Source organism: Balaenoptera ricei, chromosome 4 (genome assembly GCF_028023285.1).
Source record: "Balaenoptera ricei isolate mBalRic1 chromosome 4, mBalRic1.hap2, whole genome shotgun sequence".
NCBI classification, from domain to species: domain Eukaryota; kingdom Metazoa; phylum Chordata; class Mammalia; order Artiodactyla; family Balaenopteridae; genus Balaenoptera; species Balaenoptera ricei.
The window spans coordinates 95,409,599-95,697,956 of NC_082642.1; the positions used below are offsets into that span (position 1 = coordinate 95,409,599).

A 288,358-nucleotide genomic window follows, 5' to 3' on the forward strand; every position below is an offset into this window, starting at 1 on the left:
GAAAAATTCTTTATTCCATCTTTGTTTTTTGAAAGATGTTTTCCCTGATATAGAATTCTAGGTTGACAGTTATTTATTCCCTTTCAGTATCTTAAAGATATTGTTATACTGTCCTTTCACTTATATTGTTTCCAACAGAAATTTCCTGTCATTCTTATCTTTGTTTCTCTCTTTAAAACATGTCTGACTTCTTTTAAGCTTTTATCCTACCACTAGTTTTGAACAACTTATTATGTGTCTTCATGTCATTTTCTTCATGTGTCTTGTGCTTAGGGTTTGCCACACTTTTTGGAGCAGTGGTTTATGGTTTTCATCAAAATATTGGCCATAGTTTTTTCAAATACTTTTCTGTCCACCCTCCTTCTCTCCTTCAGGAAGTCCAATTACTGCTTAAGTTGTATTACAGCTCACTGATGCTCCATCATATTTATTTTTCAATTCACTTCTCGCTTTTTATTTTGGGTAGCATCAATTGCTGTCTTCAAGTTTACTTATCTTTTCTTTTGCAATGTCTAATCAGTTGTTAGTCACATCCATGGTAGTTTTCATCTCAGACATTGTACTTCTGATATTTAAAAGTTTGACTTAATCTTTTTAAAATAACTTTCATGTCTCAATTTAAGTTTTGAACCTACTGAATACCATTTTAATATCTTTATCCAATATTTCTAAAATATATGTCAATCCTGGGTTGGTTTTGATTGATTGATACATTTTTTCACAATAGGTGAAAATAGCCTGCTTTTTTTCATGCCTGGTAATTTTTATTGGATTCCAGACATTGAGAATAATAATGATGTGAAAACACACTACACACACACACACACACACACACACACACACACACACACCCCTATGTAATTTCTGCATACAATGGGAAATATTTCTTAATTATTACTGTTCATCAGCTCATTCTCTGGGATACTAGAATAGTCTGTAATTTAGGGTTCTTTTGTGGTTTACATGTTGAGTTTCTAAGTCATACATTACTATTAGCAGTTCTTTTTTCCAGTAATGCTGAAAGAACTGACTTATGGTTGATGGAATCAAGTGCCTTTTTAAAAAATCAATAAAGAGGGCTTCCCCGGTGGCGCAGTGGTTGAGAATCCGCCTGCCAATGCAGGGGACACGGGTTCGAGCCCTGGTCTGGGAAGATCCCACATGCCGAGGAGCAACTAAGCTCGTGTGCCACAACTACTGAGCCTGTGCTCTAGAGCCCGTGAGCCACAACTACTGAGCCTGCGTGCCGCAACTACTGAAGCCCACGCGCCTAGAGCCCGTGCTCCACAATGAGAGAAGCCACTGCAATGAGAAGCCCGCGCACCGCAATGAAAAGTAGCCCCCGCTCGCCGCAGCTAGAGAAAGCCCGCGCGCAGCAACGAAGACCCAACACAGCCAAAAATAAATAAATAAATAAATTAATTTAAAAAAAAAATCAATAAAGAGTAGTGGGTGGAATGAGATTCCAGATTCTCTTCTCTTTTCTGTTGATGAATGGCATCAACTGTTTATCCATTAGTGAAAACTGCCGGTTCATTTTATTGATTCTTTAAATGATTTCCTGGGATTTTCTTGAAGTATTTACTTGCTTGTAGTAGGAAGTTGACAAATTGATGACTTTTTTCATCCTTCTGTATGGTCGCCTGGAATTAGTATACTTTAAAGAACAATTTTCAATAGATTTAACCTTTCTTTTTTTTTTTTCCATTTTATATGTTTATTTATTTATTTATTTAATAGATCCGTATTGGAGTATAATTGCTTCACAATACCGTGTTAGTTTCTGTTGCACAACAAAGCAAATCAGCCATATGCATACACGTGTCCCCATATTCCCTCCCTCTTGAGCCTCCCTCCCCTCCTCCCTATCCCACCCCTCTAGGTATCACAAAGCACCGAGCCAATCTCCCTGTGCTATGCTGCTGCTTCCCACCAGCCAACTATTTTACATTCGGTAGTGTATGTATGTCGATGCTACTCTCACTTTGCCCCAGCTTCGCCCTCCCACCCCAGTCCTCAAGTCCATTTTCTATGTCTATCTCTTTATTCCTGCCCTGCAACTAGGTTCATCAGTACCAGTTTTTTGTTTTTTTTTTTTACATTCCATATATATGTGTTAGCATACGGTATTTGTTTTTCTCTTTCTGATTTACTTCACTCTGTATGACAGACTCTAGGTCCATCCACCTCACTATAAATAACTCAATTTCTTTTCTTTTTGTGGCTGAGTAATATTCCATTGTACATATGTGCCACATCTTTATCCATTCATCTGTTGTTGGACATTTAGGTTGGTTCCATGTCCTGGCTATTGTAAATAGTGCTGCAATGAACATTGTCGTACATCTCTCTCTTTTTTAAAAAAAATAAATTTATTTATTTATTTTTGGCTGCATTGGGTCTTTGTTGCTATGCACCAGCTTTCTCTAGTTGCAGCAAGTGGGGGCCACTCTTCATTGTGGTGCGCAGGCTTCTCATTGCAGTGGCTTCTTTTGTTGCAAAGCACAGGCCCTAGGCACGTGGGCTTCAGTAGTTGTGGCACATGGGCTCAGTAGTAGTGGCTCGCAGGCTCTAGAGCGCAGGCTCAGTAGCTGTGGCACACGGGCTTAGTTGCTCCGCGGCATATGGGATCTTCCCGGACCAGGGCTTGAACCCGTGTCCTCTGCATTGGCAGGCAGATTCTTAACCACTGCACCACCAGGGAAGCCCCCATGTCTCTTTTTGAATTTTGGTTTTCTCAGGATATATGCCCACTAGTGAGATTGCTGGGTCACTGGGTCACATGGTAGTTCTATGTTTAGTTTTTTAAGGAACCTCCATACTGTTTTCCATAGTGGTTGTATCAGTTTACATTCCCAGTAACAGTGCAGGAGGGTTCCCTTTTCACCAAACCCTTTCCAGCATTTATTGTTTCTAGATTTTTTGATAATGGCCATTCTGACCGGCATGAGGTGCTACCTCATTGTAGTTTTGATTTGCATTTCTCTAATAATTAGTGATGTTGAGCATCTTTTCATGTGCCTCTTGACCATCTGTATGTCTTCCTTGGTGAAATGTCTGCTTAGGTCTTCTGCCCATTTTTTAACTGAATTGTTTGTTTTTTAGATATTGAGCTCCATGAGCTGTTTGTATATTTTGTAGATTAATCCTTTGTCTGTTGTTTCATTTGCAAATATTTTCTCCCATTCTGAGAGTTGTCTTTTTGTCTTGTTTATGGTTTCCTTTGATGTGCAAAAGCTTTTAAGTTTAATTAAGTCCCATTTGTTTATTTTTGTTTTAATTTCCATTACTCTAGGAGGTGGGTCAAAAAAGATCTTGCTGTGGTTTATGTCAAAGAGTGTTTTTCCTATGTTTTCCTCTAAGAGTTTTATAGTGTCTGGTCTTACATTTAAGTCTTTAATCCATTTGGAGTTTATTTTTGTGTGTGGTGTTAGGGAGTGTTCTAATTTCATTCTTTGACATGTAGCTGTCCAGTTTTCCCAACAACACTTATTAAGAGGCTGTCTTTTCTCCATTGTATGTTTTTGCCTCCCTTGTCATAAATTAGGTACCCATATGTGCGTGGGTTTATCTCTGGGCATTCTATCTTGTACCATTGATCTATATTTCTGTTTTTGTGCCAGTACCATACTCTCTTGATTACTGTAGCTGTGTGGTATAGTTTGAAGTCAGAGAGCCTGATTCCTCCAACTCCGTTTTTCTTTCTCAAGATTGTTTGACTATTTGGGATCTTTTGTGTTTCCATACGAATTGTAAAATTTTTTCTTCTAATTCTGTGAAGAATGCCATTGGTAGTTTGATAGGGATTGCACTGAATCTGTAGATTGCTTTGGGTAGTACAGTCATTTTCACAATATTGATTCTTCCAATCCAAGAACATGGTATATTTCTCCATCTGCTTATGTCATCTTTGATTTCTTTTTTTTTAATTTTTTTTTATTTTTTTATTTTTTATACATTTTAAAGTAATAACTAGGATTATTACTTATAACATTATACCAGAACATATAAGATTTTTAGAAATTTCATGTAATTTCTGAAACATTTATATTAACATATTTCCATACATATTTCCATACAAACACAAATATAAGATTTTTAGAAATTTCATGTAATGTCTGAAACATTTATATTAACATATTTCCATACAAATAACCCAATGAAAGTTTAGTATTAGTTGTTTTGTTTGTTTTTTTATACTGTAGGTTCTTATTAGGCATCAATTTTATACACATCAGTGTATACATGTCAATCCCAATCGCCCAATTCAGCACACCACCATCCCCACCCCACCGCAGTTTTCCCCCCTTGGTGTCCATATGTCCATTCTCTACATCTGTGTCTCAACTTCTGCCCTGCAAACTGGCTCATCTGTACCATTTTTCTAGGTTCCACATACATGCATTAATATACGATATTTGTTTTTCTCTTTCTGACTTACTTCACTCTGTATGACAGTCTCTAACTCCATCCACGTCTCAACAAATGACTCAATTTCGTTCCTTTTTATGGCTGAGTAATATTCCATTGTATATATGTACCACAACTTCTTTATCCATTCGTCTGTTGATGGGCATTTAGGTTGCTTCCATGACCTGGCTATTGTAAATAGTGCTGCAATGAACATTTGGGTGCATGTGTCTTTTTCAATTACGGTTTTCTCTGGGTATATGCCCAGTAGTGGGATTGCTGGGTCATATGGTAATTCTATTTTTAGTTTTTTAAGGAACCTCCATATTGTTCTCCATAGTGGCTGTATCAATTTACATTCCCACCAACAGTGCAAGAGGTTTCCCTTTTCTCCACACCCTCTCCAGCATTTGTTGTTTGTAGATTTTCTGATGATGCCCATTCTAACAGGAGTGAGGTGATACCTCATTGTAGTTTTGATTTGCATTTCTCTAATAATTAGTGATGTTGAGCATCTTTTCATGTGCTTCGTGGCCGTCTGTATGTCTTCTTTGGAGAAATGTCTATTTAGGACTTCTGCCCATTTTTGGATTGGGGTGTTTGTTTCTTTAATATTGAGCTGAATGAGCTGTTTATATATTTTGGAGATTAATCCTTTGTCCGTTAATTCATTTGCAAATATTTTCTCCCATTCTGAGGGTTGTCTTTTCGTCTTCTTTATGGTTTCCTTTGCTGTGCAAAAGCTTTGAAGTTTCATTAGGTCCCACTTGTTTATTTTTGTTTTTATTTCCATTACTCTAGGAGGTGGATCAAAAAAGATCTTGCTGTGATTTATGTCAAAGAGTGTTCTTCCTATGTTTTCCTCTAAGAGTTTTATAGTGTCCAGTCTTATATTTAGGTCTCTAATCCATTTTGAGTTTATTTTTGTGTATGGTGTTAGGGAGTATTCTAATTTCATTCTTTTACATGTAGCTGTCCAGTTTTCCCAGCACCACTTATTGAAGAGACTGTCTTTTCTCCATTGTATATCTTTGCCTCCTTTGTCATAGATTAGTTGACCATAGGTGCGTGGGTTAATCTCTGGGCTTTCTATCTTGTTCCATTGATCTATGTTTCTGTTTTTGTGCCAGTACCATATTGTCTTGATTACTGTAGCTTTGTAGTATAGTCTGAAGTCAGGGAGTCTGATTCCTCCAGCTCCATTTTTTTCCCTCAAGACTGCTTTGGCTATTCGGGGTCTTTTGTGTCTCCATACAAATTTTAAGATGATTTGTTCTAGCTCCGTAAAAAATGCCACTGGTAATTTGATAGGGATTGCATTGATTCTGTAGATTGCTTTGGGTAGTATACTCATTTTCACAATGTTGATTCTTCCAATCCAAGAACATGGTATATCTCTCCATCTGTTGGTATCATCTTTAATTTCTTTCATCAGTGTCTTATAGTTTTCTGCATACAGGTCTTTTGTCTCCCTAGGTAGGTTTATTCCTAGGTATTTTATTCTTTTTGTTGCAATGGTAAATGGGAGTGTTTCCATAATTTCTCTTTCAGATTTTTCATCATTAGTGTATAGGAATGCAAGAGATTTCTGTGCATTAATTTTGTATCCTGCAACTTTACCATATTCATTAATTAGCTCTAGCAGTTTGCTGGTGGCAGTTTTAGGATTCTCTATGTATAGTATCATGTCATCCGCAGACAGTGACAGTTTTACTTCTTCTTTTCCAATTTGTATTCCTTTTATTTCTTTTTCTTCTCTGATTGCCATGGCTAGGACTTCCAGAACTATGTTGAATAATAGTGGTGAGAGTGGGCATCCTTGTCTCGTTCCTGATCTTAGAGGAAATGCTTTCAGTTTTTCATCATTGAGAATGATGTTTGCTGTGGGTTTGTCATATATGGCCTTTATTATGTTGAGGTAGGTTCCCTCTATGCCCACTTTCTGGAGAGTTTTTATCAGAAATGGGTGTTGAATTTTGTCAAAAGCTTTTTCTGCATCTATTGAGATGATCATATGGTTTTTCTTCTTCAATTTGTTAATATGGTGTATCACATTGATTGATTTGCGTATATTGAAGAATCCTTGCATCCCTGGGATAAATCCCACTTGATCATGGTGTATGATCCTTTTAATGTGTTGTTGGATTCTGTTTGCTAGTATTTTGTTGAGGATTTTTGCATCTATATTCATCAGTGATATTGGTCTGTAATTTTCTTTTTTTGTAGTGTCTTTGTCTGGTTTTGGTATCAGGGTGATGGTGGCCTCATAGAATGAGTTTGGGAGTGTTCCTTCCTCTGCAATTTTTTGGAAGAGTTTGAGAAGGATGGGTGTTAGCTCTTCTCTAAATGTTTGATAGAATTCACCTGTGAAGCCATCTGGTCCTGGACTTTTGTTTGTTGGAAGATTTTTAATCACAGTTTCAATTTCATTACTTGTGATTGGTCTGTTCATATTTTCTGTTTCTTCCTGGTTCAGTCTTGGAAGGTTATACCTTTCTAAGAATTTGTCCATTTCTTCCAGGTTGTCCATTTTATTGGCATAAAGTTGCTTGTAGTAGTCTCTTAGGATGCTTTGTATTTCTGCGGTGTCTGTTGTAACTTCTCCTTTTTCATTTCTGATTTTATTGATTTGAGTCCTCTCCCTCTTTTTCTTGATGAGTCTGGCTAATGGTTTATCAATTTTGTTTATCTTCTCAAAGAACCAACTTTTAGTTTTATTGATCTTTGCTATTGTTTTCTTTGTTTCTATTTCATTTATTTCTGCTCTGATCTTTATGATTTCTTTCCTCTGCTAACTTTGGGTTTTGTTTGTTCTTCTTTCTCTAGTTTCTTTAGGTGTAAGGTTAGATTGTTTACTTGAGATTTTTCTTGTTTCTTTAGGTAGGCTTGTATAGCTATAAACTTCCCTCTTAGAACTGCTTTTGCTGCATCCCATAGGTTTTGGGTCGTCGTGTTTTCATTGTCATTTGTCTCTAGGTATTTTTTGATTTCCTCTTTGATTTCTTCAGTGATCTCTTGGTTATTTAGTAACGTATTGTTTAGCCTCCATGTGTTTGTCTTTTTTACGTTTTTTTCCCTGTAATTCATTTCTAATCTCATAGCATTGTGGTCAGAAAAGATGCTTGATATGATTTCAATTTTCTTAAATTTACTGAGGCTTGATTTGTGACCCAAGATGTGATCTATCCTGGAGAATGTTCCGTGCGCACTTGAGAAGAACGTGTAATCTGCTGTTTTTGGATGGAATGTCCGATATATATCAATTAAATCTATCTGGTCTATTGTGTCATTTAAAGCTTCTGTTTCCTTATTTATTTTCATTTTGGATGATCTGTCCATTGGTGTAAGTGAGGTGTTAAAGTCCCCCACTATTACTGTGTTACTGTCGATTTCCTCTTTTATAGCTGTTAGCAGTTGCCTTATGTATTGAGGTGCTCCTATGTTGGGTGCATATATATTTATAATTGTTATATCTTCTTCTTGGATTGATCCCTGGATCATTATGTAGTGTCCTTCCTTGTCTCTTGTAACATTCTTTATTTTAAAGTCTATTTTATCTGATATGAGTATAGCTACTCCAGCTTTCTTTTGATTTCCATTTGCATGGAATATCTTTTTCCATCCCCTCACTTTCAGTCTGTATGTGTCCCTAGGTCTAAAGTGGGTCTCTTGTAGACAGCATATATATGGGTCTTGTTTTTGTATCCATTCAGCCAGTCTATGTCTTTTGGTTGGGGCATTTAATCCATTCACGTTTAAGGTAATTATCGATATGTATGTTCCTATGACCATTTTCTTAATTGTTTTGGGTTTGTTTTTGTAGGTCCTTTTCTTCTCTTGTGTTTCCCACTTAGAGAAGTTCCTTTAGCATTTGTTGTAGAGCTGGTTTGGTGGTGCTGAATTCTCTTAGCTTTTGCTTGTCTGTAAAGCTTTTGATTTCTCCATCAAATCTAAATGAGATCCTTGCCGGGTAGAGTAATCTTGGTTGTAGGTTCTTCCCTTTCATCACTTTAAGTATATCATGCCACTCCCTTCTGGCTTGCAGAGTTTCTGCTGAGAAATCAGCTGTTAACCTTATGGGAGTTCCCTTGTATGTTATTTGTCGTTTTTCCCTTGCTGCTTTCAATAATTTTTCTTTGTCTTTAATTTTTGCCACTTTGATTACTATGTGTCTCGGCGTGTTTCTCCTTGGGTTTATTCTGTATGGGACTCTCTGCGCTTCCTGGACTTGGGTGGCTATTTCCTTTCCCATGTTAGGGAAGTTTTCGACTATAATCTCTTCAAATATTTTCTCTGGTCCTTTCTCTCTCTCTTCTCCTTCTGGGACCCCTATAATGCGAATGTTGTTGCGTTTAATGTTGTCCCAGAGGTCTCTTAGGCTGTCTTCATTTCTTTTCATTCTTTTTTCTTTAGTCTGTTCCGCAGCAGTGAATTCCACCATTCTGTCTTCCAGGTCACTTATCCGTTCTTCTGCCTCAGTTATTCTGCTATTGATTCCTTCTAGTGTAGTTTTCATTTCAGTTATTGTATTGGTCATCTCTGTTTGTTTGTTCTTTAATTCTTCTAGGTCTTTGTTAATCATTTCTTGCATCTTCTCAATCTTTGCCTCCATTCTTATTCCGAGGTCCTGGATCATCTTCACTATCATTATTCTGAATTCTTTTTCTGGAAGGTTGCCTATCTCCACTTCATTTAGTTGTTTTTCTGGGGTTTTTTCTTGTTCCTTCATCTGGTACATAGCCCTCTGCCTTTTCATCTTCTCTATCTTTCTGTAACTGTGGTTTTTGGTCCACAGGCTGCAGGATTGTAGTTTTTCTTGCTTCTGTTGTCTGTCCTCTCTCATTTTGATTTCTTTCATCAGTGTTTTATAGTTTTCTGAGTACAAGTCTTTCACCTCCTTAGGCAGGTTTATTCCTAGGTATTTTATCCTTTTTGTTGCAATGGTAAATGGGAGTGTATCCTTAATTTCTCTTTCTGATTTTTCGTTGTTGGTGTATAGGAATGCCAGAGATTTCTGTGCATTAATTTTGTATCCTGCAACCTAACCAAATTCACTGATTAGCTCTACTGGTTTTCTGGTGGCATCTTTAGGATTTTCTATGTATAGTATATTTCATCAGCAAAGAGTGATAGTTTTACTTCTTCTTTTCCAATTTCTATTCCTTTTATTTCTTTTTCTTCTCTGATTGCCGTGGCTAGGACTTCCAAAACTATGTTGAACAAGAGTGGAGAGAGTGGACATCCTTGTCTTGCTCCTGATCTTAGTGGAAATGCTTTCAGTTTTTCATCATTGAGTATGATGCTTGCTGTGGGTTTGTCATATATGGCCTTTATTATGTTGAGGTAGGTTCCCTCTATGCCCATTTTCTGGAGAGTTTTTATCATAACTTGGTGTTGAATTTTGTCAGAAGCTTTTTCTGCATCTATTGAGATGATCATATGGTTTTTATTCCTTAATTTGTTAATGTGGTGTATCACATTGATTGATTTGTGTATATTGAAGAATCCTTGCATCCCTGGGATAAATCCCACTTGATCATGGTGTATGATCCTTTTAATGTGCTGTTGGATTCTGTTTGCTAGTATTTTGTTCAGGATTTTTGCATCTATGTTCATCAGTGATATTGGTCTATAATTTTCTTTTTGTGTGATATATTTTTTTGGTTTTGGTATCAGGGTGATGGTGGCTTCGTAGAATGAATTTGGGAGTGTTCCTCCCTCTGCAATTTTTTGGAAGAGTTTGAGAAGGATAGGCGTTAGCTCTTCTCTAAATGTTTGATAGAATTCGCCTGTGAGGTCATCTGGTCCTGAACTTTTGTTTGTTGGAAGATTTTTAATAACAGTTTCAATTTCATTACTTGTGATAGGTCTGTTTATATTTTCTAATTCTCCCTGGTTCAGTCTTGGAAAATTGTTCCTTTCCAAGAATTCATCCATTTCTTCATGGTTGTCCATTTTATTGGCATATAGTTGTTTGTAGTAGTCTCTTATAATCCTTTATATTTCTGCAGTGTCAGTGTGATTTCTCCTTTTTCATTTCTAATTTTATTGATTTGCGTCCTTTCCCTTTTTCTCTTGATGAGTCTGGCTAAGGGTTTATCAATTTTGTTTATCTTCTCAAAGAACCAGCTTTTAGTTTTATTGATCTTTGCTATTGTTTTCTTCGTTTCTATTTCATTTATTTCTGCTCTGATCTTTATGATTTCTTTCCTTCTACTGACTTTGGGTTTTCTTTGTTCTTCTTTCTCTAGTTGTTTTAAGTGTAGGGTTAGATTGTTTATTTGAAAGTTTTCTTGTTCCTTGAGGTGAGATTGTATTGCTATAAACTTCCCTCTTAGAACTGCTTTTGCCGTGTCCTGTAGGTTTTGGGTCATCGTGTTTTCACTGTCATTTGTTTCTATGTATTTTTTTATTTCTTCTTTGACTTTGTCACTGATCTCTTGGTTATTTAGTAGTGCGCTGTTTAAGCTCCATGTATTTGTGTTTTTTACAGTTTTTTTCCTGCAGTTGATTTCCATTCTCATAGCGTTGTGGTCAGAAAAGATGCTTGATACGATTTCAATTTTCTTAAATTTTCTGAGGCTTGATTTGTGACTCAAGATGTGATCTATCCTGGAGAATGTTCCATGTGAAGTTGAGAAGAAAGTGTATTCTGCCACTTTTGGGTGGAATGTTCTATATATATCAATTAGATCTATCTGGTCTATTGTGTCATTTAAAGCTTGTGTTTCCTTATTTATTTTCTGTTTGGATGATCTGTTCATGGGTGTAAGTGGGGTATTAAAGTCCCCTACTATTATTGTGTTACTGTTGATTTCTCCTTTCATGGTTGTTAGCATTTGCCTTATGTATTGAGGTGCTCCTATGTTGGGTGCATAAACATTCATAATTGTTATATCTTCTTCTTGGCTTGATCCTTTGATCATTATGTAGTGTCCCTCCTTATCTCTTGTAACAGTCTTTATTTTAAAGTCTATTTTATCTGAAATGAGTATTGCTACTCCAGCTTTCTTTGATTTCCATTTGCATGGAATGTCTTTTTCCATCCCTTCACTTTCAGTCTGTATGTGTCCCTAGGTGTGAAGTGGGTCTCTTGTAGACAGCATATATATGGGTCTTGTTTTTGTATCCATTCAGCCAGTCTGTGTCTTTTGGTTGGGGCATTTACATTCAAGGTTATTATTGATATGTATGTTCCTACTCCCTTTTTCTTAATTGTTTTGGGTTTTCTTTTGTGAGTCTTTTTCTTCTCTTGTGTTTCCTGCTTAGAGAAGTTTCTTTAGCATTTGTTGTAGAGCTGGTTAGGTGGTGCTGAATTCTCTTAGCTTTTGCTTGTCTGAAAAGCTTTTGACTTCTCCACTGAATCTCAGTGAGATCCTTGCTGGGTAGAGTAATCTTGGTTGTAGGTTTTTCTTTTTCCTCACTTTAAATATATCCTGCCAGTCCCTTCTGGCCTGCAGAGTTTCTGCTGAAAAATCAACTGTTAACATTATGGGGATTTCTTTGTATGTTATTTTTTGTTTTTCCCTTGCTGCTTTTAATATTTTTTCTTTGAATTTAATTGTTGTTAGTTTGATTAATATGTGTCTTGGTGTGTTTTTCCTAGGGTTTATCCTGTATGGGACTCTCTGTCCTTCCTGGACTTGGGTGACTATTTCCTTTCCCATGTTAGGGGAGTGTTCAAGTATAATGTCTTCAAATATTTTCTGACGCTTTCTTTTTCTCTTCTTCTTCTGGGACCCCTATAATTTGAATGTTTGTGCATTTAGTGTTGTCCCAGAGGTCTCTGAGATTGTGTTCAATTCTTTTCATTCTTACTTCTTTATTCTGCTCCTCGGCAGCTATTTCCACCAATTTGTCTTCCAGCTCACTTATTCGTTCTTCTGCCTCAGTTATTCTGTTATTGATTCCTTCCAGTGTATTTTTCATTTCAGTTATTGTGTTGTTCAACTCTGTTTGTTTGTTCTTTAGTTCTTCTAGATCTTTGTTCAACATTTCTTGTATTTTCTCAATCTGTGCCTCCATTCTATTTCTGAGATGCTGGATCATCTTTACTATCATTACTCTGAATTCTTTTCAGGTAGATTGCCTATTTCCTCTTCATTTATTTGGTCTTGTAGGTTTTTACCTTGCTCCTTCATGTGTGATATAGATTTTTGCTGTCTCATTTTTTTTTTTTTTTTTTAAATAAGTGGGATTGTGCTCCTGTCTTACTGGTTGTTTGGCCTGAGGCTTCCAACACTGGCGTTTGTAGGCTATTGAGTAGAGCTGGGTCTTGGTGCTGAGATGAGGAACTCTGTGAGATCTCACTCTCATGAATATTCCCTGGGGTCTGAGGTTCTCTGTTAGTCCAGTGGTTCAGACTTGAAGCTCCCACCATAGGAGCTTTGGCCCGACCCCGGGCTCATGAACCAAGATCCCACAAGCTGCCTGGGGTGGCAAAAAAAATTAAAAAAATAACAAAGTAAAAGATAAAATTAGACTAGGAAACTAACAGATATATTAGGAAGAATATAAAAAGAAAAATATAGATGAATCAACAACTGGAAGGTACAACAGTACCACAATAGTAAAAAAGAGGAGGAGGGAAAAAAGGGGGGGGGGCCTTGGCTGTGGAGGGCGGGGCCTAAGGAAGGGCGAGGTTTGGGCGGTGGGCAGGGTCAATGCTCAGGACCCACAGGGCTGGAAAAGGCCCTGGGGGCTGTGGGGGGTGGGGCTTAGGCTCAAGGAACAGAAGGGGCCCAGGTGTGCCCCCCACTCCTGGTCTCAGAGGGCAGGGGACCTCACCTGGGCGCCCAGCAGGGTTCCTGGGCTCAAATGGGCGGGGGAAACACCCTCCTCTCCTCTACTGCACTTCTGGTCTGGGAGGGCCCCTCCCGTCTGCCTCTTCTGATCTCCCTGGCCTCCTTCCTATGCCCCCAAGGACCCACGAGACCTGGAGGGGGCTTTGGAGGGCAGGGGATCAACCTGGGAGCTCAGTAGCCTCCCCGGGCCTGAGTGGGCAGGGCAATCACCCTCCGCTCCCTTCCCCCTATTCCCAGAGAGGCCTTCCCGCATGCCTCTCCTGATCTCCCCCGACTCAGGGGCACCGATCCTGTCTGGCCTCCACTTCACCTCCCCCCTCAGTTCCCTTACATCCTACCAGTTCACTTTGGGGTTCCTCCTGTCTCCTTGGGCATTAGAGTCCCCCACCAGCACCCAGCAGTCACACTAGTTGTGGGGAGACACTAACTCCACGTCTTCCCACACTGCCATCTTGACTTCACCTCTGATTTAACCTTCCTTATCTTCAATTTTCTTATGGGTAAAGAGAATAAATAATAAATACACATAATATATAATAATATATTATAATTAACAAATAATAATAATAAATAATAAAACTTAGATCGTAAGAATTGTGTGATTATTAAATAAGTTGGCATGTGAGAACCTGCCTAGCAGAATACATGGCATGTAGAAAATCCACCATGAATGCGATTTCCTCTATTTTGGGGTGGGGGGAGGTGAATGCTGTGAAACTTTGCCAATATTTCCCTATTTGTGGTCCTTTTTGTCTGACTTCTGCTCTAAATCAATCTAATGCTGAATAATTTTTAGATTTTATGAGGAATCTATTTGAGAAAGTTCATATGCTTCTACCTCTTTTGATGCCACTCTTAGCTTCAGACATGATGATACCTGCATTTAGGCCACATGACTTCTGGTGAGGAGACCAGACATTAGCTTAGAGTAGTGGTTCTCGAACTGAGGTCCTCAGCCCAGCAGCATCAACAACATGTGGGAATTTATTAGAAATGCAAATTTTTAGGCCCTATTCCTGACATACTGTATAAGAAGTTCTTAAGGTGGGACCCAGTAGTCCGTGTTTTAACAAGCCCTCCAGGTAATTCTGATTCATGCTAAAGTTTGAGAATTAATGTTAGAGCAAAAGATGAAGATGTCAACTGATCCTAATGACTGGAACACTTCAGGAATATTGAAAGAAAATGAAAAGTTCAGAAGAAACTGTGTGGGGGGTGGGGACAGGGGGTTGAAAAAGGTAAAGTACAAGCTTACAGGGCTTAGAGCCAAAGATATATCCTAAAGGGCAAAGGAGAGGATGTGAGGTCAGAGGAAGAGGATCTAAAGCCCTGAGGATATGGGTGTGTGTGTGTGTGTGTGTCTACTTTTTGAAAACCAGAAAGAGAACAATCTCCCTCAGGAAGTGGTAGTGTAGGTAGTAACCTCTAAACATTTTTTGAAAAGTTATGTTCTTTCTAATATATTTTTAAGTTGACATTTAAATGTTTCATAATAAGTTGAAAGTGCTCAAAAGGATATAGTTTCCAGCATATTATAAATGTATTTCATCGCTTTTAAGTTTTACCAATGATATCTAAATGCCAGGGTATCTTGATACCCACCTCATCCATTTTGAAAGTTTATAACAAGCTCTTCTTTCACAGTTGCAAATTTTACATGGCCTCCTTGAACTTGTATTTCCATTCCATTTCCTCCACAGATTTTAACTTTGTGTAACATATTTCTGTGTTTGGAAGTCTTTTATTGATCACCCTATCATTCTTCAATAAAACTATATACATGTATAAATTGCAAGATTAAAACATGTCCTGTGATCCTAAAGCTCTAAGTTTTGAAAAGTTTCTTTTGCAATGAACACTGAAACAATTATTAGGAGTGCACAATTGAGCAGAACAGCCTATAAATTTTAATAATCTTATTAAACCTAAAAAGTAAAACTTTAATGGAAAGTAACCTTTAAAATTGTATAAAAATAAAAAAATTTTTTAAAGAAGTAGATGACGATGAAGAGAGGCACACAGAAATAGAAAGTGATAACGCAGGGACTTCCCTGCTGGCACAGTGGTTAAGAATCCGCCTGCCAATGTAGGGGACACGGGTTCAAGCCCTGGTCTGGGAAGATCCCACATGCCACGGAGCAACTAAGCCCGTGTGCCACAACTACTGAGCCTGTGCTCTAGAGCCCACGCGCCACAACTACTGAAGCCCGCGTGCCTAGAGCCCATGCTCCACAACAAGAGAAGCCACCGCAATGAGAAGCTCGCATACTGCAACTAAGAGTAGCTCCCACTCGCCGCAGCTAGAGAAAGCCCGCGCACAGCAACAAAACACAGCCTCAAAAAATAGTTAATTAATTAATAGTAAAAAAAAAAAAAGAAAGTGATAACATAAATATGGCAAAATGTTAACCACTGGTGAATCTAGGTGCTCATGTACCAGTCTTCCAATTTTTCTGAAGGCTTGGAATTTTTCAAAATAAAAAGTTAGGAGATGATGAATTGAAAAAAAAGTAAAACTTTGCTGGAAGTCCCTCTCTTAATGAGATTGATTGAGACGCAGTTTATAGTATTTTGATTAAAGAAATTGTCACAACGTACTTTTGTTTGTTGCTTTGGATGTTTAACACTTCAGGGTGATGTACAACTGTAAGATTTGAAATGTCTTTCTTTTACAAAGTAGAAAAATCTTGTGATAATGAGGAAAAGGACCTCTGAAATGCAGGTGCATACTCAGATCAATTTTAGGAAAAAGTTCACATGGAATTTGAGGATCTGGAAGTCAATTCCTTTAAAACCCCTTGGAAGGTCTCCACATACCTCCAGGGGTACCTCAGTTTGAAGACCCCTGTGTATGAAGAGGATTCTGGCCTGGAAGTCAGAAGACGGGTTTACTTTGAGTTTTGTTTCTGTCACATTACCTATGGAATCTGATGCAAAAGGGGAGGGAATCCACATTTTTTGAGTTTCTACCATGTGCCAGGCACTGACAAGATGCTTCACATGTTATTCATTCAGTACACACAGCAAATATGTGAGGTAGGTGTGATGATCATTAGCCCCATTTTTTAAAATAAATAAATTTATTTATTTACTTATGTATTTATTTATGGCTGCATTGGGTCTTCGTTGCTGTGCATGGGCTTTCTCTAGTTGCTGCGAGCGGGGGCTACTCTTTGTTGCAATGCGCAGGCTTCTCATTGTGGTGGCTTCTCTTGTTGCAGAGCACGGGCTCGAGGCACGCGGGCTTCAGTAGTTGCAGCACACGGGTTCAGTAGTTGTGGCTTGTGGGCTCTGGAGCGCAGGCTCAGTAGTTGTGGCACATGGGCTTAGTTGCTCCACAGCATATGGTATCTTCTTGGACCAGGGATCGAAACTGTGTCCCCTGCACTGGCAGGCAGATTCTTAACCACTGCACCGCTAGGGAAGCCGCAAGCCCCATTTTTAAATGGGAAAACCGAGGCTCAGGAGATTGAGACTAGTTTAATGCCATGCAATTAGGTAATAATGAATCCAGGATTCATTTCCAGTTCTAACTCTAAAGACCATGCTGCAATCACTCTGTAACAATGCTTCCTTGAACAAGTCATTTTCCCACTGTGGACCTCAGTTCATTCACCTATGAAATTGAGGGAGATGAGCTAGAAGAACCATAAAGTCACTTCCAGAGTTGACATCCTATGAGTCTTTGTGCACTGGAGGCCAGGGCTAGAGGTGAAAGGGACTTTCCGGAGACTCACACCCCAAGGGAAGACAATATAGAAGAGACCCAGAAATTCACCAGACCTAGTGGTGATTCCAACAGAATATATACTGCAGTAAAGTCTAAAGAGCTTAACCTGGCATTCCCCCCAGGCAGAATTAGGTAAGAACTGATCTCAAAGAAAATTAGTGGGCATCTAGTCATTTGATATCTAAAAGGGAACAAGGAAAAAACCAAGAAAATACACATAGCCCTATTTAGGTTCAATGAAATCTTTCCAGAAAAATTTATTTTCATTTGTCTCTTTTATATAGTGAGAACTGTTGGATACCTGGTGCAGTCATAGGCCTATGAAGTACCTAATTCTAGAATCACTTAGAAATTACAGTGAAATGGTAACTAAGCTCATATTGCATTTTAGAATATGTAGATCAGATGAATCTCATATAGATTTGTTTCTTTTTAGGTTACATGTATAACAGCTTCTCAAGATAGCAGTCTATGTTTACTGCTTTGACTTCATTGCTACAGTTTACTCCTTAACTTATTTCTTAAATGCTTGCAACCTGGGTCCAACTTCACTAGAATTATTTTCTCCAATGTTATCAAACTACCTCCTCATTGATAAACTCAGTAACATCTTAAGAATTTTTGTTCTCCAGGAGCTTTCTGCTGCATTTGATGTGCCCTATTTGTCTTCTTCCTGCAATAATGTCTGGCTTTGGCTAACCCAACATTAAACTCATCAACTTTTCCTCATACCTTCTGAGCAATCCTCTATCTCTGGGAGGGTCCTTCAAATATATGGAGAAGGCCATTGTTAAAGGTTTTGTTATATATGGCCACTGTTACATGTTTTGTTCTTAACCAAGTCTTTTTTGTTTTGTTTTGTTTTGTTCTAGATCAGCGGTCCCCAACCTTTTTGGCACCAGGGACCAGTTTCGTGGAAGACAATTTTTCCACGGATTGGGGGGGGTTCCGGCAGTAATGCGAGCAATGGGGAGCGGCAGATGAAGCTTTGCTCGCTCACCCGCCGCGCACCTCCTGCTGTGTGGCCTGGTTCCTAACAGGCCGCAGACCGATACCAGCCCCTGGTGTATGAGTCCCGGGGGTTGGGGGCCCCTGGTCTAGATGATCAACATTCTTATTCTCTGGGGAAAGCTTCTAGCATCTCTGTTGATGACTAGTAAACCTACACTTCAGCTCTGTGCTCCAAAGCCAAAGTACTAAAAAAAAAGTCTATCTGCTTCTAGATATCCATGTTCATATTCAACATGTTCCAAACCAAAAGCTTCACTATCACCTTAAAGTCTGCCCCCTGAATTTTCCTAACTCTGTTAATGGGATTATCTAGCCTTAGTCATCTAGGCTAAAAACCTTGCTGCCTTTGACTTTTTCCAACATGCTTCTATATAGTAACTAGGAAAAATTATATTAAGGCCTTATAAAGAGTAGTATGCTTGCTTCAGAGACAGTGAGGGAGGGAGAAACTGGGAATTAATTCCTAATTCATAAGTGGTCTGGAGGGAGAGGCACCCATTGCGAAAGTGTGCTAACAGTCACTAGATCGGTGGATTGCAAGTACCGTTGATAATGCCTCCAGTATGTTTCTCTTTTTGACTCTTCCTTTCTGGCCACACTGCACTGGTTCAGTGCCTTTTGTCTTTTCTCCTGGATTATTGTAATAGCCTGCTAAATGTAAGGCCTTGGGCTTGATTTTCAAAATCTACCTGTACAAGTTAAAACAGGATTGATGTGAGAAAGCAACAGAACATAGTAGGGGTAGAGGAAGTGGGAAGGAGTGTACTTAGCTGGCGGTTAGAAACATGAGACAGCAGTGTGAAGTGGACCTCAACAAAGTTAGGCCAACTTAGGTCACGCTGTAAGACCTAGAACGAGAGGTGAGCGGACCTCTTTAGTTGGAGGGTGTCACAAAGTTAGACTACTGTCTTTTGTTCTTTGAACAACACATTAAAATAAAGGGATAAAGTGGAGTTTATTTGAGAGAGTAACCAGGATAGTGAAGGGCCCTAAAGTAATAACCTCATGAAGAATTGCTGACCAACTGGAGATATTTAGCTTGGAAAATACAAGGGAGTTATTATAGTTGTTTTCATATACGTAAAAGACCGTCTTGAGGAAATCACCTAAGAACTTTATGAATGTCAGAGTTGTCCTGAAATTGAATGCATTCATTTCAACAAATATTTATTGTATGCCTACTCTGTGCTAGGCACTGATAGGCAAGACAGTCCCTACCCTGTTGCAATTTGAGTTCTGGTCTGACAGAAAATAAGCGAGTAAACAAATAACTAACTGAGAAATACAGTTTCAGATAGTGATAGAATCAGCTGCCTTAGGAGATAATAACGTATCTTTTGCTAGGATGGTATGAGCCTAGATTTTATGATCACTTGGCAGGAGGATTTTAGAAGAGATTTAGGCATTGGATGAGTTATTGGATTAGATGACCTTAGGGGACCCTTCAACTCCAAGATTTTATGGTTCTACTATCATCTACCAAATTAGGACTTCCTCATAGATACCCTAAGGCATAGAAACCCCAAACTCCTTGCTATTCCAGGAACAAGCCCTGCACTGAGGTTAGTGAGTCAACAGTGACTCCGTGTGAGTATTTGCCCATGTGGTTTCTTTGCCTGGAATGTCTTTCTCTCACTTCTCTGCCTCTCAAAATTCTCCTTGTCCATCAAGTCTCAACTCAAAGATAAACTTTGTAATCAAGCATTTTGGATACCACTGAAATATGTTGTTCTCTGCTCTGGGCCCAGTGGCTCTTGGCTTGCAGCACTATTAAAGGACTTACTGTATTTTACCTGTATTGGAGTTCACTATTTCTCGGTCTGCTTCCCTATTAGCTTTTGATTTTCTTGAGGGCAGGAACCATATATTTCTCCTTTTATAATGTTCCATAGTGCAAACCTCCTAGTCATTGCTTTGCACCCAGAAGATACTCAACAAACAAATGTGACAGTAGGCAATATATGTACTCATTATTACTTGGAGTGAATTAGATTGCTTTAAGTAGAAAATGAATAACCTATTGGTTTAACTAATAACTTTCCCTCCCAATCTCTGCTGTATCCTTCTCTACCTACTAGCTATGATGAGCATGTTGCCTAACATCTTCGTGCCTCGGTTTCTTCATCTATAAAATGGCAAGAATAATAGTACCTGCTTCTAAGATTGTGCAAGGATTAAGTACCACAGTCCATGTCAAGTGCCTAGGTCAGTACCTACCACATAATAAGCCCTCACTAAATATTAGCAATTATTATTATTAAGATTAGGCATCCTGCCTTCCAATAGTTTTATGGTTTAAAGGATTTAAATATTAATTTTATATTAGGGAAAATTTCCATCTTCCTATCAGGCAAAGATAATTTGAGATATAAAGTTAAGAAGGAAGCCTCTACTTGTATTGAATTGGTAAATAGCGTAATAGAAAAACTAAATATAGTTACCAGCAAAAGCCCCTATATGGGATGGGCATTAGAGACAACCTCCTCTTTATGGAAAAGAAGCAGACGGTTCAGAGAGGTTCAGTGACTTGTCCAAGGTCACACAGCTAAGGGTCAGAAGGGGCAGACTAACTTTAACATTCCAGGTCTGCCTGGCTCCTTAGCCACTGCTCTTTCCACTGCACCCTGCTGCCTCCCAGCTACATGAATGAGGTCAACACAGATTAGAGATGATGTTACTCTAAAGCCTCACAGGCCCCAATTCTTCACTGCTAGCACTCTGTGGGCAGCAAGCCTAATTTCAGACTGTTAGGGCAGAGGCTGCTGATATTCTTCCGGCCTTAGGGAGAACTGAGTCACGGCTCAGGCAGGCTGGGGCCTGCAGGTGAAGGTTATCTAGGGCTCCCTCTGTGAAAGGCTGTGGGCATGGCAAATAAGATCTGAGGCCTGTCTGATGTGCATTTAACCCAGGAGAAGAAAGACAGCACTACACCATTCTGCATCTGGTGTGTCAGGAAGACAAACCCTGGAATCGATCAAGATGTACCCATAATGCCAAAGCCAAGCAAAAAAGAATTTTTATGAACTTATTTACAAAACAGAAATAGACTCACAGGCATAGAAAACAAACCTACTTTTACCAAACAGGAAAGGGGAGGGAGGGATAAATTAGGAACTTGGGATTAACAGATATTATATATAAAATAGATAAACAAGGACCTACTCTATGGCACAGGGAACTACATTCAGTATCTTGTAACAAGCTATAATGAAAAGAATCTGAAAAAGAATATGTATATAAATGGAATCACTTTTCTGTACACCTGAAACTAATGCAACATTGTAAATCAACTATACTTCAATTGAAAATAAAAGGATTTTTGGACTTCCCTGTGGTCAAGTGGTTAAGACTCCACCCTTCCACTGCAGGGGGCACGGGTTCCATCCCTGGTCTGGAAATTAAGATCCCACATGCTGCCTGGCATGGCCAAAAAAATAATAATAATAAAATAAAAGAATTTTCAATCTATGCTTGGAGCAAGAAGCAAAAATCAGGAAGCATAGCCCTCACCTCCTTGCTCTTTGAGAAGTGGCGTGATGTTAAGAAAACATTGAAAAGAGGTGAAGTTACTTTGATCTCAAGCAGGGGAATGGTGTTCAACTGCAGATGTGAGAATAAACAGAGAGAAGAGACTGGAGCCCACCTGAGAGGAGAAGTGGTAAAGCACATCTTGCTGTTTTTCTTGAGTCATGAGCTTAAAAGAATTATATACCAAAAGACTGATTGGCTAATATTGATCTTTATATTATTAATACATTATATCTAAATAGAGTTTTTCAGCTACAAAAAGTTCTCAATAGTCAACAATATTCCAGTTAATAAACATTTACTGAGATTTTGCTTATGCAAAGTGTGACCACTTTTCCCCACTCAAATTAGATGACATGACTTGTCAAGTCTTCCTAAATATAGATCAATCACACCCTGCTTCTCACCCTGGGTCATGGAGGGCTCCTCTGCCACATGCCAGGATAGAGGGAAGCCATGGACGAAATGAAGCATCTTCCTGAGGAGTCAATTACTTGAGGATTTGTGTGGGTGTGTAAGCAGGGGTGAGGGGTGAATTTTTATACTAAAACAAACAACCATTTCCTATTTTGTAGAAAATAGAAAGAGAGTTGTAGAAGACAGTCTGCTTCTTTGGGCTTTGTTGTGGACAGGTCCTAGTGGAATAGAGAATTTTTTTGTTAGTGGTAAAATGTGAAAAGTACTATATCTTGACCGAGACACTCAGACTAATGCCCTTACTTGTAGGCATATTAAAACTTCCTTAATTCAGGCTCCATTTATTTGGAATTTTTAATAATCTGAATAAGTACTATAGTCTATATATATGTAAAAATGATGATGGGAAATATTTTATTTTTTTAAGTTCCATGGTGATGATTTAAGTAGTAAAGAAAACTTATAAAAAACACCCTCAAATACTTTATAAGGAGAAATTTATATTCAAATACTTAATACATGAATTGTAAGTATTCTTATCTACTCATCAAAGCAGATGTAGAAAGTTGATCAGTCTCATTTTGAACTACATTATGTATTTGAACATTTACAAAACTTCCTTTGATTTTCTTGAACAATATTTTTATAATCAAGGCTTTTCCTTCACTTTTTTCCTCTTCCTGCCATTCATGATAATCAGTAAGGTTTAAATCACTAACCACCTCCCATTTTCAACCACATAAACCTTCTAAAGAAGGTGTGGTTTCCTAGCTTCTAGCTGGGCAAGTTGTAACAGGGTGATTGTACTGAGGTTCCTCAATACAGTTACCCTTGAAATGACCTTATTAGCTTCAATTCAGAGAAAAAACTGGGCAAATAATAACTCAATGGGCCATTCCCCAGGGAAACCCTGACATACCTTTAATCATTTCTAGACCTGAACAATTCATTCTATTTAGATAGAGGACAATTGTCACAAATATTCCTTCCAAAGCCAGTAGAACAAAAGTTTTGCAGATTAATTTCCACCTTTAGTGAATTCCCTATTAAGAGGGTGGCAAATTCTACATAAAGGACATTTGCTGCAAACACAGTATGTTGAAGGCACATTGGGTTTTTAATTCTCAATACTGCTTCATGCATCAGTTATCCCATGCCACGCTGTTCTCTGGGTACGGGTTCTACCCATCCTGTCCCAGTGCTTAGGACCAGAGGAACAAGTTGTGTGGGGAATGGAAAGCATGTTGTCTTGGCCACAGTGGAAGGGTTGTGTGTGGCCTTGGGAATATCACCTCACCTCTCTGGGCTTTAGTTTCCCCAACTATAAAATATGAAGATTGGATGAGCACCATCTTTTTTTAAATTATTGAAGTATAGTTGATGTGCAATATTATATGTTACATGTACAATACAGTGATTCACAATTTTTAAAGGGTATACTCCATTTATAGTTATAAAATATTGGCTATATTCCCTGTGTTGTACAATATATCCTTGTAGCTTATTTTATACATAATAGTTTGTACTTCTTACTCCCCTACCCCTATTGCCCCTCCCCTTCCCTCTCCCCACTGGTAAGCACTAGTTTGTTCTCTATATCTGTGAATCTGCTTCTTTTTTGTTATGTTCACTAGTTTGTTATGTTTTTTCGAGTCCACATATAAGTGATATCATACAGTGTCTGTCTTTCTCTGTCTGACTTATTTCACTTAGCATAATGCCCTCTAAGTCCATCCATGTTGCTGCAAATGGAAAAATTTCATTCTTTTTTATGGCTGAATAGTATTCCATTGTATACATATACCACATTTTCTTTATCCATTCATCTGCTGATGAACACGGCTTGCTTTCATATCTTGGCACTTGTAAATAGTGCTGCTATGAACATTGGGAGCACCATCTTTTTGATGATTGCCAGTTCCAACAGTACCTGCTTCTACAATGTGAAGCAGGAAGAGGTGAGACTGGAAAGGTGGTGGAGGCTGGTGGGTGAGTGGAAGGGGTGTATAGTTGAAGGAGGACTTTGGGGTTTTTTTTTAATTTTTAAAAAAATTTTTTGGCGTATAGTTGATTTACAGTGTTGTGTTAGTTTCAGGTGTACAGCAAAGTGAATCAGTTGTACATATACATATATCCACTCTTTTTTTAGATTCTTTTCCCATATAGGCCATTACAGAGTGTTGAGTAGAGTTCCCTGTACTATACAATCGGTCCTTGTTGATTGTCTATTTTATATATAGTAGTGTGTATACGTTAATCCCAAACTCCTGATTTATCCCTTCCCCCACCTTTCCCCTTTAGTAGCCGTAAGTTTGTTTTCAAAGTCTGTGAGTCTGTTTCTGTTTTGTAAATAAGTTCATTTGTATCATATTTTTTTTAGATTCCACATATAAGTGATATCATATAATATTTGTCTTTCTGTGTCTGACTTACTTCAGTCAGTATGACAATCTCTAGGTCCAACCATGTTGCTGCAAATGGCATTATTTTGTTCTTTTTTTATGGCTGAGTAATATTCCATTGTATATATGCACCACATCTTCTTTATCCATTCCTCTGTTGATGGACATTTAGGTTGCTTCCATGTCCTGGCTACTGTAAATATTGCTGCAATGAACACTGGGGTGCATGTATCTTTTCGAATTATGGTTGTCTCCAGGTATATGCCTAGGAGTGGGATTGCTGGGTCACATGGTAGTTCTATTTTTAGTTTTTTAATCAACCTCCATACTGTTCTCCATAGTGGCTCTGCCAATTTATATTCCCACCAACATTGTAGGAGGGTTCCCTTTGCTCCACACCCTCTCCAGCATTTATTGTTTGTAGAATTTGTGTTGATGGCCATTCTGACTGGTGTGAGGTGATATCTCATTGTAGTTTTGATTTGCATTTCTCTAATAATTAGTGATGTTTGAAGGACAACTTTGAATGCAAGACAGAAGAGCTTAAATTTTCTACAACAGACAGGGTAATCAATTTAGGTTCCTGAGCAGCTGGGTGAAGTGATGACAGTGGTGTGAGAGTTAATTTGACAAGTGTGTAGGATGTGTTGGAGTGGATTTAAGGATGTTATACATACACAGTAATAACAAAGTCAAGCATTCATTTCATTATTTTGGCCTCCCAGAGGGGAAAATATTCCACTCCAGTATTATGGAAAAGAACTAATTAAATAAGAAATTGTAAGCCTAAGGAAAAATTCTGGGCTTAACTCTTTGTTGTCTCCCAATAATCATCCTCACCCATATCCCCTACATGAGTACAGGCCTTTAAAGATTTCGAACAATTTTCACAGGTGTTGTCTCATTACATCCCCTCAAAAACCAAGTGTTTTCCAACAGCAGAAACAGTCCTAAGCCAAGGCCAAGAAGCAACCAACGACAGACTCTTTTAGGCAGCCTGGCTGCATTAGCATCTCTTTATGGAAAGGTTTGCTTAGCTGATGTCTACTCAGATCAGGTACTCTTGGGCAGTGGGCCGTGAGTAATGAAGCATGGCAGTCCACCTCTGGGGGTGAGCTGAACGCAAGTGGATCCCTGAGCTCCTGGACATCCTCACGAGTGGACATTCACTTAGTTGTGTTCCCCAGCCTCTTGTGAGATGAAAGCCCCTCCCACAGCCAAGTCCTTTTCTTCAGGACCATTATCCTCTCACCTAAGGGTAGACCAGGCATCTGTCATATGGGAGCAGTTCACAGGCAAGGAAATAGGTTTTGAATGACCTGACAGATCCCACTAATAGGCAGTGCCTACTTAAAATGCTGTGTTGATTGAGAAGGACCCTGAGACTGAGAAGGACCCTGAGACTGAGTTATCTGTCATCCATGTCTCTACGTGCATAGAAATGGAATAAATGGTGCCACAGGTCCTCATTTTTGCTATGCCTGCCCTAGGCCTTAACACTTAGGGTTTAAAACCCCTACCCAGTGATTTACCTTTATCAATGTGGTTTCCGATTTGCCAGCTCATTAAGTTAGTACCATGCCCAATTATAACTATTTTGCTTTCAGCACAGACTTCAGCAGGTCCCTCATCAACTGCCTGGAAGGCCATCCCTAATACCCTCTCCCTTCTGGGTTATATGAAGCTCCTTTGCCATCCACTATGGCAGTTTGATATTTTTGGCAAATCATCATTTGGCTGTCAGCATAGTAGGCACCCGCTTCCTAAAGTAAAGTAATCCTAATTTTGGCAGGGAACAAGTTGTTTCTTAGGGAGCATGATGAGGCCTCTTTCATAAATTGTAATTTGAATGCCAATAGGTTATGGCCTCAACATTAAAGTTCAAGGAGAGGGATCAGTCTTTATTTTTTTAAATAAATAAATTAATTAATTTTTGGCTGCATTGGGTCTTCACTGCGTGCAGGCTTTCTCTAGTTGAGGTGAGCGGAGGCTACTCTTCGTTGTGGTGCGCAGGCTTCTCATTGTGGTGGCTTCTCTTGTTGCGGAGCACAGGCTCTAGATGTGCGGGCTTCAGTAGTTGTGGCGCGCAGGCTCAGTAGTTGTGGCTCGTGGGCTCTAGAGCGCAGGCTCAGTAGTTGCTCCGTGGCATGTGGGAACTTCCGGACCAGGGATCAAACATGTGTCCCCTGCATTGGCAGGCGGATTCTTAACCACTGCACCACCAGGGAAGTCCCAGGGATCAGTCTTTTAAATGGGCACCTGGCAAAAGTACTCAAGTTTGTCCCCAGATTCACTGGGTCCTGGGCCACTTTCCAAAAGAAAAAAAAAATCTATCAGATTGCTTGATGAAGCTTTAGCCAGTCTCTGAAATTTGCAACTTTGTACTCATTCACTTTGGAGATAAATTTTAGTGTGTCTTTTCCAAAATCCTATAGAGTACCAAGTTCCCTGTAAATGTATAAAACGTCAACGTGGATTATCTCAAATTGTACTTTTTCCAAGAAGGAGATTCCAAACTAAGCTCAATTTTCCATTGTATGACCAAGTAATGCAAATCTTAACTTAGAAGAATACTTGTCTCTGTGCCAACTCTTGGCTTCTAGAGTGATCATCATACTGACCTCAAGTTGCTCCTCCAAGACACTACTGGTATCGGAACAATTTCTGTTTTGCTTCCAAGATAAACATTAGTATCCACATATCTTCTTAGTATACTCTTACTTACCTGTAATCCCTGATTTCTTCAGCTGAATTATTCTTTTGGCTATTCAAAATTGATCTGCAACCTGACCTCACCTTCATAATTCTGACTCTACATAGTTATAGAGGACTCTAATGACTTCCTAATGATAAATATAATATCATTTTGCAGTCTTTTAAAAAAATTGATATAATGGTCCACTGCTTACCCTTTCGAACCATTCTTTCTACTATTTCCATACCTTTGCAATCCTTAAAAATGAGGGAGTCAACATCTCAACTCTGTTCTCTAAATTCTACTGTTTCTTAGATGCCTCATTCATCCTACAGAGTTAGTGGATAATCCCTTGTTCTCTTGATATAGCTCCAGATTTCCTTCTAGGCACTGGCCTTGCACCTCCTGCTGCTTTCTGGGTATGGCAAATACCCTATTGAAAAATTTAAACTAAATGGGCCTATAGTGGCCAAGGGTAACTGTAGTTTTGTCAGTGTGCTGTCCCAGCCTTTCACCTTAAAATTTTTTTGTAACAGAATTCCTCTTTTTCTTGTAGGGACATTACTCTATGTGCAGGAGTGAGTATGCAAGATGGGTCTGACCAGTAGAGTATTCCATTCTCTATTCCAACTATCACCTGAACTCCTATCTATATATAGACATTCCCTCATTTTCTTGGTATTTATCATATGCTACCATGGACCAATAATGAATTATTATAGTCAGCCATCTATTTATTCATTCAACAAATATTTATTGAGGCTTTTTTTGTGTGTTAGTTTCTGGTATACAGCAAAATGATTCAGTTTTTTAATATATTCTTTTTCATATTCTTTTCCATTATGGTTTTTTACAGAATATTGAATATAGTTCCCTCTGCTATACAGTAGGACTGTTGTTTGTTTATATTCAATATATGTCTTATCCCTTCCTGTACAGATTAGAAATTATTAAGGGTAGGGGCTTTTCTGGTGGCACAGTGGTTAAGAATCTGCCTGCCAATGCAGGGGACACAGGTTCAAACCCTTGTCCAGGAAGATCCCACATGCCGTGGAGCAACTAAGCCCGTGTGCCACAACTACTGAGCCTGCGCTCTAGAGCCCGCAAACCACAACTACTCAGCCCATGCACCACAACTACTGAAGCCCATGCGCCCAGAGCCCACACTCTGCAACAAGAGAAGCCACTGCAATGAGAAGCCTGCGCACTGCAACGAAGAGTAGCCCCCACTCGCTGCAACCAGAGAAAGCCCGCGCACAGCAATGAAGACCCAACACAGCCAAAAAAATAAAATAAAAATAAACAAATTTATAAAAAAATTATTAAGGGCAGTGATCATGTCTCATATTCTTTTTTGATTCACTCTCATTAAGAACACCACTTTGCACATAATAAGTATTCAGTGTGTTCACTAGTTAAACTCCAGTTACAACCGTATTTCAAATCTGGTGGGACTCTATATGTACATCTTTCTTTTAAAAAAATCTCTGATTCATATGGTAGATGCCATGAATAGTGTTCTGTACTCCAACAGTAATTGTTTTCAAGGGGTCTGTTTATTTTTATGCAGTTATTAAACACCAATTACTACACCATATAAAGGGAGTAAATAGACCAATGAGAAAAAGAAGGCCCATGAAAAAAATTTTTAAAACGATGTCACATTGTAAGGTACTTTCATTTTATGAGAGACTTCTCTTGCCTGCTCAGAGCATACCTTCATGCCTTTAAAAAAATATATTATTCCAAGAACATAGTGGAATGCCATATAACTGTGACTGCTCAGTAAATATTTACTGATCGATGTGGTAAAGTTGAGCCAGAAACCTAATTATAGTTCTCTTTGCCTCCATTTTTAATCTGTAAAATGGGAGTACTATTACCTGTTTCATCTACCTTATGGGTTTTGTCTGGTACCTGTCCAATTCTATAATGTTCATTATGAGCTTATTAAGCACTATATGAAAGGTAAACCCCTGGAGTTGCCTCTTTGGCAAGATTTAGGTTCTAAAAACAGCAGTTTTGGATGTATACATCTAAAATTACTCTTTAAAGGACCATAAATAATAAAGTCTGTCTTTTTATTTATTAGTTTTTCTCCCAATATTGGAACATATCACTGTTTCTTTCATTGAACCAGATGAAGAATTGTATTTAACTTGTATTATGGGTCATGTTGTAAGAAAAATAAGCCCTGTATTTTATTTATTTATTTTAAAAACATTTATTTATTTATTTATTTGGTTGCACGGGGTCTTTGTTGTGGCAGCTGTGCTCCTTAGTTGTGGCTTGCCAGTTCTTAGTTGTGGCACATGGGCTCCTTAGTTGTGGCATGCAAACTCTTAGTTGCAGCATGCATGTGGGATCCAGTTCCCCGACCAGGGATTGAATCTGGGCCCCCTGCATTGGGAGCATGGAGTCTTATACACTGCACCACCAGGCAAGTCCCAAGCCCTGTATTTTAAAAACTATCAGCAAGCTTAGTTCCATGAAATGCTCACACTGATAAGTAGCATGCGGGGGATGGGGAGCACTGAGGGAGATTCAGCAGATTCACTTCTCACATTTCATATTCTTTATGAACTTATTAGTAATGGTTTTATAATCCATATTTCACTGGCTCCTGGCTTCCCTGCTGTTGCAGGACCTCCAGCTCCTTGCAAAGTCCCCTGCCCATAATTTCTAAGAGCCCGTGGGGAGTGTTCTACATGGACTCAAGAATAAGTCTTGTCTGTGGCCACATGGATGCCTGCTGCTGAGATTTCTGTTGTCTTTGAACACTTCTGGCACTCATCGCTGAGTCAGTCCCATTAAGCCAGGTCACCACAACCTTCTACTGGACATTTTCATGATCTCCAGTGTGGTTCTCAAGGAATCAAAATGCTTCTGTGTTTGCTGTAGTCTCCAATACTGCAAAATTGTATCATATTTCCTCAGAAGTAGAAACAAGGCCCAATCACTCATCTTCGGATTATATTTTGTGATGTAATAAAGATTTTAGTGCACTCCTATTTCTGGTTATGGTGCTTTCCAAGAGAAGTCCATGAGACTGCATGAGAGTATGAATCTTTAAGATAGGTAAGCATTGTCCTCTCAATCCAAGAGTTAACATTCAAAATTGGTTCAGCTGGCCTGGTATGGGCACTGACCAAGTGGAATACTGACTAGTGCATTGTAGCGGTGCAAATTGATCAAAAAGTAGCCTGGCCAACACCCTCCTTGATGGCACCCACACTTCTTGGCAGTCTTTCTGCCAAAACCGTTACGTAAATCACCCTCTTGGCAGTCTAAACCCACTAATTTGCCAGCTATGCCAAGATATGTTTGAACCCCAGTGGTGGACAGAGGTTTGTCCCAAGCTGTGATTCTCTGTTAAGTATTTGAATGCACCTATTTTTTAAAATTTGATACCCAAGTTATATTGCAGCAACAATAATGGAAAAAAATTTAATGTAAGAAAAAACTTTCAGAAAACCAACAAATCAATAAAGCAAATATTTTTATTCTTAGACATTTCCTCAGAGTCCTTCTCCATATGCAAATATTTTATAAAGTTCTAATTTTAACGGTTATAATTAGGTTTCACTTTTTCAATTGTAATCATATTGCTCATTTTGCCAGCATTTACTGAGTTCCTATTATGTGCACAGCATCAACTGAGATCAAGAGAAATGCTTTACATCTCCATGTAATTCCATTTAAGCAGGAAGAAGGATAAAAGGTAAACTATGTGTGTCTTTTGGCAACTCCTGTTGATGAATTTTTCACTTGATGGTTTCTCTGGTGCTTAGAAGTACTTCATTTTAACTCCTCTCATGCTAGATTAAAAGCTTAACCTCTACGGAATAGTTTACTTACATAGCGCTACAGCTGACTTTGCTCTGTAAGAGATTTGTTTTGAATTCTGAAGGAGCCCATACCCTTTTGACCTTGAAAATATTAAAACATATATAGTTTATAGTTTAAACATGTATAGTTTTTAGTTTTCTCAATTTGCTGTGAGCAAATGTGTTTCCCACCATATCTGGCACAGTTCTGGGCATGCAGCAGACACATAATAAACACTTCCTAATGGAATCAGGATATTCAATATTGTGTTTTTCAAACACAAACCCAGCAACATTTATAAAAATTTTATAGAACCACAGCCAAAGCATTTAACGATAAAAATTGGAGGAACTGGATCACTTTTTTTTAAAAAATATTTATTTATTTATTTGGCTGCGCCAGTGTTAGTTGTGGCTTGCAGGATCTTTGTTGCTGCATGTGGGATCTTCATTGCGGCATGCAGACTTCTTAGTTCCGTTATGCAGACTTAGTTGCAGCATGCATGCAGGATCTAGTTCCCCGACCAGGGATTTAACCTGGGCCCCCCGCATTGGGAATGTGGAATCTTACCCACTGGACCACCAGGGAAGTCCCAACTGGATCACTTTTGATAGGAAGACTAAATGTAAAACTGTATTCAAATTGTAAAGAAATAATTCGAGAAAATAGAAGAGTACTGACGAGAGGACGTGCTCAGCTGTCTCAGACACGTTGATTCCGCAAAAAGGAAAAAAACATCTGTGTTAGTATTTTTCTGAGACTCTTGAATGCTCCTAAAAAGTAGTAAGATTTAGGATTCTTTTTCCTAAATTATTACTTTTATCTTCAAGTAATGGGCACTATCAATACATATACAGTATAAATTATAAAAATAATGAATAATAGACAAAGCAAAATATTAATGGGTTTACAAAACTGAGCTATAAACCCTTCCGCCAAGAATCCTTTCTGGTCTGATATATGGTACTTCCTACTACCCTCTGATCTGGATGTCATACAGGAACACACATTCCTTGGGGCTTTGTGCATTCTCTCCCATCCCCTTTCAGAATTCCATCCCACAGGGCACAGGAATGAAGTCAGAGCAATGATGCCTCTTGATGGCCACAATCCAAATGAAACTGTGGCCTGACTGAAGAAGACAGGCCCTCTCTGCATTCTGGAATTCCTTCTTGGATAATCCATGGGACTTAATTTCTCTTCAAATGTTTCCCCCAACTCCAAGTTAAGCTATTTAATAGCCAAGGAACAGAATGACAATTTTCTTGTAACTTTCACATTCAGCATCAACCAGACATAAAGACCTAAAGAGTTTTGTTGTATTCTCAGATTTGAATCCTAGTTCCATGTGAACAAGAAAATATGACCATTTCTGATTTACTGCTGGCTAATGAGTTCTTAAAGTATTTGTTCCAACTGAGAGTTTTGCAGACTTTTAATACATTTAATGCACATAAAACAAGGCTGAATCACCTAGAATGTTGTAAAGAAGTATACTTGAGTCAAAGTATTCAATCAATACGTACTTGTCGTTTTCAATTCATGTGAATTCACTTACTTAGTTCAATGTGGAAATATTAACACTCGTGTCTAAAGAAGCCCTTTCTTAAAATTGTGAATAGAAATGGAGTAAAAGAAATAAAATTGAAACAGCTCAAAATAATCTAATCAGTTCTAATGTATTAACTGCATGATTATACCCTCTTTGGAGCAAAAATATGACAAGCATAAAAAACTAAAAGGATTCACCGAGTGTTTGCTTTCTTTTTATTTTAGATAGTATACTCCTTTAGATGTTAGAGTATTTATATGATCAAAGGCTTGATATGAAACTTTTAATATAACCAGAGTCTACTTCATAGTGGCAATGTTTCAAACACTGTCCCTCTTCTTTTTGGGTAGTCATCCATTATTTTCCCATTTGGGCACACCTCATTGGTTATAAGAAGCATGATCAAATATGTTGTCTTGTTACCCTGGGCACATCTCATTGGTTATAAGAAGCATGATCAAATATGTTGTCTTGTTACCCTGGGCACATTTTCAGCAACGGGAAAAACCACACAGTGTATGTTACCTCAGAGGCTCTCCTGCAGTGACAATGTCTTACCTCTGCTACCTCCCATAATTCTCCACTGTCTACAAGACAAAGCCCAGATTTCTTGGTGTAACATTCAAAGCTTTTTCAAATCTGGCCCCAAACTACCTTTTAAGCTTTATCTTCCATTAGTCTCCTTTATCGGCTTTCTGTTCTAGCCAAACTGGCTTTCCTACAGTCAGATGAACAGACTCACACGGTCCTTAATTGCCCTGACAGCTGGATCCACCTAAGTTTACTAAGAAGGGGGTTTGTCTGATGGGTTGGAAATGAAGTGGCAGAAAATAGTTTATTTCCTCTTTCCTTTCTTCATCTCCAAATCCTACTACCTATCCTTTAAGATTCACTTTAGATTGAAGTGTCCTCCATTTACCTATTTTAAATAGGACAGCATGACCAATTCATTTGAGCATGAGTAACAACCATATTTGCAAATTATGTTCTGCCTTACAACTTGTTTATGGATTCAAATATGATCTTAAATAATTACTTATTTAGCTTTTCATGAGGTTGTTTCCCCAGAGGATAAGTTCACCGAGGGCACAGAGCCACTCAGGTGGCTCATGTACTTCTTTATATCAGGTGCCTAGCAGATGTCTTGCATGTAACAAATGTTGGCTAGTTTTATTAATACAGTATATAATTTATATTACAAAGGATTATCATCAGTAGAAATGTTGGCATTGGAAAGCTTTGCTGAGAAATTTGGAGTTTTTGTTAAGAATTCCATGTAATGAGAGCCATTCTGAGGAATATGTGAATCACAGTGAAGAAAAGAAGGGAGCCAATTTTCTTTTAAAACCCAACAAACATTAATTTATTGTAAAAGTATGACATGAAAAGTTAAAGTGAATATTTTCATCTATAATATCCCAATATATTAACAAAATTATTCTAATTTCTGTCTTCCTTTTCAAACTTGATCCAAATGTTCATATTTTGCAGAATTGGAAATATGGTAATATACAATCAAGTTCTATATTTTTAAATTAGTATTGAGTTGCTATGTCTTTGTATTTATTCTTTTTTCTGTTTACATAATATGGACTTAGTAGAACATAATTTACTTAACTACACCTTTATTATCTGAGTCTGTTTCCCTTTCTTTTCTCTAGGCCCAGATCTTACATGCTACATAATTTCAAACTACCTCTAGTTCTCTGAATACCTTGTAACATATATTTCCGCCATTGCATAACTTCTTTTTGCCCAGAATGTTCTTCTCTTCCATCATCTAAAAAATTAATCTTTGTTTAAAACAGTGGTCTACAAGATGAATGGATAAAGAAGATGTGGCACATATAAAAAATGGAATATTACTTAGCCATAAAAAGAAACAAAATTGAGTTATTTGTAGTGAGGTGGATGGACCTAGAGTCTGTCATACAGAGTGAAGTAAGTCAGAGAGAGAAAAAGAAATACCGTATGCTAATGCATATATATGCAATCTAAAAAAAAAAAAGGTACTGATGAACCTAGTTGCAGGGCAGGAATAGAGAGGTAGACATAGAGAATGGACTTGATGACATGGGGTGGGAGGGCGAAGCTGGGGCAAAGTGAGAGTAGCATCGACATACATACACTATCGAATGTAAAATAGTTGGCTGGTGGGAAGCAGCAGCATAGCACAGGGAGATCGGCTCAGTGCTTTGTGATGACCTTAGAGGGGTGGGATAGGGAGGATGGGAGGGAGGCTCAAGAGGGAGGGGACATGGGGACATGTGTATGCATATGGCTGATTCACTTTGTTGTACAACAGAAACCAACATGGTATTGTGAAGCAATTATACTCCAATAAAGATCTATTAAAAAAAAACAAAAAAAAAAACCAACAAAAAAAAAACAGTGGTCTACGAACTTTTTTGTTCTTATACTGTACTAGTAAAAAATTTTAATATCAACCTCCAAAATTTCTGCATACTTATAAAACATATATTCTTGAGCTAACCCCCAAATATTCTGCATATTTATAAAACATATACTCTTGAACTAATATGATATGTATATATAAGACATATACAGGAATAAAAAAGGATAACAGGCATAATAAGCAATATTTTAAAACAATATTATTTAAGACCCAATACTTTTTAAAAATTAATTTATTTTTGGCTGCATTGGGTCTTCGTTGCTGCACGCAGGCTTTCTCTAGTTGTGGTGAGCGGGGGCTACTCTTTGTTGCAGCGCGTGGGCTTCTCATTGCGGTGGCCTCTCGTTGCGGAGCACGGGCGCGTGGGCTTCAGTAGTTGTGGCGCATGGGCTTAGTTGCTCTGCGGCTTGTAGGAATCTTCCTGGTCCACGGTTCGAACCTGTGTCCCTTGTGTTGGCAGGCGGATTCTTAACCACTGTGCCACCAGGGAAGTCCCCCCAATACTTTTTTATTCTCACCGCTAATCCCCCACCCCCCCAAATTATTAACTGTCCCAGATGCATAGTCTTTAAATGTTTTGCTAATTGTGAAGACTTCACACTGGCATTTGCTATATCTGTCATACTTAACCTTAGGGTAAACTTTGACTAAAAAATAGTGGATGGTTCATATTTCAAAAATTCTTGAGAATTCCAAAAATTTCAGGCCTACTTCTTGTCCAATTTGATTAGCTCATTACTGTTTTTAACCTATTGATGTGACTGATGAAGAGTTCCTACTAAGAGTAGAATGTGAGCTTTGCCATTTTGTTTGTTCTTTTATCTACACTTTATTTGCAGGAATCATTTTCAATCTATGAGGGTCAAGTTAGTTAAAAATCAAATAATATGACTGCAAATCCATTAATTAAGCACAAGTAAAGTGTCATATGTTGCTGAAAATTTTAAAAAGCAGGAGGGTACCGTATATTCACAATCCCTTCTAGGCTGTGGATTCATCCCCTTCCTTTAGGAAAACTGTATGGTGGACCATGTGACCCCTTCCTTTGACATAGGGACTGAGGAGGGCACCACTGTCTACCAGTAAATTAACCATTGGAAAGGTAATTTCTTACGTTTTAAGATAAAAATAAGATTTAGTAGTTCTAGCACTCCAAAGGATCATCCTATACAACCTCTGGGTATATACACGCAACTTTGGAGACCGGTAGTTTACATACAGCTTGGAAAATGATCTCTGGGCCGCTTTTCTTCCATAGCTGCCCAGATGACATTGTGGTGTTGTCTGTTTACACGTCTCCACTCTACAAGAGCTCCCCCTAAGACTGGAGCAAGACAGTCACCTCTGAATGACTTTTATTCATCTTCACACTCCTGTATTCCTAAGACTTGGCACAGTGTCCTATAAATCAAATTGAGCAATTTCACACTGCTACTTTTTTTCTTTGGTTCTTCTGCAGTCTTACCTTTGTTTTCTCTTTTTAAGTATTTTGTTTCTTATGTAAAGGTGGAAAATGAAGACAATACTGGAAATCATGAATACAATAAGTATCATCCAAAATGCCATCAAAATGAATATTTCTAGACTCCTATGTGTGGGTGTGCAAGCACACACACATATGCAGTTTTACATAAATGGGATAAACAATGTTGTTTTTTGATGGAGAGCAGAGTAATCTAATATAAAGAAGCTGGATCAAATATACTCGGCTGTAGATTCCATTCCAGCTCTGCCATTTTCTAATTGTGTGGCCTTCATCAATGTACTTATTGCTCATCCCCCCTCCCCAATCTATTAACAAAAGAGTTAATAATGGCAATCTCTTGAGGTTTAGGGAAGGACTGAACAGGCACTCAGTAAATGCAAAATTTGTTCCTTCCTCTTCATCTTCACATTGACCTTGTTATTGGAGGGTTTTCCTAGGGTTCATTACTAAACAACTCTTTTCCATCTTATAGTATCTGACTGCAAGTATCTGGAGCAGAGACCATATCTTATTAAATTTTGAAGGCCAGCACCCAACAACATTTAGGTGTTTAATATACGTTGGCTAACTAAATGAGGTCCTAGGAAGAGTTTGCTTGTGAACTTCTGTTTGTACTGACTGACCCTGGGTTCATCTAAATAAACAGCATCTCATATTCTATCTGCTATCTTCATTATTAAACCTGAATACATGTTCTTCTAGTTTCAATTAAAAATGCAGCTAAGTGATTCTGAGCAAGTCACTTACTCTAGTGTGTAGTTTCCTCATTTGTAAAAACAATAATAGTTCCATAACAGTACTTCATAAACTTCATTAACGTAATAGTACTTCCTAAGTGCAAAGTGCTATACAAATACATGTAATTACTACAGAAGCCAGTTCATTGTGCACTTTAATTTATAACTCTTACCTTGTGGACAGGCTCACCAACCTCTTTTTTTTCCCCCCTCTACTACACTACTTACCTGTTCTGTATCATCCAGCTTTCCTATATTCATCTTTTTCTAGTCCTCTGGTTGGTTACTGTGGCTCAGAATCACTGATATTTGCAAGGCACCACCTGATGAGCCCTAAAGGAAACCAAACCATTAGAAACCAAACTAGGGGATGTATTCACAACCAGGCACACACAGTTGAAGACATAAGGCTTAGAATTTAAGATAAAGCAAGACCAGGAGAGGTGGGGACTATGTTTGAGAGAGAAGTACAAGAGATCTGAATCCTGGTTCTGCTTACTTTAGCTCTGTGGACTTTAGATAAGTCAGTACACCTTTCTGACCTTCAGTTTCCTCATCTTTTAAGTGGAGGTGATAACAGTACTTACATCATACGATTATAATTTGAGATAGCATGTGTGAAGCACTTAAGAACAGTGTCTGGCACATTATAAACACTCAGGAAGCATTAACTATTAAAATTATTAAAAACTGATAAATGGTTGACAGCAGGTGGGAAGGTAGAGGAAGAATTTGAAAGGTCAGAGAAACAATCATGGAATGTTAATTTCAGTGGTTCTATATTTTTTCCTAAACTTCTCCCTCCTTATGTCCTAATTCTAGATTGAACTACTTTTTTTTTTTCCTATAAAACTTCCCCCCTCTTGGTCAGATTTTTTTATTTTAAACAGCATCAGTTCAAAATATTTGAAGGCAGCAACAGTAAAGCTACTAATCATAACCTTACGGTAGACTATTTTTGTACTTTATTATATACAAAAGAATAGCCATGTTTCCAATTTGTATAACCTAAACATTTGTTATTCACTTTCCTGCTGGTATAACTGGGAGTAGGGATGGGGAGTAAAGAGGAAGGCAGGATTTCGAGCTTTGCCTCAGTGTTTTAGGGACTAGTGGCAAAGGTCTTTCATAATAGTTTGCAGGGAGAGGCAACAATCATTTGACAAAATTGCCATGCACTGAGTTTGCTTTTAACATTCTTTACCCTTCTCCATGACATCCAGAAGCCTCATGTTCTCTCTTCACTGCAAAGAACAAGAGCTGCTACCACTCCTGGGGTATATAAAAAACCTCTCTTCATTGCAAAGAACAAGAGCTGCTACCACTCCTGGGCTATATTAACAAACCTATGTCCAGGTTTGAGATTACAAATTGATTGCATGTTGGCCACATCTACCCCGGGATGTTTTTAATTCGGCCTGTAGGGTTTGGAAATATTGGTGTAAAAATCGAGGGGTTTCATACAAAAATCCTGCTTTACGGTTTCTCTTGGGGGAAAAAAACAGAATACCTCAGAACACTGGATCCACATTCTTCAGGGCAACAATCTGCTAGAGCCGAACAGCTGCTCCTTTCAGTTACAGCACGGACACTCCAATTTGCCACGTTGCTTATCATTCCCTATTGTTTTACACCAGGCCAGTTTCACTCATTTGCTTTGCTTTTCTGGCCCCTGTAGACATCTGAGTTTGCAAACACTATCTAGACCTTTCCGTTCTCCCATCAAAGCTTACTTTGTTCTGTCGCAACTTCCTCATCAGTTTTCCAAAGCAACAGCTAGTTAACCTGACCAAGTATGTGTATTTTTATATGTGCTCCCAGAGATAGTATCTTAACAGAAAGGGATGACTCTGCAAGTGGAAATTACAGACACCACGGGATTGATGGCAACTGTCCTTTCTACTTTTTCTGTAGCCATACCTCACTGTCCTTAGGCAAACCACGGGAATCTGACCACTGGCCTACGTGCGAAACCAACTTATATAGTACTTTTATAGATCACCCTAGTTCCAAAGAACCAAAAACTACAAAGGACTATTCTGACTCCCCGTTTCCTCAGTCTTCGGGATATCCGACCTGACGGCACTTCCCCTCACCTGCTTTTGGGGCCCGTTCTGCGCTGGGCAGTCGCGCCCGAGGAGCGCGCGCAGCCAGCATGAGCTCATTTCTCAGGGGCCTTTCTGGAAGGCCGGGCTTGGCCGGGCGCACGAGGCGCAGTCGCCCTCACTCTTATCAATGGCCTCCGCGACTGGGCGGGGCGCGGCCGCCGAGGGGCGCTGCCTCTCTGGAAGCTTTGTTCTCAGTTTAGCGCCCAAGAACTCGCACCCAGCCGGGGAGGCGCCCTGGATCCGTCTGGCCCTTCCGGGGAAGACGCCGGCGCTCAGGACGCGCTCTCCTGGGCGGAGGGGCGCCTCGGGCGCGCAGAATTAGCCCCGCCCCGCCGAGAGCCTCCAGTGGGTGGGGAGACCCCTCAACCCTCCGTTCGCTCGAGCGCTCCGAGCCCAGCGCCGCCGACCGCAGCAGTTTCACACCGGCTCGCGAAGGGCTCCCGCTCCCTATCTGCGGTTTCCACACAAGCTGCAAGTAGCCGCAGGCGAGCCCGTCTAACCATCCGCCACGACCCCAGTCGCGCTTCTCCCCGCTCCTGGGACCGCCACCGGAGGCCGAAGGCCAATCACACTGCAGCTAGGTCTTGCGATTGGACGGCAGCGAGGGCCGATTGGCTGCCGCTACCGGTTTCGACCTCCCTCCTTTTCCCTTTTGCCCCGACTCCGGCTCCAGAGCTTCAGGCCAATGAGAAGGCGCTTTATAGATGCCCTCCCTTCGCTCTCAACTTCTCCCCACCTCGTCGAGGGAGGAGACGTCCTGACTGGCCAGACTGTCCTCGGAAGCCCCATTCCTTCACCAATCACCGAGGGAGGTGCACTCCCAGCGGAGTTTCGGCCAATTACAAAGCGGCCCCGGCGCCCAGCCGTGCGGTTTCACCAGCGACTCCGGGCTTCACCGTCCTTAACTCTTCAAGCTTTTTCCTGAGGGCCGGCGACTCTGATTGGTCACTGTTGCCATTGTCGAATTTCTCCTCCAGCCAGCCACAAGACAAGGCGAACCCACCTTCTTCTCGGTCGGCTATCTTCGGCATTTTCCGTCCTTGGGCGTGAATTTCCAGCGACACTTTCTAATTGGCTCCTCAGGTCGATCGGCTTTTTCCGGGAGGATCCGCAAACAAACGACATCCGTGATTGGTTCCGCTCGGGCTTCGGCTCCCCTGCCGAAGGGGGAGGACACTCGGCTCGGCCGGCGATTCCCAGACGCCTGTTACGCGGACGCGGGGGCGCTGGGCGGTGTAAGGCTGGGTGGGGGAGGAAGGAGGCGGAGGACGAGTAGGAGGGGGGAGGGGGAGTGGGGAAAAGCTAGGCGGCTGCGCAGACGGCACTCCTCACACAGAGCTGCCCCCGACCCGGGCGAATGCAGGCTTGTGCTGCCGCTGCCGCCGCCGCCGCCCGGGCCGAGTGACAAAGGAAGGAAGGAAGCGAGGAGGAGCCGGCCCCGCAGCCACTGACAGGGCCCGGGCTGGGGGCAAAGCGCGGACACTTCCTGAGCGGGACCGTGCAGAAGCGAGGGGCGGGAGGGCGGCCGCGCTGGTGCCTTGGACGGGGGAGGGGGCCCCGAGGGACGGAAGCAGTTGCTGGGTTCCCATGTCCCCGGCGTATGGGGAGCAGTCGAGGAGCCGCTGCCTGGGGTCTGAAGGGAGCTGCCTCCGCCACCGCCGCCGCCATGGCCGCTGGATCCAGCCGCCGCCTGCAGCTGCTCCTGGCGCAATGAGGAGAGGAGTCGCCGCCACCGCCCGCCTCTGACTGACTCGCGACTCCGCCGCCTTCCAGTTCGCCGGGCCCGTGCCGTCAGGCTGCCGGATCCCGCCGCTGTCGGAGCCGCAGCGTTTCCCGACGCATCTCCGAGCCACCCCCTCCCTCTCCCTCCCTCCTTCCCATCCCCCTTTCTTTTCAAGCGTGAGACTCGTGATCCTTCCGCCGCTTCCCTTCTTCATTGACTCGGAAAAAAAATCCCCGAGGAAAATATAATATTCAGAGTACTTATTTTCAATCAAGTATCTGCCCCGTTTCACGTGATATATATTTTTTAGGACCTCCCAACCATTTCTCCCCTCCAAGGAAAGGGAGGGGAAAGAATTGTATTTTTTTCCCAGCTCCCGATCAATCTATATGTTAAATATCCGTACTGATCTGTCTTCAAGGAGAAATACATCGCTCGCTTTTTTTTATAGCTGTACAAAAGGAGTGAAAAGCCAAGAGGACGAAGTCTTTTTCTTGTGGGAGAACTTAATGCTGCATTTATCATTAACCTAACACCCCAACATAAAACAAAAGGAAGAAAAGGAGGAAGGAAGGAAAAGAAGGTGATTCGGGAAGAGAGTGATCATGTCAGGGCGGCCCAGAACCACCTCCTTTGCGGAGAGCTGCAAGCCAGTGCAGCAGCCTTCAGCGTTTGGCAGCATGAAAGTTAGCAGTGAGTATTGATTTTATTTTACACCCCTTTTCCACCTCATCCTTTAAATAAGAGACTTTAAAATATCAGGATCTTAAAATATGAGACCTTCTGATATAACAGTCGGAGGTAATGGAAAAGGGCAAAAACCTGTCTTCAGTCAAGGATGAGGCAGCTCCCTCTTTTCTCCTCCCATATCCCCTCCCCCGGTCTTATTAACCTTGAATTGAGGGAATATGATTTTTATTTGGATGATTCGATCTGAAACTTAGTTCTTTTCATATAGTTTTCTTGCAGTTGATAGCTTTATCAAGCGGTTGAGTTTTTCCATCTTAGAATAGCGATGGAAGTGTTTACTTGCTCATCCTTTTGAATAAAGCGAAGGACAAGACTCATAAACCATTATGTGCTTTTGCAGAGTGTGTCTTTTGGAATGAGGGATAGTTTAGTTAGCTCAGGTCTCAGGGGTTATCATAGTTTTGTATACTTAATAGAGGAGCTAAATGTCACTGTCTCCTAACATTTCTTTCTTGCCTATGTGACTATACAAAGTATGTGTTCATAATCCAGAGATGAACTTGCTCCGTAACCACATTCCGGTTTGGAGGCAAGCTTTGATTCTTCCCTTTAGAAGGGACCGGTGGGGCTGATTGATATGCAGTAGCAGTAGTATCTCAACATGCATTGTTCTAAATTGGATAATTGGTATAATATGTTATCTCTTAACCTTCCCATTTTGGCATTACCAATCTACCACTATAGAATTAACGTTTAATCAAAAGGTAATTTGGAAGTACATCCAAGTTTTGATTGGGGCTTGTATTGTCATGTTGCCAAATGCTAAGTTGAATGTTAATTGTCACTGACTCATCATTAAAGTTCAGTTTTAGGGTGCCATTGCACTCAGTACTTGCTAAATGATCTAGAGTTCAGGGGTTCCTTCTTAAGACTAAAATACTCTTGCATTGGTTTCCTGTTGAATTTAGATAAGACTATGGAGTTAGAAGAATATGGATTTAGACCTTTCCATCATAGGTTTTGCAGAAGGCTGTGGTCCTGCATATAATAGGGATATTTGGGCTGTGTTCAAGGTTGTTGCTAGACTGTACCGTCTTCCCTGATTTGTGCAGAAAAGTATATGTTGAGTGTCCAGGTCTATACTAAGTGTCCAGTGTTCTAATGTTCTCTATATGTGGATATGTTTATGTGGTATTTAATGACAGTTTATTTAAACATACTTAAAGAATTTGACAAAAATATCTATATTGTTTCCTTATTCCTCCAGAAAGGGGCATGATGAGGGTAAAGAAAAACTGTTTTGCTGCCTAGAAGGAGAGAATTGAACTGAGATTTTTAAAAGGTATATGCTGTTACATGAAATTGATTATGTCCTTAAGCAACATAAAATGATCACTCTTATTTGAACTCAGGATTTCAATTCATTTTGGCTTTTGGAACTTGCCTGAAACAGGGGTAGTCTAAGGTAATAACTGAATGGGAGATTATTTTTGAGAGTTAAGTTTTTTTTTTTTTTTTTGGTGACTAGCTAGTTCAGAATGCAGGGTATGTGAAGAGGGAAGCTGATGATGCATCTTTCAGGGAATGGTCAAGCTTTCTAAGCACTTTATGGGGTCATTTGAGAGGAATATTTTAAAGTTCTGGGGTAATTTTCTGCTATGATGAAGCAAATCTTATGATGGCTACTTAAGAGCCTCTTGTGGTACTGGAGTGTTAGGATGTTTTTCATCTTGGTTTAAAAACCACTCGAAATCAATTTTAGGTAATTAATATATTAGATCTATTTCAGAGAGCAAAATAGGATAGCTTATAATATTAAATTTGGGGACTTTTCATTTAGTTTCCAGGATTCTCTTTGAATCCTGTGTGGATGTTGCCTGAGGATGGAGTAACTCTTGCAAAGTGTGCAGGTTAAAATGTTGACTTTTCTGTTACCATATAGGTCAACCTAACATTTTAAAAGTTGTAGATCAGTGCTAATTATGTGTTTTTGACAACCCTGACTTTAAGGACATTTTGGAAGAAAGGGGAGTAATTAAGCGTTTGTTGGAGTGCTAGTGTTCTAAGGGACCCCTTTTCAAATGAGAGCTATGTAAGAAATTATAGTCCTTGGCCTGAAAAGCTTGTCAGTTGTTGAGACAGGTTATAGGTCAAAATGTGAAAACAATATCATGATGGCTGCAAGATTATAAATGCAAACAGAATGCTTCGTTCAGAGGGACAAGAAATGAAGGGATGAGGTAGAGGGCCGGAGAGAGAAGACTTCTGTAGAGGTGTGTTTTAAGACAGATGTTAAAGGAGGCAGTAACTTGAATTGACAGAGAAGCATAGAGGATTCTAGATGGAAGGAATGGACAGACGCACAGAGATAGTGATTTTTGTATTTTTGTATTTATAAAGCAGGTTAGTAAATCTGAATGAAAGGGGCCTAAATAGGAAAATAAGAAGAGATGGAATTTGAGAAACGTGTTAACTGATGGAGGGCAAAGGGGGCCTGTAAGTTTGGTTGAGATTCAAGAGAGATTAGTATTTAGTGTAGGTTGCTGAACGAAATATTTGAAGACAATTTGGGCAGCTGAGTTGATGGGTTAGAAACAAGACATCAGAGCCATTTTAGGAGGTAGTAGGGTATGTCATGAAGAATGAGAGAATATAAAGTGTGAAAATGAGATGAAAACACATTTGCGAGACAGCGAGAATGAAGAACTGGCAGGGCTTTGGATTGGATTGAAGGGGGATATTTGGGAAGGAGTCAGGAGTTAAAAATAAATTCTGATGTTACTGGTCTGGAAGATTTGACCACCAAGTTATATTGTTGATTGTAATGGGAAAGTTGAGAAAGTGCTGAGATGAGAGGGTAGTTGAGTTCACTTTTTAAAAATTTAATATACAGTAGGTTTTCTTGAAATTCAGAGGCAGCAGTTGGTTACTGGCAATGATATTTAACTTTACAGTCTTGAATTGTTTCTAATTTTTCTGAACCCAAAACTGTCAGATTTATTTTCAGGAGTAGTAAACTGAAGGTTTTTATTTATATGCATTCCATTTAAAGTCCTAAAAAAGAAAATAATTTTTTATGTAGATTCAAAAACCTCACACTTGAAACCTAGTTATAATAACCCGTTGGTAATTTATTTGAAAACAATGAAAATATTTTTTGGGCTAAACTGTGACATAAAAATTTTAGGTATTTTATACAGCCTTTAATTTTATCTTCGGTACATGCTTGAAACTAGTTTTTCAAAAATAATGGTTATTCTTAAGTAAACCTTGCGTTTAAAATAATGGTAATATGCAGACTCCAGCAGAAATTAAAAGTTGATTTTATGACAAGTATTTTTTGCCTTTTTTTGTTGAGCTAAGTTTAAACAGTATATTTGAATTTTCTTTTTGGCTGCATTGGGTCTTCGTTGCTGCGCGTGGGCTTTCTCTAGTTGCGGTGCACGGGCTTCTCATTGCGGAGGCTTCTCTTGTTGCAGAGTTCGGGCTCTAGGCGCTCGGGCTTCAGTAGTTCTGGTGTGTGGGCTCAATAGTTGTGGCTTGTGGGCTCTAGAGCACAGGCTCAGTAGTTGTGGCTCACGGGCTTAGTTGCTCCGCAGCATGGGGGATCTTCCCAGACCAGGGCTCGAATCCGTGTCCCCTGCATTGGCAAGCGGATTCTTAACCACTGTGCCACCAGGGAAGTCCCTGAATTTTTTTTTTTTTTACTCACTATGGTGAACCCATTTTTTTTGTCCTCATCCATATTCAAGTGTTATTAAATAAATGTAAATAGTTATGAAGTTCTTCTGTAGAATCACATGATATTTTACTCAAAATAGAGAAAGTAAGGGACTGTCTATGGTGATTTTTGGTTAAAATATTAGTAATAAATCTTTTTGATAAACTATTAGTGAAAATTTAGCTAGTTGTCTAGCTAAGTCAAGGAGAAGTTATTTCCTCATACAAAACTTTTTTAGATCAATTTTTTTTTAGTGAAGTGAATAATTAATAGTAGTTGCATATTACTGTGCAGTATTTAGTTGTATGGCAACTAAAACCAAAGAGCAGGTGGCAACTTAGAGTTTCTCCATTCCCGAGGGAATTTAATCTCTTTGTGACATATAAAAATCAGGTTATTAGAATTTAACCAATTTCTAGATTATTCATTGTGGAAGAGAGCTCATGTGTGAAACTGAAAACCAGACTTTTATTTTCATTGTTTTCATTCCTTTCCCAACCAGACCTTTCCAGAGTTGTTTAAAAAACTAGACCTTCATGTAAAAATTGCATGCTCTCTTGTTACATGCACCTCTAGAATGCTAATTGTGAAATGACTTTAAGGCACAGGTACTAAGAAAAAACTTCAAGGGAACCCAGAGGTTCACAAATCAATTTATGACTGTTTGGGAATTGCATTTAGAAAATGAGGCGACGTCTTCTCATTTCACTTGCATAGTTCAGCTGAAAATCAGTATATACTTGTACCCTGTGCTGTCTGCCCCTTGTTTTGGACTTAGGTTGCTGGTGTGAGATACTGTTTCGGAGAAACAGCAAGGCTGGGGAAGCCAGAGTTTCTTAAGTGTCAGCAGCAGATTCTGAGACTAAGGGAGCTCTGTTTTTGTGTGTGCATTATGTGTAGAGAAGGCTGTGAAACGTGCATGTGCCACAGTTCCATACATTTAATAACTCTCATGGGATTGTGGGACAGGGGTGGGATTGGGCAGGCTGTGGGATTGTGGTGTCTCTTGTGATGCTCCAGGGGTGGAGAATGGAGGGGCAGAGCACGTGGGTGTGATGGGATTATATGCTGGTACTAACAGAACCAACCTGATTTCCCAGATATTGTTCTACTAAGAACATAATCAGCATGAGTAAATGAATTTATTGGAATGTTTAGCATCATTTTCTAGCCTATTTTTTGGGGGGAGGGGTTGGAGGGGATAGTATGGAGAGGGAACCTTGCATGATTGCAAGGATAGAAGCATTTTCATGGTTCACTGGTTTTAAAGTAGAGGTTGCAATCTTTGCTTCTATCTTGGGTTGTACAAATCATCCTTGGTTATATAAATTGTCTTTGACCTTGGTTGAGTGCGATGTAGAAATGTATATTTATATGAAGACCTGTGTGAATAAAGCAGCAAGGAAAAACTGACAGAGTTAAAGGAGAACAATTTGTTTTCCCAAGTTTCCTACCATTAAATTGATAAAATAAAGGGATATTTATTCTATTCTATTTATTATTGAGTTTTTATTCTAGTTTTTTAAAATAATGAGTTAATATTCAGCATGTGATGGACATTAAGTAAATTATTTCAGTTTATGCTCATGTCTGTAATATACTTGGTCTGAAACAAGATGCAGAGACACAACTTTGTAGATTTGGATTCTTAGTTTATGATCTCCTTTCTCACTTTTGCTTATGTTTTGGGGAGAAAGGTGTACTTTCAAAGCGTGTGCAAGTTGAAATTCTGTAAATGGTTGAATCTTATATTTTTGTATTGAATAGTTTTCTTAGAAGCATTTTAGTGTGATCATATTGAGGCAGTGATGTTTTGGTTATTTCGGAACTAATTTTGCCAAACCAGGTTTTCCTTTTGTCTCCAGGATACCATGGCCAACAATGGCATGAATATGAACCTTTAACGTGTTCCTTTATTAATATAGTTTGGAGTTGTTAATTTCTTGATTGTCCTTTCAAATCAATTTAATAATGAAAAGTAAACATTCCTGACAAACGAGGCACTATTTTCCTAGAAACTTGTATTTTATTTATTTTTAAAATTTTAAACATTTTTTTGGCCACACCACGCGGCTTGTGGGATCTGAGTTCCCGGACCAGGGATTGAACCCGGGCCACGGCAGTGAAAGCCTGGAATCCTAACCACTAGGCCACTAGCAAACTCCCATAGAAACTTGTATTTTAGATGGTGGTATAATTTAAATGAACTTACAGTCCTAGGATTGAATAAGCATGCCCTAACGCCAAAGAGATGGTAGGTAGGCAGGCAAAAATATTGGTAACATTGGTGCAAAGCAGTAACATTAATACTACATTTTTTCATTACCATTAATTGTATCATGTTGAATTCCTTGGCTTAGGAAGCCAAAAATAAGTGGGTTGCTTTAATAGAAAGGGGTTGTGAATAATAACGTGATTGACTTGTGATATGTCTGTTGAATGTTTATTAAATGCTAATAAGCAATCTGCCAAATTCTTTACATGCAACAGCTCATTTTAATCATTACAACTCTACAAAGTAGCTAATACTATTATCTCCACCTTATAGATAGGTAAATGACATTTAGAGAAGGGAAGCAACTTGTCCAAGATTACCTGACTAGAAGATTGCTCTGCTAGAATTCAAATACAGGCATTCTGATTCTAGAGCTCTTGCTCTTTATTGTATATTTTATAGAGAATGGATTGCTGTTGCCTTAACACTTGGATTCCAGAGATAAGCTAAAGTGCCTTTTCTTTCAGAATAGTCTTTCATTGATAACTTAGCAGTGACTGTGTAAGACTCATGATTAGTCTGCTTTTGAAATTAGTTTCAGGCATGCCTGTTAGCAAATATAGTATTTAATTACTTATAGTTATATTGGAAAAAATTCTCAATTCTTTTAAGATTTCAGGGAAAACTTGTTAAGACAAACATTGAAAATGAAAATGTTAGGGCTTATGTCAGCACAAAAAGAAAAATAAGTAGTATATGGTATTTTTTTATTTAATGTTCAGTTGGAGCACTGGTTTTTATTGAAAAGTACTGATTGATCGTAAGTAAATCTGGTGTATTTATATTTCCAGGTAATATTAGAATGTGATTCTCCAAATTAGCCATTATTAAGGATTATTTCTCTCCATCTCTTCCTATAGGTTGTGAAGTATTTTAAGTGTTCTACTCTTTTTTTTTAATATTTGACAGCAAACTTCATGAAATTTTATTATATGTACACAACTAATTAGTCAAGTATCTATAGGACACTTGTTATGTCTGGAACTGTGAGCCTTCAGGTTGTTGTTGTACTTGTTGTTAAAGAATAACAGCTATGCATCAATGTGCAGTTGGGTTATTTGGAACATCACCTTTTTGGAATTCGTTGGTATTTGACAATCAGGAAGTGAACCAAAAAGGCTCCTGAGCAGCTAAAATCCTCACACAAATGGTGCATGCTCTTTCCTCATAGGTTATTTTTTGGCTTTTATTTAGAGTTCTTTTTTTATTCTTTAACACATAGTTTTAAGTCATTCACTTGTCTTTTTTTTTTTTAAACTGCAAATTAGAAGGGAGTGAATTACACTGATATTAAGCATTACACCTTCTAAAAAGTATAGACAGTTCAGGAAAACAAGCATATTGGGATTACTTAGTGTAGCCTCACACAACCCCAGGGGAAATCACTCTGATAATTGTTCAAAATTTTGGTCTAGAGAAGGTTAAATTATACTAACTTCACTCTCTCAAAAGGACAGGAGGCAGGAAGGTCTCTTCTGGGTAGCTGGGGTTCTCAACTTCTCACTGCATTAAACAGTCTCTAATTTCTTGGTTACCTGAAGTGATGAGGAAGAGAACCGGGTCATCTCTGTCTGGTTGACCAATTCCAGTTGGCTTTCAGTGATACGGATGAAGGTACTAAAGTCTTCAGTATGCTAGCCCAGAGTATCGTTTCCAACTCTTTCTTCCATTGCCCATCTATGTATATTACTCAGCAACAGCATTTTATCTGATTTAAGATTTGTTGTCTTATTTTTTCTTCTGTGGTATATATGGAGTTGCTGTTTGGATTTTGACATGCCCATACCTTTGTGGAATGCTTAGAAGGCACTGCATGGAATCATTTAAGCTTTCTTATGAATTATGATTAGCTGTTAGAGAGTCACTTTACCAAATACACTTACGGCCTCTATAATGAGAATCGAAAAGGTGGGTATCTTAATTGTTGACATGAAGAAAAAGGACAATCATGACAAAGTACTTTTTTTGTCTTTTGGAGGTCTAAGAAATTTTTAGGGGCTTAATTGACTAATATAAGTGAGAAGATGTTTCAGATTTCTTTCTAAGGAAGGCTAACCTATCTTTTAAAAATGTGACTCCCAGGGTTTCCCTGGTGGCGCAGTGGTTGAGAGTCTGCCTGCCAATGCAGGGGACACGGTTTGAGCCCTGGTCTGGGAAGATCCCACATGCCGCGGAGCAGCTGGGCCCGTGAGCCACAGTTACTGAGCCTGCGCGTCTGGAGCCTGTGCTCCGCAACAAGAGGCCGCGATAGTGAGAGGCCCGCGCACCGCGATGAAGAGTGGCCCCCGCTTGCCACAACTAGAGAAAGTCCTCGCACAGAAACGAAGACCCAACACAGCCACAAATAAATAAATAAATAAATAAATTTTAAAAAAAAGAAAAATTAAAAAAAATGTGACTCCCTCTACTTCCCCTTATTCCGTAAAATCAGTTAATTCTTTTAAATTGATTAACCACTTTCTTCATGATCTGTGTGGAAGTTATTGAGTTGAGTCGAGTTGCTAATCCTAGACTTTTGAATTCGTAAAGGCAGCACCTGGAGAATTGGAGTGCTGGAGTTATGCCTGGCATCAGACTGACGGTATTGTAGGTGCATTTGCTGTCTTACTGGAATTTCAGAGCTTTCGCACTTTACACGTTATTTAAACTCTGAAGGGAAGAGGGAAGCTTTGAGTTGGTAGGGTTTCAATAATAATAATAAATTATATGTATATATGTATATCATATTTATGTAATGTATAGTAACAATCACAATAATAATATAAATTGGATGCTGTATGGTAGACAATTCCATGTTTGTCTTATTTACATATTTTGCTTTTAAAAATGGAATTTATTCAGATGATTCAGAATTTAAAAGTATTCAGTGATGTCTTCCTCCTCCTCCTGCTCTGTAACTACCAGTCCTCTTTCCTGGAGACAGTCAGCATTCCAATTTCTTAAGTATCCTTCCATAGATATTCTGAATCTTTACAGGTTATTTCTGCTATGAAATTACATTTTGTGTATACAGACCTAAATTAACACAGGCTTTAGCATAAGAGTGTTAGAATTAAGACAAAATTTAAATCAGTTATTCTAGAAAATTGCTGTTGTTTTTCATCCTAGTAGATTACTAAACCCTTTTTTTTTGAATATGAGTTGGATGGGGAGTAAATACAAAGATGAGAGAGTGCTTCTCTTGGTAATAAGAGGTAAAATGATAATAGGCATAACCAATGAATGCTTAGTGGCACATTTAAAATATTTGCCACTCTTTGTGTATTTGAGAAATGATCTATAAGGTCAAGTAGATATTATGTGTGTTCTTGCTGGAAATAGCTGTTTATTTCATGGTAAAGAAAAAGATAAAAGATAATTGATATTTTCCTTTAACTTTCCATTTTTTGAACATCTTAGATGAGAAAACCTGTTCTCTTGAGAGATCAGAGGCGCAGAGTGCGTCAATGTCAATGAAGCCTGTGCCTTTTACCTCTTTAAGAGCGCATGGTTTCATTCTGCTCCTAAACCAAGCATTCCTTAGTCTTAAAAAATTAAAAAAAAAATTTTTTTTATTAAGTAATACGCTCCAACATATGATTTAAAGAAATCAAATAGTGCAGAAAGTCTCAATATAGAAGCATAACTCCTCTCCCTCATTTCTGTTTCTCAGAGGCAACCTTAACTATGACAGCTATTTCCTCTAGTAGTTTTATCATAATTTTAATTAGTGTACTATTTGTCTATGTCTTAAAATTATTTTTAGATATTATTTATTGTCATCACCATCTCCCTTTTACTATCTTACTAATGTAATTGTACCACCATTTTTAGTTAAATAATTATTTATTTAAATTATTATTCAGATCAGCACTCAGTATCTAGACATTAAGGTGAATAGTGTACAATGATTACATTTCCTTTTAAAAACTGCATTATTGAGATATAATTCACATACCATAAAATTCATTAATTTAAGGTGTACAGTTCAGTGGTATCCAGTACTCACAGAGTGATGCAACCATCACCACAATCTAATTTTAGAACATTTTTAATCACCCCAAAAAGAAACCCTGTATCCATTAGTAGTCATTCCTCATAGTTCCCTTCCTTCCAGCTCCAGGCAACCACTAATCTACTCTCTGTCTCTATGGATTTGCCTATGCTTGACATTTCATATAAATGGAATCTTAAAATATGTGGCCTTTTGTGACTGGCTTCTTTTACTTCATATAATGTCTTATAGGTTCATCCATGTTGTAGCATTTATCAGTACTTCATTACTTTTTATTGCTGAATAATATTCCATTGTATGGAAATGCCACCATTTGTTTACCCGTTCATCAGTCAGTGGACATTTGGATAGTTTCTACTTTTTTGGCTATTATGAATTATGCTGATATGAACATTTGTGAACAAGTTTTTGTGTGGACATATATTTTCAGATCTTTTGGGTGTATACTTAGGATTGGAATTGCTAGGTCATATGGTAACTGTTTAATATTTTAAAGAATTACCAAACTGTTTCAGAAGTGACAATCACATTTCCTTTGCTTTCAACTTTTTTTTACACTTTTTTGTTGCCATTTTCTTTCTCTTGCACAGCTTGCAATGATCACAGTCTTCATTTTTTTCCCCTCAAATTTTATTAAGCATTCTCTAGATTCTTCCCTACCCTCCATTCTTTTCCTGGAGTGCTGTCCTACTGGGATCTGGCCTGGTTGTTCTCCAGGCCTCTGCTGTACAGCTGTCATCCTCTAACTTCTTTCATTGCTCTTTAGGGTCCACTGTCCTATTTCCTGGATCCCATCTCTTTGCATCCCTGAGTAGTTCTTATCTAACATAGTCTCATGACATCAGCTAGCAGTGCCTGGAGTATTAACTGTTTGGTAAATGTATCTGGAAAAGTTTTTAGTTGGTTGTTTTTTCCACATTTGCTCCAAAAGGGTAGTTAAGAAGCTGACACACTTTTTTGGCAGGTGTCTCACCTTTTCAGTATCTAGACACTGAGGCAAGATGTTTGGAAGGTTACTTAGTATCATTGTGATCAAGTGATTACCGTGCCAACATGAAGCAACAACATGAAGCAAGTACAGAAATCTGAACAATATAAATGTTAAGAGGTTGTTTAAACCAGACCTGTTCAATAGAAATATAATGGAAGCCACAAATGCGAGTCACATATGTAATTTAAAATTTTCTAGGAGCCACATTAAAAAGAGTAAAAAGACAGGTGAACTTAATCTTAAGAATATATTTTATTTAAAACAGTATATCCAAAATATTATGTCAACACGTAATGAATATAAAATTTACTAATGATAAATTTTGCCACCTTTTTTGAGTACTGAATCTTCACAACCTAGTGGGTATTTTACTCTTAATAGCACATACTAATTTGTAGTAGCCACATTTTAAGCGCTTAATAGCCACATGTTGAGCAGTACAGGTTTAGAATTTTCCAGGAATTACGTTATTGTGTAATATTGTTGTCAATCTGCCTAATCATATATATATATATATATATATATATATATATATATATATATATGTATGTATGTATATATATATATATATATATTCTAAAGGAACAGATAAGGTGTATGTAGTTTAAAAACACTTCATTGATTTGTCTCATTGCTTTGTTTTGGTTTTAGTCATGTCTTCAGTTTATTTTGAAATTTACACCACATTAAAGGAGGTTGAGAGATTTATGTTCTTCAGAAACGTCCTTGGTATAGGAGGTAATGATTTTTCCCCATATTTTAGCACACTTAAAAAGTATATTAAAATTCTTATTGGTATACTTGTTAGATGTTGTTATTGCCATGATTGTCCTGGTCCCAATGAGATCTTATTAGTCTAAATATTCTGTCATAAATTCTGTCCCCTTGCTGTTTCAAAGACCCACCCAGCTTTCAGAGTCTCATACGCCACCTCAACTACTTAGTCTTCCTCGCCCTTTACTCCAAGGCATGAAATGCACTTGCATGTAACTCCTGTAGCACAATCACTCCTCTTATGTGCTGCCTTGTGTTCTAGTTAACTTGTTTTGTCTCTTTCTAGGTGATTATAAATTCGAGTATGGCAAAAACGGTATTTTACTCACCTTTGTATTTCCTGTAGTGTGGAGCACAGTGCTTTCTATAGTGGGTTACTTAATACATATTTGAATTGAAAGCAATTTATCATGGTAGTTACATGTATACTATACATGATAGTATTAGAGTTTCCAGGTCATCAAACTGTCACTGATGTTTCTAGAAACATTTAAGTTTTTGTTTTTTTTTTTTTAAATTTATTTATTTATTTATTTATTTTTGGCTGTGTTGGGTCTTTGTTTCTGTGCAAGGGCTTTCTCTAGTTGCGGCGAATGGGGGCCACTCTTCATCGCAGTGCGCGGGCCTTTCACTGTTGCCGTCTCTCTCGTTGCGGGGCACAGGCTCCAGACGCGCAGGCTCAGTAGTTGTGGCTCACGGGCCTAGTTGCTCCACGGCATGTGGGATCTTCCCAGACCAGGGCTCAAACCCGTGTCCCCTGCATTGGCAGGCAGATTCTCAACCACTGTGCCACCAGGGAAACCCAACATTTAAGTTTTGATACAAGAAATTAAGTTATAAAGTTAAACCTGGATTTTTGTTTAAACACAAAGGAACAATAGTAGGGAAAGGAAAGAGACACAGAGATTTGGACACTTGTGTTATACTGTGTGCTTAGCACAGAGTGGTGTGAACTCTGGATGGATAGCTGAATGAAAGAACTCAGATGCTAGGTTGCACTGGTTGGTAAGCACAATACCTTTGAAACATTGATCCTGTCCAGCTAGTACAATACCCCCAAGCCTTCCAGGAGTTTATTTGGAGAGGGTGAGGGTAGAAGAGAGATTTAGAATAATGAAAAGTGATAAATCAGTTTCCTTATTTTTACCAAGTAGCTTATTCTGCAAGAGACAAAGTAAACAGACTATTTAAATATGAACAGGCCCTTTCACCATGGATGTACTTAAACATATAATTGTATTGTGGGGATTTATGAAAACTTTAATTTTTACAGGGCTTCTTTTTGTGTCTCTCGGATAGTGTTTGTTTGTCTGATATACTAGTGTATATTAGTATATCAATTCAAGAGCTTTCCCAGAGAAAGTAAGAAATATTAATAAGCAATAAGGGTTCTCTTCACTAAATAATCTAACTTCTTAAATAGCTGTAAAATTTGGCTGTCTGTATTGGGTTTTGAGAAATCATGATGTCAGGATAATAATTTGGTTTTTACTGAGCAACATTGTATCTGCTTCTTTGACTAATTGTATACATTGTGAGATGTTTGGCTGACCTAGGGCATGATTCTTAGAAGAGATTTATTTTATTTTCTCTGTAAGTAGCAAATGCTTGCTGTGCCATTGAAACCTAAGAGGAGTTACTAAAGAACAAAGCATAATTCTATTTAAATTCGTTGAACATCAGGGATAACCTTTATTGAGAGAGTTTTGAGACTTTACAGTATATATTTACCTCCTGTCAATTTACAGAAAGTTAAAGAATGGCTGTGCACTTTCAAAGGATAGTGGAAATGTTCTAGTATTTTATTTCTGCTATAGTGGAGAATGAGTACTTAGTAAGAAACAGAGGAACTGTGTGTCATGACTTCTAAAGTAGGAGCAGGTGGGCCAGTTCCTGGGGTCCTTAGAAAAGAAAGATCCCCAGAGGCAGAAGATTCTCTGACTCCACTGTCTTGTATATGGCATCAATATAAATTGTACAGCTTGTCAACTATCATTATTAATTTAAGAGTAAGATATTGTTTAAAAATGTAGCTTTACTTTATGTCCCAATTAACAACAACATATTTTTTTTTCTTATATATACCTGGGAAAGCCTATGTACTTTCTAAAGTTTAGGTAAGAGGTAAGAAATGCTGCTGTTGACCAGAGGAGTGAGGGTTGGGGAAAAAGTTAATTAGAAAAAAGATTGTGGTTATGATGAGTATTGAGTTTCCCTAGATGCTATGATGGTAGCCCATATCTTAGAACTAGAATAATTCAGATGTAGCTACTGTTTTAGTATTTACTGTGTGCCAAGGACTGATATTTCATATAACTTTCATAATGCTTTGAGGCAGTATTCTCCCCATTTAAGGATAATGGAGTTAAAAATATTTTAATTGATATATTCAGGATCTCACAACTAGTAGGGAATAGGCCCAGCATGTTGAACTCAGGCCGCCAGACTTTAAATAAAAGACAAAAGGTTTTTCAGTACTTACTATGTCATTGCACTATACTAAGCAATTTATTTCTATCTTATTTAATCTTTACCACAATCTGGTAAGGCAAATACAATTTACAAATGAGGAAACTGAGGCTTAGAGGGCCTTACACAGCCAGCAAATTTTGTAGCCATACTTTGAATTTGTTCTTTTAACTGCTGCACTATGTGATCTCTATAATTTGGAAAGAAAATAGGAAGATTCTGGGAAATTGGTTGAACTAAGGTTTCTTAGGGTAGGGCTTTGGAACTTTTACTTTTTATTAATGTTGCTTACCAAGAAGAAAGTAAATTGTCAGCCATATACAAGTAAAGTTAAATTGTTTTATCCTTTTGAAGTAAAAATTTTAAGAGCAAATACCTTGCTTTAAAATTAATGCAGCCTGTCTATGAAATAGTGGCTATAAGAGATGGGTAACAAATATAGTTGAAATCCATATTGCAAAGTCAGTTATGAGCCAGATCCCATTATCATTGAGGAAATTGAGGCTTAGAGAGGTTAGGTAACTTTTGCCAAGGTTTCAGAACCAGCAGATGGCAGAGCTTGGATTCCAACCAAGGTAATTTAATCTAGAACTCTTTTCTTAACTACTTTACTGCCCTAAGAGAATGTGAATGATGTGCAAAAATGGAGCCTTGCTACCTCTGGTAACTTGAAGACACCGATTTTGAGCTTGACACATCATAGCTTGACTCAAGGCAAGCATTAGACTTCACCCACCTGCTTCCATCCTTATTGTTTCCTGAGGTCACTTGTCTCAATAATTTTTAAAAAATTAGTTAATTAACTTATTTATTTCGCTGCATCGGGTCTTAGTTGTGGCGTGTGAACTCTTAGTTGCGGCATGTGGGATCTAGTTCCCTGACCAGGGATTGAACCCAGGCCCCCCTGCATTGGGAGGGTGGAGTCTTAGCCACTGGACCACCAGGGAAGTCCCTCAATAATTTTTGTTGTTGCTTTGCATTATTGTTGCACATGAAGATCCTCTTTATCTAGTTGATGCTTAATAAATGTTGAATGTTGAAAAATAAATCAGAAATTTAAAGCAGTGAGTCTTGAGCATAGAGACCAAATTTTAATATATCAGTTCATAATCATGTTTTTCTCTCTAAGTAGTATTTTTGTAGCTTTTAGGGTAGTTAAATATTAATTTAAAAGGTTGATTTATAGTTTTCATGACTTGGAGTAAATTTTCTGTGCTTCTGAGGAACTTTTCTTAGTTGATAAGTGTTTTAAGTGTCAGATTACAATAAAATCCTGTGATGATACAAAATTCAGATGCAGTATAATTGGCTCCCATTCTCTGTACTGCCTTTTTCTCTACAGGTGAGGCCAGATACACATTATGTTTGTAGTAATTTAGTTTATGTCCTACAGTTCTGGTAAATGAAAACTGATACGTGAACTTTTTATTCCCTGTCTCCTCTACTCTCTAACTGGAAGACTAGTGGAAAAATACTGTTTTCTGTTAACAATGCAGTAGCAAGCCCTGTTAGATTTTTCAGACCACACTTATAAGAGGACATCTGGGTTTTAATGTATAATAGTTTATAAATGGAGTATTCATATATCCACAAGGCACTTACTTGCCAGCTCAGCTATCCAGAACGCAGGCAGGAACTAGATAGTGGATAAAAATGAACACTGAGAGCCGAAAGAGCTATCATCTGAAGCAAAGTTTCATTTTGTTTTTTAACCTATGTAAAATCCTTTGGTCAGCATTTCCTACACTAGTTCCTTTAAGCAATGTTATGCTGCAATAAATATTCTGTGGATAAAGAAGTTTAGGAAATACTGCTTATAGGGTCCCTCTAAGGGTTGGTGTTCGTTGGATCACACTTTGGAGTCTTTGCCTTAGGTATTTGGGTCTTGCATTTATTTTAGAAGAGAAGGGAGGGGAACCAACATTTAAAGAGCATTACTGGGCTTCTCTGGTGGCGCAGTGGTTGAGAATCTGCCTGCCAATGCAGGGGACACGGGTTCGAGCCCTGGTCTGGGCGGGTCCCACATGCCGCGGAGCAACTGGGCCCGTGAGCCACAACTACTGAGCCTGCGCGTCTGGAGCCTGTGCTACGCAACAAGAGGGGCCGCGACGGTGAGAGGCCCGCGCACCGCGATGAGGAGTGGCCCCCGCTTGCCACAGCTAGAGAGGGCCCTCGCGCAGAAACAAGGACCCAACACACCCAAAAATTAAATAAATAAATAAATAAATAAATAAATAAAAATAAGAGAATTTAAAAAAAATAAAAATAAAAATAAGAGCATTACTGTACAGGACCTAGGTGATATCTCCATTTTACAGACAAGGAACCTGAGGCCCTTTTGGAGGATAAAGAACACAAAACTAGCAACAGGGCAAAACTGGGAATGGATCCCTAATCTCTCTGATTCCTAAATCTTTGCTCTTTTGACTTTACTGTGCTATTATATAATTGTAATGAACTGCCCATTTGGGTTTTACACTTTAGAAACAGCAATTTAGCAATAATACTAAGAAAGAGACTAAGCTGCCCTACTTAGGGAAGAAGGAACGGATAAATTTACTTACCTGACACATGGCCTGTGTCCTTTGCTTTGCATGGATGAATTCCATGCTCCAGAGGGAAAGGTTTCAGAGAATACTGTGTAAATTAAAGTGCTTTTAGAGTGAGATTTGTTAGTATGTTTAGTTATGTATAGCTTTATGTCTATTTTTGACATTATAAGGCCAGAACCCCCTCTTTCATCAGGTCTATATAGTGGGCTTAGACAAGTTACAAACTTTTTATAGCTTCATTTTCCTCATCAGGATGTGGTGATAATAATACCTACTTTTCTGGGTGATTGTGATGCTTAAAGGAGGTAATGATCCATGTAAGGTGTCTGGCACAGAGTAACCTTAGCTGCCATTATTATTAGTAGTAATAAAAGTAATTAAGGCTTAGGTGTAGATTGTTACCTCTCTGTATCCTGATTTTTTGTTTTGTTTTGTTTCTTAATGGGCATGTGTAGGGTGGTCATAAGGAAAGCCTCCAAATCTTTTTTTAAACTTACTTGAGGAAAAATCATCACCATTTGCCTTATTAAATTACAGTCATACCTCGTCTTACTGTGCTTCGCTTTATTGCACTTTGCAGATACCACATTTTTTACAGACTGAAGGTTTGTGGCAACCCTGTGTTGTCAGATGATGGTTAGCATTTTTAGCAATAAAGTTTTTTTTTTTTCCTTTTTTTAATTATTATTTATTTTATTTTATTTTTTATTGGCTGTGTTGGGTCTTCGTTTCTGTGCGAGGGCTTCCTCCAGCTGCGGCAAGCGGGGGCCACTCTTCATTGCGGTGCGCAGGCCTCTCACTATCGTGGCCTCTCTTGTTGCGAAGCACAGGCTCCAGACGCGCAGGCTCAGCAGTTGTGGCTCACGGGCTCAGCTGCTCCGCGGCATGTGGGATCCTCCCAGACCAGGGCTCGAACCCGTGTCCCCTGCATTAGCAGGCAGATTCTCAACCACTGCACCACCAGGGAAGCCCCAATAAAGTATTTTTTAGTTAAGGTGTATACATTGTTTTTTTGTAGATATAATGCTATTGCATATTTAATAGACTACAGTGTAGTGTAAACATAAGTTTTATGTGTGCTGGGAAACCAAAAAACTTGTGTGGCTCACTTTATTGTGATACTCACTTTATTGCGATGGTCTGGAACCGAACCTGCAATATCTCCGAGGTATGCCTATGATGAAAGTCCTATCTTGAGTATATTTTGTAGGGCATTAAGAAAGTTACAGTTGCTGTTAGGCATCTGGCCCTTTTTCAGTGAGTACTATTTATAATCAGCAGATGTTGACCTAGTGCCCATAAAGTTTTTGTTTGTTTTTAGTGTGAGATGTGTATTTTGAGTAGATCTAATGACTGTGTAGTCAATCTTTTTTTAAAATTTTTATTTATTTTTGGCTGCATTGGGTCTTCGTTGCATGCGGGCTTTTCTCTAGTTGCGGTGAGCGGGGGCTACTCTTTGTTGTGGTGCGTGGGCTTCTCATTGTCATGGCTTCTCTTGTTGTGCAGCACAGGCTCTAGGCGCCCGGGCTTCAGTAGTTGTGGCACATGGGCTCAGTAGTTGTGGCTCTTGGGCTGTAGAGCACAGGCTCAGTAGCTGTGGCACACGGGCTTAGTTGCTCTGCGGCATGTGGGATCTTCCTGGACCAGGGCTCGAACCCGTGTCCCTTGCATTGGCAGGCAGATTCTTAACCACTGCGCCACCAGGGAAGTCCCTAGTCAGTCTTTTTATACTAAATATTTTTCTCCTGAAAACTGTTTTCAGGCTAGTCTGTATGCAGTGACAGTTTGGTTTGTATTTGACCATTAGTTATTAAATGTTTAACTATGGTGGGCAAACCAGATTACTATGGAATGTGAAGATTTTTTTCTCCCAACTTGGATGTCTATAATCTTGCTCAGTAGAGTTAAATAGTCTGAGGTGCCCTCTGAAAATTTGGAAAACTGTTTAGAGCCTTTCAAAACCACTAAGACTATTAACTGTGGATTGAGTTAAGCAGAGTATGGTATTTTTCTTCCTTCAGTTTTTATTCCTCTTCAGTTCTGAGGAAGTGGGGGAGAGAGCCTCCCCACCACCCCCCTGAAAAATTTTTTTCCTAAATTTTTATTTCCTGCTTTGAAATAGCCAAGATCTTTGGGGGCTCTAAGAACACCAGTTTTCACAGCTTGAGGCAGAGTGATTTTCATGGGAAACCTTTTCTTATAAAATAAAATACTCTTTGTCCTTGTCAGGACATTTTTAAAGGAACAGCTAGTAGCAGCACCTCACTACCTTGTCACTAACTAGGGTGAAGGAAGAGAAGAATGAGTCACAGTTTCATTCTTTTTCCTATTCTGCTTCTCTTCTCCCTTTCACTTTCCACTTAGCTCTTTATTGACACTTAAAAAGTTTGCCAACCCTGATCTAGATCACTCTGTCTGATGGTGGTGATATTTTTTTTATTCCTTCTGTTTTATTTGCTGGAGCTCTTCTATAAAAAAGAACTTCTTTACTTCAATCAATTGTATGATTATTCTGAGGAACAGTAGAATAAATGCTTGATTCTTTTCCTAGTATTTGATAGAGGTGGCCAGTGAGGATTTTGTTTGTTTGTTTGTTTTGTTTTCCTTAAGAATCAATATGAACCCCAGATTTTGGATATGTTTGTTATAATCCATTGTAGTTATTCTTTTTAATTCTCAAATTGTCTCATCTTTAGCTAGTGGGAGCCCCTTCATGTTGGCTCCTGTATTCCTCGAGAAAACCTCAATAATCTTTGGTAGCCCGGTTTTCCAGGATAAAATGATGTTCCAGGCTCATCTTGTACATCACCTGTCTCGGATCTAGAACCAGTTATTTCTCTAAGGGGTTTTGATTCCTTTTAGTGTAAGATTATATTTAAAGACCATCATCTGAGTCTTTGTTGCTATGGTTGTGTTGTTTGTAGGCCCTTTTATTGGACAGAGCTAGGGGGTGTGGTGTGTGTATGTGTGTGATTTTTTTTTTTTGTGGTAAAATAAACAATTTAAAATTGACCATTTCTATTTTAAAGTGTACAATTCAGTGACATTAAGTACATTCACAGTATTGTTTATCGATCACCACTATCTAGTTCCTGAACTTTTTCATACTCCAAAAGGAAATCCTATATTCATTAAGTGGTCACTCTGCATTCCTATCTCTCCCCAGACCCTGGCACTAATCTGCTTTCTGACTATGGATTTGCTTGTTCTGGATGGTTCATAAGTAGAATCATACAACATGTGGTCTTTGTGTCTGGCCTCTTTCACTCAGCATAGGTGTTTTCAAGGTTCATCCATGTTGTAGCATGTATCAGTACTCCATTCTTTCTTATGGCTGAATAACATTCCATTGTATGGCTATACCACATTTTGTTTATTCAGTTGATGGATGTTTGGGTTGTTTCCAGATTTTGGCTATTGTGAATAGTGTGCTGTGGTGAATGTGTATGAATTTTTTTTGAACACTTGTCAGTTTTCTTGGGTGTTTACTGAGGAACTGCCAGTTTTCCACAGTGGGTGCCTCATTTTATATTTCCACCAGCAGTGTATGAGGGTTCTAATTTTTCCACATCTTCTCCAACACTTGTTATTTTCCATGTTTTGATAATGGCCATCCTAGTTGGTGTGAAGTGGTATCTCATTGTGATTTTGATTTGCATTTCCCTAATGACTAATGATGTTGAGCATCTTTTGATGGGCTTTTTGGCCATATGTATATCTTCTTTGGAGAAATGTCGATTCAACTCCTTTTCCCATTTTTTCTTTTTGTTGTTGGGTTGTAAGTCTTCTTTATATATTCTGGATACTAGACCCTTACCAGATACATGATTTGAAAATACATTCTGCCATTGTGTGGGTAATCTTTTCACTCTCTTGACAGTGTACTTAGACGCACAGAAGTTTTAAATTTTGATGAAGTTGAATGTACCTGCTTCTTTCCCTCTCATGCTTTTGGTGTCATATCTGAAAAAGTATTCACAAATCCAAAATCATGAAGTTTTACCCATATGTTTTCTTCTAAGGATTTTATATTTTATTTCTTATATTTAGGTCTCTGAACCATTTTTGAGTTAATTTTTATATATGGTGTGAAGTAAGGGTCCAGTTGTCCAAGTTCCATGTGTTGAAGAGCCTGTTCTTTTCCCATTGAAGTGTCTTGGCACCCTTGTTGATTATCAGTTGACTATAGAGATGCATGGGTTTATTTGTGGGCTCTCAGTTCTGTTCCATTGATCTGTATTTCTGTCTTTATGTCAGTACTACACTGTCTTGATTACTCTAGCTTTGTAGTAAGTTTTGATACTGGGAAGTTTAGGTCGTCTAACTTAGTTTTTTAAAAAGATTATTTTGGCTATTCAGAATCCTTTTCAATTTCATTTGAATTTTAGAATCTTCTGTAGATTGCTTTGGGTAGTATTGACATTTTAATATTAAGTGTTCTGATCTATGAACATGGCATGTCTTTCCATTTATTTAAGTATTCTTTCATTTCTTTCAGTAACTTTTGTAGTTTTCAAGGCTTGTACCTCCTTGGTTAAATTTATTCATAAGTGGTATTTTATGCTATTAAATTGAAATTTTTAATACTATTGTAAACTGAACTGTTTCTTAATCTTTTCAGAGTGTTCATTTGCTTAGTGTATAAAAACATGAATGATTTTTGTGTTGATCTTATATTCTGCAACTTTGCTTAGTCTGTTGTATGATTATTTAAATGCGAAAATACACTAACACAACACTGTAAAGCAGCTATACTCCAATAAAAATTTAAAAAATAAATAAATAAAAATTTTAAAAAGTAAAAAAAAAGAAAAGAAAATACACCATGAGTTCATACTAATATTTCTAAGTCTGATTTTGTTTCCAGTTTAAGGGTTTAGGATTATAAGATTTTCCCTTTAACTTTTTTAAGATTTGTATTTATAGCTCTTTTCTTTTACGCTGAAAGTCTTGGAGAGTAATGAATTACTTGCCATGTTACTTATATATACATATGTGTATTAGTATTATTATTTTGAGCTTATTTTAGAAAATGGTTGCTGAAAACAATTGCCAGTTCCGCCACCGCCGGGGTGGCTTCGTTATTCTCACAGTGGCGGAGTCCTCGGCCACTTCTCTGCACCATGTCAGGTGGCTTCCTGAAGGCGCTGCGCAGCGACTCCTGCGTCAAGCTGAGCCAGTACCGGGACCAGCACTTCTGGGTCTCATTACTTTAGAAAGTTCCACATCATAACCATCATGAATTACAAGCATCCTGCAAGATTCAAACAGTGAACGGATTCAACTTTTGCTGTTGTTTATCTCTGCAGTCTAAAGCCTATAGTTTCATTTAGGTAGTAGTAAGATACTGTCTTGTAGAATTTCTACAGTGTTTCCTGAATGGGTGACAATGAAGAACAGGAAAAATTACTGAAGAAAAGCTGTACATTGTATGTTGGAAATCTTTCCTCTTATACAACTGAAGAACAAATCTATGAACTCTTAAGCAAAAGTGGTGACATAAAGAAAATCATCATGGGCCTGGATAAAAATGAAGAAAACAGGGTTCTGCTTTGTGGAATACTATTCAAGACCAGATGCAGAAAATGCCATGCGGTACATAAATGGAACTTGTCCAGATGACCGGATCATTCGCACAGACTGGGACGCAGGCTTTAAGGAGGGCAGGCATATGGCCGTGGGTGTTCTGGGGGCCAGGTATGAGATGAGTATCGTCAGGACTATGATGCTGGGAGAGGAGGCTATGGAAAACTGGCCCAAAACCAGTGAGTGGTGAGAGCCCCATCATGAAAAACTCACTCCTTTGGCCTGTTGAATTTGACTTGCGTTACCCAAGGTCTGCGAACCTGCCCATTTTTACCAAGCTTTAATCAATGTCTCTACTGAGCTGGAAGCCTCTTCATGGTTTTCCACTTAAAAATTATTAAAGGACAGAATCCAAAAGAATGCCTTTAATTCTGTAGTCTTAGCATCTTGGTCGTGTGTCAGATTACCAGAATGATTTCAGTTACCAGGTCAAAAATTGTGTTCCTTAGCAACAGACGTATAATGTTGATCTATCAGCCAAAACACACTTCTTTTAGGAAGACTGGAAAAAAAATTTTTAAGTGTTTACCATATTTGCATCTAAGTAGGTTCATGGTCTACCTTGGGGCCTGGAATTACTATTTTTAAAATTTTAAGTTTGCATGAGATAAAGTTTAATAAGTGGAGTTTTGCTATGTAATATAGCTTTACTCTAAATTAGGAATACATGTTTGATAACTGAATTTTTTTCTGTGTTGAATTTTAACCTCTAAAGGCAAATTTAAGAGTCAAGGGAACCTCCTAAATAGTTGGTAAGCCTTAGACAGTCACAGGGGACACCACCTCTTATGTGCTTTATATATCAGGAAATTAGGTCAGGACTTGAAGGGTATTTTTACTAAACACATTTTTCAAAATATGTGTTTTAGGTAAAGCTAAGAAAACCAAGGGTCTGTATTACAGGGAACCTCAACTTCTGTAAGGGCAAAGGGGGACGCTGTCAGTAGGAAATGGGGAGGAAATATCAGGAGATGTGAGTTAAACCATTGCCTTGACATGATGAAGGTTGCTGTGAGAGCCATCAGATCTATTTTTTTCATTTTCAAACTGATCTTGGGAATTGAGTGGGGTTTGTTTTTTGTTTTTTTTTTTAAATGAGCTTAAAGATCAAGAGAATGCTTAACAAAAACAAAATCAGAAATGCTTCCCTCGGGAAATGTTTTGGCTCCTTCTCATACTGAAGTCTGTCTTGTTTTTTCCCTAACTGTGCTGAGTTTCAGAGCCGGGGTAGTGAGCTGGTGGTCTCTACAGACAAGGGAGTCTGAAGGATTTATTTTGCATTTGTAAGGCAAGAGAATTTCTCTAATATAATGTGAACTATTGCTCATTTTAAACTGGTAGTCTAGTATAATTTTCCCTGACGTAAGTGATATTTTTTCATCTAGCAACAGAGTATCTCCTAATTTCCAGTAGTTTGTGAAGCTGGGGCTGAAGTATCTCAATGTGAACATCTTTCATGTTACAGTAAGTATGTTTTCTCAAATTTAAACTGGCTATTTGAACTTTAAAAGATATCTCTAAATTAGTTGTAAGTATTTAGGAAAACATTTGCAAATATCTAACTTAATGAGGACATACAATTCATTATTAAAATCTTTTGATGCTGTAGTTTGAATTAATGTATTTTATATTTTGCAGTAAAACGTAACTCAGATTTCTGTAGGCCTTAAAACCACAGACAGTGGTTCCTATTTGAATTGTCTTCTGTAACAGATTTCAATAAAATTGGACCAACTTAAAAAAAAAAAGAATTTTTACAAATTATACTAGGGATGTATAGTCAAACTACTGTTTTAAAATCATTTGATATAATTGCTCTCTAAGCCACCCATTTGATATATAGTTTGGTTTATTCATTTTGCTGTCAGTTTTTGGGAATAATCTGTTTTCATTTTGATTTACTTTTGATTACTTTTATAATTATGTAAAACATTTTCATGGTTCCAGAACCAAAACTACAATATGTAGTCAGAAAAATCTAGCCTCTATCCTCTCCTTCCCCCATAAGTGACCATTTTTATTAGTTTTTCATTGTTTACAAAAAATGTATATATACTTAGTCATATTTCTCTTTCTTTCTTAGATAAAACTTACACTTTATTTAGCACCTTGTATTTTTTTCTACTTAACAGAAATCCTGGAAATCACTCATAGTATAGGGAGCTCTTCTTTACTGCTTTTTAAACCTGCCTAACACTCTGATTTTTTAATTCAAGCAGTTCCATACTGATTACATTAATGTATTACATAGAGAAATTTTGATGGGACCAAGTTCCTGGTTCTTCTTCTAGCACTGAAACTTCAAAGTATTTTATTTTTTATTTATGGAATAAAGATATTATTTTACCACAAATACTCAAACAGTATAGAAGTGTATACAATAAAATTTGTAAAGTTGTCTCTGATTCCCATATGCTCAGTTTCCCTTTATTCCTATCTCCAGAAATTACTACTAGTAAGTTAGTTCAAGATATTTTTCTACGAGTGTATAGCATTTAATATACTACAAATAGTTTTTAAACAAAATGGGGATCATATCATGAATATTCTGTAACTTGATTTCTTCAATGTAATATTATCAATTGAGCTTTAAATTTGGATAATGAAAAAGATTCGTGAGTATAAGACTTAAAAAATGATTTTGAGACTTTTTTTCTTCTCTTTCGTTAACACTAGTCAATAATATTTTTTTTTTGTGTGTGTATATAACTTACTAAGTTTTCTGTATTGTAATTTTTGCTCTAAAATCCAGAAAGTAGTGTGTGTAGCTATATCCCTCTTTACTTTCTTCTTAGACTCAAACTTACATTTGGAAAGAAATTGAGAAAATTTTATTGTATCCTATTGTGGCTTAACACTCACTAAAAGGAAATCTAAATAAAGTCAGTATACCTGTTAACCACCAGTGAGCTCCATAAAAACAGGAAAAAACCTGCCTATCTTGTTTATCACTGGGTCCTTAGCACCTAGGACAGCGACTGGTTCCCTATTCTTCTTACTCTATTTGTTTTATTTTCACCATAAATTATAAATGGATCATGTTGTGTATCCTTTTTTCATTTGTTAATATATCATGGAAAGTTTCCTTGTCAATACTTAAGTATCTGCTTCATTCTTTTAAGTGAATGTATTAATGGAGATACTATATATTACATAATTAGGTGGTTTTAAAGACTTTAATTTGAACCCTCCTCACCCCCCCAGACTTTGGTACTAGTGTTCTGTTTTTAAAATATTAGAGGAAGATACTAAGTTGAGGATTATATTGGAACGAACTTGTATAACTCCCTTTCTTAAAGTGTATAACATAAGCAAGTGTTTATGTAGAATGGCAGTGTGCATTAACGTGCTTTAAACAAATCTAATATATGAGTATTCTGATGATGAATATTAGAGTCATTCACTTTAAAATATTTTGATAAGCAATTCACATAATGAGAAATAAAAATAGTTAACATGTAAAAAAAGTGTTCAATTTAGTATAATTGGTGAAATACAAAAATAGAATGAGGCAAAATTGTACCCCTTCCCAGTGAAATTGGCAAAGATTACAAAGATCATATTTAGTTGGTGACGAGTTTTGGGAGTTGTATTGCAGAAGGAAAGTAAATTTATGTATTCTTTTTGGAGGGCAGTTTGGAAAGTTTCAGAAGTTCTAATTCTGGGACTTTAAGGAAAAAAATTAAGGCTATGCTCATAAATTTAGTTTTACATGAATGTTTATCAAAAATTTAATCCTGGGATTAATAACAATAATACTACTTAAATAGTGCTTCATCCATGCCATACATTTATTTAATCCTTTCTACAATCCTATAGTATTTATACAGTAGGATTAAAAATGATGATGTACAAGAATATTTAACATAGAAATAAGTTCATGATAAGAATGAGTGAAAACAGCACATTGCAAAGGAGTATGTGCAGTGTGATTGCATTAACTGCAACAAAATAGAGAAAACTGAGAATATTCTCCAAATGTTTATACTTAGGCTTATAACCCTTTATTGTACAGTTATTATACAGTTATAATCCTGTTGTTCAAATATGTTACTTTTATTCTTTTTGCTATCTTAATTTTTCTAAGTTTTTCTACAGTGAACATATATTGTCTAACAAGAAACCTGTTATTTTTTAAAATGTTCTTTGATTTTGCAAAAGGGTTTGCTTCAGGATTCCTGAACAGTAAATTCTCTAAGTACCTTTAAAGTAGAAATCCATTAGTAACTAACTTTTGGTGAACACATAAAATAGGGATTAAAATGAAGTGTAGTCTTTGATTTCTGTTAATTTGATGGTGTTTTCTAGGGATTAGAAATGGAAAGAGTAGGAAGTTAAGTGAAGCATATAAAGTTTGAAGCCTGACAATGGCAAAATGACGAAGTCTTTTATATGTTAGTTTTGTGGTTGCTGGCAGTGAAGCTTTATCATAAATAAAAGAAAGAAAGAAAGAAGGAGGAAGGGGAGAAAGAAGGAAGGAAGGAAATAGAAAGGGACTTGCTATATTTTTGCTTGCTATATTTTCATGGTATTATAATCAGGTATTTTCTCTTTTCCAGTAGGAATTTAGTAATTCTTTTTTTAAAATTTTATTTCATTATATCTTTCATTTTATTATTTATTTATTTATATATTTATTTAATTTTGGCTGCGTTGGATCTTTGTTGTTCCACGCGGACTTTCTCTAGTTGCGGCGGGCGGCGAGCGGGGGCTGCTCTTCGTTGCGATGCGCAGGCTTCTTATGGCAGTGGCTTCTCTTGTTGCGGAGCACGGGCTCTAGGCACGCGGGCTTCAGTAGTTGTGGCACGTGGGCTCAGTAGTTGTGGCTCGTGGGCTCTAGAGCTCAGGCTCAGTAGTTGTGGCGCATGGGCTTAGTTGCTCCGCGGTATGTGGGATCTTCCCGGACCAGGGCTCGAACCCGTGTCCCTTGCATTGGCAGGCAGATTCTTAACCACTGCGCCACCAGGGAAGTCCAGTAATTCTTATAATTATTTTTTCTCCTCCTTAAAAATTGGTTTCTTTCAAATCTTCTGAGTCTTATAGTTTCAGTCTTGTTCCTACCCTTTTCAGGAATTAAGAAAATTAGTTCACCGGGTTGCTGCTTATGAATCCGATCTATGTAGGACTAGAACTTGTGCTAGTTTTACTTAGCTTCATCTTTAAGACCTTGTTAAAATGTTTTTCTCAGTCAGGCCTTCTTTGCCCCTTATTTTAAAAATTGTAGCTGCTCCCCAATTCTGCACTTTCCATTCCCCTCCTCTGCACTTTTTTTAAAAAAATTAATTTATTTATTTATGACTGTGTTGGGTCTTCGTTTCTGTGTGAGGGCTTTCTTCTAGTTGTGGCAAGCAGGGGCCACTCTTCATCGCGGTGTGCGGGCCTCTCACTATCGTGACCTCTCTTGTTGCGGAGCACAGGCTCCAGACGCGCAGGCTCAGTAATTGTGGCTCACGGGCCCAGTTGCTCCGTGGCGCGTGGGATCTTCCCAGACCAGGGCTCGAACCCATGTCCCCTGCATTGGCAGGCAGATTCTCAACCACTGTGCCAGTAGGGAAGCCCTGCACTTTTTTAAAAAAACATTTATCACCTTGTTATATTTAATTTATTTTGTTTGTGTCTGCTCTTCCCTCCTCCCCTGTTTAAAATGAAAGTTACAGGGAGTGGGCAGATTTTTGTTTCTTTCGTGCCTTGTGTATTTCCAGAGTGCAAAGCAATGCCTGGATAATAGGATTTCAGTAAATATTTTTTGAACAGTGAATAGAGGGTACTCAGTATTTGTGGAATGATTGGATGTTTTATTTAGTTGATGGAGGTGAAGTTCTAAGTGTTTACAGTTCAGGATTCCGTAGTTGTTTTGTATTGTGGTGTTTCATTGTCAGTCTAGTAATAGAATTAAATTTATTAACAAGTTGAAATTTCTGAATTTATTTCTAAATAATTCCAGAACAGGGATTATTCTTTATTAATTTAACTTTTATGATATTGTTTATTAACTTTTGCTAAGTGAATACCAAAAAGACTAATAAGTAGGGGAAAAACCTTTTAGCTTGCTGTGAGAGTCTGGCCTTTTTGGTCCTTGTGAGGGAGCTGGACTAAGGTTTAAGAGCTTTCTTGCTCTCTCTGACTTTGAGATTCATCCCAGGGATTTTGTGTTTTTAGTTATATTTCTTTGGAAATAACAAGTTGTGAGGAAATGAGATTGATGAAACTGCTGCATGATTGCTTTTTTGAAATCAAAACTGTTGTTGAATGTTAATTCGCACCACAGTTTTGTGTGAAGGCTTTCAGACTTGAGTGATAATGAGTCTCATTATTATAGAGTGTAAGATTTTCCAAGGTCTCCACATTTATTCATCCAGCACTTAAGGCCAACTATATGCTAGGCACTCTGTTAGACTACTGAGCATACAAAAGTCAGTGGGACAGATTCAGTAAAGAGGAGATAGTAAAAATGTTTGTTTCACAGGTGCTTCTCCTAGATGTGGAATTTCCCAAAAGCAGGAGAATTTATTTTCTTGGGTATTTTTGGTTTTGATTTCATTTAAATTGAAATAGAAAATGAGCCACTAACTAGTATTGAGATGTATGATCACAGCATAATTTTAATATCAATTTGCTATTGAGCTAGAGTTTGTATGAATGTATATGTCTTTTTGAAGGTATTAACATTTATTGTCTTATACGTTTTACCTGCTTTATTCTTTTAACATAGTCCTTATAACAACCCTGAGAGATAGGAATTATTGTCAGTATTTTACAAAGAAGAAAAGTGAGTTTCAGAGAGCTTAAGTCATTTGCATACGGTTCATAGCTTATAAGTCCTGGATTTTAAACCAGGCCTATTGATGCTGAAGTCCATAAACTTTTTATAACACTTCCCCAGAGGAATCTGGTTTTCTTTTTTTGGCGGGGTTGGGGGCACGTAGGTAATGTTAAATAACAAGATGTACTGAATTTGGAAGCTGTTCTGCAAATTTTGAGCCAGAGTATTTCAAAATAAAAATTCTCTTTTTTCCTTAATAAAAAATAAAATATATTCATTATGGCAAGAAATACAAGATTAGGGAGAAGAGAAAAGAAGAAAAGAAGAAAGGTAGCTGGGATGGGGAGAGCCATAGTCCTGTTGATCCACTGTTAACCTTTTGGTATACAGGTGATATTTAACGTAATATATTGATAGTTTGGATTCCAGAGTTTCTGAGACCTGGAGTCAAATCTGGGCTCTGCCATCTAATAGTTTTGTGATTTGAGACTTTCATGGTTTGGGGGCAAATTATTTATTTAAAATTTGCAAAGGAAAGAACTAAGGTTTGGAGAGGGCAGCCTACAATCATGAAGTTTTTTTTTTTTTTTTTTTTTTAAATAAATTTACTTATTTTTGGCTGTGTTGGGTCTTCGTTGCTGCGCACGGGCTTTCTCTAGTTGTGGCGAGCAGGGGCTACTCTTCGTTGCGATGCACGGGCTTCCCATTGCGGTGGCTTCTCTTGTTGCAGAGCACAGGCTCTAGGTGCGCGGGCTTCAGTAGTTGTGGCACATGGGCTTAGTTGCTCCGTGGCATGTGGGATCTTCCCGGACCAGGGCTCGAACCCGTGTCCCCTGCATTGGCAGGAGGATTCTTAACCACTGCACCACCAGCGAAGTCCCTAACAACATTTTTAATAAAAATAATTATATTTTCCCAAATAAAAATATTGAGAAATTTTACATTTTTTGCAAATCTCTTTGCAAAGAGAATGAGAGTGAAAAAGGCATTGTTATGTTATGTGAAATATTATTGTTATGAAAATAGTTTTGGCCTCATGGGTCTCCTGAAAGGATCCAGAGATCTAGACTACACTTTGAGAACTGCTGACATAAATATTCAATTATATTTTCTTCTTGTATTTTTATGACCGAATTTAAATCTGGAATGAATTTGATTACTACCCTCCCACCACTTATTAGCCAACATCTTTTGAAAGTCCCATTTTCTTGTAAATCATTGACTGACTGCCTAGAATGAAGCTATAAACCTTTCCACCTTGCTCAGTTGTTACTGCCTGAGCTTAACTGTTGATTGAAAGCCCTAGTCTTAGCAATCTTTGCTTAATGTTGTATCTCTATTTTGGTATATTCTCTTAAGTTCCTGATGCATTCCCTCAACCCCAACTTTCAGTTTCACATATATTGTCCTAAAACTTAAAGATTTTTTATTTCTGTTGATGATTGTGGCATACTGCTCTGAAAAATAGTTTGCTCACCAATTATGAAAGTGATGTATAATCACTGTAGGAAATCTAAAATGTGCATAGAAGCATAAATGAGAAAAGAATATTTTGTCACTATGAATATGCAGAGCGCTGCAGACATGCTACTATTGCTGTCCTGTGATGGAGGTTACTTCAGTATTGAAAAATGCTAGCAAGTTGAACTATACGTAAATTCCTGCTCCACTCTTAATAAATTGTACGTCTTTTGATGTGCTGCTTAGCTTCTTGGGATCCCTTGCTCGTCAGACTTATGTTTATTACTTTTTGTGTGTTCCTAGGTACTTTGGATAAAAAGAACAAGACTTCGTTTCCCTTGTCACTAATTTTGCAGGTTAATGAAGAAATAATAAACATGTTATGTGATAAGTATTATTATAGCTGTAAGCAATTATGAATATTATGGGAGAGCCTAAGCAAGCTATTGTTGAAAAATGATGAGGGAGTGAAGAGTAGGGAGTGGTCTTGAAAAAATTAAGGTTGTATAATCTTCCTTTAGTATTTGATGATTTGTTTGGCTGTCTGGGTTAAGAGAAGGTAGGAGTCAAGAATGACTCCTAGCTATTTGGCTTGAAAGACAGGGTGGATAATGAAGTTTACCAAAATAGGGAATATATTCTGCTCCTAACAAAATAAAACTCCTTGTACACCTACACTTTCCAAGGCTCTGTTCTTTTGCTTTCCAAGATGAGTTCAGTTGTGGCCATGTTGAGTTTGATGGGCCTGGAAATATTCAGGTGGAGATGTGTAGGAGGCATTGGAAAGCTGTTAGGAGAGAGTGTGGGCTAGAGAGTTAGCAGTGTAGCATAAGTGGTTGAATGAACATTAAGATCATCCTTTGAGAATTCTTAGCAGGAGAAGAGAAGAAGGATAGGGACCCTTCAACATTTGAGAGACAGGCAGAGGAACATAAATCCAGCAAACAGTAGTCAGAAGAGGGGAAAATGGAAGAGTGGTGGTGTAGAATGCAACTGACCAGAATTTAAAGAAGGATGAGGGTAGCGGAGAAAGGGATTTGAAATGTTAAATCCAGCTTAAAAAGACAAATAAGCCTGAAAATGGTTCATTAGATTTAAGAATAAGGAGGCATTGTTGACTAAAGCAAAAACAGCTTACCTGGGGGGCTGGGTATGGAAGTTATAGCAAAGAGGTTAAAGGTGAAGAAGTGGAAGATAGTATTGGCTACTCTTTGAGAAGCTTGCCTATGAAGCTAGGGGAGTGTGAATTAGAAGTGGACAAAAACATAGGGATTTGAGAGTGTTTATGTTCTAAGGAAGAGAGGGGAGAATAAGAGATTGAACTAAGAGTTGGGGAAATACAGTCATCTTGGACTTTCTAGAGAAATGATTTCAAACTTTTTGTTTGCTCTTTTCTTAAAAATTTTTCTAGAATGTATATTTTAGATAATACTGACTATGGTTTTTGATACCTTTTTATGATATTTCAGTTGTCACAAACATGAGTTACTCTACTGTTGTTCTGCTGAAGAGCCCCATTCTAAAATGGGCTATTTAATGTAATCATGTAGCTTTTTGATGGTCAGTTTCATCTTTTCCTTGCAAGTGTATGTGTCCCCACAACTCATTAATGTGGTTGATGCTAGCAGTAATACCATCTGTTCCTACAAATGTACTGCCTAAGTAACTGAACTGGGAAGTCTATTAATCAGTTGTTAGAATTGTGCTCTGAATGAGATTACTGATATTAATTAGTAAATTGTAAGGAAGATCTGGGGATGGCTGCTTCCATAAAGCTTAATCTGTGATCTATCTATCTATGTATCTATCTATGGTTTTCTACTGCTGTTTCACTTAAAGGATGTAGAGCTCATAGCTAGATTGCTTTAGAATGCCAACTCCAACACTTACTAACTCTGAACTTGGAAAATCTTTCAAAACTTGACTTTCTTTATTTTTAAAATGATGATAATAGTACTTACCTCACAGGACCATTATGGAGGATAAATGATGTAACCCATTAAAAACAGCTTGGTACAGAGCAGGTAGATTAACAGTTGTTAGCTGTTACTGTCTCCAGGGTTTTGATTTTCTAGGCTTAATGTTCCTGGATGTTTTCTTGATTAGAGAGGTGTTACTATATTTGAAAAGGGACTAGATTAAAATAGAGCATAGTGTAGGTTTTATGTGTCTGGGAGGGCAGTGAGAATTTGCAGCATATATAAAGAAGGAGATTTATTTCCTGAGATAGGTTGGTTGGTTGTTATACCTGTTGAGGGCAGGTTTTTCTTAGAGGCATTTGAAATGCTGTATATCTCTAAATTGGTTCTGTAATCCCTTTATTTTTGAATCGAATACAAAAAGTATTTTAAAATGAGAGGGGGGTAAAAATGACCTAGAATTATGTTATGGGGTATTTTAGTTGAGAGAGAGAGAGAGAGAGAGAGAGAGTGTGAGTGTGTGTGTGTGTGTGTGTGTGTGTGTGTGTGTGTGTGTGTGTGTGTAGGAGAATGGGGGTTGCTGTAGACTCCTATTTTAGGACAGGAAATTAATGTAACCTGGTGAGGCTCATTAATATTGCAGGCTTAGTATCAAAACCACTGGGTAACCTGTAATTTAACCCAGGGCAGTACTTGGAGGGCAGGAAGTTAGAGTTTGTACCTTGGTCTGAGAAAGCCTATATTCACCTTTTTTTTGAGAGACTTGAGCTCTTAAAAAAGACAGAGAATGAAATTACCTAGTATTTGATAACCGTCAATTTAGTCATTCTTTTCTTCCTTCTATCAAATAAGTTGTACTATTCTTTCAAACAATTTAGAGTTCTGTTGAGAATCTATACCTTATTTTGGTATAGTAAAACACTAACGGATGGAAAATCCTGTTTTGTAGCTTTTGTGAATGTACAAGTACATATGTAAGCCTCGCCATTGAACTTCTGTAACACCCACAGACCCTCTTTATAAAGGAGAGGAGCATTTAATATGTTTAAAAATAGTAAACTAAATTGTTTCCTTCTGAGAATGTCTCTGGATGTGTTAATGGAGTTGAAAATTTATAAAGCTGCTAAACCCACACGGGAATTTTCACTTGTGTTTTAAATGCCATAAAAACAGGTTTTACTTTTATTGATAACTGGCTTAGTAAAAAGACCATGTTAAATTCAGAATGATTTAAGAAAACATTAAAGGTTTCATTGCTTCTTTTAAAAAAAAGTACTTCCTGTATGCAAGTCTCTCCATATCTGCAATCATACCAAATGAAACACGAGTGCCTTGGTTCGTGCCTTGCTACAAAATCACCCTCTCAGCAGTAGGTAGAGCTTGTTGGCATTGGCAGTGTTAGGTCAGTGACCTGACTATTAAAGCAGTGCTAGCTTTTCATTGAAAGGGGGATGAGATCTCTGTCCTCTGTTGAAATATGTTAGGTGCTTGCCAGTTGAGAAAACTATTGTACCATTTGTGGGAGGTATTGGATTAATAAGGTTTAGTATTTTTGACTTGTCAAAGTAAGATTTAATTGTCTTGTATTAAAAAGTGGCTCTCGTGATACAGTTCTTCTGGAAAATATAGAAACTCCTGGAGAATTCCCTTACTTAAGCAAAAGGAAAAAACCCTAAAAACTCCAGTTTTAGTTAACCATATAAATACCTCCCCTCTAAGTACAGTCAGTGGCCATTATGTGATAGTTGTTTTTCCAAAGAAATGTCATGTTATCAAAAATTGCATTTGTTATTAATGGTTTTAAGTTGCTAAAATTTTGAAAAAAGGGTGGTGGTGGCTTTGGTTTTCAGATTCCTAATCACAAAGTAATTGTACAAATTTAATAGGTTTTCTTTTTCTCTTTAAGATATAGGTTGTATATCTATAGAACCTAAACCACACTGAACAAGTGAGTATTTGATGATATAAAGCTAGCTTTTGCACCAGATTAATGGCCTTTACCTGTCATCACTGGTATCATTAGTGTGTGTTAGCTATTGACATGTAACAAATCACTGAAAACATGGTTTAAAACAACCATTTGTTATTGCCCATGAGTCTTTGGATCAGCTGGGTAGTTCTGCTGATCTGGGCCAGGCTTTACGTATCTTACATGGGTTTGCTCATATTTCTCATGGATTTAGTCAATAGATTGTCTAAGACTAACTTGTCTAGCGTGGTCTCACTCATGATTTGCTGGTTGGCATGTGCATGTGCATGTCAGCTGGGGTACCAGGGTGACTGGGCCACATGTCTTTAGATATCCTGCAGGCTGACTTAGGCTTGTTCCACTGTGGCAGAACATATTTTCAAGAGAGAGATATGGAAGCATGCAGGAGTTCTTGAGGCTTAGGCTTAAAACTGGCAAACTGTCATTTTTCCTGCCTTCTATTGGCCATAGCATCATCAGTCCAATTCAAATTCAAGAGGTGGGGAAAGACTACAAAGTCACACTGTGAAGCGTGTAAATATAGGGAGACCTGAAAAATTGGGGGAACTTTTACAGTCAATCTCCCACATTTAATGGACGATACTCCAATTAAAAAAAAAAACTCCCACATTTAGTATAGTGATTTTTTCCAATTACCCAGTCATATACTTTTTTTTTTTTTTTTTTTTTTCACACACACACACACTGTATTTTATTTTTACAAGAGATAAATCGACTGACACCAAGCATTGTACATGGATGACCACAACAAAAGCAACAATGATTGCAATTACCAAACATGAAACACACTCATACTATGTCATAGTATTGACATTCAGTCCAGTAATCCTCCACTGTAACAGCTCCTTTACTTTGCAGTGAAAATTGATTTGTATATTCTTTGCCTCTGAGTCCTTGTGGAATTTTTTTTTTTTTTTTTTTTAAATTCAGACAGAAAGTCACAAAAATTATACTCATCCTCATCAGTTCACTCAGTCCCATGTAATTAATTTTTTTTTTTCATCTTGATCTTTTGTTAGCACTTTTATGAGTTCATCAGTTTTTCATTAGAGTTCTGAAAATGCTTATTCATTCAGTTCAGCAGTACAGTCCGTTACCAGAAACCTGTACTTGTCAGAGTCTTTTCCATGTATTTCTTGAAGATGAAACCCTTTTATAGGAACATATTTGCAAAATCACCAGAGTACACCCAGAACTGTCTGTAAATGACAAAAGACTTAAAAATGACCATGGTTAAAGATTTGATGACAGTTCATAATAATGCAGTTGACAAGAAAATTAGTTATTTCTGAGATATACATTTTAATGCATGTATGCGGAACCTAGAAAAATGGTACAGATGAGCCAGTTTGCAGGGCAGAAGTTGAGACACAGATGTAGAGAATGGACATATGGACACCAAGGGGGGAAAACTGCGGTGAGGTGGGGATGGTGGTGTGCTGAATTGGGCGATTGGGATTGACATGTATACACTGATGTGTATAAAACTGATGCCTAATAAGAACCTGCAGTATAAAAAAACAAACAACTAATACTAAACTTTCATTGGGTTATTTGTATGGAAACATGTTAATATAAATGTTTCAGACATTACATGAAATTTCTAAAAATCTTATATTTGTATTTGTATGGAAATACGTATGGAAATATGTTAATATAAATGTTTCAGACATTACATGAAATTTCTAAAAATCATATTTGTATTTGTATGGAAATATGTATGGAAATATGTTAATATAAATGTTTCAGACATTACATGAAATTTCTAAAAATCTTATATTTGTACTTGTATGGAAATATGTATGGAAATATGTTAATATAAATGTTTCAGACATTACATGAAATTTCTAAAAATCTTAGATGTTCTGGTATAATGTTATAAGTAATAATCCCAGTCATATACTTTTAAACCTTTATTAGTGATAAAGCACGTACCTACTCCACTGAGTAGCTGTGCTATACCCACAAACAGCTTTTATCTTATTTCCTTCACAGTTACAGCTTTCCTACATAATGCAAATTGGGTTCCCTAACTAAACAGTTGAGTTATGGCCTATTTAGTTAAGAAAACTGGAAGAGATGTTTAAAATTGTCCTCTGTTGCCTATTTTAATCTGATTAATTTTCCTGCCTTTCTTTGAAGGCTTTTTTAATAATCTGCTTTCTCATAGTCTATTCAGTTTTATTTCCCAGAGTTCTGTTCTCTGGCTTGCCCAGTGACTTTCTCCCTGTCATTTTTTTTTTTAATTGAGATAAAATTGACACAACAAAAAAATCAAACACTTTAAAGTATACATGCGTTTACATTCACAGTATGTGGCCACCACCTTTATCAAGTTCCAAAACATTTTTATCACCTTGAAAGAAAAATCTGTGTCCATTAGCAATCACCTACTCAAGTCTTCCTATAAACCCCTGGCAACCACCAATATGCTTTCTGTCCCTATGGATTTACTTATTCTGGGCTGTCATTTGTTTTTATCCTCTATGCATCCGGTTTTGCTCTTTCTGCCCAGAGTATCCAGAATCCTATTAGACCTCTTCAGTATTTGGCCCACTTATTTCTTCCTCCTCACAGAGATTGTATCCTGTAGTTTAATTTAGCTGCAGTGAACATTAGCACTGCACTCCACTGGAACTGCTTTTCCTTTTCTCAGGTTGTTTCCTCTGAGTCTTTCCTGCAGGGTGCTTCCTTTGCAGGAAGGGAGGGAGAGGGCCCTCCCCCTAATGTTTGTATATTGACTTCAGCCCTTTGTTCTTACTCTTTCCACCTTCCTTCTCCCTGGGTGATCTTAACTACTTCTGTGGCCAAATTGAGATCTCTAACCCAGATATCATCAGAATTCCAGACCTGCTGGAATTACCACCTGGATGTTTCACAACTACTTTAAACTGAACATATTAAAATTGAAATCCTTTTCTCTCCTTACCCTCTCTCCTTCCTTAAATGAAATGAAACCTTAATATTACTCTTCCTTCTATTCTCTCTCTTGGTAAATGGCACCATTATCCATGGAGATCCCTGGGTTTGTTCCCGGGAGTCAGAGTTGTTTCCTCTTTATATGAGTACCTAATTCTCTACCTCTAGTCATTCTTCAAGTCCACTCCACCCCTTAAATATCTCTGGAATCTCTTCCTTTTCATTTCTATAGACCTCACTTTAGTTTAGGACCTTATCACTTTTTGCCTAGAAAGGGGTTCACAAACTGTAGCCCAAAGACCAGTTATGGCCAGCCGTCAGCAGTTTTTGTAGATCAAGTTTTATGGGAATACAGCTTTGCTCATTAGTTTTAGGTGTTCATCGTGTATGGCTGGTTTTATGCTACAGCGGCAGAGTTGTTTAGTTGTAACAGAGACCACATGGCCTGCAAAGCCTAAAATATTTACTGTCAGACTCTTTACAGAAAAGATTTGCCTTCCCTTGGATTTTCTGTCTTTACCGGGTCTGCCACTCCAGGTGAATATTCAGAAGTCTGACCATATATCCCATTGCATGAATCTTTTATTTACTATTCATTGCCTATTGAATAAAGTTTAAGACTCTTATCATGCATAAAGCCCTTGCTTACCTCTCTTGGCTTATTTTCTCATTCAGAAGGCATCTTAGTCTCTCTGGTATGTGCCTGAAATGTTCTCTTTTCTCTTTCTGGTAAATTTATATGTCTCTCAAAATCTAGCACAGATGTTATTTTCCTAAGAAATCTTCTGATATTCTAGATTATTCCCTCTTCCTTGCTTCCTTCATACCTTCTACAACTTTTGTTTTACTTAACATACCCATCATGCAATCTTATCCATTTAATGGTATTCCCCTAGTAGACTTTAAAACCAACCCTGGGCCAGGCCTGGAGCCAGGTATTGAATTACTCCTTCAAGAAGTGTTTGTTGACTGAGTGAATTGATTGCTTTTGTGTTAAACTTTTCCTAACTAGTCTGTCATGGCAGGAATTATGTCTTAAACAACTTTTACTTCCTCTGATTGTATCTAGGGAAATGCAATATCCATAGTAGGTACAGTTATTGGTTAAATTCTTGGTTTGAATTGTCATCTAGATAAAGGAAGCAAAAGATTCCTTTTGGGGAGAATGAACATTTATCAAAGAGAGGCTATCTGGCTAAGCCCATTAAAAGGGGACTTGATTTGTTTTAATTACTAACTTTCCCCCCTTGTCATATATAGGCACTTTTTTATTTATTTATTTATTTATGGCTGTGTTGGGTCTTCGTTTCTGTGTGAGGGCTTTCTCTAGTTGTGGCAAGTGGGGGCCAGTCTTCATCGCGGTGCGCGGGCCTTTCACTATTGGCCTCTCCTGTTGCGGAGCACAGGCTCCAGACGCGCAGGCTCAGCAATTGTGGCTCACGGGCCTAGTCGCTCCGCGGCATGTGGGATCTTCCCAGACCAGGGCTCGAACCCGTGTCCCCTGCATTGGCAGGCAGACTCTCAACCACTGCGCCACCAGGGAAGCCCTATAGGCACTTTTTATTCTCTTCTGTACTGGGCAATTTAATTGATTTTAATTTAATATTTTGTGCCATTAATTAGGCATCATATGACCTGCATAGTGCAGATATAAGGAACAAGATAGATGGAATGTGCTAAGTTGATGCATTAATACAGGACAAAGTCATTCTAAAAGTACTGAGTTAGTCTGGGTGTAAATGGGAACAGAAATGGAATATGTTACTATTGCCATTAGCTGTTAGCTATCTATACTTTTTCTTTATAGATTAATATACCTGTTTGTGGGACCTAGGTGCTGGTCCTCATAAGATTTCCTACCAGTAGAAGTAGAAGGAGGAGGAGGAGGAGTCATCATCATTGTCATTGTCATTGTCGACACCTGTCTAGTGCTTTTTATGTGCCAGCGACTGTTCTAAGCACAGTAGTACATAAATTAACTCATTAATAACCTATGAGGTAGATTCTGTTATCCTTATTTTACAGATGAGGGGCCTGAGGCACAGGGAAGTGACATAAATAAACTTGGCTAAGGTAATACAGCTAATAAATGGTGGAGCCAGAATTTAACCCAGCTGTCTGGCCCCAGACTAGGTGCTCTTGGTCAGTACGATGGACTTTTCCTTCATGGATCATGGAATGATCTGAGTGCACAGTTCTTGTGTTCATTGCCTTCCTCTTTAAAACAAAACTCTGGAATTTGGGGCCAGTGGGGAAAGGAGGAAGTACTAAATGGATAAAGATAGTTTTCTTAAAAAAGACATGTATATCTCATTTTATATTTTTCGTGATTAGTGATAGAATTCCTTTTATCTTTTACTGCAAGTTGAGGCAAGAGTTTGCTTTTCTTTTGGCTTAACTTGTATGTATACAGTAAGTGCTTACTAAATGGTTGGCTTTAAGCAAAGAACTGTGGGGCAATAGAGGCAAGTGTATTACAGCTGAAAGTTAAATATATATATAATGAAACAAATTCATGTATGTAGCTGTAGAAGGTATAATTTTATTTAGCTGTGAGTATATATAGTCCCTAAACCTGGAAATATATTAATAACTGTGGTAATCAAGAGGAAATCATCATTGGAGCTTCTAGGTGTTGCTTTTAGCCAGCTTAAAAAAACACCTGGATATACAACTTATATATCGCAGATTACTCAAAGCCTAAGTGTACAACTCAGTGAATACACTACCACAGAGATCAAGCAAAGTGTTCAACATTTTCATCATCATTCCAGAAGGCTCTCTTGTGGCCCCTCCCAGTCAGTAAATGCCCCATCCCTTATCTTGCTTTATTTTCAAAAATTGCAATTATTACAGCTTGGCATATATTAGTTTGTCTTTTCTACTTAAAGTGTAAACTTCATGAGGACAGAGACTTGGTTTTGCTCACTGTTCTTTTCCATTGCTCAGCATAGTGTCTGGTATATAGTAAATGGTTAACAATTATTTGCTAACTAAAATTACTTAATTGTTCCCTATATACATATTATATGGTACACAGGTGCTGCTTAATGTATTAGGTGCTGAGGTAGATGGTAAATTTTAGTTTTCTAGGGTGAGACTTTTGACATTCAGCATGATACTTAGACCAATTTTTAAACAAGGAAATTGAACCGTACTGGCATTGAGTTTAGTGTGTGCTGGTCTTTGCTCTTGTGAATGTTAGGAAATATGGGAAATTTGCTACCAGTGAGAGATAATAGCAGTCTATCTATTAGATTGTTTTCTTGAGAGTATCTGATTTCTTAGTTATCTCAAATTATTAACATACACCCTAAATGATCTTTTTGAATACCCCAAACAGTTGCAAAAGGCTAAATGCTCTTGTTCTTGTGGGAAGAGAACTGTGATAGAAAAAGCATTGGTTTATTTGATCAGGTAAGACAGTTTAGGTGTAGTTTATAGGTCTTTTGTATCACTTAAGTTAAAACAATAAAAATTGTCTCTCTTGATTAAAATAAGTAAAGGAGTATGTGGTTTAGAAATCATTCTAGTTCAAACTTATATTCATGTAGAGGAGAAGGAAATTTTGAGCCAGAAGTGACCCTAGTATTCTGGTTCATGTTCTTGTTTGTCAAGTTTAATCCTCTCATTTTACATTTGAGGAAATTGGGGTGCAAAGAAGTTATGTTACGTGCTAGTTCAGTACAAATCAGCAGTCAACCAGTCTGTTTAACTCAAAAGTTCCTGGCTCTTTTGCATCATATTGACAGTAGAATCACTTGGGGAATTTTATAAACTTAAACATGTTAGGGTCCTACTCCCAAAGGCTTTTATTTTTTTATTAGATTTGGGATGGGAACCAGGCATGTGTAATAAGGTAACAAAGCAATATAAAAACTCAAACCACTCTGTCCCCTCAAATTTTTGGTAATGAGTAAATTTTCCAAGCAGTACACACTCTAGTGGCTTAGAACCATTGTGGTGTAATGCCTTTTTTTTTTTTTTTTTTTTTAATTAATAGATTTTATTTCTTAGAGCAGTTTCTGGTTTACAGAAAAACTGAACAGGAAGTACAGAGAATTGTCATATACTCCCTCTCCACACACTCAACAGCTTCCCCTGTTATTAACATCTTGCATTGTTAAAATTGATGAACCAATATTGATACATTATTATTGACTAAAGTCTGTAGTTTATTATTCATAGTTGCCATTAGAGCCCACTCTTTTTGTTGGATAGTTTTATGGTTTTTGACAAATGCATATTCTGACAAATACAGAATAGTTTTGCTGCCTTAGTTTGAGCTCCTCCTGTTAAGACCTACTCCCTTCCTATTTCTGGCAACCAGGAATCTTTTTACTATAGTTTTGTCTTTTCCAGAATGTCATGTAGTTGGAATCATATAGTACTGTAGTCTTTGTAGACTTCCTTCTGTGACTTAGCAATATGCATTTAAGGTTCCTCCATGTCTTTTTGTGGCATTCATTGTTCATTTCTCTTTATTGCTGAATACTGTTCCATTGTGTGAATATACCAAGGTTTGTTTATCCGTTCACCTATTGAAGGACATCTTGGTAGCTTCCACATTTTGGCAAATATGAATAAAGCTGCTATAAACGTTTGTGTGCAGGTTTTTGAGCGGACGTGTTTTCAGCTCATTTGGGTAAATATCCTTGAGTGCAGTTGCTGGATTGTATGATACAAATATGTTCTGTAGGAAACTGCCGAATTATCTTTCAAAATAGCTGTACTCTTTGGCATTCCCAATTAGTTATTGCAGTTAGCATGGCAATTAGTGGAAGTTCCTGTTGCTCTACATCCTCCCCAGCCTTTGGTGTTGTCAGTGTTTTGGATTTTAGCCTTCCTAATAGGTTTGCAGTAGTATCTTATTTTAATCTTGCAATTCCCTAATGACATACAGTGTTGAGCATCTTTTCATACTTTATTTGCCATCTGTATATCTTCTTTGGTGAGACGTCTGTTCAAGTCTTTTGCCTGTTTTTAATTGGGTTGTTTGTTTTCTTATTGTTGAGTTTTAAGAACTCTTCATATATTTTGGATACAAGTCCTTTATTAGATATGTGTTTTACAAATATTTTCTCCCAGTTTGTGGCTTTTCTTTCTCTTAATAGTGTCTTTTGCTAAGCAGAAGTCCAACTAATCAATTTTTCTTTCATGGAATTTGATTTTGGTGTTGTATCTAAAAAGTCATCACCAAACCCCTGGCCAGCTAGATTTTCTCCTGTGTTATCTTTTAGAAGTTTTATAGTTTTGCATTTGACTTTAGATCTGTGATCCATTTTAAGTTAATATTTGTAAAAGGTGTAAGCTCAGTTTATATTTAAATTTTTTCTTTTTTACAAGTAGTTGTCTAGTTGATCTACCACAATTTTTTTGAAAACCTGTCATGCTTTTTTGATGTCCTCTTTCAGTGGAGGTGTGCTCAAGTGTTAATTATGATTATTAAAATAAAATAAGGAACTTGAGATTATCATCATTTTGATTTATAGAGTTTAAATTTTTTTTTTTGGGGGGGCTGTGTTGGGTCTTCATTGCTGTGCACGGGCTTCCTCTAGTTGTGGCGAGTGGGGGCTACTGTTCGTTGCGGTACGCAGGCTTCTCATTGCGGTGGCTTCTCTTGTTGCAGAGCACAGGCTCTAGGTGCATGGGCTTCAGTAGTTGGGGCACGCGGGCTCAGTAGTTGTGGCTCACAGGCTCTAGAGCGCAGGCTCTGTAGTTGTGGCACTCGGGCTTAGTTGCTCCATGGCATGTGGGATCTTCCCGGACCAGGGCTCGAACCAGTGTCCCCTGCATTGGCAGGCGGATTCTTAACCACTGCGCCACCAGGGGAGCCCTGATCTATAGAGTTTAAGAGTAGTTTAGGAGGTAGTAGCATATTGAGTAAGAGCTTGGGCTCTAGGACAAGTCAGTTCTTTTATTCAGATTCTGAATTTGCCATTTACTAGCTGTAACCTTGGACAAGTTACCTAACTGTGCCTCAGTCTCCTCGTGTGTAAAAACTATTCTTATGCTAAGTGAAAAATATGTAATATAAAGTGGTACAGTATGTTGCCTATCATATGGCTGATTCTCTTTGTTGTGCAACAGAAACTAACACAGTATTATGAAGCAATTATACTCCAATAAAGATTTGTTTAAAAAAAAAAAAAAGGAACCCCCAAATGCTTTATATACTTTTAATTTTCTAATCTCTGTTACTTTATTCCCTACAGCGTGTTCTAGAGAAATAATAATGGTGTTAATCTAAACAAGAATAAACATTATACTTGGACTGTTTCTGTTGTTATTGATGACTTCCTGGCAGAAGCAGATTTACATAAGGGAGTTTAATGACTGACCTAGTATAATCATCATTTAAAGTGTGTAAAGTATAAAAAACTGAGTGCTTACTTCATTCTGCAAGCTCATTGTTTTCTAAACTCAATAAATATCGAATAGCTCAAGACTAACAGTTATATGTAAAAGGTGATGGTGAAAGAAGAGCTATAGTGTCTATGAAAACATATTTCACTTCTTTGTATGTGATGAATTACACGCTATCTGCTTGCTTATGTATTTAGAATAATTTGTTTTAGATTTTGAGTTAATCTTTCCAAAAAGAGTATGAGTTTTTTAAGGTAATGTGTCTTCAGTTCTTCAATGTTACAGAACTTCTGGGTAGAGAAGTATGTGTTTCTTAATTGCTATGGATAAGCTAAGATCAGGAGCAAGATAAGAATGTCCACTCCTGCCACTTCTATTCAACATTGTATTGGAAGTCCTAGCTAGGGCAGTTTGGCAAGAAAAAGAAATCAAAGGCATCCAAGTTGGTGAGGAGGAAGTAAAACTGTCTCTGTTTGTGTATAGATCAGATGTGTATAGAAAGTCCAAGGGGCTTCCCTCGTGGCGCAGTGGTTGAGAATCTGCCTGCCAATGCAGGGGACGCGGGTTCGAGCCCTGGTCTGGGAAGATCCCACATGCCGCGGAGCAACTAAGCCCGTGAGCTGCAACTACTGAGCCTGCGCGTCTGGAGCCTGTGCTCTGCAACAAGAGAGGCCGCGATAGTGAGAGGCCCGCGCACTGCGATGAAGAATGGCCCCCACTTGCCGCAACTGGAGAAAGCCCTCACACAGTAATGAAGACCCAACACAGCCATAAATAAATAAATAAGTAAATAAAATATTAAAAAAAATACTTTAAAAAAAAATTATCATTATTAAAAAAAAAAAAGAAAGTCCAAGAAATCCACTATTAATCTGCTATTACAGCGAATCAGTGGGTTTATTAGCATGACAGAATCACTGTATAAAAGTCAGTTGTATTTCAGGAGACTGGGATTGACATATATACACTAATATGTATAAAATGGATAACTAATAAGAACCTGCTATATAAAAAATAAATAAATTTTTTAAAAAAAGTTTTATTTCTATGCAGTAGAAATGAGCAAACTGAAAATGAAATTAAGAAAACAATTCCATTTACAATAACATCAAAAGAAATAGAATACTTATAAATTTAACAAATCTAATAAATTATTTAATAAATATAACAAAGGAAATACAAAACTTACACTGGAAATTACAAAACATTGTTGAAAGAAATTAAAGAAGACCTAAATAAATGGAAAGACATTCCAGGTTCATGGATTGGAAGACTTAATATTGTTTAGATAGCAGTACTCCTCATTGATTTACAGATTCAATGCAATCTCTATCAAAACTGCTTTTTTGCAGAAATTGATGAGCTGGTCCTGAAATTCATGCGGAAATACAAGGGATCTTGTATTAGTTTTCTAGGGCTTCCATAACAAAGTACCAAAAGCAAGGTGGCTTAAAACAACAGAAATTTATTGTCTCACCATTCCAGAAGCTAGAAGTCCAAAATCAAGATGATGTTGGCTGGGCCATGCTCTCTCATAGCTCTGAGGAAGAATCCTCCCTTGCCTCTTCATGTTTCTGGTGTTTGCTGACAGTCCTCTGCATTCCTTGGCTTGTAGATGCATCACTCCATTCACCTGGATGTCTTCTCCATGTGTGTCTTCACATTGTCTGCCCTTTATGTGTTTGTCTGTGTTTCCAGAATACCCTTTTTTATAAGGACACCAGTCATTGGATTAGGGGCCACCAGAATAACCTCATTTTAATGTGATTACTTCTGTAAAAACCCTATTTCTAAATAAGGTCACATTCTGAGGTACTGAGGGTTAGAACTTGCATATGTCTTTTGCGGGAGGACTCAATTCAATCCATAGCAGCCTCTGAATAGCCAAAAATATCTTGAAAAGAAAAAGAACAAAGTTGGAGGACTTACACTTACCAATTTCAAAACTTACTACATTTTAACATGTAATACATACAAAAGTTATTGAGATATTTTACATTCTGTTTTTTATACTGAGTCTTCAAAATGTGTTATGTAATAACAGCACGTCTCAATTCAGACTAACCACTTTCAAGTGTTCGATAGCCTCATGTAGTTGGTGACTGTTGTGTTAGACAGCACAGATAGAGACAGTCAGTGTGACTCCAGAGGAGGAATAATCATTGTTTACAATGGTTAGGACAGGTCACAGAGGAGATGGAGCTTCAGTTTATTTTGCTCACTCATTCATTTATTGATTCAGTCATTTATTCATCCAAGAGATTTTGAGCTCTTTTATGAAAACTGGTGTAAAATGCAGACCTGTCTTATCTCCTTGTGGACAGTACATTAAACAGTTAATTATACAATTATTTAATTAGAATTGGTTAAGAAGTAGTGGAAAGAGCATAGGCTTAAAGTTAATTATTCCCTGTGAAACAATGGATGATGATAACTGCCTTGTGGGGTTGGTGGGAGTAAGTGAAATAGGATATGCCCAACACTGTACTTGTTGCCAAGTATTTAATAAATACTGCTCTTCTCTTTCTTTCTTCCCACTTCCTCCTCTGTCCCTTGTTGAATGCATGCATCAGGGCATGGGAAAAAGAAGCTTAGGACATGGCAGAGTCAAAAAACAAGCAGGCTACCCAGGGACTCAAATGAACTCTTACCTTCTTCTTTTACCCTCAGCCTTCTTTCACTACACGGTCCTGCTTCCTGGACCCAGAACTCAGGTTTGTACTATTAGTACTAAGGCCTATTTAACCAGTGTTAAATAGGTTTTTATGGACTGGATTAAGAACATAAATTATTGCTTTTTCTGTAAATTTTAATGTTTCATTCCAAACAATTGTTCTATGAGTGAAAATTTGGAGCTCTGCCTGCTAAATTTATTGTCTTTTGCTTATTCAGATAAGAAAGTGTTTCAGAAATATTTTGAGAAGTGTTTAAGTAAAATTATTTTATTACTTTTTCAATAATTCAGACTTCCCATTACATTTCTGAGCACTCTGATCCTTGTAATTTTTACATTCTAAGATCTCAAAACTTTACCATACTTTTTTACAGTAAGTATTATTAAATCTAGTTAAATATTAAAGTTAGTTACGTTAAGTTTGAGATGAGGAGTTGTAGTGACATTATTGTTGTATGTTGAACACTGGATTTAGGTTGGGCAGATCTTGCTTTCTTGTGTGTTAGCTATATGGTTGTGGTAAGTCCATTCATTCACTGATTTTCGATTCATTCGAAAGATATAGTTTGAATATTTAATGTGGTCAGGACATTATTTGTGTATTTACTTATATTTACAGATTGTGATAAATACTTTGAAGGAAAAGAGCTGGTTACAGTGAGAGGATAATAACAGAGGAAAATTACTTTGTTAGGATGGTCATAGAGTAGGCTTCTCTGAGAAAGTGATATTTAAGCTGAGACCTAAAAGATAAAAGGAGTCTGCTAGTGGCCTAGAAAAATACCATTCCAGGCACAGGGAAATATGTAAAAGAGTCCTGTGGAGGCAAAGAGCGTTTGTGTATCTAATAAGTTGAAAGAAGCCTAGTGTGACCTGAGGATGGTGAGCAAGGGGAAGAATGGCATGAGGTGAGAATCCAACCAGATTTTGTAGAGTCTTGTATAACATGTTGAACCCTTTCAAGTATTTTAATCAGGGACATGATTTAGACAAGTGTAACACTGAAATGGGAGGTTGAATATAAGGGTCTCTAAAGGTTGAAAGAAAGGTCTGGGCTACAGAAATAAATTTGAGAACCAACAGCTCTCAAATGTTAATAATTTGAATACCATGTAATTAAAGTTCTGGGAATGTGTAAGATAAATTTGGGGAAAGTATAGTGGCAGAAGAGAAAGGAGGTCTAGGACCCAGACCAGAAGACCTCCAGCATTTAGAGGTTTGTAGAGGAGGAAACAGAATAGACAGGAGTCCCTCAATTATAAGCAAGGTTTTTTTCTTTTTGCGGGGTGGTGGGGGTTGTTTTGGATGACCAGAGGTTCTGAAATGAAAATAAGGAGCAGGAAGGACATTATTTGAGATGTGTCGAGGAATTGAATCAGCCTCTGTGGGATTTCTGAAAGTAGTATCCTTGGGGGAAATTATGTTTTCCTTAAGGCCAGCAGATGGGAGTTTGCTGATCAGAGTAAGAATTCAGAGGACATTGTAGAAGGGGAAGTCGAGGAGTTGACTCAGATGAGAAGGATATATAGAGTAGATGGGGGATGAGAGTTAATAGCAAATAAGAGGGGCTTATATTTCTGGTGAAGACTTAGGTAAACAAGGATATGCGGTGTGATAGATTTAGTCCTTAAAGTTTCTTGTAGGCTGGAGGGATCTATGACCTTAGTGGTATAATTTGGACAATTTCAAATAGTTTGTTGGGGGAGGAACAGGTTTTTGGTGATGTAAATTGGCTTTAGTAGGTTCTAGTTGTGGTATGGTGAGGCTCTGGGCTGGCCTGTTCAATTCTTTTATTTATTAAATAGTAATAATACCTCATTGATTGTTTTATGATTTAAATGAACAGTCACAGAGTGGTTCATAAAAGTTGAATCTGAATACGGATAGCCTTTTAGGATATCTTTTAAATGTACATCATAATGAGTCATGATTTATCCAGCTTATTTTCTTGTCACTCTTTTCTGTATTGAATATAAGAATCAATGCTTAACTGAAAAATAAACATTGGCTATGAGGCACTCAATCCATCTCTTCATAATACTGATTATACTCTATTTTAAAACTAAGGATGAGACATTCAGAAAGTAGGCATTTGCTCTTTTTTTAGTTTAGACAGTTCCTTAAGCTTACTTGGATATTTTAGAACCCAGTGATGAAACGTTAGATTATAACAGTAATACTTCTGTGAAAAGATTATCTTTTTAGAACTTTAAGCAAATTCATCTTTAAAAAATTTACATGCTCAATTATATAGAATTTGGAAATTACAAAGAGGTACAAAAGAGAAAATTTGTCTGTATTCTCACTATCCAGAGTAAAGCTCCTGTTTACTTTTTGATGTGTTTGTAATATTTTTTTCAACATTGGGATCACACAGTATATAGCAGTTTGTAACCTGCTTTTTCATGTAATCATGAATATTTCCTTGTAAACTTAAATATTCTTTGAAAGTTATTTTTAATGGTTGTTTAATATTCTGTTCACTGGAGCATTATCATATTTACCTAGTTATTCTCTTATTTTGGAGTATCTAGATTGGTTCCAATTTATTGATACATATATTGCTTCAATGAATATGAATGTACATAAAGCAATCATTCTCTCTCAGTTTATGATTACTTTTTTTTTAATGTTTATGTTCTTTATTTATTTATTTATTTTTGGCTGCATTGGGTTTTCGTTGCTGTGCACAGGCTTTCTCTAGTTGCGGCGAGCTGGGGCTACACTTCCATGTGGTACACGGGCTTCTCACTGCAGTGGCTTCTCATTGCGGAGCACGGGCTCTAGGTGTGCGGGCTCAGTAGTTGTGGCGCACAGGCGTAGTTGCACGGCATGTGGGATCTTCCCGGATCAGGGATTGAACCCGTGTCCCCTGCATTGGCAGGTGGATTTTTAACCACTGCGCCACCAGGGAAGTCCTTCTGATTACTTTTTTCCCCACCATATTCCTAGAAAGGGAAATACTGAGGCAAAGGGTAGGGTTTTGTTGTTGTTTGTCATTGTTGATGCTTTTAAGGAAAAATATACTTAATACAGGATTTCATGTTTAATAATCTATATACATATGTGTATATATTTGTGGGTATGACATTATTTATTGTGCAATTCCAACAATGGTTGGTTTGTTTATGGATTTGGAGACCCCCTTGCAATAACAAATTCTACAGGGTCTCTTTGGCTCAAATGTTGAGACTACTACTGGAGATTATATTATATATAAACCTTCAGTTCTCTCTCACACCTTATCTTTCACTGCCCTTACTCCAGCAGATACCTTCTCATTGCCCCTAATGAATACTCCTTCTTCATTAAGTGAACTTTTTTTCTAACATTCTTGCTTGATATTTGGGAACAATTTTAAGACTTTTTAATAGTTTTAAGATACTAATTCTCCAACACTGGGAGTGAAAGTGTAAATTGATAAAACCTCTAGAACTCAGTAAGAGCTAATTGTGTTTGAAGATGCCTAGTTTTATTGTCTCCTTGTTAAACCTCAAGTGTTTACTTTTTATTTTTTAATATTTGCTAATTTACTGGGTATAAATGATAGCTATATTTGGGGGTAGGAGGAGTGACTGAAATAGTAACTTCTTTATTTCCCAGCCTGTAACTGAATAAAAATTGGAAGGTGAGAATTAGGTTCTAAAACCTAGTGTTTGAAATTTATCCTCTTCATCTGGCTGCCATGAAATCATATACTTTAAGACCTGAAAAGGATCTAAAAGGTCATATTTATTCACTCCTTTCAGTTTACAGATAGGGAAAGTGAGGTTTAGAAAGGAGCTTCCTTGACTTTGCCAAAGTCATAAACCAAGCAGTGGTACAAAAAAGCTGGCTTGTTTTTTCATAGCTAGTCTGTTGGCTTTTCCTCAAACATCCCCTGCCCCCCTCCTCTTGTAGGTGACTAATTTTTTTTCTGTTTGGATGCCTGATAGAATCTTTTTTTATCCTTTAGTTTAACCAGGATACTTCAACCATTCTGAGTCAGTTCTTTCTGGTATACACCATAACTTTTTGTCCTGCAGATGTAGTTTGCTCAATTTCAAGGAAATTTGTATCTGTGAATACTTTTTCTACTCATGTGTTGGAATCCATTCTTGGAGCAATAATTATCATTTTTTTTTTTAAATTTATTTATTTTTATTTTTGTCTGTGTTGGGTCTTCGTTTCTGTGCGAGGGCTTTCTCTAGTTGCGGCAAGCGGGGGCCACTCTTCATCGCGGTGCGCGGGCCTCTCACTATCGCGGCCTCTCTCGTTGCAGAGCACAGGCTCCAGACGCGCAGGCTCAGTAATTGTGGCTCACGGGCCCAGTTGCTCTGCGGCATGTGGGATCTTCCCAGACCAGGGCTCGAAGCCGTGTCCCCTGCATTAGCAGGCAGATTCTCAACCACTGCGCCACCAGGGAAGCCCAATAATTATCATTTTTGTTCTCCACATTTTTTATCTTCTCAAGAATTACTTTAATCTCTTCATTGATTCCCTCTGCATTACTATGATTTCCTTTCCCCCTTGCATTAATTTTTCACCAAGTCTCTTCTGTTCTTTGCTGTTTCTAGTTTTTAGATCTATGGTTGTTTTGCTAAGCTAAGGAACAAATTGAGAACTGTGGTAGGCTGAAAAATGAGTCCCTAAGAGATATCCATCTCAAACTTTAGCAACCTGTGAATGTTACCTTTTTTGGAAAAAGGGTTTTTGCAGATTGCAGGTTAAATTAAGGATCTTGAAATGAGATCATCCTAGATTATCCTGGTAGGATCTAAGTCCAACTGACAGATGTCCTTATGAGATACACAGAAGAGAGCAGACACACAGAGGAGGAGGCTATGTGACCATGGAGGCAGAGATTTGGAATCATGTGTCCACAAGGCTACAATGCAAGTAACGTGGACAGCTACCAGAAGCTGGAAGATGCAAGGAATGGGTTCTCTCCTACAGCCTACGGACGGAGCGCAGCCATGCTGACAGCTTGATTTCAGACTTCTGGTCTCCAGGACTGTGAGAGAATAATTTCTGTTCTCTTAAGCAACCCAGTTTTTGGTAATTTGTTACTGCAGCCACAGGAAACTAATACAAGGACCAAAATAATTTTTCTTTTTAATCTTTCTGTTGTTTTATGACCTTATCTTTGGACTCTTGTTTTAATTACGTTCTTTTTAAGTTCTCACTATTGGAAGGAATTTTTTTCCTGTTCTTTCAGATAAGTGTTTGATTTGGCTTTTGCATGTTTTTCCTGTAGTGTGTTTGTGTCAGTTTTTTACAACTTTCTTATGGTTAAATTGGGCAGCTCTTTCCAGATCTTTTATTTTGATACCATGTCTATCAGTGAATTCTTTCTTTTTCACCTTAGTTTGGGTATCTTTGTCTTCTACTAGTGTGGCCATTGTTTTTCAACCACTCTTCTGTAGCCTGAGGGGTATATTAGGTAAAGAAGTCTATTAGCTAGTGTAATCCTTTCTGAGCATTTTTTCCACCACTAAGCCATGGGTACATTCCACTTTTGTGGTCTTCTGTTTTTTCCCTCAATTTAGTATAATAACCTTGAAGACATTGGCCTTTCAGCCTTTGCTGAGGTTCACAGGTGGTGTGTAAGGGGCTTTCGGGGGTAAAAAACATTAGCTGCGGACTTTTCCTGGACCCTCCCTCCGCTACCTTGCCACTCCTAACTGCCTATGGCTGCCTATGGCATTTTCATGTTCTACTTTTTACCATATTGAGGAGTATCAGAGAGAGTTCTCAGTACGTTGTCTTTTCACCATTTTCCTTCAGAATTGCTTTTAGAAGTATGAGCAGTGTTAGGAACCATGCTGTAGTGTATTATTTTCACTGATGGTCATTGTTTTTCTAGAGGTAGCCTGCCAGAATGTCTAATTTTATAAATAATCTGCTTAATTAGAAATCATTCATTTCTCAGTGACATCAGTTTCATTTAAAGTATCTGATAGCTAAAGTAGTTAAACTACCTGTTTTTGCTGTAAAGCCAAAGTTGGGGAGATAGTGGATCTATTCTTCAAATAACCATTTCTGAGTTGCGGTGAATATATACTGAGGTATCAGACAAGAAGTCATTTAATTCAATCTAGTGATACTGAAATGGTTTACAGACCTGCATAGTAATACAGCTCCTGGCCTCTTCTCCATTCCCCTGCCTCCATTCTGTTTTGCTCACTTTGCTCTAACCACGCTGCCTTGGGCTTTGAGTGCCCCCACTTTTAGAGAGTATGTATTTTCATACTGTAAAGTTCACTCATTTAAATTGTACAATTCATTTATCTTTAGTGTGTTTACAGGGTTGTGCAATCATCACCACAATCTAATATTAGAACATTTCCCTCATCTCCCAAAGAAATCTCTAACCCATTAGCAATCACTCCCTATCTTCTCCCCCACGCCCCTCCCCAACCCTAGGCAACCACTAATTTACCTTCTGTCTCTGTAGATTTGCTTTTTCTGGACATCTCATATAAACAGGATCATGCAATATATTGTCTTTGTGACTGACTACCCTTCTTTTATTCCCCTGTTTTCCTGAACTCCTTCAATGTCTTTCTTTTAACACGCCTTTATTATCTTTTCCCATCCTGTTGTCCCTCCCCCCTTCACACTTCTTCAGATTTCAACCAAAATATATCACTCTCTCTAGGTGACCCAACCCTAATTAGGTTCTAGATCCTCCATTATGGGCTTCCTTGCATCCTGTAGTTCTCTTTTACATACTCTTACCTCAGTTGTTTTATAACTGGAAAATTATTTGTATAAATAATCTTTGCTTTTCTCACTGGGCTCTAGGTCCATGAAAGCAAGCAGTTTGTTGTTTATTGTTGATTTTCCACTGTCTAGTCTAGGAAGAAATAAGTACTTGGATGAATACATTCAGGTGCTCAACCCAATGGGAGGGGGGAAGTTTTTAGAGAAGAGAGGGAGGGTATTAATTAAGTGTGTGTATTAACTCTCAATGTAACAACACTACTAATAGTTGAAAATGTAAGCTGAAAAATTAGAAAATTAGTGGTAAATTAGGCTTTATGTACATGTGTTGGACATAAGCATTGTCTATTACACTCTCCCAGAAATATGACTCGAGAAAATCTGTCACTAAAGGAAAGCTTAAGATGTCAGTGCCAGGTTAATTTCTGGAGTCCATTTATGTTGTTGACTAGATTATATGGAATATTTATCCTACCCAAGATGTGGAATAGCCCAACTAAAGTATTCTCTCTTTTTAAAATTTGGAATCAAACATTTCAGGTTTCCAAGGACATTTGTAAATTATGGGTTCTGTTGTCTACTTGGGACACAGTTTATTGCAGGAGCATGTTGCTTCACTTGCTTTGATGGATATATTAATGAATTTGTCAAGGTTCAACTGCTGTTATTGGTCTCTGAAGTCCACTATTTCTTCTCTATTTGTTATAGTACCTGGATTGTTTGGTACATTTGTTCTTTTCTCCCTTAATGTTTATTTGCTCCTTTTTGGATAATGCAGGGGCCTGGGACAAAGGTATGTGACTATGGGTTGTGTGTATGGGGGTCTCAAAAATAGGGGGAAATAGTATATTTCTCCTTGATGAGATTTAAAGTAACATTTTAAGCGTAATAGTTCACGTGGCTTTCTGTTGACCTTGTTGATCTAAAAGATCATAAGTTGCGCGAGACTGTTTACCAAATCAAATCTCTGAAGCCTTAAACTCTATCTCTACCATTAAGCTCTTCTGTGGGTTCGTAGTTTCATATTTTTATAATGGAAACTGGTGAGAAAGTATGATGGTTCTACAGATACTTACTTTATAATTAACTTTTATTACAGTGTATTTCATCTGTGAAGCATGAATGTACACAGAATGGAGGGCTGTATTGGATGGAGTCTTGGAGGGAATCAACTCAGAAATGTCTTCATTGCAGTCTTGGTCCTGTTATTTGTATATATTTGCACCAGAATGTTTTAAAAAAGATTTTTGGAACTTCGTTTCTTGTTAAAGTTAATTTCATAATCTGGGCAGCCAGCGGTACCTTTTCCTGTTTGGCCTTTTCTTAGAAGCAGATTGATATATTAGTAACAGAGTCGTCACTTGGAGTTAGAATAGCTGTTTTAATGTGGCCCCTCTTCATAGTTTGTGATTTCCAATGAGTCTCTTAACTTCCTGGAGTCTCAGTTTCCTCATCTGTGAAGTGGAAGTAATTTCATGAACTTCACAGGATTATTAAGATTAAGTAAGGTATTATGTGAAGATAATTAGTAAGGTACCTGGCTCTATTATGTTATAGGAAATACTGAACCCAGATTTTGAATAAATATTGAATCCAGATTTCATTAATAAATAAACAAATAAATTCTCTTTGAACAGAAAACTCCATGAAGGAAGGGTTCTTGTTTATCTTATTCATTTTTTGGGACCCCAGTTCTTAGCACAATACTGATTTAGTACCCAGAGAATGCTCATTTTTAAAAAAATAAATTTATTTATATTTATTTTTGGCTGCGTTGGGTCTTCGTTGCTGCACACAGGCTTCTCTCTAGTTGCGGCTAGTGGGGGCTACTCTTCGTTTTGGTGCATGGGCTTCTCATTGCGGTGGCCTCTCTTGTTGCGGAGCATGGGCTCTAGGTGTGCGGGCTTCAGTAGATGTGGCATGCGGGCTCCAGTAGATGTGGCATGCGGGCTCTAGAGTGCAGGCTCAGTAGTTGTGGCGCACGGGCTTAGTTGCTCCGTGGCATGTGGGATCTTCCTGGACCAGGGCTCAAACCCGTGTCCCCTGCATTGGCAAGCGGATTCTTAACCACTGTGCCACCAGGGAGGCCCCGATAATGCTTATTAAGCATGTGAAGAATTAATCAATAACAATGTATTTGAACCAGAAATTCAACTGCATCTTCTTTTTCTGTTCTCAAGATTTTTGAAACTTTCTACAGTTAGCCTACTGTGTGCCATTAATATGAGAGAATACTTACAAACTAGAAAGGTTGTATGTAACACAAACACATATGAGAATTAATGTTTTATAAAGCCACACACAGATGACTTATTAAAATACAAGTACTTGAAGTATAGGATTGCATTTCTGTCTCTCTTGTTCTCATTTTAAATGGTACTCACTTTCCCACTGACTTTAGAGTATGTGTTCCAGTGCTTCTGTAGATTGTGGGGGTATGGTATAAAAAAGGAACTTAGCCAGCAGTCACTGTTATAGGCTTACGCTGGTCCTGTCCTGGTTTATCATTGGGTCACGTAGGTAACAGTAGGAGATGACAGAGACCATCTGAAAAGGCAAGGTTAGCAAGGTAGGTGTTTCCCAAGGACGAGAGTTCTTTTTCTTTAAGTCCTCTTAGGCTTCTTACATTATAAGTTATGAGTCAGCAGTGTGAGAATTACTCTACCCTGGCATGGGGGTGTCCCAGCATGCTCTTCTGTGACCCACTAGTAAGAGGATCAGCCATACTTCTTAGGCAGTGGCAATTGGAGCCAACTCTTATTATAGTCCCACTGTGAGTGTAAGACTGTGTCATTCCAATGCTCTTTATTTAACAGAGCCCAGTTAGCTTCTCTTGTAGCAGAGCTTTGTGAGGAGAAATGCAGAGTGGACTCTGCTTTGTGAATTGACCCAGTTGATCTGTCATTACTCTTCCTCCATGGAGAGATGGGCCTGGGACTTGTCCTATTTGAATGGCATTGCTCTGTTCTCTAAAGTCCATTTTTGTGGGGAGAGTACTGGGGGATGTTGTCAGCTTTTGGAGGAAGGAAGAAAGGGGTAAATATGAAAACCAATATGGATTTGATTCCAAAGGATTAGAATCAGTTGGGACAATGCTATTTAATATATTTTTCTCTTAGGCATATTTCTTATTAACTATAAACATAGTATCATTACTTATGTAGTTATAAATGTAAACTAAAAATTAATTAACCACTATTTGAAAGTGTATGGTGTTCCTTATAGAAATGGAATTGACAGAACTCTTATTACCTGGTTATTTTATTTTTCATAGTTAAAGAGATTCTTGTAAAGTTCTTAGGAGGTACCCTATCTCATTTCCACTTTAACAGTTTAACAAGTTAAACTGTAAATTTTATGTTTATTTTCCTCCCGGATTATACAGAATAGTCTTAGCCTGTAAACAGATTGTGTTTTAAAAGTTCATCAGTTGTTTTGGAACTCAGAACATAATTTTTCATTGAAAGTTTTGTAAATATGTAAAATAAAAATAATTAGGTTCCCAGGCTATCCTACAAAAGCCTAACTAAGCCATAATTAGCTCAGATATCTACATACTATAGTGAAAAATAATAGAGAATAATAATGTTCTCTATATTATTACTGATAATATAATATTATAATAATATCATATTATAATATTATTTTAGTAAAACTAAAACCCCCCTAAAAATTAGTTTGGAAAAATTCTTCCAAATGCTGGTACTACTAGATTGATGAAGGGATTTAATCTGAGGGAGATGAGGAGTAGATAGAGACTATGGGAAACTGACATCTTTCTGGGTACTTTCAGGAGCTTAATAGATTGATGGGATTGGCTTTTTAACTCACGGCTTTACTTTCTCTTGATACTGGTGTAAGAGCAGAAGTGCTATCCTTTTGCTTACCAGCTGTGGTTAAGGTTGCTTTTTTAGTTCTTGAGTGGAATGAAGTGATAGGGAAAAGAAAGGGGGAGAAAGTTTCTTTTGGTAACTACAACTTGAAAACAAACAAACAAAAAACAGAAGGTGAAGTAACCTAGGATGTCTGTTGTCTGAGGTGGATTTAATTGACATAAGAATAATGCAAGTTTAAGGGAGTGGGGGGAGAGTATAACAATGTGAATGATTCCTGTTCTGGGAGAGAGAAGGTGATAATAAGAAAGTGTGTTGAGTTAGACATCCCTGTGTTAGTCAGTAACTGGTGCTGGGTATCTTTGGAAGCTGTTTAGAACTGGGAATGAGGAACGGTGTGCTAATTTGGTATTTATATTTGCACATATTTCAGAGTTGGTTTTTCATGATGTGGGACAGCATCCACCACCCAAATATTATATAGATTTGGGGGTATTTTTAAAAATAAATTCAATTATTATCATTATTAAGCAAATATGCTGTTATCTTTACATTTATGAAAAGTGAAATATTGTATGTTAATTATGTTAACATGTAATGGGTTTATTTTTGTTATTTCTGTTATTTTTAAATGAATTAATCAATATTCTTAAAACTTAAAAAAAAAAAGGGAAATACTGTAATTCAGCCAGATCAACAGGAGATTCCTAAAACTGTGTAACGTAGAGAGATTTAGTCTTCATATTTCTTTTTTGTTTCTTGATTAGAAAAATCATGCTTCCCTGCTTTTTCTGTCCCCAGTAGGTTTCTTATTTAGAATAAACCACACAAACCCCCTGCCCCCGCAGACATGCCCCCACCAAAAAAAACGGCAGGAAATGTTCCTTCTGTTCCTGCAAAAGTAGCAGCTGTCGTTAACCAGTGGATTATTATTTTGTATTGTGATGAATCTGTTCAAGTACTTAAATGTTTGCTATCAGGTCACTGATTTGATTTTCCTCAGAGGAATTCTGACCCTCATTGTACTCATTTTAGATAGCCTTATGTATCAGGTAGCCTTATGTCTCAGGCAAAACGAAGCAATTTTTTATTAAAAGTATTTTTGCAGGACTTCCCTGGTGGCGCAGTAGTTGAGAATCTGCCTGCCGATGCAGGGGACACAGGTTCGAGCCCTGGTCTGGGAAGATCCCACATGCCGCGGAGCAACTAGGCCCGTGAGCCACAACTACTGAGCCTGCGCGTCTGGAGCCTGTGCTCCGCAACAAGAGAGGCCACGATAGTGAGAGGCCTGCGCACCGCGATGAAGAGTGGCCCCCGCTTGCCGCAACTGGAGAAAGCCCTCGCACAGAAACGAAGACCCAACACAGGCAAAAATAAATAAATAAATAATTTTTTTTAAAAAAAGTATTTTTGCAGTTTATATTAAAATATGTGAGGGGGCTTCCCTGGTGGCGCAGTGGTTAAGAATCCGCCTGCCAATGCAGGGGACACGGCTTCGAGCCCTGGTCCCGGAAGATCCCACATGTCGCGGAGCAACTAACTAAGCCTGTGTGCCACAACTACTGAGCCTGCGCTCTAGAGCGCGCATGCTGCAACTACTGAAGCCTGTGCGCCTAGAGCCCGTGCTCTGCGATAAGAGAAGCCACAATGAGAAGCCCGTGCACCACAACGAAGAGTAGCCCCCGCTTGCTGCAACTAGAGAAAGCCTGCGTGCAGCAATGAAGACCCAAACGAAGCCAGAAATAAATAACTAAATAAATAAAAATTTAAAAAATGTGTGAGGATGCTTAAAATGTGTGGTACTATTGGCTGAGTTATTTTTATGGATTTATTTTTTAATAGAAATAAATGGCTTGGTTTGCTTCCATTTTTATAGGCATTGGAAAGTGTATTAAACTTGGGAATTGGACGACCTGGGCAATTTTGCTTATCTTTTGAGCTTCAGTTCTACAGTTCATTATTGGTTCTACCTCCCTCATAGGACTGTTGCCTGGATAAAGTGAGGTTATGGGTCTAAACATGTTCATAAACTATCAAGTGCTCCACAGATATGTTATTGGTGAAGATGATGTGTGGTGATCAGGGGTGGTCCCAGGGAAAATTGTCAAACCACTGAATTTGTCTTTGCATTTTCTTCTCAGTCTACTGAGTGACCCAGTCCTTTTGAGAGATTACAGAGTCTTGTATCATTTTAGAGGAGGAATTAGAGGTACTTGTTTTAGTGACTTTAAGAATTTTAGCAGATTTCAAAGTTTAGTGGAATCCTGTAGGAAGCTGTTCACTTATAAATGAGCAAATATTTTACAGCTGGCTGCGTGCATAGGCATAAAATGGGTTACAGCAAGAAACGTGTGATAAACTTAATTGTTGCCCTCATGGATTGGATATTAGTTGTTAAATTGTAATTGATAAAGCACATGGGACCAACCTAGAGTAACCAAGTCTTCTGGGAGAAAACAGATCCTGCCCTTCCCCTCTCTCCTTTACTGCTGTTTGAAATATAGCATAAAATTTTAGGTTAATAACTTCTTTAAAATGCATATAAAAACGCTTGTAAATTTGTATGCTGTGCTATTGGAAAAGCAGTTTGGATTTAGGGGTGGAGATAACTTTGGTGCGTAGTTCAGGAGAAAGCAAGACTGAGTCAGGGTTTTGGGTTGTCAGAAGGTAATATTGAGCATCGAGGGGATGTGTGTCAGGCCAAGAACAGATGTAATCTATTAAAAAGAAATTATAGAGTGCTGATTTTAATATTACGCTCACTAAAGACTACAATAAAATATATCAGCTTTGTGAGAGCTATTTTTTGGCTTTCTTCTGGATTCACGGCTGTTCAATATTGAAGTTGCCAGAAGTGTGATCACTGATCAGTGAGTCACTGTGTTTTTTAAAGTAATTGTTTCTTTAGTCTAAGTGTTTACCATTTACTCTTCCCACCCATGTATGGTATACTGTTTCTTTGGTAATATGGTAAACTTCCTCATTAAGAAAGATTTTAATGTATTTGTCTACTTTCTCCCTGCCCCAAATTGGGCAGTTTTTGTAAATCAAGCAGATAAGCATGTTTAAGACTTAAAGATTCTAATGTTAGTTCCTAAAAGCCAAAGCTCTTTAGACACATGCTGCAAGCCTTTTAGACTTCCATGGGAAATAAACCTGTTTCTAAAATATTGATACATCTTGATATTGTTTCAAGTGAAGGCTTAAGACCAAGTAAAATATTTATTAATTTTGGGTTTGGTTTGATTTTATTCCAGTTCACTTGAGTTAGAAAAAAGGAAAAAATGTGCTTGATTCCAGTTCATGGTTCATGAGTAAAATAATATTTAAATTCAGGCTGTTGAAAATTAGCATGGTTCATTCTGATTTTGGTTTAAAGTAAAATTTGGGTTTTAAGAGAAGATTTAAAAATTGAGTAAATTAAAATTAGTTCAAAAGGAGTATAGATAACTTGAAGGAAGAGTTTTCCATCAGAATCTTCTGTAAAATATTTTAAATTTTCAGTTTTGCTGAAAATAGAAAGTTGATTTTAGGACCTTGACCCCTGTGTGTTATTTTCATGGCATAAGTCTTAAGCAAAGTAGTGTAGTAGGGTACAGGTTTTAGAGTAAATGGATAGGTCTGAATCCTGTGGGTACACTTTATTGAAGGGGTTACTTTGGGCAAATTACCAATGAACCTTTCAAACATCCTAGTTTCTCCCATTTGTTAAATGATTATCCGAGTACATCACAAAGTTGTACGAATTAAATGGTATTATGGTTCTTTCTCACAATATGGTAGCTAGGGGCTTCCCTGGTGGCGCAGTGGTTAAGAATCCGCCTGCCAATGCAGGGGACACATGTTTGAGCCCTGGTCCGGGAAGATCCCACGTGCCGCGGAGCAACTAAGCCCGTGCGCCACAACTACTGAACCTGCACTCTAGAGCCCACGAGCCACAACTACTGAAATCTGCACGCCTAGAGCCCGTGCTCTGCAACAAGAGAAGCCACCGCAATGAGAAGCCCGCGCACCATGACGAAGAGTAGCCCCCACTCGCCGCAACTAGAGAAAGCTGCGCTCAGCAACAAAGACCCAACTCAGCCAAAAAAAAAAAAAAAAAAAAGAATGGTAGCTAGAACTGCATTAAGAATCATTGGGGCGGGGGGACTTATTAAAAATTGTTTCCTGAGCCCTACTGCAGATTTACTGAGTCTTTCTAGTGGTGAAATTCTAGAATCTTCATTTTTAGTAAACTCTCCCAGGTGACTCTTAAGTCCACTGTGAGTGGTGCTTGCAAACTGTAGAATAGTGCTCAAGGAATATACTTATGTATGTACTGATGTAAATTGAGCTTCAGAGCTCAGAGATGTCCCCTGCCCAGTTCTTACCCATTGTTGCATATTGATGCTCCGAAGAAACCAAAATTATTTGGAAAAGGGTTATGAACAGAGTAATTCTACCTGTAAAATGATACACATGTGGCAAATTGTGTTATTTGTTTTGGCTGCTCTTGTTGTTGCCATGTTTTCAGTAAACCCCCCATTCTGTTTTGCTATTTGTAAGGCTTCTGATATACCTTATCCCTAGGGATTTGTATCTGATCAATGGCAAGTGTAAGAAGTAAAAACACTGCTATTTAGCAGGAAGTAGTCAGTTCCCAAATCCTAATAATTCTGCTTGAGTGATTTTTATATAAATTCAAGAGCAGACATTTGCTGAGCCACCTGCATTGTGCTGAACCCTCTGCTAATAAGTACTAGAGAAATAAATCTAAATGATTTAGGTCATGTCTGGCTTTCCTAAGAGCTCATAGTCAAGTGGGGGGCTCGGACTCTTAATAATTATAGAACATTGTGATGAGCACTGTAGTAGGGCATGTACCTGGTGGTAAAATAGCATAGCAGAAGAATTTTTTTTTCCAATTCCCACTACCAATAATTCTTCAGAGAAACTATAATTTATTGAGCACTCACTATATGGCATGTACTTAAAAAACAAAACAAAACAAAACTGCTTAACCTGTGTTATTTATTCATTACAACAACCCTATGAAGTGGCAGCTATTTACATTTTATAGATACTAAGTGGTAGAATATGTGATTCAAACCTTGGTCTGACTTCAGAGCCCATATTAACACCATTATGCCTCTCTCTAAGGACAAAAACTTGACTGATTTTTTTTTTCTTAAGATTAATTTTATGGTTCTTCAGAATTGATGCTTGTTAATCCCATTGGCATGGTATCTGCCTGTGATTGAAAATGTGGTATTATTGCGCTATCAAGGACTTGGGGGTCTTTTCTGGCTCATCTTTATCCTCTATCACCCTATGTTTTCCTTTCATTTCTAGAAGCGATATACAGGAAAACATCTCCAAAAGCCAGCTCATGTATAACATCTGTCCATTTTGTTTTCCCTGCCTCTCTTTGTTTACTCTTCCTATCCCCAAAGGAAATTTAGTAATTTTTTGTTTTTTGTTTCCAGTTCTTTAGATAGAATCATGTGGAGATGAATCATGTCTAAGGGGAAAGGCCCCGCTAGAAAGATATTTATCACAAGTTTACATAGAAATTGTCCTAAAATTTTTTATCGTGCTGTTGACATTAGGGTTGATTTGACTGATTCAGCTGCTTAGTTTGCATTCCCTTTCTTTCTTCATAGTTTTGCTCCAAGGTATGAGAGCAGTTGCACTCTCGCTAGAGCTTCCACATCATAGAGTAGAGGCCCTGTTTCTTGACAATAATAAGTTTATTTTAGAATTTGTCTAACTCTGATTTTCTGTGGACCTCAGTTCCTTGTTTCTTATTTCTTTTGCTTATTAATTTTTATGTTGTTTTCATGTTTCTAAGCTGTTGTGTTTATTTGGGGGAGGACATCTTGCTTTAATAGAGAAGTTCCTTAGCCATATACTTAGGATAAAGAGTTGTTTGAACTTTAATTTAAAAACCAGAAAATTTGACAGTGGTCAGTGTTTCCCCTTCAGACTATCTTAATCATGCCTGAAAATAAGGTTTTTTGGTTCTTTTAAGTAATTTATATAATAATATTTTTCAATAGACTTTGTTATATTGTTGTTGAACATCCATAGAAATAGGTATCTGTTATATCTCTTCATGAGAAACAGTAGTCAGAGCTAGTTTCCTTACTAATCCTATTGTTAGGTTAAAAAGCTTCATAAAAATACCTTGTATCTTCCTTGTATCATACCGCGTGTGCTGGTTTCTCTGGGCTTTGTAGACTTTTAATTTTCTGTTATTTCTACGCGGGAGACATTCTTCTGGAGGTAAAGGAAGATTTAATATAGATAGTCGTTGCTGACTTTGTTCAGTTTATTTAGTAGTATGACTTATTAACATCTCTAAAAACCTCCTAGTTAAAAAGGGTCACAGTTGCTTTTTATCAGCTCTGAATCATTAAGAAATACTAAAATTAGAATGTCAGTGTCAGATACCTCCTAAATATTTACATATGCCCGAAGTGGCCTTTTGGGTTTTGGATGGATCGATTGTTGTGAGGAGTGACTTCAGAAGACAAAAAAATGTAACCACAAGGTGTTGCTGTGTTTGAGAGACTGAGAACAAGGCTGCACGTATCATTTTGGGATACATCTAAGGGGCTTTTGTAAAATTGTATTCTATATTTAACAGCCTTCAATTGAAAGTGGTTGTTCTGTTGCATACCACCTTTCCATTGCTTTATGAGGAGGCTTTTGTGGTTTATATATTTAAGATTTATCCACTGTGCTAAAGAATAGGGGATTTAATTCTATGTTCTAATCAGAATAGGAAATTCATACCACCTGAGTGAATTTTAATTGTAATAGCAGATCCCAGGAGTTCTCTGGCCAGAAGAGAGTGCCTGAAACTGAGCTGTTCCCACTGCTTTGCTGTTGTTGCTCCTGAGAGACAGTGGCATTTTTTAGGGACCAATTTTACTGTAGTTGGTGTGAAACTCATGATACCATGCATTCTGGGAAATTCAGTATTGGGCAAAGTGGTGACTTTTTTATTTTTAATGAGGCATGTCTGTTATGAATTCTAGCATTTCATGAGGATTTTGGTTTCTTGGTAGCAGTGTTTAAAATGCTGCTTTGTTGTTAAGATCCAAAGTTACGCAGTTTCTAGTAGCAAAAGTTAAATTGTTTGAACATCACAGAATCAATTGTTTCCCATTTTTGTTTTCCATATGCTTTTGCTTTGGGATAACTTTCAAACTCTAATGTTGCCAAAGTATCTTTGGAAAAAGCTCTTTAGCTATTAATAAATGAATAATTGAGGACTGAAAACTGCAAAAGATTATTCATGTGTTCTCTTACTGTTATTCTGGAGCTGACCTTTTTTACATTATATTTTCAGAAACATCTGCTTCTTGGCGGGGGGGTGGTGTGGGTAATGGTATATGAAGTTGGTCTTTCAGCTGTAGTAGGAAGGTTGTAAAATATGGCAGAGGCAGCCTGATGTGAGCAAAGAGTTCTGTTACTTAAAGCTTTATGATATTGGACAAGTTAATCTCTCTTACTTTCCTTATTTGCATAGTAAACATGGCCCTCCATTTAAGTGTTAGAGTAGATGAAACAATCGGAAAGTTCTTTTGTACAGTGAAATTTTATACAGCTGTTATTTTATTGCTGAGTCAGCAAATTGCAGTGCCAAATGGTGACATGCTTTTCCTTGGCACACTAGCTGCTGACTGTCCCATGCATTACTAATGCTCATACCAAGTCACCCCCGGTGTTACCTTGCCATTCTTTACAGCTCTGCTATTTCAGATCTCTGATGGAGCAGTCTGAAGAGCTTGGTGATTTCTGAATAAAAATTCCAAGATGCTTAGGCAGAAAGAGCCATTGTTCCTTGTATACCCAGGATTTCCTACTAGTGGGAGAGTATAGTCTGTAAGAGTTCTCAGCAGTTTCTCTAACTGCTCGAAAGAGAACAGAGTAAACCTTTTAATTTTTACTGAGATAGCAGGAGTTTTTATTGTTGTTGTTTGGTTTGGTATCTAGGGTTAAATATTACATTATTTTTCTTCTGTGAGGTTAGTATGAATTCAGTGAGCATCTTAAAAATAAAATTGCTATAATGGAAGAGTCAGAGAGAGAAGAAAAAGAAGTGAAGTTTAGTCAGTGAGCCTAAGGACTTACATTGTACTGAGAATTGGTTTTAGATTTGTTAGGAAAGAGAGAAGAAGCACAACGTCATAATTGCTACTTCACAACGATTGTAGTCCCTAGAATCTTTGTGTATTCTGAAATCACTAAAAGAACAATTTAAAGCTTCTTAAAATTAAGTGCTAGGTAGTATAGAATGGTTTAGAATAGTTTAAGAATTCCGAGATATGAACTGTGCTTAGTCAAGAAGGAGGTGGCTCTTGAGCTTGAATTGAAGAGTCTTTGGATTGTTACTGGCGGGGAGGGAAGGCAGAAGAGGTAAGGAGACGGTCATGAGTGGGCAGAGACCCCAGAGCTGGAGAGCTAGTTATGAATGAGGCTCAGTTCAGAATGGGTTTGATTTTTCTTTTAAGTTTTGCATCTCTTACCCCCAAATTTAACATTCCCCTATGTCTTTTACCCATCAGACCTTTCTTGGAAAGGCATCATTATTTTCTTAAGAAGAAATAAGACACAGAGAAGCAAAAACTCAAAGCCTTACCTTCCTAAAGGGAGAGTGGTCTGAATAGAGTTAGCATATTTAGACTTTTTCAATTGCACTTATCTTATTTTCAAGTAAAATAAGAAAGCCCTGAGGAAAGAATTAGGGCCTTTAGAGTTGGACAGATAAGGATTCTTTGGTGGGTCCATCATTCGCCTTTTGACTGGACAAATGTAACATTCTTCTCATTATGTTTAATATAGAAACAGTTTTGTCTACTTCATGGGGTTGTTTTCATTAAATGAAGTCATATATATAAACTAAGCATGGTGTCTGGTCTATGGAATGACTGAATAAATGGTGGTTAAAATAATTACTTATAATTGAAACAAATAGTTGAAGTAATACTATGTGATAAACTAAGATGAGCATTTAAAAATAATTTGTAGTAAAGAATATAGTTTACTTGGTATACTTTGGCAATTTTCTCTGTTGAATTCTTTACAGTTCTCATTTTTCTATCCCTTATTTCTTTTAGGAGACAAGGATGGCAGCAAGGTGACCACAGTGGTGGCAACTCCTGGACAGGGTCCAGACAGGCCACAAGAAGTCAGCTATACAGACACTAAAGTGATTGGGAATGGGTCATTTGGTGTGGTATATCAAGCCAAACTTTGTGATTCAGGAGAACTGGTTGCCATCAAGAAAGTATTGCAGGACAAGAGATTTAAGGTAAGACCTTCAGTATTTCATGTATTTTGTTGCTGTCAGTGCATGTAAATATTTTTTCAATTGTTTCTCTTTGCTTTAAATTTCATTTATTGAACAAATTTTTTTTCAGCTCAACTACTGTAGTGACTTTATTTCACATTGTGTATTATGTAGAGATAAAATTTACTGAAGATTGCAATATTTTTTTTGAACTGCTGTGAGTGATATATGTATTTAAACTGCTGTGAAATGTAGATTAAAATTTCTTAATTTCTATTTTAAAATGTGACCTTTCTCTGCCTTGGTTGTCACTGGTGTAGGAGACCAGAGAAACATTACCTGTAGCATATGATCATTTGATACAGTTGACTATGCTTCCTCTCTTGAAAAATTTCCTTTGAGTCTGTGACACAACACTATCATTTTTTTCCCCCATAACTGACCTTTCTTTGCTATCTTCTTATGTCTCCCTTTCATCTGCCCCTAGAAAGCAGTACTCCCCACAGTTCAGTTTATTTTTATTTCTTACACCGTCTCTTTAGGGTGTCCTGTACATAGATGGTCAGAGTCATCTGTACGTTATGGTATAGTGGAGAACAAGTGAGACCTGTGCTCTAATCAAGGCTCTGCCATTAACAAGCCATGCAACTCTGTTCCCTTCCCTACTCTTCCCACCTCTGCAACATTTTACTGAGAGTCTCCTGTGTACTAGGAACTGTGCTAAACATTAAGGGATTAAAAAAAAAAAAAAGAGGTGATCACTGCTCTGAAATAGCACACAGCCTAGTGTCTGTATGCTCCAGAATGTCTTGAACTTTCTAAAGAGATTTTTAAAAAAAAATTCTAAAGTTTTTGTCTTCAGTTCTCTCTCTCCCAAGCACTAGTCCCATGTTGCCCAGTGCCCACTGGATCTTGATATCTGAAGGTACCGTTATTTCAAATTGGCAAGGTTTCTTATCTGACTCTGACTTAAACTTTCAATCTTAAAGGAAATACTTTCTATTGGTTCCCATTCGTTGTGGCTCTTTCCTTCTAATGGTTTTCTCATTTACCTGTCATTCAGGCTCTTTTATTCTCTCATATCTCATATCCAGTGATTACCAAATTTGGTTGATTTTTTTTTTTTTTTTTTTTTTTTTTCCCTCACTGCCTTGTTGAGCTATACCTTCTTTCCTTTTCTCATCACTGCTATTCTAGCCAGACCTTTGTCATTATTTGGCTTAACCACTAGTAAGACTCTTGCCTCTGATCTTCTCACTTCCAGTCCTTCTGCATACCAACATTAGAATAATCCCACAGTTCAGTTTGGTCATGTTGTTTCTCCTACACACAAATCTTCTTTGGGTTCCTCATAGCCTAGAAAATAAAGACTGCCCAGTTTTAATTGTACATTTGGGAGCTTCCATAGTCTTGCCTTATCTCCAGATATTCAGCTTTTACAAACCTTATGTATCACTATCTTTGAGATATATTGGTTTTTATGTCCTCTCTGCTTTTATCAGTTTCCTTTCTGTCACTCGCATTCTCCTGCTGTCTAAACCCTGTGCATATATAAAGATCCATGTCAGATTCTTCCCTTATGAAATTTCCCAGATGATTCCAGCCAGCCCTATGGATCTTGCTAGTCTAGATTCCTTGAACACTTATTGTTCATAAACTAGGATGTTCCAAATTTTTTCATGACAAGGACTCCATTTTTATTATGTGTGCCTCCAGGATATCCACGCACTTAATGTGTTTTTGAATTAATAGTTGCTGATAGCAAATACTTATCAAATCCTTAAAATATGCCAGGTGATCTAAGGCTTTTACATGAGTAGCTTTATAGGAGCTTTACCTTTAGTACTGTGGTATTGGTACTGTTATTATTCAGATAAGGAAAACTACACACAAAGAGATTATAAATTAACTTCTCCAGGGTCATACAGTTAGCAAGTGGATAGATGGGCAAGTATTTGAATCCAAGCAGTCTGACTCCAGAGTGCTTTATTACATTTTATCATTACTGTATCAAACCAGTATATTCTGTTCAGAAGATACTTCGGTTAGTTCTTCTTTTTCTTGCTTTTAAAAACAATTTAAATTTTTCCCTTTATCATAGTTAAGTTATTCAACTGAAATACAGTTTGGTTCATCTGTTTTTGTATGTATCCCTTTGTAGAACTTTATCCCCATTCTTTTTGACTTTTAAAAAAAAATTTATATTTTCAGTCTGTGAAACACTAATGTGGTTCTAAAAGTCAGAGATACACAAATGTCATTCCCTCTGTCTTGTTTCCACTCACTCCCTCTAGATAGCCAATCTCATTATGTTCTGATTTATTTTTTGGGGTTTCTTTTGCACAAATGAGCTGTAAGTGTACAATCATCCCTTGGTATCCACAGTGGACTGGTTCCAGGGCCCCCAGTGAATACCAAAATCTGCAGATGCTCTAGTCCCGTATATAAAATGGTGTGGTATTTCCATATAACCTAAGCTCATCCTCCCATATACTTTAAATCATCTCTAGATTACTTAATAATACCTTGTTGATGCTATGTGAATAGTTGTAAATACAATTTAAATACTATGTAAATAGTTGCTGATGTGGCAAATTGAAGTTTTGATTTTTGGAACTTTCCAGAGCTTTTCCCCTCTGAATATTTTTGATCCCAGCTTGGCTGAATTCCTAGTTGTGGAATCCATGAATGCAGAGGGTGACTGTAGTTCTCTTGGTTTCTTTCTTACACAAAGTGTAGTATTAGAGATACTCTTTTGTACTTTCCTTTTCTGTTAACTATAGTTCCTGAAAGTCATTGCTTATCAGTTCAGAGATTTTTCTCATCCTTTTTAGAGCTTCATAGTATTGCAGAGTTGATTCCAACCATTCTTCTATGTATGGATATTGAATTACTTTTCAATATTTTGTAATCTCCAAGGGGGCTGTTATGAAAAACTTTGTGCATAGGTATTTTTTATTAGATGTGTATCTTCACAATAAATTAAGAGAACTAGGACTGCTAAATGAAAACATAAACATATATGTAGTTTTGTATGATATTGCTAAATTCTCCTGCATAAGAGCTTGTACAGATTTGCATTCTCTCTAGTAATATATGAATGCCTATTTACCCACAAGCTTTGACAACATGCATTGATTTACTTTTTCAGTTTTTGCCAGTCTGATAGGTGAGAAATGGTATCTCATTGTAGTTTTAATTTACAGTCTTATGAATGTAGTTTAACATCTTTCCATGTGTTTAATGTCCACTTTTATCATATCTGAATTTTAGTTGTGATTAGAAAGCCTCTTCCTTACAAAGTCTTACAGAAAGCCTTTTCCTCAGGTTAAAGAGAAATTCATCCATATTTTCTAGCAGTTGTAAGTTTTCACTTTTTTTTTTTTTTTTTAATGATGGAGCTAGGTATTTTTTTTTAAATTAATTTATTTTATTTTATTTATTTTTGGCTGTGTTGGGTCTTCGTTTCTGTGCGAGGGCTTTCTCCAGTTGCGGCGAGCAGGGGCCACTCTTCATCGCGGTGCGTGGGCCTCTCACTTTCGCGGCCTCTCTAGTTGCGGAGCACAGGCTCCAGACGCGCAGGCTCAGTAGTTGTGGCTCACGGGCCTTGTTGCTCCGCGGCATGTGGGATCTTCCCAGACCAGGGCTCGAACCCGTGTCCCCTGCATTGGCAGGCAGATTCTCAACCACTGCGCCACCAGGGAAGCCCAGTTTTCACTTTTTACAGTTAGATCCCTGATCCATTTGAAGTTTGTTCCTGTGTGTGGAGTTTATTCCTATGTATGGTATGAGTTATTGATTTAATTTTATCCTTTCTAAATCATTAATCATTTGTCTCATTTATTAAAAAGTCTATGTTTGTTTCAGTGATTTGAGATGCTATTGTTATTATATGCTGAATTTCCATGCGTAATTTGGTCTATTTCTGGACTTTCCCTTCTGTTCTACTAGGTCATTTGCATATACCTAAGTCAGTACCACATTGTTTTAATTATAGACCTCTATAGTATATTTCAATGTCTGGTAGGGCTAATCTGCCCATGTAGCTTTTCTTTTTCATGTTTTCTAGCATTTTTGGATGTTTATTTTTCCCGATGAACTTTGGTAACAGTTTGACTAACTCCATGAAAAAGCTCGTTGATATTTTTAATTGGAATTTCATCAACTTTATAAACTAACGTAGGGAGTTAAATCACCTGTCCATGATGCGGAATTACCTTATCCAGGAATAAGAGATGCCTTTCCATTTGTTCAAGTTTACTTTTGTATCTTTTAGGAGTTTTACTTATATAGGCTTTGACATTTCTTATTAAGCTTATTCCTAAGTATTTTATTGCTTTTGTTGCTATTATATAATTTTGTTTTTCTTTTTATTTTTTTCTGCTAAGTGCTATAACGTGGCAGGCTGTGTGACACCAGCCTCAGTTCTTTCCAGTGTATCACCTTTTCTTTGTGAAACTTAAGTATTCTTTGTTCGCCTTGCTAATAAATGTTAACTGTTTCCAAAAGTATAAAATTTGGTGTATTGACCAATTCATTTCTCTTGATTATCATAAAATAGGCATTTTTCTGATAACTTAAAATTCTGTAGTTTCACATTTGTAATTTTTACGTAGCTGCTACCTAGGATTAAATAATCATGTATTTTGCATTAAATAATTACATATTTTCAGGAAAAGGTGGAATAGGATCTTCTTGCACAATTACATAAACCAACATGCTTAACCTGCTGGTGTCAGTGAGAGGCAGTTTGTTGTGGTGAAAAAACAAGAAGAGAAAGAATGGTCAGAGATAGAAAGAAAACAAGAGTAATTATCCCTGCACTGTAGTCATGAAAACTATATCTAAGATACTGAACCTTTTTTGTTTTAAAGAATTTCTGGTGTAACAAGTTTCATTTCAGTACTGTTTTACTTACAATTTGAATACTTTTTTCCTTCTGGACCCATCATACTGTGGCAAATAACTAAAATTAAGCTACTTCAATTGGCCATTTTGAAAGTGCTTGTGATAGAAAATGCTATTGTGGTGTTAGGGGTAGAGTCCAGCTAGGTACCTAATGTAGGAGACCTTTGATATTAGAGCAGGGAGAAGATTAATCAATCCCAAAGGCTACAGATGGTTGTTGAGGCTGGCTTTTCCAATTTGAAAATCAGTAAGCTACATTTTAATTAATTAGTAATCTTAGCTTCATTAACTATTAATTTCAGTTCTCCTTTGAACTAAGTCATAGGTTTCAGGTGTCCTGCTTAGTTTCATTTGTTCTGTAGTTAGGATGTGGGGGTGAAGTGAAGTGTCACTGTTGTTCTGTTGTGAATAGAGAGTTTGAGCCCTACTTTTAATATATACCATTTTGGAGAGTGAGGAGAGAGAATGTCTGGGCTGAGTCCTTAGGGATATGATTATTTTCTGTATTTTCTGTAGTATTTTCTGGAGACAACAAAGGAGAAATAAGACCTTGGTCCACTATTAGTTTTGTAAGCTTAAGCATATCCATTAACTTTATGAGCTTCAATTTCATCATGTGTACAATGGGAATGCTGTTACTACAGCAATGCCCCAGTCCAGTGTTTGGTGCATAAAAGAACTCAATAAGTATTGTGCTCCCTTTTTACTCCAACGTTGCGTGAATCAAATGAAACAATGTATTATGAGAACATTTACTAAATTTTAAAACTCCTTATAATTAAGTTCTATTGGTTTTAATTTTAGGCTTCTGAATTACTACAAACTGCTATTTACTTTGGATTTTTTTCAGTGCAAGGTTGAACCATCAGAGGAGTCCAGTGTCTCCTGGGAAAAGAGTTTCATTAAATATGTCTGCCATGCTGAGTCATTGGCAGGGAACAGCTCATGAGAAGCTTGGCTTGGCCCCAAACAAGAGAATAGCTTTGAGAGCTCAGCAGCTGGGACCATTGGTCAATAATGTTTCCTGCAGTGGGATATCTGAGAGGCACATTTTCATAGTTGACATACCAAACTTCCTAAAGATATAGACTATATTATGCTACTTTCCCAAGTGCCTATGTAGGATGACTGGTAAAATGTTTTTTCAAATTGATTTGAATTTTCAGAGACTGTACAAAGGTTTATTGGTAAGGATTGTATTGATTTTGCTTTAAAATTATATATAGTTTTATTGCCTCCATTATTCCAGAGAGAAAAAAATGGAGGCATGATATTGTGGTCCTGAATGTCTTCTTTCTGCCTTTCGTGGCTTGAATGGCTTGAGAGAAAGAGAAATAAAACTTAATAGAAGGCGGCCAGAGCAATTAGGCAAGAAAAAGAAGTTAAAAGGCATCCAAATTGGAAAGGAAGAAATAAAACTGTCACTGTTTGCAGATGACATAATATTATGTATGGAAAATCCTAAAGACTCCATTAAAAAAGAAAAACTGTTAGAATAAACCAATTCAGTAAAGTTGCAGGATACAGATCAGTGCACACAAATCTCTTGCATTTCTGTATACTAATAACAAGCTATCAGAAAGAGAAATAAAGAAAACAATCTCATTAACAGTTGCACTGAAAAGAATAAAATACCTAGGAATATATTTGACCAAGGAAATGAAAGACCTGTATATTGAAAACTCTAAGACATTAATGAAAGAAATTGTTGAAGACACAAATAAATGGAAAGATATTATGTGCTCATGGATTGAATCAATATTGTTAAAATGTCCATACTACCCAAAACAATCTACGGATTCACTGCAGTCCCTATCAAAATTCCAATGTCATTTTTCAAAGAAATAGAACAAATAATCCTAAAATTTGTATAGAACCACAAAAACCTCAAATAGTCAAAGCATTCTTGAGAAAGAAGAACAAAGCTGGAGATATAATGCTTCATGATTTCAAACTATATTACACAGCTACAGCAATTAAAGCAATATGGTATTAGCATAAAAACAGACACATAGATCAGTGGGACAAAATAGAGAATCCAGGAATAAACCCACACATGGTCAATTAATTTACAGTGAAGGAGACAAGAATATACAGCAGGGAAAGGACAGCCTTTTCAATAAATGGTGTTGGGAAAACTGAAGAGCCACATGCAAAAGAATGAAACTTGACAACTGTCTTATACCATACACAAAAATTAACTCAAAATGGATTAAAGACCTGAATGTAAGACCTGAAACCGTAAAACTCCTAGAAGAAAACATAAATGGTAAACTCCTTGATGTAGGTCTTGGTGATGATTTTTTGAATCTGACACTAAAACCAGAGGCAACAAAAGCAAAAATAAACAAGTGGGACTACATCAAACTAAAAAGCGTCTGCACAGCAAAGGAAACCATCAACAAAATGAAAAGGCAGCCCACTGAATGGGATAAAATATTCTCAAATCATATGTCTGATAACAGGCTAATGTAAAAAAAAAAAAAACCCAACAATCCAATTTAAAAATGGGCACAGGACCTGAATAGACATTTTTCTGAAGAAGACATACTGATGACCGACAAGTACATGAAAAGATGCTCAACGTCACTAATCATCAGGGAAAGGCAAATCAAAACCACAATGAGATATCACCTCACACCTGTTAGAATGGCTATTATGAAAAAGACAAGAAATAACAAGTGTTGGCAAGGATGCGGGGAAAGGGAACGTTTGTGTGCTGTTTGTGGGAATGTGGATTGGTACAGGCACTATGGAAAACAGTATGGAGGTTCCTCAGAATATTAAAAATAGAACTACCATAGGATCCAGCAATTCTACTTTTGGGTATTTATCTGAAGAAAATGAAAATACTAACTTGAAAAGATATATGTACCCCATGTTCATTGCAGCATTATTTACAATAGTCAGGATATGGAAACAACCTAAGTGTCCATCAGTGGATGAATGGATAAAGAAATTGTGGTGTGTGTGTGTGTGTGTGTGTGTTGGGTGGTGTGTGTATGATGGAACATTATTCAGCCATAAAGAGAAGGAAATCCTGACATTGCGACAACATGGATAGACCTTGAGGGCATTATGCTAAGTGAAATAAGTCAGACAGAAAAACACAAATGCCATATGCTCTCTCTTATGTATGAAATCTTAAAAAATGAACAGCAGCAATAACAAAAAACAAGCTTGTAGATATAGAGAACAGATTGGTGGTTGCCAGAGGCAGGAGGTGGGAGAAATAGGTGAAGGGGGTCAAAAGGTAAAAAGAAAAAAGAAAAAAAAACTTTAATATGAGGCATAGTACACTTCTGAGTTTTCTCACTTTTTTTCTTTTAATTTTATTGTTCTTTAGTGTTTATGCCTTTTCAAATTCCTATATGTCTGTGGTAAGTTCCAAAGAAGTGTTTAGCATCCGGAGTTAGATCTGCTCTTTTGACTAGTTTCATTAAAGGCTTTGCAATTTTTGTGGATGGTCAGCTGCTTGATTCTTTTTTTATTAACAGTTTTATTGAGATATAATTCCTATACCATAAATTTCACCCTTTTAAAGTAAACACTCTTTCACCCTTTTAAAGTATATACATTGGTTTCAGTATAGTCACAGAGTTGTGCAACTGTCACTACTAATTCTAGAATATTTTCATCACCTCAAAAAGGAACTCTTTTAATAGTTCCCTATTCAATTCTTATTAATAGTCCCTCCCCATCCTCCTCTTCCCCTAGGCCCTGGCAATCACTAATCTACTTTCTATCTCTATGGATTTGCCCATTCTGGACATTTCATATAAATGGAATCATAACATATGACCTTTTTGTTTCTGTCTTCTTTCACTTGGAATAATGTATTCAAGGTTCATCCACATTGTACTGTCTCAGTACTTAAAGTACTTTTTGTGGATGAATAATATTCCATTTTATGGATATGCTGCATTTTGTTTATCCATTCATCAGTTGATGAACATCTGAGTTGTCTTCAGTTTTTGGCTATAATGAATGATGCTCCTCTGAACATTTGCATACAAGTTTTTGTGGGGACTTTTTTTTTTTTAACAGTTCTCTTGGGTATATACTTGGAAGTATGGTGGGTCATATGGTGACTCTGTGCTTAACATTATGAGGAAGTGCGAACTTGTTTTCCAAAGCCACTGTACCATTCTACAATCCACAAGCACTGGATAAACATTGCAGATTGCAGTTTCTCCACATCATTGCCAATACTTATTATTATCTGGTTTTTGAGATATCTGTCTTAGAGTAAACTGATACATCTTGTCTTGTTTTGAATTTCCTGGTGGCTAATGAGGTTGGGTATCTCTTCATCTTTTCTTTTATTGGCCATTAGTATGTGTTCTTTGGAGAAATGTCTGTTGAATTTCTTTTTTTTAAATTAATTAACTAATTAATTATTATTTTCGGCTGCGTTGGGTCTTTGTTGCTGCGTGTGGGCTTTCTCTAGTTGCGGCGATCGGAGGCTACTCTTCATTGCGGTGCGCGGGCTTCTCATTGCGGTGGCTTCTCTTGTTACAGAGCACGGGCTCTAGGTGCACGGGCTTCAGTGGTTGTGGCTCTTGGGCTCTAGAGAGCAGGCTCAGTAGTTGTGGTGCACGGGCTTAGTTGCTTCCTGGCATGTGGGATCTTCCCGGACCAGGGCTCGAACCTGTGTCCCCTGCATTGGCAGGCAGATTCTTAATCACTGTGACACCAGGGAAGTCCCTGTCTGTTGAATTTCTTTACCCATTAGAATTTTTTTTTAATTTGAAATTTTCTCTTTTTAACAGATAACTATTTTTTGAGCAGTTTTAGTTTTACAGAAAAATGAATGGGAAGTACAGTGTTCCTGTATACACTCAGTTCCCCCGTTTTCAACCTTTAGCATTAATGTAGATTTGTTACAATTGTAGCAATATTGATGTATTAGTAGTAATTAAAGTCCATAGTTTGCATTATGGTTCAGTATTTGTGTTGTATAGTCTGTGGACTTTGGCAAATGTATAATGACATGTTTCCATCATTACAGTGTCATGCAGAATAGTTTCACTGCCCTAAAAATTCCCTGAGCTCCACCTATTCATCCCTCCCTTCCTCACCTCAACCCTGACAACCATTGATTTTTTTAAAAACTGTTTCTGTAGTTTTGCCTCTTCTAGAATGTCATATACTTGGAATCAAACAGTACATACATAGCCTTTTCAGATTGACTTTTTTCACTTAGCAGTATGCATTTAATGTGCCTGCAATAGCTTTTCTTGGCATGATAGCTCATTTCTTTTTCTCTCTGAAAAAATACACTTATATGCATATACTACATTTTGGTTTTTTTATTTGCTTATTGAAGGACATCTTGGTTGCTTCCAGGTTTTGGCAATTATGAATAAAGTTGCTCTAAACATTCACGTGCAGGTTTTTGTGTAGATAAAAGTTTTCAGGTCATTTGGGTAAATACCAAGTAGCACAGTTGCTAGATTGTACGGTAAGAGTATGGTTCAGTTTTTCAAGAAACTGCCCAATTATCTTCCAAAGTGACTGCGCAGAATAATTTTGTATTCCCACCAGCATTGATGAGAGTTCCTGTTGCTCTGCATCCTTACCAGCCTTTGGTGTTATCAGTGTTTTGGGTTTTAGCCATTCTAATAGGAGTGCAGTAGTATCTCACTGTTGTTTAAATTTTCAGTTCCCGATGAAATACGATGTTGAACATCTTTTCATATGCCTATATGCCATCCGTATATCTTCTTTGGTGAGGTGTCTTTTCAAGTCTTTTGCCCGTTACTAATGGTTGAGTGTTTTCTTCTATTGAGTTTTAAGGGTTCTTTGTGTATTTTAGTTAACAATTCTTTATCAGATAAGTGTTTTACAGTGCTTTTCTCCCAGTCTGTGACTTGTCTTTTCATTAGTGTCTTAGACCAGAAATTTTTAATTTTAGTGAAAAGTCCAATTTACAACTTTTTTCTTTCATGGATTGTGCTTTTGGAGTTGCATCTAAAAAGTCACTGCCAAACACAAGGACACCTAAATTGTCTCCCATATTATCTTGTAGTGTTTTATAGTTTTGCCTTTTACATTTAGGTATGTGATCCATTTTGAGTTAATTTTTGTGAAAGATGTAAGATCGGTGTCGAGATTCATTTCTTTGCTGTTCAGTTGTTACAGCACTATTTGTTGAAAAGACTATCCTTTCTCCTTTGAAATGCCTTTGTTCCTTTGTCAAAGTTCAGTTAATTATATCTGTGGCTATTTCTGCACACTCTGTTCTGTTCCAGTGGTCTATTTGTTTGTTCTTTCTCTAATATCATATCCATTTTTACTCTAGCTTTATAATAAGTCTTGAAGTCAGTTAGTGTCAATCTTTTGACTCTTCTTCAGTATTGTGTTGACTGTTCCATATCCACAAAATAATTTGCTGGGATTTTGATTGGGATTGCATTAAATCTATAGATCATGTTAGGAAGAACTGACATCTTGACTATTCAGTCCTCCTCTCCATGTACATGAAATATGTTTCCATTTATTTAGATCTTTGATTTCTTTCCTCAGAGCTTTATAGTTTTCCTCATATAAATCTTTTATCTAGTTTGTTTGCTTTGTACCTAAGTATTCCTTTTTTTTCTTTTTTTGTGTACTAATGTAAATTGTATTGTGTTTTTTAATTTCAAATGTAAATTGTTCATTGCTGGTATATAAAAAAGTGCTTGACTTTTGTACCTTAATCTTGTATCCAGCAATCTTGCTATATAGTCCCTTATTAATTCCAGGGTGTTTTTCGTTTTTGATGCCTTGGGATTTTTTACATGGACAGTCATGTCATCTGTGAACAAAGATAGTTTTACCTGTTTCCCAGTCTGTATACCCTTTATTTTCTTGGGGGGTGGGTGTCTTATTGCATATGCAGTGTTGAATAGGAGTGGTGAGAGTCTCAAGTTTTTCTTGGCTTGTTCCTGATCTTAGCAGGAAAACATAGTGTCTCCGCATTAAGTATAAAGTAAGCTGTAGAATTTTTTGTAGATTTTTTTTTTTTTAATTAATTAATTAATTTGGTTGCACCGGGTCTTAGTCGCGGCAGGCAGGCTCCTTAGTTGTGGCATGCATGTGGGATCTAGTTCCCTGACCAGGGATCGAACCCAGGCCCCCTGCATTGGGAGCACGGAGTCTTAACCACTGCACTACCAGGGAAGTCCCTGCAGATGTTCTTCATCAAGTTGAAGATGTTCCCCTCTATTCCTAGTTTGCTAAGAGTTGTTTTTTTCTTTTTTTGTTAATCATGAACGGATGTTGAATTTTGTCAAATACATTTTCTACATCTATACATATGATCAGATAATTCTTTAGCCAGTTGATGGACTGGATTATATTAATTAATTTTAAATGTTGAACCAGCTTGTCATACCTGGACTAAATCCCACTTGGTCTTGGTGTATACTTCTTTTTATACATTGTTGGAATCAGTTTGCTAATATTTTGTTGATGATTTTTGCATTTATGTTCCTGTGAGATATTGGTCTGTAGTTTTTGTTTCTTGTAATGTCTTCTGTTTTTGGTATTAGGGTAATAATACTGGTCTCAAAGAATGAGTTGGGATATATTCCCTTTGCTTTTGTCTTCTGGAAGAGACTGTAGAGAATTGATATAATTTCTTCCTTAAGCGATTGGTGGAATTCACCAGTGAACTCCTCTGGGTGTGGTGCTTTCTATTTTGGAAGGTGATTAATTGTATGTCAGATTGTTTAATAGATACAGACCTTTTCAGATTATCTAGTTGTCCTTGTGTGTGTTCTGGTAGATTGTGTTTTTCAAGAAATTGGCCCATTTTATCGAAGTTATCAAATTTGTGAGTACAGAGTTTGTTGTGATATTCCTTTAATCTGTTAATGTCCATGAGATCTGTGATGATGACATCTTTTTGCTTTTGATGTTAGTAATATATGTCTTCTCTCTTCTTAGCTAACCTGGCTAGATTTTATCAGTTTTATTGATCTTTTCAAAGAACTATCTTTTGATTTTGCTAATCTTTCTCTGTTGATTTCCTGTTTTCAGTTTCATCTTTATATTTCTTTCCTTCTGCTTACTTTGGATTTAATTTGTTCTTTTTCTACTTTTCTAAGTTGCAAGCTTAGATATTGATTTTGGATTTTCTTCTTATTTAATATATGCGATCATTGCTATAAATTTCCCTGTAAGCACTGCCTTCATTGCATCCACAAATTTTGATTTAGCTCAAAATATTTTCTATTTTCTCTTGAGACTTCTTTGACCCATATGGTACTTAGAAGTATGTTGTTTATGCTCCAAGTTTTTTTTTTTCTGACTGTTTTTCTGTTACTGATTTCTAGTTTAATTTCACTGTGGTCTGAGAGCATACCTTTTATGATGTCACTTCTTTTTAATTTGCTAAGGTATGTTTTATGGCCCAGAATTAGGTCTATCTTGACTAATGTTCTATATGAGCTTGAGAAGAATACGTATTCAACTGTTGGATAAAATTTTCTGTAAATATGTTAATTAGATCCAGTTGATTAATAGTGTCGTTCAGTTCAACTATGTCCTTCATTGATTTTCTGCTTGCTGGATCTATCAATAACTGATAACTGATGAAAAGTTGTTGAAATCTCTAAATATAATAGTGGATTTGTCTGTTCCTCCTTGTGATTCCATTAGTTTTTGCCTCAAATATTTTGACTCTGTTGTTAGGTGCATACACCTTAAGAATTAATGTCTCTTTGGAGAATTGATCCCTTTTTCATTATGTAATGTCTGTAGTGTCCCTTTTTATCCCTGATAATTATTCTTGCTGTGTAGTCCTCTTTGTCTGAAATTAATGTAACTACTTCAGCTTTCTTTTGATCAGTCTTTGTAGGGTATATTGTTCTCCATTCCTTTACTTTTCTTTATTTTATAAAAAATATGTAACATTAAACTGATTTACTTAGCTATTTTTTCTGTTTTGGGGGTTTTTTTTTTGCTGAACTCTTTTCCCCCCAGTTTTATTAAGTATAATTGACAAAATTGCATATATTTAAAGTGTTCAATGTGATAATCTGTTATATGTATAAATTGTGAAATGATTGCCCTAAGAAGTAATTAACATATTCATCACCTCACATAATTACCTTTTTTGTATGTGCATGGTGAGAACACTTGAGATCTACTCTCTTAGCAAATTTCAAGTATACAGTACAGTACTGTTAACTATAGGTACCATGTTGTACATTAGATCCCCAGAACTATGTCATCTCATGACTGAAGGCATGTACCCTTTAACCAGCATCTTTCTATTTCACCCACACCCCCAACCCATTGTAACCATAATTCTACTCTATTTTTCTGAGTTTGACCTTTTTTTTTTTTTAAAAAAAAGGATTTCACATACAAGTTAGCTTATGCTTTAATTTCCTTTAACACTCAGAAGTTTTAAAGTTTGATGTAGTCCCATTTGTCTCTTTTTGCTGTAGTCACTTGAGCTTTTTGATGTCATCAAAAGAAAGAAATTCTATCACTTGTCACACATAGATGAACCTCAAAAACATTATGCTAAGCGAAATAAACTAGTCACCAAAGGTCAAATATGTTGCCAATGCTCACGTCCTGAAGTGTTTCCCCTATATTTTCTTCTAGGATTTTTGTGGTTTTAGGTCTTCTGTTTAGGACTTTGATCCATTTTGAGTTAATTTTTGTGTATGGTGTAAGGTAAGGGTCCCTCTTCTTCTTTTTCTTTTGCCTGTGAATATCCTGTTTTCCCAGCACCATTTGCTTAAGAGATTATCCTTTCCCGATTGTGTAGTCTTGGCACCCTTGTTGAAAATACACATAAGGGTTTATTTCTAGGTTCTCTGTTTTGTTCCATTAGTCTATATATCTGTGTTTATGCTAGTTCCATACTGTCTTGATTCCTGTTGCTTTGTAGCTTGTTTTCAAATCAGGAAGTGTGAAACCTCCAACTTTGTCCTCCTTTTTTCAAGATTGTTTTGGCTCTTTGGGGTATTTGAGAGTCTGTATAGGATCTTAGGATTTTGTTTTTCTATTATTGCAAAAGATGCCATTGGGATTTTGATAGGGATTGGATTGAATCTGTAGATGACTTTTGGGTGGTACAGACATTTTAATGTTATTAAGTCTTCCAGTCCATGAGCGTGAGGTCTTTCCACTTATTTCTATCTTTGATTTCTTTTGGCAGTGTTTCATAGTTCTCAGTGTACAAGTCTTTTACCTCCTTGGTTAGGTTTTTTCCTAAGTATTTTGTCCTTTTTGGTGCTATATATAGTAAATAAGATTGCTTTCTTTTTTGATTGGTCATTGTTAGTTTATAGAAATACAATCAATTTTTGTATTCATTTTGTTTTAGTATCCTAAAACTTTGCTGAAATCGTTTCTTATTTCTAACAGGGCTTTGTGGGGTTTTCTTGTTTTTAATTCTTCAGGGTTTTCTACATGTAAGATAATCTCATCTGTAAACAGAAATAATTTTACTTTTTTTTCCAATTTGGATGTCTTTTATTATTTTTCTTTTGTAATTGTTCTGGCTAGGGTTTCAAATACTGTGTTAATAGTAGTGGCAAGAGAGGGCATCCTTTCCTTGTTCCTGATTTCAGAGGGGAATCTTTAAGTTTTTTGCCATTGAGTATGATGTTAACTGTAGGCTTTTCACATACAACTTATTATGTTGAGGCAGTTTTCTTCTATTTCTAGTTTGTTGAGCATTCTTATCATGAAAGAATGTTGAATTTTGTTAAATGCTTTTTCTGTATCAGTTGAGATGATCATTTGATTTTTGTCCTTCATGTTGCTAATGTGATGTATTACATTGATTGATTTCCATATGTAGAACCACCTTTGCATTCCAGGTATAAAACTTGGTAATGGTATTTCTCCAGAGATATACCCAGGAGTAGGATTACAGGATCATATGGTAGGTCTATTTTTAGTTTTTTAAGGAACCTCCATACTGTTCTCCATAGTGGCTGTACCAATTTACATTACACTCCTGGGCATATATCTGCAGAAAAACGTGGTCCAAAAGGATACATGCACCCCAGTGTTCATTGCAGCACTGTTTACAATAGCCAAGACATGGAAGCAACCTAAGTGTCCATCAACAGAGGAAAATGGATAAAGAAGATGTGGTGCATATATACAGCAGAATATTACTAAGCCATTAAAAAGGATGAAATAATGCCATTTGCAGCAACATGGGTGGACCTAGAGATTGTCATACTGAGTGAAGTTAAGTCAGACAGAGAAAGAGATACGTTGTATGATATCGCTTATATGTGGAATCTAAAAAGAAATGATACAAATGAACTTATCTGCAAAACAGAAACAGACTCACAGACTTAGAGCGAATTTACAGTTACCAGGGGGAAGGGTGAGGGGTAGGGATAATTAAGCAGTTTGGGATTGACATGTACACACTGCTATATTTAAAATGGAGAGGGTGTGGAGAAAGGGGAACCCTCTTGTGCTGTTGGTGGGAATGTAAATTGATAGAGCCACTATGGAGAACAGTATGGCGGTTCCTTAAAAAACTAAAAATAGAGCTACCACATGACCCAGTAATCCCACTACTGGGCATATACCCTGAGAAAACCATAATTCAGAAAGACACATGTACCCCATTGTTCATTGCAGCACTGTTTACAATAGCCAGGATATGGAAGCAACCTAAATGTCCATCGACAGATGATGGATAAAGAAGATGTGGTACATATATACAACGGAATATTACTCAGCCATAAAAAGGAACGAAATTGGGTCATTTGTAGAGATGCAGATGGACTTAGAGTCTGTCGTACAGAGTGAAGTAAGTCAGAATGAGAAAAACAAATATCGTATATTAACGCATATATGTAGAATCTAGAAAAATTGTACAGATGAACCTATTTGCAGGGCAGGAATAGAGACACAGACATAGAGAACGGACATGTGGACACAGCAGGAGAAGGGGAGGGTGGGATGAATTGGGAGATTGGGTTTGACATAAATACACTACCATGTGTAAAATAGCTAGTGGGAAGCTGTGGTATAGCACAGGGAGCTCAGCTTGTTGCTCTGTGATGACTTAGATGGGTGAGATGGGGGGTCCTGGGAGGAAGGTCCAAGAGGGAAGGGATATATATATATACATATAGCTGATTCACTTCATTGTACAACAGAAACTAACACAACATTGTAAAGCAATTATACTCCAATTTAAAAATAAATAAATAAAATGGTTAACCAACGAGGACCCACTGTATAGCACAGGGAACTCTGCTCAATATTATGTAACAACCTAAATGGGAAAAGAATAGATACATGTATATGTATAATTGAATCACTTTGCTGTACACCTAAAACTATCACAACATTGTTAATCAACTATAGTTCAATATAAAATAAAAAGTTAAAAAAAAACACTTGGTAATGTTTATAAGGTATATAATCCTTTCAATGAGCTTTTGAGTTTGGTTTGCTAGTATTTTGTTGAGGGTTTTTGCATCAGTATCTATCAGGAATATTGGTCTGTAGTTTTCCTGGTGTTTCCATCCCTACTTTTAATGTATCTGTGTCTTTGAATTTTAAATGGATTTCTTTTAGATTATATAGAGTTGGGTCTTTTTAAAACTTATTTTTAAAATTATTTTTATGTTTTTAAATTGTGATATAATTGATTTATAACATTGTGCAACTTTAATGTTTTTTCGTTTTTGTTTTTTTTTAATCCACTGATAGTCTCTGTCTTTCGTGTGGTATATTTAGGCCTTCGATGTTTAAAGAGATGAGATATAGTTGAATCATATTTTTACCATATTTGTTACTGTTTCTATTCATTGAACTTGTTCTGTGTTTATTCTTTTGTCTTGCTGTTTTTCTGCTGTCTCTGTTTTTGACTGAGCATTTTATAGGATTCTGTTTTTTCTCCTCTCTTAGCATATCTATTATACTTTTCTTTTTAACTTTTTTTAGTTGTTGTACTTGAGTCTACAGTGTACATTTTACTACTTTTTGAAGTCCATTTTCAATTAACACTATACTACTTCACTGATAGTGAAAGTACCTCAGGGCAGAGTATTCCCAGTTCCTCCTTTCCATTCCATATGACATTGCTGTCATTAATATCACTAATCTGTAAGATATCATCACTGAAGGTATTGTTGCTGTTATTATTTTGAACAAATGGTTATATGTTAGATCAATTAAGAAAAATAAAATATATTTTACTTTTATTATTCTTTTTCTAATGCTCTTTCTTTATGCAGACCTGATCTTACCTGTGTCATTTTTCTTTTTTCTGATGAATTTTATATTTTAACATTTCTTGGATAGCAGGTCTACTGTTGACAAATTCTGTCAATTTTTATTTTTCTGAGAAAAATCTTTATTTCTCCTTTACATTTGAAGAATAATTTTGCTGGATACAGAATTCTAGATTGTTGGGGTTTTTTCCTTTCAACACTTTAAATATTTTACTTTACTCTTCCCTTGCTTGCATGACTTTTGAGGAGAAGTCCGAGTAATTTTTTATCTTCGCTTGTCAATAAGTGAGTTTTTATTCTCCCCTCTTCTGGCTTCTTTCAAGATTTCCTCTTTGTCTTTGATCTTTTGCATTTTAAATGTGATATACTTAGGTGTAGATTTTTTGGTATTTGTCCTCTTCCTGTACCTGTGGTTTAGTCTATGATACTGATTTTGAGAAATTCTCAATTATTGCTTCAAATGCTTTTTCTGTTTTTTTTTTTTCTTCTTCTTTTCTCCTTGTGTTATTCCCATTATGCATGTGTTACACCTTTTGTAATTGTCCCACGTTGTTCTTGGATATTGTGTTTTGTCTCTTTCATTCTTTTTTCTCTTTGCACTTCAGTTTTGGAAGTTTCTATGGACATTTCTTCAAGCTCATTGATTCCTTCCTTGGCCATGTCCAGTGTATTGATGAACGCATCAAAGGCATTGTTAATTTCTGTTACAGTGTTTTTTATTTTTGAATCTTTCTTAGAGTTTCCATCTCTCTCTGTATACATTACCCATCTTTTCTTGTGTGTTAACCTACTTTTTTGATTAGAGTCTTTAGCATAATAATCATAGTTGTTTTAAATTCCTACTCTGATAATTCTAACATCTCTGCTATGTTCAGTTCTGATGCCTGCTCTCTGTGTATTCACACTCTGATTTTTGTCTTTTAGTATTCCTTGTGATGTTATGATGAAAACTGGACATGATATACTGAGTAAAAGTCACTTAAGAAAATATATAGGCCTTTAGTGTGAGGTTTTATGTTTATCTGGCAGGAATTAGACTGTGTTTACTGTTTACTGTAGCTGTAGGTGCCAGAAGTTAAAATTTCCCCTGGTGGCCTTTTATTTTGTCTCTCCTCTTATCTTTGGGTTTCCTGAGAAAACTCTTCTTAAATAAAGTCTGAGACATGCAGTTCTTTCCATTATATTTCTCTGCTATTATAGGGGAGCCCTATATAAGTGGTGGTAAGGTGTGGAGGGAGGGAAAGTGTTCTATATTCCTAAAATTGTCTCAGTGTCTTAATGAGCCTGTGTTCTGGGCTTGACCTTTATATATGTTTCTCAACTTTTTGTTCTTCCTACCCCCAGTAGGTGAGACAAGAAGGCTAGAGAGGGCTGGAGTTTTATATTTCCCTTCCTTCACATGGAAGGCTAGATGAGGTTAGAATTGGTTATTTCACTTCCCCCACTTGGAAGTCTACACAAGGCTAGAGTTGGGCATTTCCTTTCCCCCAGTTCAGTTAGGTCTGATAGAATAGTTTTTCTTAGGGAATAGTTTTTCTTATGGGAAGTCTTAAGAAGAAGAGAATGCTCTAGGCCCATTTTTATTATTTTTATTTATTTTTATTTTATTTTATTTTTGGCTGTGTTGGGTCTTCCTTGCTGCACGCGGGCTTTCTCTAGTTGTGGTGAGCGGGGGCTACTCTTTGTTGCGGTGCGCAGGCTTCTCATTGCGGTGGCTTCTCTTATTGTGGAGCATGGGCTCTAGGGTGCGTGGGCTTCAGTAGTTGTGGCACGCGGGCTCAGTAGTTGTGGCTCGCGGACTCTAGAGCGCAGGCTCAGTAGTTGTGGCTCACGGGCTTAGTTGCTCCGCGGCATGTGGGATCTTCCTGGACCAGGGCTCGAACCCGTGTCCCCTGCGTTGGCAGGCGGATTCGTAACCACTGCGCCACCAGGGAAGGCCTAGGCCCATTTTTAAATGGCTACTTTTTTCTTCTTCCTGCTTCCAGCAGATTTTTCTTAGATCTTCACTGTGAGAACCTGGTAAGGTTCCTGGAGGTCAAACTGAGAAAAGTACGGTCCATCCTCTGGAGTCTTTAACTCTGAGATTTGTCCACACTTGCACCTCCGTCAGTTACAGTTTAAGTTTTCCTGTACTGGTACTGGTTCTACAGGCAATTTCTGCTCCTGGGCTTCTCCTCCAGTAAGCTGTGATTCTGTGTGTCTGCCTGTTTGTCTGCAGTTTTTAGGGCAGCAGCTTGCCCTGTGACCTCAGTTCTCTGATGGACTTAAGAAGAGGGTTGGTTTTCAGTTTATTCAGCTCTTTTCTTGTGAAGATGGGAGGGATGACTTCCAAGCTCCTATGCCAGACTGGAGACCAGAAGTCCTTCCTTGCTCATTTAAAAATAGATTTTAAAGCAATTATACTCCAATAAAGATGTTTAAAAAAAAATCTCTTTATTCTTGAATAGAGTTTTTAATTCTGGATACCAACCCCTTACCAGATATATAATTTACAAATGTTTTTTCAGTCTGTAGGTTGTCTTTCCACTTTCTTGATAGTTTCCTTTGAAGTACACGTGTTTTTCATTTTGATGAAACCCAATTTATCTGTTTTTTTCTTTCTTTGTGTGTGTGTGTGTGTGTGTGTGTGTGTGTGTGTGTGCGCGCGCGCGCGCACGCGCGCTCTGGTGTTATATCTAAGAATCTTTGCCTAACCCAAGGTCACAAAGATTTACTCTTTTGATTTCTTTTAAGAGTTTTATAATTCTTCTTTGCAGGTGGATATCCAGTTGTCCGGGCTCCATTTGTTGGCAGCATTATTCTTTTCCTGTTGAATTGTCTTGGCACTCTTTATCAAATAAATGTAGGCATTTCTGGACTCTCAGTTTAATTCCATTGATCTATGTATGTGTCTGTGCCACCACCACACTGACTTGATTACTTTAGCTCTGTAGTACAATATGAAATCTGGAAGTGTGAGTCCTCCAACTTTTTTCTTCTTTAGTAAGATTATTTTGGCTCATTTGAGTCCCTTGCATTTCTATATGAATTTTATGGTCACCTTGTCATTATCTTAAAAAAAATGCAGCTGGAATTTTGATCGGATTACATTAAATTTTGGGAGCACTGCCATCTTAATGTGAAGTCTTCTAATCTATTAAGGAATAGATTAGGGAATGTCTTTCTCTTTATTTACTTCTCTTAATTTTTTTTCTAGTTTTCAGTTACAAATCTTGGTGATTATAATATCTGTACTTGTTTATGCCTCTTTGCCACCATTACTAGTTTTTCATTTTCCTAATGCTCAAAAAATATTGAATAGAGCCCTTTATTAAATAAATTGGACAAGTTATTTCACTTCTCTGGATTAGTTTTCTGTTGATAAGATATAAGCGGAAATATTTAATGCTTATAAGGGTTTTTTTTCCTCAGAATAGTATGAGAGAAGTTGTATAAAATACCTTTTTAAAGCTGTGAAGCAGTATCCAAGTATCAGGAACTTCTCTCTTCAAGTTAGATTTTACCATCTTTGGCTTGGGATAATCTAGCCGGATTTATCTGAATGAGCTCCCATACCTTACCCTTCCACTAAAAAACCTTCAGTGACTTTTTGAGTTACAGGATCAAGTGTAAACTAAGGCTAGCCAACTCAGTCTGTATATACTGTGTGCAAAGGACTAAATTAGATGTTATGTAGGTCACAAGAAGGGATACGATACAATCTGTGCATTCAAGGAGTTTACAATCAAGACAAACATTCGAAATGAGAAATATTAAGCAGATCATGTATTTCAGTATCAGATATGGGAGTTCATGATTTGTATGATAGAATATCTTGCTGTGGATTCCCCTCAAAGTTGTGGTTACATGGTTTACATTCACAGACACGGTTTGGGCTAGATAACAACTAAGCTGAAATTTAGGGTTTATTGAGGACAATTTTATCTGGTCATTGCTATGTAGTACCTGACTGTTGGTGATACTTCCATATTGAATAGAAAAACTTGGGGTTTTTTGCAGGGGAGTGGGTGAGTGAGGATAGGGAATTAGGCATGGAGACTTTTCAGTTGAATTGGTAGGTTCTTTCACATCAGTGCATCTTGCAAGGCTTTGTTAAGGTAATTGTATCTTCCTGAGTTCTTTCATTGACATATACTCTAAAAAATATTCTTTCATTGACACATAAGTATAGTGTTTCATTGACATACTTAAGAGTATATGTCAATAAAAAAATAAGTACAGGGCTCCCCTGGTGGTGCAGTGGTTGAGAATCTGCCTGCCGATGCAGGGGACACGGGTTTGAGCCCTGGTCTGGGAGGATCCCACGTGCCGCGGAGCAACTGGGCCCGTGAGCCACAATTGCTGAGCCTGCACGTCTGGAGCTTGTGCTCCGCAACAAGAGAGGCCGCGATAATGAGAGGCCCGCGCACCGCGATGAAGAGTGGCCCACACTTGCCGCAACTAGAGAAAGCCCTCGCACGGAAACGAAGACCCAACACAGCCATAATAAAAAAAAAAAAATTAATTAATTAATTTAAAACAAAAACAAAAAAACAAAAAATAAGTACATGCTTTTTCATGGGCTAGAGCCTGGCTCAAGTGGTTATTTTCAGGTCTGCATCGTTGCCCTTTGTGTATAGGGCCCTTGACTAGGTCTTAATCTTGAATGATAAGTTGGAGAGTGATTTGAGAGAAGGTAGACATCACAGCTTAATTCTTCTGAATTGGGGAGTAGTCTTTGTGTTGTGAAGGATTGAGGTTCATGATTTGGGAACTTACTTGTCTCTGTAGTTCCTCCTTCATTTTTCTGACTGGCAGTGACATTTCTTACAATGAAATGCATCATTGTGATGTATTGTTTTTGTCATCAATTTAAGTAATTCAACAGTTGATTATTGAGTACTTCCTCCGGCCTGGGTCTTGTTCTAGGTTTGGGGATAACATAACATGGACAAAACAAAAATCTATGCCATTTTAGAGCATATATTTTAATGGGGAGAGATGGACAATAATGAATAAATATCTGAAATAGATATAATGTGTTCAGTAATTTGTTGCTCTGGAGAGGAAAAAAAGCAAAGAAGAGGGAGAAGGAATGCTAGGAGTGAGTGCTAAGGTGTGACAATGTGGCATTTGAGGAAACACGCAAAGTAGGTGAAAGGGACTAAATATTCAGATATTTAGGAGAAGATGGTTCCAGATGGAGGGAATAGCAAATACAAAAACTCTGCCAGGGGTGTCTGAAGTATATGAGGAACAGCTGGATGGTTAGTATGGTAGGTGAGGAGTGAGAGAGCATCAAGTAGTGAGGTCACTGAGTAAGGACAGTGTGAGTGGTCGTGGGTGGGGTAATTGGTAGAAGCCTTGTTAGCCACAGTAAGGGTTTTTGGCTTTCGCTCTGTTCAAAGTGGGGAACCACTGGAGATTTTAAGCAGAGAAATGCCACCATCTGACTTACATTTTAAAATGTAAGATCACTCTGCCTGCTTTGTTGAGCATATTGAAGGTGAACAGGGGAAGCTGAAAGGCCATTGAGGAAGTAACTTGGTGATTTAGGCAAAAGCCTCCGAAAAGACTTGCACTAGGAAGGTGGTGAGAAATGATCCGATCCTGGAGATACACGCACACATGCATATATATATACACACAGACACACATATAAATAGTTTTTATATTGAGATAATTGTAGATAACCATGCAATTAATAGTAAGAAATAACACCGGGAGATCTCATGTACCCTTTCCCCAGTTTTCCTCAATGGTAACATCTTGCAAAACTATATAGTACAGTATCAACCAGGATATTGACCTTAGTATGATCCACCAGTCTTTTTCACATTTCTCCATATCTTCTTGTACTACTTTGTAGGTGTGTGTTTGTGTGTATTTAATTCTCCCCAATTTTATTATATGTGTAGGTTTGTGTATTTACTACTACAGTCAAGATATGGAACAGTTCCACCATCACAAGGACCCTCTTACTGCCCTTTTATAACCATACTCATTTCTCTCCCCACCATCTTTCCAATCCTAACCTCCAGTTTAACCCCTTGCAACAATCAGTAATCTGTTCCCTATTTCTGTAATATTGTTATTTGAAGAATGCTATATAAATGAAGTCATATACAGTGTGTTACCTTTTGAGATTGGCTTTATTTGCTCAGCATAATTCTCTGGAGATTCATCAAAGTTGTTGCATATATCAATAATTGGTTCTCTTTTCTTATTACTAACTAGCATTCCATAGTATGTATATACCACAATTTGTTTATCCATTCACCCATTGAAAGACATCTGGTAGCTATTCTGAATTCAGCTATGAACATTCAACTGTAGGTTTTTTGTGTAAACATAAATTTGCATTTCTATTAAATTGCTTCACAGTGCAGTTGCTGGGATCTTGGAAATATTTTGAAGGTGGAGCCAACAGTATTTCTTGACAGAATGAAGGTGAGGTCAGAGAGAAAGAGGAATCAAGATTTCAAATTTTTGGCCTGCACGGCTGGAATAGTGGAATTGTCAATAATTGAGACAGGGAGGCTATGAGTTGAACAGGTTTAAGGAAGATCAGGAATTTTACTCATGATATGTCAAGTTGAGATGTATATTAGAAGAATTGTCAAGTAGGCAGTTGGCTAGAAGATTCTGGAGTGTTACATAGGAAAGATCTGGTCTGGCAATATAAAATTGGGAGTCATCAGCCTTTAAAGCCCTGAGACTGGAAGAGATAATTGAGATAGCTGAAAAGAGGTGAGAGACCAAGCCCTGGCTACTCCATTGTCTAGAAAATAAGGAGATTAGATGAACTAGCAAATGAAACTGTTAATTTGGCTAGGCTTTGAGAGCCCTGTGGGTGATATAGAAAGAGACAAAATCCATATTTTGCTCTAAAGGCACTTATAGTAAGCTAGTTGGGCAAGGGGTGTGTGTGTGTGTGTGTGTGTGTGTGTGTGTGTGTGTATCTCCAGTGATATATCTGATTTTTATAAGCTACTTTTTGAAAAGCAGTGTTTTATATAACAGCATTGAACTATAGTTGTAAAATAAAACAAAGCCAATAGAGTATATAATAAATTCCAAAATAATTCTTAGGTGCTACAGGAATTTAGATATTGGAAAAGATTAGTGTGAGTGGGGGCAGCTGGAGATGGCCTTGAAGAGGTGGGAGTTAAATAGGAACTTAAAGGATGGGTAGAATATATGTAGGAGGGAGGGAAGGTAGAGACATTCCAGTGATGCTAAGTGTGATCAGTGGCTTAGAACTGGGAATGAAATAATATACTTAAGAAGAGTGAGAAGTGGGATCTAGTTATGATCGCATTGGCCTTGAGCGGAGGGTAAGATTGAGTTGATAAACAGGGACGAGATTATGAAGTGATTTAGACTTTATCTGGTAGGAAATGGGAATATTTCTATCTCTCTTAAAATTTACTTTGCTAATAACATTGCCACTGCAGATCTCTTTTGTTGCTGTTTTCATGGCATATCTTTTTCCATCATTTTATGCTCAAGTTATTATGTCTTTGAATCTGAATCTAAAGCGTGCCTATTGTAGAAAGAATATAGTTGGAGCTTGCTTTCTTCTTCAGTCTGACAATCTTTGCCTTTGACTGTATGCTTAATCACATTTTACATAGTTTTTCATATGGCTAGATTTACCCCTGCATGTTGCTCTTTGTTTTCTATATCTCTCGTGTTGTTTTTGTTCCTCCGTTCTCATTTATTGCCTCCGTTCTCATTTATTGCCTCCCTTTGTGTTGAACAAGTTTTTTAGTGTACCATTTTAGGTCCAGTGTTGATTTTTAATATTAAAAAAAATATTTTCTTAGTGGCTGCTTTAGGAATTATAATGTCCATTTCAGTTTATCACAGTCTGCTTCAGTTTAGTTACTGACTTAATTCCAGTAAAATATAGCACAGTTTTTCCAAAATACCTTCATTTTCTCCTCTCTCCTTCCTGCTATTATTGTCATATGTATTATATCTATTTCTGTTAATAAGCCTACTAACACTGTTATCATAATTGCTTTATACAGTTTATGTCGATGAAATTAAGAAAACGTGTAGTTTTTTCTATTTTCCCATTTATATTTACCATTTGTAGTGGTCTTATTTCTCCTTGTGTATTTGAATTACCTTCTGGTGTCATTTCCTTTCAGCCTGAGACAGTTGCTTTAGTATTTTTTAAAGACAGGCCTTCTGCCATAGAATATTCACCATTTAAAAAAAAAAAAATCTGAGGATGTTTTTATTTTTCCTTTCCTGTTTGAAGAATAATTTTTCTGTATATAGCATTCTTGGTTGACAGGGTTTATTTGTTTTTTATCTTTCAGCATTTTGAATTTTTTTTAATTGCTTTCTAGCCTCCATTAGTTTGATGATTAGTCAGCTGTTAATTATATTGTTTTCCCTGTGTATATGATGAATCATTTTTCTGTTACTGCTTTCATTATTCTTCTTTTGTGGCTTCAGCTCAAAAGTGCTGTGCCTCTGTGTGGATCTTTTTGTGTTTATCCTGTTGGGGATTCATTAAGCTTTATGGTTCAGTAGATTAGTATTTTTCATCAAATTTGGGAAGTTTTCAGCAATTACTTCTTCAAATATATTTTTTCTCCTTTTTCCTCTTTTCTGATGTTGCCTTTATCCATATTTTGGTAGGTCTTTTTTCTGATTGCCTTTATACATATTTCTAGTTGTTTGGTAGGTATGACATTATCCTACAGCAGGTCTCTGAGGCCCTGTTCATTTTTCTGCTGTCTTATTTTTTCTCTTTGGGTTTTCAATTGAATAATTTCTAATTCTCTGTTTTCAAGTTCACAGATTTTTTTTAAAATGTCACCTCAAATCTTATCTTGAACCCATAGTGAATCTTTTACTTATGTTGTTACACTTTTCATCTCTAGTATTTCCAGGTTTTAAATGTTAATATTTCTTTATTGAAGTTTTCTACTTGTGTAGTTGTCATCATATTTTTCTTTAATTTTTAAAATATAATTTCCCTTAATTCTTTGAACATGTTAATTTAGTATATATTAAAATTTTTTCAGCTTTATTGAGATACAATTGATGTATAATATTGTGTAAGTTTAAGGTGCAACATTTTGATTTCATGCAGTTATATATAGCAAAATGATTACCATCATAGCATCTGCTAACATGTCACGGCTTGTAATTACTATTTCTTTTTTGTAGTGAGAACATTTAAGGTCTACTCTCTCAGCAACTTTCAGATATACAGTACAGTGTTATTAATTATAGTCATCATACTGTATATGAAATTCTCAGAACTTGTTTATGTTATAATTTGAAGTTTATATTCTTTGACCAGCTCCCCCTTTCCCCCAACCTCCAGCCTCTGGTAGCCACCTTTCTAGTCTATTTGAATGAGTTGGGCTTTTTTAGATTCCACATGTGTTATCGTACAGTGTTTGTCTTTTCTCCATCTGACTTATTTCACTTAGCATAATGTTCTCTCTCTCTCTCTCTCACACACACACACACACACACACACACACACACACACACACACACACATTTTCTTTATCCATTCAACTGTTGATGGACACTTACTGTTTCCATGTCTTGGCTGTTGTAAATAATACTGCAGTGAACATGGCAGTACAGGTATCTCTTTGAGATAGTCATTTCATTTTCTTTGGATATATACCCAGAAGTGGAATTGCTGGATCCTTTGATAGTTCTTTTTTTTTTTTTTTTCTGCTTTTAACTCTTTATTCATTACAATGATATACTGAAATAATAGAGGTCAAAATGGTAACATTTCCAGGCTTCCCTGGTGGCGCAGTGGTTGAGAATCTGCCTGCCAGTGCAGGGGACATGGGTTCAAGCCCTGGTTTGGGAAGATCCCACATGCCGTGGAGCAACTAGGCCCGTGAGCCACAATTACTGAGCCTGCGCGTCTGGAGCCTGTGCTCCGCAACAAGAGAGGCCGCGATAGCGAGAGGCCCGCGCACCGTGATGAAGAGTGGCCCCCACTTGCTGCAACTAGAGAAAGCCCTTGCACAGAAACGAAGACTCAATGCAACCAAAAATAATTTAAAAAAAAAAAATGGTAACACTTCCATAAAAAGCTCCTCAGATAGTTCTATTTTTAATATTTTGAGGAACCTCCATACTATTTTCCATAGTGGCTGCATCAATGTACATTTCCACCAGTAGTACATCCACCAGTGTACTATTATTTTCCATAGTGGCTGCACCAGTGTACATTTCCCAGGTTCCGTTTCTCTGCATCCTCACAAACACTGGTTATTTCTTGCCTTTTTAATAATATCCATTCTAACAGGTGTGGTTTTGATTTGCATTCCCTGATGATTAGTGATCTTGAGCATCTTTTCATGTACTTGTTGGCCATCTGTATGTCTTCTTTGGAAAAATGCCTGTTCAGGTCCTTTGCCCATTTTTAAATCAGATTATTTGAGGTTTGTTTTGTTTTGTTCTTTATTTTGCTGTTGAGTTGTATGAGTTCTATATATTTTGGATATTAACCCCTTATCTAATATATGATTTGCAAATATTTTATTCCATTCCATAGGTTGTCTTTTCATTTTGTTGATAGTTTGCTGTGCGGAGGTTTTTAATTTGAGGTAGTCTCACTTGTTTATTTTTGTTTTTGTTGCTTTTGCTTTTGGTGTCAAATCTAAAAAATCATTGCCAAGGCCAGTGTTAAGAAGCTTAACATTCTTTGAACATAATAGCTGCTTTTATTCTTGTCTGCTAAATCCAACAGCTGTGTCTACCCAGAGTCAGTTTCTGCTGGCTCCTTTTCTTTTTTACCTGAGTGTAGGTCAACTTTTCCTGTTTTCAGGTCTCACAGTTTTCTTGGACAGTTGGAAATTTTGGATAATATATTGTAGCAACTCTGGATTCTGTTAATTTTTTTTTTTTATTCCCCCTGAAACTTGTTTTGGGGGTTTTCTTTCTTTTTCTTTTTTTTTGTAACTTACCTGCAACTAATCTATAGAATCTTTCTCCTCCCCAGTTTGAAGCCCCTGAATTCTGTGTTAAATTTTTATTCTAATTCTAATTTTTTCTCCTCATTTCTTAGGAGTTACTCTTTGTCTGCATGGCTTAGTGGTCAGCCAGTTATTGGTTAGAGATTATGTCGCAACATTTTGAGTTTATAAAGTTTCCATCATTTTTTGGATGCTTCTGTACACGGGTTCTGTACATTAAAAATTCAGGCAGTTTTTAAGTCAGCCTCAGCTTTTACTTTCTCCAAGGCCTTCTTGGATCTCCCATGCATATGTGCACAGCCTCTAAATCAGCCCAAGGGTATGTGCAGAACTTATTTAGCCTCTCCATTTTCAGGATCTCCCTGTTATATTTCTTAGTGTTCTGCCAGTCTGTCATTTTCCCCACCTGGTGTTGCATCCTCAGGGTAGCAGAGCTGTGGGCTGAGCTGGGAGGTGATTGTGGGGGAAGGTAGTACTCCCTAGCAAGAAGGTCACCAGCCCCCACTGTCATAACTCCAATATCTAGCAGTGTTTCTTGAATAAATGCTTTTTGATTTGTTGTTGCTTTTGGTTGATTTCCTGAGCCCTGAAATGATTGTTTTCTACAATGCAGTTCTTTTTACAGGTGTTTTGGGGGAGTGAATTTGCTGATCTCTTCATTCCGCTAGAGCTGAAAATCTCATTTCATTTTGAACTTTCTGACTTCTTAGTTCTTTCTCTTGTCTCCCAACCCCAATTTATTTCACTCTAGTCAGACTTTTGTCACCACTGAAATCACTCTTGTAAGAGTCACTAACATCCTGCATTTGCCATATCCAGTTGTCTTCTATTTTCATCTTAATCAGCCTTTCAGCAGCTTTTGATATAAATGGTCAGGGCCTTTTTCTGAAAACGTATTTTACTTGGCTTCTAAGGTAATCTCTCTTGCTTTTCATCCTACTTCACCGATTACTTCACTTGATTTACTGCTTTTTATACCTGTGGACGGACAGACAGATGGACGGATGGATGGATAGGTAGGTAGATAGGTAAATAGATAGACAGATATACAGATAGACAGATATAGATATATGAATATATATATGTATTTTTCTAAACTTCTTCCCTAGGTGATATTATTAGGTCCCCTTGCTTTGAGTCCCCTTTATGCGGATGACTCCCAGACATATATTTCCAGCCCCAACTTCTACCTTGAGCCTCAGTATTTTCACTTGGTTGTCTAATAAGGATTTCAAACAGAACTCATGATCCACTTTCTCCCCCAAATTTATTTTTAGTTTTTGGAATGATCATTTAAAAAAGTAAGTCTGATTATGTCATTTTCTTGGCCTCATTGGCTTTCCTTTACATTTAGTGTGAAATTCAGTTTCTCACCATTATTTTATTTTATTTTTTTTTTATAAATTTATTTATTCATTTCTGGCTGTGTTGGGTCTTCGTTTCTGTGCGAGGGCTTTCTCTAGTTCTGGCAAGCGGGGGCCACTCTTCATCGCGGTGCGCGGGCCTCTCACTATCGCGGCCTCTCTTGTTGCGGAGCACAGGCTCCAGACACGCAGGCTCAGTAGTTGTGGCTCACAGGCCTAGTTGCTCCGCGGCATGTGGGATCTTCCCAGACCAGGGCTCGAGCCCATCTCCCCTGCATTGGCAGGCAGATTCTCAACCACTGCGCCACCAGGGAAGCCCGCTCACCATTATTAATGAGAGTTTATATGACATACTGCCTGCCTGTCTCTGTACTTGTCTCCCGCCTCTTCCTTTACTCAACATGTTGCAATCACATTATTCTTCTAGCTATTTTTGAATATGCCAAGCCCACCTCTAGGCATTTATATTTGGAGTTCCCTGTAACTGTAGTGCTCTTCCCCCATATCCTCACATGGTTCTCATTTTTGTATCATTCAGGTTTATGTTCAGATCTTACCTTCTTTGTGAGGTCTACTCCGACTTCTGTATCTAAAATAATAGCCCTTTCTCTCTATCATGATCTGTCCTCTTACTTTACATGAAAATATATTGTTTATTCCTCCCTGTCCTCCATAGACTGAAAGTTTCGTGAGGATAAGAACTTTGTTCGTCTTGTTCATGCCATATCCTTAATACTGTAAATGATGCCTGGCACAGAACAGGCGCACTATATTTGTAGAATAACAATTTTTTTTCTGTAGAATTAGTATGTCATTAGTGTACTAATAAAGAATGACTCAATAAAAATGGTTAGGCTTGGGATAGTTGTGTATTAAATGCATCTCAGACATGAACTTTGTCTAATATTGGCTTGATTAATAATTTAAAATATTGCTCTATGAAATTTATATTCTGGATCTTTTGGGGAAATTTTTTTTTTTTTTTTGGCTGTGTTGGGTCTTTCGCTGCTGTGCACTGGCTTTCGCTAGTTGTGGCGAGTGGGGGCTACTCGTTTCATTGTGGTATGCGGGCTTCTCATTGCAGTGGCTTCTCTTGTTGCGGGGCACGGGCTCTAGACGTGCGGGCTTCCGTAGTTGCGGCACGTAGGGTTAGTAGTTGTGGCTCACGGGCTCCAGAGCGCAGGCTCAGTAGTTGTGGTGGAGGGGCTTAGTTGCTCTGCAGCATGTGGGATCTTCCTGAACCGGGGCTCAAACCCGTGTCCCCTGCATTGACAGGCGGATTCTTAACCACTGAGCCACCAGGGAAGTCCTGGGGAATTTTAAAATGAGAAAATTTAAGCCTCCTTTCAAAAATAACAGAATATGAACAGGAAGTAAGGGTAGATGAATATTTTTTTAAGTTCATTTGTATCATATTTTAAAATTTTTATTCATTTATTTATTTATACATTTATTTATTTATTTTTGGCTGCATTGGGTCTTCATTGCTGTGCACGAGCTTTCTCTAGTTGCGGTGAGCGGGGGCTACTTTTCGGCGCGGTGCGTGGGCTTCTCATTGCGGTGGCTTCTCATTGCGGAGCACGGGCTCTAGGTGCGTGGGCTTCAGTAGTTGTGGCACATGGGCTTAGTTGCTCCCTGGCATGTGGGATCTTCCCGGACCAGGGATCGAACCCGTGTCCCCTGCATTGGCAGGCGGATTCTTAATCACTGTGCCACCAGGGAAGTCCCTAGATGAATATTTCGGTCCTTGTACTTGCTTCACTTATGCATTCTTTTTGATAAAAGATCATATGCATAACCTTAACACAACTTCTGTTATCTGGGAATTTAATAGTTCTCTGTTACCTTGGTTAATGAGTCCGGAAAAATAGCTTATTTTAACATGGCTGTCTCTGTTAAAAACAATCTTAATATCTGAGAGGAGTGAGTCTTAGCTTACTAGCAGTTCTCCCACAAAACTAGCTACCTAGATGTGAATTGGCAAAGTATAGCCATACTTCAGAAATAGCTTCAATTTGGAAGAAATGGAAAGTTTTGAAATTTGTAAAATTTTCTGTGTCCTTCTCTGTAACAGTCAAAACTCAGAGTCTGATACAAGTTATTATTTTTGTTAAAGCAAGTATACTGTACTGTCTTAAGTTTCTGTTTATTGCTTCAGCTATAAACATTTTATAACAAGTAATGGAGTGAAAGATTGATATTTTATAAAAGGATTTTCAATATCGCTGTGTACATAAGCCCAGCTCTCACAGTCAGTTTACAGGGACAGAAGGAGAGTCATCTTGAGTTTCCTATTTCCTTTTAGAGGACATGCTAGAACCATCATAGAGTCTATCGGAAGTTTCTAGAGGAGGAGGAACATTTGCTTATTTCTGCTACCATCTTCCAAGAACTGGAGCCCACTCTGCTCTAGGACAGTTCTGCTTATTAGGCTCTGTGTCCGCAGTACACCCCCCACCCCTCTATATTTTGGCCTTGTTTTCTAACCATAACATCATTTACCTTCCAAATTCCCAGGTATGTACTTTATGTTTCTAGCTCTTCTAAATCACCATTGTAATTGAAATTGTATGTTTTCTGTCCGCTTAACAGACATTTTGGTATTCTTTCTCTGTGTTATATAATTTGGACTTTATTAACTGGATTTCTGACAGCTAAGTATAATGGTTGGAATTGTTGTTTATATATGTACTCTTCAAATTTATTACTGCAAAATTCATGGTGTTAGGAAGTTGTCATACTATTTAATGTTTTATTTTCTTGAAGCATAATTTTGAAACTCCCCAAAGGGAATATTATCTGTGGGATCTATAAATTTACCAGGACTGTACAATTTCCAGCATGTCATATTTTAACTCTGGCAACTGAGCCCTTCTAATGGGGCTAACTCTCAGATTTTTCATTGTATCTTGGAAAATAATAGGGTTTGTGAGAGTTTTCTTTGCACCCAAATTTATTTGTTTGGTGAGAAGTTTGATTTTTATTATAGTTGCAAAAATTATAGTAATAATAGCTTCTTTCAGATATCTCTTACATACTGTAGACCAGTGCTTCTCAAGCTATTTGTAGTGAGGTACTGGTTTTAAAAATTTCCAATTCACTGAAGACTGATTTTTTATAAAATACAATAAAAATGAATTATGAGAAAAGTGAATTTTAAGAAAATACAAAATATAGGCCCCACTTTTAATTATAAGATCCATAGATATAAAATTATTCTTTCAAGTTGCAATAAAAGAGTCTGAACACTTATTCTCAATTTCTATATTTATCTTATTGCAGAACAATAATAAATAGTTCACAGGCTGGTCTATAGATGATACTTTTTAGTAACATATCTGTAGCCTGCTCTTTGTAGTGCTTAATGTTATTTCAGAAGCATCTTAGTCAATATGAATAGCAGTTATCCTTTAAAAAATATTTTCATGTGTTTCCTTTTCAGAACCGAGAGCTCCAAATCATGAGAAAGCTAGATCACTGTAACATAGTCCGATTGCGTTATTTCTTCTACTCAAGTGGTGAAAAGGTAAGTCTTGTAGAACGTTGATACTGAATATTGTGATAGACTTGTTATTCTTCTAGAAATAGTCCATATCCCCCCCTCCCCTTGAAACAGCTTTGCTCATTGAATGGAAGTATTCCAAAACACAGGCCCTAGTGATTCTGACCTCAAGATATGATTATTGAATATCATTAGTTATATCAGGAAAATGTTAATGAAATGATAGAGGGGATTAATTTTTAAGAATTTTCTTCTTTTTAAAACACTTGTCTTCAGTTCTAAAGCAAATTTGTATACATTTTAAAACCTTTTGTGTTCCTTATGTGCTCCTGGAGCCCCATGATAGTTCACCTGTTTATTGGAGGGAGGAAAATGAAGTCATATTGTTAAGTGGAAGTGTTGGAGGGGAAGGGGAAGCAGGAGGACTTTGGTAGGACCAGAATGAGACTTAAACATTGGGAAGCAAGTTTAACCTATCCTTGGCTAGGGAAAAAGTTGGGAAAGATATAATATTACAGAACTTCTTAATAAGTGATCACTATTTATGATCACATTTAATTCTGTGAAAGCAAAGGATAATTAAAGAAGATTTCATGCTTTGAATCCCCCTTGCCCCCTACCCCGACCCCCTTGGTCTTTCTCTTTAGAAGATGCAACGGTTAATGTCATTGTACTCACTGGAGTTGGAAGCATAGAAAATCAGTTTCTTCTGTTTTACCATGGTCTTTTTCTTTCTGTCTGTTCACTGTTCCTTCTTCCCAGATTCAGTCTTCCTTCACTGGTTTGGGGTAAGGGGGAGGGCAAGTAATAAACACTTCATCTTTTTGGCTAAATAAACATTACTTTGGATAAGTTCATTTGATATTTTTGGACCTCACATACCATGCTTATACTGTCCCAAAGCCCTTAGATCCATAATACCTCTTGATTTCTAGCCCAGTTCTTTTTACTCACATATTTCCCAGTGTACCATTTAATCATTTTCGATTAAATTTTATTGAGATTATTTTCTTAGAAATTCTTTTTTCATGACAGAGCCTGTAATATGGGAAAATACCTATGTATTAAGCCAGAATTATGATATACATGCCTACAGATATATAGTTGTTGCGTGCGCGCCTGTGTGTGTGTGTGATAGCTAATGTTTTAACAACTGTAATTAGCAAATTGGCCCTTTAGTGACTCTCATTTCTTAGGTGTTTTTTAAATTTTTTTTTTTAAGTTTAAATGATGGCCTCTGCTTGTATTAAGGACCATAAACCCTCAAATATTTGAGCTCTTTTGTTCCTAAAGCCCATTATTTGGTTCATGCTCCTTTTTTTTTTTTTTTTTTTTTAACGTAGCAAACTGCCTGTTATGTCTTTGATCTTACCTGTTTTGACATGTCTTTACTTTTTCCTATCCCTTCCCAAATAAAATTATGGAGCATCTGTTGTGTTCACAGCACTCTTATCATGGAATTTCGCATCCCTATGGGTTTTGTTATTAGATGCTAGACATTATAATACCCCAGGGAGGAAAATAAAGGTCAGAACTATTTGTTCCATGAACCACTGAATTGCATGTGGATTCATTTGCAAAGGCCTCCCTACAAAGCCCCTTAAACATCTTCTCTTGATTACTTAATTTATATAGCTTTCCCTGGATAAACAACAAGGTCGTATTGTATAGCTCAGGGAACTATATCCAATATCCTGTAATAAACCATAGTGGAAAAGAAAAAAAATATATATATATATATGTGTATGTATGTATATAGCTTTTCCTGTATGCCAGGCACTGTTTTAGTGCTTTACAAATACTAACTCATTTAATTCTTACGAAGATAAAGAGCAGAAAGGGAAGCACAAACCTTTTGAACAAACCTTTTCAAGGCTACCTTTTGTGGTAGCACCTAAAGGCTTACCTGTCTGGTTTTGGTTTGGTGGAAGCCCCCATCACTATCTGCCCTTACCCTTACTTAATCCTTCGGAAGGAGTGACAATGGACTGACTGTTATCTATGTACCCCAGAGGATGATTTCCTCCCTGCTGCTATTCAGAGCTGCTTATTTATCTTAAATGGTCTTACAGATAAAGAGCAATTGAGAAGTCATTAAGGGAAGATAACCGGAAGGACAATGCACTTCTCTCTATTATAAAAAAGAAATACATATACTTTCTAATATTTCATTTATCTCAGAACTTTCTCTTGAGTGTTGTAAGTTTTCCAAAGTGAAAAAAGACCCCTTTTAATTTTGGATAGCTCCATTAAGAGAACAGAAAGAAAGGAAGAAAAGTTGTGATGTGTTGCTGAAAATAATGATCCTCCGTTGTCAAAAAAGGGAAGGCTTTCTAAAGATATGCAGAAGTATATAGGTTAAGGAACTTCCATAATCTTCCAGCCACCAAAATGATAATTTCTTCTTCCCCTACTCATGATCTTCACTTCCTTGCTTCTGAATTGTTCTGGCAGAATTGTTCTGGCAGGACTAACATCACTCAAGAGACCAGGTAGTAAACTAATATTTCTCATATGAGAAGATGGATTCTGCTCTAGGTATGAGAGCTCAGGTTTGTTAGTTCTAACTCTCCAAGAGTAGGTTACTGAGAGTGAACTCAGAGCTGCTGTTTAGAAAGGGATCTAAATGTCTTGTGAAGAGCATTATATATGCCTATGTATATATATTAGAAGAGTTTAGGGGGAGGAAATAATAAACTAGTAGTTTGAAATGCCTCTGGGATATGCAAATAGAGATACCCAGTAGACATATACATGTAAGACTTCTAGGTGGTGGTGGTGGGACTCTAAGTGGAGAGATGACATTGACAAGGTTGGGTAGATAGGGTGTGTAGTCATGTTGTAGAGCTCTTAGGAGTCAGGAAGGAGGGAGAGGTGATGTTGTTTGAGCAAAGAGCAGTTTATCAGTATTGCTCTCTTGTCCTAGAATATGTTGAGGGTTGAGAGCAGTCTTCATTTGAGAGAGGTGCAAGGAATCCAGTGCCTTTGGGTTGGATCCAGGTTTTGTCTAGGGCAAGGCAGTGAAAAGAACCCTCTTTGAAGAGACTGGGGTTTGAAACTCTGTGAAGAGTTTCTTTTGGGGTTTCAGATCGCTTAGGGGAAGCTCTGAGCAGGAGATCTCTGGTAAGAACATGAGCCTAAAGGAGGTGTGAGGAGGCAATTAGAATGAGTTGATGGCATTGTGAGGATGAGAAAGAGAAGATTTCAGTGTTTCATCATTATAGGCATGAAATTCTTGTCAGGTTCTGTGGATATGTTTAAATATAAATGGGAATATTTTGTAATCCTCTCATCATCATCATCTCTGATTCTCTTTCTTCTCTATGATTTTCAATCACTCTCTTCTTCTAAGCTTTTTATCTCCTTTTCCTTCAGTCTCTGTCCACATTCTGGGTTTCTGGCCCTTTCACTCTGGGCTCTTTGTCTCTTTCTGTCTCTGGGTTTCTGTCCCACTCTCTTGGTCTGTGGCACCCCCTCATATTTCTTTTTCCTCTTTAACTCTGGTGTCTGTCCATCTGTTTCTCTCTCTGTTGGCTACTTCTTTTCAACCTCTTCCTCTGGGTTTCTGTACCCCTCATTCGTTGGGTTTCTACCCATCCTACTCTCTTTGAATATTTGATCCTTTCTACATTTTTGTGTGGATTTCCATCTGTCCTGAGCCTTCCTCATTCTCTCTCTTGGTATGTCTTCTCTCTGAGCCTCTATTACTCCTTTTTGGGAAATTTTTAAAAAAGGAAAAATTTTCACTCACTATCCTGGCTTTTGACTTCAGTACTACATATCTTATTCTATATGTTCATGTTCTACATAGTTGTATGAATAACTATTTTTAACCTTGTTAAGTATTCAAAATCTCATAAAAGCTTTCCCTTTTTGCCTCATAATATTTTTAGTTATTGGTTCTGTAATATTCCACTGGGTTTTTGTACTACATAATACTCTTAACTGTTCCCCTATTGTTATTTTTAATTTTAGAATTGTAGCTAAGCTACCCAAAAGTCTCATCATAATTTTTGTCCATAAGCATTTTCCAGCTCTGGGTTCAAGTAGGACCGCTGTAATATTTGACAAATATTTCCACTGACCACAGTTGGACTGAATGGTTATACCTATTTGGGTGACCTTCTCTTTATTGTGCTCCACCCTGCCATTTTAAAGACGGTTTTTCTTTAGGAATTATACATAATCAGCTTTCAGCCTATAATTGTGGAAGAGAGTAGCCAGTTTAGCTAGAAGAAGGAGGAATTAGTCAGGACAGGGACTAGAAATGTGACCAAATTAGTCCTAGTCATTAGTCTTCTGGTTGGAATTATTAGTATTTGCTGTAGTAACTGGAGCATTATGCAGTCAATTAGTATACTCCAGGTTAACCAATAGATTTTATTAACTCTGATTTAGTTCAGAGTAAATAGTACTCTTTCTCCTTGATCAGAGAGAAATGGAATTTTTTAAAGGTTTTGAACAGTCTGGGCTTATAATAGTTTTGTGAATTCCAAGTATCTTAGAGAATAGTGTTTTTTAGTATTAATATTTAGCAATAAGAACCTTTTTCCCCCTAAATGAAATTTATGAAGAACCCCTGTTCTACAGGTAGAATAGATAAAAAGCAAAGTTGTTCTGGTTGAAACTGGGATGTGGGACCAGCTGACTTTACCTTCCCTTGAGTTGCGGCTCACCTTTGTAGACCCCTGGGTCTCTGTAGGAGTATGGAAATCATATTTTGTTTTTACAGGAGCTTTCAATTTTATTTAAATCAATTAATAGTTTTCTGTAAGAAATATTTCTCTAAGTAGCCTTACATGTAAAAATGTTTTACCTGTGGTTCATCATAGATTGATTACTTGAGTAATAAAGGCTATCTTCCTTAAATAAAACTCTCCCTCTATTTGTATGAGAGACAGTTTAAATAGCAAGGTTCGCAAATTGATTTTATTCCTCGTACCAACTTTTCTGTTGAGAGTAACTGTGTGGAGGGCTGTGTTCAGAAAGTGAAGATTGTACCAGTGCTTCTGGGATCAGGGAGAAGAATGCTGTGCTTGATTATGCCTGTTTGTCACTAGCCCTGGAGAGGAAAGGTTGGGGTGAATCCATTCTGAAAAGTAAAGAGCTCTGGCTTTGTGTCCAGAAATATTTGGGTTTGCATCCTATTTGTGCCACTTGATAGCAGTATGACAGGGCAAGATATTTACCTTTGTAAGCCCTTTTCAACCCTTGTCGTCTGTACAGTAGGGATTTTGTAAGGAAAAAATTTAATAATGTTTACTAAGTGCTTATCATAGCACCTGGCATATAATTAACACATTAACTTACTATTTTACAAATTATTGTTTAATAATAGCAAATATATGTTGCACTTGCTATGCGTCCAGACACTTAAACCTCACTGCAACCCAGTGAAGAAAGGGTATACGGTTATTATCCCCATTTTATAGAAGAAGAAACTGAGGCAGTCACAGTTAAGTAAGTTACCTAAGAGTCCTACAACTACAGAGTGGCAAAGTTAGGAGTCAACTCCAGAGTCTGTGTGTCCAGAGTCTGTGTAGTATTGCTATACCATTTAGCATAGAATGTAGATTTCTCTAGAAGCAGTGTGTTAGAAATGTAACACTTAAAAATGTCTTAGTAGAGCTGCAGAGGCGGCGGCGGGGAAGAGCGCTCGGGCAGACCACTCTGCTTTCCCGCGCGGCGCCGCCTCCCGCCGCGCCTCTGCCTCCTGCTCAGCCCCGCCGCCGGCTTCCTCCTCCCCAAACTGCCCTCAGCCCGCGCCCCGGCCGGCTCCGTTATGGCTACCCGGAGCCCCAGCGTCGTGATTAGTGATGATCCACCAGGTTATGACCTAGATTTATTCTGTATACCTAATCATTATGCTGAGGATTTGGGAAAGGTGTTTATTCCTCATGGACTAATTATGGACAGGACCAAATGGCTGGCTCGAGATGTGATGAAGGAGATGGGAGGCCATCACATCCTGGCCCTCTGTGTGCTCAAGGGGGGCTATAAATTCTTTGCTGACCTGCTGGATTACATCAAAGCACTGAACAGAAGTAATGATAGATCTATACCTGTGACTGTAGATTTTATCAGACTGAAGAGCTACCATAATGACCAGTCAACAGGTGACATAAAAGTAATTGGTGGAGATGATCTCTCAACTTTAACTGGAAAGAATGTCTTGATTGTTGTAGATATAATTGACACTGGCAAAACAATGTACACCTTGCTTTCCTTGGTCAAGCAGCATAATCCAAAGATGGTCAAGGTTGCAAGCTTGCTGGTGAAAAAGACTCCTCGATGTGTTGGATATAGACCAGACTTTGTTGGATTTGAAATTCCAGACAAGTTTGTTGTAGGATGTGCCCTTGACTGTAATGAATACTTCAGGGATTTGAATCATGTTTGTGTCATTAGCGAAATGGGAAAAGCAAAATACAAAGCCTAAGATGAGAGTTCAAGTTGAGTTTGGAAACATCTGGAGTCCCATTGAAATCACCAGGAAAATTATCAGATGTTCTAGTTCTATGGCCATGTGCTTAGTAGAGCTTATTGCATGTATCTTCTAAGAATTTTATTCGTTTTGTACTTTAGAAAGGTCAGTTGCTGCATTCCTGAACTCTTTATTTGCACTATGAGCCTATAGACTATCAGTTCCCTTTGGGTGGATTGTTGTTTGACTTGTGAATGAAAAGTCTCTTAAACCACACCACTATTGAATGAAAATATTGAAATTGTATCTGTAAGAAACATTGAAAGAGAAAAATATATTAGTTTTTAAATTGGTATTTTAATTTTTATATATTCAGGAAAGAACAGAAGTGATTGAATATTGTTAATTATACCACTGTGTGTTTAGAAAAGAAGCAGTCAGTTTCATATCGGTGACAGCATTTAGAGGTATCCTTATGTCGGATAAACCATATGTCCTGGAGTTATTTTGGTAGGTTTCAGTAGTATTAACTGTATTTTCCCACTTTTTCAGATTATTTCTGGTGAATCTCTGTCAACAGTTCCTTTTAAATACAGGTCAATAAGTTCTAAAAACCTACCACTTTTTGAAGTCTTCAATGTAAAAATCCTTAAAATAAAGGCGGTCTCTTTAAAAGAAAAAAAATGTCTTAGTAATGATTAACAAGGGGAGATTTTACAGTGTCTACTTTGTAGAACTTTTTTAGAAGAGAATAAATAGCCTTTTGCTGTATGATAGTAATAGTAGTAATAGTAAATAGTAATACTAATAGTAAATAGTAATAATAGCCCAAACTGATATGGTGCTTACTATATGACTATAACCTAAACACTTTACTTACTCTTTTTTTTTAGTCTTCTATTTTTTTGGAAGAGCTTTTGAGAGGATTGTTGTTAATTCTTCTTTAAATGTTTGTTAGAATTTGCCATTGAAACCAGGTGGCTTTGGACTTTTGGGGAAGTTTTTGATTACTGATTCAATCTCTACTTGTCATACAGGTTTGTTGAGATTTTTGTATTTCATCTTGAGTCATTTTAGTGATTGGTGTGTTTCTAGGAATTTATCAGTTTCATCTGCATTATCTAATTCGTTGGCACACAGTTGTTTATCGTATTCTTTTATGGTCCTTATTTCTATAAGGTCAGTAGTAATGTCCTCACTTTCATTTCTGATTTAGTTATTTGTGTCTTCTCTCTGTCAGTCTAGCTAAAGGTTTGTCAACTTTGATCTTTTCAAAGAACCAACTTTTGGTTTTCTTGAATCTTTTGTTTTTTTCTGTTCTCTTATTTTATTTCTGGTCTAATCTTTATTATTTTCTTTCTTCTAGTAGTTTAGGTTTAGTTTCCTCTTCTTTTTCTAGTTCTTCAGGGTGTAAAGTTAGGTTATTGACTTAAGATCTTCTTCTTAATGTGGGCATTTACAGCTGTAGATTTCCCTGAGTACTGCCTTCGCTGCCTCCCATAAGTCTTGGTATATTGTGTTTTTGTTTTCATTTATCTCTTAAGTATTTTCTAATTTTTCTTGTTTTGGAGTGTGTTGTTTAATTTCCTTTGACCTGTTGGTTGTTAACAATGTGTTGTTTAATTTCCACACATTTGTGAATCTTTTGGTTTCCTCTGTTATTGATTTCTAGTTTTATTTCATTGTGGTTGGAGAAGATAACTTTGTATGATTTCAGTCTTTTTAAATTTATTGAGATTTGTCTTGTGACCTAACATATGACATATTCTGGATAACATCCCATGTACACTTGAGAAGAATATGTATTCTTCTGTTTTGGGGTAGAGTATTCTATATATATCTGTTAGGTCCAGTTGGTTTACAGTGCTGTTCAAGTCCTCTATTTTTTTTATTGCTCTTCTGTCTAGATGTCCATTATTGAAAGTGGTGTATTAAAGTCTCCCAGCTATTGTTGTAGAATTGTTTATTTCTTCCTTCACTTCTATCAATATTTGCATCATGTATTTGGAACTCTGTTGTTTAGTGAATATATTATATAATAGTTATATCTTCTTGATGAATTGACCCTTTTATCAAAATATAATGTCTTGAATGCCTTTTATTTCTTTTTCTTGCAACTGCCCTGGCTAGAACCTCCAGCATGATATTGAGAAGAGATGAAAGCAGACATCCTTGTCTTGTTTCCAATTTTAGAGAGAAAAAGTATTTAGTCCTTCATTTTTAAGTGTGATTTTTAGCTGTGTTTTTTGTAGATGTCATTTATCAGGTTGAGGAGGTTCCTTGCCATTCCTAGTTTGTTGAGCATTTTTATCATGAAAGGTTGTTGGATTTCTTCAAATGGTTTTCCCCCATCTCTTGGGAGTTTTTGTCCTTTATTCTGTTAATAAAGTATTTTACATTAATTTTTTGAATGCTAAACCTACCTTGCATTTCTGGAATTAATAACATTTGGTCGTGGTGTATAATTTTTATATGTTGCTGGATAGTATTTTTTAGAGGATTTTTGCATCTATATTCATATGGAATATAAATTAGTCATCTTTCTTTCTTTCCTCTTCTTGTGATGGCTTTGTTTGGTTTTGGTATCAGGGTAATACTGGTCTCATAGAATGAGTTAGGAAGTGTTTTTGTCTTCTATTTTTTTGAAAATTTTTGTGAAGAATTGGTATTGATTCTTCTTTGAAGGTTTGGTAGGTTTCTCCAGTGAAGCCATTTACAACAGGTCACTTTTTGTGGTAAATTTTAAATTACTAATTCAGTTACTTTACTTGTAATAGGTGTACTTAGATTTTTTTATTTCTTCTTTTGTCCATTTTGGTGATTTGTTCATTTCATCTAAATTATCTTATTTATTGGTATAAAGTTTATACTTTTGTCTTAAAATTCTTTTTGTTTCTTTAAAGTCAGTTGTGATGTCTCCTCTCTCATTCCTGGTTTCAATAATTTGAGTCTTCTCTTATGTTTCTTGGTCAGTCTAGCTCAAGGCCTGTCAATTTTGTTGATTTCTTTTTTTCAGTGAACCAACTTTTGATTTCATTAAGTTTTTTAAATTGCCTTTGTATTCTCCAGTTTATTTATTTCTGTTCTAGTCTTATTATTTTCTTCCTGTGGGTTTATTTTGCCTTTTTTTTTTTTCCTAGTTTTTTAAGCTAGAAGTTAAGCTTATTGATTAGAGATCTTTCCTCTTTTAAATGTCACTTATTGTTCAGAGGCTGTGCTTAAAGTCCCATTAGCCAGTTATATTTTTATCCTTAACCATTGGATGTTTGAGTGGCTTGGGTGCTGCTATCATAGTTCATGGAGTTCATATTTTTTTGCCACATGTTGAACCAGGGACTAATAGCTTGGACTTTCCCCTCTGATTGTTCCTGAGAGGGTACAGCCTTGGGCATTCACAGTCTTTTTGACTGCCAGGATGAATGTGATTTTACTTCCTGGGAGTTGCTCTTGAGTCAGAGTAGTTTATTGTTTAGTCAAATGTTTGGTCAGAGGTTGCTTGTAAGCCCCTTGTGCCAGTGATGCTTCTGCTGTACGTTGATGTATCTGTGTGCAACTTGGGGAATGCTTCAAGTTTGTCCTGCATGCTGCTCAGCTAGCACCTGTACACATTGTTATCGACCTCCAGAGATGACTGTAATCCCAAGTAGGCTCTTCTTGGCTATCTCTGTCCTTTCTATTAAACTTCTGGTGCCTTCCCTTGCCTTGTTTGTGTTACGAACCTACCAGCCACCGCTTAATTGCTCTCCACAAAGATCTCCACTGTTTTTAGGCAACGCCTATAGGCTAGAGTTCTTCCTACTGTATTGCAAATAGTCTCTTTTAGCAGAGCACTTAGCCTGCCTTTCCCTCTGGACAGAACCCCTTTTCTACTGGCCTAGAACTGGGGTGAGAACTCACTTTTCCCAGAGTAACATCCCCACTTTATGTAGGGCACTGGAGGAGGCACAATGCAGTGGCAGCCCCTGGTCTTCACAAGTTGGCCCTCTCAGAGTAGATCTTCCCTGTGAGCAAATTGAGGATGAGGCTCTCGGGGCCCTAGCCTACTCTGCCTGGAGTAGGCCTTCTCTGACTTACTAGTGAGGACTGAGTGGGGGAAGGGAGACACAGTTCTCTTGGCTGGGATAAGTCTTTTGCAACTTGGGGTGCAGCTTTTCCCTCCTGGGGTGAAACCATAGTTCCTGATTGGTTGCTGAGCGGAGAGGGTGCTGTCTGGTTTAAGAGTGCTGGGTAGACCTTCCCAAACATGGAGGTAGGATGGCAGGGTAAAGGAGCAGGTCTGTGCTAAAATGCCATAGAGTCTTGCAGTTCTTACCAAGATTTGTTTCTTCACTTGCTGTGCACCCTTAGAACAATTTCCAGATACTTTACACGACTGTTTGCTAATCATTTTATCATTTTGCTTTGCTGAGGAGAAAATCTGAACTCCTTGCGCTGCTATTTCAGAAGTCCTGCTCTCCCTCTTACTATTTTCTACACTTTGTTTGTGGACTACTTAGTGAAATCGTTATTCTAGGTAGAAAAGATGAATAAAAAGAGGCCTCCAACTATAGTGGGTGCATACTGTAGTGTAGAGGGATAGACTAAAAAGTAATGACTGAGCATATGCTAATCGTCTATGTCTGTTTACCTCATTAGCCAAAAATATTTTAAGTAAACACAAAAAATTAGTACCTTTTACTAATACTTTATAAAACATATACCAAATAAATATAATATATCCTATATATAATTTTTATCACATTCAAATTCATAGAGATATTCTTTTGGTTAACTGTAGAATTACATAATGTCTTAAATCGTGAATAAAAATACAGATTTTTCTTTTAAAATTTTATGATTTATAAAGTGCTTTTTTTAATGCATTTTTATCATTTAAGCATCATAACAGTACTCTAGATAGATAATAGTACTATTTCGTTAGTTTTATCACTGGGAATATTGGAGTCTTGTGTGATTAAAGAATTTGTCCAGTGTTATATAGTTAGTTAGTAACCATGGGAACCATTTTCAAACATTGATTCTTCAACTATAAAGTCTGTGTTCTTTCCAACCTCCTATTCTCTTCACATTGTAAAGTTTACTTCATTTCAATTTACTGGCACTGTGTAGTGTTTTAGGTACAAAGACAAAGTATAAGATATGTCTAAATGAGTTTGAAGAAGGACAAGAAGAGAAATAATACTGCAAAATGATACATGGAAAGACAATTATTTGTACTATGAACAGAAATAGGATGGAGGAAAGTAATAAATTATCCAGAGGAGTCAGCAAAGGAATTACATAGGAGAGGTGATGCTTATTCAGGGTTTTGAAGGCCAAATAGGAGCTATTTTGATAAATAGTGCAGAATAAGTATGTGTCAAGTTAGAAGTCCAGGATGTTTGAAAAGCTTGTTGGAGTTAAACAGCATAGTCTGTGTAAGGAGATACAGGTATTTCGAAATTTCAGGTATATAAAGTTAGGGGAGTGTGGGGACAGTAGTGGGAGGTGAAGCTGAGGAAGTAAAAGTGGGTTCATAATTGTTTGGGTCAAGGTCAGCCTCCCTATATGAAAAAGATTTCTTGTTATGTTGTTGTTTTAAATTAAATGAGACCCTGTTACAGAAATGGCATACATATAGAAATGGTATACAAAGTTATAGCTAAGTGTATACGTGGCCAAGTTTACAAAATAAACCCCCGTCACTTTTTTTTCTCTCGCCTTTCTTACTGTGTGAAAATTATTGATAGCAAGAAATTTTATTCACTTAAATAAAGAGGTTGCCTAAATAAGGCCAGTTTTGTATCTTCCTTAAAATTTTATGGTGATTTCTACTAAAGTGGTACATTGATAATCTGGATGAAACTTTTACTGATGAAATGCTGACGTTTTTATTGGAGTGTGACCTAGAGAATAAATATATAGGTAATGTAAAACTCCTGCAGTGGATGAATTATCAAGACCTCCTCATAAATTATAAATGTTACTAACAGCAATAAGATGCTAACTATCATCTGCTTGAAAATGTGAATCTAAGAGTTTCTTTTTAATGTCAATTATTACCTTGTTTTTATGTTATTTTAATATTTTACTAAAACTAAAATATTATTACATTCATATTATAAAAAAATTGAGGTAACACAGAAAGGCAGTAAACAACAGTAAAATCTTCTTTACCCTAATCCCTAACTCCCCAAATCCCTTTCCACAGAGGTGAATTTCCTATGTGCATATATGAGCACATATATCATAGGTTAATATAACAGCATAATAATATGGCCTTTATGTCTGTGTGCATAGACACTGCACCCAGTTTCCTCTGTTGTTAACATCTAATGTTAGTATGGTACGTTTATTATAATTAATGAACCAGTATTGATAACATTATTATGTATCCATAGTTTATTCAGATTTCCTTAGTTTTTTTTTTTTTTTTAATATTTATATACTTATTCAGCTCTTACTTGAGGCATGTGGGATCTAGTTCCCTGACCAAACCCAGTGCCCTGCATTGGGAGCGTGGAATGTTAACCACTGGACCACCAGAGAAGTCCCAGATTTCCTTAGTTTTTACCTAATGTCTTTTTTCTCTTCCATGATCCTGTTTAAGCTACCATAGTGCATTTAGTTATTATGTCTCTTAGGCTCCTCTTGGCCCTGGCAATTTCTCAGACTTACCTTGTTTTTGATGACCTTGACAGTTTTGAGGAATACTAGGTAGAGATTTTGTGGACTGCCTCACTATTGGAATTCATCTGATGTTTATCTCATAATAAACTAGGGCTATAGGTTATTTGGAAAAAGACCACAGAGTGCTATTTTCATCACATCATATCAAGGGTATGTGCTATCAATAAGACATGCTATTAATCTTGATTACCTGGCTGACCTTGTATTTTTCAGTTTTCTCCACTGTAAAGTTGCTCTTTTTCCCCCATTTCCATGCTGTATCCTTTGGAAGGAAATCACTATCCATAGCCCACACCTAAGAAGAGGGGAGTTATTTTCCTTAAGGGCAAAGTTGCTACATAAACTATTTGGATTTCTTTTGCGTGAAAGATTGTCTCTTCTTCCCCATTTATTAATCTATTATTTACTTATATCAGTGTGGACTCATGCATATTTATTTTATACTTTGGGTTACAATCTAATACTATATTTTATTAATCAAATTGTTCCTGCTTTGGTTATTGGGAGCTCTTTGCAGTTAGCATCTGTTCTCCTTTGACATACCCCCATTAATGTGGGCCTCAGTTTTGTTTTGGTTTGTGTTTTTGAGCATGTCTACTTTCTGGCATATAGATTATTTTAAATTTCTTTTCACAAATCTTCAATCATCTGTGTGTATGTGCATGCACATATACATAAGCACACACACACGGAATTGTTTTCATAGACTTAATTCCTAGAAATGGCATTGCTGAGTTGAAATGGGTGTCTGTTCATCTTCACTTTGGGATGAATGTATTAGCCCATTGACTTCCCAAAAGATTGCAAGAGTTGGGACATTCACCAGAAGTGTATAATGGTGCATTTTGGACAGTGACACCGTTCCAATACTTAGTTTTCTCAGATTGAATTTTCTTTTCCAATTTGATATATAAGAAATGGTAGCTGATTGTTATTTTTATTGTATTTCTTTAATTATGAATGAGGTTGAGCATCTTTCTACATTTTTGTTTGCCATTTGTATGGCCATGTATTCGTGCCCCTTTCCATTTTTTTCTATTAGAATGTTAGTCTTTTGTTATTGACTTATAAGAGCCATTTGCATTTTGTAAATTTATTTATTTATTTTGGCTGTGTTGGATCTTCGTTGCCACGCACGGGCTTTCTCTAGTTGCATTGAGCAGGTGCTACTCTTCGTTGTGGTGCGCAGGCTTCTCATTGCGGTGGCTTCTCTTGTTGCAGAGCGCAGGCTCTAGGTATGTGGGCTTCAGTAGTTGTGGCTCGCGGGCTCTAGAGCGCAGGCTCAGTAGTTGCGGCTCACGGGCTTAGCTGCTCCGCGGCACATGGGATCTTCCCAGTCCAGGGGTCGAACCCATGTCCCCTGCACTAGCAGGTGGATTATTAACCACTGCGCCACCAGGGAAGTCTCATTTGCATTTTAAACAAAAACAAGTTAGTTCTTTGTCTTGTGTAAGCAAAATTTTTTTCCAAATTGTCATATATTTGGTTTGTTCTGGTTTTTTTGAAAGCAGTATAAATGTTTTACATTTTTATGTAATCAGATTGGCATTATTTTCCTTAATAGCTTATAAATATTTTGCCCTACAATATTTGCAAGCATCTTTTCTTCTGGTACATTTTTATGTAATTTTGATATTTATTTTCTTTGAAGGTGTGAGATAAGGATGAAGCTTGCCATAATCATTGTTGTATGCTAGGTTCTCATCTCTTTCCCCATTCCCTCCCTCAGTCTCCCAAGCAAAAGAATGTTTCTCTTTTTCCTAATCCACACCCACTTTACTGTTTGTATTATTTCCATCTTTAGCCAGCCTGGCACATTCATCAGAGAAAAGGCATCTACTTTGAAGGTTTTTCTGCTAGTGCAAGTTCCCTAAACCCAATTCTGAGGAGAATCCAGGGCTATCATGGTACTTTGTTGGATGTCTTTTTACTGGGTTCTCTTATATGCTGCTTTGCATCCCATCAAATTTTTAGAATGCTAGCATGGTTCTACTTAAAACTGCAGCTTCAAGCAATTTTGTTTCCCTGACTTGAAAAATTATTTGGGGGTAAGAGCATCTCATAGTAAGTAGTGTCTGTCTTCCAATGGATGAAGTTATCACAGCTTTTGCTGAGTTTTTGTTAGGTGTGATCAAAATTTTGTCATTCAAATTTCTTAACTCAGTGAACAGTTTTAGAGTGGAGTTCATAGAGGAGGGATTATCAGCAGTTAGAGAATAGTTTATTAATAAAAATGATAACTGAACCATTGAGAGAAATATTCCCGAAGTTGTACATCATGTAATTTGGAAGCCTAGTAACTGTTCTCTGAAATTAGTACTTTCTCATTATGTTAGTAGACTGTTTTCAGTATCTCCAGCTAAATGATACTCTTTATGTTGTATTTTTATACTTGGCTTTTACAATTCACTGCTAATCTGTGAATATTCAGGCATTCTGTTTGCTAACTCAAAAGAGAGAGATTACATTAAGAAAATGGCAGGCCTGAGATTTTCCAGAAAATTACAAGTGATAGAAATGCAGAAACCTGATCCTTCTTTCTTCTTGAAATATTAGTATCCTCAGTCTCATGAATTATCTTTTACGTAAACCTCCAAACAAAGCTACTTTGGAAACGTGAAAATAGTAGTTTCTCTGCTGTGATGACATTTCCTAGGAATGGGCACTTCCCCCTCAGGGATTACTCCTGAGGCTGTTTAATTTACAGCAGAACATCTGTAGGTTTAACAAGAGCACTTAAAGAATATGATGTTAAGCCCATTTATTTCAAATTGGTATTGGTGGTAGTATTACTTGTTGTTAGTTTCGGTTTTCAGTCTTAGGACTAATTGTATATATATATTTTTTTAAGTGGATTTGATTTGAATACAAGTGCAGAGCCATGAAGTGAAGGGTTGTTCAAAGTGCCTTTGAGTATAGACAACTCCAGTGTCTCAGAAAATGAAGATAGTCAAAATGACAACTTTTAAATGTCAGAGAGATAGTTATACTTACAAAATGGACAGACCCCCTCTATGGTGCTAAAGAAAATTGACAAGTTGCTGATTAGTTAATGAAGTGAATAAATAAAATTTATTTGAGCAGAAAGATAAGCTTATATTAATCTGCAAAGTACTGCTCCAAATATAATTTGAGCCTCCATATTTCTCACAGTATAATAAATGAGAACATTTGACCTATCGCAGACATGGTTTCGATAACCTTCCTTTGATGTGTTTTGTTTTGTTAATATTATGAATAAAATATACTGCCTAAAAATGGATATCATCAGTACATCAAATGAAGCCTGAATTGTACAAAGTAGAGTGGAATTATCTTTGTTGATCTGAACACAATACTTCTACTGTAACCTAATATTGCATCAAATTTTTTCATTAGCTGCATCTCAATGTTGATTCCTTTTGAGCTCTGTTCAGTTACACCTATCATTTATTTTCCAGATGAATTACTAAGTCTTAATCTGTCATTCTACATAATAAATTGATACTTTGATTTTAATCATAGGGTTTTATATTTATCTTTGTTAAGTTTTATGTTGTGGGTTTGGCTTAGCATTCTAGACTACTAGAGTCCTTTAAATTCATATTTAGTCTTCCATTTTAAGCCATTCTTCCTAGGTTTGTGGCAATATTAGGTGGTTGTGTTAAAGTCAGAAAATTGTAAATTGACTGCCAGATTTATCCTCTGATGTGTTTTATTTTGCAAGCACATTGTTAATTTTTTTTTTTTTTTTTAATTAGAATGCTTTTAGTTAAGTCTTGTACTATCTGATTTACCAACCACTGCCTCTTACTGCATTATACATTTTGGCTTCACACATTTATATTTCTTGTTTAGCCATTTGTTCTTGCATCCCCTAATAAAGGAAATCATTTACAATAATTTGATTAGGACAAGGGAAGAACAGAGTTTGTAGCCCTACAACTAGAAATCTCCCTTGAACTTAGTATTCATTTTTTAGTCTTTTTATTCTTCACTTTTGATATGATTATTTAGCAAATGAATTAAATTACCATACACATCTCCAGGTCATTTATAAATATATTGTGATTAACTTTGTCAAGTGATTTATTAAAATGAAGAAACCTTGTAATCAAATAATAGTTAAAAAAGAATAATTTTGGCATCTGTATTAATGACCCTTCCAAAACCCAAGACTTACCATTCCTCGGGTTCTACTTACACAGCAACCCCTTCAACACCAGTTCAGCATTTTCTATTTGTTTATTCTGTTTATCAGACCTCACCTTCACTTGGAACTAATTCTTACCTAAATCTTGATCTTTGAAATTTTCTTCCCTTAGCCCTCAGCATTACTTTTGCTACCCTCAGTTTTACATATAACCTATCTCTTATTTTACAAGAAATAGGGTCATCAGACATACATTCATTTTATTTATTCTTTCTAACACCTAATCACTTATTTTAGATGTACAGGGGGAAAAAATGTGGTATCGTTTCTTTTTAAAGATGATAAAAGTTAAAATTTAGTATTATGTGTCAGGTAATATGCTTCAAGAGCTGTGTATGATTATTTCTAATAATCACATGACAATCTTTTAAAGTAGGTATCATCATTAGCACTATTTTACAGGAAACTGTGGCTTCAAGAGGTTAAGTAACTTGCTGTGGTCACATAACTTGTAGTAGCAGTGTTGGGACTTCCGTGTAGTTTGTGTGACTTATGCTAACTTTGCCTCTTAATTACTACACGCTATAACTTCTCTGTGTTCTTGTTTTCCTGTTCTTGTGATGTTCTAGAACCTTGTTTCATCAGTTGTCCCTTTTCTTTTGTTTCTTAAAACTTTTCTATCTCTATCCAGTCAGCATACAAATAAATTTGGGTCTCTTAGCCACTAAAAACTACAAACAAAAAGCACATTTAAATTTTTTCTTTGACTTTTGTTTCCCCTCAAGTTACCAGCTCCCAGCTCTCTCCTTACTTTCACCACTAGAGATTTTGTAAGAACAAGCTAAATTAACTGCCTCCTATTTCTTACCTGCCATCTGCTCACTCATGAACTCAGTAGAGGTTGGTTGCTATTGGCACCATGCTCTGAAACTGCTCTTTCCAACACCGTCACTGAACCATGGTATACCAGATCCAACAGCCTTTTCAATCCCATCCTTCCTGCCATTGAAACACTTTGCTGTTCCACATCTCATCATTATTGAAACTCAACTTTGGATCTTTCGATGCTAGTCTTTCCTTGCGTTTTTATGCCTCTTAGTTCTCATTGCTGAGTTGTCCCCTAATGTCTTAAGGGAAGTTTCGTTCTTAATTTTCAAGAATCTTATACTCAATCCTTTCCTCACTCTCTTACTGTATACACTCTTCTTAGGTGAGTGATTCTTGTTCTTACAGTTTCAGCTATTGCCTAAATCTCTAGCTATGCTCTACTCTTGTTTTCTGAGTTTGACTTGACCAACCACCTGTGTATTTTCAACCACCTATGGAACAAAGCTACCTAAAATGTTCTGATATTCATTAAATAAAAGTTCAACTTTTTCCCTCACACCTTTTTGCTCTTTTTACGTTCCTTGTCTCATTACCTGCCTAGTTGCCCAGGTTTAGAGACTGTTAAATTAATCCAAACTTCTTTGTTTCTCAGGTTCTCTATTACTCTCTTGTTTAACTAGCCAATATACCTGTCTCCCACCTCCTTTTTTAAAAATCCTTATTACCTATGCCCTAGTCTAGGCCTTGGATTCTTGTAGGAGGTTTCCAGCTGCTCACACTGCTTTCATTATCATGTTCCCAACTTCCCCCTCTGCCTTTAAGTCCAGGCTAGTGGATATACTAGCCTGGACTTAAAGGCAGAGGTCCCAGGATATATATGAATTTGGGAGTCATCAGTGTATAGTAGTATTGAGCCATTAGACTGGATGAGTGGGCTTACACAAAGAACAGAGGTCTGAGGACTGAGCCTTAAGATCCTCTATTCCTTAAGAGATAAAGGAGAATAGAAGGAACCAGAAATAGAGAGCCAGAAGAGCTGTCTTTAAAGTAGGATGAAAACCAGAAGAGTATAGTGTTCTAAAACCCAAGTGAAGCAAGTGTTTCAAAGAAGGGAACGTGATCGACTTGTCAGATGGTAGTGCTAAGTCAAGTAAAAGAGAAGGAAAGATGATGCCTGAAAATTAGCATTGAATACAGCAACAAGGAGATTATTGATCTTGATGAATAATTCTTGTGGAATAGTGGTGGTGAAATTCTATTGGAGTAAGTTTTAGAGAGAATGAGAAGAGCCAGGTATTGGAGAAAGTCAGTTTAGACATCTCTTGAAGAATTTTGCTGTTAAAGGGGCCAGAAAATAGGATGGTGGTGATTAGTGCAATTAGAGATTCTTTTTAACGATGGGAGAAATAACAAGTTTATGTGCTGATTGTAATGCTCTCACAGAGAGAGAATAATCGACAGAGAAAGAAAAATTACTGAAGCAATGAGTATGAATAGGAAAAGCACAGTAGTTTGTTCACATGCAGCAGAGTTTGCCTTAGAAAGGAGCTTGGTCAGCTTATCTCTAGTTAGAGTAGTGAAGGAAAAGCATCTGGGGGTAGATGCTGGTAAATGGGTACATGTAGTGGTACAAGCAAGGTATCAGCTGAGGGTGAGGATGGGAGAAGAGTTTAAAAACAGGCCTTTGCTATTGTTTACTAAGTCCCTTGTTAGAGAGTGAGGGTAATGTTAGACCATGGAATTTAAGCTGGATATGGAGAGAAGAGAGGAGAACATGAAAGACTGAGGGAAAGTGAAAAGGTAGTAGGGTCAATGGCATGCTGCCTCACTAAACTGTTTCCTGAGATCTGCTCTGTTCTTTGACCTCACATCTTTTTTTTTTTTTTTTTTTTAATTTATTTATTTTTGGCTGTGTTGTGTCTTCGTTGCTGCGCGCGGGCTTTCTCTAGTTGCGGTGAGTGGAGGCTACTCTTTGTTGCGTTGCACAGGCTTCTCATTGTCATGGCTTCCCTTGTTGTGGAGCACGGGCTCTAGGCACGCGGGCTTCAGTAGTTGTGGCATGTGGGCTCAGTAGTCATGGCTCGCGGGCTCTAGAGCGCAGTCTCGGTAGTTGTGGCGCATGGGCTTAGTTGCTCTGCAGCATGTGGGATCTTCCTGGACCAGGGCTCGAACCCGTGTCCCCTGAATTGGCAGGCGGATTCTTAACCACTGTGCCATCAGGGAAGCCCGACCTCACATCTTGAATACAGTTTTCTCTCTGCCTGAAATGCCCCTTTCATACTCAATTTAGATGACATGTCTTTTACCTACACCCTTACTTCCTTACTTCCTCTGCAATGACTACTGACATATAGAAAACGCTCAATAAATGCTGAAAATTGAAATTCTTCACTTTAGTTTGGCAGGTAAGATGATTTCAAACTGGGAAGATTGTGAAGTTTTACCTGCAGATTTTCCTACTCAGTAGCCAGTTCTAGACTTGAACACAGTGATTCTCAACTTCGTGTTCTGCTTCAGTTTGCTTATCTGATATTATTCACATGAACAGGGTGAGGGTAGCACTCTCTTCTTCTTTCCTACTTGGTACTTAGTTGGAATTCCCTTCTTTCTTTCCACTGATCTTGGATTGGTGTCTTTATGCTGCTGTGAATGGATGTTTAAACATATGACCTGCAGTAAACTTGTGAGTATGGTAACTCGCTGCCTTATAAGTTATTCTTTTTTTTTCTTCAGTTAATTTTAGAAGACAAGTGATTATTTTACTAATTATAGACTAATTAACTAATATAACTAATCAAATAACCATAGAATCTTTTTAAGGAGAAATTTTGAAGTCCAACTTTTCATGCTATAGTTGAAGAAGCGGAAGCCTAGAGAGATTAAATGACTTGCATACATCAGTTAGCAGAGCTAGGGCTAGAAATGCACATTTCTTAGCTCCCAGTTCAATACTTATTTTACTACCATGACACCTTTCCTGATAGGATATAAGAGCAATGATTCTCAAACTAGAAAATATGAAGTTTTGTGACAGGTAATATCCTCTAAAATCATATAACCAAAATAACAGTTTAAATATGACTAGCAATCTTAACAGTCTTGAAATGGCTGTGTTTTTGCCATGAAATTGTTAGTAAAAAAAATGTGGTAGACTTGTTTTTACTATTATGGTTATATTCTGAATTAATTTTGTATAATTAAAATGGAACACATGAATCTTTTCTTTAAAAATCTGAATAAGTGAATGTATAGAGAATTTACTCTAATTTGAATATTTAAAGACTAGTTCCTAATCTTGTTTTTTTGGTTTGTTTGTTTTTAATAAACTCTTTCAGAAAGATGAGGTCTATCTTAATCTGGTGCTGGACTATGTTCCGGAAACAGTATACAGAGTTGCCAGACACTATAGTCGAGCCAAACAGACGCTCCCTGTGATCTATGTTAAGGTATGTAAAAATGGAACAATTTCCCATTTTAGTTATTATGAACAAGGGAGAGTGCTGGGTCTATTTTAACTATATTATTACATCTTGTTCTGAGGGGGGAAAGCTGCAAAGTAGGTATTGCTAGAGTTTCATTAAATTTTTGTACAGTTTTAAAGCGTGAAGTCTTCCCTTTTTAAACTTTCATGACGCGGGTATTAAAGATACTTGTCATCTTTCTGACAAATGAACTTTTTCACAGACAATTATGGGTTTTTATTTTGCTACCTATAGCACCTTTTAATTTAATTTCTTATAACCCTTATTGTGCCACAGGCTGAAATAGGAGCAAGCATATCCTATAAAATTATAAAAATATGGTTATAAATATTACCAAATGCAATGTTTTATTGCCATTTATAGATATAGTGTGTCCATAGCTGAAGTTTAAACTTTTCGTAATTTTAAATATGCACAGGCTCTATTAAGGTGTTAATTAATTTTTGGTACCTGATGTCAATGTCATCTTTTTTATTTGATACAACTCATGTTAGAGTGGCTTGCAATTTATCCAACATAATTATGACTGAAGTTGTGGTAGATTATTAGAAACAGATTATTTGTTTAACTATGACATTGTGAAAATTAACTAGGAGTTAAGTTTAAAAGTTCAGCTTTCTAAGTATAATTTTTTGCATTTTACCTTTTATACAAATAGCTCTAGAAAATAAAATGGCATTGATTCTGAATGTTTTGAGTACTGAAGTTTTTACTTAATAGTTATAGTTTTAAACTTTATAGTAATAAAATGGATTTTGCTGATGGGATTACTATAGTGGTGTTAATATGTTCCTCTGTCCTCAGTATTTCCTGTAAATTGGTGATTCAGTATATTTTTGTAGGAGTCAAGACCACTTCATATGTAGATGATACCTTATGTCAGTGCTTTATCTGACTTTTAACTCTCTTTTTGTTGTTTTTCACCAAGATACTGGTATCTCTGATTTGAATCATTTCAAAAGTTCCTTTCATGGTATATAACTTTGGGGTAGAGGTCAGAAGGTGAGGAGTCAGAAAAATTTATAAGTGAACCAGAACACTGACCTTGGAACAAATAGAAGGTTTAAGATACACTCACTTTCTTCACAAAGACTGTCTCTTCTCCAGTCAAGAGTCTAATTCTTTCTCCCACACAGACCCAGTTTCTCAGTGTATGTTGTTTTGTAATAAAATTGAAATAAATATTCTTTTAAATTGATGTCAGTAGTCATCTAGGATCTGTTTTTAAATGGCATTTTGAAGTCTACTTAATTCTGAAGGATATTAACAGGAAGAATGGTGTTGCTATTAATAGATTTACTGATGTCTTGATAGTCCATTGATAACAGATTTTCTCAGTTCACGTGTGAGTTTTCCCAGACCTCTGTATCAATAACCTCTGGCCCTGACAAAGGATGATGAACTTAAAAAACAGAAGACTTGGCTTCTGGTCTAAACATTGGTACTTGTTAGTCACATGATTTGGAATACCCCTCTGAGTTTTTAAATCTGTGTTTAGGGGAAAAAAGGTTTGTGGTGAGATGTTAGTAAAATAAAAATTATAAAAGCACATTGTAAATTTTCCTTTTTTAAGTTATTAAAAGATGGTACAAATATAACATTGGTTAACTAAACTATAATTAGCTAATGGATAGAGAAATGACATAAAACTTGTTTAAGAAAGACTGAGTGCAAACAATCCCCAGCTTTTCACTATTCTTTTCTGGAAATCTGTTACTTTGTTTCCTGCGTAAGGACTCTGAATTGTTTGGGATAGAAAGTAAGTATTCAATTAATTTTTACTCTTTATTCCAGTTGTATATGTATCAGCTGTTCCGAAGTTTAGCCTATATCCATTCCTTTGGAATCTGCCATCGGGATATTAAACCACAGAACCTCTTGTTGGATCCTGATACAGCTGTCTTAAAACTCTGTGACTTTGGAAGGTAAGCTAGCTCTCTTTTCTTCTCCCTTCCTTCCCTCCTCTCCAGCCCCACCCTCCCACCCTGTATACTCTTTTCGTTACCTTTTGTTACTCTTACTCAGGGACTATAAACTAGTGCAGTTTCTTGTGAGGGTAGTTTTGGTAACTTCTGTCAGAATTTTAGTCTTTCATCCAGCAATTTAACTCCTAGGAACTGTTCCCTTACAAATACTCACACATTTACAAAATATTGTATATACCAGGATTTTTATCATAGAATTGTATATAAATGGCTGGCAGTAGGAACATTACCAGATAAATTACGGTACATAATACATACAATGTAATACATGCAGCTGTTAAAAAGAAAGGAGTAGCTCTCTGTGAATGGAAAAGGAATGATCTCTAAGAATTATTAAATTCAAAAAAGCAAGGTCAAGACTGTATAGTATGTTCCCTTTTGTATTCTAAAAACACAGAGAGTATAGGCATATGTACACAGATGCATAGCTTATTTTTGGAATGATATAAATTCATAACATTGTTTGCTCCTAGGAGCAAGTCCCATTTGTTTATATTTGTTTTTATTTCCGTTACTCTAGGAGGTGGGTCAAAAAAGATCTTGCTGTGGTTTATGTCAAAGAGTGTTTTTCCTATGTTTTCCTCTAAGACTTTTATAGTGTCTGGTCTTACATTTAGGTCTTTAATCCATTTTGAGTTTATTTTTGTGTATGGTGTTAGGGAGTGTTCTAATTTCATTCTTTTACGTGTAGCTGTCCAGTTTTCCCATCACCACTTATTGAAGAGGCTGTCTTTTCTCCATTGTATGTTCTTGCCTTCTTTGTCATAAATTAGGTGCCCATATGTGCGTGGGTTTATCTCTGGGCATTCTATCCTGTACCACTGATCTATATTTCTGCATTTGTGCCAGTACTATACTGTCTTGATTACTATATCTTTGTGGTGTAGTTTGAAGTCGGGGAATCTGATTCCTTCAACTCCGTTTTTCTTTGTCAAGATTGCTTTGGCTGTTCGGGGTCTTTTGAGTTTCCATATGAATTGTAAAATTTTTTCTTCTAATTCTGTGAAGAATGCCATTGGTAGTTTGATAGGGATTGCATTGAATCTATAGATTGCTTTGGGTAATATAGTCATTTTCACAATATTGATTCTTCCAATCCAAGAACATGGTATATTTCTCCATCTGTTTATGTCATCTTTGATTTCTTTCATCAGTGTTTTATAGTTTTCTGAGTACAAGTCTTTCGCCTCCTTAAGCAGGTTTATTCCTAGTTGTTTTATTCTTTTTGTTGCAGTGGTAAATGGGAGTGTTTCCTTAATTTCTCTTTCTGATTTTTCGTTGTTGGTGTATAGGAATGCCAGAGATTTCTGTGCATTAATTTTGTATCCTGCTACTTTACCAAATTCACTGGTTAGTTCTACTGGTTTTCTGGTGGCATCTTTAGGATTTTCTATGTATAGTGTATGTCATCTGCAGACAGTGACAGTTTTACTTCTTCTTTTCCAATTTGTATTCCTTTTATTTCTTTTTCTTCTCTGATTGCTGTGGCTAGGACTTCCAAAACTATGTTGAATAAGAGTGGTGAGAGTGGGCATCCTTGTCTTGTTCCTGATCTTTGTGAAAATGCTTTCAGTTTTTCACCATTGAGTATGATGCTTACTGTGTATTTGTCATATATAGCCTTTATTATGTTGAGGAAGGTTCCCTCTATACCCATTTTCTGGAGAGCTTTTATCATAAATATGTGTTGAATTTTGTCAAAAGCTTTTTCTGCATCTATTGAGATGATCATATGGTTTTTATTCCTTAACTTGTTAATGTGGTGCATCACATTGATTGATTTGTGTATACTGAAGAATCCTTGCATCCCTGGGATAAATCCCACTTGATCATGGTGTATGATCCTTTTAATGTGCTGTTGGATTCTGTTTGCTAGTATTTTGTTCAGGATTTTTGCATCTGTGTTCATCAGCGATATTGGTCTATAATTTTCTTTTTTTGTGATGTCTTTTTCTGGTTTTGGTGACAGTGTGATGGTGGCTTCATAGAATTAATTTGGGAGTGTTTCTCCCTCTGCAATTTTTTGAAAGAGTTTGAGAAGGATAGGTGTTAGTTCTTCTCTAAATGTTTGATAGAATTCGCCTGTTAGAATTCGCCTGTGAAGCCATCTGGTCCTGAACTTTCGTTTGTTGGAAGATTTTTAATTACAGTTTCAATTTCATTACTTGTGATAGGTCTGTTTATATTTTCTACTTCTTCCTGGTTCAGTCTTGGAAAATTGTACCTTTCCAAGAACTTGTCAGTTTCTTCGTGGTTGTCCATTTTATTGGCATATAGTTGTTTGTAGTAGTCTCTTATAATCCTTTGTATTTCTGCAGTGTCAGTTGTGATTTCTCCTTTTTCATTTCTAATTTTATTTATTTGCATCCTCTCCCTTTTTTTCTTGATGAGTCTGGCTAAGGGTTTATCAATTTTGTTTATCTTCTCAAAGACCCAGCTTTTAGTTTTATTGATCTTTGCTATAGATTTCTTCATTTCTATTTCTATGATTTCTTTCCTTCTACTGACTTTGGGTTTTCTTTGGTCGTCTTTCTCTGGTTGTTTTAAGTGTAGGGCTAGATTGTTTATTTGAGATTATTCTTGTTTCTTGAGGTGAGGTTGAATTGCTGTAAACTTCCCTCTTAGAACTGCTTTTGCTGCGTTCCATAGGTTTTGGGTCATCATGTTTTCATTGTCATTTGTTTCTATGTATTTTTTTATTTCTTCTTTGATTTCTTCAGTGATCTCTTGGTTATTTAGTAGCACACTGTTTAGCCTCCATGTATTTGTGTTTTTTACAGTTTTTGTCCTGTAATTGATTTCCAGTCTCATAGCGTTGTGGTCAGAAAAGATGCTTGATATGATTTCAATTTTCTTAAATCTTCCGAGGCTTGATTTGTGACCCAAGATGTGATCTGTCCTGGAGAATGTTCCATGTGCAGTTGAGAAGAAAGTGTATTCTGCCACTTTTGGCTGGAATGTTCTATAAATATCAGATCTATCTGGTCTATTGTGTCATTTAAAGCTTGTGTTTCCTTATTTACTTTCTGTTTGGATGATTTGTCCATGGGTGTAAGTGGGGTGTTAAAGTCCCCTAATATTATTGTGTTACTATCAATTTCTCCTTTCATGGTTGTTAGCATTTGCCTTATGTATTGAGGTGCTCCTATGTTGGGTGCATAAACATTCATAATTGTTATATCATCTTCTTGGATTGATCCTTTGATCATTATGTAGTGTCCCTCCTTATCTCTTGTAACAGTCTTTATTTTAAAGTCTATTTTATCTGATATGAGTATTGCTACTCCAGCTTTCCTTTGATTTCCATTTGCATGGAATATCTTTTTCCATCCCTTCACTTTCAGTCTGTATGTGTCCCTAGGTGTGAAGTGGGTCTCTTGTAGACAGCATATATATGGGTCTTGTTTTTGTATCCATTCAGCCAGTCTGTGTCTTTTGGTTGGGGCCTTTAATCCATTTATAGTCAAGGTTATTATCGATATGTATGTTCCTATGACCATTTTCTTAATTGTTTTGGGTTTGTTTTTGTGGGTCTTTTTCTTCTCTTGTGTCTCTGGCTTAGAGAAGTTTCTTTAGCATTTGTTGTAAAGCTGGTTTGGTGGTGCTGAATTCTCTTAGCTTTTGCTTGTCTGAAAAGCTTTTGACTTCTCCATCGAATCTGAATGAGATCCCTGCTGGGTAGAGTACTCTTGGTTGTAGGTTCTTCTCTTTCATCACTTAAAGTATATCCTGCCACTCCCTTCTGGCCTGCAGAGTTTCTGCTGAAAAATCAGTTGATAACCTTATGGGGATTCCTTTGTATGTTATTTTTTGTTTTTCGCTTGCTGCTTTTAATATTTTTTCTTTGAATTTAATTTTTATTAGTTTGATTAATATGTGTCTTGGTGTGTTTTTCCTAGGGTTTATCCTGTATGGGACTCTCTGTGCTTCCTGAACTTGGGTGACTATTTCCTTTCCCCTGTTAGGGAAGTTTTCAACTATAATCTCTTCAAATATTTTCTCAGACCCTTTCTTTTTCTCTTCTTCTTCTGGGACCTCTATAATTCGAATGTTGGTGCATTTAGTGTTGTCCCAGAGGTCTCTGAGATTGTCTTCAATCTTTTCATTCTTTTTTCTTTATTCTGCTCCTCAGCAATTATTTCCACCATTTTGTCTTCCAGCTCACTTATTCGTCTTTCTGCCTCAGTTATTCTGTTATCGATTCCTTCTAGTGTATTTTTCATTTCAGTTATTGTGTTGTTCATCTCTGTTTGTTCTTTAGTTCTTCTAGATCTTTGTTACACATTTCTTGTATTTTCTCAATCCATGCCTCTATTCTATTTCCGAGATTCTGGATCATCTTTACTATCATTACTCTGAATTCTTTTCAGATAGATTGCCTATTTCCTCTTCATTTATTTGGTCTTGTAGGTTTTTACCTTGCTCCTTCATCTGTGACATATTTTTTAGCCATCTCTCTTTTTTTTTTTTTTCCCCTAATGGGTGGGATTGTGTTTCTGACTTACTGGTTGTTTGACCTGAGGCTTCCAACACTGGAGTTTATAGGCTATTGGGTAGAGCTGGGTCTTGGTGCTGAGATGAGGAACTCCGTGAGATCTCACTCCAATGAACATTTCCTGAGGCCTGAGGTTCTCTGTTAGTCCAGTGGTTCAGACTTGGAGCTCCCACCGCAGGAATTTCGGCCCAACCCTGGATTCGTGAACCAAGGTCCCGGAAGCTGCCTGGGGCAGCAAAAAAAAAACAATAACAAAGTAAAAAATAAACAGATATGTTAGAAAGAATATAAAAATAAAAGTATAGATGAATCAACAACCAGAAGGCACATCAGTACCATAATAGTAAAAAAGAGGAGGAGGGAAAAGAAAAAAGAAAAAAAGGGGGCGGGGGGAGGCCTTGGCTGTGTAGGGCGGGGCCTAAGCAAGGGTGAGGTTTGGGCGGTGGGCAGAGCCAATGCTCAGGACTGACAGGGCTGGAAAAGGCCCTGGGGGCTGTGGGGGGTGGGGCTTAGGCTCAAGGAACAGAAGGGACCCAGGTTTGCCCCCCCCAGCCCTGGTCTCAGAGGGTGGGGGACCTCACAGGGGAGCCCAGCAATCTTCCTGGGCTCTAGTGGGTGGGGCAGTTGCCCTCTGCTCCTTTCCCTCTCCTCCCGGAGGGCCCCTCCCACCTGCCTCTCCTGTTCTCCCCTCGGCCTCCTTCCTATGCCCCCAAGGACCCACGAGACCTGGAGGGGGCTTTGGAGGGCAGGGGATCAGTCTGGGAGCTCAGCAGGCTGCCTGGGGCCCCAGTGGGCGGGGCAGTCGCCCTCTGCTTCTCTCCTGTTCCTCCTGGATGGCTCCTCCCGCCTGCCACTCCTCATCTCCCCAGCCTCCCTCTTATGCCCCCAGGACCCACATGGCCTGGTTGGGGCTCTGGAGGCGGGGTACTGGCTTGAGAGCTCAGCAGGCTCCCCGGCCCAAGTGGGCCAGGCGGTCACCCTCTGCTCCTCTCCTTCTCTTCCCAGAGAGTCCCTCCCGCCTGCCTCTCCTGATCTCCCTGGCCTCAGGGGCGCAAATCCTGTCTGGCCTCCACTTCTCCTCCCCCCTCAGTCCCCCTACTTCCTACCGGTTCACTTTGGGGTTCCTACTATCTCCTTGGGTGTCAGCGTTCCCCACCAGCGGCTGGCAGGCACACTAGTTGTGGGGAGAAGCTAACTCTGTGTCTTCCCACACCACCATCTTGACTCCGCCTAGTTCACTTTTAATAGCTCTGATAACAAAGCTGCCTTTTTTGTTTTTAACGGCTAGTTTGAGCAAGTAGAGTTTGGGATACACTTTGAAGGTAGCTCCATCAAGTGGCATTTCTAATATTACCTTCTTTATCAGTGAATTTTCTGACTAAATAATTGGAATCCGTCTTGTTAATTTAGAAAATTCTTTATAAGGTAGAAAGGTTTTATCAGTTTTGCTGAAAAAGTGTCTTAATTTTCATGCAGCCTAAAAACAGGGATTAGTGTTTATTAGTTTATGAAATGGCTGCTGTATGTCAAACCTTGGTGAGAATGTTAAATAAACTGCCTCCCACCTTCAAAACTTGTGATGAAGGAAGACCAGGTTATGGTCAGACTTATCATCGAGCAGAAATAAATGGAAGAAAAGAAAGCTCAAACTGAAACCTTTGTGACTACTTTCATCTATCTCTACTCTGATTTTCCTGTACCTTTACCTAAAAAATTTTTTTACCTTTTCTTGTTACTTACTTTTTTACTATTTTGATTTTGTTGTTTGTATTTATTTCCTGTATTTATCTTTCCTTTTATTTTATGTCAAAATGGTTAGCTTTTATAGCAGTTTATTTATTTCAGTGTGTCTTCAAGTTTTCTTGAGAGGTACTTCGAAAGAAACTAATTTTAATGTTTAAAATACATGCCACAAAGTATTTGGGAAGGAAAGTTGGATTAAGAGAATGTGTGATTTAACTTACGACAGCAGAATTAGAATTCATGGACTGTGAATTATCTCTGCCCTACAGGAAAGGGCCTATCTTTTTTTATTGGATAACGAATGTTTAGACAGTTAATAAATTGACCAAATGGTGGAAAAAAATAAAGTAGATTGGATCTGCAAGCTTTGGGATACTCACTCTGAGTCAGAAGTCAAATTTTAAGAGAGTGGCCAATTTCTTACCTTTTTAAAAAACATATTGGGTAAGCAGTATTCATTCTTATATTATAATCTATTACTGTGCTTTTTGGTGAGGGGAAGTACCTCTCATTTTTCTGCCCTTTCTTCTTTGTATTTTAAAGGTGGAATTCAGGGAACAAGAGCAGAAGAAATTCAACATTTATCATTTTGTGATTTTTTAAAAATCTTTTTCCTCAGGTGACAGTTAACAAATGCATTCTTTAAAAGTTACTGTTCTTTTTTCAGAGTGATATGTTAAAATTATAAGTTTGTTTTGTCAGAGATAGTTATGGTTTATATTTTCTTTTTCTTATATATTGCATGATTGGAATTATGGGAATCTTACATAAGCATTGTGCTGCGAATGATAGCAGTTTACGATAGCAATGATACGGTTTAGATTTAATTTAAAGAATTTCTGCTTTTGATTTTTTTATTAGTGCAAAGCAGCTGGTCCGAGGAGAACCCAATGTTTCGTATATCTGTTCTCGGTACTATAGGGCACCAGAGTTGATCTTTGGAGCCACTGATTATACCTCTAGTATAGGTAAGTAATGGACCTGAATATAATGGCTTGTAATTATTTATTGCATCTTGTTTTTAGTAATTTAGTATTACTAATCTGTACTTAAATATAAATATGCCTTGAAATATATTTCTTCTTAAAGATTGATATGCAAAAATGTGTAGAATTTAAGATATATTTACTATTCTACTTTTACGTTTCTTGTATTATAAGCTACTCCTTTGTGATTGTGTGATTTCTTTAGGATTACAGTTATTTTTAACTTAAAATTTTAAATAAATTCTAAGTATACCTTTTCTTCACTTAAAAAAAAAATTCCCCTGAAATATTCCCTTCTGAGCTTGATCGCCAGTTGGAGAATTTGCATCCATTAAGTTTATGATTAAAGTGGTAGGATGACCATATTACTGACACTCCTGCTGTGCTGTCTCAGTTGGTTATTTAAGTCAGCTCAAAAGGAACAATCTGATTTTTCCATTAGTAGTTTGGATAAACCCACCGATTCTGTAGAATTTGTCACAAAAGACCTTTAATGATAGAAGGAATTGAATAGAGACAGTTTGCTTCATTCTTCATTGACCTCCTCGTCTACCTCATTTTAGCCCACTAGTAGTAGTGCACATACAGAGTGTGATCAGTTGGACATGAATAGGAAGCTAAGAAAGGAGCAACCTTAGGGTGGCATGCAGGTGGAGGTCAACTTTATTTTATTGTTATACATTGCTTCTGAAGAGAATTCCCTAGTCCAAAAGCATACAGATACCAAACAAACAAAAAAATAAATGCGGTTTGCCTCTTTTATTTATTTATTTTTAATTTATTTATTTTATTTTTGGCTGCATTGGGTCTTCATTGCTGCACGTGGGCTTTCTCTAGTTGCAGCGAGCGGGGGCTACTCTTCGTTGCAGTGCATGTGCTTCTCATTGCGGTGGCTTCTCTTGTGGAGCATGGGCTTGGTGCGCGGGCTTCAGCAGTTGCGGCACGTGGGCTCAGTAGTTGTGGCTCGCAGGCTCTAGGGCGCAGTCTCAGTAGTTGTGGCGCACGGGCTTAGTTGCTCCGTGGCATGTGGGATCTTCCTGGCCCAGGGATCGAACCCATGTCCCCTGCATTGACAGGCAGATTCTTAACCACTGCACCTCCAGGGAAGTCCTGGTTTGCTTCTTTTAAAAAAGTCATGACCATATTATCTGACATATTAAGGCATGTTTACATAAACCTTTAACCCTCTTAAGAGTATATAACGTCTATAAATGTCCATGTGCGTAGCAGTTCTTTGGGAATACTTCTCACAAAAAAAGGGCCAGTGTAATCTGTTTCCTCTACTAGGAATCAATTTTCTGGATATTATGAGTATCTGCTTTCCAGTAGCCTCCTTTGCATGACTAAAACCAGATTCTGCTCTTCTAGGCGTAGGACTCACCATAGGCCACTGATACAGCTGGGGCCTTTTGAACCCTAACAAGCCTAGATTTGGCTTTCCCTTTTAGATTTAGGATACTTGCTTCTTAGACTCTGGAAGACTTATAAATAAACAAAAATAAATATATTTAAAAGTGTTCTAATACAAATATATTTTGGAAATATTTTTAACAATGGTATTAAAAGTGAAAGAGTAGCTGGACAAAATCAACTTCAATTTCTTAAATGAATTTTCTGTCATTATTTTTCCAAGCCAGTAAAATGTAGTCATTGGAGCAGGGATTTCCAATTCCTCTTTTTTTTTTTTTAATTTAATTTTTATTTTATATTGGAATATAGTTGACTTACAATGTTGTGTTAGTTTCAAATTCCTCTTGTTAGTGCATCTTACATCAGACTGATAAAATTATTTGTTGTCCCCATGCCATTCACCATTCTTCTCCTTCCCTACTGGTAGATGGAAAGCCCAGCAATGATTTATGTTCATCTCCCTAAAACACTTGTTTGCTGATTCATACAAAACCCAGGAATCCAGAAACTGAAAATTAGCTTTTTCTTGCAGGAAGTCTTAGGTAATGGGCTCTAAATAGAGTGCCCATATAATTTATCTTTTCATTTGGTAATACTTTTTAAGAGAGAAAGGGGATGCTCTTCATAATTATCCCAGGACAGTCATTTAGACCAGGACTATCGTGGGTAAGCCAGGATGTACGCTTTATTTTTTTTATTTAGTAAATTTATTTATAAATTATTAAAATTTATTAATTAAATTATTTTTTTAAAGTTTTCTCTCAAGATTGAGGTTTCTGCTTTGACTTAAAAGTGAATTATATTTTGTAATTTGTAAAATAAAATGTATTCTTCTATCTTTGCATTTTAAAATATTCATATGTTTAAGCACATTTTTGTCAGTCATATTACAAGACAAAAGTTAACCATTTAAAGTATTAAAATTTTTTTCTCAGAAATTTCCATTGGCTTACAACCCTGTATATAGGAGATTAAGCCCTTGCTTTCTGCTACTCTGTATAAGTACCTGCCAATGTGAAGAGAATGTATCACTTTGACTTGTTTTTAAGTATAATAAGTAAATAATCATGTGCTATGTTTTCATTCTATAATCCCTATCTTGGTTGTTGAAGACTTGAACATCTGGTATTTGATAATTAAATAGATATTACCCTTTATTAGAATATTCTTATTGTCCTGTTTCCTGTTTAGTAAGTTTAACACAATTTTAAAATGCATTAAGGATAGTTTGATGGCTTTTTTCCCTCTGTTTTGGATTATACAGTCTTTTCCTTGTGATATTTCTCTGACCAAAGTAAAATTAGAAAATGAATACAGTTTTTAATGCAACTTAAGCTACAGAGTATTAATAAGCTTTTGTTTTCTTTTCTCTTCAGATGTATGGTCTGCAGGCTGTGTGTTGGCTGAGCTGTTGCTAGGACAACCAATATTTCCAGGGGACAGTGGTGTGGATCAATTGGTAGAAATAATCAAGGTGAGAAGATTGGATCAGAATTTTTGAACTGGAAGGAATCTTATTGCTGTTCTCTAAGAATCCATATCTGTCACACACGCATGAAAAACTGAGGAAATGGAGAACATGATCTAAGATCACATAGCAAGTTTAGCTATGGAAGAAGTTTAAGAACCCAGCTTTTACTTTCTAATTGAGTTATTCTCTTGTTATGTGACACTAGAAAAGCTATTTTGGCTATCTGATGCAAGAAAGGGATATATCTGTTATTTAAAGTACTTAAAAGCAATAGATCACTAAAATGTATATAAACTGAATAAAAACCCAAGCTATGTCTATTTTTGTTCACCATGTGCTCTCTGCTCATAATACTCCGCTGAGCACATAGGAGATGCTTGTATTTAGTCAATATTTAAATATTTATAAAATGAAAAAATGAGTATGTATGACTAGACCACTTGATAGAAGCAGAATTTTTACTTATAATTTAAGTAAATTTTTACTTATAATTTTACTTATTAGGTCTGTCAACACCTTTATTAACAACATCAGATCCAAAGTAGTATTATTTTGGAATTCATATTGTCTCTTAAGAACAGCAGCACTGACATTTTAACGTTTTTAATATTTGAGATCTTAAATAAGTTCTCAACCCCCCTTTAGTAATATCTAGTGTCTCTGTATTTAGACCACTAGATTGGTTGATTCTAAGGTTATAGTTTGTCCAAAGCAACAACACCTACTGTCTATTAGTCTTTATTCTTGATTTTCCAAATGTTTCACAGAAGTGGAAAATTGAAAATCTCCTTAGAGGTTATGTAGTCCAATTCTCCATCCAATGAAAGAACCTTCTTAGTTACATTCCTGACAGATGATTTTTCAGTGTTTTCTTGAATACTTCCAACATCAGATCGCTACTTTGGAATGCAGCCTGTTCTGTATCTGGGCAGCTTGAATTTAGTGTTTATTGTGCTGAGCCTCAGCAGCTTTTTTATTTATTTATTTATTCATTTAAAATTTTTTGTATTTTATATTGGAGTATAGTTGATTAACAATGTTGTGTTAGTTTCAAGTGTACAGCAACGTGATTCAGTTATACATATACATTATCTATTTTTCTAAATCTTTTCCCATTTAGGTTATTACAGAGTATTGAGCAGGGTTCCCTGTGCTATTCAGCAGGTCCTTGTTGGTTCTCAGTAGCTTTTTCTAGTTATACACAGGATGGTGATTAAGTTATTTTAAAATCCTTGTACTTCATTTATAAGAATATGTTACTTTTGATAAAATGATTTTGCTAGGTATCAGTGTGTGCAAGTGTGGTTGAAAACACCCATGTGTGATCAAGAATCTTCCTTACTATCTATATAATTTCTTATGATTTGCACTTGAGATCACTGATATTTTGCTGTCTTTTTTTAGTAACCATCTTTTAGTTTCAAATTGAAACTTTAAACTTAGTTCAACAGATCTACTTTCTTCCTGATTCCCACACTACACTCAGATCTAAGTTCAGATAGTTTGATTTCCTTGTTTCCTAAAAGCTTATGTATTCTTCATTATTATTCAAATTAGTATTCTAATACAGGAGTTGGCAAACTTTCTATAAAGGGCTAGATAAAACATTTTAGGCTTCGTGGGCTAAAATGAAAGTTAGGGATGTCTGAGATATATTGGATTGGGCAAAAAGTTTGTTCAGTTACTGAACACGTTGTTCAGTAAAGTTCTTCGTGAAAATGAAAAATGTGTCTTTTCTTTGTACTTAAAACCGAACGAACTTTTTGGCCAACTCAATATAACAAAAAAAACAAATTTCCACAAATTTTTCATTGATGAAATTCAAGTCTGCTAATTAGAGGAATGGATTTCTTTTGAGGGGGCTATAACATTTCTCTTAATTGGGGTTCAAAGTCAGTGTTTCGTATCATCAAATTGATTGCAAATGTTTATCTTTAAAATCAGTTCTTAGTTCCTGGGCCCTTCCTACATGAACAGAGATTGGGCCATAGTTTGCTGACCCTTAGTCAGTACAACCATTCAGCATTTCTTGTATCCCCAGGCTTTCAGTTGATGTACTTGAGTTTACCATACTACAATTCTCCTGGCGTATTGACATTCTATTTGTCAAATATGTTTAGCTTATTAGAACTGCGTCATTTCTCTACTGATTATAGTTTAGAACTGTGTGATGGTTTATTCTTTGTCATTAATTTTAATGAATTCATACATGACACAAATGAAATTGCTTAGGAAGCTGAACTGAATATCTGTGATAAATCCTATATCTCATATCTTATAAACCTTTAAGTCCAGAGCTTATTTCACCACTTTTTGTCAGTCCTTGTAATTCAGTTTTCTACTAATATTGGTCTGTGCTTATTTAATTTTAGTAGAAATTGTCAATTTGTTACTGATGGTTTAAGACTTCATTTTTATTTAGGGCTTATTTGTTGCAAGCTTGTCCATGATTAATTTGTTGTAGCAGGCCATCTCTAAAACAAAACACTCTTTTCATTTATATGTTATCTTGTCATCTTGCATTTATACATAGTCATCACCTACTGAAGTTCCAAGATCACTTTCTATAGATGTTTTGAAGATGATATAATGGAGTTAACATCCCAGGGCAGTTTGGGATATCAAGCTTCTCAGTCCCTTTTACAGTTTTAAGCAGTACTACCCAGGATAAATGATATATCAGTATTAGTTTACCACCCATTTGGTGACCTAAAGTTATACATTACATTGAGGTTAATTAATAGACATTGTATTGGGGGGTGTGTGTATGTGTGTATAGTATAGCTCTAAATCTTATTGCATGGAGGTTAATAAACTTTTTAGGGATTTTGTGTGTTTAAGTTAGCTCTAAGTCTTGTTGATCCTGTCTATCTGTACTTTACATATTGAATATCTGTGATGTTTCATTGAAATAAGAACTCTTAACTAATTCTGATATAACTGTTCCAGTTTTCCTGATCTAAGTTGTATGTCAGAAAAGAGTTGTATAGGTTAGCTTTCGAAGTTAAATGTATTAAGACATTTTATATTTTAAGCAAACATTGTCATTTCTGCTAATCGGGACTTCAAGAATAGATTTGAGTTTTCCGTGAAAAGTGGTCTCACAGTTGCCCAACTCAAGTCTCAGCTTTTTTGAGATGTTAGTCATGCACACTTAGTCCTTTCGGTAACTAGGGAATCTATGTCACTGTTCCTTTCTGCTCTTTACATTTTCTCTCTTGAAAGCCTCATGGGTATTCCTCTGGAGTATCTGGAGGTAGCTGACGCAGCCCCCCACACCCCTGCCCCCAGTACAATAGGTACTCTTCTCTCTGATTTTGAGTTTATGCAAAAAGTGACAATCGTACAGCAAACTTTATAAATTTTAAATGGTAGAATTACCTAATTATTTTATAAACTTTCTGAGCAGGGACTTTCTTTTATTGTTGTGTTTTAATATCCAAGGACACCAAAATAGTTTTCAGTAAGTATTTAAATTAATCTACTAGATCATTGTTCATTCATGAATTTGGAATTACCTGGGAATTAATAAGAAAAGTTAGTGTGATTGTATATGTTGTTTATTAAATTTTATTGGCTTGGATGTCCATGCCAATAATTTACAGAATGAGTAACACAGAGTATTATTTGAACTGAGCTAACTTAGCTTAACCTTAACCTCCCTACTTACCCTCAAATAAGGCTTTTGAAAAATATTTAGAATAAAATTAAAATACATCTTCAGAGTAAGTTAGAAGTATAAGGCAGAATGGAATTGAAAGTCATGAGAAATCATTTTTAAGCATGAAAAACACTTAGCTTTCTGAAGTTGATTTCATACATAGGATTATCAGATCAGAATCTCATTATGCCAGTTAATCTCTGAGTATCAAAAAGTGCTTGGATTTTCAAAGCATTTGTAAACAGAGAGATTCTGCTTGGGACTTCTCAGATAATAAGATTTTTTTTTCTTAAATTCTTCCTTAACGTACTAGTTAAAATACCCTTAAGAAATATTTGATGTGATTTCAGATACCTGGATAAAAATAAAACATTTCGGGAGAACATCTGTCGGGAATTTCACAAACCATAGGTTCAGTGATATAGCATTGTCCTTTGGCACCTCTGCCATAAGTCATAGCAGTGGGGTTAAAGAGTCTTCTGAAGACTTGGAAAAGGTAGTATTTTTTAATGATGATTACTTTTTTATAATTATATATGCTATAATTTTATATGCTCAAAGCAGAAAATATACCCAGACACAAATGCAAAGAAAAGAACAAAAGTAATCACTTTCTGTTCTGGTACATCATGAAAAATAACTTCTGTGAATATTTTTATATACTTTTCTATGCATATGTATGTTAAAACAAAAGTGCCATCTGTTTTGTAGACTTTTTTTTACTAAATAATTAAATGTATTTCTCATGTGAAGAAGTGTATGTTGACTAAGTGATTTTTTTAATGACTGCATAGATTCTATTGTAGATTCTATTCTGAATACATAATTGATTCTGAAAAGAATAATATAAAGATAAAGTGATAAACTATTTGTTTTGAAAAGAAATTACATATTTAGCTTCTCAAAGATTTGATCATTAACTTCCTTATATAAATGACAGAGGTCCCCAAAATTCCCCAGATGGATTGAAGTTGAAGCAGTCTAGGAAATTCTGGACCTGGGAATGCTGTAGGTTTTACTAATAGTTTCTTTCCTGCCTCCAAATTTTAAAATGTAAATTTCAAGTAAGGAAAGGCAAGCTTCAGTCCAGAGTTGAATTTTTGGATTAAAATATCACAGAACTTAATATTTGAAAGAAACCAACCATTTTGTAGAATTTCAAGTTTTAAATGTATTAATGTTCCTAGAGATATACTTTGATTTATTCCATAAACATTTACTTATGCTTTGTAATAATTTGACCATTTCTTTCTAATGGAAGAGCTTTAAAGGCAGAAGTAGTTAGAGTCCACCTCTAGATGATAGAATTTCTCTATAGCTTTCATAACTGTAGTAGCTAGCCTTTTAAATGTGGATATATCTCTTTTAGAAAAACATGACATTAAACATATAGATCTTTTTTTTTTTAATTTTTTATTTTTATAGTTGATTTACAACATTGTGTTAGTTTCTGGTGTATGGCAAAGTGATTCAGGTATACGCATATATGCATATTCTTTCATGTTCTTTTCCATTATAGTTTATTACAGGATATTGAATATAGTTCCCTGTGCTATACAGTAGGACCTTGTTTATCTATTTTATGTATAGTAGTTCGTATCTGCTAATCCCAGACTCCTATTTTATCCCTCCCTCATTGGTAACCTTACCCCTTTGGTAACCATAAGTTTGTTTTCTGTGTCTGTGAGTCTGTTTCTGTTCGTAAATAAGTTCATTTGTGTCATATTTTAGATTTCACGTATAAGTGATATCATATGGTATTTGTCTTTCTCTTTTTGACTTACTTCACTTAGTACGATAATCTATAGGTCCATCCATGTTGCTGCAAATGGCACTATTTCATTCCTTTTATGGCTGAATAGTATTCTGTTTTGTGCGTGTGTAAATACGTACACCACATCTTCCACATCTTTTTTATCCATTCATCTGCTGATGGATATTTAGGTTGCTTCCATGTCTTGGCTGTTGTAAATAGTTCTGATATGAACATTGGGGTGTAAAACATACTTAAATAATTTGTTATAAGGCAATTAAAATTACATAATTTCCCTTTTAAAATAACTTTACTAAGCTATTGTTTAATTTTCTCTTAGCAATAATTACTCAATTTAGATATTTGTGTAGATGGCTTTTACACAGGTAAGAACTAGTAAAATCTTAATCTCTAGCAGAAACTTTAGAAATTTGAAAGTAAATAACAGATCCAAATAATCTTTTGATTATGTTATTATAGCTAAGTAAGTGGACTTCATTTCTTGTGATGCCTATCAGTAGAAAAAGGTTTAGCAGTGGAGAGTGGGATTAAGGAGAGAGAGGGAAAAAAGAGGATTTTCACTTTTTACTGTTCTGTGATGTTGATTTTTTTTTTTTTAAACAATCAGCTTTTTGAAATCCCAGGAACTATGAAAAAAACAGATGTTTTCAGTTGTTTTGTGCCAGAATCTTTTGTTAGGAAACAAATAAAAACAGTTACATAGAGTTAAGAGAGCTGCATTTTATTACAAATGTCTGTCTAAATCATTGTTTTCCTGGTCTTCCAGTTTGACTGATGGCTCTTTGCAGTATAATTTATAGACAAATAGATCAGTGATTATCTCGCCCCTCAGAAGTCTACATTGTCAAATATTGGTAAAATACTGCTAATTATAAAAGCTACCACTCAGTGAGAACTTCCTCTGCACCAGGCACTGGGCTAAGCACTTTACATATATTACCACATTTAATCCTTACCTTAATCCTAGAAAGATGATAATGACAAAGATGAGTACCACCACTACTGTTATCTGGGAGGGGTTGGGTGGTAGGAAAATCCTGTCTGATTCATCTTTAGCTAAATTGGTGTCCTCTATTCACGGTATTTTGTAGCTCTGGGGAAAACAATATGATACGTAATGTCAACTTGTTGTCTAGAACCCATTAATTTAGTATTTTTAAAGTGTGACCACAAAATAAAGGAAACAGCCCCTAAATCTTATTGTAATGAGTATACGAAATCAGTTTGTGATGTCTTTGGACTAGATTTAGTTGTGCTTCATCTAAAGCAATCAAGGTTGTAATAGTGGATTCCTTGCTTTCAAGTACAGCTCAGTGTCATTTTCATCATCTTTGTTTAGCAAATAGTTTAGCTTTCAGTTATCTCCGTATTATGAGTTGTTTAGCACCTGTGTGTGCACTCTCTCCTGTCTTAACATTTTCACCATTAAACAGTCTTTCAGACAGAGGTCTCAGATATTAACTAAATCAGAATTTAATAAGTATAAAATACTTTTTTTCCTAAGTTTTTTTGACGGATCCATGACGTATCTTTGCTAACATGCATTTGGAGCTTAATCATATGTTACCTGGTGATATTTCTTGTGCTGTCGTATTATAGAGCTCTTGTGTTGTTAACAGACTGCAGGGACAGCATGTTAAACTTAGTTCTCTCTCCTTTTTCCACTCTCCAGAACAAGTAAGTACACCCCATTACACATTGTGGTACAGATTTTTACTTGTAATGTATCAATATAGTATGCAATATATAAAAAAAATTTTATTGCTTTTTTCATTCTTGTATTATTGTTTAAATTTTTCTATGTTTATTACTGACTAGAGCAAAAACTTTTAGTAGCTTTTGGATCATGGACCTCTTTGAAAATCTATTCATAGCAGTGGACTCTCCCCCAGAAAAATGCAGTCATGCCAGAGTTTTGCGTATGATATCAGATGAACTTTGGACTTTCTGAAGCTCATCCAGAATCCCTAGCTTAAATATCCCTATACTAGTGCAAGGAACTATGGTTACAATTTGTAGTAACTGCCTGCAGTATAAATATTATGTACATAATATCAACGTTTTAAAAATAAGTGAATGAGTAAATGAGTATTAGAATAATCATTTTAATGTAAAACTCCTCAACTACGTCTTTACATTAATATGTTGTACATAGACCAGAAGAAACATCAAGTTTTAAGTAACTACTATGAAATTTTACTGACTCTACAGTAATACTAATACTTGGTTAAATCTCTGTGCGCTTATATGTAAGTGTGCCCAGGCACAGAGAAGTTATTTCCTGGCAATGTGGTCTAGTTTAGCTTTTGACTTGAGAATAATGACATCCATTTGAAATCTTTACTTTCCCCAAAACAAGCAGTATAAAACGATTTACTAAGTTGCCAGGATATGTTTTATTTATGCAAAGAAACTTTTTTCACACAGACCTAAGTTTCATGACGTTGTGACCTCAAAACTGTTGTACTGATAGTTATAGTTTACAACCCGACTCAGAAGACCATCCACAGAATTACTCTTTGTGGGATATAATACACTTCACGTATCAACTGCAGATTCTTCCACATGGTTGCATTTTGAGTTTTTTGGTGTGTTTGCTTAATTTCAGGGTCCAATATAAAGAAACACTGGAATCTTGTAGAGGGGCATTTATTTTGTTAAAAGCATACTGATTGACATTTCATATTTATAAAACAAAATTTTTATTTTATTGATACATATATAATAGAAGGAAAACATGAAGAATATCTTGGCTTGTGGTGCTATGAAGAACTATAGTGTTAGTGATTCTCAAAGGAAGCAAGAGCTGGGTGACGTGTGTATAAAATGTTTACGTGTCTCAAAGCGGAGTGTGATTTTTAAAAGTTTGAGAAATACAGTGAGGTGTTTTTTTTTTTTTAACCCAAGAGATTCTAATCCCACCCCTAGCCCCTTTTCTGTTTTGTACTCCTACCTTGAGCATACCACTATGGCTGAGATTCACCTAGAAGAAAAAAGGCCTTTGACTCCTGTGAATATGTATTAACCAAGAATGACTTTTTTACTTTAGGTTGAATAATTTGCATAATCAAAACAGTAATCACCTTTTTCGGGGGGAAGGAGGGTACTTGTTGCCAAATATAAAATTTTATTCAGGAAGAAAAAATGAGAGTCAAAACAATCTTTAAAAAAAAGAGTAAAGTCATACTTCCCATTTTTGAAACTTATTGTGCATATACAATGGAATATTATTCACACAAGAAAGAAGGAAGTCCTGCCATTTGTGACAACATGGATGGACCTTAGGGCGTTGTGCTAAATGAAATAAGCCAGAGAGAGAAAGACAACTACTGCATGGTATTCCGTGTGTGTAGAATCTAAAAAGAAAAGAAAAAAGTCAAGTCATAGAAACAGAGTAGAAAAGTGGTTACCAGGGCTTAGGGAGGTGGAGGAAATGAGGAGAGGTTGGTAAAAGAGGACAGACTTTATAAGATGAATAAGATCTGAGGATCTGATGTAAAACATGGTGGCTATAGTTGATAACACTCTTAAATGTTCTCACCAAAAGAAGGAAGGAGGGAAGGAAGGGAAGAAAGTGTGAGGTGATGAATATGTTAATTAACTAGATGGTGGAAATCCTTTATATGTATATAAAATCACCACTGTGTACATTTTGTATGTCTTACAATTTTATTTGTCAGTTAAACCTCAAGAAAGGGTTGGGGGAAGTATAGTACTGACATGAGTGTAGGCATGTAGATCAATGGAGTAGAATTGAGAGTCTAGAAATAAACCTTTACATTTATGGTCCGTTGACCTTTGACAAGGGCAGTTCAACAGGGCAACAATAGTCTTTTTAACAAATGGTATTTGGGCAACTGGATATCCATATGCAAAAGAATGAAGTTGGACACCTACCTCTTACATCGTATACAAAAATTAACTCAAAATGGTTAGACCTAAACATAAGAGCCAAGACTATAAAACTCTTAGAAAGAAACATGGGTGTAAATCTTTGTGACCTTCAATTAGGCAGTGACTTTTTAGATACGGCACAAAAAGCACAAGTGACAGTAGAAAAAACAGATACACTGAACTTAATCAAAATTTAAAAATTTGTGTCTCAAAGGACACCATCCAGAAAATTAAAAGACAGCACACAGAATGGGAGAAAATTTTTGCAAATCCATATATATGATAAAGGACTTGTATCCAGAATAAGGAACTCTTACAACTCAATGATAAAAAGACAGCCCAGTAGAAAAATGGGCAAAGGATCCGAATAACATTTCTCAAAAGAAGACATACAAATGACCAGGAAGCACACATACACAAAAAAGATGCTCAACATTGTTAGTCATTAGAGAAATGCAAATCAATACCATAATGAATACTACATCACATTCATCAGGACGGCTAAAATAAAGACAGACAATAACTAGTATTGGTAAGGATGTGGAGAAATTGAAATCTTCATACATTGCTGGAGGGATTGTAAAATGGTGTAAACAAAAAATGGTTTGGAACTTCCTCAAAATATTAAACATACAGTTACCATATGACCCGGCAGTTCCATTCATAGGAATGAATTGAAAACATTTATCCACACAAAAACTTGCACATAAATGTTCATAGCAACATTATTTATAGCCAAAAAGTAGAAATGTTTCAAATGTCCATCAGTTGATGAATGGATAAAGAAAATGTCAGACACAAAAGACCACATGTTAATGTGATTCCATTTATATGAAATGTCCAGAATAAGCAGATCTGTAGAGACAGAAAGTAGATTAGTGGTTGTCAGGAATTGGGGAGTGTGGAAATGGGAGTGACTGCTCATGGGTGCAGGGCTTCATTTTGGGGTGATGAACATGTTCTAAAATTAGATAGCACTTGATGGCTGTATACCTCTGGATATACTAAAAAAAAATCAGTTCTATACTTTAAAGGGGTGAATTTCATAATATATGAAGTATATCTGAAAGATTTTTGTTTTGAAGACTAGAGTGAAGGCATCTGTCTACCTACAGAACTTTTGGTCAGGTCGTGTTGCTGTTTTCACCGTATTTTAAGAAAGGCAATAAACTCTGACCATAGTTTTGCAAAGGACTCAGATCAAGTTAAGTGACAGATGGCACAGGATTAAATGGAGTACAGCATGGACACATAAAGGGACCCTCCTGTACTAGTTTATCCCCTCTAGGCTGAGAAAATGCTTTAGCCAAATTGTTTAGTTGTGTTCAAATAACATGACAGCTTGATGCTCTTTTCTTCACTGATGTTCCTAATGGGATTTTAAGATTTGTATTGCTGCACCTTTTTGCCGGGGAAGGGGTGGGGGGGGTGGTCCCTTGCCTTTTGGAAATCAGTGGAGAACCCTGAGAAGGAAACATTGCATACACCACCAAAAAAACAAAATTCTTATACCAAAATCTCACTCATATATTGTAAGAAAGAGGTAGATAGAAACTGGATAAAATCTGTGTCTCTTGAGAGTTAAGTATTTTGGCTACCTACATCTAGTGGATTTAAAAAAGGAAAGCCTGTAAATTGTAGGAATATACCAGAGGACATAGCATTTTATATCAATCCTGTGGAAGTGAAAATGTGTAGAAATGATTCCAGTGTCAATAGAGTACTAATATTTTGAAATAGAATAGCTCAGTAACATCTTTTCTAGTTTTCTAATTAGAGAAATTTGTCACATTTATGATATAGGCAGCCAACTTGACAGTTATGCAATTTGAATAAACATTTCTTTTATGCAGAAAGGAAATAAAGATGTTTAATTATTCAGCCATGTCACATATCTCTTTTGCTTCTGTGTTACACAGTTTTTATCTGCTTATTTAAAAAGCTTTGATTGAATTTATTATGTATAGCCTTGGTCATGTATCCTTTTAGTCTTTCAGGGTACATACCACGTTAACAACATGTTGATTTAGTGAACTATCTGGGCTAGAACATAGAGGGTCTTTGCCCTCAAGGAGTTCAGAGACTCATTGAGGGGAGGAAGGGAACAAATGAGGGCAATAAAGTAAGGCAGGTATGATCCCAGAAGTCTGAGCAGAGTACAAAGGCAGGAACATCCTATTTGGAGGTAAATCCTATCTGGAAAGACTTAATAGAAGAGGTAACTCTTGAGCTGACTCTTGAAACATGGAAAGATATTCACCATTTAGTGAAAGGACGGGAATGGAGGACATACGTGCTTATTAATTTGGACAAGGATGCTTAGTGAAGTCAGGTCTGTTGTGCGTTGCTTTATGGTTTGAGCCTAAGGTTCTGAATGGTGGGGATAGGATATGAGTTTACCAGGAGAGAGAAGGCTGGAGCTGTGGGCAGTGGCCAGAACACATTAGTCTGTAAGCAGCTGGAAGCCACTGTAGGATTTTAAGCAGAGGAGTAACAGATTTCTAATAGAATTTCTTTTATTTCACGTTTGCTTTAAAGGCTGCACATACAGCTCTATTGCTAAAGTTTGGCGACCTCTGGTGTTGAGCCATTAAAACGCAAAGCTGTGAAAGAAATGTATTTCAGAGCTTTTGTCAGATGATTCTTGGCTGTGTTTTATTTCTTTGAAGACATAATTCCTGACTTGATATTTATTGGTGTTAGCTAAATTTGCAACTAAATGAATGAAAAAAATGTTAAAACAAGCATGATGGGACTGGGTACAAATGAAATGATTGATTTAATCATAAGGGATGAATAGCATCGCCAAAGGGTTGTGACAGGCTAATCTCTGGTACTTTGAGTCTTTCCACCACCTACTCCACATGATGTTCTAGGATAATGGACTTAAAAAATACTTTTTTGCAATAAATGGAAAGATCTTATTCTAATAACAGATAACTCAGAGTACACACTTCCCAATGGTGTGATAATTTTGAACGTCCGCCCCTTTTATTGTGTGAGAGATATACTTACAGAAAAGTGCATAAAACATTACGTGCGGTTTCGTTTCCTTTAAGTTGTGGGGGACTCAGTTTTTAGGAAATCCAGGAATAATAATTATTTTTTAAGTGTACCCTTAGTCTAAAAGTTTTGGAAAAAAATTACTTTTCCACCTCTTAATATTTGGCGGAATCCTAAGACTTGTCTTGTGTCTGAAGTGATAAAGTCCACGTCAAACATGCTTTTTCTTAATCTATAAAATGAAAAAGTTTTAGTATATGATTTCAGATTTTCCAAATATAAATCAGCTGAAATAAATCAGGTAGAAATACACTCTGAACCTAATAGAAACTTAACATAAAACTTAAAGATATACTCAGAAGTAGAAATGGGATAGTTGATTTATTTAAATGTTTTATGTTTGTGGTATTGATTGCAGATGGTGATGCATTCAGAATCTTGCTCTTCATAATCTGTCACTTGTTTACCTTTTAGCCTTTAATGTTGCCATCCATCCATTTTCTAATCCTTATTTTCTGTTAGCACTCAACTGTTACAGTTATCCAAATCATGCTGTTCTCCACTTCGTACCTAGAGTGCATAGAATGTGCATCTGACTCGCTTGCTTCCTAGATTCCTTAAGTAAAATTAGCTCTTGCCTCTCCTTTCAGGATCCTTTCCTGAATCTTTTCCTTACTCCAGTGCATTGTTAGCACTTTCACCTTACCCATTATCTGTGCTTATTTTGTTGTACTGATCTTGGCTATTTGAACTTGATTTATAATGTACAAGTCTCTCTGCCCTAGAGCTCCTTGAGCATAGGAACTTTGTTGAGTGAGTGACTTAAGGAGGCTGAAAAAAATTTTTAAATGCCTCTCAATTATGTCTAACCTTTGCATTCTTACATTCCTTTGCATCTTAACTCATACCTTTGCTTTCTTAAAGACTAAACATACTGTATATAAAATAATAATTCTGATTTTAGGGTTTGACAGACTCTGATAACTTTTAATGCTAACCTTAAGATAGCAACAGAAGAAGGATAAACATATGGTTGTATTTAGGGTAGTAACGTCATCACAAATTACATAATGGTCTGTTTTTTACTTTTTAAATTAATTTCATAGAGATGTTAATTTACATACAATAAAACGTAGCAACTTTAAGTGTACAGTTGAATGAGTTTTGACAAACATATAACCACTATCCTGGTCAAGGTTTAGAACATTTCCATCAATCACCCCAAAAAATGGGGTGACCAAATGTCCCAATTTGCCCAGGACTGAGGGATTTGTCAGGATAGTCCCAGGTAAACTGCAACAGTTGATCACCTTGTTTGTATACATTTGCAGTCTCCCATCTTCTGTTTCAGGTTACCATAGGTCTGCTTTCTGTCACTGATGATTAGTTTTTCCTATTCCAGAATTTCATATGAATGGAATCATACAGTATATATATATTTTTATATCTGGCTTCTTTAGCTCAACATCATGTTTTTGAGACTCATCCATCGTTTTATTTGTATTACCTATTCTGTTTTATGCTTAGTTGTATTCTATGCATATGCCACAATTTGTTTATCCATTCACTTGTGGGTGGGCATTTGACTTGTTTTTTTGTTTTGGCTATTATGAGTAAAGTTTCTGTGTTTGTTTACAAATATTTTTGCAGACATGTGTTTACATTTCTCTTCAATAAAGAACTAGGACTGAAATTGCTGGTCATATGATAAGTGTATGTAAACTTTGTAAGAAATCATCAAACTGTTTTCCAAAGCAATTTCACTGTTTCTCACTCCCACCAGCAGTGTATGAGACCTCCAGTGGTTTACATTCTTACCAACATACGGTATTCATAATAATTTTAAGTTTAGTCTTAAAATTGCTTTTATCATTAGGAAATGTCCTTCTTTGTTTTTGTTTAATTTCCTTGTCCTGAAGTCTGCAATTTTCTGGTATTAATGTAATAAGCACTCTGTCTTTCTTATGATTAGTGTTTGCATGGTATATCTTTTTGCATCCTTTTACTTTTAATCTATGTGTCTTTATATTTAAAGTTCATTTTTTACAGACAATATATACTTAGGTCTTCTTTTTTAAATTGTCTGATAATTTCTACCTTTAATTGGAATGTTTAGACTATTTACATTCAATGCAGTTATTAATATGCTTGGTTTTAAGTATTCCACCTTGATATTTGTTTTCTTTTTATTGTTCCTTTCTCTCTCTTTTTCTCTTTTACTGCTACCTTGTGGCTTATAATGAGTGTGTTTTATTTTCCCTATTGACTTTTTAAGCTATATCACCATGTTGCATTTTTTTTAAGAGTTTGTTCTAAGATTGAAAATAGGCATCCTACTCTGTCACAGACTACAAATAATAATTTACCACTTTGCATATAAAGTAAGAACCTTACAACAATGTATTTCCATTTTCCCTTCCTGTCCTTCATGCTCTTGTTGTCAGACATTTTTTACTCCTACAGTACTTTATTATTTTGCTTTAAACAGTTTTCTTCTAAAGCAATTTAAAAGCAAAGGGGAAATGTCATACATATAGCCTGTATTTACCATTTTTGGTGGTCTTTATTCCTTTGTATAGAGAGGAATGTCCGTTTGGAATCCTTTTCTTTCATCCTAAAGTATTTTCTTTTAGTGAAAATCTCCTGGTGACAAACTCTCTTAGCTTTTGTTTGCCTAATAATGTCTTTTGAAGGATATTTTCACTGGATATAGAATTTCTTGGTTTCCAGTTTCTTGTTTCTTTTTTTAGAAAGGTCTCTATTTTCTTCTGGCTTGCATTGTTTCTGCTAAGTCAGCTGTCATTCTTATTGTTGGCTGTCTAAAATGTGTCCCTTTGTTTTGGGAAAGATTTTCCCTTTATCAGTGGCTTTTATTAGTTGATTGTGACTTGTTACGTTATTTTCTGTATTTATACTGCATAGGTTTCATTGAGATTTTCATCAAATTTGGAAAAATGTTGGCCACTGTTTCTTCAAATAGTTTTTCTACATCTTTCCCCCCATTACCCTACTCAGACTCCAAACACACGTACATATGTTTTTCTAGCCATTTTACCTCCATGCTTCAGCTTTGGTAGTTTCTATTTTTTGTTTTTCTTTTTTTTTTAAAGTTCACTGATTGTCTTCTGTGATGTGTTAGACCTCCAGGGAAGTTTTCATTTCACGTGTCATACTTTTCAACTGTACAGTTACTGTGTGGTTTGTTTTTTTTTTTTTTTAATCCTCCATGTGTCTCCTCAATATAATAGCTGTCTTATAGTCCTTATTTGTCAATTCTGTCATCTCTGTCATTTTTGGATCTGTACCTGTTGACCAGTTTTTCCCCCTTCTTCTTTTTGGATCATATTTACCTTTTTCTTTAAAGAGTATTTTGTCGGTTAGTTTTCTAGTTATTTACTCTAGAGAGCAATTCTAGTATCAGTTACTGAATAATGACTAGAAGGAGAAGTCCATGATAATTTTTCTTTTTTTAAATAATGCAAGCCTTTGCATGACATTCCAAATTTATTGACCTACTGATGCCAGGTTATGCAGAATTGTACTATGTTATATAAGGCTTTTAGTTTACATTAGACCACCTTAAAGTAGTTATGGCTCCCTGCTAGATATGCACAATATTTACACCCAAAGCAATTCCATAACAATGGTTTCTGTAACTTAGGCCTTGAGATTAAAAATTCTAAGCAATAGAATGACTTACAATGTGCACATCCATGGGACTTGCCCATCATTTAACATTCCAATCTAAATTCTACATGTGTGAAACAATCACTAACATACAAGGTACTAAACTTACATGTTTGGTATTGCAGATATGCTTAAGCATGAGTAAGCATGGGATTTACAGTGAAAATCTACAGCTAAAGGAGCCTGAAAGTGATTTATCAAAATTGCTCAATTATTAAAAGCATTTTTACAAAAATTTATAAAATAAGTTTGAGATTTGTTACACTTTTTGATCTTGTTTAGACAAATAGATGCCTGTATTTCTTCATATTATTCTAATGTTGCCTAAGATCTATAATCCATAAGTTAACAGTTCAAGATACTCCTTTTATTAAATTGATATAGTTAGATTTTACCATGATATAGGTAGATTTTATTTAAATCATGTTTTTTTTTAAGTTGTCAAGAAAAGTCCAACTTTTTTGTTTAACTTTTAACTATAGCCTTGTGATCTTATAAAATCTAAATATATTCCACATGACTCCGAAGAATTCAGTTTTATTTTATGGTATAACCAATGGAGTTTAAGAAAGTGATTTTTAAAAAATTATTATTACTTTTAAAATAAATTTACTTTATTTATTTAATTTTGGCTGTGTTGGGTCTTTGTTGCTGCACGTGGGCTTTCTCTAGTTGCGGCGAGCAGGGGCTACTCTTTGTTGCGATGGCAGTGCTTTTCATCGTGGTGGCTTCTCTTGTTGCGGAGCATGGTCTCTAGGCGTGTGGACTTCAGTAGTTGTGGCTCGCAGGCTCTAGAGCGCAGGCTCAGTAGTTGTGGCGCATGGGCTTAGTTGCTCCACGGCATGTGGGATCTTCCCGGACCAGGGATCCAACCCATGTCCCCTGCATTGGCAGGCGGATTCTTAACCACTGCGCCACAGGGAAGTCCCTTTAAATTATTTTTTAGAAACCTTTTCTTGTTCCTGCCCTTAATATTAGGTAGACCATTTTAGGGAGTCAACTACACATGCATTGAATCCCTTATTTACCATTGGCAGACTGTAACTCTGAGAAGTCTGTTTACCATAGTGAACGTTAGGTTTCTCTTAAGTGTGAAATGGGGTAATAGAGTATCTGTAAAGTTTAAACGAGAAAAGAAAATTAATATACCTAGCATAGAGCTCTTAATACTGGTTACTCAGTAAACATTTCTTCTTTTTGTTCTCCCGTTTCCCTCACTGATGTACCTTTTAAAAGGAGAACTTATGTATGCTGTCTTTACTTGCTCATTTCAGATGATTATAGTCTGCTTGCTCTTCTCACGAGTGACCTCACCAAGGTCAGAAAGGAAGTTTTCATGACCAGCATCAGTGAACACCTTTTGGGCTTTGTTTTACCTGGGCTCGTTGTGTCAGATACCCACCTCTCAGTCCTTTAAGTGTTCACTTTCCTTGTCCTCCATGGTATCATCGTCTGTAGGACCTGTTCCAGTCTCTTAGGCTTCTGTCTCAACCTTCTTTTTAAATTTCCCTTTTTCCATATATTCGGGTCTTTTGAGTCCCCATCTTTAGCACTCTTCTTCTTCAACGTGCTTTGCCTCTTACTCTCACAACCACCTAGCGTCTGTGCATCAGGTACTACCAAAGCTGTTTTTCCATCCTCAAGCTCACTTCTAAATGATATACTTAATATCCACCACTTGGTGGAGAACTCCTCCAGGTTCTTCTTTTTTTTTTTTTTTTTTTAATTTTTTTTTAAACTTTGGGTTTATTTTATTTATTTATTTATTTATTTATTTATTTATTTATGGCTGTGTTGGGTCTTCGTTTCTGTGCGAGGGCTTTCTCTAGTTGTGGCAAGTGGGGGCCACTCTTCATCGCGGTGCGCGGGCCTCTCATTATCACGGCCTCTCTTGTTGCGGAGCACAGGCTCCAGATGCGCAGGCTCAGTAATTGTGGCTCACGGGCCTAGTTGCTCCGCGGCATGTGGGATCTTCCCAGACCAGGGCTCGAACCCGTGTCCCCTGCATTGGCAGGCAGACTCTCAACCACTGCGCCACCAGGGAAGCCCTCTCCAGGTTCTTCTTGAATATCTTAAATACTATTTTCTCTTCCAGCTCTGTTCCTTCATACTTAATAGCATCAAAATTTTTCACAACTACCAACATTAAAAGCTGAAATTGTCTGTCCTCCAACCAAGTCAATAAACAGATTCTTTCATACCATCTCCTAAAATTGGTTTGCCACTGATGAGATTTAAATTTTTTTTTTTTAAGATTTGTCTTTTTTTTTTTTAATTTATTTTATTTATTTATTTATTTATTTATGGCTGTGTTGGGTCTTCGTTTCTGTGCGAGGGCTTTCTCTAATTGCGGCAAGCGGGGGCCACTCTTCGTCGCGGTGCGCGGACCTCACTATCGTGGCCTCTCTTGTTGCGGAGCACAGGCTCCAGACACGCAGGCTCAGTAATTGTGGCTCACGGGCCTAGTTGCTCCGCGGCATGTGAGATCCTCCCAGACCAGGGCTCAAACCCGTGTCCCCTGCATTGGCAGGCAGACTCTTAACCACTGCGCCACCAGGGAAGCCCAGATTTGTCTTTCTTATGTTGTTTTTTTGTTTATTTGTTTGTTTTAATATTTATTTATTTATTTGGCTGCGCCAGGTCTTAGTTGTGGCACACAGAATCTTTAGTTGTGGCATGCGGGATCTAGTTCCCTGACCAAGGATTGAACCCTGCATTGGGAATGTGGAGTCTTAACCACTGGACCACCAGGGAAGTCCCGAGATTTAAATTATGTTCTAGCTCTGCTTCTGATTAGTTCTGACCTCTGAAAAGTTGTTCTTTCTGGGCCTCAGTTTTTCTCATCTCTAAAAATGTTTAGACTAGATTAGAGGTCAGCAACTGGGCCCAGGGACCAAATTAAGTCTGCTGCCTATTTATTTATGGCTGCTTTGTGCTACAGTAGTAGAGCTGACTAGTGACAGAGGCTGTATGGCCCACAAAGCCTAAGGTATTTACTCTCTGGCCCTTTAAAAAAAGTTTGCTAATCCCTTGACTAGTGGATCTCCCATCTACTTTTCATCTCTGTTAGCCAGCCTGGGGAGAATGTGCTTTCAAGATTTAAAAGTGAGAAGAAAAAGAATAGAAAAATTATTATAGTAGTTGAATATTTGGCAAGAGAAATTAAACATAGAACAGACTGTGACATTGGAATTTCGCTTTCCCCATCTAATGGCGTTAGTGATTCAAGGTCATGTGGCAGTAACAAAGGAGTAAGGAGATCTCTGTTGCCACTTTGTGGTAACATGCTAGTTTATTTGCTTAATTGCTTTTAAATAATTGATAGTGAATATATCAATGATTCCATTTACTAGTTAGTAATTTTCTTAAAAGTCACAAATATCCACATTTTGAAGGTAAAGAACACAGTTAAACTGACCACTAATAAGAAGTATAATTAAGAATCTTTTTTATATCATAACTATTCATCAAAGCAGATTATTTCCCATTGTGATAAAGGATTTTTTTCCACATCCATGCACCTGGTGTATATCGAAGGAGAATTCTAGGTATGTAAAAAATGCTTAGATGAAAATACCAGAAATATTGAACCTTAGTTAATTATATGTATGCTGACATGTACTAGTGTCTGCAACTGACTTTCAAATGCATCAAAAAATAAGGTGGATCGATATATGGATTGAGGGGTGGAAATGTGATGAAACAAATATGGTAAAATATTAATCATAGAATCGAGGTGGTATAGGCAAGGGCATTTTCACTATTTAAGAAAAGGTGCAACTTTTCTCATGTTTGAAATTTTTCATGTATAAAATTTTGGATAAATGTTTAGATCTAAGTGGTTGTGAGACAGTGAGTTTAGGGAGAATATGGGAGTGACTACACATATGCACACATACAGTATACCTTCTTGCTTTCACATAAAGTAAATTATTAAAATTTGTATTTTAAGCAAACCTTTTGTACATGTCATAAGTTTCTCAGCTGTTTTAGTGTATATTTCACAGATTTACTTCCCCTGGGAATATTCATAGTCTATAATGAAAAACATAAGAATTGAAACTTCAAGGAGCATCCTGCCTTTTAGTTATATAGTGTGTAAATATGGGACAGTCAGCCAAATGGCTGATAAGTTCATGTGATCTGTGTTCATACAGTAAAAAAATGTATTTACTAATAGATAGCATACAACGCTCATTTCTTTTGGCATTCTTACCAGCTTGTAGGGAATTAGGACCATGCCTTGTGTTAACAAGGTATTGAATAAATATAGGGAGACTGTGCAAAAAATACTCACTGATTTGAGAGTGGGCATTTCTTAAGTGTCATTTCCTTTATTGTGAAACATATCATAATGCAAAAATATATTAAAATGTATTAAGTTTAAAGCATAATAATAAAGTGGATATCCATGTAAGTACCACTCATTTTAAGAATTAGAATTAGAAGAACTACTTATGCCCATCCCACTCACAGTCCCTCCTCCTACATCCTTCCTAGTAAGCTAAATAATCTATACTTGATTTTTCTAATGAATATTCCCATGCTTTTGATTTGGTTTTACTATGTAAACTAAAATATAGTTTAGTGTTGCCTGTTTTTAAACTTTATATAAGGCAGTTATACTATATGTATTCATTATTGAGTGAAAACTCACCACTGCGTGAGATTCATCCATGAGGTATGTGTAGCTCTAGTTCATTTATTTTCATTGCTAGTTAGTATATCATTGTATGACTATACCACAATTTAGTTTATTTATTAATTCTACTTTTGGATTTTTGTTTTTGCCTGCAATATTATATTATTACAGACTACATATATATATTACAGACTATATATATATATGTATGTATCTAAAGAGATTCTCTAGGTTAGAGTCTATGCCTTAAAATGGAATTAGTGGGTTGTAGCATCATTGAAGGTATGCATTTCATTTTTTAAAAAAATACTTATTTATTTATTTGGCTGCATTGGGTCTTAGTTGTGGCACACAGGATCTTTGTTGCGGCATGTGGGATCTTTTGTTGTGGCATGTGGGGTTCTCTCTAGTTGTGGCGTGCAGCTTTTCTCTCTCTAGTTGTGGCACTCGGGCTTCGGAGCGTGTGGGCTCTGTAGTAGTTTGTGGCACGCGGGCTTAGTTGCCCCACAGCATGTGGGATCCTAGTTCCCTGACCAGGGATCGAACCTGCATCCCCTGCATTGGGAGGTGGATTCTTTACCACTGGACCACCAGGGAAGTCCCTGAAGGTATGCATTTTAAATACTCATTTTTTTTCAAGTCATTGCTGTTTTTCTTTAGCACTTAAAAAAATCTAGTGGAGTTGCATTTAGGAGGTAGAATTATCGATAAGTTCACTCTCCCTTCTTTTTCACTGTTTTCCCCATTACATGTTACACATGTACACCCTTCATCAAGGGTCTAATTTAGAACATAAGTGCTTGCTTTATTATTTAAAAATAAAAACTTTTATTTTTCATATTTTAAGTATAGATAGCTCCTGACTTTTAAATATCTGATAGTTACAGCTACAAAGATCAGAGATTTCCCTTCTCAATACACCTTGCTTCGCTCTGTAAAGCTGGAATTCTACTACAAGAATGAAATGAAGTTTATAAATATTTATCACCTCTAAAAATGTCCTAGTACCTCTTTGTAATACTTGCCTCCAGCTCCTCATAACCATGGATCTTCTTTCTGTCACTGTAGGCAGAAAATGTTCTAGAATTCCATATGAATTAAATTATACAGTAGGTACTTTTTTCGTCTGCTTTTGCTTAGTATAATTATTCATCCATGTTTTTATTATTATTATTATTATTACTGACTAGTATTGCATTGTATTAATATACCACTATTTGTTCATTCACCGTGTTGTGGACATTTGAGTTATTTCCACTTTCTGGCAGTGGCAAGAAAGATGCTATGCACATCAGTATACAAGTCTTTGTATGGACATATGCTTTTAATTCTCTTGGGTCACTACCTAGGAGAGGGAATGATGAGTATAACTTTTTTACAATTCCACCAGCACTGGATGAGAGTTTCACTTGCTCTACATTCTCAACAAGACTTTGTATACATAGTCAGTCCTTTTAATTTTAGCCACCTTAGTAGGTAGTATCTTGTAGTTTTAATTAGCATTTCCCTAATGATCAGTGACATTGAGCATCTTTTAATGTACTTATTTGCCATCTCTGTGTCTTCTGTGAAGTATCTGGTCATATCTTTTGCCCATTTTTATAGTGTTGTCTTTCTGTTTTTGAATTATAAGAGTCCTTGTATATTCGAGATAGAAGTCCTTTGAATATGTTTTGCAAATGTTTTCTCTCAGTCTAGCTTACCTTTTGTTTTCTTAAGAGTGTCTTTTGAAGAATAAAACTTTTAAAATTTTGATTAAGTTCTGCAAGTTTTAATGAAGTCTACAGAAGTAGAAACAACAACAACAAAAACCTAAAATTCTTACTTTGCCCTGATTATTCACCACAAATCAAGTACTTATCATTACATTCTACTCCTTCTGCACAACTATCCTTGAATTGTAAATGACTTAACATTTTATTTTAACAAACTTGTTTTATATCAGGCCCTAGAGTTATAAAGATGGGTAATAAATGTCATCTTTCTTCAAAGTACTCATTTTAGTATTTAGTGTTTCTTCCCATCATCTGCTTTGTGCACTCAGGTCCATATACTTTCCTTTGTCTGGTGCCTAATACAGCTCTGGAGGCAATGAAGTACTCGATATATTTTCATCTTGTATTATAGTTAGACTTTTTTCCACACACAAATAAGTAAGTTTATCATAGCAGGAAATCTCTTGTTCTTTGTATCCTTCATATACCATAGTGTAGTTCCTAGTACACAGGGACACTCACTTAATATTCAGTGATTGAATGGAATTATTGATGACCATGTTTGACTAAGATCCTCCTAAATATCAATAGTTTATTAATAATAAAACCTTTGGCTTACTTTACTAAATGAATAAAAGATGCTCTCATTTCAGATGCCATCATTGCAATAGATTGTTTTTCTAGAGAGAACGAGGATGCCTGATTTTTACTTGAATATTTTTGAGTGATCTTTCTTTTACAAGCCTGATTTAACATTACTATTATCATAAATGTCTGTATACGGTAGTATACCATGGGTTCTGTAGTCAGTTAGAAATTAAAGTCTTTTTATAAAGTCTGCTCTGTTTAATGAGCTATGTATTTTATAACTTTGGAATTCCTTTTTCCAGTAAAACCAGTACATTAAGACATAAAGACTATATTTGTAAGTATATAGAAAAATATGGCAATAACTTGCTTTCTTTATCTAGGTCCTGGGGACACCAACAAGGGAGCAAATTAGAGAAATGAACCCCAACTACACAGAATTCAAATTCCCTCAAATTAAGGCACATCCTTGGACTAAGGTGAGTCAAAAGAGTTTTTTAAAAAGCACATTAACCAGTAGTTAACTAGAAGTTGGATTTCTCTTTGTTCTTAAAGTAAACTATTTCGAGACTAGATGGCTGCCAGAGTACAAAGTACAATAGCACTTCTGCACATAAAGATAATTAGATAGCTGTACTTCAGTGTTTCATTGACCATATAGTTTCATCCCCACTGACTTCCTGTAGAAAGTTTCCAGCCTGGGTTTTTATTTGTAGGATGAGGACAGTACATATACATAGCATTCAAATAAAGAATTTCATTAGGAGCAGGATCTTATATATAAATTTTGACTACTTAAAATTCAGAAGTAATTTCTTTACATAGAAGTGTTTATTATTAGTTCAGTATCATATAGCATATGAAAATATACATTTTATATATTATTATTTTTTAAACTGTTAATATATAGACCTTATTATAGATGATATTTTGTGTTCTTTTGTTTACTTTCCTATTGGTGTTTTGGGAGCAGGAATAAAATGAAGATTTGATCATACTAGTAATATACATTGAAAGCAATTAATATGTCAACATCGTGTCACTAGCCATTGGAAAAGCCTAACCTCAACATTTAGACGGAGCCAATTCTAAGAGCCATAAGTACTAATTTACGAGAAGACTTTATTTTTTGCTTTGATACTTAATTGAAATGATTCTAGAGAGATTTTATTACAAAGTTGTTTTCATGTCAGTTTGATTTGTGAGATTGTATGCAGAGGGAAAAGAAAAAATCTCAATAGGGTTTATAGCTAGAGTGAATCTCTCATTTTATAGATTCTGAAACTCTGGCTAAACATGTCAAATGACTTATCCAAGATTCCATAGGTGGCTGTGACAAAGCCAGGATTAAGCTTCTTCTCGTGTGTGTGTGTGTGTGTGTGTTTAATGCCTGGTCTTTTAAACTTCTAGTTACGTGCCATGCATGCATCCCCCTTCCCAATTTACATATATTTCATTATATATTTTGTGGGTTGGAAGTTTTCAGCTTTTTAATATGTATTTCAAGCAGAGACTTTGTATATTTAAAAATATATATATATAACATGTTTTGATCATTGACAAGTTCATTTAATTGGTTATAGATCTTTTATAATAAGAGGTGAAGTAATTTAGGGCTAGGTGAAATAATTTACATTTTTAGATTAAAAGTAGGTGTCTTTCTCTAAGGTGTATTATGATTCAAGTTACTTTCCTTTGAGTTATCACTATCTTCACTTCTCTTCACCTCTCTTCACCTCTCTTCACTTCAGAAAATCCTCTTATTACTAATTATTTATTGTTTAGAATCAAAGGCCTCAGTAATATTTTAGTGCCAAAACTATAGGTTGTAGCTTTCACTGACTAAGATGTTGCCCTCCCCCATCCTCTTTTTAAGTTTACAATAAACACTAAATATTCTGAGGTAAATCATTCTTTGGTCTTTGTACTTCAAGTTTATTTTGAATCTGGGTCAGAAGATATTTAGGGTCTCTCATTCATTCTAAACTCAGAGAATCCTAGGTGGCCTGTTTGGATTTAGAAGCTGAGTTACAGTTTGAATCCAGCAAAGTTACTCCAAGTTAAAGTGTTTATAACAAGTGATTTCAGCCATGTTAAAGAGAAACGAAAAGCAAAGAGAATTCTGTGTATTGAATTAATACAGGGAAATATTCCAAAATGCTAACAGTAGTTAGGGTAAGAAGAGTGTAGGTGATTTTATTTTCTTTGCTCTGCATTTCTGTATTTCCATATTTTCTTTAATAAGCATGTTATTTTTATGAAGAAAGAAAAGTAAAATTCTTTTTGGTTGAATCTGACCTACGTATTCGTCACATGTATAGAGTTTCTGACCAATATAATGCTGAAATGAGGTCATGAGATCTTATTTAGTAGTCCTTGTCCTCAATTTTTTTTTTTTAAATCAAGACTGACACCGGTATTAGTGTGTGTCATATTCTGCATTTTTTTCCCCTGGATTATATCTCTTCAAGTATTAGCCGGGATGGAATGTGAGGAATGATTTATTATAATTGCCATGCAGGCAATAGAAGATTTGTGGTGAATTTGCATGCTTTACATCTTCTTTTGCCTTTGTGGATTCCTGATGTTTCTATATCTTACACTAATGCTTTTCAAACTTGAATAAACTATACAAAGCCCTTTTACTTGTTTGTTTTATTTAGGCTTCCATTCCTGTACCATGTGTAGAATAATAACTCAATTCCCCCACCTATTTTGTCTCTTCAAACTCTTGTGAACTCTTCATTCATACATGTAACATAATTGGGTTCTCACTTGGTACAAATGCATTTATTATGTAATAGTACACTTATGTTAATTTCTTAATAGAGCACACCATTAGGTTGCTGTTATTGTGGATGTAAACACAAAACCAAATTCAGACATAGAAATTCCATGGCACTACTATGTCATCCAGGTGATCCAGAATATATTGATTTTTAAAACTAGATTGTTATCAAAATAATAATACAAAATTTTAAATTTCTAGAGGGAACTCAGTCCCCTCTCCCCTGCCTTGTGATAGTGAACACCAACTTCAGAAATGCTCTCTTATGCTAGGCAGCCAATGGAGTTATTTTTTTAAAACATACAAAATGTTCTCTAAAGAGAAGAGCTTTTTGCCTTTGGAGGGCAGGTAAACGGGAGTCTGGAAACAAAACCTGCTTTGCCTTTATTGAGGTCTTCTGTTAAAACCCACTTTAGCCCCGTTTCCTGAAGCTGTGAGCATGTAAACCCTCCTTTCCTATGCGGCAGTGTAGTACAGCTATATCCCCAGATCCGGGAGCTCTTGTTCTCAAAAACTGTAGGCAGACAAAAAGATCAAGGGAGAAAATGTCTACCGTGGAAACATTGAGGTGAGGGTATTAAGATGTGTAAGAAAGATAGCAAACAGAAGAACAAAACAATGAAATAATCCTAGTGTGATATATAGCAGGAATCTTGAGAATGTAGAAATCCAATAAGATGCCCTTGACTATTACTTAATAGCCATAACAACCTAATTCATTGGATAAGCATTTGAGGCTTAAGTTGGAAAGGAAATATGTTCTAATGTTTTGAAACAGGGACCAATATTGAGAGTGACGGTGGGGAGGATAAATACCTCCCCACTGGTGTATGGTGTACACTTAAAAGAATAAAAGCCAGATGGGAAGCAAGAGGAAGTGATAATAAAAGTAAATTGAGAATTAAACAGAGATGGAGATTGGTTGGAAGAAGAGAAGAAGCTGAAATAGTCTGCATTTGGTACATGGAGATTTGGTCAAATGACAGTTCTATTAGGTATGAAGTAATGATCTAGTTTAAGCACTTCTCCCATTCTTTGTGCCTCAAATTTTTTTTTATTTTTGTCTTTTTTGTTTTGTTTTGTTTTGTTTTGGTAAGATAGCAATTAGCTGTTGTGTCTTTTCTCCAAATTCTTTTGAAAACAAAATATGCATATAAAGGATTATTTCATTTTAGTTCAGAGTAAATGTAAAGATTGTACCTCCAGTGTAGTTCTGTGATTTGTCCTCTCTATCTCCACTGCCCTGACTTTAGTTTAGCCCATCATCGTATCATAGAATTGTTAAAACAACCTCCTACATCCTGAGTTCCCTCCTTCATATCTTTCACACCCTCATTGCTGTCAAAGTCAGCTTTCTTAAAAGCACATGTGATACTGTCACTCCTATTTAAAATTTTTCTGATTCCTCATTGCCTTTAGGCAAATTTCACATACTATACACATAAAGACAAGAGTGATCATGTGTCCCAATTTATGCTTGTCCAGTGAAATTATTAATGCCACGTTCCTTCACACTCTTCAGTGTCCTAGTTTGGGTGACACATTATCCAGTCACTCTGCTCCTAATCATTTCTGCTTTTTCTTTCCAGAAAGACAAGAGATTTAGTTCTTTGTCCTGCTCTTAACCTTTCCTGAGGCATCTAGTCCGTTAAACCCAGTCTTTCCCAAGTGCTCCAGCTCCTTCACCCTTAAATGCATACAGTTAAGCAATGAATTTAAAAGCTTAGTGTTTAGTTAGGGTAGATTAAGGGTTTCTAATAAGGTTACATTGTAATAGTTATATAAATTTCTTCCCAATTTTGAGTAATGTTTTGTTTAAAGTTAAAACAAGTATTCCCCTTTATCCCAGTAATAAGTAATCCTGTGAGGTCAGTTAGATAATACAGATGTCTGTATATTCTTTCAGAGTAATGAAATTCATAAATGATATATCTGGTTAGTAGGAAGTAGATTAGAATCCCAAGGGCCTTGGTCTCTTTCAGTTGACCTAGTGCTGCTGTTTAATATGTTAGCTACATATGACAGTGTTGTCCTCACTTTGAAGGGATCACGCAGTCATGCTGAATTTTTTGGTCTAATCAAACTGTTCTCCTAATGGTTCCCCAGAGAAGCCACATTCGTTTCTACCTCTTCCTAGTGAACACTTAGAACGTTCTTTTTTTCTCTGCTTACCAAGTCTTGACCTTCTGTCAAGACCTCAAATCTCACTTCTCCCGTGAAGCATTTTCTAATTATCCAAATTCTACGTGATTATTCCCACCACATAACTCCTGTAGTACCTATCAATTCATACCATATGTATTATAGCAGTTTCTAATTTCTCTTTTGTAATGGTAGTAATAAAATGAATATCTATTACCTCAAAATGTTTGTTGCTGAGTTTTTGGCATACCATGAGTATGTATGCCAAAACTTAATATTAAGTATTAAGTTTACCTAATAGTTAATTGTCTTTAGGGTATGTGAGGACCTTGGATCATTGGTTAAATATCCCAGAAAGCCTTATCTACAAAAATCAATCCTTACATACTTGATTTCTTAGAACACAGGCCACATGCTGTGAAATGAATGAATACTAGTGTTTCCAGCTAGCTAATAGAGTAAGCAGAAAATTGAGGTTATTTCAACCATCAAGGACTCAGACCAGATGAGCTGCTTATTATATGTAGTATTCTCTATGCTTAAAGCTAAACCAAAAAGCCCCACTATAATTTTTTTTAAAAGACTTTCTTCATAATGTTGGTTTTTATTCCCTGAGCCTTTGAATACAAGATTTTTCACTTGGTAAACTTACCTGTTCTAACTACAGTTTCACACGTTACCAAAAATGTCTTCAGAGTGTCTTAGAGAGCGCAAAACAAAAATTGCTGTCAAACTTTATTTTTTTGCAAGTCCACTCTGCCTTTCTGGTCTATCTGCCTTGTTTTGCTCGCATGTATTCCAGAAAGCATAAAACTGTGTTGGGGATTTCTGTTGGTTCCTAAGTCTGCCACTTGTCTGTTTTGTTCTATTGCTTAGGTAATCAATTTCTATATTATTACTCAACCCCATCTGCATGCTGACCTCAACTAGTACATTGTCACTTGTCTCATAAATATACTACGTTCTCTACTGAATTTTCTACCTACATCATCTATTTTCCTATGTGAATAGACCTCCTCACTTTTCTGTTTATGCTGGCTTTACCCCTATTTCTTTGGAAACTATTGCACATTAAAATCCAGCTACTAGTGTGGCTAGTCCATATGTGGGAAGAATAATATAAAAAAGAAAGAATGCTAAGACATAAGTTTCAAGATCACTTGTGGGGAGCAAAAGATAGGGTTGAGGGTGGATTGAAAAAGAAGGCAAAAATCTGTTTCTGACTTAATCAATTGTTCTTTAAAACACTTATCTCCTATGTAATCAGTGCTGTGCTGGCTACCATAAAGGATGCAAAAGAACTAAAATATATAGTCCTCCTCTTTGAAAAACTTAGAGATGATATAACTGACTCAGTTGAAGCAAGTATTGAATAATATATAACCATATACTTGATTATGTGCTATTGGTATTCAAAGGTGTTTCACATACTCTAGGTATTATAGGGAAGATTTCCAGCGTGGGTGGTGGAGGGAAAAAGGAAGCCTCCTTTAACGGTGATAGAAGGGCTAGGGGGAGTGAGGGTGGGTACTGTTGAAGGAGGATTTAGATTTGCTTAGGTGTTGCTAAAGTTAGGAATTGCTGTAGTTTAGAGGACTATCCCTTAAGATAAGGAGGTGTGGATGAAAATAAAATATTATATTCTTAGGAAGGTCAACCTGACTATAGTAACCATTTTATGAACAATGAAAGATTAGATTGGATAAGTGGACATTTGGTAATTCACACTTCTATAGTATAGTACTATTTTATCAGTAACTGAGATTAGAGGGAGAAATTTCATTTCATAGTTAAATGCTGATATCAACACACGTATGATATTCCTTATGTGTATTAGAGCTCAGGAAAGCTCCATAAGCCTTTTAATTAGTGCAGCTGAAATGTATTGAATGCTGGCTCTGCTGTGGCTAAGGAAAGGATGTTTTTGTTTCTTATGAATTATGTACTGCACATGAGCACTTCAGTAGACTTAAGTTCTTTTCTTAATTAACTTGATTAATTAACTTAATTAACTAGTCAGCAAATCCATGGCATTGTCTCACTTTTAGTCCTGTATTTAGGCTTACAAATTGCAAATAATTTTATATATTAGGGTTGCTCTTCAGGAGTGTTCATGGTGTATCAGTTTTTAACATTGGATGCTTGTGTATTTTGTGTATGACCAGAGAACAGTGTCTGTATTGTACATTTATCACAATGAAAACTTGGGAGGAGTAGCTGTTCGAAACAGGCACAGTACTTGTTCTGCATTCTACTTAGATTAATTATCATTGCCCATAGGCATTCTTACATTGCTCTGGTTGGCTGTTTAATACAGTGGAATTGTTGAAAGCTGATGCTATGAGAATCAACCATAGGCCTTGATGTGGTATATATGACCATTTATAAATGGTAATTTTAAGGGGCTTATGATTCAGTCATAACAATTAGCTCCAGGTTGATATTTGATGTTTGATGGCAAAAGTCTATTCTAGGTCATGTAAAGGAGAAAATTACCTCTGTCCTTTCTGGGTTATCCAAATGCAAATTTATTTTGAATAATTCTTCTGTTAAGGACTCGTTTGCATTTGTTCAGTACCACAGAGAATTTATTTTGGAAAAAAATGAATTTTTTCTCTTAGTTTCTTCTATAGACTAGTATTTGTGATGAGAGTTTGTTTCAATTTAAGAAAATGAGTTGCTGCACAGGTGAGGTAGTATTTGAATCACTTAAAAGTTCATGTCAGTGTTTTGGTTCTTTTCAGTTTTTCCTTTCTCTTTTGTTTTCTTTCCTTCTTTTGTTTATTTATTTTTTGCTTTGTTCTGTTTTGTTTTATTTATTTATTTTTGGTTTTAGTTTTTACAGGGGGTGTTTTGGGCTCTTCATGGCCTTGCTGACATTCTTGGCTGGCCATATTTAGTCTGCGCACTAATTGTTAGTTGGCCCAGTTGAGTCTTACTTTGTGCTCTCAGTTTTTTTAGTCTGGTTTTCTATTTTTGTCCACCTGGTTGTGTTTTAAGTTCATGAGAGATTTTTATCCTGATGGGCCGGATTTTAATCCGTGTACTAAATTTTAGTCTGCAGACTAAAAATAATCCGCGGATTATTTATTTTTGCAAAATATTTAATTCCCCCACTGGAAACTATCCTAAAAGAATGTTAAATTCTCTTAGAATAGCCAAGGGAATTCACAGCTACTGGTGAGGTCTGCCATTTTTTGTTCTCAATACCTAGACATAATAGACCCTACTACCTCCCTTTTGCATAATTGGCTCCGTTGTGCCTAGGTGTTGGTGTACATTACTATGCATGTCACCTATAACTGTGACCGTCCCTTAGTTGTATTGTTCATTGTATATATTTTTGTTTAGCTTTTGGTGGGTGAATTGGGCATATTTGCAGATGGAACTGTGTTGAATTTGTAGTGCTCAAAGATATAGAATTTTTTTCAGTGAGTTTTTCCAAAAAGAAAGAATGTTCATGATTTTTCCTAAGTAATGGGTGCAAGGGTATCAGGGGGCAAAGCCCACAATAGAAAAAGTAAGTTTATACCCGCACTCCTGAGGTGATATGTCAATTTCCTGAAGAGTCCTCTAAGATAATGAGAATGTCAGTAAATATCTCTTAGCAGGGAAGTCAATCCAAAATGGAGAATAATCCGCGGTGGCCTGATCCTTCTTAGCTCACACAAATTGAAAATATCTGGCTTGAAATCTATAGTAATATAAATTAAATATATTTATTACTTTTCTCTCATCACTAATAATTTAGAAAAAAATGTTTATACTGTGTACTGAAATTCATTAATAGAGAAAATTAGCAAATTGAGAACTCGTATCTTTAAAAGCAGTCTGATATGCCCCCTCCCAAGCCATGTCAATGGACAATGAATCCAGGTCGTAGAAGACCAAACACTTTACTTTGGGAACTTTACTTCTAGATTTCATTTTGATTTTAACTTTTTTTGGTTTTGTATTTTTTTAATAAACGCACTGGCATCGGAACATAATTAACTAAAATTAAAATGTTTCTTTACTGTGCCTCACCATTGCGCAATCAAATTTTTTTGCATACACTGTGGTGAAATAATTTTTAAAACTTGGACTTGCTACTGTGGAGACTGATGTTTAAAGTTTATAACTGTATAAACATTTTCTATGTCCCCCCCCCACACCATGGATTTCTTATAACATTGGATATATTTTTCCTTGCTGGACTATTCTCTTTTGGATTGACTTCCCCTGTTTGGATTATTTCACTGCATTCTCATCTTTAGGATTCGTCAGGAACAGGACATTTCACCTCAGGAGTTCGGGTATGTACTTAATTTTTTTTTCCCAAAATTTCAGGGCAGGTCTATAAAACTAGGGGGAAAACTTTTTTTGAAAGGCTAGTTATTCATTCTTGAAATGTAATAGTAAAAACAATGTAGGTAGCTGTGATTTCTGTTTTTACTCACTGTATGGTATAGGTTTTGCTTATAGTATATTTAGATTGTCAGTTCCCTGAGTGATTTATTGACATCTAATCCGAAGTTTAGGAGTTGAGGGGTTTAAAAATTATTATTTTTACAAGAATAAATATTGACAAAGATCCACAGAACCAAAGATTCCGAGTGTTAGGCAATTTAAATGAGTAAGGAATGAAAAGCAGCAGAAACTAAAAGCCAAGGACTTCCATGGCAGTACAGTGGTTAAGACTCTGTATTTCCACTGAAGTGGGGACGGGTTCAATCCCTGGTTGGGGAAGTTCCGCATGCCGCACATTGCGGGCCAAAAAAAAAAAAAAAAAAAGCCAAATCTCAATAGTTACTGGTTTCCTTTTCTTTAGACACAAACATAATTCAGAAGAGCTATTTCTCGTTTGGCCTGTAATTTTTGAAAGTTGCATGCTATCACACCCAGTCATATGGTCAGAAATCTGGACTTTGGGTGCACTGGGTTTTGACCCCACATAATTTTCCACTTAACTTTTATCCATAGATTACTGAACCAAGACTTTTCTCATCAAGAATCTCTCAAGGGGTTTAAATTAATAATGGATACATTTTTAAAGGGCAGGTTAAGTCTTGATTTTAGGCTCTTGGAATGAATTCTTTTCTTTATTGTTTTTAACTCTTTGATACTGTGAGTTAGGATTCCCTGGCAAGAATAAGCTAATATGTGTCTTAGTACCAACATGGATGGTCACTTGTAGCCAGTAAGAAACCAGAAAGATGTGGATGACTTTTTTTTTTAATAATCAGAAATAAGCTTACAATACTGATTTATTAATAGCAATAACACAATTTTTTTTTTTCATTTAAACTACACTCACTGTCTAGCTACCCTGCATTTAAATGTTAGAAGATATTTATTTCTGCTTTTGGTGGTGGTACTTTTAATTCTACTTATGTGTTACCATATTGGTGCAGAGACATTTTTATTAGACTAGCTAGCAAAATAAATCTGTATGCTGTCAAATGCAAATTGCCCTCAGGGATAAAATATGTCAGTAGTGCTTAATATTTTTATGAAAAATTTTTCTAAATATTTCCACTGATTATTTTCTTTCACACTTTGATTATGGTTCTGGCTGGGGAGCAAGAAAGGGGAAAATGACTAAGAACAGTGTAAGATCTAAACATTTCAAATAATACAGTAACTCCTTGACTGAGGCAAGTCAGATTACTCAAAAGAATAAAGATAAAGCAGTTTTTGACCTTAGAGAGAGGGTTTTCTAACAAGCCAAATAAATTAACTAAGGCCTTTAATGTTTGGAAATAAATTTCTAATATCCTACCCAACGAATTTCTCAATTTCCATGGAAAATATCTTTATTAATAATAAACTTTGTGTAAAAACAAAAGGAATAAAAAAAGATTTTCAGAGTAGAGTACTCTTATAAATAGTCTCTTATAACCTAATGAGTTCTGTAGTAGTAACCAGTTCTCCTGCTTTCAGCCTAGGCGAATAGCCAAATGTTACATGAGCCTTTCTCTTAGGAAAACTTAAGCCTCCCACGCTCCTCTGTGCCTTGTCACAATCTACATGTCCTTTCCTTACTTTTAGGTCTATTTCCCTCCATTTTTACACATCTCTTTCTCTTTATGTGTCTGTCCACCTCCACCACTGCCACTACTACACCTTCTATTTGATTCTGTGTTCTTCCTGTCAAGGTATATATGTTTCATTTTTCTTTAGTTTCAAAGGCTTTCTGTTCGTTTATTTGTTTTTCCCCTTCTGCTGTTATTCTTTAACTGTCCATAATTTAGAACACAGTATATTTTTCATAGTTTCATGTATTTATTAGGAGTTTTAAGACATAGATGAGTAGAAAGCTTTCTATTCCTTTCAGCAAATTTATTTGCATTTTGCTTCAGTATAGCTTTCAATTTACTTTTTCTGTGAGTTAATAGCTCTTAATGAAAAATACATTTCTCTATTCCTGATTAAAACCCTAGAATATTTATTCAAATGAGGGTAAACTGGCCGTGTTCATGACAACAGCTACCTGAGAAAACAATTTTGGACATTTTACGAAGTTCTGGATATTCAAGAATTTCTTCAAATAACAATAGTCTCTGCTTATTGAAGAGTTAATACCAAATCGTTAATATTTATAGACCAAGAGTAAAACAGCTTTTCTTTTTTAAAAGCTATTAATTGCCAAAATTTGAACAGTGCTGTCCATTATCCATAATCGTTGCTAAAAAAATCACACAAAAGAGGCAACCTTTTGTCTATTGCCACAGCAGTCAAAACTTTAAAATTAATTTTGTATTCTTCTAGTTGTGCTTGCCTCCAGAACCCAGGCTTTCTTTTGTGCCTGTCACATTTTGTGTGCATGTTTGATTGTACTGCTTTATGATTAGCATATATAGATTTTTTTCCATTTCCCCTAGTTTTTTCTCTGAGCTTTTCTCATATAGTCTTTAATTAGCAGTTCACATCACTGTGGTAAATCATATGCAGTTAACTCCTTTCATTCTAGAAGGTTCCTTTCACAAATGCAACCATGTTTTTGTACATGGTGGGAATTAACTCAGTACTCAGAGGATAATTTGCTAAGATTCTTACAAAGAAACATTAATTGTACCTTCTCTTTTTTTATGCTGTAGGTCTTCCGACCTCGAACTCCACCAGAGGCGATTGCACTATGTAGCCGTCTGCTGGAGTATACCCCAACTGCCCGATTGACACCACTGGAAGCTTGTGCACATTCATTTTTTGATGAATTACGGGACCCAAATGTCAAACTACCAAATGGGCGAGACACACCTGCACTCTTCAACTTCACCACTCAAGGTAACTCCTAACACTTAATTCTTTTACCATTTCTGGGAAAATTACAGATGTGTGTGAAGTGACACTCTGTTAATTAAATCTGTGTAGGATAAAAGTAGGCATATTAAGTACTTATGCAGGTAGAAAGCATCCTATCTAACCACTTATTAGGCTACCACTTGTATGGTTTTGAACAAAATAATGGCAGGTAAAAAGTTTCAAATAGGCATAGCTTCTCTAATTTTTAGCAGATTATGATAAATCTTGGCACTTGGAGAAGTTATATAGAGATTTCACTGAGTGAGGTTTATCACTAGTAAGACTAACGTATAATTTAACCTTCAGCTTTGCATCTGAAACTTAGAATATTAAAATTTCTTGCTTCCCAAGGATTTATATCAACTTTTTTTAACCTGGGAATAAATTGGTGGCTGTATTTTTGTCATTTTAGACATTATACAGAAGGGGAAAACTAGAGTCCTATAAACCCCTTCTTGGAACTTAATATAACTTTATATATAAGGGATGTAGAAGAGAAATTCTCATCCCTTCTGGGACTTGGCATCATTGCTGCTGAGAAAACACTGATTGGAAAACTAAGTTTGTGCATTGGTGGTTTCTAAAAAGCCCAGGGATGGTCATTTCTTCACCATTTCTGTGTTCATTTTTCATTCATTCATCAACCACACTGCCTTTGATGATATGATTTTCTTCCTAAACTGAACATTAAATGTGTACAATTCCCTATAGATAAAACAAGGAATAAATAGCTTGTTTTGATTGATTAGTCAAGCTAAAAATGTAGAAGGGGGATGGAGAGCTTTCTGTGATGAGGAAATAGATATATTTCCTTTATTATAAAGCCCAATTTTTCCCCCATATTTAAACTTTTCTAAAATTGATTGTGGAAAAATGCGCTGCTTAAACTTTAGATTTGGGACATCGAAGTTGCTAGTAAAATAGACCTGGATGATTCAGTTGACTATAATCTTAAGCTGTCACTATTACATAATGCTGGCAATGCTGATGTAGTCTACATTCATCTAAGAAAAATGTTCAGGTATCCTGGGACTATTAATTTTGACTAGGGCTGATCAGAAATCATTTGGAATGTTGTTTTAAGTCCTGGCTATGCCTCTCTAAGAAGAATGTTAATGAATGCCAGGTAGGGTATACAAAGGAGCAGAATTGGATATAGAGCCTGGAAAAGTGAAGACTTAACGGACTCCTGAGAAAAATACCTCAAATAAAGACCTCAGCCCCTGGCATAAATAGAGACTAAATAATATTATTGATGAATCAATAAAGAAGTTTTCAACTGGTAATAGTGGAACAAGCTGTTTTCAGAATATTGATCTGTATATCAGGGAAAAGCTGGATGATGTCAAATATTGTAGATAAGATGATTCCGATTTGGCAGAAGGTTAGACTGGGAGACTCTTGGCCTCTTCCAGAACAGAAATTCATTGATTCCATGTCATACAAGTTTTAGACCTCTTGAGAAAATAAATTTTATTTTTAATTCTTACTGCTTTTGTTTTAATCGAGTAATACATGTAGATGGAAGAAAATGTTGAAAATGCAGAGGAAGTAGAGAAAATTAAAATCACAATCCCGAAGTAATTACTTTTAGCGTTCAAAATAATCACTTTTAGCATTTTATGGTGTAGCTCTTTTCAATCTTTTTTCTAATGCTAAAGCTGGTAATCCTTGAATATAAAGTGATCCTCTATTTTCCCATGTAGAAGATCCCAAAAGGGTTCTTTTTGTTAACTTGAATATATTTAAAATTATATATTATATAAAGTTAATATTAGGTTAGGAATTTTTTTTACATCTCAAATTTCATAAAACAATTTTTTTCAAACTCTATATGCATCTTTTACATCTGTGTCTTTGTTATCAGTAGAGCTACTTTTTGAACCATCTATATAGTTTTTTAGGTTACATCACCTGAAGTTTTTAATATGAAGCACTTTTTGAATCTGTCTGAGACCACCATTGGAAATTCTACATGTATCCATTTACATAACATGATACATTGTTTTCCTTTTTGTACTGTAGGTTTATGTTTATTGGCTGCATAATATAATTATTTAGTGGATTGCTTTTTAAAGTGGTATCTAAAAGGCTTTTGTATGCAGTGACATCCAGTGGAACTGTGGAGTCTTGACATCAGAAACTACTAAGTCAGTGCTAAATTTCATTATTTTTTAAATTAATTAATTTATTTATTTATTTATTTATTTTTGGCTGGGTTGGATCTTTGTTGCTGCCCGAGGGCCTTCTCTAGTTGTGGCGAGCGGGGGCCACTCTTCATTGCGGTGCGCGGGCTTCTCATTGCAGTGGCTTCCCTTGTTGCAGAGCACAGGCTCTAGGCGTGTGGGCTTCAGTAGTTGTGGCTCGTGGGCTCAGTAGTTGTGGCTCGCAGGCTCCAGAGCGCAGGCTCAGTAGTTGTGGCGCGCGGGCCTAGTTGCTCCGCGGCATGTGGGATCCTCCCGGACCAGGGCTTGAACCCGTGTCCCCCGCATTGGCAGGCAGATTCTTAACCACTGCGCCACCAGGGAAGCCCCAATGTGCTAAATTTCTTTACCTCTTTTTTTACCATTTTTGTCAGGTAACTTTAAAGTTTCCCAAATTTTGAAGGGAACCTTGATTGAGTTTTTTCTCATGCTAAGTATCTTCTCCAGCAAGTACTTTGTTTCTCAGAATACACAAATCAAGACAGCCCCTTGTCAAGTGAACAACTTGGTAGAAACTCAAATGCATACAAGATGATATTTATGATGGATACATTTTGGAGAATAATTCTCCTTAAATTGAGACATATTTTGATACATACTCTTCAATGTGCGTGTGCACCTGTATGTGTTGATTGAAAATGAGATGCTGCTTAAACCTTTCTTTGATCAGATTTAAAAATCCAGGATTCAGCTTCACTGTTACCATGCACCATTTTCGAAGTAATTACATTTGATTCTTTAGTCACTGGCTAATAATTTTCTATTATTACTAAAGAAAATAAAATTTAAAACAACTAAGTTTGTTATTTTATGAATTTCTAAACTTTTTTAAAAACTGAGATAAAATTCACATAGCATAAGATGAACCATTTTAAAGTAAACAATCCAGTGGTGTTTAATACATTCACAGTGTTGTGCAGCTATCACCTCTGTCAAATTCCAAAACATTTTCATTGCTCCTGAAGAAAACTCTGTACCCATTAAGCACTCAGGCTCCATTAATCCCTCCTTCAGCCCTTGGCAGCCACCAGTCTGCTTTCTGTCTCTATAGATTTACCTATTCCGGGTATTTCATATGATGGAATCACATAATGTGAGACCTTTTGTGTCTGGCTTCTTTCACTTAACATGTTTTCAGGGCTCATCCATGTTGTAGCATGTATCAGCATTTCATTCCTTTTTATGGCAGAATAATATTTCATTATATCATGTCTTAATCAGTTCAGGCAACTATTAACAAAATACCATAGACTAGGTGGATTAAGCAACAAACATTTATTTATTTTTTAAACGTCTTTATTGGAGTATAATTGCTTTACAATGGTGTGTTAGTTTCTGCTGTATAAAAAAATGAATCAGCTATACATATATCCCCATATCTCCTCCCTCTTGCATCTCCATCCCACCCCTCTAGGTGGTCACAAAGCACCGAGCTGATCTCCCTGTGCTATGCGGCTGCTTGCCACTAGCTATCTATTTTGCATTTGGTAGTATATATAAGTCCATGCCACTCTCTCACTTCGTCCCAGCTTACCCTTCCCCCTCCCCGTGTTCTCAAGTCCATTCTCTACGTCTGCATCTTTATTCCTGTCCTGCCCCTAGGTTCGTCAGAACCAATTTTTTTTTTAGATTCCATATATATGTGTTAGCATACGATGTTTGTTTTTCTTTTTCTGACTCACTTCACTCTGTATGACAGACTCTAGGTCCATCCACCTCACTACAAATAACTCAATTTTGTTTCTTTTATGGCTGAGTATATTCCATTGTATATATGTACCATATCTTCTTTATCCATTCATCTGTCGATGGACACTTAGGTTTAAGCAGCAAACATTTATCTCTCACGGTCCTGGAGGCTGGGAACATCAAGATCAAGATGCCGGCAAATTCAGTGTTCAGCAAAGGCCCACTTCCTGGTTTGCAGATGGCTACTTTCTTGCTCATATGGTGAAGAGAGATCACCTCTCTTGTGTCGCTTCTTATAAGGCCACTAATCCCATTCATGAGGGTTCTACCCTCATGACCAAATTTCCTCCCAAAGGCTCCACTTCCAGATACCATCACATTGTGGATTAGGGCTTCAGCATATGAAGTTTAAGGGGATACAAACCTTCAGTCCATAGCATAGGGATATACCACATTTTGTTTATCCATTCATGTACTGATGGACATTTGGTTTGTTTCTACCTTCTGGCTATTGTGAATAGTGCTGCTATGACCATTGTGTACAAGTATGAATTTGTTTGGATACTTGTTTTCAGTTTTTTTGAGTGATATGGTAATTCTATGTTTAATTTCTTGAGGAACCACCAAACCATTTTGCACAATGGCTTGCACATTTTACATTCCTACCAGCAATGTTACAAGGGTCCCCATTTCTTCACATCCTCACAAATACTTGTCTTCCTTTTTTTTTTTAATAGCCGTCTCAGTGGGTGTGAAGTGGTATCTCATTTGATCCTAAGGCTTACTGCAATATAATGATTTAGAACCTGGTAAATACTATTTACCTGTTCTTTAATAAATTGTGTTCATAAGACAGATTAACATGAAAGTAAATTGGCTTAGATTTTAGAATATGGTCTCTAAAATATTGGAAGGAGTTTTGTGAGTGGGCAGTTTTCATATTGTCAAATAATAGAATCAACTAAAGTAAAGAAAAGGCTCACTTTAAAGAGTAAATAATTTAATTCAGACTTTGTTCACACATATCTAATAGTTATAAGTTTTTAAAAAGGAATGAAGAATGTTTTATTTTGATATTTCAACTTTTTATATTTGCCCAGAATATCAAACATAAATATGACTCTGTGTATGTCTGAATGTGCATATGACTTTGAGGAGTTGAAGAATATGTGTATACATGGATGTGGTATATGTAGACGTGGCATGCAATCTCTGTGGCTGTCAGACTCTTTATGTGATTCTGTGGATATCAGTGAAAAGGATGTGCATGAATCTTTGTACCTCTTCGAATGGGCCCTGTGAATATATCCTTGAATTGGTTTTTCATAAAACTCAATGTATTAAGTTGAACATGACATCATTTTGTAATATGGCCCTTCTTTATTAAAGTTGTTAAATGCTGCCCTGTCTTAGCAGCCATTCTGAAACTGGGCTATGATCACTTAGTAGTACTTTCTCCCTATCCTTCTAAATCACTATTATACTTGAACAGTGTTTCCATATAAGGACACAGCTGTCCAGGAAAGAGGTGCTACTTGATGTCAACAATTTGTGTTATTTCTGTTTGATCCTCCCTATTCTGATTTTGGAGCAGTCTTTGCAAATAGTCATCTTATTTACTAAGGCAAAGATGTAACTGTTGTGCAGATGCAACTTTAAAGCACATACTAATTAATAGCAATTAATGGATGATCAGAATAAAACTGGCTAATTCAAGAGAATGAAGAAGGAGAACTGACTTTCCAGTTGGTTGTATAGCTAGAGAGAGTGCAGAGATAGGAAACGTGGGGGCAGAGGTAGGGGGGGATGAAGGGTGTCATTAGTGAGGTTCTGCTGTATGTAGGTAGAATAAAATCCTCCTCCATCCTTACAGCAAATTTTCAGTGAAGTCTATACTATTTTCCCCAGATAAACTAAAGGTAATCCCTGATCTACATATAGTAGGTGCTCAATGACTGTTTGAGTGATTGATACCTGCTACTTTAAATACACACAGTATTTATTAATTCATGCGACCTGTACTTATTGGGCATTTCTAATGTTCCCTCTAGTTGTTGGTACTGTTGTTTTAATTAGTCAAGTAAACCTACCATATGAACAGAACTATGAAGATTAAACACTTGAATAGAATATAGTAAAGCTTATAGCTAACTACAATTTGATGTTTGTTACTGTGCCATGAGTAAATAGCCATAAATGTTAATTAATATTACTTTCATATAATCAAAACAAGTGTTTCTGTGATCAGCTAGAGGGAGAAGAGAGGTGAACAGATATGGGACAGAAAACTTTGAGATCCTTCTGACCTTCTGGATCCATAACTATTACACCTCTCTTTTTTTCTGGCACTGGGGCTTCTGTGTTCTAGGATCCCCTGACTGACAGTATTACCTGCATCTAGGCATTGGAAACCAGGACAGACCTTTAGCATACCATACCCTTCTTTCCCTTTCCCTCAGTAATTGGATCTCAGAGGTTGAACATAACTTAATCAGACCTTAGGAATCAAATAGAATCAGGAAATCCCAACAGAGATCGATTTTTCTCTTTGTTTACCAATTCCTTACCTATTCCAAGGCTGGAATATACTGGAAATCAGTAGTTTTGTATGTTTAAAGATGTGTCTCCAGTTAATTCCACCACACACATCCCCAGTTCCAATTTTCTAGCCTAATTTTATGAGATTTTACCAAGTAAAATTATTTTAGTAAACATTGTCCCCCTGAGGGCATCGGATAGGATGGGGGTTGGGCAGGTGTAAGTAAAGATTATCAACTGTTTACATTAGTGTGACTTAGTTTGAAGAGTCTACTGCTCTGCCACTTAGCTGGGTTATCTGAGGGAATGATAGTTTTGTGGGGGAACAAGGAGGAAGAGTGGCTTATTGGTTAGGCCAGAAGAAGGGGGGACTGCTTAAATGAGAGTTAAAACAGAATATTTGGAGCATTCAGAAAACAGCATGCAAACTCAGGCAGACAACGGATGTCTTGGGATACAGGGACAAGAGTATCCGGACATGAGGAAAACAGTGATGAGACAGCAAAGGGGTTCCAGAAATCAAGTGGAAAAAAAAAACAGTAAAAGGAAGAGTAAGAGAAAAGCAAAGGGAATGGGGGAAGGATCAGAGAAAGAGTTTTTTTAATGAGTTTAGGACTGTGTTAAAGAAAAGGGAGTGATGAAAACAGGGGCTGAGGACAAGTTGGGGGTGGGCAGCAAAAGCAAGTGTTACAGAAGGCCAGCTTACCAAAGGGTTATACTTCTTCATCTGAAAGCAGTAGACTACTTATTTATAAAATCTGTTGTAACTCATTATTTGTGATAATTAGGAGGCTCCATATCTTTATAGCAATGATTTTTAAACCAGTTTTTTTGTTATGAAATAGTGATATGCATAAATATGGTCAGCCCACCTGCTTACCTGGCTTTTTATATCCTGGGCATTTTCTTCTAGCCTGTCTTACCCTCAGCCACATCTAAAGTGGACATAGTATATCACAACATTGTTAATGGGCTATACTCCAATATAAAATAAAAAGTTAAAAAAAAAAATAAAGTGGACATAGTGTTTCAACCACCTTGAGGTAATGAAGTATCTTCTAATATTCTAACCTTGAGTAGGGACTTTTTGGTTTTAGATTTATTATAATTTACAATAGCAAGAATAAATTTACATAAGATAGGAATTCTTGATTTATATGTAGGATATGAATCAAATCCTAAAGAGAAACTCAAACTGCTCTCACTTGCAGTGCCCCTCTTTTTTTTTTTTTTTTTAACTGAAATATAAACCTTTCATGTGGCTATCCCTGTTTTTCTATTGTGTTCTTCTGGGTGAAAAAATGGCTATAAAAGATCTTGATAAATGGACTTGAGGAAATTTGGGTATAAATAAAAGGATTATTCTAGTAAATAAATGAGAGATGGAGCTGTTTATACTTATCAAAAGAATTGGTATCAGAATTATTCTTTAATATTTTATGAATAATTTAGAAGAGGAAAATATCGAGGTAAGCTGTACTCTTCTAGGTATTGAAAGCTAAACCAAGGAAGTACACTGCAAGGGAGAGCTTAGGAAATTCATGAGTGCCAGTAAGAGGGGGCAGGTTAGTTTTAGTTCCGGCAACTAGAGTACTACTGACATACAGTGTTGACTGTATTCGAAATTTTAGGATCTAAATTATCAATTATTTATGAGGATTATTTTCCCTTTCCCTGAGATTTCAGTGTCTCTGCTGCCTCGACTGTACTACTGGAGAGAATGTGGAATGTTATAGGAACAAACAATGAAAAACTAATGTCTGGACTTAAAGTTCTGTGTGTAGTTTGGACAGATACACTTCCAGGAAGACCAGAATACTGGTGGTATGTGATTTATAACCAAGGCAATAAAGATATGCAGTATTGCATATGGAGTAAGTCAGACCTAAAGTCTCCTTCCCAGTCTCTCTCTAACTAGGTGCAGATCTTGGCCAAGACACTATCTCTGAGTTTACTGATTTAAAAAGATGAGGTAGTTGGATTAAAGGATATTCAAAGACACATACAGCTCCAAAATTCTGATTGTAAAAATGTTGACTCCAGAAAGACAAAGAAAAAATGAGAAATAAAGCTAAAAACATAGAGCATGAAAGGGTAAGATATGTAAAATCATGGTATAAATGGACACAAAAAAACCACAGACTGGTTCCTGCAGAATTCAACATAAATGCTACACTTATTACATTTCATCAAGAATGGAGTTCTAAGATTTTCAGGTTACTAAAGCTTATTCTTTTTAATCACCAGGACTTTAAAAATACTAACATTTTGCTAGATAACTTGTAAATGTATCATTACTGTAAATGTAGTACACAAAATGCATTATGTAGTACACAATGCATTACTATAAGTGTAGTACACAAATGCATTACTATAAATGTAGTACACAATGCATTACTATAAATGTAGTACACACCTTTTTGGGTGACTGGTATAAATTGTGATGCTCCCTCTTGGGCAGTTCCAAGGCAAAGTAGTCATGGGTTTCTACAGGTATCATGTAGTCCGCACATGAAACATTGCTAATATTACCAAGCAGCAGGAGCAAGCCTTGTAATTTGTTTACTATTTGTCTGATCTTCTGATTAGTTTAGTATTTGTTTACTTTTCTGAATGAGTATGGAGTATGTAGTCAACGTTAGGAACTTGGTCAGAGATTTCCTGGGCCCTTTGAAATTGTTAGGAGAGAAACAGTTGTAATGGGGTTACTTGTTCATCTAAAAAAAATATATCCAAACAAGCAACATTAGAATTCAGTGTGTAAGATCAAGGTTCACCATCCTAACATTTGAATTACTCCTCAAAAAAAAAGTACCATGCCATTGTTAAGTCATTTTCTGTGAATAGGAAAAAAAATAGCAGTTTTAACTGTATAGACAACCACTGGCAATTTTCATTTATTCTTAAGAGACCTGATACACACATGAAAACCTCAGACTACTTATAGAAGAAAAAGAAAGTTTGCCTCTTGTAGTGACTCCTTTTGGGGGTCTGTATGTTGAGCCCTTTCAAAGATAACAAAGAAAGAAGATTTCCTTCTACCTTATGACTAGTATTTTATTATCACTGTAAGAGGTCTAGTTAATAAAGGGTTGATTTCTCCCTTCTGGTTTGTACATTGATTGCTATTCTCAAATTTATCCTCAGCTTTCACACAACACAGTTTGAACAAACATATATACCTCTTCCCACCCCTACTCCTATCCCCCACCCCTGCAAATTAAAAAAAAACCAAAAACCCGCTCTTTCTTATCAATAAATTTAGAAATCTTATATTTGGAAGAAGAGAAACTTTAAGGGAAACTTCAGGTTTCTCCAAAACAACTAGATTTAGGTTCTGTTCTTGTTTTTAACATTTAAAAAGATTGCTTAACTTACAGTGGTCTTTTCATGGGAATTTTTCTTCTATAGTTTTTAGTGTCAACAGTGCAGCAAAATTTATGTAAATGAGTTTGGTTAACCTTTTGGTTGGTTGATACCTCTCTTGGTTGGCTTATTGATAGCTATTTTTAAATTCATTTTACTTTTGTTTGAATTGTGCGTTATGTTTTGATGGTGGACCACATAATGATTGATACACCATCAAAACATTCATAATGTTTCCTCATAAACTACTATGTGATTTTTTTTTTAATGAGTAGTTTTATGGCATCTTCAGTTGGTTGAAGAAATCCTTGTCATGCATGAAGTTTTCTAAAACATTCTGGAACCTGTTGCCATTTTGTTTGAACCATGTCTCTGGAGTAATGCAGTCTCTTATTCTTCCCACCTCTTTTCCATAGCTAGACCCACTTTTATATTATGGGCTTCCTTGTTTCCTTAATAATCTCCCTGCTCTCTAGCCTCACACATATATTTAGTGAATAAATATTAACTTTTCATTTTCAATCTCTTCTACACTCCATATTCTCTGCCTTTAAGAATACATATACTGGGACTTCCCTGGTGACACAGTGGTTAAGAATCCACCTGCCAATGCAGGGGACACGGGTTCGAGCCCTGGTCCAGGAAGATCCCACATGCTACGGAGCAGCCAAGCCCGTGTGCCACAACTACTGAGCCTGCGCTCTACAGCCCGTATGCAACAACTACTGAAGCCCAAGCGCCTAGAGCCCATGCTCCGCAACAAGAGAAGCCACCGCAATGAGAAGCCCATGCACCGCAACGAAGAGTTGCCCCGCTCACTGCAACTAGAGAAAGCCCGCGCACAGCAATGAAGACCCAACACGGCCAATCAATCAATCAATAAAATTTAAAGAAAAAAAGAATACATATACTTTCCCTGATTCTAAAAATGTCTATTGCTTTGCTCTTTCTGTCATCCAAAATGCCATCCTTTTTTTTTGCTTTCTTTCAGTGCATTTTGTATCCATACTCATTGCCTCCGTTTCCTTACTATTCAGTGCCATGGATAGACAGGGAGATTGGGAGTAGGTTGTAATTGTTACATGCAAAAAAAAAAAAAATTACAAGCATTTTGGACTACTTGTGACAGCCCACAGAAGTGCCCATAGTCTCTCCCCACAAAAGGGACAGACTTGCAGTGTAGAAAACAGTGCTGTAATACATGGAGGCTTCCTCATTCACACAAGCAAAAGCTGTGACAGTTAGCAAGCTCTCTGAAGTGGAGAAGAGCTAATGGATGGAAAGCAATGGACCTGAAGGAATACATATAATTAAGGAAGAGGAAAAGGACAATGGTGTATAGAAGTTGGAGAGATGTAGAGCTATATGTGGCTGTCCAGTTTAGAATTTCTTAAGTTTTTGGATGTGTGACTCAAAAATTTCACAAAAGTTCTCCCTGCCCCCAAAGGCTATCTACTGTTCACTCTAGGGTAAGAACTTAGTCTTTTAAGTTGTTTCATGAACTTTACTTACCTCTCCCCTGTGTCTTTAGATGTGGCAAAGCCTCCAGGATCCCATAGCTTCCTTTTTTTTGGTTATCGTCGTCTTTTCTTTACTGTTTCCTATCTTTCACTTTCATTAGTTACCCCTCTACCACCTAGGGAAAAAGAGGATTGTTTTTCTCAAACCCTGCAACTGTGTGTGTGTGTGTGTGTGTGTGTGTGTGTGTATGTGTGTGTATGCATACATACACCTTAACCAGAATAAGACAAAACCACCATGGCCCTCAATTGGACATGCAGATACACAAGGATAGGTGATCTGGTAAAAGAGATTGAGTGAGTGGGAGAAAATGGACATCATGTGACCACAGACCACTGATACTCAGTTTATTTTAAAGATTATCTCAATTGTAGCTCTGTCAAAATGTCTTATATTAAAATCTTTGGTCATCTTTTCCTCTTTTGGATTTTCTTTTAGATGTTGGGCGCATGGTCATAGAGATCTTTTAATTTAAAAGTGTCCCAGTCTCAAATCGATTGAATGCCTTTCTTGCCAGCTTATTTGTGTAATTGTCCTTCCATTTTCTGTTTCTGTTGAACAGACAAAGACAACTATCTTTTTATCTGTCTATCCTGGGACCTAACACAATCTTTCATGCTCAGTATTGTTAGTTGGATGAGGGTGTGGGTGGGTAGATGGATGGGTGGATTTTAAAGAAGCTTTTCTATTTTAGGAGATTTTAATCTTAATTGGGATGGTAAGTCTGACTTTCTTTTGGATTACTGAAGAGTAACTACCACATCTTACATTAATTTTTATTCTTAGAACCATAAAGTCATCAGCCATGGCAATTATCAGTGATTCTCTTGTTTTCCTAGGTATAAGATTGTGCATTAAAATTGGACTGATTTGAAGTAAAACTACATTGGCTCTTTCTGTACCTCAGTGAGAACTGAAACAGCTACTAAAGCTGATTATGAGAAAACAGCATCTCTTCAAACCTGATCATTAGGGCAGTGATTTTCCAACTCAGGGAAGGTTGTTATTTGATGAACTGACCTAATATGTCTTCTCATTTAAGGGGAAAAGATAATGAATAGTCTTCTTTCAGTTTTGAGCTTTTCCTCCCATTCATTTTTCATATATCTTGACATCAGCATGTTGCTTCTTTTTACCAGAATCTGGTTATCATTTAGTATCGGATTTAGTACAAAATTTAGCTACTAAGGCACCAAGTTGAATAAATCAGTATTGCCAGGGACTTTGTAAAGTACTGCATTAAAACGATATTTCCCTTACTAGGGGCTGGCAGGAGGGATGAATGGCGAGTAGTTGCTTAAAGGTTTCCCTTTGGGGTGATGAAAATATTTTGAAACTAGGTAGAGGTGATGGTTGTACAACATTGTGAATGTACTAAATTCCATGAATTATACACTTTAAAATGATTGATTTTATATTATGTGAATTTTACTTTAATTTAAAGAAAATACTATTTCCTAACTTTTTTTAGTCCATACCGTAACTGTGAATTGCTTGTAGCTCAGAGGATAACATCTTCCTTTAGCTAGTATGGTCGTATAATTATTCCTTCAAATTATTGGAATAAGAATTATTAATAGCGACACTTATTAGAATGGAAATAAGCACTCACTAGTTAAATGCCGGAACTACAAGAATAAACCAGGGTTATCCCAGGCAGACTAGAAGAAGTCATATTATCGGAAGTTAACACCAGATACTTTTATGTACAAGCTCACCACCATGTCTCGGTAGTTGTTTACGTTATTAAGTCCAATATCATCTTTTTCTCAAGATTCATATACAGAACTTAATTCTTTAAAGAAAGCCAGTTTGTATACAGTTGACAGAGAGAAACTTTCCACGTGCAGATAAAAGCCTATTTCAAACTTTTAAAAAGTAATAACCTTACTAAGTTAAAAAGCAAAGTAGAATTCAGTAAAGACATTTTTAATAAAAGCAGTGAGAATTTAAACAGATGTTCCTTAAATCCCGTTTCCACTACTGTTTGGATAAATCTTACCTGCCATCGAGTAACTTGGTCTGTGCATGCCGAAGTACAAACTGCAATTATATTCTCTTTTCTGTGACACTGTCACCCTCAATCCCTGCAGTCAAATACTGTCAGAGTACCAAGGGAAAACCTAGTATATTTAAGTTAATAAAAGATGGAAATATATCTTATTAATATGCTTACCCTCAAACTTTTGACCAATACCTTTCCCCGGCCTATCTTTAGTTCTCAGAGATACCCTAATTTTAGCAGATAGTGCCTTTGTTATGTATCACACCGTTTCTGTGGACTTTCTCTATATGTTAATTGCTAGCTCATGATTTAGTTTCAGATGTAGGTTTATCATGTCTTTTTTTTTCTGTTAAACCAATGTTTTAATGCTGTATCTTCTGTTAGTGTTACCAATAAAATAGTTTCACATAAAATTTAAGAGTGGATTCTAACACATGTGTCTTACCTTTTCTCTAGAACTGTCAAGTAATCCACCTCTAGCTACCATCCTTATTCCTCCTCATGCTCGGATTCAAGCAGCTGCTTCAACCCCTTCAAATACCACAGCAGCCTCAGGTGAGAACACATAAGTCTCTTCTATAAAAACGTATTTTGTTTTTGTCTTCATTTTATCTCATTTGATGAATGTGAACATTTAGTGCCTTCCAAGTATCAAAAACATAACATAGCCAAATGATTAAATGTGAATAAAATGTTGCTTTAATTTCCAAAAAGCACAAAAGGACCCCATAAATACTTTATATATGAGGTATAAATATCTTATTATAATGTTAAGTGATGTCACCATAATTGTTATTTTCAAAATCATGCTTTCTGTATAATTTCTTGATTAATATGTCAAGTGAGATGCTTATAGCAGAAAGCAGTCTGTACAAATGTAATATTATTGAAGATAATTCACTTTAATTCCATCACCCTGAATGTAAATTATATTAATATACTAGAGAGGCAAATTTTCAAGAAGTATGAATATAGATTGGTGTAATTTAATCATTTGAAAGGGCTAAAACTGCAATGCCAATACATTTAGCTAAGACTTAGATCAGAATATGACCAAATCTTGTCTATCCAAAAAGAAAAGAATGCCCACACGGTCTCCCAGCTTAGAGCTCAGGTACACTGCTGGTTCTGTAGCTAGCTAATGTTGGGACCTGATTTAGTGAGAATTACTGTCATTACAGATATTCTGAAAATACCCAACCCTTGAGCAAATTGAAGGTCCTCCGAAGGACAGCTAAAATGAAGTTAGAAATATAATAGGTAGCACAGTTGGGCTCACAAAGAATTTGGTGTTTTCCCCTCAACAGCCCACTACCACCACCAGCACCAAAAAAGCAGATGTCAGGAGCTGACTCCATTTTTATTTAATCATCTGTTTCATTGAATTGAGTTGGATCAGACCCGTTTTTGCCCAAGGGTGTTTATGCTCCAAGAGATAAAATCTTGCATTACTAGTTCTTAGCATTCAACAGTGAGGTCAAAATCTCTCTCCTGTTGTCTGACACAAGAGTTGTTTGTTCCTGTCCAATCTTACTCTTTTAGAATGTTGCTAATAAGGATTTAAAACATTTCATTCTAATCTGTGGCCTGTCTCCATTCCAGAAAAAGTTTGGAAAGAAAGGTCTCTTTTCTAGTTCTAGTTTCATCAGCACATGTTAACCTTGAGAAAGTCATATGAACTTTATTAGTTTTAGTAATGTCTTATTAGTTTTCTCAATCTATAAAATGAGTGGCAGTGCTCTCTTAGAGTAATATGGTACAAATCAATTATGTACTGAAATGTGCTTTGAATTTTTTAAATGTAAAAATATAGAGGTTGTTTTTGGTTTTGTTTTTAACTATGACCTCTATTTAGAAGGAAGACAGAATTGCTTAGATGAGCTATTAATAAACTTAATAATTCACTGGCCAAGGTTAGATTGCACAGATTGTTCAAAACATTAAATAGGCCCTAACCCCGAACTAGTACATTTACTTGTTGAGCTAGTTTCTAGGAATTGTTTTAGACTGTGAATAACAATGAGAATTATGATTGGTAAGTTTTGGGTAATTTTAAATGATTTTCTAAATGTGAAATACTAAACTAGTTAATGATTGCAACTAAGGTTTTGGGCAAATTGTCTGCCTGGTAGGATCCTAGTATATAACCTGATTTTGATGTTGCTTTGATACAGGTTACAGCAGTCATCAAAAAATATTTTATTGTAGTATATACATTTTTATAGCTGTTGAAATTGAATTTCAACATAAATATGGAAACTGACATTGGACTTTGATCCTGAGAATTTACTTTAAAGTTGAAATAGATCAGGGTATGAGGAATTTAATAGAGGAATAGTAGGCTAAGGGCAGAGCTAAAATTAAAGCAATGTATGCCTTGAGTATCTTAATAGTTACCAGAAAGGATTTCAGATATTTCTCTGAGCCTCCTAGTGGCTAAAGTAAATAAAGAAATGATATCTGTTAAAAATTTCCATTGTTCATTAGATTAAAAGCACACTGGTGGCTTAGGAGAAGCAAAGTGTTTCTGACTCTGCTGTTTGAGAAGTATTTCTCCTTTAGGGCTGCAGATTTGGTACTCTAAGAGATAAGAGTAAATGAAATTCTCAACAATAAAGTTTCAACAATAAATGTAATGGTGAGTTCCATTTGGATACTTTTTTAAGTGCCCTTCAGTGTAAGCCAAAGGCATACCACCACAGTGTAGTTAAAGGAAAACAGTTTTCTTTGGGGCCAAAGTTATGAGAGCCAAAGTAAATGTCACCAGACATACCTCAGGAAATGCTCATCTAGATGAAGGGATTGACTGTATGACCTTAACGGCCGCCTGTATTTAAGTAAATATATATGTATGTGCGTGTACACATACTTTAAATAAGAATTTGGTAGTATAAGTTATGTTCTTTAGTAAGACCTTAAAATATACATGCTCTTTGTTGTCTCTCTTAGCTTCGGTTTCTTTATCCATAAAACAGGAATAGTAAATACCCACTACATATAGTTGTGAGAAGTAAGATATAAAATGTACAAAGTGCTTAACACTTCGCCTGGCCACATGGTAGACCTTCAGTGAAAGGAAACTGCTGCACTATTTTTATTATTGTTATTGCCAAGTCAGGACAGATCCAGAAATGTTAAAAACCAGCCATGTGAAAGGCAGGTTGACATCCATCCTCTTATGAAAAAGGATTATTCTTATGAAAGAAACTGTGACTCTCCTCACCTGAATAAATAGACACCCCATCTCTCCACCCAAGCAGTGAGGGAATGAATGCCTGCTGACATGGCTGAGACTTTCCTCACAAAGCATTTCCGGGTCTGCTCCAAGGTATGAAGAAGTAAACTGTTAAGCTACAAAGCCTCAGACCTTGAAGATCTGAACCTGGAAATTTTTCTAATTTAAAATTATCAAAATTAGAATTTCTAATCACCCACCCTAGGTGCAGCACCACAATAATAGAACCCAATATGTCTTTGGGTGAATTAATTGCAGTATGTACCTCTAACTAAACAATTGGCTTACTTAGTTTAAGTCAATTTAATGGAGAATATACATGAAAATAGAGCCACTTTTAGTTAAGGACAAAACCATATCAACAAGAAGCAGAATATCTACTTTGACTAGCCTGAGAACGTGCCTCCTAGTCATCTAACATTGGATTTAGATCACTAAGATACGACTTCGGAAGAGAAGCATTGAAATTATCTTCTGATCTGTTAAAATACCATTTCTGCTGATGTTCTGCACCACTGAAGTTCAGCTTCTGTCACTCATGTTTGTATCTTGAGCAAGATCATCAGAATACAGAGGCTCCTAGATGGCTGCCTCAGAAGCTTTTATGTTGTTTAGAGCTGGCTTAAATAAGAATGGAGTTCTGTGGCATTTATGTTGATCTGGGAGCAAAGCTAAATCCTAAAGTAGGTAGGATAAAAGTAGAAGAGGAACAAAGTAGAATGATGAAGATGCCATCAACTGGGATCATACTGACTATATTATCATGAAATAAGCTTTAGATTTTAGTCAATTTCTTTTGGTAGCCAAAGTTATTAAATGGTATTCAGATGTTAGGTCTTACTAAATTTTAAATACATTGTAGGCAGAAATCTCAATGTAGTCTCTGTATTGCTACTTCTGGAAAAGCAAAGAAAGTAAACCTTTTCTTATCCAGACTGTGGCCTAAAAGTTATTATTCCATGGCCTAAAGGTGAGATTACTCTGGGAATATATAGTTGTTATTCTCTAGCCTCTCCAAAAGAACCTTGATCAGTACAATAGAATATCACAGTAATAGCTATTTTTCTCACCTTTCTTGAAAATAGTAAAGATAGCTTCTATCAGTTTAATGACATTAATACTGAGGAAACTGTTTTTGCAGATGTTTCAACTACTTTTTCCATGTGTTGTATTCAAGGTTCCGGTAGTGACTGCAGATGAATGGATAAAGACCTGTTGGAAAGCATTACTATGTACAAGAGCTATCACAGCAGAGTTCATACTTTTTTATTCACTAATCCCACTGTAGGGATCTTAACTTCAGGGTACATCTAATAGAAGAAAAAAAGCTACCATGTACAGAGATATGACTAGGAATAATTATATAATAACAAAAAAAGAGAGCCAATATGATCTGAATGGTCAACAGTAGGAAAATGTTTCGGTACATTATGAAATCTCCATTTGTATGTAACCATGAAAGACAATTATTATGAAACTTACATTTGTGGAAATATTCATCTTAATTTATGTGGAGAAAATTTAAAAGTCTTATGTACCATGTTGGTAACTGTACCAAAATGTGTATTTGCGTGTGGATAGGAACTAGATACAAATATACAGAAATTAAAACAGTTGTGTTAAATTAGTGGGTATGGATGTTGTTGGTGGTGGGGTTTTTTTCCCCTCAAAAACTTTAATTCTTTTAAATTGTTTTTAGAATACCTCAGTGCCTGGGGGCATTATATCTGACTGTGGCTCTGATTGACTTGAGAAACTCCTGAAAAGTATACATACCACTCTCAGTCCATAAAGTATAATTTCTTATTTTGATATTTATACCTGATTTTTCTCCACACCCCCAACAGATCCTCCCAATTATTCCATTTGGGAGACCATTCATCTGGATTATCTAGAGTAATAGATCTTGAGAAATTATAGTTTTGCTAATCAAATATGAACCACTTTAGAGATAATCTGATCCAGTGCCACCTGAGTTAAGTGTGAGATGTGGTTGGGAGTTTCAGCTAGAGCAGTTTTCTCTCTGCTTTGTATAGTAGTCTTCTGGGTAAGGTTTCTTCCAGTGCAATGGCTCTGCTATTAAAACAAATTTGAAAACCACTGATTTCACTTCACTTTCCTTATTATCTACTGAGAACTAGTGTCCCATGCTTGTGTATATTCAGTAACTGGAATATTCAGTAACACATTCCATCTTTGTATCACTTTGTTAGAAATTTGTTCCCCTATACCTCTTTCATTCAGTGATCCTACTCTGGGGTTATAGAAAACCAACCCAACTCTTGCATGCAGAAGTCCTTCAAATTTTAATGATGGCTAGCATCCCCTCCATACTAATGAGGATTTTTAAATCCTAATCCTGAATATGTTCTAAAAGTACCAGGATGTTAGGTTTTCTATACAATTATTTGTCATCTGCACATTTCATAAACACATCAATTTTTTGCCTCTATCCAAGCAACTAATAGAATATATATTAAACAAGACAAGGCAGAGTCTACTGGTTTTTTGTTTTGTTTTGTTTGCCTTTACCGAAGTTACTGATAAAATAAGTTAAATGGGATTATGCAACGCTTACTAGGGATTATTCTTCTGATGGTCTCTGAATAACTGGTCTCTTAACTACAGACCAACCTTACAATACTCATTTATATAATAATGTTATGAAAACTAAGTAAAATGCTTTGCTGTTGTCAAGAAAACTTTCAGATTTTTTCCATCAAAAAAGAAACTCTGTCAAAGATGGAAATGAAATCTTTTTTTTTTTTTTTTTAAGACTTAGGGAAATTTCTAGTACTTAAATATTTGTAAACTGAATTTCTGTAATCCATTTTAGAATGTGTTTGTTGCACTATAGATTCTGGGTTTAAAGACATTTAAAATGTATAGATTTCCCTCACCTTCCTTGGGCTGCATTTTGTTTATTAGGATTTTTGTTATATCCTTTCCAGGTTGAAAACCCTTCTAACAGAAAAGGGAATCATGATAAGAGTTGGACAAGGTCTGTCTTCTCTGTCTTTTTACCTGGTCAGGGGGCTTAACGTTTCTTGATCTTGCTTTGAAAACCTTTTGCTGTTACCTCATTAAAACCAAATCTGGCCTGTTCTGACAAGTGCACATTTTTATTTTCTACTCTTCCTGGGATGTGTGCCCTACTTTGAAAATTATGAGCCCATCAAAGAAAACCCTTTTAGTTGGTTTCTTTGGTTCTTCTCCTTTTACTTTGCATTGAGAGTATGTGCAATTGTTTGGTTGGTCAGAATTTTGATTTTCATAATTTTCTATTTCTTGTCAGTTATTAACCCCTTTTGAAGACTGTAACTACAAAATCATACCTATTTGTTCCCTAAACTTTTTGAAATGCGTTTTGCTAAAGTCATGTTTCAGTTTAGCCAGGGCTAGTGATGCCTTTTTCTTACTATTACAGTTATTTTTACCCCAGAATTTCTGTCACCCTGTCACCTTCTACATCACCAGACAATTTTTTCTAGCTGGGCAGAATTAAACCCAGAATAATTTCTCCCATTGTTTGTTTCCACTGATTTTGAAAAATAAAAGGTTAAATTAAGTCAGTGTATCAAATACTTACTTTCCTAAAATGATGGTTACCATCCCTTCATCCCCCCTCTCCCCCCCCCGCAAGTATGATTACCCTTTGCCTCTGTGGCACTTGTATAGTGTGCTCTGGGAAAGCTGCACCCATACCCTGTCTAGCTGCAAAACCCACAGTGTTGCCCTCAGGTGTTCATCTTCTGTACTCTTTCCTGTCTATTTTCTCTTTGTCTTAACCTAAATGTATGTGGAATTTCATAAAAATATATAACTTTTAAAAAAACCCAAGGATTTTTCTCTATTAAAAATACAATATATAATTATTTTAGAAAATAAGACTCTCCATATTCTCACTTCCAAAGAAAATCAAAGGTAACACTATTTAATCTATTTTAGTCTAGTTATCAGTGGACAGAGATAACTGTCCCATTTTTTTAATGGGCTTATGCTATTTGGGGGAAGGGGAGTACATGACTTTAGTATTCAACCAGTATTCTAAGCCTGTACCATAATTTCTTTAACTAATTCCTTATTCTTGGACATTTGGGTTGTGTCCCAGTTTTTAGAAGAATTCCTGAGTCAAAAGATATAAGGAAGTTTTAAGTTTTTAATACATATTGTCAAATTGCCTTCCAGAAAGTTTGTCGCAGTCTACATTGGTAATGCACATATTTTTTCATTTCTCTATTACTTCAACACTAGCCAGCCCAGAGTGGGGTGGGGGAGGTGCAGAGTGCATGTGCACACGTGTATTTTTATGCATTACCAACTTTGTAGACAAAAAAGGTGGGTGTAGGTACAGTGCTATACCCATTTCCTCCTGTTGGCTCTGTGTTTGAAATACAGACTTCCATCCATATGTGCCAGTTTGACAAATTCGCTGACACCAATGAGACTATATCTACCCTCTGTTAGAATTTCAAGTTCAGTTAGTGAGTTTGCATATAGGTACCTAAAGTCAAACCATCTTTGTCATTATTTTCACCAGAGCAGTGCTAAGTATCGCTTCTAGGAAATTGCTTCTTTTTATGTAAAACATGTTCTTTCCTATTAAGTCAAAAATTTTACCTGCATTCTTCCTCCTTCCTCCAAAAGTAATGTAATAAAACCTTCTTGATTAAGTTGGTGAGTGTCCTATAAGACATTCTTCCGGGTATTCTTCAAGTGTTCCTCAGTTCCTTACCTGAAGTTACCTGTTTATATTCATATGCCTTTTCTTATTCTTTATTCCTAAACTAAGTCTTTTAACTTAAAAGATGAAAATATATCCTGTGTCCCCATGGCCTTCAGTTTTTTTACCCTGAACAACCAAGCCTCCTAATTAAAATGTGCTCTGCCCCTGAGCTCACAGCAGCTAAGACCTCTACTGCTGGCAGCTCAAGTATAAACAGTGTTGTTGATAAGCCCTCCAGGTTTGCTGCTGGATTGATTGGCTCACTAGCGCCTGAATTTCAGTTCTATTTTTTAAATGACTGAAGCCACCATGGAGTCTTGTGCCACACCTTTTCCTTGGAATAATATGACACGAGAGGTGATGATGCTTTGCTGAGGAGTGTTTCCCCTCCCTCTCCCTCATTATGACACACACAGAATTGTCAAAATCATAGTAGACAGTATAAAGAGAAAGGTGAAAATTGAATCTTTTTCCTTAATACTGATACTACTTTGATTTCATTAGTGTGGATTATGATTTCGGTTTAAATATAACTTTGGGGTATACCTTTAATTCTCTGTGAGTAATGGTTCATGTGTTGTTTGTTCACGTGTCAGTTAATAACATGAATGTCTGAGACATAGTTTTATAATAGAGGCATTTCCACTTGGAACAGCTTGAATAGCAACATCTTGAGTTAGCTGCACAGTACAAACAACGTGGCCCAGGCCTCCAAAACTTTATCTTTTAGAGGAGTTGACCTGTCATGAGACATTTCTAACTTGTTATAAAAACAGGATAGCTGGCGAATAGAAATACATAATATAGGCTTGGGAGAGCATAATAAAGGAAATAAGGAAATAAAAGTATACTTAAAGTTCCCAAATATACTTGTAAAGTACATGTAAAGCACAAAAAGGATTTGATATATCTGAAATCCGCTCTTCTACTAATATGCCAATAATGATGTTATAGCTTTTGAGAATCTGAAAACGTGTTTAGGGTAAATAAGGAACTACATTTTTATTTTTATTTAATTTCAATTAAATTTAAATAACCATATGTAGCTAGCAGTCATCCTATTAGAGAGTGCAGACAAAACATTTCCATTATTGCTGTTGAGCCAGACAATGAACACTTGTATCAATTAGAAGGTTTTAACTTTTATAGACCCATAGTTCTGGAATATTGAGCAGAGCCTTAGGAACCCCAGCTCCTTTGTTTGTTCTTTGTCCTTTCCTCCTGACCTGTTCCCTTGTTTTCTGCTTTTCTATTTAAACCTTTCGGTGACAGTTTGTAAATGTGGGACCTTCCATTCACTCTCCTTCCCCTCCCCATTTACACATTGATCAGACACATTTGGAGGGAGAATGGACAGGACTTGCTGATGCATTGGCGGGGGTTGGGGAGTGAAGAATCGAGGTAAGAACTTTTGGTTTACCACCTGAGCAACTAGATGATGCAGTTTCCTCGGAATTGAGACAGCTGCCCATCAAATCCATGACTCGATTATGTAGCAACTCTTACAGATCTTTGAGAATCTGAGAATAAAACTGTGAATCCTCTCCTGAAAAATATATGTATCAGATATGGAATTTTGTACATAAAAATTTACTCTGGGACAAAAATTGCAGCCTGGTGGACTCTGTTGGGAACCTAATACCTTAGAGCTTCACCCTTAGTTTCACTATGGGATTGCCCAACTTGTCATTTTTACATCTGAAGTCACACAGAGTAAAATTGGTCTCAATACAGTACATGCACAAATTCCCTTTGCCATATCCAGTACAAAAGTCATAGAACCATAGACTCTTCTCAGCATTAGGGAAAGAACAACTGAACATCTGATGCAATCTTTCTTGCTTATACAGTTTATTAGGAGCATACCTAATTTTGTAGAGGGACTTGGTTCATGGGCTTGTGAACACAAACCCTAACTGGCGTTTAAGTTATTTGACCTATATGTATGCATTAGTTATCTATTGCTGTGTATCAAGATACCCCAAAATTTAGCAGCTTAAGAGTAAACATTTCGGGCTTCTCTGGTGGCACAGTGGTTAAGAATCCGCCTGCCAATGCAGGGGACACGGGTTCAAGCCCTGGGCCGGGAAGATCCCACATGCCACAGAGCAACTAAGCCTGTGCGCCACAACTACTGAGCCTGTGCTCTAGAGCCCGCGAGCCACAGCTACTGAAGCCCGAGCACCTAGAGCTGTGCTCCACAACAAGAGAAGCCACTGCAATGAGAAGCCTGCGCACCGCAACGAAGAGTAGCCCCCGCTCGCCACAACTAGAGAAAGCCCGCGTGCAGCTACGAAGACCCAAAGCAGCCAAAAGTAAAAAAATAAATAAATAAATTTTAAAAAAAGAATAAAAGACAAAGAAGACATTAAAAAAAAAAAAGAATAAACAATTACTATCTCACACAGTTTTCATGGGTCAGAAATTCAGAAGCAGCCTAACTGTATAATTCTGGGTCAGGATTTCTCATGAGGTTGTATCCAAAATGTCAGCCAGGGCTTCAGACATCTGAAGGCTGGTTGCCTGGGGCTGGAAGCTCTACTTCCAGGATGGCTCATTCGTGTGGTTAGTGAATCTGTGCTGGCTGTATGCAGAAGGCCCAGTCCCTCACCATGTGGACCTCTCCGTAGTGCTACTTGAGTGTCTCACATTGTGGCAGCTGGCTTCCCCTAGGCCAAGCAATCCAAGGAGGAGAAGGTGGAAGCCACAGTGTCTTTTATGTCCTAACTTTGGAAGTCACGCACCATTATTTCTGCAGTATCCTGTTGGTTACACAGGTCAGCCCTATTTACTGGGGGAGGGGACTGCATGAGGGCATGGACATCAAGAGGTGCATGCCTCATTGATCCCTCATCTTCCCGCATCCCGCATCCCTCATCTTCGAGGGTGGCTACCACAATGTAAAAGAATGGTCTTATACCTTCCTCCCCCAAAACTGATTATTCTCTCCTTTCTCCCTCAAGTCCATCCTTCGTTTGGTTTGTTGGTTGGTTGGTTTATTGTGCAGCAGTATCAGAAGGGTGGTAATGAGCATTGGTTTCTAGGAATGTTTTCAGTCAGTGAAATATCAGCTCTATAGTTGTTTCCAAAACACTTGTATCTCTGTATTCCCCATACAGACTGTTTGAAAATTAGATAATAAAATAGCCATCCTCTTAATTCTTCATATTATAAATTCACCTGTTTTAATGTAGTGTTACTCTTTAGTTAATAGAAATAGGCCTCTGGAAATCACATTGGATTATGTAGGGGTTAGGTCTGAATGAAAGTCCTCTCTTCTCCCTTTGCTAGGAAATCTTTTCTGCTTGTCTCCTACAGGCATAAAGGTAATCATATTCTTCCTCTGTTCCCTCTGTGCTCAGCTCTCCACTTGTTAGCTCTATAACCTTGGACACATTATCTCATCGCTTTGTGCATCCGTTTTTTCCCATTTGCAAAATGGGTGCAATAATTGTACCTGTTTCTTGCTTTGTAGGCTAAATGACATGCTTGCAACATACTTAGTATGATGTCTAGCACATTGGTAAGCACCCAGATGTCAACAACTGCTACCACTGATACTTACTGTGGTGTTGATGGTGGTTATTGCAGTCACACTAAACTATACATCTGTGTATTTCTAGATGTCTCTTTTACCTTTCCATTTATTGGACAATTACTAAGCACTTCTTAGGCCTTATTACATAGATGGGTGGTGTTATCACCATTTTATAGATGGGGAAATTGAGGGTAGAGAGGTTAAATAACTTGTTCCAAAATCACACAGTTATTAAGTTGTACAACCTCGTGAAATTGGATTAGATTTAAGGAAGGTGTATCACTGTGAACTTCAGAAGAGCATCTCAAGACTGAAAACAGGAGACTATATAGTCAATCTTTGACTCTTCATAGTTGGATCCTTTATAATCAAAAGATCTTAGTTTAAATCATAATGCCGGATTGCATCACTTTTACCAGTACATATGTAAAGGGAAGGGAATGAAGGAGAAGCAAAATGAGCTTTGCTGCTTTTAAAGAGTTACTGTTTAGACATAGAGAACAGACTTGTGGTTACCAACGGGGAGGGGTGTTGGGGGGGATGGACTGGGAGTTTGGGGTTAGCAGATGCAAACTATTATATATAGAGTGGATAAACAACAAGGTCCTAATGTATAGCACAGGGAAGTGTATTCAGTATCCTGTCTGATAAACCATAACGGAAAAGAACATTAAAAAAAAGAATGTCAAAGAAAAAGTTACTGTTTTAAATGCTTGAGAAGAAAAGTTACAGAAATTGCAGTAAACATCTAAGTCTAGTGACAGTTTATCAGAATTTTAAATTAATGAACATTTTTATTATAGAGGGTCCATATTAATTCAGATTCAACTCTGTAAAATAAATTTACAGACTTGACAGTGAGATCAAAATAAGCATGTACCAAGAAGAACTTTAAGAGCATAGTTTTGCTCATTTAGTAAACCAGGCAGTCTGTTGAAGCTACTATTGAGTTTATGGAGATTCACGTTTGTTTGTTTTGCTTTTCTCCTCCCTGTGCTTTGTCTCCCTCTGAAAAGCAGAGAACTCTCCTTTCTCAGGAAAGACATGTATAATTTGATTTTAAGTAGAGTTCATTGCACTGGGCAAAGGGTTTTTGTTTCTTTGTTTTTGATGAATGAGTCCAGTGCTGTGACTTTATATTATCCTGTGATATCAAGGATAATGGTAATCAAAATAATTAGCTGTTAAAATTTTACTCATCAGGTGATTTGGAAATAATTCAAAGAAAAATAAGAGATCATTAAATTCCAAACCTGAGGAATATGAATGTTTTTAAAATTTTATTATTCAGAACGTGATTTTGTTTCTGGTTATATGCCCACTTAAAAGGCTTATGCTTTTTATTATGATCATACAAGCAGCCTTTGAATTTATCCAAGGAAGGGAAGACTAGTTTTGGGAATGTCATAAGCTCATAGGTAATAGCCGCTGAAAGGACAATAGCAGATTAGTAGCTAAATAAGATATTGCCAAAGAGTAAATTAATGTAATGGGCTGGCTGGCAATGTAGAGGAGCCTGGGTGAATGTTGGCCAGTAGCTAATGGCTGCTATGGCCAGAGCTGCTAACACTGCTGGTATGTGTGCTGATCTCTTAAGTCCTGAGGAAGACCAGAATGTGACAGTTTTACCTGTCATCTTCACATGCTGAAAATGAGAGAGAAGTGCTGTTTGATGATAATCATGCAGGTTCTGAGTGTCATCCAAAACATGAGAAATGCTGCATAAGCATGGGTTTGTGAGGAGCGTTATAATTCTGAAATATCTCTGTGCCTTTCAGGCTTTCTCAGGAGTGTTGTGTTTAATGTAGCCTGCGCCTAAATTATGAAAATGAACATTTTTCCAGAGAAAGCCTGATAGGAACCTGTGGCCTGGATAGGAATTGATGTTAGGTTATTGATGCACAGAATTTGGATGATCATTCAGAGTAAAACTCCTGCCAAGTAGGGCATATCCAAGAAAAACCAGGAGTTATGAATGACGTATTAGTGCAATTACTGACTGATTATTCGGAAAGGCTGTTTACCTGCCTTTGGAGAGTAGGTTATATGCTATATATCATATACCGTCTCTTGCCACCTGTCCCTGTGCCATGCAGATAAGTTAACATGATGCCATGCCATGGGCAACATGAAACTAACGCGTGGATCCTGATGTGATAATGTCTGTGCTTATTTTCATGAAAATAGTGCTATAGATGTTTTGAAGGAAATAAAATGAATTAAACACAACCATTCTTATTAAGAGATATAAACATTTTTTCCCCAAAGGCTGAGTTAAATGTATATAAGGGTAGATTGTTTTGAGGAACAATCGGGAATTTAGGAAGGAAGTATAGTTTTTAAAGAGTGGCTATCAAAATGATAAACTGAATAGCTAATCCTTAAGAGTTCCTTAAGCTACAGTTGCTGTGTATCCTTGGGGTCTTTTGTTTCTTGCTCAATTAAAAAATTCAAAGTAGAAAGATCCAAGGACCAAATGTTGCGTTCAACCATAACATTTACTCTACTCAACATAGGATACAGGAGAGCTACAGTCTCCAGAGAGAGACAAAACTTCTGAGTCTGTTTTTTGGTGTCCCTAGCCTTGATAGCCAAGGGCAGTGGACTTCTAGGGCAATGGCTCTTGGAAGTTGCCCATCTCAGTCAAGCCACCTCCCTTCTCGCTCAGGGCTTAGTGTGAAGTTTTTGAGAGAAAATTTGCCTAGCAGTATATTCCCAGTCACGTGTGTGATGACAGGGATGCAACTTGACAAGCCTCTGAAACAGTAGTATCTTGCCTACCCGAGATGGAGAGCCAGTCTGGACACAGTTAAATGTCTGTTTAAATGCTAATGGAGGCTGTGAAATAATAATGGACCTTAAAAAGTGTGTGTGGGGGGGCAGGGGTTCAAGCTAGTTGTAATGTAATATGTATTTTTAAAGGATTAGGCAAAGTGAGCTCAAGTGCTAAGACCTTTGACTATAAGATGCTTTATTGAATTGAATAAGGGAATTGGTACTACAATGGCTATTTCTTTTTTGCTGGTTGTGTCTTCCATTTGTATGAATAACGAAGAGGGACTGTACCTAGAAAGCAAGCAGCTGAGTTTGATTTATGCTTGGTGCTTCTCCCATCACCACTGACCCATATTACTTTCATTGCCTCCACTCATTCACCCACTTAAGCAGATGGCATATTGTAACACCGTTCAGAATTTTTAGCAAGTTTTCGCAGCTGTACACTGTTCATTTATTTTCAAGTGAGCTAGACTCCAGCTGAGTATTCATGCTCTGCTAATCCCAGCTGTGGCAAGAGCTTTGACAGAAATGGTCTCTGGCTCCCTGAATCTGTAACTTACTCAAAGATACCATCTTCTCTGCACCAAGACCTGGCCAAGGCACATACTTAACTGTAAGCAGAAAGAAATTCAGATTTCATAGTATTGGCCATATTCAAAACAATGTTCCAGATATAGCTCTCAGCCTGCAGTTGAGGCCACGTACTTTTCTCTCTGGGGTGTTACAGCATTGTTCATGCTCTCTCTTGGGGCTTTTGATTTGCAGATGCTAATGCTGGAGACCGTGGACAGACCAATAACGCCGCTTCCGCATCAGCTTCCAACTCCACCTGAACAGTCCCGAGCAGCCAGCTGCACAGGAAAAACCACCAGTTACTTGAGTGTCACTCAGCAACACTGGTCACATTTGGAAAGAAAATTAAAAAGAGAAAAAAAACCTGTTCATTTTAGTGTTCAATTTTTTTATTATTATTGTTGTCCTTATTTAACCTTGTAAAATATCTATAAATACAAACCAACTTCATTGTATTCTCACTTTGAGGGAGACCCAGGGGTTGGGAGGGGTCGCGGGGAGGGGAAAGCGGAGCACTAGAACACAGTCTCTCTCCCACGACAGTCTTTTTTTTTATCAAAAGTCTGCTGTTGTATACTTTAAAAACAGGACTCCTGCCTCATGCCCCTTCCACAAAAGAAGAAAACTTTGTTCTGTGCGGAAGTTTTTTTGAACTTTGTTTTCTTTTAAAGTCAAGTGTAAGACTTGGGTATAGTGCACAGCTTGAAATTGGTTGGGAGCTTAGCAGGTGTAACTCAATGGGGACTTAAATGTCACTTGTAAAATTAATCCATATCCTCGGGTACTTGAAGACATGCCTTTGGCATGTTGATGGCAGGTGTAGCAGACAAAAAAGGAAATGTGTGTCATTTGTAACCCGGGAGGTCAATAAAGTTTGAATCTATAAGGGGAAAATTCTTAATTGATTTGTTAAGGTTTTATTTTGCTCTTAATCAGTGCTAGTGGTGAAGAAACTTACATAGGAAGCTGTCAAAGGAGGAGCATGTGTGCTCTGTGTGTGGATCTTTGTTTGCCTGACCAAAGGCTCTCTATAAATCTTAGTACAGTTTTAATCTAGTGACCTAGGAGGAGACTAAAAAGGGTGCTGAGCTGGCCACTCTGACTGCAGAGGCCAAAAGCTGACGAACCTGGAGGAAGGGGACAGGCCAGGGGCAGGTCTCACCACTGTGGATGAATTTGTCCCGATTTTTTCTAAAGTTGCTTCCCTTGGAAAGATACACTTGAGAGGACATCATAGTTAAATAATGTGAACTGTAACAGTCTACTGGTTTATTTTTCATATTTTTTAATTGCAAAATGAGCTTGCAGGAAGTGCCACACTCTGCACATAGTTCTGATTTTAAATCCAAATCTAGAATCTGTATTTAATTTCAGCCTTTTTAACCTCATGCTTTTTAAATTTTATTTATTGATGCATGTGAGATAGACCATTATGATTTTAGATGGTAGGAGTATTAAAAACTACACATCAAAATGATATAAACAGTCACTTGTACCTGCTGACTTTATAGGAAAGCTGATGATATAAATGTGTGTATATATGTTATATACATAGATTCAATACTGCCTTTTGTTTTGGGTTTTTTTTTGTCTGTTTGTTTGTTTTTTTGTTTTTGTCCACAGTATCAAAATTGACTGGTTGAAGCATGAGAAGAATGTTTCCCCCCAAACCCAGTTAAGAATTTTTGTTTCTGTTTTTCTTTGTATAATCAGTGAACAGTGTAAGAATCAGTCTCTGTTTTTGAAGAAAAAGCAATATTCCTTGGAAGGCAAGGAGAATTGAAGGATTATGTTGGCAGTGAGGAAATAGATTTTCACAACTAGTTTGGTTTTATATGTTTAAGGTTGACATCTATGCGGGCCTTATATACTCTAAAATGAACCTTAGTCACCTTGGTGCTTATGGGCCATTACTTGACCTAATGAATCTTTAAGGCACAATCAGTTGTACTTTACATTTAAAGGTCACTTGAGTGATGGCCGCCTTTCCCGCCTACCTTCCTTCCTTCCCCATACACCTTCCAAGGTTAGCTGATAACTGTAGGGCTGCAGAGCTGAGCCCCAGATTGTGTGTAACCTCCCTTCACCCTCCTTGTTGCCACCTTAGGACATGTTAGGGGTCTCGCCCTCCAGGTGATTTGGAAGTGGAGTGTCTTGGCAGCCCTCATGCAGGTCCCAGCACCCTAATCCTGCTTCTTAACAAAGTGTGTGTGACTCTCCAAGAGAGTCGTACTGCCTGCTGACATGAACCAGTACCCAGAGAGACAACTGTGAGCCATCTTACATCTCACTCACTGTCTAGCTAAGCTCTTAAGCCACAGAAGCATTTCTCAAACCTCTGGTTATATCAGAGTTCATGAGAAAGGAAACACACTCAGTCAAACCAAATCACATTGAATTTTACTTTGCATAATAAGCTTCCGAGAGCAAATTAAGATTTGAAAGAAGTCTGAATCAAAGTATTTGGCAGCATAATTCTTAAAGGGAATGGCTTTGATAGACCATTTTCAGAAAAGATTTGTAAAGAAGCTGGACGGCAGGTCTGTGACACGGGAATGGACCTACTTTCAGACCAAACTGCCCAGCCAAACATTTGGACACAGACACTACTCTGGACTTGGTATACTTGCTAAAGTCCATAAAAATCTGTGCTTGTTTTAGGAAACACTTTCCCCCCACAAATGGGGTAAGAGAAGAAGAGAGAAAAGTCAAATGCTTTTATTTTATTGTATGTGTGTGTGTGTGAGGGCTGAGGTGCATGATTTTTCTTTCTCAAGGATCATGGCGGGATCACAGAACTCTTTTATACAAGTGAGATCCAGGTCTCTGAATATCTTTTTGTAAATAATAATAATAATAATAATAATAAAAAGCTCCTCACCAAATTCAAGCTTGTACATTATATTTTCTTTCAATGTTTTTAAATTTAAGTTTTATTGTTTTGTATGTAAATATGTGGACCCAGGAACTGTTATTAATGAGCAAAAAGTTACTGTTCAGGGCAGTGATTCTGTTTAATAATCAGACAAATTGTAGACGAGCTTTTTAAAGCCATATAGTTTTAACTCTGTACAGTAGGTACCGGCCTGTATTATTGTAACAATAACTCTAGCAATGTATAGTGTATCTATATAGTTTGGAGTGCCTTCGCTTCCATGTGTTTGTTTTTTTGGTTTTCATTTTGGAAGTTTTAATTGGTTTCTCTATCCATGTCTCCCTGTCCCGCCCCTTTCCCTTTGAAATAATAGCTCACTCATAACACAGTACCTTTGCCCCTTCCGCAGTTAATTTCAGCGATACCATGCTCAGGAGTGGAAAGAGGAAACCGTGTTCATAATCTCATTTCATTTAAGCCCTGCCTTTGATTTGGTTCTGAACATCTGTTTCCTCCTCAGCTGCAGTGACCAGTTTCATTTCACTCGGTCCATCCAGGGACTTCGTGTAGTGGCGGGGAGCCCTACAGCTGGAGGATATTGAATAGATTAGATTTTGCTCGTCTCTGTCCCCAAACCCTAACCATGGGTCTTAACAAACAGCAGATTCCGGGAGACTTCCACCCTCTCTCTCTCTCTCTCTCCTCCTTATCTACTTCCCTCGCAAGTGAGAGAAAGAAATAGAGAGAGAATTCGATTTATAAATCAAAGTTTCTTAATGTATCAGTTTTTGATACATGAGTGATCTAAAATGCTGTGGTGCAATTACTAGTGTCTGCTGCGCGACTGCTGCCGCATGATGAGGACTGTTGTTTTCGCAAGGGAACTTTCCTCCCTCCTGCCACCTCTACCCCTGTTCAGTGAAATGTCATTTTAATTTATCTTTGAAAAAAATCAGTTTAATTCTTACTCTGTGCACATCATGAAGGCCTTTTTCGAAAGAAAAAAAATCAAAATTGTTTTGCCTCCAAGTACTCCATATGTCTTGAGTAGAAGAAAAAAACAAACTTTACCAAACCAAAGGTTGCTATTTTTGAAATATCACGTGTTCATTCCAGCAAAGCAGAAGACTGCACCTTCTTTCCAGCAACATGCTGTGTCCTTTTTTTTTTTAAGTCCTCTTAATTTTTAGACACGTATTTTTGATTTGTGTTTTAACAAAGCCTGCCTAACCAGTCATCTTGTCTGCACCAATGCAAAGGTTTCTGAGAGGACTACTGTATTCTCTATCCCTGTGGATATAAAGACACTGGCATTTCATTTCTTTTTCCCTTTCCTTTTTAAGGGATTTAACTTTGGAATCTTCCAAAGGAAGTTTGGCCAATGCCAGATTCCCAGAAGTTTGGGGATTTTTCTTTGTTTTCAACCAAAATTGTATCTGATTCTTCTTGTTCATGTTAGTGATCATCTAATCACAGAGTCGAACACTTTATCCCCATACAGAAAAATAAACTAAGCATGCTTTACGATAAAATCTGTCTTTTCTGATAGAAACCTGAGCCACTGAAAATAAGAGAAACAACTAGAAGCAGAGTAGAGTCCCAGACTAAGGTCTATGTTTGAGAGGCTTTGAAAGTAATCCCTGGGGTTTGGATTATTTTCACAAGGGTTATGACATTTTATTCAAGTTTGTTGCTCCGTTTTGCACCTCTGCAATAAAAGCAAAATGACAACCAGTACATAAGGGGTTAGCTTGACAAAGTAGACTTCCTTGTGTTAATTTTTAAGTTTTTTTTCTTACTATATCTGTCTACAGGCAGATACAGATAGATGTATGAAAATGTGCTTGCCTGTAAAATTTGCATTCATAAATGTGTTGCCGATGGATCACTTGGGCCTGTACACATACCAATTAGCGTGACCACTTCCATCTTAAAATCAAATCTAAAAAACAAAATTTATTATATATATATATATATATAAAGGACTGTGGGTTGTATACAAACTATTGCAAACACTTGTGCAAATCTGTCTTGATATAAAGGAAAAGCAAAATCTGTATAACATTATTACTACTTGAATGCCTCTGTGACTGATTTTTTTTTTTTCATTTTAAATATAAACTTTTTTGTGAAAAGTATGCTCAATGTTTTTTTTCCCTTTCCCCATTCCCTTGTAAATACATTTCGTTCTATGTGACTTGGTTTGGAAATAGTTAACTGGTACTGTAATTTGCATTAAATAAAAAGTAGGTTAGCCTGGAAATGAAATTAAAATTCACAAGTGTGTGGTCTTTATTTCAGTACCCAACCTTCTTTTCTTCACCCTCCCTATTCTGCCACTGCAATATGTAGTCACATCACCACTTCGTTCCTCCAATTAGAGAAACATGAATCTTTGTTACAAAAATCAAGATGTGAACACTAGTTCTCCTTCTTTCAAATGATCTTATTCCATTGTATAGCCCCAAGAGGTGCAGCTTCCATCTTGGAAACCTTTGGCTTTGATGTAGAGGAAGCTTTGCAGACACTGCTTTGAAAAGAAAGAATACATCCCTGAAAGGGACAAATTTTTTAAATGTGTATAAGCTGCTGTCTGATTACTGTGTTCATGGTTTGGTGTAGCTGTATTTTCTTTTAACTTTCATCCCATTAGTAATGGTCTTTGGGAGTATCTGTGAATTATATGAACACCACAAACAGTGGGGCTGTACCTCCCAGGTAACCAACACATGTTGTGTTTCAGTCTGCTCATTTCCAATACTGGATGATGTATGTAAACATGTTATGTCTCCTAGTGCAAAAAAGAAACATCATTATTTTTTAGGGCTGGCTCACTCTGTCAGGCCTAATCTAAAGGCTAGATATAAAGTCATGTGACTGCTGCTTCAATAAAAACAAATTTATATTGGATAAATTCTGGTCCTCTTTATTATTATTGTGGTGGTGGGCTTAGCTAATATTTGTAGAATAGTTTAACATGTTTACCAGTTGCGGGGGTTTGGGGGGAAGGGTGGGGATCAGCGCAAATATGCAAGATGTCACTTGTGGGATGGGTCTCCTGATGGCATTGAAGTGCATTTGTTTGGGATATACTACTATCTTATTTCCTGCCATATTTGAATTGGGATTGAGCAAGATATCTTTTTAACTTAAGAACTCCTGAAAGACTGCATCATTAATTTCTAAGGTCTTCCAAAATGTTGTGACGAACCAGTCCTTCGGGATCATGTCTCAGGAGAGCAGTGATGCTGGATGCCAGTTGAGAAGGTGCTCTAGAAGTGTAGTTAGGAAAGGGAGCACTCAGGTTGCAGCTCCCCTTCATGGAGAAGTCTGTGAAAGGAAGTGAACAAAAGTGATGGGGCTGTCACCCCTCTCTCAGGTGCAAAAATATTTCACCCACCCACTAGCACCTTCAGGTCTAGAAGAGCTGCAGTTAAGGGGAAAACTAAAACAGTTGTAGAAGACGGCATGATGAGGCCAACAAGTTGTCAGAAGCTGGGAAGGGATGGTCCATTAAATGTATGTTTCTCTTTACATCCTCTTCAGAAAGGAGAGGACACCCTGGGCCTTCCCACAAGAGTTGTTGATGTCAAGGCTTTAACTGGATCCTTAAAGTCCGGGCTAGGTAGAGATTGGTGGCGGAAGGCTCTAACAGGGCAGCCAGAAGGTAAGCAGTAACTTATTTAGAAGGGCTTTTCTCCTGAGCTTTGGAGACTGACTCCATCCTCATCTGACTGAAGCAAGACCTAGAAAAAGAATGGGGGCCGCAGGGATGCCTAGAAACTGACATTTAGTTCAACTGCTCAAGGGCTCAGGGAAGGGAGTATAGGGAAATTCAAATGTTTGAGAGTAAGAAAGTTGAATCTGGCTCCTAGCCCTGTAAACTGGAGATGCACAAAGCTGCTGAAAGGAAGTATCCAGTGTGAGCTCTTTGGTGCATCTAACATTGTATCTTAACTGTGCTTGGACTGCACTTAGTTTTTATAATATATGTAATTCATATGTACATATCAATTCAATGTTTGTGAAACTGCCCAGGTGTTTTTAAAATCAATACTGGGAGATGGGAGTTTACTCTACAGCCCACCTTAATCTCACCTTGCTCTCACCTTATCGTAGTCTACGTTTAACAACCATTTCAGGCTCTTGAGTGAATAGCACACTCAAAATTATTTCAATGGGAAAGAAGAGATGTATATATGAATACAGTTAAATGACATTTATATTTCCAAATGAGTATAATTAGACACAATTACTGGGGGCAAAATCTGCATTGATTGTGTTTGGAAAGAGGAGCTCCTTTCCCCTCAGTTTCTTTTCTAAAAATGAGTGCGTTCTCTGTCCCCTTGATGCAGAAGAGGCTGGAGGGATGGCAGAGAATATGTTTGTTTGCTTTAATTTATAGTCTCAATGATTTATGTTCTCCAAGTTTGACCTACCTGTAAAATGGTAAAAGCTAAGCCAGTATCTGTTTCTTAAAATTCAGTTAACTTGTAGCTTCATTTGAATCAAAATATTAACCATTTAAAATTAATTACTACATTTTAAGTCATTTATTTTAAATTTTTATATAGAATAATTATGAGCAAACCAAGTTAAATAATGCATTTTTTTAATAAATATATTTTATTTACTTATTTTTGGCTGCGTTGGGTCTTCGTTGCTGCGCGCGGGCTTTCTCTAGTTGTGGCAAGTGGGGACTACTCTTTGTTGCGGTGCGTGGGCTTCTCATTGTGGCGGCTTCTCTTGTTGTGGAGCACAGGCTCTAGGCGTGCGGGCACCAGTAGTTGCGGCACACAGGCTCAGTAATTGTGGCACACAGGCTTAGTCGCTCCACGGCATGTGGGATCTTCCCGGACCAGGGCTCGAACCCGTGTCCCCTGCATTGGCAGGCGGGTTCTTATCCACTGTGCCACCAGGGAAGCTCAAATAATGCATTTTTATGTTCTCACACCAACAGTCTTCAGATATGTAAAGGGCAATAGTAAAATAAATATTAAAAATGTAGAAATATATACAAATATATAATATCTCTATTTCACCACCCCCACATTTTTCCCCCCCAGAAAGGAAGGCCAAAAAGGGCTTAAATCTCTAACCAAAAGTTAATTATTGAAGTCCTCTTGCCTTGATTTGACATTAACCATAGGATCATATTTGCTAAGCCTGGTTCTTAGGTGTGGGATGCCCTATGTAAAGTTAGTTAAAATGTAATTTTCGAAAAATGCAGCATTTTTACTCAAAGTGGTTACAAACAAAGCAGACACTTTCATACTCTTGAGCTCTGAAAGCAGGTGTGTAAACAGGAACACATTTATTAAGTGCCGTCAGTACAGCCCCGTCACAGACCCTTCGGCGTTCCAGCCTCAGGAGCCACCCAGCCCCAGGTCGGTTGTGAAGCAGACCTGCACCAAGTCACACACATGTATAACCCCTTCGAGGTCAGGATCCATGTCAGTCAGCATGTATTCCCCACAGCAGGTTGCACATTGTTGGTGCTTAATGATGTGTTTTAATGGATGCAGAGACACAGAATGAGGTGCCCAGAAGGAGGGAAGAATAAACGCAGAGACAGGTAATGACAAGCTTTTGACATTTGGTGCAGGCCTTCTGGCCTCTCTCTAAAAGACTCCCTCAGACGCTAATGCACCTGCTGGTGGACACAGGCGTGAAACCCACGGAGCAACTCAGGACAGGAGGCTGTGGGTTGGGAACGGCTGGCGAGTGGGAGACAGGGGTAGTAGACGTAGCAGTGAAAATACCCAAGAAGCTAATGAACTTGGGTGTGGGCATAGACCCTCCGATGCCCCAGCCCCAGGCACCGTATCCCCTCTCCCCTCTCCCACCATGATACTAGATCCCCAGACCCAGGGCCTTTTCTAAGGGGAGGGTGCCCTTGCCTCTCGATAGGCCTGACCGAGGGGCCAGCACACTCTTCATGTAAGGCTCTAGGGCTTGGCTCTCCCCAGGCTGAGCTGGGGTCTGAGGAATGCTAGCCCGCCATCATCACGGCTGTCTTTGTGAGTTCCCTGGGGAGGCAGGACCTGCCCGGCATTGTCAGTGTCTGTCTGTGTAGCCCCAGGAGTGGTGGCTCTGGCTCTGACTGCCGCGGGGCGGCCGCTCAGCCATTTGTGATGCTGAACAACTTCTGCGTGGGTGGGGTGGCAAAGGGGTGAATCTCCTGGATGCGCAGCAGCCGCTGGGTGTGCTGGACGTTGATGCAGCGGAGCTCGGCGAGCAGAGCCAAGACCTTCAGGAACAGGAACCTGCCGGCCAGTCAGGGGAAGCGTTGGGGGGTGTGGCCCGCCCTGCCCCCACCCACCAACACTGGGGCCCCTCTGAAACTGAACACGTTTGAGGGTTTTCATCTCAGGTTTTCATCTCATCTCACAGGTCAGCCAAGAGACGAGGCTTGGCTGAATTCCTTAAGCTTCCCTTTCAGTCTGCAGATGAGGGGACAGAACAGCCTGGGGCCCTGGAGGTGTGGACCCACCCTTCCCACTCGCACTTCCTCCTCTGGGCTTGAGTCCCTGTACACAGGGACGTCCGTGGGAAAACCAGGCATTGCAGGCACCACGTGAATAGGTCATTCCGGGGGGACATTACTGCCGTGGCTAATGGACGGGGGTCAGGATTGGGTGTAGTAGTTGTGGAGGCACGGGCCCCAGGCAGCAGTCCCTCCCCGGATCTAGCCTGGGATCTGGTGTCTGAGACACACCTCATGCCTTAGTTTCCCCATGATGCCTCCTGGCTCCGTACAGGGGAAGACTGAGCAAAGCAAGACACGGCCACCCCCAGCATCGCAGGAGGCCAAGCTCAAAAGCCAGCTGCAGCAGGCCAAGTAAGGACTTGAGGTTTTATGTTCGCACTAGCACACCCAGCGCTGGCCTTCCCCCGTCCAGCCCGGGACCATGGCACCAGGTCACAGGGCTGCTGAGGCCCAGTGAAGGGGTGGCAGCCTCTATCTGGTCAAGCCCTGAGCAGCCTTCCTCCTTCGGGTTGTGACCAGAACTAACTAAGGAGTCTCCTACCCCGTTATCTGTTGTTTGTCCTGGGAGGTGGTTAGGTAGTTAGTGCTCAAGGGTGTGGGCTGTAGACTTGGCCCGCAAGGATCCATCTCCAAATCCCACCTGCCTGGGGTGGGACCCGGGTCAGTCGCCCAGAGCCCCCAGTCCTTTACAGGATATGATGGCACCCACTGCATGGGGCTGTTTTAAAGATGAAAGGTGATATGCATGTAAAACTGCTTGGCACCAGGGCTGGATCTTCTCAATAAACAGTAGTTGTTCTAGGTCGACTGGGCAGGAGGCCTCAGTGGAGGTCACAAAGCAGGGTCCCAAAGCCCTGGTAATTAGAGGCTGCCCCAGGAGCAGCTGTGGTCTGCGCTCCCAGAGAGACCCAGAACAGTCGGGGGCCTGGGGGCAGGGCTCACACCCCCTCACACCCTCCCTGCTTGCTGCTCACCAGTGGGCGGGCCGGGGCCGGTTGCACTCGATGTAGGCCTTCAGGGTAATGGCGAACCGCTCCTGCAGCTGGTCCAGCAAGCGGCACTGCCCCACACCCGGGCGGTCTGGTGGGGGGAGAAGGTGGTACGGTCCCCGCAAGGCCATGGGGGCCGAGACAAGCTTGGTCCATCCCAGAGGGGACAAATTGCCAACCACCTTCCAGAGCCAGGAATTCCCAGGCAAGGAAGGGAGTGGGGAGCTAAGAGGGCTTTGCATCACCCCTCTGACCCTAGGAGAAAACAGCCACAGTCCCCATCCTGGCTGAGCAGTGAGTGGAGGGCAAGGCCATCAGTTGGGACCTTCCCTGGGGAAGGCAAAGGAGGGGCTGCTGCCTCCCTCAGCTGAAGCTGGCAGGGTGTGAGCAAGCCTGGAGAGGTGGGGGAGGGGCACGGGGAAACCGGGTGGGACAGGTGGGGGAGGGGCACAGGGAAGCCGGGTAGGACAGGTGGGGTTATCACCTGGAGAGAAAAGGCAGATGGCCTGCCTCAGCACACACTCCTCCTTATGCGGCTGCAGCTTCTTCAGCAGGTAGTGGAATTTCAATACAGGCTCCAGTAGAAGCTGCTGGAAGCCACCTGTGGGTGGGTGCAGGCTGGAGGGGTAAACTTCTCAGGAAGCTGACCCAAGACCCAGACTTCCCTCACCAAGGTCTTTTTTCCCATTGCCCAATCTTATGCCCTGCAATCCCAGGACCCATGTAACCTGGCGTGGCTCCTCTCCTCCCTCCACGGCTGTTTCCCACCCTCTGCCAGGGCAGACAGGCATCTCTCGGGCACCGGCAGGGCTTCCAAGCAGTAGGACAGCTGACCACACTCCCAGGTCCTGGTCTCTGCGTTGAACACCGTGTTGAATCTCAGCTGGCACAGCTCAAAGGTGGCCCCCTTCAGCAGGGAGATCTGGTCCTCGATGAGCAGGTCCCTGGCAGCAAGGATAAGGAGGAGATGCCGCTTCCTAGGAAAGTGCCGCAGGCCAGCACCCTCCCATAATCCAGAGTCAGGGTGGGAGGGTGGTGAAGAGAAGAGGGAGGATGGGCTCCTACCCCTGCGGATTATTGCAGGTGCCTTCAAACTGCCTCCAGTCTCTCCCTGTACCAATCCAGCAAGCAGATTCCTCCTCCCTGCCATCTTCCTCTGGTCTCCTGCTACCTTCAGGGACTCTCCACTGCTGATGTAGCTCGGTGTCCAGGCCCTTACAGCCTAGCCCCATCTCCTCCAGCTCCCTGCACAGCCACTGACCCCCCAAGCCGATGCCTTGGCTCCTGGTCCCTGGCCTCATGCTTTCTGCCTCGGTTTCCCCACTCGGCATGAGTACCCCTATAGCTTCACTTAAGTAGACTCTGCTAGTCCTTTGGGCCAGGCTGTCCTTGTGCCTCCTAGAGGTCTTTCCAGACTGCAGTCCTTTTGCAAGTGCCAGTCCTCCAGCATGAGTTCCATGCAGCGGGGCTATTTGCTTCCTGTCGTCTGTTTTGGACTTGCTGTTTCTTCTGTTTCCCTCCAGGCAGCCTGGATGCCCTCAGCTCCACCCGCAGCACTGAGCACAGGCCCAGCCACAGTGGATGCCTCTAGTGTTCACGGTTAGACTGACGCCCCTCCCAACCTGAGAGGGGCCCCCATCTCCCCACTGACGGAGGCATGCCAACTGAAAACCCAGGAGGGAGCTCTTCAGGAGGACCTTTGCCTGGCTTTGGTCTCCTCGGGAGTTCAGTCCCTTCTTTTAGATCCACAGCGTTGAGCCACAAATGCCGTGAACTTGATCTTTTCCTTCCGTGTGTCCCCGCCGCTGCCCTCACCCCCCGCCCTGCCCAGCTCCCAGCCCAGGACCTGGCAGGGGGCCGGCTCTGAAGGCTGTACTCTGCTTCCAAAGCTGGCCTCTCTGATTAGATGCGATCCCACACACGTGCCTTAAACTTGGTTTTCTATCTGTGGAATGAAGGTGAGAGCAACTCCTGCCTCCTGGGGTGGTTGTACCCCAAAGTGGTTGTCACGAGAAATGAGTGGCCTCCCACCCTGGTGGTAGGGTCTGGGTCATGAGATGTTGGTGGGGATCTGCCAGGTCTATGCGTGGAAGGGGGCCTTTCTCCCTGCTCCCTTGACCTACTCTGCCGCAAACTGAACCCCACTCCAGCCTGTGGCCACCGTCACCCCAGTAAATAAGTCCTACGTGTCACCCACAGGGCAACCTGTGGGCTCCTGGAAGAGAACCTGCCCACTGCCTGCGGATGAAATCAGGGCTCCTCATGTGTGATTCAGCTCCACCTGCCCAGGCCTGGCAAGGCCAGTGGCTGACCCCAGGGAAGACACGCCCAGTGCCATCTCCAGCCCTGACAGGCTCCATATCGTGTGGCTGTGGTTACCACCACACCAGAAGGGTCCAGGGTCTCTCATTCACCCTGGTTGCCCAGTGGTTGCTGCCTTCACGCCTAGCTCTGGGGAGTCCCGGCCCCTTGTCCTCCTTCTCAGCCTTCTCTAGGCAGCAGACTGCCAGTGACCCAGCGTCCGTCCCTGGCCCTTTCCTTCTTCTCCCTCTGGACTTCCTTCCTTTCCCTTCCAACTCTTCCTTTGCTCTTGAACTGTCAACTTGTGATTCCTGCCCCTTTGCGGTGAAATGGGGAGGGGGATTACTTTCTGAACGTCCACCATGTATGTGATGAATGCTCTTCCAGATATTTTCTTATTTCACACAACGGCCCTGCAAGGTAGGCATTATTAGCCCCTGTCTAGCAGATGAGGAGGCTGAGACACAGGTTAAAGGGAAGGCCGCAGTCACAAAGCTAATGAGCCATACAGACAGCGAGGGCTCCATTCCCCAGCAGGACCAGGTGCCCTGGGGGCAGAGGTAAAGGAGGGTCTTTTGGCACCAATGTCCCCCAAATTCAGAGGAATCTACCCCAGACCATTTGAACCTGTTGGCCATTTCCTGCTCCTTTCCACACCATCCACCCGGCCCCTGTGTCCTACCTGAAATAGGAGAATGACTTTGGCAAAGTTGATGATGCCTTTGAACATGTAGGTTGACGTGTCAGCCATGTGGGGCAACAGGGAAGAGATCTCTTTCCCACTATTGTCGGCCGGGGGCTTGTAGTTCCAGATGCTGCCATCTTCCCCCCGCAGCTGCAGGGAGAGCTTCATTGAACATAGATCTTCCCTGATCTTGCTCCACTTGGCAGCTTCTTCACTTGACTGAGTCTGCAGAGACTCCGAATCTTGTGGGCACTGCTAAGCGCCTCTGGCAGCTGGGACATGAGCCGGAAGGGGGAGAGAAGAGACAGCATATATTCTCCCAAACAGGTTCTGACACAGGCCCCAGACAGGCACACACAGCCACAGCTGCACCCTGAGTGGCTGCACAGTGGCAGGAGTGTACACCCCACCTCCACACACAGCACTTGTTCCTTCTTTTTGGTCTTCTCCTATCAGGTGGATCTATTAATTCATGGTCCCTCACATCCCTGCCTGGTCAGGGGTGTGTCCCAAGCATCCCTGACCTTGGACTCAGGAAACTCAGAGAAAAGGATCTGGGAGCTAAATATGGAAAGAAACAGACTTTGGAGGCCACTGGCTACCAGCTCTGTGAGCTGGACGGGTCACCGAGATACCTGTGAGCACAGGTGGAAGATGGCACCAGGATCAGACACGGCTACCATTGCTGAGATCACTAGAGTTTCTTGGTTCAGTAAAACCAGTTCACAATTGTCCTGCCCCCTGCAGGTCCTGCCCCTGTCCTCATAAAGCCCTGAACGCCAGCAACCCTGGGGCAACTCAGCTTTCCATAACTCCATTTATGGCTCAGACTCAATTTCTACCTGCTGCGGAAGGAGAGAGCAGAGTTCCAGACCTGAGCATGAGTCAGAATCACCTGAGGGGTCTTGTCAAGGCCCAGACTGCTGGGCCCCGACCTCAAAGTTTCTGATTCAGGAGATAGGGGATGATCTGAGGTTTTGCATTTCTTACAAGTTCCCAGATGCTGCTGCTGCTGCAAGTCCAGGGGCTACTCTTTGAGAACCCCTGGGAATGAGGTTGGGGTTCTGAGGAGCTAGCGCAGGAGCTGAGCCGTCTCTAAAGCCTCATACCCGGAAATTCCTGAAATGCGTGAAGATGCTATCAGAGGTTTTCATCTGAGCGGTTATCAACTCCCTGATCATCATCTGCTGCTCTTCAGTCAGACCCTGGGCTCCAGGGGGCTGAGTCCCAATCTGTTCCCTCTTCTTCCTCCTGATCAAGGCCCGCTTCTGCGCCACGGCTGTGTCAGACATGATCACTGCAGGGATAGCCAGGAGCAGCCTCAGGCACCTGCAGGGGCTCGAGCAGGAGTAGGGGATGGGGACATGCTTGTGACAAGAAACCTGCCTTTTTCCAGACTCTCGAGGACTCTGAGCTCCTCTGGAGAAACACTTGGGGAAGGACGGGTGTGCTGCCTGTGACTGTGGGGTTCAAGACAACTTTATGGAGCGATGGGAATTGCTCAGGCTTCTGGATCTTAAGGCACCGGCTTGAGAGACGGTTTTGCCACTTTCTAGTGGTGACCTTGACAGGCTCCCTAACCTCTCTTGCCTTCAGTTTCCTTCTTGGTAATCTGCAGTGACAGTGCTCACCTCACACTGCTGTTAGGATCAGACACTGCACAGGAAATGCCTAATAACAGCTCCTGATACATAATAGTTGTTCAATAAATGCACCTGATTATTCTTTTCTGGTGGATCAGATACCAACAAGACTCCTCAGAGTCCCCCAAGATCTCTGGGTCTCCAAGACCCCAGAGAGCTGGGACTACTGCTTAGCAAGAAATATTGACTCCAGCCACTTCCTATGTAGCCGGTAGCCTTAGGGTCTTCCATGGACTTCTGGGGCCCACTTGTGTGTGCAGAGCAAAGCTGTGGGGATCCTGGCAGGGAGGGGACGGCAGGGACTGCTGGTCTGCAGGAAAGGCTCTCTGATCAAATGCCCAAGGAACTTGGCCCCTGAAAGGCTGCCCAAGGTCTCGGGTCCCTCTGTGATTGATGGAGAGAAATACGCTCTGGAAGCTTCCAGCCTTTTCCGCATGCTCTTTAATCTCAGAGTCCCTGGGAGCACAATTATACCAAAGCTGGACAGGGGAAATGAGAACCCCCCAGTCACTGGCGGCACACAGTTCCTCTGGAGGACGCCGGGTCTGGGAAGCTGGTGGAAGGCGGGGGGTCATAGCACACCACGCGTCTCCAGCTTCCCGTCCCCAATTCACCGCCCCCAATTTGCCTTAAACAACTATGAAGGGAACAAAATGAATCACACAAGCGCAACAAAGGGGAGAGGCGGGCACGACCCTGGCCAGAGAGAACCTGGCCTCCCAGAGCAGAGAACGGAGACGCACTCCACCCCTCCAGCCCTTCAGGAGAGGCACCTGGTCTCAGGCCGACGCCCGCCCGTCTGCGCATGCGCCCGCACACATCCCGCGGCCCGAGCCTGCTCGGGCTCACGTGCCCACGCCCGCCTGCGCCGTCTTTCCTCCAGCCGCTCTCCGGGAGCTTGCGCAGGCGGCAGGCCTGGGCCTTCCGGGTGATCTCGTCGGTGCCCTTCTGGAAAGGGCACCAGAGCCGGGCGTTGCGTTTCATGGCTGTGCTGCGAGAGGACAAAGAGCAAGAGGTAGGCCGCGTGGAGCACCCTGGCTCCCTGTCCCCTCCCGACACGGACACTAGTCACACCCTCTGGGGGCCCTGCCTTTGCCGCTGAGTTGGGTCGGGGCCACAGGAGGGGTACAGGCGGAGGCTCTTCAGGCTTCTGTCGGTGGGTGCTGGGCTTCCCCAGGGGCCCCGGAGCCGGCTGGAGGAGGGGAGCGGGAGAGGAGACTTGTCCTGCAACATTCATGCGGGTGGTGGGCGCTGCTTCCAACAGGGCCTGCGCCAGAGCCGTTTTCTGGGATGCTTCAGCGCCAGGCCGAGCCTCGCTCTTTCCCGCACCCTGCCCTCTTCCCCCTCACCCCCAGGCACCCCCAGGTTTTTGTGGAGGCGGCCTCTTCCTGGATTTCTCCTTCTTGGAAGAGGGAGCCGGAGGAAACCTGTCCCCAGGAGTATAAGAGACAAAAGAAGCTCCCTGCCTTCCCCAGTCCCCATTCTAGACTGGGGGGCCAGGGGCAGCCAGAGGACCGGGTAGACTATGGGAAGCTTTCTACCTCACTGGACAAAGGCTTCCCCCTTGGAAAAACAGATTCTCCTGATGGACCTAGGGGAACAGAGAGGTTCAGAGACCCGTAATAGTGGAGTGAGCGGGCCCTGCACCCACACGTCCCCACACAGCTGTGCCAGGAGGGAGACAAGGGGGTAGATGCCTTTTAGAGATCTTCACCTCCTTATGGCCTAAACCACCATGTGAGAAAGTTTGTCCACCCTGCTGCCATGCACAGAGGCCACGTGAAAAGGGAGAGCCCTGGGATGACACGCATGAGGGAGGCCCAGCTGCCTCCGCCTTCCAGCTTCCCCACCATGCTCTGGACATGTGAGCGAGCCCTCTTGGGTGTCCCAGTCCAGCTGAGTGTCTCCCCATGCTGTGTGGAGCAGAGGAGCTCCCAGCAGAGCCCCGTCAATACACAGGAGCGTGACAGGAAATGAAATGGTGGTTGGTTTAATTAGTAAGTTTGGGGGAGGTTTGTTACTTGGCAAGAGATCATGGAAACAGACGGCCTGGAGCTTTGTTAGATGTCGATCTGGACTGGGGTCGATGGGGTGCCAGCCGACACCCCCAGTCTTGATCCTATTCCACTCTTACATCAGCCCTCCTTACAGAATGATGCCCTGTGGGCAGGAAAATGACAGTGACTAGGTGACTGGTATGTGCCAGCCACATCTCTCTTTCATGTGAATTTAATAAGACCAGTTAGCTGTGCCGTTTCAATTCAATCCAGCTGTATTTACTCTGAGGTTTGCACCTGTTCCTGGCTGCTTGGGAATGTGTGAAATCTAGCCAGCAGAGGGTGGAAATGATCGCCTCTTCAATTCCATGAAGGTAAAATACTTCTTCAGTGAGGCCTTTGGAAAAATAATTAATTGTAAAATCCAGTATTTAGGCTGAATACCAAAGATGGGATAAATTCTCAGCAAGGAAGAGCCATCAATAAATGGATGAATAAATTAATAAACAGAGTTTGTATGTGACTGGGACTTGCTGCCCTGAGTGCACACATCCTCACCCCCTCTTTGGGCGAGTGATTAGTTGACATTGCTTAGCTAGTAGGAGGTGGAGCCAGAATTTGAACCCATGTCAGTCTGACTCCAAAACCTGTGTTCTTTTCTTAAAATTAATTAATTTATTTTTTGGCTGCATTGGGTCTTTGTTGCTGTGCAGGCTTTCTCTAGTTGCGGCGAGCAGGGGCTACTCTTCATTGCAGTACGCAGGCTTCTCATTGCGGTGGCTTCTCTTGTTGTGGAGCACGGGCTCTAGGTGCGCGGGCTTCAGTAGTTGTGGCACGAGGGCTCAGCAGTTGTGGCTCGCGGGCTCTAGAGTGCAGGCTCAGTAGTTGTGGCACACGGGCTTAGTTGCTCCGCCGCGTGTGGGATCTTCCCAGACCAGGGCTCGAACCAGTGTCCCCTGCATTGGCAGGTGGATTCTTAACCACTGCGCCACCAGGGAAGTCACAAGACCTGTGTTCTTAATTCAACATTGTGCCACATCCTTCACAAGATGTGTTTCTGAGTGGGTGAACCATTTATTAAACCTCCTTCGTTTCTGTGCACACTTGTTCCTAGGCAGTTCATTTCACACAGAGCCCTCCATGTCATGTGAGTCCTTTGAGGTAGCTCTCTGTTCTTGGGCAGAAAGTGATTCCCTAAGGTCCTCAATTCTTGCCATTTCAATGCTGGTTAAAGCAGAAGGGACCAAGGAACTTTGCTGTCACTCCAGCCACATCCAGAGGCACCTGGTCCTGCACCCTCTGGAGAGCTGCGGGTCCTCCTTCTCACAGTCAGAGGAGCATGTGTCCATCCACTGGCTCTTGACCAGTTCCAGGGAGGCTCCATCTGTATTCCACATCCTTCACTTTCTAAGCAGAGGCTCATGTGAGCAGATGGCCATACCACTAAAAGGACCTGCAGTTTTTCTGGGGCTGATGCTGCCTGTTTTCTGCAGATTCAGTGGTTCTTAGCCTTTGTATTTTCGTCATTGTTTATGTTGGAGCTTTTTCTTTTGTTTCTCACCAGCCAGGGCCTTTTACTAAGCCCTTTAGAAAAAACAGCTTTGGCAAAGGACCTTTGGAGAGCTTTGGGGTGGCTGCACATTCAGGATGGTTCCACAGTGTGTGCTGCCTAAGAAATCATTGACATTGTTGAAGGCTCAGTCCTGGGTGCATGCAGCAGTGGCCTGACCAGGCTGATTTAAATATATGCAGTAACTTCATTTGCTGAAGTCCCCAGGTCTCCTATTAAATTAGGGAGAAGGGAGGTCTTCCATGAATGACATACATGGGGGTACACATGGGAATGACTAATTGTGACCAAACAGGACCCAGCTGTCCTACTGTCACCTGGAGGTCAGAGGACTTTGGATTTTGCTCCCTGGGGCTGGAGATGTGGCAGGTACTGTCCAGCTCTCATTGTCAAGAGGGCCTAGCCCCTGCCACCGGCCTTTGACTCTCTCTACTCACTAACTTCTCTGGTGCTCAGGATCCTCATAAGTAAATGGAACCTGCTGGAAGAGGCCGACATGGCCTTTAGCATGAAAAGGAAGAGGAGAGTGTGCCTTTCTGGGGATGTTACCAGCTGATCTGTGTCCATCCACAGGCTGATCTGGCAGGGAGAGAAGTGGAGGAGGAACTGTAGAGGCACGTGTCCCTCAGAAGTGGGCCCAGAGGGAACCACTGTGGGTGGAGAGCATGCTGTTCAGGGAGAAGATTCCAGCTTGGGGAGGAAGAAAGGAAGGAGAGTGGTGCATACCGAGACCAGAGGACAAGGGGGTAAATTCTAAAGAAAACGTGAATTGTTTCTGCAGTAGAAGGAACAAGGATCCCCGGGGGGCGGGGGGAGAGCAGAGGAGAGGAATGGAGTGGGGAGGGAGGGGAGAAAGGAGAGTAGCACAGGGTGCTACTTTCATGGGTGAAAAGGGAGCAAGGAAAGGACTGCAGAGGCATCCTCGAGGATGGGAACTAGATGGAGCCCAGGGGTGAGTTGGGAGCAGCAGAGAAGGATGACAGGTTACAGGAGGCTCACAGAGGGAGCCTGGTGCTGCGAGAGGACTCAGCAATTTCAGGTTCCTAAACTAGGCTGAATGAGACCCTGCTTTAGGACCCGGCATTTCCTGTTGCTCAGGGGATTAGGCTGTGAGATGCAGCACCCTCAGCATGAATGATGCGGGATAGGTGGCTGATCTCGACTCCAAACTAGGAAACATCAGAAAAATGTGTGACATGCACGCTCCTCTACTACAGAAGGAACATGTGAAAGGGAAGGAGTAGAAGGAAGGTGCTGGGAGGACTTTGCCTGGGGGTGGAAATAGGAGGATGGGAAGCCATCAACTAGTAACCTTTGGAATCAAATATTTAGAGACCACCGGAACGGTGCTGTGGCTACATCCAGGCCAACGGGCCAGAAATCAGGTATTGACATGGGAATTGGTTGTCTTTAGGTACAAGAAAGAAGATGCCCAGTGAGAGGTCCAAGGTGCTGCCTGTTAGGTTTTGAAATTTAGCAGAGATGTCATTCCGGGCAGCCCTTAGGGCATGTCCATGTGCTGCATTTGCTGGGAAAGTGACTCTCCAGGGCCCAGACAGAAGGAGGGTCACTGTGAGACACGAGTCAGCTCCACTTAGCACTCCCTGGCTCCCCTGCTGGCCTGTGAGCCCACGGGTCGCCCACCCCGGCCAGCAGCAGACTCTCCCCAGCTGGCGGTGGGAGAGATTTCATCAGGTTCTCAGCTGAGTCAGTGGGTGAGTAGAGGTGCCCATGTGTCTGCTTGTGTGGGGTCTGAGGCTTATACAATTGGAGGAGTCTTCTTTACAAAAAAAGAGTACAACATTTCAGATACATAATGAGGTACCAAAGAGAATATGTATTTGTGAGAAAGAATGAGAAGAGAAATCACAATAAATAACAAATACTAAAAGGGGCAAGTAGCAAACATCATGAAATCCAGAAGAATAGCCTAACATTTTAATTAATTAATTGCCTGACACTCCTCTATGATATCTTGATTGTCTCCTTGTGGGAGACAGAATAATGGCCCCCAGAGACATCCACATCCTAATCCCCGGAACACGTGAATATGTTTCCTTATATGGCAAAAGGGTCTTTGCAGCTGTGATTGAGGTTACAGACCTTGAGACAGGGAATTAGTTACCCAGAGTTACCCAGGTGGGCTCCATCTAATTACCAGCGCTCTCAAAAGGCTTTCCTGGGTTTATTCAGAGAAAGAGATGTGATGATGGAAAAGAGGTCAGGTGCTACGTTGCTGGCTTTGAAGATGGAAGAAGAGACCAAGAACATGGGTGGCATCTAGAAGCTGGAAAAGGCAATGGGTTCTCCCCTGAGCCTGCCTGTAGGAACCGGTCTGGGTGACACCTTGATTTTAGCACAGTGGCACTGATTTTGGACTTTGGGCCTCCAGAACTGTAAGATAATCCATTTTGTATCGTTTAAGCCACCAGTTTCTGATATTATTACAACAGCAATAGCAAGTGAATTGTATTCCTTGTAGGACAATGATTTTGTAATGTCATTTTGTAATATAAAGAACAGAAAGATAGGTCTTTCCTCTAGCACTGCTGATCAAAATTTGCTTTTTACTATGATATTAGAGAAAAGTTTCATCTTCACAACTACGTCAAGGATTGTTGTCAACTTAAGAAAACCTCTGTCAAGATTTTTTTCATATAAGTGTTCATATTTGGAAGAATTTTCCATAGACTAAGTAGTGGCTCCACACATTTCACACCTCCACCCCCTCCTTTAGCCTGTGCTGGACACCACAGGATGCGGTGATGTGGTGACACGGTCAGGCCCTGCACGTTCCTGTCAGGACGGTGGACGAGCAGGCAGAGTGGGGCATTCCCAGGACTGTGTCCACGCTGGGTAGCTCGCAGTAACTCAGCTCTGCTTCGGTAACTGCAGCCGTGCGCCCACACTGTGTGTATCCCCCGCTCACTGCCCTTAGCCTGATCCCAGACGTGCTCACGGCCATTCCATCCCCACTTGACTTCAGGTAAAATATGACAGTGAGTAGAAATCATCTAAAACAACTGTGGTTAAATATCTTACTTTTGAAAGGGTTACAAAAGCATATGACGTGGGGAGGAGCACATGTAAGTGAAGGCCCAGAAACCTAAGCTTCATTAGCTTAAATCCACCTCTGCTCTGGTTCTGTTGTACCTGTCAACCTACACATATGTATGTACTTTGTATATATATTTATACAACACCTGTAAAACTACACACGTCTAAAACACACACACACACACACGCACACACCCTATAAAACTAAGCCACACAGGGGAGCTTACACCTCAGACCAACAGACAGAGCCTTTGCTGCCCAGTCTCCTCTGTGTTACATTTTGATGCTATCGTCAGGCCCAAATGCCTTGACAAACATGGCAAAACAAGAGTCCTCAGAGAGGCCCCTTCCGTGGATCAGGCACCAGGCAGAGTGGGACTGCCTGGCCTGCGGCCGACCCCTCCGGCCTCCTTGCCGCACTGTTAACCCTTCCGTCTCGCTCGAGTGGCGATGATTGAAGCTCACTCTTCCTTCTGGCAGCTCCGAAGCCGGAGGAGTAGGTTTTGGCAGCAAGGTGGGACTTAAAGTGAGCTCTGGGATTTTGAAATGCACGAGATCAAGGAAAGCTTTTGATAGAAAAAAGTACTACTCTCCCGTCCCCTCATGGCAAAAGAAGACAGGATGTGTCAGATAAAATGCCGACATTTGTGAGACAGTTACTGAGGGGATAAATGGCGTTACCGTTTCGTGTTCACAGCCTCCATCTCTGTCCTTGGGAAGGAGACTCATAAATGCGCCCAGACTGACCCTGCCCCAGCGGGGGGGGGGGGGGGGGATGCTTGGTAGGCCTCTCCCACCCAGAGCTGCCCTCAGAGTGGCTCCTGAACCAGGGGTCCATAGGCTTCCTGGGGCCTGTGCGGGATGCTGTAATGGCTCTCTCCCAGGGACAAGGGATCCACTGACCCGTTCAGATCCTCTCCTAGTGAATCTGAATATCAGATATACAGGCGGGGCCAAATTAAAGGGCCCGCTGACTGGGCTATTGCCATATTCAAAGGACACTAAAACATTGTTGGAATAGATCAGTAACGAGGTAAACCATAAATTGTTTTCTTTCCTACCAAGGTAGTCATCACCCTGAGGTGGAGATTTAAAACACTCCTTGACAGTGCAGACTAGTCTCTGTGGAGCAATCAGGGGCACTCATATGCCTATACACAGGGCCACTCCAGCCAACCACCTGGACAACTTCCTGAAATTGGCAGAGGCAGAAACAGAATCATGTGTGGTGTAGGGCTGTTTGCAGGGAATGAGTGGACTATTTTATTCTCTGTAAACACTTTTGCCTTCCAAGAAGTCATCTGGTTAGAAAATTGCGCAGGATAAATCACTTATTTTGACTATGAAATACATGATAAACATTTTGTATGAGAAGAACATCACTTGCCCACAAGCATATGAAAAGTTGCTCAATATCACTAATCACTACAGAAATGCAAATCAAAATCATGAGACCTCACCTCACACCCATGAGGATGGCTGCTATCACAAAAACAAAATAACAGGTGACGGCAAGGATGTGGAGAAATTAGAACCCCTTATGTATTGCTAGTGGGAATATAAAATGGTGTGGCCGCTATGGAAAACAGTATGGAGTTTCCTCAAAAAAATTAAAAATAGGATTGCCAAATGGTTTAGCAATTCTACTTATGGATTGAAAGCAGGGTCTTGAAGAGACATTTGCACACCCATGTTGACAACAGCATTATTCACAACGGTCAACAGGTGGAAGCAACCAAAATATCCATCAATAGATAAAGGGATAAACTATGGTATATACATAATGAAATATTTTCAGTCTTGAAAAGGAAGGTAATTCTGACACATGCTACAACATGGATGAAACTTAAGGACATTATGCTAAGTGAAATAAGCCAGTCAAAAGGACAAATGCTGTATGACTTCACTTATATGAAGTACCTAGAGTAGGCAAACTCACAGAAACAAAGAATGGTGGCAATGTACAGCATGGTGACTACAGCTAATAATACTGTGTTATTTATTTGAAAGTTGTTGAGAGCACATCTTAGGCATTCTTACCACACACATACACACACACGAGTTAACTTTGTTCCCTTTGTGAGGGAATGGATGTGTTAATTATTTTGATCTTGGTAATCATTCTACAGTGTATGTGTATATCAAATCTTCACGTTGTACACTTTATATATAATTATATTGCAATTATTTTTTCAGTAAAGTTAAAAATAAGTAGAATGGTGGTTGCCAGGGGCTGTGAGGAATAGCGAGTATAGAGTTTCAGTTTTACAAGATGAAAAAGGTCTGGAGAGTGACTGCACAATATAAATATACTTAACATTACTGAACCATATACTTAAATGGTTAAGATAGTAAATATCATGTTATGTGTTTTGTACACAATTAAAAAAAAAATCACCGGCCACTAAATAGTTTTTCATCAGATATTTAGAGAATATTAAAAGAGAAGCCAGGGACTTCCCTGGTGGCGCTGTGGTTAGGAATCCACCTGCCAATGCAGGGGACACAGTTTCGAGCCCTTGTCCAGGAAGATCCCACATGCCACAGAGCAGCTAAGCCCGTGCGCCACAACTGCTGAGCCTGTGCTCTGGAGCCCACGAGCCACAACTACTGAGCCCACGTGCCACAACTACTGAAGCCTGCGTGCCTAGAGCCCATGCTCCACAATAGGAGAGGCCACTGCAATGAGAAGCCCACACACCACAACAAAGACTGGCCCCCACTCGCCGCTACTAGAGAAAGCCCATGAGCAGCAACGATCCAACACAGCCAAGAAAGAAGGAAGGAAGGAAGGAAAGGAGAAAAAAGAAAGACAAAATATTAGACCAGTGTGAGTGCCCACAGATCTCAGTCCTGCCTTGCATGGGCTCTGATATGCACACACAGAAGGTGGGTCATGAAGCCAGGAAGGGCTGTGAGGAGGCCGAAGCTATGAGGCAGAGAAGCAGCAAAAAGGAGAGTACTAACAATGGTTAAAAGCACTACAATGAGGAATAAAAAGATAACCAGGTCAATTAAGCTGCATTTGATCCTGCATGACCTTAGTTCTTGAACTACATTTAAGTCTCTGTGAGGCCGGGGCCTGCGGCATTTAAGATTGTTGTCCCCCGTCCTTCTCTCCACATCTGCTTCAGAATCCCCACTGCTTAAAGTAACCCCAGCACCTGCTTGTAATCTAGGATGGGGATTCTCCAACTTTAATGTGTGTGTGTCTGTGTGTGGCCAGAGGGTAAAGAGGAAAAAAAGCAGGTAAAGGGAAATTATATAAGAATAGAATTTCTAAGAATTTAACAGTGAAGCTTATAAAACTGTTGGCTTTTTTCAGTGAAGGGAGAAGTTTGGTAAACTTATTAACTCACATTTCACAGGTTTTGTTGTTTACAAAATGATTTCAAAATCATAATCTCACGTGGAGGTGCTGTGAGGTGGGCAGAGCAGGGCTTATCACCAGTGGAGCAAGGCAAGGCAGGTTGTATTATCTTTTTAACAAATGAGGAAATTGGGGCTTTGAGGTGTGTCCAAGGTCACAAAGGCAGTAAGTGATAGAGCTTCTTTTCTTTCCCCTTTATTATGATTCTTTCTATAGTGCAAATAGATACACTACACTATGTACGTTAAATTTTTGTCACAAAACTCATGGGGATAAAATGAGCTCATGTATTTACAGTTTTTTGGAAATGAATCAAATACTCTGAACAAAAGTCTCCCCCTCCTTAGCCCTGGCAGGGGACAGACACCCAGAGGAAACTCAGCAAAAATCACCTTGTATGAATTTAATTATGAGAGGTCAGCTGCTATCTTCAGGTGGCCATAAGTAAAATTTGGCCTTTGTGCTTCCTGGGACACAGTCATCAAAGAGGTTAGAAGGTTCATTCCTAGACATGGATCAGCCCAAGTCAAAAGTACACCCAGTGCCCTCTTCCAATATTTAACAAGGTGCACTGATCTCTGATTTAACTGCCTGTCTCTTACATGCATGTGAAGTGCTCTTATTGCCTATGGTTTTATAGTTTGACTCTGTTAGGAATTTGTGGAGATCCAGGAGAATCGTTTCATATATTACATGAGGGATTTAACTGTGTCTCCTTATCTTAATTTTCAGTTGGGTATTCAGTTTGTTATTTCAGTGTTTCACAGAATTTCAGGAGGTACGGCAGGTAGATGAACAGGTATCGGGTGGCAGAGAATTCTTCCCAGTCCCCTTCAGATCACACCAGTTAGAAGGCCCCTGTGTGCAAGAAGAGTCCCACACACACTCTGGTGTTGTTCCCAGGTTGTGACCAGGGCACAACCCCAGCCCCATAGAATCCTGGAGAGACATCACTGAGAAATATTAGTTCACAGTATGAAATAACAATGAATTAAAATTGGGAACATGACAAGAATACCTAAGACATCTAAGTGTGAATGGTACCCCTAGAATTGTGTGGTGTACAACATACACAGCTGTATACATTAGCCCTGCGACTATCCTCTGTCATGGCTATAACTTAGCATTGTGCTGGAAGGCCAAGAAAAGGCAATAAGACCCCCCCTCCCAAAAAAAAGGACTGTGTAAAAATTAGAAAGGAAGGAGCAAAACTCTTGTTACATATAATATGATGTCTACCAAGAAATTCCAAAGGAATCAAGAGATAAATTTATACAACGATTAAGATAATTCAGTGAGGTGACCAGATGAAATATCAAAACACAAAATAGATTTTCTATATCAGTAAAAAAAATCAATTAGACACAGTAAAGCTATAATGGAAATTGGCTCAGGAATAGGAAATAAATACAAAATAACAAAGTATCCAGGAATAGACATGTAAGAGAGAGAACTTAGTACATGATAGAGGTGACATTTCAGATGAATAGGGAAAGGACAGACTTTTCAATAAATGCAATTGGAATAATTAATAGAAATAAATTCCAGGTAGACTAACGACCTATTTTTTAAATGATAAAAGTGTGCTAAAATATTGGCTGTTGAGAAGGCTTTCTTAAATAAGAACTAAAGAACAAAGTCCATAAAGCAGAAAGTCAATAAATTCAACTACATCAAAATAATAATAGCAAAAACGATATTAGTAAATACTTCTGTTGACTAAAAACACAATGCAAAGTTAAAAACACAAGTAACAGACTTAGAATATTTATTATATGTATATCAAAGGATTAGCATCAAGAATAAATACTAGACTCCTACAATGGGTGGAAAAAGATAACCCAATATAAAATGAACTAAGGATAAGAATGAGCAATTAAGAGGAAATAGAATGATCAAGAATTATATTTTAAAAATGCCCAATCTCACTGGTTGTTATGGGTTGACTTGGGCCCCCCAGCACCTCAGAATGTGATTGTTTTTGGAGAGAGGGCCTTTAAAGAGGTGATTAAGTTTAAATGTGGTCGTTAGGGTGGGCCCTAACCCAGTATGATGGATGTCCTTGTAAGAAGAGGCAATTTGGACACAAACGGAGACACCAGGGATGCACTCCATAGGAAAGACCATGGGAGGACACAGGAGGCACCATCAGCTAACCAAGGAGAGAGGCCTCAGGAGAACTCAAACCTGCCGACGCCTTGATCTTGGACTTTTTTGCCTTTCTTGTGAGAAAATAATTTTCTATTGTTTAAGCCAGCCAGTCTGGCAAACTAATATATTAGTAACCAGAGAAAGTTAAGTATTTTTAAAATGGGTTACTATTTTCACTCATCCAGTTGGAAAAGTAATCAAATGTTTAATAAATAGCAAGCATCAAGGTGTGGAGGAGCAGTAACTGTTGTTCTCTGCTGGGGGAGTATAAAATGGTGCAGGCACGGTGGCGGGCCATCTGGCAGTATCAAAAATTAAAATGCACATATCCTATGATGGAGCAATTCAACTTCTCATTGTCTCCTCTAGAGAAACACTTCACGTGGGCACAAGAAGACAGAGAGAGGGAGGGTCACTGTAGCGTTGTTGGTAAGAGTGAAAAATTGGAAACAGCTAAAATATTTATTAAAAAGGAAATGGCTAAATGAAAGGATTGTACTCTGGAATACTATGTAGCAGTTAAAATTAATGAGATAAAGCTATACATAGGTATGGAAAGTCTTCATATGGAATATGCATATGGAAAGTGTTGAGTGGAAAAACAAGGAGAAAAATAAGACAATACATAGTATATTAGGACATATATGGATGTGTGAATGCAGAGGAGACCGTCAAACAATAGCACACCAAACTGATTAGAGCAGTTACTTTTGGAGGAACAGGGGATGGGCCCTGGCAGGATGGCTAAAGGAGAATTAGTTTCATCGGTACGGCTTTTTCATTTTACAAGGAGTGTGTAATCATGTATTACATTTATAATTTTTAAAAGCTATTACTAACAGTAATTTAGTCAGTTTTGTGGTTGTCTATTATGTTTACTCCATAATAATTGAGAGAAAAGTTGATAGCTTGAGACTAGCAGTTGGCAAACTTTTTCTATAAAAGGGCAGATAATATTTTAAGCTTCGGGAGCTACACCAGCAGTTTTGCAGCTATTCTGCTGTTGTAGGGCAAAAGCGGCTATAACTAATACTGCATAATGAATGAGCATGCCTGTGTTCCCATAAAACTTTATTTATAAAAACAAATGGCTCCATAACCAGCAGGGAACACTGGTGTGAGAGCAGCCTACCAGGGAGAGAATCCGCAGAGACATATATGTATGGAAGCCACCTGCCATGTGTAAGCTACCTTACAGAAAGATTCAAATAGCAAAGGATTGAGACTTCCGGCCAACAACCAATGAGGAACTGACCTCCTCAGTTCGCTAGCTCGTGAGGAACTGGCTCCTGCCAACAACAGCGTGTGGCTGACAGGGTCTTGGTGCTCCGACTGGGTGTCAGGCCTGAGCCTCTGAGGTGGGAGAGCCGAGTTCAGGACATTGGTCAACCAGAGACCTCCTGGCCCCTCATGATATCAATCAGCGAGAGCTCTCCCAGAGATCTCCGTCTCAACGCTAAGACCCAGCTCCACTCAACAACCAGCAGGCTCCAGTGCTGGACACTCCATGCCAAACAACTAGCAAGACAGGAACACAACCCCACCCATTAGCAGAGAGGCTGCCTAAAATCATACTAAGTTCACAGACACAGCAAAACACACCACCAGATGCGGTCCTGCACACCAGAAAGACAAGATCCAGCCTCATCCTCCAGAACAGAGGCACCAGTCACCTCTACCAGGAAGCCTACACAACCCACTGAACCAACCTTACCCACTGGGGACAGACACCAAAAACAATGGGAACTACGAACCTGCAGCCTGTGAAAAGGAGACCCCAAACACAGTAAGTTAAGCAAAATGAGAAGACAGAGAAATACACAGCAGATGAAGGAGCAAGGTAAAAACCCATCAGACCAAAGAAATGAAGAGGAAATAGGCAGTCTACCTGAAAAAGAATTCAGAGTAATGATAGTAAAGATGATCCAAAATCTTGGAAATAGAATGGAGAAAATACAAGAAACATTTATCAAGAAGAACTAGAAGAGAACTAGAAGAACTAAAGAGCAAACAATGATGAACAACACAATAAATGAAACTAAAAAATCTCTAGAAGGACTCAATAGCAGAATAACTGAGGCAGAACAACAGATAAGTGACCTGGAAGATAAAATAGTGGAAATAACTACCACAGAGCAGAATAAAGAAAAAAGAATGAAAAGAATTGAGGACAGTGTCAGAGACCTCTGGGACAACATTAAACGCACCAACATTAAAATTTTAGGGGTCCCAGAATAAGAAGGCAAAAAGAAAGGGACTGGGAAAATATTTGAAGAGATTATAGTTGAAAACTTCCCTAATATGGGAAAGGAGATAGTCAATCAATCCAGGAGGTGCAGAGAGTCCCATACAGGATAAATCCAAGGAGAAACATGCCAAGACACATATTAATCACACTATCAAAAATTAAATACAGGGCTTCCCTGGTGGCGCAGTGGTTGAGAGTCTGCCTGCTAATGCAGGGGACACGGGTTCGAGCCCTGGTCTGGGAAGATCCCACATGCCACGGAGCAACTGGGCCCGTGAGCCACAACTACTGAGCCTGCGCGTCTGGAGCCTGTGCCCCGCAACGGGAGGGGCCGCGATGGTGAAAGGCCCGCGCACCACGATGAAGAGCGGCCTCCGCACCGCGATGAAGAGTGGCCCCCACTTGCCGCAACTAGAGAAAGCCCTCACACGAAAACTAAGAGACCCAACACAGCCATAAATAAATAAATAAATAAATAAATAAAGTATTAAAAAAAAAAAAAAAAAAAATTAAATACAAAGAAAAAATATTAAAAGCAGCAAGGCAAAAGCAACAAATAACATACAAGGGAATCCCCATAAGGTTAGCAGCTGATCTTTCCGCAGAAACTCTGTAAGCCAGAAGGGTGTGGCAGGACATGTTTCAAGTGATGAAAGGGAAAAACCTACAACCAAGATTACTCTACCCAGCAAGGATGTCATTCAGATTCGATGGAGACATTAAAACCTTTACAGACAAGCAAAAGCTAAGAGAATTCAGCACCACCAAACCAGCTTTACAACAAATACAAAAGGAACTTCTCTAGGCAGAAAACACAAGAGAAGGAAAAGACCTACAAAAACAAACCCAAAACAATTAAGAAAATGGTAATAGGAACATACATATCGATAATTACCTTAAATGTAAATGGATTAAATGCTCCAACCAAAAGACATAAACTGGCTGAATGGATACAAAAGCGAGACCCATATATATGCTGTCTACAGAGACCTACTTCAGACCTAGGGACACATACAGACTGAAAGTGAGGGGATGGAAAAAGATATTCCATGCAAATGGAAATCAAATGAAAGCTGGAGTAGCAGTTGTCATATCAGACAAAACAGACTTTAAAATAGAGACTATTACAAGAGACAACGAAGGACACTACATAATGATCAAGGGATCAATCTAAGAAGAAGATAAAACAATTGTAAATATTTATGCACCCAACATAGGAGAACCTCAATATGTAAGGCAAATGCTAACAGCCATAAAAAGGGAAACTGACAGTAACACAGTCATAGTAGGGGATTTTAACACCCCACTTTCACCAATGGGCAGATCATCCAAAATGAAAATAAATAAGGAAACACAAGCTTTAAATGACACATTAAACAAGATGGACTTAATTGATATTTATAGGACATTCCACCCAAAAACAACAGAATACACTTTCTTCTCCAGTTCTCATGGAACATTCTCCAGGATAGATCATACCTTGGGTCACAAATCAAGCCTTGATAAATTTAAGAAAATTGAAATCGTATCAAATATCTTTTCCGACCACAACGCTATGAGACTAGATATCAGTTACAGGAAAAAATCTGTAAAAAATACAAACACATGGAGGCTAAAAAATACACTACTGAATAACCAAGAGGTCACTGAAGAAATCAAAGAGGAAATGAAAAAACACCTAGAAACAAATGACAATGAAAACACAATGACCCAAAACCCATGGTATGCAGCAAAAACAGTTCTAAGAGGGAAGTTTATAGCAATACAGTCCTACCTCAAGAAACAAGAAAAATCTCAAATAAACAACCTAACCTTACAGCTAAAGCAATTAGAGAAAGAAGAACAAAAAAACCCAAAGTTAGCAGAAGGAAAGAAATCATAAAGATCAGATGAGAAATAAATGAAAAAGAAATGAAGAAAATGACCACAAAGATCAATAAAACTAAAAGCTGGTTCTTTGAGAAGATAAACAAAATTGATAAACCATTAGGAAGAGTCATCAAGAAAAAAAGGGGAAAGACTCAAATCAACAGAATTAGAAATGAAAAAGGAGAAGTAACAACTGATACTGCAGAAATACAAAGGATCATGAGAGATTACTACAAACAACTATATGCCAATAAAATGGACAACCTGGAAGAAATGGACAAATTCTTAGAAAAGCACAACCTTCTGAGACTGAACCTGGAAGAAGTAGAAAATATGAACAGAACAATCACAAGCACTGAAATTGAAACTGTGATTAAAAATCTTCCAACAAACAAAAGCCCAGGACCAGATGGCTTCACAGGCGAATTCTATCAAACATGTAGAGAAGAGCTAACACCTATCCTTCTCAAACTCTTCCAAAATATAGCAGAGGGAGGAACACTCCCAAACTCATTCTACGAGGCCACCATCACCCTGATACCAAAACCAGAGAAAGATGTCACAAAGAAAGAAAACTACAGACCAATATCACTGATGAACATAGATGCAAAAATCCTCAACAAAATACTAGCAAACAGAATCCAACAGCACATTAAAAGGATCACATACACCATGATCAAGTTATCCCAGGAATGCAAGGATTCTTCAGTATACGCAAATCAATCAACATGATAAACCACTTTAACAAATTGAAGGATAAAAACCATATGATCATCTCAATAGATGCAGTAAAGCTTTCGACAAAATTCAACACCCATTTATGATAAAACCCTCCAGAAAGTAGGCATAGAGGGAACTTACCTCAACATAATAAAGGCCATATATGACAGACCCACAGCCAAGATCGTTGTCAATAGTGAAAAACTGAAAGCATTTCCACTGAGATCAGGAACAAGACAAGGTTGTCCACTCTCACCACTATTATTCAACATCGTTTTGGAAGTTTTAGCCACAGCTGTCAGAGAAGAAAAAGAAATAAAAGCAATACAAATTGGAAAAGAAGAAGTAAAGCTGTCACTGTTTGCAGATGACATGTTACTTTACATAGAGAATCCTAAAGATGCTACCAGGAAACTACTAAAATTTGGTAAAGTAGCAGGATACAAAACTAATGCACAGAAATCTCTTGCATTCCTATACACTAATGATGAAAAATCTGAAAGAGAAATTAAGGAAACACTACCATATACCATTGCAACAAAAAGAATAAAATGCCTAGGGATAAACCTACCTAAGGAGACAAAAGACCTGTATGCAGAAGACTATAAGACACTGATGAAAGAAATTAAAGATGATACAAACAGATGGAGAGATATACCATGTTCTTGGATTGGAAGAATCAACATTGTGAAAATGACTATACTACCCAAAGCAATCTACAGATTCAGTGCAATCCCTGTCAAACTCCCAATGGCATTTTTCACAGAACTAGAACAAAAAATTTCACAATTTGTATGGAAACACAAAAGACCCTGAATAGCAAAAGCAATCTTGAGAAAGAAAAACGGAGCTGGAGGAATCAGGCTCCCTGACTTCAGACTATACTACAAAGCTACAGTAAGCAAGAAAGTATGGTAGTGGCACAAAAACAGAAATATAGATCAATGGAACAGGATAGAAAGCCCAGAGATAAACCTCTGCACATATGGTCACCTTATCTTTGATAAAGGAGGCAAGAATATACAATGGAGAAAAGACAGCCTTTTCAAAAAGTGGTGCTGGGAAAACTGGATAGCTACATGTAAAAGAATGAAATTAGAACCCTCCATAACACCATACACAAAAATAAACTCTAAATGGATTAAAGACCTAAATGTAAGGCCAGACACTATCAAACTCTTAGAGGAAAACATAGAACACTCTGTGACATACATCACAGAAAGATCCTTTTTGACCCACCTCCTAGAGAAATGGAAATAAAAACAAATAAACAAATGGGACCTAATGAAACAAAAGCTTTTGCACAGCAAAGGAAACCATAAACAAGACGAAAAGAGAACCCTCAAAATGGGAGAAAATATTTGGAAACGAAGCAACTGACAAAGGATTAATCTCCAGAATATACAAGCAGATCATGCAGTTCAATATCAAAAAAACAAACAACCCAATCCAAAAATGGGCATAAGACCTAAGTAGACATTTCTCCAAAGAAGATGTACAGATTGCCAACAAACACATGAAAGGATGCTCAACATCACTAATCATTAGAGAAATGCAAATCAAAACTACAATGAGGTATCACCTCACACCAGTCAGAATGGCCATCATCAAAAAATCTGCAAACAATAAATGCTGGAGAGGGTGTGGAGAAAAGAGAACCCTCTTGCACTGTTGGTGGGAATGTAAATTGACACAGCCACTATGGAGAACAGTATGGAAGTTCCTTAAAAAACTAAAAATAGAACTACCATGTGACCCAGCAATCCCACTACTGGGCATATACCCTAAGAAAACCATAATTCAAAAAGAGTTATGTACTACAAAGGTCATTGCAGCACTATTTACAATAGCCAGGACATGGAAGCAACCTAAGTGTCCATCAACAGATGAATGGATAAAGAAGATGTGGCACATATATACAATGGAATATTACTCAACCATAAAAAGAAATGAAATTGAGTTATTTGCAGTGAGGTGGATGGACCTAGAGTCTGTCATACAGAGTAAAATAAGTCAGAAAGAGGAAAACAAGTACCGTATGCTAACACATATATATGGAATCTAAAAAAAAAAAGGTTCTGATGAACGTAGGGGCAGGACAGGAATAAAGATGCAGACGTAGAGAATGGACTTGAGGACACGGGGAGAGGGAAGGGTAAGCTGGGACGAAGTGAGAGAGTGGCATGGACATATATACACTACCAAATATAAAATAGATCGCTAGTGGGAAGCAGCCAGATAGCACAGGGAGATCAGCTCGGTGCTTTCTGACCACCTAGAGGGGTGGGATAGGGAGGGTGGGAGGGAGACGCAAGAGGGAGGGGATATGGGGATATATGTATACATATAGCTGATTCACTGTGTGAAACAGCAGAAACTAACACACCATTGTAAAGCAATTATACTCCAATAAAAATGATTAAAAAAAAACCCAAATGGTTTTAGTTTAGTTTAGTTTGGTTTAGTTTGCCAACCCCTTGTTTAGACTAAGTTTATTATGTAACTGAAATGTATTTTAAGTAAGTGCTTTTGTTGTATGGAAAAATAATCTTTTGTATTAACCAACTAATTAAATAAGCTGTAGCCTCTGGGGCCTTGCTTAGAATGTTTTAGACTCTGGACATATCATTAGAGACCAAATACCCATCCCAGTGGAGATAATCCATTTACCTTGGCCATCTCAGTGGTGACCATTGGCCTTCCCAGCAGCAGAGTCGCACAGCCATCAATGGGATGGCGGGGATAGTGCCTGCCACACGTGACTCACTGAGTCAAGGTTCAGTGGCCTCAGAGGTGACTCCTGACCATCCCCAGATGTGGAGTTGCCTTAAAGCAAAGTCTCTGGCCATAGGCTCAGCCAGGCTGGGCTGTGAGGTGGGGAGGAGGGCTTGGTGGTGCTGACACCTGTAGGAGAGGCTTGGTTCTATGGGACAAGGTGCCTGTCCTGGCAAGTGGAGGCAGAAAACTCACTGGGGCAAAGCCAGCGCAGCCCCAGGGCTGTGCAGTGTGTGGCAGGCCTAGGAGGGACCCCTCACTGAGGACTTGAGGCCCTGTGACTATCATGCTGCTTTGTCTCAGCCGTGGTCCCAGGGTCTGCCAACGCTAATTCAGCAGGCTGAGCGGAACCAGGGCTGGTATGCTCCCACTGTCTAGCTCCCACAGTCCCCGACCATGGTATCTTCTGGGTCAGGAGACTCCAGCTGCAACAGAGAGTGGGCTGAGTGTATGTATGACTCATGGCGGTTCATTATGGTTGAGGTTTCCACTGTGATTATTTCTCTAGGAGGCAAGTGCAGGATCAGGAAGCATTATGAATGAGACTCAATATTAAGTGATTTCCTTCATGATTTTTTCCACCCCGGAAATGTGGAGAGCAGCAAGGCCAACACATACACGTCCCACTGCGAAGTTGACCTCAAACTTAAGATACATTTGTGTTCCCACATTTCTTTCACATGGAACTGGGGGCAGGCCGCCCCCATCAACAGAAAAAGAAAAACCATACCTGATAGGTGGTAACTTCTTTGCTCTGACTTCTCCTTTGAGGCCCACTTTGAACAATCAGGAATAAAGGATCAATCAAAACATCAATATCGCTGAAGTAGTTGCCTTGTTGAAGACTGGATCATTAGCTTAATCTTTTGCTTTTCACAGGAGTGAACACTTCTCTTGGGCGAGAGGCTGCCTCTCATCAGGGCAGTGCTTCCTCTTCCCTGTGCTGTAGTCATAGGTTATTATTTCCCAGGATCTGAGCCAATCTCGTCTGTCACCCACATTTCAGTCCAGGTCAGAGGGAGGCTGTAAGTGCCCCCCATCAGGCACTACTAAGTCCCAAGTCCAGTACTTGAACTTGCAAGTGACCAGATTACCGTATTTACTCTCATTATGTGCCCCTGACTTTTTCTCTCAGATGTCTTCACTGTAAAACACAGGAGAAGTGGAGGAATGTTGCTAGTATCTGCTTTGTCTAATTAGTTCTGAGCAAATTTCATGCATCTGAGGGGCTCTGCACTTTAGCCCCCGGGGCAAAGTTAATTCGAACTTAGATCTCCAAACGCTTCTTTCCTTTGTCTGAGCCACCTTCCTGGATAGGGTTACTTACTTGAAACTGCATGTTTGTGTAAGAGAGAGGCAAGCACGCAGGGAGAGGGAAAGAGTCTGAGATGAGGGGTCTGAGCAGAGCTCACAAGAATGTGACCTGTGGCTCTGACCTCAGGACGGCTGGCTGACCAGGAGCAGGGAGCATGGACCATGGGGAAAGGTTCTCAGGGTTCTTTCCTCCACCAGGCCCTGCCAGCAGCCAGCAGCCCCTCATTCCTCAGCCTAATCCTTTGGGTTCCCAGCAGCAGCTGCTGATGGCTGTTCTAGCTCTCAAGGGAAAAGAGGAGACAAAAGCCCAAAGTGGTGAGTTTCACAGGATATGTTTCTTCCACTTGCTTTGTTCTTAAGGATGCTTTATGGCAGATGTAGGGAGTGGGCTAGATACATGTATCAGACAACAGTAAGAGAGTCCTGGCCCAAAGAGGGAGGGGGAGAGGAAGGGGAGAAGAACTGTTGATTAGATTGGGGTGGGGGGGGGGGAAGAGAACTAGGGATTCCCAAAAAATTATTGTGGCAATCTTCGTGTGAAAATTTCAGATTCCTTACACTTATTTCCTGACTTAAATTGTTTTTATTTTGAACTCATGTCTTAATCCAGCCCTCCTGTTGAGAAAAGCAAGAATATCTAAGTATGGTTTTTGTTTGTTTGTTTGGTCTTTAGTTAAATTGGTTTCCTCTCTTCTACTCAGTTTGCCCCTCCCAGGGGATAAGGAGGATTTGAGTCTGGGACTTCCTAGGGGTCAACATTTCTCAAGTGCTTGCTTGCTTTGCTCCTCCCAGCCAAGCGCAGAGAATAGGGCAGCTCACACAGCCCACTGCAAGAGATCTGCAGCAGCAGTGGTGACTGGGACGCCTGAGCATGGAGCTCTTTTCTTTCAGTCAAGATTCTGACTGTCCACGGGGGATTCTGCTAAGACTGGGAAGCACTGAATAATACATCCCACTGGTTGGGAGGTTGACTTGGGCCTTGGACAGGAAGAACCTACAATAAGTGAAATACTGGATCCTGGTCCCAATGGAAGCAGCCTCTCTAGTGTGCCCTGGGGGCTGCATGCTGGGCCCCGTGGCACCTCTGGTACCCTGTTCAGCTATGACCAGAAGGTCATGACCACAGCCACATGGGGTTGGAAGGCTGAAAATGGTTAGGAACTCATCCCAGGAGACTTTATTTCCAAGATTCAAAGTAGGTCTTTCTGGGAGCAAAGGAGATAATTAGGCAGTGAAAATAATCTTGTAGGACACTATAATGGTAGATACATGTCATTATACATTTATCCAAACCCATAGAATGTACAACACCAAGAGTGAGCTCTGATGTAAACTCTGGACTCTGGGTGATTCTGATGTTTCAGTGTAGGTTCATTGATTGTAACAAATGTCCCATTGTTACCGAGTCCAAGCTCGCTCTGCTGGCTGCACAACAGGCCAATGAGTCGGAGACAAGGTGTTAAGGCGAGGAGTACGACCGTATTCGGAAAGCCAGCAGACGGAGAAGATGGCAGACTAATGTCTCAAAATAACCATCTTGTTGTGGTCTGGATGCCAGTTTCTTTTATAGCATAGGGAAGGGGAGGAAATGAGGAAGTAAAGTAAAAAGGCCAAAAGATTTGCACATATCCCCTGGAATGGCCAGCCTCGGGGAGGGGATGTGTTAATTCCTTCTTTCTTGCAGCCATCCACAGGTGGACAGGGTCAGGATGCTTCCCTGAACAAAGGCACTTTGGTTTAACATTCAGGCAGAGGGGTAGGGTTCCCTGAGGCAGGCCATTGTGTATAGACAGTATCATTTTAGTGAACAAAAGCAATGGGAAGCAAAGGTTAAAGTAAAAGAAACAGATCCAACATGTAGTTAGGTTTGGCTCTTCCCTGTTACACCATTTTGGTGGGAGCCTGTGCAAGTGAGGGTCAGAGAGTATATGTGGACTCTGTACTTTTCTTTCAGTTTTGCTGTGAAACTAAAACTGCTCTAAAAAAAACCAAAGTCTTAAAAAAAGAAGTAGGCCCTTTTGTAAAGACAGGCATTTATTTCTGTGTCCAGGAGAAAAAGGCAGATCCCAGCTCAGGTAAGACAGCTTGCCAGAAGTCCTTGGGTCATGGGTAAAATACATAGCTTTCATTTCTCAGTCCTTCCTGGCTCACAAGGGCCTGGCCTTATCTTTCTTATAAAAATAGCAAATTATTTACAGTAGGAACAGGGAACTAAGAACAGGTAATAAAACCACTGAGGCAAAGAAACTATTCTCAGGTTTCTGCAGGGATCTTCTGGATCCCTTTTCCTTTGGGTCTCTTGTGTGGTCAGAAGACAGGAAAAAGGCTGCAGGACTGCCAGGCCTCTTGAGTCTATAAGGGCAGTTTTAACTTTAGGCACAGCTCTAAGCTAAGAAACACCCAGAAAGTACACTCTTGTTATTAAGAACAGCACACTGATGTCCCCAGATGAGTCAGCCTCAAGCACAGCTGAAAAGTAGGAGAAATTTTGAGTCCCTGACCTATATTCTACTCTTTTGCAGCAACCAGAAATGTGAAGCTCTTAAGCTGCTGGTAACAGAAAAGCATATCTGATAAACCTAGGGAGTTTCCTAGTGTGAATCCACTTAATGTTTTACCTCCCTCTGAGGAATATTTGTATTTTTAAAAAGAACAGAGAGAGTCAACTAAAGGAGAAATGTGTGGACAGGGAATGTTGCTCACCACCCCAGGTCTACAAGGATCAAGCCATTAGCCACTGTAGCAGTGCCCCCTGAGGGGAATTCAGGATGGAGAAAAATAGGAAACATCCTGTGCTGTGGACACTGGCTCTTGATAGTTAAGATGCATATCTAAGGAATAATTTCAATGAGTCTAGACTCTTGCATCTTCCCATACATAGAAAAGCACTAAAATCATTAACTTGAGATGTCTGTTCCTTGTGATTCACAGTAATCTTTTGATGTTCGACCACGTGTTTGTTTTGTTTTGTTTTTCCAGCCCCCAAACTCCTATATATCCTGGCTCCTCACTTACCTCTTCAGAGTAGTTTCTCGGAGCTGTCTGAGAGGCCATCTCCCAGGCTATAGTCCTCAATAAGATCCCCGAATAAAACTTCTTCACTAATGGTATAAATTCAGGTCGAGCCTGAGGAAAATAGATGTTTATCAACCAGACAAGTATCCTTCTCAAAATCTCTTAGGATTCCCCTGGGGTGTACTCTAGGAGACCCCTGGAAAAGGGGGCAGCCAGGGCAGGACACATGGAGGTGCAGCTCTGACCCACGTGAGGCAATCTTGGAGGAACCCTCTCCCTTTTTGTCCTTGGGTGGAGATAGAAAAGACCCAAGAAGACAAGGAATAGGAACCTTCTCTTTGAATGTGGTCCCATTTTTCGTAAGTGGGAGCAGTGCCAAGAATCTTCCCTTCCTAGAAATGGCAGGTTTCAGCAACTGGGGGAGCTACTAAAATTGAGCTCCAGCTGTTCCAGACCCTATAATTGCTCCAAGGCACCATCAGTCATACTTGTGGTTGTGAAGCCGAATCCAGCCTCTGTACCCTGACACCGAATTAAATCTCAGAGACAGAGTTTGGGGTGAAGTAGAAAAGAATAGCCTTATTGCTTTGCCAGGCAAAGGGGGCCACAGTGGGCTAATGCCCTCAAAACTCTGTGTCCCCACCTGGAGGGGTAGTGAGGAGTTTTATAGTAATGGTTCAAAGAGGGCGTGGTCAGCTCGTGGTCATTCTTCTGATTGGTTGGTGGTGAAGTAAGTGGGAGGCAGCAGCAGCATCCTTCTGGTTCCAACCGGTCTGGGGTCTACGTGCTTGTGGGCTTGTGGGCAGCAGACCACTAACTTCTCCCACCTGGTGGGGCTTCTGTATCTGCACAACAGCTCACAGATATTGTTATGTGTATCCCCTGAGGGGGGACCAGGACCTTGACCCAAGGCTGCACTGTTGTTCCTCTTGACTGCTCCCCCTTGTCTCTGCATCTCCTCCCTTCCGAATTAGCATCTGTTTGAACCTGCCTGTTGCAACTCAGGGGAGGTCAAGGAGGCTGAATGAAGCCTATTTCCTGTAATTAAGAAATGGGGGACACAGAAAGGCTTTTATGCCCAGGAGCCCCACAGGGTCCTGCTCAGTATCAGTTGAGCCCCAGTATCTCTCCTCTCAGAGTCTTGGAACACTGGTTCCCCCTCATTTATGAATTATATTGCAGAATGTGATACCTGTGTCTGATTTTGCTAGTAGGTTGTAATCTCCCTGAGGGCAGAGCCCCTGACCTGTTTTCTATCACCTGTACCACATTCATTTGGTGAATGCTCTGTTCAGTTCAATAATTCTTTTAAAGATGGTCTTTCCTAACTGTTTTAATAAAGTTCTGTTTTGATTGAAAAGGAGAAAAGAAATCAGCTCACAACCACCTTGAAAGAATCTTCCTTGCAGCTCACGATAGCATTGAATGAAACTCATGCTTACTTTTAATTTATTATTAAATGAATTATTACTCAAATGAGTAAAAGCTCTTAAATTTTAATTTTTTAAAACTTATGTACACAATGATGGCACAAGTCATGATAGAGATAAATTATATTTTGACAGTAAAGAAATACTTGGGTATTAAATATATATGGAATTACCTAAAAACTAAGATATGATTTGGACTTTTAAATTTATTTTTAAATAAATCACTATAATGTATAAGAGGGATAAAGGAATTGAGGAAAGAATGTGAAAATCTGGAATCTGATAAACACAACAGTGCCTCTTTCTGGCAATATTAATGACAATGACCTTCTCTCAACAGCTGTAGTTAGTTTCCTTTAGTCCTTGTCCTTGGTTTTCTTTTATTCTTTGAGTATATTTAAAACAGTTTTTTAAAAGTTTTTGTCTAGTAAGTTCAATATCTGAGCTTCCTCATGGACAGTTTTGTCAGTTCTTTTTTTTTTTTTCCTTTGAATGGATCATACTTTACTGCTTCTTTGCGCTGTGATTTTTTTTGTTGTTGAAAATTTGACATTCAAATATTATAATGTGTTAACTCTGGAAGCCAGATTCTTCCTGTCCCCCTGGGTTTGCTTTTCTTAATTGTTGAAGGCTTAGCTTATATTCAGTTAGTGTTTGACAGAGATTTCCTTGAAATCCAGGAGCTTAACAAAACAAAACAAACAAACCCGCCACCTTTCCTACTCTTTGCGGAGTGGCTTGTCCTAGGGCACTGCTTTTAACACCTAGCCATTTGCAACTCTCCATCAGCCCTCACTTCCTGCTTGTGCTGAATTTTGGAGAGTAGCCAACTATAAAAGCCTAGGGTCTTCTCAAGTCTTTTACACTTTTGAATGGTCCTTATTTCCCAAAGAATCTCTCACTGGCTTTTCCTGCCAGGCCTTAGGCAGTCTGTTGTATGTCTCCACCTGAATCTTTTGTCCACAGGAAGCTGTGGATTTTTTCTTTGCCTTACAGAGTTCTTGAGCAGTGCTTGTCACACACACACACCCTTTCCCGTGTGGGTTCCAAGTGAGTCAAAACAGAGACAGCACTTTACACAGTCCTTCATTTGGCCCCCAGACAGATTAGGACAGAGAAACACAATAATTAGTGAATAAGGTCTGCTCTGCTCCCTCCAGAACCAGGGACCAGGGGTCCACACTGGGATACAGGCTGCTGATTTCAAGACTGCTGCTGAGCCAGGGAGGGGATGTAGCAAGAAAAGTAAAACTGCCACAGAGCTTTCCTACCGTTTTTAAGTGGCCTTTTTCTTAATTCAGCATTTGCTTGGTTGCTGTAAACTTGTGACTCTTCTCAAACATTCTGGAAAGGTTGGTTCTGACAGGTGCTGCTTGTTTGTCAGTGTTTGTGTAGAGGAACAGGAGTTTGGAGCCGCCCATTCTGCCATTTTGCTGACATCAGTGCTCGTGGATGACTCACTTCTTAACTTCTTTGTGTTTGTCTCAGTTCCTTTTTCTGTACAGGAGATGATACCGGGAGCTTGTAGTGAGGCTTTCCTTTTGAGAGAAATGATCGCTAAAACAAAACAAGCCTATTCCAGAAGTCTGTCAACTGAAAAATAAATGCAAAACCTAAAAGTTGAGAATTATGATTTATTCGAGGATATTACTGAGGATTATAGTATGTAAACAGCCTCTTAGATAGCTTTGCAGAACTTTCTGAAGAGGTAAGGGGGAGCCAGTATATAAAGGAGGTTTTGCTGGAAAAAAAAAATGTAGTTGAACATGAAGAGATTACCGAAATCACAAAAAAATCCAGACATTTTGAGTTAATGATTTTAGTGCCTTTTTATGTATGGGAAGATGCAAGAGTCTGGGTTCATTGAGATTATTCCTCTGACATGCATCTTAACTATCTAGGGCCAATAGCCTATTTTTCTCCATCCTGAATGCCCCTCAGGGTGCACCATCGGTGGTAGCTGCAGTGACTGATGGCTTGTGTGGCTTTCTTTGTTTACTAAAATGGCAGACATTTTTTTTTTGTCCGCAAGCCCAAGACCTTTTTGTGTTGGGCTTTGGCGTCCACATTGGCCATAATGCTGAATGACCTCTCCCCAGAAGGAGCTGTAGGTATCCATCATTTTGTTTTTTAGTTTATGATTAGCACTTTTTGGTTCCTGTGCAGGTAAATCATGAAGATATTCTCCTATGTTTTCTTCTAAGAGGTTTATAATTTAAGCTTTTAACTTAATTCTGAGATCCATCTCAAATTAGTTGTGTTTGGTGTGATGTAAGTGTTAAGATTCATTTTCCTCCCTTTCATTTATTCACTAGTTCCAGCATCATTTGTTGAAAAGACGATCCTTTCCCCATTACACAGCTCTGGCACATTAGTCAATACTCATTTAACTATATATGCCTGGGCCTAAGTCTGGACCCCCTATTCTGTAACATTTATCTAGTTATCTATCCTTATGCCAATATCACAGTGTTTTGATGGAAGCTTTACAGCAAGTCTTGAAATCAGGTGGCGTGGACCATTCAACTTTGCTTAAAATTGACCTATGTCCATTACATATAAAATTCAAAATCAACTTATCAAAGTTACTAAAATGCTTGTGGTATTTTTTTTTTTTTAAAGATCATCTTCTCTATTCTTTTTTTTAAAATTTATTTTTATTTATTTATGGCTGAGTTGGGTCTTCGTTTCTGTGCGAGGGCTTTCTCTAGTTGTGGCGAGCGGGGGCCACTCTTCATCGCGGTGCGCGGGCCTCTCACTATCGCGGCCTCTCTAGTTGCGGAGCACAGGCTCCAGACGTGCAGGCTCAGTAATTGTGGCTCACGGGCCCAGTTGCTCCGCGGCATGTGGGATCTTCCCAGACCAGGGCTCGAACCCGTGTCCTCTGCATTGGCAGGCAGATTCTCAACCACTGCGCCACCAGGGAAGCCCGCCTGTGGTATTTTGATTGTTATCATTAAATCTATAGATCAATTTGGGGAGAATCAACATCATCATAATGTTGAGTGCTCCAATACATGAACGTGGTGTATCTCTCTATTTATTTAGGTCATTTATTTTTTCACAGTGTTTTGTAATTTTCAGTGCAGAGATCTTGCATATCTTTTGTTAAATTTATTATTAAGTATTTAGGTTTTTATACTATTGTTATTATAAATTAAAAATTTTCATCTTCTAGTTGTTGCTAATACACACACACACACACACACACACACACACACACATATACACACATATTTTTCCTTCCTCTGTGTATTGCCCTATTGTCCTGTGACTTTGTTAAATAGTTCCAGTAGTTGCTCCTTAGTACTCCTTAGGTTCTTCCATGTTAAAAAAAACATGTTTTCTGCAAATAATGACAGTTTTACTTGTTCCTTTCCAATCTTTATGCTTTTTTCTTGCCTTATTGAACCATTTAGAACTGTTACGACAAAATTGAAGTGTGGTGGGGTGTATGTCCTTGACTTGTTGCCAGTTTTGAGGTGGGAGGCATCCACTATTTCACTGTTGCCTGTGATGCTAGCTTTAGGTTTTTGATAGATGCTTTTGTCAGATTGAGGAAATTTTTTTCTATTCCTAGTTTTTTTGAGAATTTCTGATCATGAATGAGTGGAATTTTGTTGAATTTTTCTTCAGTTATGGAGATGATAATGATGTTCTCCTTTTTCTCTATTAATATGGTAAATTGTACTGATTTTTTGAATGTTGAACCAACCTTGCATTTTTGGAATAAATCCACTTGGTCCTGATGTATTGTCCAGGTTTTTGTTTGTTTTTGTAGTGCTGGATTTGATTTGGTCACATTTGGTTAGTGACTTCTGCATCTACATTAATGAGAGATATAGATCTGTAAACTTATTTTCTTATCTTTGTCAGGTTTTGGTATCATGGTTATATTGGCCTTTTAAAACGTGATAGTTAAGTGTTTCCTCTTTATTTTCTGAAGGAATTTGGGTAAAATTGGTATTGGTATCTTTAAATATTTGATGAATTCACCATTGAAACCATTTGGTCCTGGAGGTTTCTTTGTGGAAGGTTTTTTGATAACGAATTCATTTTACTTAATAGGTATAGAGCTATTCAGATTTTCTGTTTGTTCTCGTATCTGTTTTGGTAAATTCTATATTTCAAGGACATTGTCCATTCCAGCTAAAATATCAAATTTATTGTCATAAGTCCTCAAAATGTTCCCTTATTAATCTTTTAATGCCTGTATGATCTGTAGTGACATTCTCTCCTTCATTGTAGTGATACCTTCCCCTAGTCTCTTTTTTTTTTTTCTGGATGGTAACGTTAGGATTTTTTTTACTGAAATATAGTTGATTTACAATATTACATTAGTTTCAGGTATACAATATAGTGATTCAGTATTTTTATAGATTATACTCCATTTAAAGTTATTACAAAATAATGGCTATATTTTCCTGGGCTGTACAATATATCCTTGTTACTTATTTATTTTATAACATAGTAATTTGTGTCTCTTAATCCCATACCCCATCTCGCCCCTCCCCCCATTCCCTCTCTCCACTGGTAACCACTAGTTTCTTCTCTATATCTGTGAGTCTGTTTCTGTTTTGTTATATACATTCATTTGTTTTATTTTTTAGATTTCACTTACAAGTAATAATGTTGAGTATTTGTCTTTGTCTATTTCACTAAGCATGATATTCTCTAGGTCCATACATGTTTTTGCAAATGGTAGAATGCAGTTCTTTTGTTTTGGCTGAGTAATATCCTGGGTGTGTGTGTGTGTGTGTGTGTGTGTGTGTGCATGTGTGTATCACACCTTATTTATCCATTCATCTGTTGATGGACACTTAGGTTTTTTCCATATCGTGGCTATTGTAAATAATGCTGCTGTGAATATTGGGGTGCATGTATCTTTTTGAATTAGCCTTTTCATTTTCTCTGAATATATACCCAGCAGTGGATTTGCTGGATCATGTGGTAGTGCCACTTCTTGTTTTTTAAGGAACCTACATATTGTTTTCCATAGTGACTATACCAATTTAAAATCTCACCAACAGTATACTAGAGTTCCCTTTCCTGCACATCCTAACCAATGTTTGTTAGTTGTAAACTTTTTGATGATAGCCATTTTAGACAGGTGTGAGGTAATACCTCATTCTGTTTTTGATTTACATTTCTCTGATGATTAGTGATATTGAGCATTTTTTTCATGTGCCTGTTCACCATCTGAATATCTTCTTTGGAAAAATGTCCATTCAGGTTTTCTGTCCATTTTTTAATTGGGTTCTTGGTTTTTTGATATTGAGTTTTATGAGATGTTTATTAATTTTGGACATTAACCATTTATCTGTCATATCATATGCAAATATTTTCTTTGCTTGTAGGTTGTCTTTTCATTTTGTCAGTGGTTTTCTTTGCTGTGCAAAAGCTCTTAAGTTTAATTAGTTCTCATTTGTCTATTTTTGCTTTTATTTCTTTTGCCTTAGGAGACTGATCCAAAAAAATATTACTACAATTTATGTCAGAGAGTTTTCCATCAATGTTCTTTTATAGGAGTTTTATTGTTTCAGGTCTTACATTTAGGCCTTTGAGCCATTTTGAGTTTGTTTTTGTATATGGTGTGAGGTAATGTTCTAATTACATTGTTTTACATGTAGCTGTGCAGTTTTCCTAGCCCAACTTGTTGAAGAGACTGTCTTTTCTCCATTGTATATTCTTGCCTCCTTTGTCATAGATTAATTGACCATAGATGTGTGGGTTTATTTCTGAGCTCTCTATGATGTTCCATTGGTCTATGTGTCTGTTTTTATGCCAGTACCATGCTGTTTTGATTACTGTAGCTTTGTAGTATAGTCTGGAAGAGTTATACCTCCAGCTTTGTTCTTTTTTCTCAGGATTACATTGGCAATTTGGGGTCTTTTGTGGTTCAATATACATTTTAGGATTATTATTATTTAATTAATTTATTTATTTTGATTTTTGGCCGTGTTGGGTCTTCGCTGCATGCAGGCTTTCTCTAGTTGTGGTGAGTGTGGGCTACTCTTCATTGCGGTGCACGGGCTTCTCATTGCGGTGGCTTCTCGTTGTGGAGCATGGGCTCTAGGTGTGTGGGCCTCAGTAGTTGTGGCACGCGGGCTCAGTAGTTGTGGTGCATGGGCTCTAGAGCACAGGTTCAGTAGTTGTGGTGCACAGGGTTAGTTGCTCCATGGCATGTGGGATCTTCTTGGACCAGGACCTGAACCTGTGCCCGCTGCATTGGCAGGCGAATTCTTAACCACTCTGCCACCAGGGAAGCCCCAAATTTTGGGATCATTTGTTCTAGTTGTGTGAAAAATGTCATGAGTATTTTGATAGTGTTGTATTAAATCTGTAGATTGCTTGGGTAGTATGGTCATTTAAACAATATTAATTCTCCTAATCCAAGAACACAGGCTATCTATCTTTCCATTTCTTTATGTCATTTTCAAATTCCTTCATCAATATATTATAGTTTTCAGAATATAGGTGTTTCACCTCTTAGGTGAAGTTTATTTCTAGGTATTTTATTCTTTTTGGTGTGATTGTAAATGGAATCACATTTACAATCACACCAAAAAGAATAAAATACCTAGAAATAAACTTCCCTGATTGTTTTCTTAATTTCTCTTTCTGATAGTAATTATTTGTGTATACAAAAGCAACAGATTTCTATATATTAATCTTGTGTCTGGCAAATTTACTGAATTAATTTATTAGTTCTAATAGTTTTTGGTGGAGACTTTAAGGTTTTCTATATATAGTATCATGTCATCTGCAAATAGTGACAGTTTTACTTCTTCCCTTCCAGTTTGGATGCCTTTTTTCCTTTTTCTTGTCTAATTGCTTTTGTTAGAATTTCCAGTATTATGTTAAATATGTGTGGCAAGAGTGGGCATCCTTGTTCCTGATTTTAAAGGAAAAGTTTTCAGTTTTTCACCATTGAATATGATGTTAGCTGTGGGTTTGTCATAGATGGCCTTTATTATGTTGAGATTTGTTCCCTCTATACCCACTTTGATGAGAGTTTTTATCATGAATGGATGTTGAATTTTGTCAAATGCTTTTCTCTGTCTATTGTGATAATCGTGTGATTTTTTTCCCTTCCGCTTGTTAACGTGGTGTATTACATTGATTGATTTGTGAATATTGAACTGTCCTTGCATCCCTGGAATAAATCCCACTTGATTATGGTTTGTAATCCTTTTTATATATTTTTGGATTCAGTTTGCTAATATATTGTTCAGGATTTTTGCATCTATATTCATAAAAGATACTGGCCTGTAATTTTCTTTTTTGTGGTATCTTTGTTTGGTGTTGGTATCAGGGTAATGGTAGCCTCATAAAATCAATTAGGGAGTGTTCCACCTCTTCAATATTTTGGAATAGTTTTAGAGGTATAGCTATTAGCTCTTCTTTATATGTTTGGTAAAATTCCCCTGTGAAGCTGTCTGGTCTTAGACTTTTGTTTGCTGGGATATTTTTATTACAAATTCCATTTTACTACTAGTGATTGGTGTGTTCAGATTGTCTGTTTCTTCCTGATTCAGTCTTGGAAGTTTGTAAGTTTCTAGAAATTTGTCCATTTCTTGTAGGTTGTCAAATATGTTGGTGTATAACTGTTCATAGTATTCTCTTATTTTTTAAGAAATTTTCTTTATTTTTTTGGCTGTGTCAAGTCTTAGTTGTGGCATGCAGGATCTTCACTGAGGCATGTGGGGTCTTTCTTTGTGGTGCGCAGCTTCTTCGTTGTGGCATGCGGGCTTCTCTCTAGTTGCGGTGCATGGGCTTTTCTCTAGTTGTGGCGTGAGGGTTTTTTCTCTCTCTGGTTGTGGCGCACAGGCTCCAGAGCATGTGGGCTCTGTAGTTTGTGGCACTTGGCCTCTCTCGTTGAGGCATGCTAGCTCAGTAGTTGCGGCGCATGGACTTAGTTGCCCCATGGCATGTGGGATCTTAGTTCCCTGACCAAGGATCGAACCTGCATCCCCTGCATTGGAAGGTGGATTCTTTACCACTGGACTACCAAGGAAGTCCCTTCTCTTACAATTTTTTGTATCTCTGTGATACTGGTTGTTATTTCTTATTTTGATAACTCTTTCGTTTCCTGTTTTGTTGATTTGGTCCCTCTCTCTTTTCTTCTTGATGAGACTGGCTAAAGGTTTATCAATTTTGTTTATCTTTTCAAAGAACCAGTTCTTGATTTCATTGATCTTTTCTATTTTTTCTTTTTTTGGTTTTGGTCTGTATTTTATATATTTCTTCTCTGATCTTTATTGTTTCCTTCCTTCTGCTGACTTTGGGCTTTGTTTGTTCTTTTTCTAATTTCTTTAGATGGAAGGTTAGGTTGTTTATTTGAGATTTTTCTTGTTTCTAGAGGAAGGCTATAATATGGCTATAAACTTCTCTCTTAGAACTGCTTTTGCTGCATCCCATAGATTTTTGGAAGGTTGTGTTTCCATTTTCATTTGTCAAGGTATTTTCTAATTTCCTCTATGATTTCTTTATTGACCCATTGATTTTTTAGTAGTATGTCTCCATGTGTTTGCACTTTTCCCATTTTTCTTTCTGTAATTAGTTTCAAGTTTCATACCATTGTGGTTAGAAAACATGCTTGATATAATTTCTGTCTTCTTAAATTTGTTGAAACTTGTGTCCTAGCATGTGATCTGTTCTGGAGAATGTTCCATGTGCCCTTGAAAATAATGTGTATTCTGCTGGTTTTGGATGGAATGTCCTGCACATATCTATTAAGTTCGACTGGTCTATTGTGTCATTTAAGACCACTTCTGTCTGGATAATATATCCCTTGATGTATGGGCTGTGTTAAAAGTCCCCTAGTATTATTGTATTGTTGTCAATTTCTCCCATTGTGTCTGTCAATGTTTGCTCTATATATTTAGGTGCTCCTGTATTAGGTGCATATATGTTAATGAGTGTAATATCCTCTTCTTGTATTGATCCCTTTATCACTATATAGTGCACTTCTTTGTCTTTTGTTATAGACTGTTTTACAGTCATTTTGTCTAATGAGGAGTATTGTTACTCCTAACTTCTTGTCATTTCCATTTTCATGAAATATTTTTCCATCCCTTCATTTTCAGTCTGTGTGTGTCTTTAGTTCTGAAGTGAGTCTTTTG

At 38.0% G+C, this 288,358-nt stretch overlaps 4 protein-coding genes and 1 pseudogene across 7 annotated transcripts; 3 read left to right on the plus strand and 2 right to left on the minus strand.

Moving 5' to 3' along the window:
- Positions 1–33,800: 33,800 nt before the first annotated feature.
- On the minus strand, positions 33,801–41,061 carry LOC132364390 (uncharacterized). Its single transcript, XM_059919983.1, has 3 exons — positions 39,113–41,061; positions 37,245–37,349; positions 33,801–35,240 (listed from the first exon to the last, which is right to left on the minus strand). The coding sequence occupies exon 1, from the start codon at positions 41,059–41,061 to the stop codon at positions 40,453–40,455; it is 609 nt and encodes a 202-aa protein (XP_059775966.1). The 3' UTR covers positions 33,801–35,240; positions 37,245–37,349; positions 39,113–40,452.
- GSK3B (glycogen synthase kinase 3 beta) lies at positions 40,423–239,099 on the plus strand. Of its 4 annotated transcripts, XM_059921035.1 has the most exons (13): positions 40,423–41,540; positions 107,637–107,830; positions 141,699–141,782; positions 163,147–163,257; positions 165,088–165,218; positions 172,378–172,484; positions 175,289–175,386; positions 198,731–198,826; positions 207,534–207,572; positions 210,357–210,543; positions 224,341–224,439; positions 230,071–230,120; positions 238,927–239,003. In XM_059921035.1, the coding sequence occupies exons 1-12, from the start codon at positions 41,453–41,455 to the stop codon at positions 230,073–230,075; spliced, it is 1,239 nt and encodes a 412-aa protein (XP_059777018.1). In that variant the 5' UTR covers positions 40,423–41,452; the 3' UTR covers positions 230,076–230,120; positions 238,927–239,003. The 4 variants fall into 4 exon arrangements, with proteins under 4 accessions (XP_059777018.1, XP_059777015.1, XP_059777017.1 ...); XM_059921032.1 differs by lacking the exon at positions 230,071–230,120 and having other exon boundaries at positions 238,927–239,099; XM_059921034.1 differs by lacking the exons at positions 230,071–230,120; positions 238,927–239,003 and adding an exon at positions 228,297–228,575.
- Positions 63,437–64,126, plus strand: LOC132365422 (nuclear cap-binding protein subunit 2-like; annotated as a pseudogene).
- Positions 147,541–148,321, plus strand: LOC132365423 (hypoxanthine-guanine phosphoribosyltransferase-like). The gene has a single exon (XM_059922148.1). It carries the CDS (start codon positions 147,541–147,543, stop codon positions 148,195–148,197), a length of 657 nt encoding a protein of 218 aa, XP_059778131.1. The 3' UTR covers positions 148,198–148,321.
- Positions 239,100–247,671: 8,572 nt separating the features above from the next.
- Positions 247,672–254,701, minus strand: NR1I2 (nuclear receptor subfamily 1 group I member 2). Its single transcript, XM_059922149.1, is given in 9 exon segments — positions 247,672–247,875; positions 249,074–249,179; positions 249,573–249,689; position 249,857; positions 249,891–250,032; positions 252,072–252,082; positions 252,084–252,236; positions 253,184–253,371; positions 254,587–254,701. Coding segments are annotated over 9 exon segments (978 nt in total). The 3' UTR covers positions 247,672–247,730.
- Positions 254,702–288,358: the final 33,657 nt, after the last annotated feature.

Coding starts and splice junctions, on each gene's coding strand:
- LOC132364390 (XM_059919983.1), bottom strand. CDS start 41,061: ATGAAGAAGGGAAGCGGCGGAAGGATCACGAGTCTCACGCTTGAAAAG.
- GSK3B (XM_059921032.1), top strand. CDS start 41,453: ATGTCAGGGCGGCCCAGAACCACCTCCTTTGCGGAGAGCTGCAAGCCA. Junction 198,827..207,533: donor AGGCACATCCTTGGACTAAG/GTGAGTCAAAAG, acceptor TCTCATCTTTAG/GATTCGTCAGGAACAGGACA. Junction 224,440..238,926: donor AAATACCACAGCAGCCTCAG/GTGAGAACACAT, acceptor TTTGATTTGCAG/ATGCTAATGCTGGAGACCGT.
- LOC132365423 (XM_059922148.1), top strand. CDS start 147,541: ATGGCTACCCGGAGCCCCAGCGTCGTGATTAGTGATGATCCACCAGGT.